Here is a 288358-nt window from a genome sequence, read left to right as displayed (position 1 = left end):
TGCATATGTATTGTTACCTGCACATCTATGTTACCTTGGCCATGTGTTTTTGGAGTGGTGTATGTCTGTGTGTCCTACAGGGTTGGTGTGTTGTGTGTATATTGCTAGGTTTGCTTACCCACAAGTAGGCCATTACTATATTGGCCATCCTGAAAGTGTTAATTGATCCTGCTGTGCCTGAATATGTAGGCATAATGGACGCTACCAGGATACTTGGCTAAAATGTTTGTAAATAGTCCACGGTGGCCTGCACATTTATGGAATGCGTATGTTTCAGATTCCTGTATAGGTGTTCTTTTTCTGCAGGTGGGACAAGTCGGACATGGGTGTGGTCCATTGAACCCAGCACATGCAGAAAGCCAGCAAATTGGTAAAAGCTTGGTTTTATCTCCTGCAGCACTTTGGGGAAGCAGATGTGGCAGGGAGATGATTGCATCTAATACCTTTGGAAGATTGTGACACACCAGCAACCAGTGCACCCATTCTCTGGAATGAACCACTTGCCAGCATATGCAGGACAGCTAGCAGCTTTGTGACAGGTGGTATGTTATGTGGTGACTACAGGCTGGCTGTTATCTGTGGCTCAACGTGGTGCAGCAGGATTAGCAAGGCTTGCCAGTTGAGATGGTATGTCCTACTGAGGCAGGGATGGGGAAATCCTATTGCCTGATGCCCAGGACATCTTGGGGCAACAAGTTTTTATGTTTACTTTGTCCTTGGGACAAGCAGACCCAACCCTCTGCAGAACAAACCATTTAGGTGCTAGTTTACAAAGAGTGGAACTGTCTGCAGTTGAGGTAATGTGCTTCTAAAAGTTAAGGCTTCATTATTAGGGTGAGCGCTGTAAATAAATGTTTTAAGGTCACACTTCACTACTGACATTGGTTCCAATACAAAAAAAAGTGCATACATATGTTTGATAGGTTTAGGCTATGAGGCTAAGTATAATGATCCCAGAATGCTCTCTGATTAGATGCAAATGTTAGCAGAAGCGTGTAAGCAAGAGAGAAGAGTCTTTGCTTTCAAAATAAAATTTTCAGAAAATGCAAGTAGGGAAAAGGTTTCGCTACCATGAAATTTTAGGTGCTATTTCTTTGAAGTGTCATTTAGTAAAATGTGTTGATGCATGCTAGTATTTCAAAAAAATATTCCTAATGGGAAAATCAGTGTAACCATTTTCAACACGATTATAGGAAGCATGAAAAAAAGCAAACACTGACAAAGCCAACTGATCCGACATTTTTTATGAGTATTTTAGTTTCATCAATGCGTGTCTTGTTTTGCCATGGCTTTTGTAACACTTTATTGTTGTAGGAGCTAGCAGGCCCCTCACCATTGTAACAAACACTGGCAAAAAAAAAAAAAAAGTTTTTGAACTCTAAAAGCACACGTTGCCACCAGTGGCATAACAAAGGCCCCGCAGCTGCTCTCCAGGGAACCCCTTCAGCACAGCACCTGCCCTGAGTGAGTCTGGAGAGGGGGCTCCTCCATGTTCTTTGCAAAGGGGCACCCTCCAGTTTCGTTACATCACTGATTGCCACTGTAGTTCCTGACAATGAACAAAACTACTTTGTGTGCCAATATGCTCCTTGTGGAAGAGCAGAATGCAATCACTCACAGTAAAGCCAGCCGATAGAGAGAGAAATAGAACTTTAATAAACACAGAGGGGGTCATTCTGACCCTGGCGGTCTTGGACCGCCAGGGCAAGAATGACGGAAGCACCGCCAACAGACTGGCGGTGCTTCATTCCCCATTCTGACCGCGGCGGTACTGCTGCGGTCGCACCGCCGGGGCCGGCGGTTTCCCGCCGATTTTCCCCCAAGCAGCGCTGCTCTGGGGATTATGACCCCCTTACCGCCAGCCTGTTTCTGGCGGTTTACACCGCCAGGAAGAGGCTGGCGGTAAGGGGTTTCCTGGGGCCCCTGGGGGCCCCTGCACTGGCCATGCCACCGGCATGGGCAGTGCAGGGGCCCCATAACAGGGTCCCGGCCTGCTTTTCACTGTCTGCATGGCAGACAGTGAAAAGCGCGACGGGTGCAACTGCACCCGTCGCATTGCCACAACACCGCCGGCTCCATTAGGAGCCGGCTCCTGTGTTGCGACCTCATTCCCGCTGGGCCGGCGGGCGCTAACTTGGTTAGCGCCCGCCGGCCCAGCGGGAATGTTGGAATGGGGGCCGCGTAATTGCGGCCGCATGGGGGCCGCTTGGCGGTTTCCGCCTGGCGGGCGGCGGTAGCCGCCCGCCAAAGTTGGAATCACCCCCAAAGTGTCTTTGTTAACGCCAGACCTAATTAGGGACCAAATTCTTAAAGAAAGTCACAAAAGTGCACCCATGGTATATGTCCTTGAATTAGTTGCTTTCATGAGAAGTATACCAGGAAATCGTACCCCTATAAAATATTTGTGAACTGTATTTTAGCATAGGCAAATACGCATGTGTAGATTTGCTCATGTGGAAATCTATTGAGCATTTGCAAGTTCATATTCCCTCCATCCACTTTCTTCCTAACCCTGGAAGAAGTTCTAATTTTGCCATTGTCAGAAGTAAATTTCCAACCTTTCTTATTATGGGAAAATATTAGAGAGAAGCTGGTGAAAATCTTTAAAACATGCAAGTTAGTAGGTTCGCAGACTCAAAGGCATTCCAGCCCTGGAACTATTGCTTACTGCTTCCTCCAGCCCCAGTATGCAGATCTGTAGAAAGGTGGCAAAATAAGGAAATTGCTACAGTAGGAATTGAAACTGCAAGTATTCAAGCCCTACTATGGTAGTAGCCCTGGCATAATTAGAGAGGATATTATCAGAGCTCTTACATAATGAGATTGCTGCCATAATTTGTTGCCACACTACATGGCACCAAAGGGACAAGTAGATCTTTTTACAGGACAAGTAGATTTAAGAAGCAACCTGTCCCCTGGACAAGTAGATATTTTAATAAATTCCACACCCCTGTGAGATCTTGTTCCCTGAGGCCAAGGAGGGTAGTCCTGTTCTGGAATATCCTCTCTGCCTTCTGCGTTGCCTTTGTGGGTGCCGTAGTGGTGGTTGTGGTTGCTGCAGTAGTGGTGGTGGTTGCTGTTGTGGTTGTTGTCCTCTGCGTTGTCTCCCGAACTGGAGCAGTAACACTTCCATCTTGTCCTGTGGGTTGCCAATGTTGCTTCTGTGTGTTTTCCTTGAGTAGTGGTGTGTGGGCCTCATTTTAACACCTGGTCTGAAATCGGTGGTGCAAATCGGAGTTAATATAATTTTTTGGGTCCGCCTCCCATCCGTGCATCATTTTTGCACAGGTGGATAAATATGGCGCTAGGGGCTTAGAGTAATTTTTTGGACGGGAACGTCTACCTTGCATCTCATTGACACAAGGTGGTTTCACGCATCCAAAAAATTACGTTAACTCCTGTATTTTGACACTAGACGGGTCTAACATCAAAATATAAATATGGAGTGAAGTTTGCGCTGAATTAGTGTCAAATAAAATGCTGCTAATTCAGCACAAACTGAGTATAAATATGGGCATACGTCATTCCATACCATCAGAAAATGTCAGCCCGGTTCCTGGCTAGCTCACAGTGCCTCACCCAAACCCTTAACCTTACAGGGAGGAGGTTATTTGTGGTAACCTGAAACATGAGACTGACTCTCCAGGGAAGCTTTAAAACCAGATCTCACCCTTTCTTCACTTTACTCATGCATGCCAAGGAGAAAACACAAAGAAGATATGTGATGATTTTTCAATAAATTCATTGAAACTAATGTAATCTTATATCGAGAGAATGAGTAGTGATAATTAGGCAAATGAGACAGAGCAAAATAATAATCATTATGAACCGGTTGAACACATTGAAAATTCCCACCATTGCTAAATGGTTCTATAGGATCTGGAGATTCCTACCTAGCCCTAAAACCTTACAGGAAGCATATTTAGGTGTACCCTTCTGCCTGCCCAATCCAAGGGATTAACCTTAGCCTCGTACCTGAAACTGGTGACAGTACTCTACCTGTGTGGTGAATGGCAAACCTCATCAGGAGGCTGGTGGATCAGGGCCAACAGTGCTGCATTGTTGAAAACAGTGGTTCCAAGATGGTCACAGCTGGAATTCCCCTCTGACCCTTCTTGTTAGTGCATTGCTTCTATAATATCTATAATAAAACTGCACTGTTTTAGAGGATACAGCTCTGATACAAAGCTTTGACATGGTGTTAGAAGCTGTGGCCTGAACTGGCAACAAGGCATTTAGAATTTTGTGTTCTGTTTGTAGCTTTGGACAGATTGTGTCTGATTATGTGTCAAGAACGCTAAGTAGAAACAAGTGTCATGTATGCTGCCTTCTTAGAATAATATCATGTAAGCCTGTATATAAAGAAATAATACTGCTAAAATGTGATGCAGCTAAAATGTACAACATGTAAAATGTGCAAAATGAAAGAAAGCTAAGGAACAGGAGGAACTAAACTCGGTTCAAGACAGACATTACTACACTGTAAGCCCATAATGGGTGAGCTACATGGACTTACCACTATCTCTTCTAAAATGATTTGTTGTGTCATTGAGTCAATGACTGGAGTGATCCCAGCAATTGTTTCGAGGGTCAGACTTCAGGCTTTACTGTATCTCTAAGATCTGGTGGTAAATCATAATTTATTATCATAGGAAACAATCCAGTATTGGGGCCATCTTTTGCAGATTTAAAGGCGACATCCTCGTCATGCGTCTGAAACTCAACACCTTTCAACGTAGAGTAAATGGTAAAATTTAGTTTCCTCAGCAGGTTTCGTCCTAAAAGACTCACCAGACTAGAATCACACACCCCAAATTGGTGATACTCTTCAAATGACCCTATTTTGAGAAGGTACTTCTAACATTTGTTTATTTACGACACCTACAACTTGGACATTTTTTATGAGGGGGTAGGTTTGGAACTACTGACAGTAGGGGGATGGCACCAGTATCAATCAGGAATTATACTGGGTGGCCATTCACCTTATCATCCACAAATGGACTACTCTGGTCTACCTTTAAGACTTCTCTAAGAAAACATCTTCCTCTACCTTCAGGCACTGTCATAGGACCTGGTCAGAACCGTGATCCTTAAACGCTTCAAACACAGGAAAGTGTTGAAACGCACCCTGATTTTGGAAACAATACTGATTTATGTTTGGGACTGGATTTGAGTTAAACGTAGCAGCATTTGTATTTTGCTGTGGTGTCGGAGCTTGTGGAATCTGTAATACTGGATCTTGGGACACTTTAAAGATTTCTAGTCTTGGTACCCTGTACATTCTGAATTTTGAGGATTAAGATGACATTCCCACTTTCAGTGGCCCAACTTGTTGCAATAATGACAAGAATTTGTCTATTTCAAAGTTGCAAATTCAATCCCAGTACTCAGGTGAATCAGAACCCTGCATCCTTTACCCTGTTGCCAGATCCCATTCCAATGTTGCATCACTGGCATTCCCTGCTGATACACTCCTTGCATAGAACCAACATTCCCTACAAAAAGCTGACCTTGTCCTCCTCTCTTGCTTTCATTTGCCCCACCATCATTTTCTCCTTTAGTCTCTTTTACTTCAGCTCCAATTCATCAATGCAATCTTTCTCATATCTCAAACTTTCAACAATTGACTTATTTCACCAACAAATCAAATGCTGCTGAATCATCAAACTGATCTCAGATCTCAATTCTGTTACAAATCTAGACACAAAATTCCCCATGTCTTTCACCTCAAGAGTCCCCATTCCACTATGCTTCTTAAATTCTTGCAACAATCTCTCATATTAGGCATGCACTGACTCGTTGGGTTCTTTGGTTGTCCTGTCAAACTTAACCCAATCAATGTCTTTAGCTGGTATCTTCCCTTTCAAAAAGGTCATCACCTGTTGATACTTTTTTATTACTAATAGTGACGGAGCATTTGACAATGGATTCCTTTGTGGCTCCTTCTATAGCCACTTTACATTCTGTGCATAAATTACTCGGTACCACAATGTCAGAGAAGATATTCAAATCTACCCACAGGACCTGAAAATATTTTACAAACCACAACCTTCATGTACCACCCTACTGGCATTTCTCTGAATTTGGGGAAATCATTAGTAAATTAAGCAAGATCACTTCTGCTCCAAAGCACATGGACATAACCTTCACCAGGCACTTCCCTGAATGGAAAATTTGATGCACCTTCTCCATCCACTGTGGACAGAGGAAGTTCTCCCTTTGTTTTCTTATTATCTCTCTTCTTCTTCCATCTGCTTTTCCACATATCTAATTCCCTCCATATCCCACTACTATGAATCAACTCTTTAATTTGCATTTTCATTCCCTGGGTTCTCATGCTACAAATGACATTCTCATCAAAACACAAACTGTAGCTTTTCTGCAGTGGTTTTGCTCTACATCATATTTTTGAGCCAATTCAGACAATTTGTCATGAGCTTGCTCTGCACGTTTGGTGACGTTCATACACATAAACACAAGTATGTTCTCTTGGTATCTAGTCTGCAAAGCTCAACATTTCCTGATAAAATTTCATCCAGTTCTAACTTTAATTTAACCACATCCACTGTATTTTCTCTCACAGAGGATTGCATTGTCTCTCTACTTAATCCTAAACCTTCCCTTTTTCTTCGGGATCCATTGAAAAATCTGATTGAATCATCTAATTCTCAGGAATTGGCACCTTTTGGACTACCAGGATGTAAACCACTATCCTTTCTCTGTGACTACCATTGATGACACTCTGGGGTGAATTTCAAATATACATGTTAGCATGTTGCAATCTCAGATTGGACTCCACTATAGGAGTAAATCCTGTCTGATTCATGGCTGATGCTGTAGAAACAACATGAAGGGTATTCACCTGACTTGGAACTAAAGGTGTTCCTCCCATTCCTGTGGTCACAGGAGCATTAACTGATGCATTAACAGATGTATTTACTCTGGTAGGAACTGTCAAAGCATGTGTTGCATCTCCTGATGACTCAGGTTTAGATAATGAAACTGTGGGACCAATAGTGACTAGAACAGTAATTGCAACTGCGGCACTCTGAACAGTAGTGTTAACAGGGTTATTAATCCCTGAACTCCCTCCCATCAGGATTTGACTCATACTTACTCCCATATTTACTAAGTAGTCCAAAATGTCCATTGGGAACTGCACCACTCATTTCCTCAAGCTGGGTCTCTTTATGTGTGGGAAGACACACTGATATCAACACATCCAAGAAGTCCTCACTAGGGTCACTATCACTATCTTTATCTGTGTTCCTTGTATTCTTTGAATTACGGCTTCTTCTTTTTTGTCTTTCCTTTCTCTTTCTCTTTATCAGTTTCTTCACTCTTCAATGCAGGGTCAACCTAGCTCCCTCTATCATGTTAGTCCTCCACCTTTTCTGTTCTGCATCCCATCTAGCATCTACACAAGTACACACTGCCTTTCAGACCCTTCCCTTCTGCTTAGCATGAGCTGCACACCCCCTGCATTAAGTGTTTCATATTGTGCAGGCCTATATTGTTGTTTCATCTTGTACAATACTCTCTTCAAATTTGCAATGATTCTCAAATTAAATGTGTCAATGTGTGGAAACATCAATGCACCTTCTTTCGCTGTGATCTTATGCGACTGATTTACCCAAATATCTGTGTGAAGATCCAGATTTATAGCAATGTAATGACCTGCCATATCTTCGAGTGGTGCCTCTTCTTCCTCCCAAAGAGGTATTTTCACAAGTCCCCTGATTAGATCTCATATGGCCTTAAAATATTTCATTTTTCAACAATATTGTCAACAATTGCAATTAGAAATCTGTTCCAAATCAGGAAATAACACTTTAGCCACGATTCTTGTTCAACGACAACAACCAAAAACAGCATTGCACTCTATGGTGTAGGCAACCTATAACAGCACAGCTCAGCACCAACTGACCAATCCCAGTGTGACACACTGTGACATCAGCCTCACTTTATGCAGCGGCTCAACCTCCCTTAGAATTTTTCACGAAAACACTCTTCTTAACAATAAACATGGATAACAAAACACGAAAATATTTCAACAAATAACCTTGTGTGCTCAACTAAAAAATTAAAGTACTCAGACATACAGTAACCAGCCAAGAACGGCACTTTCTGACCTACTCTGACTCATACGCAAATGAGACCTCGACCAGCAAGGAATTGGTTTAGCTTCTCCCTGTGCAATAGGATTCACTACACCAACAACATCTTACTCTCACACAAAGATAAAGGTCCCTACCTCTACTGTGCCATCAACAACGCCTCACAACGAGCACCACAAAACTTAATAGACAGTTACAACACAGGGCTTAATTTACAAGAGTCTGATGCATTGTTATCGATGCATCAGATGTCTTGCGCTTCCCTAACATCCCCTAATGACACCATGGATGCACTATATTTCTAATACATAGCTCCATGGCGCACGTTTTTTACAGATGCGTCAGAAATTCTGGAGCATCTCTTGGCACTAAACTCACGCATTGCTGGATTAGCATTGTGAAACTGACGCAACTGCAGCAATGCGAGGAGTCCCCCATAGGGAAAAGCCCTACATCAATGTTATGTCTGCTGTGAACAGGCGGTAAAATTTTGAAGCAGTGAAGTCACAGAATGATGCAGTGAAATGTTGTAAATTTCACCATGTCTGTTCTGCGTGGCGTTTCCCCTAGGAACGAATGCCTACCCTTCATATATTATACCTGGTGCAGGTATAATGTGACGCATGTAGTTACAAACTGATGCATTGGGCCCAATGCGTTAGTTTGTAAATATGGAGCAGTGTAGTACACTGCTAGTGCCACCACTGCATAAAAAATTAAAAACGACACAACCGTGCCACGAATGGCTTGTAAATGAGGCCCACAGTGTTTTTTCCAGCAATAACTTATTACAATCCCGGGATCTTAGGCTATGTTAAGCCTGACAACAACTCCATCTTCTCTGCATTAAGCACCACTCTCACACAACTTAAAACATTACCACATCACACCACAACAATCTCTGCAAAACGCTGCAAGCTAAACATAAGCAATTGCAACACACTACCCTATTAAGTCTTACGCTGTTACAATTCTCTCCTGAAGTGCTGGAACTCCATCGATCCTCCAAATCGAACTATTGGCTTTAGGGGCTTAGGCTGGGTTTCAGAAAGTCTAAAATGGGACACTCTAAATTCCTGCTTCAGTAACTAACCATCTGACAAGCTACCATCTTACTGGAGTGCACATCGATGGACCTTTATAGCTGACTTAGAGGCAAGGAAGTTAGCAACAAATGTACAATTTAACCTTTTGTGGAGCCCATTTGACCACACATTAAAGGCTAGGAGTCGGTCTGTAAAGTTTAGTAGATTTATTACAATTCAGTAATCAATACAATATAGGTGAATATCAAAATCACATTATAAAGATACACTATCAGAATTGGCAAATGGAAGTGCTGAAATAGGTTCAGTCTCTGTAGCATAAGCAATACAAATACTAAGTAACAGAAATTGTCGCTCCTTAAAAGAAACTCTGTTCTGTGAGAAGAATTCCTGCATAAAGTCTTGATTTTGGGGCTGAGCCAGAAGGCTTTCCGATTCTACTAGGGATTCTGTCAGTTCCTCCTTTTATTTTGTTGCTCATTGGGGACCTAAACTATTTTTGATTTTGCTCTTCCCTATAATGCTGTATTTACTGGCTTGCCTTTATGGCTTTAACTCTGTACCGTACCTATTGACCTTTTGTAATAAGAAACTTTGAAATATTCCACTGACCTAGAACTCAGTTACTGAGTGGGCCCTTTTGTTAGGTTGACTATTTTTCAGATTTTTTAAATATATTTTGGGAGATGCCTTACTACAGCAACACATTGACCCATCACATTTAGGTCAACGAAGTCTCTGATTCATCAATCCATGGGAATTCTGTTGAGGCAAAGTTTGGGGTTGCAAAAATAGTGGTGGACCCTGCACCCTCACATTTTGGTAGCAGGGGATGGTTGCAACTTAAGAGCACTTTCTGCTTAGATTTCCTTTTTCCCTTATCCCTAGTGTTAGTGGATTTTTCAATTTTTCCTCAGTGTCATTTCTAAAGTAGATTTTCCTGCCAAGTTCCGGGCTTGTGGTTTTGCTCCTGAGCAAATCAGATTGCAGCTATGATTCTGATGACTGTGTGTATTCTGGAGTTTTGTTGAAGTATTGTGTTTTATATTGTGTGATAGACAGCTATGCTGTGTGTGAGTTTTTGATATTGAGTGGGTGATTTTGGGCTCAGTTGGTGGTTTGGTGGCTGTGATTTTGATGTTATTCTGATTTGTGATTTGTAGTAAGGATTTACTGGTTTTATTGTCGGTTAGTTTGGTAAACCGATTTGTTGAAATCTCGAGATATTATTGTTGAACTAGTCCGAATTAAAGGTAGTGTGTTTTGAGAGGCCCTGCATACACACAGATAGGGACCTAACAAGTGTTCCTTTTCAGGTTTGCATGTCTAAATTAGGTAGGTGTAATTTTCTCTTCAGTGTTTGGGAGTAAATACACTAGCTAGAGGTAAATTGCTGCTGCATGAGAGTCTGCTTCACTGTGATTGAGTTGACAAGTGCCATGAAGGTGATAGCCCTGTTCTTGTTGCATGCAAGATTTGTTTTACTCTAATTTGCTGATTTTTCCTTCCTAAGTAGGTTGAACAGACAAGGTTTATTTTGGCTTATAGTGTATGCATTGAGAAAGGCTGTGCAGTTCATTTTCCTATTCACTAAGAAGTTGAATTGCGATTGGTTAGTCAGATGAAGAGTCACACTGGCATTTGTGAGACGACACCGCAGAGGTTGGTTAGCGTCAAAGCGGTGCTGGGTTTGGTTGACCTTTAATTTGTTTTGTGTTGTTTTTGGATTATTTTAAGTGGGAATAACTGGTGTTGTGTTAAAAAAGCCTGAAGTTTCTAGTTTACCTGCTATGGAGGGAAAGGGAATACCTATAGGTGTTTAGTCTGCATATGAAATGATGACAAATAATGGGTTTCATAAATGTACCTGGATTTGTGACTAGCATGAATACACCTCTTCAGACAAGGACTTGCAATTTTCTTTATAAAGTACTTTTATCAATAGGAATTTGGATTTCCTTAAACAAACAATGAATGAGAGGAAGCCGTTAACCAGACCTACATGATTTGAAGCTTTGAACAAATGAGGTCAAATGGCCATAGATGTTACAGTGATCAAGTGTACTGCCCATAGGGCTGGAAATTATATGGCTATTCTTAGATATAAATATGCGCATCTGATGGCTAAATACTCTGCACTAGAGAATCAAGCCATAACATAAAATGACTAAATTACAATTCAAAACACGCAACAAAATGAAGCAAATGAGTTTTCTGCTGTAAGTGCAGAAAATGTGATTTTCTTCTTTCTGAATCCGATACTGAATTCGTTATTTGAATTGAGGGATCTCCTGGAGAATATGCCAGGGGATGAGAAAAGAAGGTGGGAAATGTTGGGTTTTAAAAAGGACTATCAGGATTCAAGGACCACTCTTGAGTATAAATGTGTTTTTAGGCTGTTACAATATTGAGTTGGATGGCTAGGTTTCTATATAATCAATAAAATTCTGAATTCATATGTGTTGCAAAAGATTTGTATCAGAGATGTCTTGTTTGTCAGAAAATTAATCAAGGAAAGAAAACCATGATTCTTATGAACCACAGTGGCAAATCATTAAGCCTCCTTACAAGACTTCAAGAAGACTTCACTGAAATGCTAGTTTACAATGATCTTTGATAAATTCTCGAGAATGCCTATTCTTAAAATGGGTTTAGGCCTATCCCACTTGGAGATCAAACAGTAGGACAGATGCCAAACATCCTTTGAGATAGATCATAGCTCCCATTTCAAAACTGAGATTTTGCAATTGATTTGTACAGCTCTCTAAATTGATCGGAGGTTTCATTGCAGTTATCATCCTCAATCCTCTAGAATAGTAGAGAGGAGGAATGGATCTATCAAAAACAAGTTGGCTTAAGTGTTGACAACAGAAATCAAATGTAAGTCATTGGGTCTGGGTGACTGGATTCTCGTCAAAAGGCACGTTCCGAAAAAAATGGCTTGTGTAGAGATGGAGGGGCTTTTACTAAGTTGTGACTAACACTGCTAAGAAGCATGGTGGAGTTCTGCAGTCGATACGCACTGCTCCCACAAAGAGAGTGAAGGCGGCAGATGAAGAAGTGGTGATTTCAACCACTGATTCACAGAGTGAAGACTTGAGTTCATAGAGTGCACCCGGGGGGAGGGGTTGAAGAAAATGTTGAAACTGGCAAAGTCTCTGAAGTAGGCAAAGCTTCAGAAATTGCTGAAGAAACTGATGGTGAAGATCCTACTGAAGGTACCAGTAGGTAGTTTCAATGCCAGGGTCAGAGTGAAGAGCTGTTGCAAAGTCACAAGTGGCAGCAAGAAGTATCTCTGTTCCTCCCTGTGAAATGCTCCAGTTGAATTCAAGTTTTGAGAACTCTCAGAGGAAGAAAAGAGTTCACATTGAGCCGAGCTGCTGATGTTGATCAAAGTACATGCTCATCAGTGAGTGTGGAAGATTCAGCAGTAGTCACAAGTAGAAATGCAAAAGTCCAGACACTAGACATCCTAAAGAGAACTTGCAAAAGAAAACACTACCCGAGACAAGAAACAATCAGAGAAGAACCTGAAATAAGGGAAATTGTCTCAGAAAATGATTATACTGAGTCGCCAATTGCTAAAAGGCCAGCAGGAGAAGAGAATTTTGAAATTAAAATACACACCACCTCAGTGGGTATATTTTCCATCTGTGTCTGAAGAAGGAGAAGAATATGATACAGAGATCTGCAGTCCAGTAAATGGTTGACAATCTCTTTTATGGAGTGATCTGGAAGTGGAGAAAAAACACCTTAAACGGCAGACTAAATGACTTTTAAAAGTTTAAGATTAAAGTTTTGAACTTGAAGGAAGTATCCAGGTTGAGTTAATAGACTGAATGAATTGAACTGAACTGAGAAAAGAGTTTTGAAGTGCGAGGTCCTGCTGTGTTAGCATCGAAGATCCTGTAGGCGAGGGCATGCAATGCCAAGTCTGGAGTCAGGGATGCTTTGCACAGTCAAGGCCATGTGTCAGTTCCAGGGAGCTGCGGAGCTGCTGTGCAGAGTCTGGCGTCATTAAGGCTGCCATCGATGAGGGATGTGAGGGCCTTCACCAAGAATGCATCGTTCCAAGACAGCGACAGGCTGCAGTGTCATATGGGTCTTTGCAGTGGCTCCAATCCATGCAGCAGCAGCAATGATTCGACTCTACTCAGGTTGCACCATGCAGCAGAGGAGATGCGTTTGTTCCACTGGATCCACAGAGGCTGATAGAGCACTTTAGGCCCACTTCCAAAGACTGAGATGGTACTACTTAACAAGGTAGACTCACAGATTGCAGAGGCCAGTTGCAGGTGCAAGTTTGTTAGAGCTTTCTTTCTAGAGGTTTAAGTCAAGAGGCCAGCCAACCAGCCCTTGGAGTTACTCTGGGGTTCTGGGTTCAAAAGATGCAGGTCCAGTCCTTTTCACCCAGACAGAAGAGCAGAATACAGCAGGTCAGCACAGTAAGGTAGCAGCACCACAAGGCAGTAATCCAGAAGAATGCAGTCCTGGAGAGTGGCAGTCCTTCAGCAACACAACAGTCCTTCTCCCTGGAAGAGTATCCATGAGCCCAGAAGTGTACTGAAGAGTTGGTGTCTGAGGTCCAATATTTAAACATAGTTGTGCCTTTGTAGTAGGAGGGAAGCTTCTAGAGGTTTCCCTTTGAAGTCCCTAGGCCTCCTGCCTTCCCTGTCCTGGCTCGAGACTAATTAGAGGGCGTATGCATCCCTTTGTGTTGAGGCAGGACACAGTTTATTCAAGTGTAAGTGGGGCTATTCCCAGCTCCTCCCTCCAATCCAGCCACTGATGGCCCATCCAGGCACATCTAAGCTCCCTAGTGTGTGTGGCTGTTAGGAGGAATACGCAAAGCACACCTGTCCGCTACACCCAATCATGTGACCTAGGGACAGGCTGCAGGCACTAAATGGCTAAGGCAAGAAAAATGTAATTTTCAAAATTGTATTTCAAAATCCAACTTCACCATAAGTTATAATTTTAAATTCCTATTCTAGAGACACAAAACACAAACTAGTTACATGTTTTCATTTGGAAATTACACTTATAAAATATTATAAGGTAACTCCAGTGTTATCTTATGGGAGCGGTAGACCTTGCAGTGGTGAAAATTAATTTTACGATTTTTTCAAAACCAGGACATGTAAAACTTAAGAGTGTGTGTCATACTTTTTTTAACAAATTGCACCCTGCCTTCTGGGTTGTCCAGGGCCTACCCTACGGGAGCCTTATATGTATTAAAAGGGAAGGTTTGGGCCTGGCCAAAAGGTTTATTTTGACAGGTTGAAATAGAAGTTAAACAGCACATGGGGCCAGATGTAGGTAGGCTTTTGCACCTCGCAAACGGCAAAAAACGCCGTTTGCGAGGTGCAAAAGCCCTCAAGCGATGCAGAAACACATTTTGCGAGTCGGAACCGACTCGCAAAATGTGTTTCCGACTCGCAAATAGGAAGGGGTGTTCCCTTCCTATTTGCGACTCGCACCGCGATTTAAGTTGATTTGTGACCGCGAAAGCGGTCGCAAATCAACTCGCAGTTACCATCCACTTGAAGTGGATGGTAACTCATTCGCAAAGGGGAAGGGGTCCCCACGGGACCCCTTCCCCTTTGTGAATGATCACAAAATTATTTTTTCAGAGCAGGCAGTGGTCCTATGGACCACTGCCTACTCTGAAAAAAAACGAAACAAAAGGTTTCGGTATTTTTTTCTATTTGCAGCTCGTTTTCCTTTAAGGAAAACGGGCTGCAAAGAGAAAAAAAAAAACTGCTTTATTTAAAAGCAGTCACGGAGATGGTGGTCTGCTGTCTCCAGCAGGCCACCATCCCCGTGAGTGCCTAGACTCGCTATGGGGTCGCAAACTGCGACCCACCTCATAAATATTTATGAGGTGGGTCTTTGCGACCCCATAGCGAGTTGCAGAAGGTGTCTGAGACACCTTTCTGCATTCCAAATTGCGACTTGCAATTTGCGAGTCCCAGGGACTCGCAAATTGCAAATCGCAATTTGGAATCTTTCTACATCTGGCCCATGGGCTGCAATGGCAGACTTGAGACATGTTTAAAGTGCTACTTAAGAGGGTGGCACACTCAGTGCTGCAGGCCCCCTAGCAGCATTGAATTTACAGGCCCTGGGTACATGTAGTACCACTTTACTAGGGGCTTATAAGTAAATTAAATATAGCAATTGGTTATAAGCCAATATTACCATGCGTAGGAGGAAGAGCACAAGCACTTTAGCACTGGTTAGCAGTGGTAAAGTGCACAGAATCCTGCGGCTAACAAAAAAAAATTTAGCAAAAAAATGGAGGAGTGAAGTCAAAAAGCCTTGGGATGACCCTGCAAAGAGGGCCAGGTCCAATAGTTGTCTTATGGATTTTCTTGTAATGTGTTTATTAGTTTTTTACATAAACATGAGTTTCTTTCACGATATCTGTCAGATTTCAATGTTTTGATGGAATAACATTCTATCACTCAAGATATTGTTAGAGAGGGGGTAAAATATGGTAAATTCTTGGATCAGTTTGCACAAATCAAAGGTAATAATAACAAGACTAAACAGGAGTATGTGTGCAAATATAGTAAAGATGAGTATGAATTTGTTATAGAATATAACAAGAGAAGAGTAAGAATAGTGAGAAACTGGAAAAATGAGAAATAAATAAGGCAGCAGATTCTGTGTGGGAAAGAATTTAGGCTTTCAAATTTATATCCAAAATTGAGATAAGAGTATAGAAGATAGGATGGGATGTATATGATGTGTCATGAATCTACAGGAGTTAGGACACTAGAGTATGTGCGTGCAAGGGAGTTTGAAAGGACTTTTATTGTGAAATGTGATTTTCTGGTTGGTGAAGAACCAATTTTTAAGAGAGATTTATTATGTATGTGGTAAGCCTACGTATTTCAATCTATAGACTTTTGGTCCTGGTAATATATACGAATTGTACGTTCCCCAAAACTCAGTACTAAGAAATTATCTGCGCCTTACAATGATTTTTAATTGTGTACAGACAATGCAGCAATTCACTTAGTATGTATATAGAATTAATAATGAGTATGAAGAAAATCTATGGGCCTGATTTAAGAAAAGTGGTGCATGCAGCGCCACTTTTCTTTTGCCCTCCTGCACATCCCCCTAACGCTACCATGTGTGTGCCATTTTTAAGGTACGGTGCACAATGGCAGTAGTTAGGGAACTAGCATTTGTGATGCTAGTTTGGTGCTTTGAAGGATTAGCGTCAAAAAGTTTGACGCGAATCCTGCAAAGTACATTGAGGCCCATTATAAATAATGCTGTGCCTCCTTTTAACGCCTGCTCTGTGCAGGCGTTAAAAATGCCACAAAAATGGCCCAAAGAAATCTTCAAGATTTCTTTGCGCCATTTTTTTGGCCCCCCTAATGGGGGAACGGTCCCTTTGCATACATTATGCCTGGCGCAGGCATAATATGGTGCAAGGGTTTACAAAGTGGTGCAATGCATGCATTGCGCCACTTTGCAAATCTTGTGTAGCAATTTTGGCCTTGATGGGCCACATTAGCATAAACAAAATGACGTAAATGTGGCACAAGGAGGCCTTAGGCCCTCTTAAATCTGGGCCTATGTATTTCTGAAATATAAACAATAATGAGCCATGGGTATTTGTACACCTCTGAATTTGGGACTGATCACACTATCATGTGATACAAAGGGCATTTTGCGAAATAGATTCTTACTTGCACACTGGCTTACATTTGGAAGCCACAAATTAAGAGAAATCCAATTGGTAATAGCATATGTTCTACTATTCCGTGTGCACACAAGTCTCCCAATAAAAATGGTACCTCACTTGGGTGACTAGAACTATTGTCTGTGACACAAAATGCCCCAAAACCCAACTTCCATCATCTGTGACCCAGCAGAATCCACGCTTTTCTTTATAATGTGGGTACTGGGAATTTTGTGCCCTAGTTCAGCCAACACCCAGGGAAACGTACCATGCTCATCTGTTTCCAAAAAGTCAAAAAACAGGGGGTGTCGTGGGTGGTGAAATTCTGTGGTTCTCACAAGGTTTTCCTATCCAGAAGCCTTGGCAGACCTCACACTTTGGCTAAAAACACACATTTTCCAAACATTTCTGTTAGAGAAAATTCGGAAATCAATGGGAATCTCCACAATGTCTACCACTCAGCATTCTACCACATCTCCTGACAAAAGTGGTACCTCACTTGTATGGATGGGCCTAGCTGACGTGAAAGGAAAGAGGTCAAAACTCAAAATGGACATATCAAATTTTCTCACTCCTAACCAACCTTTTTTTTTGCAATTTGGCTAGCTATGGTTTTAGGCCCTCACTCAGCCAGCAGCTAGAGAAACCTACCAAACCCACACATTTCTGAAAACGAGATACCCAGGGGAGTTCAGGGCAGGGTGACTTGTATAACCCCCACTGGGTTTTCTTATCCAGAAGCCCTTGCAAACCTAAAATGTTTGCTTAAAACACACACTTTCCTCATATTTTCGAGAGAAAATTCTGGAATCTGAGGGGAGCCACAACTTTTCTACTGTGCAGTATTCCCCCATGTCTCCCAATAAAAAGGGCACCTCACTTGTTTGGGTGTGCTTGCGGCAGGAAGGGCCAAAAAAATTTCAAAAGTGAACTTTTTTTCCAGTCACAGCCGACTGTTTTGGGGAATTTGTCTAGCTATGGATTTTGGGCCCTAACTTACATTTTCTGCATATTTCTGTGAGAGAAATTCTTGAATCTGCAGCAAGCCAAAAATGTCTTACCCTCCAGGTTTTCCCCACATCTTCCAACAAAAATGGCACATCCCTTGCATGGATGGGCTTATTACCTGCAGAAGGAAATTGGTTCAAAACCCAACCTGCACCAATCAAATTTTGACAGTCACCCCACCCACCTTTTTTTTTTAAACTTGGGTAGCTGTGTATTTTGGGCCCTAACTCAGCTGGCAACTAGAGAAACTTTCCAAACTCACATATTTCTAAAACTAGACACCCCAGGACCTCAAGGGTGTTGTTCCTCCTGTGAATTCAATTATGTTTTCTTAACCACAATGCCATGCAAAACTCAAATGTTGCCTAAAAAAAGCACAATTTCTTGCCATTCTGTGATGTGAACTTTCAAAAACTAGAGGGGACCACAAAATTCTTACCACCCAGCCTTCTCCCACTTGTCTGAATAAAAACACTACCCCCATTTGTGTAGCACACCATCTTGGACTGACCTGGGTGTCTAGTTTTCAGAAATGTCTAGGTTTGATTGGTTTCACCTGGTGGCAGCTGACCCGAACCTGAAAAGTAAAGCCTTTCAGCATAGAAACAGACCGGATTAGGGACTTAGCTGTACTCCTCTATCCATACTTTTAACACAAAATATCAAAAGCAAGCAAAATGTCCCTCCTTGCCACAGGGCTGGGGATGCTTTAGTCCTCAGAGAGCAAAAAGACTCTTGAGACTTTCCGGGTGGGGCTGTAGCCTGATATGAGGATGGGGAGATCCCAACCTAAATTTTTATAAAAATATTCCTAGCATCCAGAGGGCTTTCTGAATGTGGGGTAAATTTGGGAAAACCCCGCTCTGACACCCATGGGGGGCATAAAATGTGGTTTCTCCCACTTGCCATGAGGACATGGGCCAATGCCAGGGTGGGACGCCGACACCCCTTTGCTTTACCCACATGTAAAAACCCTGAAGCCCAATGGGCTTTGCATCCCCGGAAAAATGGCCTAGAAATATGGCCTGGGCAGCTGCCAAGATAGGTAAGAACAAGGGACATGGGAAACCAGCCCTTGAAACTCCCCCAGTCCAAATTGATGTGCTGCCTAAGGAGGCTGCCCTGGAGTCTACAGGGGAGATATTGCTGCCCTGGGAGACCGGCCTGAGCTTGCTGGATGGCAATTTGAGGGTGGGCCCACCAGGGAGCAGTGTCCAATTTTGGTGGGCTCGAGGTGGCAAGCGGAAGTCCGGGCAGCTGGTGACACCTCTGGAGATCACCTGATTTATTGTGAGAATTACCTCCTATATAGTGAGGTTAAGGTTCCTGAGCATGGGGCAACTCATTTGTTGATAGTACCCCGAGCTACAGAACTTTGCTACTTGGGCTTGCTCATGACATACCTTTGCCAGGCTTGCCACTCATTTCTGTTGGCCCTGGATGAAGATAGCCTCAGATGCATTCTGTAGGTCATGTCCCACCTACCAGAACAGTAGAAACCAGGGAAAAAGCTCAATGCTCCCCTGATTCCCCTACCTGTTATTTGTACCCCCTTTGGAAGTGTGGGCATCGATATTGTTGGGCCACCCTCCTTGGCCTCAGGGAGCAAGACATAATCAGGACTTACCGCCTCAACCGGGAGTCCATTCTACGCCTGCTGAACCAGATTTCACCAGACATTACAGCCAGGCTGCAAACTCTCAACAACATATGACCCATCACAGAGCTCCTCAATGTTCTGCACATACTGGATTCTGGATCCTTTCAGACAACAGGGTCACTAGTGGCTGGTGTCTCCCCGCAATCAATATCAGTATACCTGCCTAAGGTCCTAGATGCCATCATCGGCCTCACACCCCACCACATCTGCTTCCCAAACACCCAGCAACTGCAGCAGCAGACCAGGCAAGGTTTCTATCTAATTGCTGGGTTTCCGCATGTGCTGGGTGCAATGGACTGCACCCATGTACAACTGGTGCCACCTGCTGACACAGAACAGCTCTACAGGAACCACAAGCACACACATTCGATTAATGTGCAGGCCATTGTAGACCACTGTGGGCTCTTCACGAGCATCTCAGCCAAGTATCCTGGCAGCGTCCATGATGCTTTTATATTCCAGCACTCCACCATTAATGAGCGGTTCCAGGATGGACAATTGGGCAATGGCCTACGTGTCGGTAACTCAACCAACCAATCAGAAGACACACAACACACCAACCTTGTAGGACAAACAACATATACACCACAACAAATACACATGGGCTTGGGACCACAGATGTACTGGCAAGAACACATATGCAACATGCCGCAGTATACCGCAATGATTGAACATCACAAATGCAGACACCCACATGTACCTAACAGAGACACAAACTAACAGCCACAGCACCTGAAGGACAGGTGGAGCTATGCCTCCTTTGCATACGGAAAAAGACCACAAACCACTACAAGTGTTCGTTGGTTGATACTAAATATACTTCACACACATTAGACCAAACCAACAATAGCTCTGCCATGTCAATGGCCTATGGCATGGGCATGTAAAGAAAGTCACACCTAGGCACACCACACCTTATTCATGGTGTTGAAGACTTAGGCACAATCTACATCAAATGCTATCCATGTGGTGCCAACAACAACTACATCTCACCTACACATACCTATAGACTGCGCATACATCTGTTGAATGCATTGTATTGCACACATAGGAAGGCTAATGTACTTGCCATTAAAGACCATGGAGCAGAATCATGAGAAATGGTGCCACAACTACTCAACTGACACCTCACATGCCCCACTTAGCACCCCCTAACACCATCATGCCTGTACTGTAGACTAACAATAGTTCACCATGGTGCTGATTCACTGCTAAACTGTAATGTACATGGATGCCATAGTAGGCCCCTGTAGGACTATGGAGGACATGACTGGCCATACATGTACTCTACTAAGTGACACTTCGGAAAAATAGCTGGGCCCCCTCCCAAAGTCTGCACTGTGCATGTGTAGTGAGTCTAGCTGAAAATCCAATAACTAAGAAGCTAGGAGATACACATGTACCAAATGTGATCATCATACTAATATGTGATGCACACCCTTGGACACCTGGGCACTCATCATGAGTTTGTTGTCCGGTGGAGGCCGCTCGGCAAACTTCCACCACCAACAGACCACCATCGTAATCTAAACCCTGCCAGCCCCATTAGGAGTTCACTGCTGGGCTCCACCGGCCCAGCTGGGAAGAGGGCCAAAACATTGCAGCTGGTTCTTAATTGAGCCGGCTGCAATGTAGCGTTGGGGCGAGTGCAGCAACACCGGTTGCACTTTCTACTGCCTGTAATTGGTGCAGTAGAAAGCGCTAGAGGGCTGTCCATGGGGGCCCTGCCACTGTCCATGCGAAGTGCATGGCCAGTGCAGGGGCCTCCAGGGGCACCTGACACCCCTACTCCGCCAGTCCTTGCATGGCGGTGGAACCGCCATGCAAAGGCTGGCAGATTGGGGAGTCAAAATCCGGAGGGCACCACTGTTTGCAGCGCTGCCCTGGCGGATTAAGACCGCTGGGACTGGCAGGCTGGTGGCAACCTTACGATGTTGGCGGTCCAACCGTGGTGGGTCCACCCACGGTCATAATGTGGTGCTCATACTGCCATGACCTCAGCGGTCCAACTGCATTCTTGAGACCGCCAGATTTGTAATGAGGGCCAAGACGGCTGACAAACTATCATCTGCCACTAAGGCCCACTAAGTGTTGCACTGCATGCGTAATGCCACATGCCAACATTGATGGACTAGGCTGGATTTGTACGGCAACTATGCTGGCTACACATCTGACACCACTGTGCTGCAAGGAGGTGATAGCCTCCATCTAATATAATGACGCTGCTCCCAATATGGACTACAAAAAACATGTTACATACATGATGAGCATGATGAGCATCTTGGAATCCAGATGGTGACATACAGGTCCTTGAGTCAGTACCCAAGAATGTCATGTACATCAATGTAGGAAGGTAGCCTCTTTCTAGCCTTGTTACCCTCACTTTTGTCCTGTTTGTGAGTATATGTCAGGGTGTTTTCACTGTCTCACTGGGATCAAGCTAGCCAGAGCCCAGTGCTCATAGTGAAAACCCTATGTTGTCAGTGTGTTTGTTATGTGTCACTGGGATCCTGCTAGCCAGGACCCCAGTGCTCATAAGTTTGTGGCCTATCTGTGTTCCCTGTGTGGTGCCTAACTGTATCACTGAGACTCTGCTAACCAGAACCTCAGTGTTTATGCTCTATCTGCTTTCTAAATTTGCCACTGCAGACTAGTGACTAAATTTACCAATTCTCATTGGCACACTGGTACACCCATATAATTCCCTTGTATATGGTACTTAGGTACCCAGGGTATTGGGGTTCCAGGAGATCCCTATGGGCTTCAGCATTTATTTTGCCACCCATAGGGAGCTCAGACAATTCTTACACAGGACTGCCACTGCAGCCTGAGTGAAATAAAGTCCACATTATTTCACAGCCATTTATCACTGCACATAAGTAACTTATAAGTCACCTATATGTCTAACCCTCACTTGGTGAAGGTTAGGTGCAAAGTTTCTTAGTGTGTGGGCACCCTGGGACTAGCCAAGGTGCCCCCACATTGTTCAGCACAAATTCCCCGGACTTTGTGAGCGCGGGGATACCATTACACGCGTGCACTACACATAGGTCACTACCTATGTGTAGCGTCACAATGGTAACTCCGAACATGGGCATGTAACATGTCTAAGAACATGGAATTGTCACCCCCAATACCATTCTGGTATTGGGGGTGACAATTCCATGATCCCCCGGGTCTCTAGCACAGAACCCGGGTACTGGCAAAATGCCTTTCCGGGGTTTCCACTGGAGCTGCTGCTGCTGCCAACCCCTCAGACAGGATTCTGCCCTCCTGGGGCCTGGGCAGCCCCAGCCCAGGAGAGCAGAACAAAGGATTTCCCTCTCCCTTTGGAAATAGGTGTGATGGGCTGGGGAGGAGTAGCCTCCCCCAGCCTCTGGAAATGCTTTGATGGGCACAGATGGTTCTCATCTCTGCATAAGCCAGTCTACACTGGTTCAGGAATCCCCCAGCCCTGCTCTGGTACGAAACTGGACAAAGGAAAGGGGAGTGACCACTCCCCTGACCGGTACCTCCTAGGGGAGGTGCCCAGAGCTCCTCCAGTGTGTAGCAGACCTCTGCCATCTTGGAAACAGAGGTGTTGGGGGCACACTGGACTGCTCTGAGTGGCCAGTGCCAGCAGGTGACGTCAGAGAACCCCTCAGATAGGCTCTTACCTTTCTTGGTAGCCAATCCTCCTTTCTTGGTAGCCAAACCTCCTTTTCTGGCTATTTAGGCTCTCTCCTCTGGTGTATTCATCAGATAACGAATGCAAGAGCTCACCAGAGTTCCTCTGCACTTCCCTCTTCAACTTCTGCAAAGGATCGACCGCTGACTGCTCCAGGACGCCTGCAAAACCGCAACAAAGTAGCAAGACGATTACCAGCAACATTGTAGCGCCTAATCCTGCCAGCTTTCTCGACTGTTTCCTGGTGGTGCATGCTCTGAGGGTCAACTGCCTTCACCCTGCACTGGAAGTTCAGAAGAAATATCCCGTGGGTCGACGGAATCTTTTCATCCTGCTAACGCAGCACCAAAAGAATGCATCACCGGTCCTCTGGGTCCGCCCTCTCATCCTGACGAGTGTGGTCAAGTGACTCCCACAGTCCAGTGATCTTTCAGTCCAAGTTTGGAGGTAAGTCCTTGCCTCCCCATGTTAGACTGCAAACCTGTGTACTGCGTGACTTGCAGCTGCTCCGGCTCCTGTGCACTCTTCCAGGATTTCCTTCGTGCACAGCCTAGCCTGGGTCCCCAGCACTCCGTCCTGCAGTGCTCAACCCGCTGAGTTGGCCTCCGACGTCATGGGACCCTCGTTTGTGACTCTGAGCCAGCTCCAGTTCACAAATCTTCTAAGTACCTGCTCCGGTACTTATGCATGTGCTGCCTGCTTCTGTGGGGGCTCTCTGAGTTGCTGAGCGCCCCCTCTGTCTCCTCCTCCAAGTGGCGACATCCTGGTCCTTCCTGGTCCTCAGCAGCACCCAAAAACCTCTACCATGCAGCTAGCAAGGCTTGTTTGCGGTATTTCTGCTTGGGAACACTTCTGCAACCTTCATCGCGACGTGGTACATCTTCCATCCAAAGGAGAAGTTCCTAGTCCTCTTCGTTGTTGCAGAATTCCAAGCTTCTTCCATCCGGAGGCAGCTTCCTTGCACCTTCATCCGAGGATTTCTGGGCTCCTGCCCCCCGTACACTATCGCAACTCTTGGACTTGGTCCCCTTGCCTTTCAGGTCCTCAGGTCCAGGAATACGTCTTCAGTGCTTTGCTGGTGTTTGTGGTTCTTGCAGAATCCCCCTATCATGACTATTGTGTCCTTTTGGGGTAGTAGGTGTACTTTACTCCTACTTTTCAGGGTCTTGGGATGGGGTATCTTGGACACCCTGACTGTTTTCTTACAGTCCCAGTGACCCTCTACAAGCTCCCATAGGTCTGGGGTCCATTCGTGATTCTCATTCCACTTTTGGAGTATATGGTTTGTGTTGCCCCTAGGCCTATGTTTGCCTATTGCAACCTATTGTAATTCTACTCTGTTTGCATTACTTTTCTGACTCTTACTTACCTGTTTTGGGTTTGTGTACATATAACTTGTACATATTACTTACCTTCTTACTGAGGGTACTCACTGAGATACTTTTGGCATATTGTCATAAAAATAGAGTACCTTTATTTTTAGTAACTGAGTATTGTGTTTTCTTATGATATTGTGCTCTATGATATAAGCGGTATAGTAGGAGCCTTGCATGTCTCCTAGTTCAGCCTAAGCTGCTCTGGTATAGCTACCCTCTGTCAGCCTAAGCTGCTAGAAACACCTCTATTCTACTAATAAGGGATAACTGGGCCTGGCACAAGGTGTAAGTACCACTTGGTACCCACTGTAAGCCAGGCCAGCCTCCTACAATCAACACATTCAAACTGAACCATATGACAAGACCAGGAACATACACAACACCACTGATTCACCACTCATACTGCAACCAACTACTGCCATGGAATATTCCAGATCCCTTCTAAAGTCTTCACTAAATTTCACCCTCTTATCTTTGCAGCTGACCAAGGTTATGGCATACAGCCGTGGGCCATGACATCATTTGCAAATCCAACAACCAATGAACAGCATGCATACAATGAAGCACACCAGAAAATATCACCCGTAAATGGCGATCCCCCGAACCACCGGTACACAAAACATGGGTACAATCACTGACTGTCTGGGTGAGCAGAGTGCACGGCTCTTTGAGCATGAGGAGGTATTGGGGCTGCGCAAGTATCCTTTAGCGTCACAATGGGAGCTAATGTTAATGGACCTCACTACTCCCTTGGGGCCTGCGCAGATAAATTCCGACCCCTCTCCTGTAAGTGATGCATGATTGCAACAGTGTGCATATAATCCAACGCACCACATATTTGAGTATATGGGTGGTACAAGTAGACACCCCCTGCAATTTGGAGACAGATGTGCCAGATGTACACCAAATGGACTACATGTGCGGGGACAACTTGTCGAACTCCTATAATCTGTATAGTAACTATGATAATTCTGCTTTGTAGATACATGGACATGTTCTGCCTACACCCTTCCCTTCCCGTATGTTTATTGTTCTGACTTGAAGTTGAATGCAACGCGTGGATCACACATGCCTTCATGCTGTATTTTGTAATCTTTCAAATATAAGTGCAATAAGGAAATATTTTTAAAAAAATGAAGCACACCGGAAAACACGCAATGTGGTGGAGAGGAGCTTTGGCCTTCTCAAATCCAGGTTCAGGTGCCTGGACATGACAGGAGGAAGCCTCCTGAATGCTCCCACACTGACATGCAAGATTATACTGCTATTCTGCACAACATGTGTGTTAGAAACAATGTCCCCTGGGAAGGACAAGTTGATATCCACAATGAAGAGGAGGAGGAGGATGATGGGGCTGAGTACCTTGAAGGGGAACAACCAAACACAGTGGCAGGAGTTCGCAGGAGACTGACCATTGTTCAGAACTTTTATGCCTAGTCAACCAAAAAAGTACTTTGTAAATACCTCCAATAAAACGTTGTTTAGGAACATAATCCTTGGTCTACCCATTGTTTAATACATAAACCATTGGAATGTGACTCTAACCTCAGGGAGTGTCTCAGAAACACAAAAACAACAAGTGTGGTACACACATCCTTCTTGATGTAGGGGTTTCTAAAGACTCTATCTCACATATCAGTGACACCCAAATCCCTGGCATGTGACGTCTGAAGGCCTAGATCCATGCACCACTACATTCATTGTGCCATCATGTGGGCAAAGGCCATTCACCACCACAACACCATGCCTAACAGGTTGTATGCAAGGGGGCCACACATAAGGTAGGGGCTGTCAAGAAATGGAGGTTAAGTAATGTTAGAACTGAACACTGTCACTACTCTGTGTGATTGTAGCTTTGCCTGCACGGTACATGTGTGTCAAAGGGGGGACATCATAGGTATTGATGCTCCTACAGTAATTGCCCATGGAATGTGATTAATGTTGGAAGCTAGGCCTGCACAGTGTTTCCATTGGAATATGTTCTGGCACTGCATTTGGCCACATCCCTGACACATGGAGGACTGTTAATCATGTATGGCGCATACACATTGGCTGGGGAATGGCCAATGGCTTGAAAGTGATATAAAGCAGCTAGGGCTGTTGAATCCATATACAAACACATAACAGACTGTATGGTTCCATGAATTTTAATGGGAGAGTGGATCGGCCAAATGATAGTCTGGCTGGAATGTAGGCAGAGTGTGTAACACACCCTATCTACATAGGCTAGATTCACACAAGGCTACTGCTAATAATGAGAAATATATTAGGACAAATGTATGGGTGTTCGTCCTAGGTAGCAACGGGTATGCTATTGTTCTATACTGTCAGAGACCCACATCACACTGAGTGGGAGTAGACATAGACATATCGGTAGCATCTGGCAAAGGATACATACAGCACTAAGAAGATAATACACCTCAACATAATTCAGTCATGGTAAGAGTCAGCTATGTTGTGGCATGTTGGGAGAATTGCATTGCCATTTTCAACGGTAGATGTGGATAAACAGTTTTGAGTTACCCACAAATTCTTGCTGATACAACACACCATGTCATGTGGAGACTACTCAAGTGCTGTGGCTTGTGTAATGTCATGTCATCTCACTAATATCGTCAATGGGGCATTAACTACTAAGTTGACAGTTGTAGGAGAAAGGAATATCTCCACATTACACAAGTCACATGTTCTATCCTGTTCCTATATCACCAGACAATGTTGCTGAAGATGTGCACAAGGTGCTAGCAGACAAAAGATTGGGATCAATGGAGGACACAATACATACCTCACCAGTTACGGCAGAATAAAGGGATAATGACCAGACACACACCAAAACAGACACTATAAGACACCAATGTCTACATGTCAAACTTTAACTGGTGTATAGAGAGGGTGGCCGCGTTCGTGCATGACCCAGACATGTTTGCCGCTAGCATACCATGGGATTTGCCATTCGCATGGTACCAGAACAGGAGACAGCCACATAGAACTCCATCTGTACCATGTCATTTGTCCAACCTTGATGTCACAACAGTTATACAACACCTAAACAGGCTGAACATGAACACAACTTTGGACTCCAAAAATACATACATGTCCTACATGTGTAAGCACACAACCTCTGTACCTGACAGGGGAAGGCTGACATCAAGCACCTCACTGGAATTCATTACAGTCAGGTCTGTATGACCACATTTGTGCATATCTCCATCTACTAGGGAGTGTGCACAGACTGGAAACTAGCTATCACTGATGGTAGAGATCCCAGCTCAATAAACCCACTCTCTGACAACATCAATTTATGTTAATTTCAGATGCTTGATGCACGTGCACAGGGGGCAGAGTGAAGTGGAGCACCATTAACCTGCACATTCACATGCAACCATGGGTTTGTGCTGCCACACAAACTCACACATTAATGAAGATGGGTAGGCCTGCCATCTATGCCACACTTCAACACTGCAACACAGTTGTACAGCATTGTATGTGACAGTCATGACTAACATGATATTGGCAAATCTGAAAATACATTTGGAGGCAGGCACACATATCCCAAATATCTATGCACACATCTACCACCATAATGGGCCAGTCAGGGTAATGTGAATGGGTTCAGTGCAAAAGCTAACCTAGCAGTACAATAATGGCATAGGTATCACAAAAACTGTGAGAGTAAACATTTTCTCATCAATTGTGTCATGACATACAGAACATAGGTGCCAGTGATGTGACTACACAGGCGATAGTAAAACACAAACTTCTGTCTATGCAGGAAGATATCAATGTGAGCTTGCACATCCCCTTGACACAGCAGTATCATGATGTATGACACAATGACACAACACATGTCCATGCAGACAGATGGCATATAGCGTTGTTCACCAACACACATGTCCATAACATGTGCAGCAACTAAGATGTGTAGCTGACCTACAACTAGTTAAATATGATAAGTAACCAGTGAGTAGACACACATGCACCCGCAACTTGACAGGGGATACGTGATTTCAATGCAGTCCAAGTCCACTGCATACTCTGAGTACAAAATGTAATGGCTGACACATGCCTTATCATGTGTTTGAGACAGGGCCTGAATACAAATATGTTTGTAGGTATGTAGACATATATTGCCCACAGACATAACTATGTACTCCACCTGCTACTCACTAGTCATACAGATATGTACACACATAGCACACCTGTGCCAACATACATGTGGACACAGTGTAGGGCCGCATGTACATATGCACAAAGTATGAGTGAGTGCCTACAGCTGACACATGGAGCCAAAAAACATACACCACATAGTAGGACAGCCCATGTAACATGTGAGTTGAATCAGGGTGCATTCAAGGGCTACTATGGAAAATATGTTGCTATTCCGATATGCATAAAAAAATTACGCAAATGCATCAACACACCGCAAAGTGGAGAAAATGACACCTGGGCCCTGAGAGGCAATTCAATGTTACCACTACTCTCAGTGCACCATTGAGAAAAATTGACTTGTGACTCTCATGCTTCAAATAAAAACATGCATGATGCTAAAAACGTGACACACACGCCCAGGAAGTGACGTACCAGGATATCCTGCCTGCAAACATGGTACCGTAAGTGTAGTTTCACTTTCTCTTCACAGTCTGTTTCCCTGTGACTGTGTGTAGTTGTGTTTTGGAGGTGCTGGTGGATTTGTGGCGTGTTTGGAGGTCTTGTTGTGTCCCTTGTGCTGTGTCCTGTGTTTTTGGTGTCCAGACTGTCTATTTACTTGTAATTTGTATTGATAGTGTAGTGTTTTTGTCAATGTATTGGGGCTGTTCTGGCGCAAAGGGTGCCTCCAAATTAGCACAAAGAAGTCAAGGAGATTGCTGCACCCCATTTGTGGTAGATTTCTTAACGCCTGCTCTTTGTTCAATGGGCCCCTGGGTGCTTAGCAGGACCAGTGAAAAAAACTTTTGACGCTAATCCTGCAAAGCGACAGACTACTGCCAAACAATTGTGACGCTACTCCCCCTAACTATCACCTTGGTGCGCTGTCTATTGGAGATGGTGCACACATGATGGTATCAGGAGTGCACTAGGGCAAGCACATCAACAGGCGCCGAACTAGGTGCTGCACCACTTCCATTTATATGGGCCCAAGTGTAGTGATGCATGCACAGTTAAATTTATCAATAAACAGCTAAGAATTACGCCTGTGCCATGTAACAGGCAATGAAAGGGTGTGTAAAAATGAGACAGGGAGGGCAAACTCCAAACCTCAGAGTCACAGCATGTTTTCCTATGTATGAAGTCCATACACTCTGTAGGACTGCTGAGTGAAGATGTGGAATTTGGGCATGGATATGTTTGAGAAGGGCCCCTATATACTCTGCAGAAGTTTCCGTGATCTGTAGCATCTCCTGCTGAGTGCATCATTGGGCTCCACATGTATACATGATGATGGACCACACTGCCATCATCCTGTGACTTAAGTATGACTATGCACACACATGGATGTGAGTAAGGTGTGCACTAAAGCCCACAGGACAGTATTGATGCATAGGTGCTGAAATACTGTAGCCCTATCGGCCTCCTGGTGTCATTATGTAAAGTCATGTAAGGGAGCTTGACCATTCACTGGGTCCAGACTAGTGGCAGTTCCATCTGACCTGTGCATTGTGTATCAGAGTCAGCCTATACGATCTCCATAATCACACACATGTGCTGGGTCTGTTCCATTGGCCTGCTGCTCCTCACTGACAGAATGGGGCTGAAATGCTTCAGCTCCATCACTGGCACATAACTCACTAACATGCAACACCAGATGCATCCTCTGACCACTGAGCAAGTGTGTCTGTGTTGATCCATATTCCTATGCTCATGTACTCATCCCTCACTGGTTCAACAATGGTATACCATGGCAACAATGTCAGGGCACACATCACTGGCAATACATCCATGTTTCAGATCAGTCAATGTGCAGGTAGTTACAACTATATTCCCCGGAGTCCACTACTATTGCAATTCTCATGGTGTGACTGCCTTGTGATAGCACACACATTTCACTTACTTCACTGAAGGATGTATAATGTCAATCATCAACACCTTGGAAAACCCACACAACCCCAGGGTAGTAGTTCATCAGTTTGCTGTGTCATGATATAGATGTATACTACATCTGATGCAGGCTGACATGCTATGGTTGTGATAATGGGCCAGCCACTGCAACAACCACAGCATGGCCCTCAGGTGGGATATACATGTCCAAGCTTTCCCAAATTGTGCTAAGAGACAGCTGCATGACAATGTCATGTAGACATGGTGCAGTGAAATGCACCACAGGAGTGTCATGGACAGTGAGTACGTGTGATAGAGTGATCACATTAGTCTGCCAGATTCACTGATCTTCCATTAGGATGACTTCCTCACACAACCTAACAAGTTTACACTGAACTATGTTGTCCATTTGCATTAACTAGGATTTACACTAAGCAATGTTTAACATTCATGTCTTACAGATGAACCTGCCCCATACACCATTTGAGAGGTGGCGAGATTCGAAGACCCAGATGCATCCAGTAAGTGTCATATTGTGCCTCATGTTAGCTACTCCAGGGTTTGGTTTGTCAGTCAGAAGTGTGGAATGCAATGAGTGATGTAGTTTTTTGGACCAATGATCAGAAATCATAGGAGGATGGATGGTGACATAATGGGGCATGTGTAAGAGGCCCAATCACCACTGGAGCTTCACTATTTGTGAGTCTCTGGGGACGCTATGCCCTGCACCGTGTATACAAGGTGGGCTTAACACACATTTTTAGGCTTCACATTAACTTGTCCATACGGCCCCTTCACATGCAGAACTTTGCGTGGAAGGAGCATGTAATGGGAGGTGCTGTGGCTGTGCAATAGCAACACCCATAGCAATTAGACGGTGTCCCAGATCAACACATTTTATTACACTAGAGGTGTGGCTTTAGCAGGCCACAACAATCTAAAATATATGTTGTTGTACCCACCATATTTTGCTCTTTCAATGGGTGCTGCATTTGGCAGCACACATCGAACGTGCAAAGACCGTTTGACTATTTTGTTTGTGTAGGAAGGTGTCCCTTCATGCACAATAACTATCTCCCCCCAACGCAGCCAGCTATGCACCATGGCGCAAGGGGTGGCTGCGTCAAGTACTGTAAGCAAGATTAGCGCCAGCGTAGGTGACAACACAGTGATGCGCCTTCTCCTATTCAATACGGCGCATCCCTGCATTGTGAATATGCGGAGTGCTGCACAGCCAATTGTCCGTCAGCATGGTGCTCCGTCACATTCCCATCATGTATGTTGTGGGTTTGTGCAATGAGACTGGCTTGCATGTAGTTCTAAGGGCAACGTGTGCTGGCATGGAACTGTGTGTAAAAGGAATAGTAATGGCTGACCACATATACATGGATGTCTGCCATCACAGATCACAGGCCAGCTGCGGATGTACATAGCATGCCTGTTGTAAACAACCTTGTCACAGCATCATAATCAGCAATGTGTGCCACACATAGCTCACACTTGTTGACAAGATGGCAGATATGGTTCCAACTGCAGTATTCTCTAGGAGGATTCTGTAGGAGACATACACACACCACTGGTGCCTCAGTACCCTCCAGAGATGATAAGGTAGTGGTACAGCAATGAGCCATAATGTGCAGAACTGCAGTAATCAGTGTACACAATGTGCGGACAACTCCATTCAAGATGTTTCAGTTTAAAGTCTATTAATCTACTAACACCGGATGCCAGCAGTTTAACCAATATGGTGCAGCCACCATGTGAATTATGACTGATGTAGGTCACATTACAGATGCATAAGAAAGCAATGCAGTGTGTGTAGTGGGTGCTGTGAGGATATCTGACATGCATCTGCTAATGATGTAAGATGCATCTAGATGCAGTTGCAGCACCCAAAGCTGTGACACAATTACTGTGGCCTTCAAGGAATCAATACAGCCACCATGTATGGGTTATTGAACACACGTAGGACTACATGGCACAGGGTAGGGGGTTTCAGTGCTGTTATGTCTTGGCAACAGTGATGTGCAGCTCAGGGTTTGCCCAACCTTTCTCATGGCAAGATAGCATCAGTTGTACATGTAGCCACAGCATGGGAAATTCAGCTGAACCCTAGTAATGTAGGCTCAGGCCAGGTTTCACATCTGGACACATGAATGTAGATATAGTGCAACATAGAATACCAACTTTGTAGTTAGCAGCGCCCCTACCAATTGGCCCACTCCTTCACTCCATGATGAGTGCTCAGGCCTTGGTGTATTACCAGGGGTGTTGATCTGATGGATTGCATGCCCAACCCCCCTTCTGCTCAGGGAGACAGGAAATCCAAACTTGTTGAGACACGTGTTGCTCACAGTGTAGATGTGAGTGATGTTGAGCAGGCCATTCCTGGTTCCTATCAGCTGTGGCCGCTCTTGATTTACAATGGATTGACGTCATCCCACTGACATCTACAAGATATTGGTGATGTATGGTTGGATATAGTGGCAGATGAGGAGCAATTAATTTTTTTGAGGAATGTGTGTAGGACTGTATGTGTAATAAGCTGTAGCAGTGTAAGTTACAAATTTGGACATACTTCACCCAATGCTGATACTGATGGTTGCTTGCCCTCATTTTACAGCTGCTAACATGACTAATGAGGAGAGGCGCCAGTTCACCCGGCGGTCCGAACGCTACCACCACATCCTAGAGATGCACACAGTATACTGCTGCATGGCACGCTGTTTCCGTGCTGAAAAAGCTTCTGGGGAATGGCAAGCATTGCCATACGGGGGACCGACAGCCATCCATGTTAGATGAGGATTTGGCGGAGGACCGTAAACTATTAAAATACATCAAGAAGAAGGTGAAAAAGTCCAAGAAACGAACTTGTACAGCAATGGACTACCTCCCAGTTCCTTTCCCTCCTTTTTAAAGCTGTACCATATTTTACTTTGGGTTTTATGTAGTTATTGGTAGGTTAGTGTAGTGTAGCCATTAGATAGGATAAGTGTATTTGGGGGGTGGGTTACTATTATGTTTTTATTGGTGGGTTGTTGGGTGGGGGTCATGTTGGGGCTTATATGTGTTTCTATAACAACAAAGAAAATTAAAAAAAATCAAAATACAAAAAAAGATATATTTGTTTGGGTCATAGGATTAGTTAGTACATGTGTAGTTGTAGTAATTGTTGTCCTACTTGTTTCTTAAGGGGGTCAATCAATCAATCAGTTCTTGTAAAGCTCAGCTACTCAACCGTTAGGGTCTCAAGGCGCTAGGGAGGCAGTGTAGCGTATACCAGTGAGGTGGTTTAAAAAAGCCATGTCTTCAGTTCCTTTGTGAAGCTGAGGAGGGAGGTGGTTTGTCTGATGTAGAGAGGTAGGGAGTTCCAGGCGGTGGCTGCGAGGTAGGCGAAGGAACGTCCTCCTGTTCTGGTTTCCCTGATGTGGGGTACTTCTGCGAGAGAGAGCTGGGCTGAACGTAGGGTCCTGTGGTGTACGTGGGTAAGTTGAATCGCTGGCTCAGGTAGGCTGGTCCGGGATTGTGGAGGGCTTTGTGTGCATGGATGAAGATCTTGAAAGTGATTCTTTTCTCTATGGGGAGCCAGTGCAGTGTACGTAGGTGTTGTGAGATGTGGCAGTGTCGGGGTAGGTCGACGACCAGTCTGGCGGCCGCGTTCTGGATGTTTTGCAATTTGCAGTGAGTTTTTTGTTGATTCCAGCGTAGAGTGCGTTGCCGTAGTCCAGTCTGCTGGTGATGAGTGTGTGTGTGACGGTCTTTCTATGTTCGAGGGGGATCCATTTGAAGGTCTTGTGTAGGAGGCGGAGGGTGCGGAATCAGGTGGAGGTGACTGAGTTTATTTGATGGTTCATGCTGAGGTTGGGGGTGGGCGGGTTTCTGAGGGTGGAAGGCCACCAGGAGTCGCTCCATGCATTGGGTTGAGGGCCCATGATGAGTACTTCTGTCTTGTTTGTGTTGAGTTGAAGGCAGCTGTTTCTCATCCAGTTGGCGACAGCTTCCATGCCTTCGTTAAAGTTGTGTCTGGCCTTGTCGGGTTCATTGGAGAGGGATAGGATGAGTTGGGTGTCATCGGCGTAGGAGATGATGTTTATTCTGTAGTTTCTGACGAGAGTGGCTAGCGGGGCCATGCTGACGTTGAACAGCGTGGGGCTGAGGGAGGATCCCTGGGGCACTCCACAGGTGGTGGGTGTGGGATCTTACTTGTTGCATTCTGCCAGAAAGGAAGGATTGTATCCAGTGCTTGCTTCGTGGAGTCTTCTTATCAGGGTGTGATGTGAGACTGTGTCGAAAGCCGCCGAGAGGTCTGGTAGGATGAGTGCTGCCGTCTCTCCCTTGTCCAGTAGGGAGCGGATGTTGTCTGTTCAATCCAGGAGGGCTGTTTCGGTGTTGTGCTTTGACCTGAATCCGGACTGGGAGATGTTGAGGATGTTGTGGTCTTCTGTAAACGTGGTGAGTTGGCTGTTGACTGCTGTTTCAATTACTTTTGCAGGAAATGGAAGTTGGGAGATTGGCCTGAAGTTTTTGAGGTCGGTGGGGTGTGCTGAGGGTTTCTTGAGGAGGGGGTTGATCTCAGCATGTTTCCAGTCGTCGGGGAAGGTGGTGGCAGCTAGTGAGCAGTTGATGGTGAGGAGGAGCTTGGAGAGATGGTATCTGCAGCTCTGTTGAAGATATGAGGGGGCATGGGTAAGTGGGGGCCCCAGAGTGTATGGACTTCATTGTTTTCAGGGTATCTTTGGCAGTGAGGGGTGTCCAGGTGGATATTGTTGGTTTGTTGTTGTCGGGGTTTGGCAGAGGGGGTTCTGCACATAGTTTGTCCTTGTTGAAACTGTCTTGATTTTGTGGTGGAAGTAGGTGTTGAGTCTGTCACAGAGGTCCGGTGTGGGTGGGATGTCTGTTGTTTCACTATTTGGGTTGGGTGAACTCTTTGATGATGCTAAAGCGTTCCTTGCTGTTGTTTGCTTGTGAGGAGATTCTGTGTTCTATAGCTTTCTTTCTGGTGTTTCTGATGAGTTGGTGGTGTGCGGTGGTGGTGGCTCTGAAGTTGCTGAGGGCTTCTGGGGATTTGGTGTTTCTCCAGATTTTCTTGAGGTAGCGACAAGTGCGTCTCTATTCCCAGAGTTTGGGGGTGAACCAGCTGGCTCTCTTTGCATGGGTGTAGTTGTTCTATTTGAGGGGGCTATGGTGTTGGTGCAGTCGGTGATCAATTTGGTGCGTGCTGCAGTGTTTGGGTCGTTGTTGTGTGTGATGGTGGGGGCAGCGAGGGCATCAGTGAGCTCATTGTCGGTTATTCTTGTCCAGTTTCTATGCGATGGTCGGAGTCGGGGTCTGGTGATGGTGGGTGTGTTGAAGGTGAAGTGGGTGCATCGGTGATCTGTCCATGGGAGTTCCGTGGTGTGGCTGAAGGTAGCGAGGTTCCTGTAGTGAAGATGGGATTGAAGGTGTGTCCTGCCGAGTGTGTTGGCTCTGTCACGATCTGTCGGAGTCCTATGTTGTGGAGGTTGTCTAGGAGGGATGCGGTGTTGGGGTCTTGTAGATTCTCAAGGTGGAAGTTGAGGTCTCCCAGCAGGGTTTAGTTGGTGGCTGTGATGGCTTGTGAAGAGATGCAGTCTGTGATGGAGTCGGCGAATGGTGTACAAGGTCCAGGGGGGCGGTAGATGATGGTTCCCCTGATGGTGGATGTCGGGCTGGTATGTAGCTTGAAGTGGAGGTGTTCCATCAGGTTTGTGGATTCTTTGGAGTCTTCGGAGTATGTGTTCAGGCAGAGTTTGGACCTGTGGACGATGGCGATTCCCCCGCCACAGGGCTGCTGGGATGGTCTTTCCGGGCGATCTTGTATCTCTGGGCAATGGCAATGGCGATGTCCGGGCCTGAGGTGGTCTATGTCCAGGTCTCGGTGAGGAATGCGACGTCCGGGGTAGTGCTGTCAAGGAGGTCCCAGATTTCGGTGGCGTGTTTATGGAGGGAGCGGACATTGGGGACGATGAACTTCAGGGGGTTCGGGTTCAGAGAGCTGTTGCGGGTGGGTTGTGCTGGGTCCCAGGTCATGCTGGTGGTGCAGGTTTGGCAGCAGCGGAGGCAGCTGAAGGGACCGTGTGTGTTGCCTGGACATGCTTGCTTGCAGTTGTTGTTGCATCCTGGGTTGAGTGCAATGAGTTTTGCTGATGTGTAGAGCGTCTGGTGGCAGGACCAGGGGTCCTGGCGCTGGTCGCGTTCGGGTCGCAGACGGGCACAGATGGGCTTGCCTTAGGCACGCCTTCGGCGCGCCTGCTGCACGGCCCCACAGTGGCCCCCCAAATGTAGGGAGGGGGGAGGAGAGGACAGCTGGGAGGCGGGAGTGGGAAATGGCGCAAAAAAAGGGGGGGCCAGCGGAGATAGAGCACGAGAGAGAGGAGGGGGCAGTGCCGCAGGGGCAGCAGCGGCAGGGAGTGAGAGAGGGGGGAGAGTGATAGTGATGAGAGAGAGAGTGGAGTGAGGGCAACAAAACGAAGAAGAGAGGGCAAAAGCGCAGAAAGCCAAAGCCATAAAAGAAACAGCACACAAAGAATGAAAAAGCGAAAAAAATAGAAAAGATGCAGAGGGCAGCTTAGCAGAAGAGCAGAGCTCCCCCACTAGACACCAGGGATGAGGCGCAGGCAGAAGCCTGCGGGTGGAGGAGTGCCTCGAACTCTTGACAAAGGTCAGAGTCAGGGACAGAAGGGCATCATTTGCCGGTGGAGCTACAAGATGGTAGAGCAGTTCACTGACCAGGTGGGGGTGGAGGGGTGATGCACCAATGTTTAAAGTTTGGTGTTTTATGTATAAGTTAAGTTTAGCATAGGTTAGATAGATGTAGTTGTATGATACGTATAGTTAGTATAGGTTAGTTTAGGATAGGATAGGTTTTAGTAGTTTTTAGGTAGATCATTTTAATAATAAATATCTTGCTATAATTGCATACATTTTGTGTAATTAGTGTGTCTCAGGGTTCTCCCCATGAGTGCACTGGGCACATTGGGGAAATGGCCTAGGGAATACGTCCTGCCTTCGAAACCCCCATTTACCATGTGTTACTGCTATTGACAATGGAGCTGTCACAGCGACTGCAACATCACATCTACTAGTCCATGCATCTGCCATCCAGTGTACCCACCATTCATGATTACAATGTATACTTTGTATTGGACAGGTAAGTCTGGTACTTCAGCTGTCAGTGTTGGGGTCCTCTAGTAACAATGTTGGGAACTGTGACACATCTGACAACAGTCACAATTGGAATTCTATCCTGCAACACTGAGCGGTGGGCATCACTAATAAGGTTTGCTACCTCTGTACCACATCAATGAGTTCTTCTGGTACTCCCAGCTGACGATATTGCCCTAGACTTGCTTTTCAGCCATACCTGTGGTATAGGATGAGGAAACCATATATGTGTCTTTCGTTTGTAACATACTCAGTGAATTGCTTGTAGGAGATGAGACCAGCATACACATTTGTCATGGTAGGATCCTTGTAAGTAGGTTTGTACCCCCACAGTCCTTCACACATGTACTTATATTCTCTGACCAATGACATGGATTCACACATTACAATCATTTAGCTGAGTCAATGGATCACAATAGACGCAGACATGCTAAATGTGTACAAGGTGATTATTTACATGTGGAAGTCTGAAAGTAAGATATTTACAATATCCAGGTCAGAGGCCCCATTTGTGAAATCCAGATATTTGTGACACGATACAAGTCCAGGGTTGAGGGACATGTCATGAGACATGCTTCGGATAAGTGTGGAGGAACAAAAATTGCCAATTCGTAAGTGAGGGACAATGACAGGTCAACAGTGGATGGATAAAGAGTACACAGATCCTACTGTGCCAGCAGTGGCTTGATTTTTAGCTCAGAACTAAGGAGAAAACTGCCCAGGTGGCACAGATTGGTGCTACTGGGTACTTTTCCGAGTAAAAGTAATTTGTTCCACATCTTCATCCTCTGATGTGTGTGGTGCCTCCTGTGCCATTGGTGGTGGTGGAGGAGAGGTGGAGGGGGCCACACACACTTCAGGTGTTAAAGGTATGGAGTCAAAACTCCCGGCAGCTGCCATTTGTGGTATGACATATGGCATCACTGCAGCAAGGAGGAACTGCTGATTTCTCAATATAGCTGCGACATCCCGGTGGTAGGCAGCCGTGTCTTCCCTGAGGGAGGCCACTTCACATGGAATGGAGTCCAGGTTGTTCTCTATCATGCTGCTGCCAGTTTGGGAGGGTAGTTGTTGTGGCCTCTCCCTCATGGCAGCAGCTATGTCCGCAAGGCACTGCTGGACTCCACACAGTGGGGAGTGTGTGCCTCAGATGGCAGCTGTGTGTTCATTAGCTGTCACAAGGCACATACGCAGTCCCTCTGGGCTGTCTGCCATGATCTCCATCCCCACCTGCACCTGCTTGGCCAGCTCCCGCTTGGCTCCTACCACTGCCCTCTGGAAGCTTGACAACATTGATTGTCCTCCTTGCAACTGGAGGTGGTGTCTGGAGGGATCCTAGGACATCCTGGAGAGTCTGTTGGCTGATGGTTGTCAGCTGGTCATCACAGGTTATTGGTGAACTCCAAGACAAGCAGATAAGCAGGGGAGCCATCATCCTCTGCAATGAGATGTTGTAAAACCAATCTTTCTATGTTGTGGCAGTTGACATGACACATCATTGAATTGGTATTGGAGGCTCAGTGACAACTTACAGCCCATACATTGTTCTTGTACATTATGGGACCTATATACCAGCCCTTTGCCCCACCTGAGTGTCACGTAAAGAGAAGCTCAGGTGGCACAATAGGATGTGCCATATTTACAGGGTGTGATGTATTCCCTTATAGTGGCTTGACACCACATTGCTATTATGGCCCCTTCCCATGCATCAATTTGCATGGGAGGGCCTTGCAATGGCTGTTGCGGTAGTCAAGCCACACCAACACACATTGCATTTTGCCCCGTCCCGTTTTACATGTTTTCATACACCTGAGGAAGTACCAATATCTTACACCACCCCAGGGATGGCATTACCAAGATGCAATAATGAAGTTTACTTTTATTGCTCATCATGTATAAGTTTGTGTATGGGTGCTGCATTCTACAGCACACATGGACCTAGCATATTGCCATTTCAGTTTCTGGTTGTGCTGGAAGGTGCTCCTCCTACACAACTATGATCTCCCCCTCAATGCAGCCAAACTTGCACTATAGTGCAAGGGATGCAGCATATTGGCTGGGTAGCTAATTTACCACTGGCACAGGGATGGACCCAGGGATGGCCGGTATAGGTATAATTTATTGATGTGAACAGCATTATGTACATGACAGTGCCTGATGCCACAAAATTATGGACATAGCCAGTTGACTTATTTTCATCTTTGACGATGGCCTCTAGCTAGTTTGATGGAGATATTACAGCTAGTTGTACAAGTGCACACATGGACCCTCATTACAAGTCTGGCAGTCCTATGACCACCAGACTGCCATTGGCAATATGACTAACAGCGCAGGTGGAACTGGCACATTTTGACCATGGGGAAAGCTCCACAGGCCAATGGCCTGGCATTGGCAGGTTGCCGCCAGCTGACGGACTGGCAATGCCTTGTGACACCAGCCCAGAATTACGATCAGCGCTAACCTCCAGATTTTAATTCGGCTTTTCCATCAGCCTTTCAATGGCGGTCCAACCGCCATGCACAGGTTGGTGTTAATGTGGTGTAGTGTGCCCCTGTGTCCCCCTGCACAGCCCATGCACCTGGCATGGGCAGTGCAGGGGCCCCATGACCAGGTCCTTTGTGCTTTCCACTGCCTGATTTGCAGTGACAAGTGCAGCGTGTGCTGTCACACCCAATGCACCCCAAGATTGGTGCTGGCTCTATTTGAACCAACAACAATGTTGTGGTGACTTCCCCACACAGCTGACATGAGGAGACAGATTTCCACCCGCCACCCCAGCGTGAAACTCGTAGTGCCAACTGCAGAGGGAAGACCACACTGGCAGTCTTACCAATGCCGGACTTGCCCATGCGCCATCCTCCGCCCGTCAATATGATAATGTGCACCATGATGTTCACAGACATACACCATATGTTGGGTTTGTGTGATTGTTTCCCCATTCCTATGTGGCTCACATGGTTGTGTCAGAGTTGTTGTGGGTACAGCCTGTATGTGTTGTGTTCTATAGATTGCAATCTGTAGTGCAATTTTTTTTCTAGTGGCACAGTTCTGATCAGCCTCAATATGTGTGGCTCAACACCGCACAAGGTTAGGTACGCAGGGTAGTGCCATGTTTACCATGATACGGGACCACCATGATGTAGCCCCAGGAATGGTATTGACTTTCTTCATTGTCTCTGATGTCTCAGTTGTGTAGGTAGAGTAGATTTGACTATATGCAAGGGGTGTTGTGATGACACAGCCACAGGCACAGTAATTAGATGTGCCTTCTATCCAATGTGCTGCATATGTACATGTTGGTGTATAGCCCTGGTGATTATGTATGTCAAAGTTGTGTATGTGTTGTGGTGCATGGCACAACTAAGGCATGTGTACATGTGTTGCTTATGTGTGAATAGTGCATCTTGATTCATGTGCAATGTGTCCTGCTGCACTCCTTTAGCATGCATTAAGAGTGTCCTATGTGCCTCCCCCTTCTGGCATTTGTAAAATTGGCAGTTATTTCCCCCATGCAACTTACACTGCATTTGTGGTGATTGTTGGAAGTCTGCGCTGTCCTGTCCTTGTATTCCTGTGACCAGCTCTTCCGGGATGACTGTTGCAACCATCTCCTCCATCTCATACAGGTCCTCCTGTGGTGCTGGACTTCCACCTCCAGTTTGCAGGTCTGCCTTTCTGTTCCTGGCCATTTTCTCCTTAGTTCTATGCTTGCAATCATGCCAGCGCTTCTGGCAGTCCGTGACAGTTCGCTTTACCTCTGCCACACTATTTGCTGCTGTATAGCCCCTCTCTTACCAATTGGCAATTTGGAGGTGACGAACAGCTGGTGTTGGTGCTCCGTCACCTCTCAGACATGGATGTCATGCTCCTCCTCACTGAACCAACACTTGCGTTTTTTCTTTTCCTTCTCCTCGGACTTCTATGTATCCTCCTGGCTGGTTCCTGGGTATATGGGGTCACCCTGGGGTCTCTCCGGGCCTGCTGCTTCCATTTTCCCTTTGAATTGCACTCTTTCCTGCTTGTGTATCTAAAGTTGACGCAAATGCGGTGTTAAAATGGGGCAAATCCGTTTGTGACATGTTTACATACCTCAAAACGGGTTAGAGTTGAATGCGAATGTCAAATTCCCACCTAGGCAAGTGTAGTGTGTAGAGGGGTGCTGGGAGTGTAGGAAAACACCAAAGGTGAGTAAAGCACCCCACCCCAGAGCCCAGGAAAGCAGGAGTAAAGTACAGCAAGTTTCCTCAGAACACACTACAAGTCGGGATAAAGGATTTTCCAAGAACCCAGCAAGACTACAAGCAACAAACGATGGATTCCTGGACCTGAAGACCTGTGGAGAGAGGAGACCAAGTCCAGAAGTCGAAGAAGAGTCCAGGAAGGACAGGAGACCTTGCCAACCTAGAAGAAGGTGAAAAAGTGGATTCTCCGGTCAGAAGAAAAGTACAGAGGTGCACCAAAGAAGATGGCTGTGGGTTCCTGCTTGGTGCAGGAGATGTCCCATGACGAGTTGTTGGATGCAGGCTGTTTGCGTCGCTGGATTCCGCCAACAAGCCTTGGCTCAAGCAAGTACGGGGTTTGCGTCAAAAAGGAGCTGCCAGGACCCAGGAGGGACCTGGGGGTATCAACTCGGACTGAGGAGACGGAGGGGGCTCTCAGCACTTCCAAGAGCCCTGAGAAGACCAGACAGCACCCACGGGAGTCCCAGAACATGGGGAAAAAGAAGATGCATAGTGCGGTTGTTGCAGCACTACACTGGAAGGTTCCACGCCGCTGGAGAACAACTCAGGGAGATGTGCGTCACAGGATGGAGTGCTGGGGACCTGGGCTACGCGGGCTACGCTGTGCACAAAAAACTTTTGGAAGAAGTGCACAGAAGCCCAAGGAGCTGCAGAAGGTGTGGTGCACAGGGGTACTATCGCAGCACGGGGAGGCAAGCTCTTACCTCCACCAATTTTGGAGACCTGGACCTTTGGACAGTCTGGGTCACTTCAGTCCACCACCACGCTCATCGTCAGGAGAGGAGTCCCAGTCCCAGAGTACCGGTTGTCGTCGCAGAAGGGTGCCTGCAGAAGCAGGGAAGTAACTCCGTCACTCGACGGGAGAGTCCTTTGGTTCTTCTGGAGCAGGGTGAAAAGACAGGCAGTCCTCAGAGCATGCACACCTTGGAAACTGTTGCAAATGCTGGCTGGAGCTGAAGTTGCAGGTCACAGGAGTCGTCCTGGATACTTTGTTGCAGTTACAGCGGTCCCTGGAGCAGTCTGCGATTGATCCAATGGTCAGAAGCTGAAGCAGAGGATGCAGAGGAGTCCTGGAGGAATCTTGCAAACTGAATCTGAGGAAACACCCAGAGAAGAGACCCTAAATAGTCCTGGGAGGGGGATTGGCTACCTACCCAGGTATGCACCCATCAGGAGGGGTCTCTGATGTCACCTGATGGCACTGGCCACTCAGAGGTCTCTAGAGGGTCCCCACACCTTGGAATCCAAGATGGCTAACACCAGGGACAATCTGGAGGAGCTCCGGGCATCACCCCTGGGGTGGTGATGGACAGGGGAATAGTCACTCCCCTTTCCTTTGTCCAGTTTCGTGCCAGAGTAGGGGCTGGGGATCCCTGAACTGGTGTAGACTGGATTATGCAAGGAAGGCACCGTTTGTGCACTTCAAAGCATTTCCAGAGACTCTGGGAGGCTACCTCTCCCATGCCTGTGGCACCTATTTCCAATGGGACAGGGTGTAACACCCCTCTCCTAAAGGAAATGCATTGTTCTGCCTTCCTGGGATTGAGCTGCTCAATCCCCAGGAAGGCAGAAACCTGTCTGTGAGGTGGTAGAAGCTGGGGCTGCAGTGGAATCCTCAGAGAGCTGGTTTAGCAGTACTGGAGGTCCATGGTGGAGCCCCCAGGGTGCATGGGATTGGCGCCCCAATACCATATTTTGATTGGGGGGTCAATTCCATGATGTTAGACACCTCACATGACCATATTCAGAGTTACCATTGTGAAGCTACATATATGTATTTTTTTTTTTTTTTTTTTTTGTCCTCATATTCATCCCCCGTGCTTTGATTAAGTAAAAAAAAGGCAAATACACAACAAACGACAACGTGCCACCAAACCTCAGTAGATCATCCCCTCTAATCTACTGATTGTACTTTCTCGTACGGGAGTCATTGATCAAAAGTTATCACTTTCAATCGTAGCCAAAGCAGCACCTCCAGCGAACGAGGGGGAGATCTTAATCATTGGACTTTAAATTATTATTTTCTTTTTTTTTCTTTTTTTTTTTTTTTTTTTTAAGTATACGAAGTTTATATGACACAAAAAAAAAAAATAAATAAATAATATGTTATTGATACACATTTTCCCAATATAACCAAAAATTATCTTTTCTAGACAAGGGGCCCCATTGTTCCAATGTACAGATTCGATTTACAGCTGTCTGCCAATCCAACACCCGAGGAGGCAGAGGATCAATCCATTTACGACAAATTTCTCGCCTAGCTAGAAGAATTAATATGAACAGCAAATGCTCTTGCTGAACTGACAGTTTCTGATAATTTGTATCCTGGTCCCACACCCCAAACACCACCAATGCTGGATTTACAACTAAGTTTACATTAAAAATTACTTTAAAAATACTCTCTATGTCCCCCCAATAATTCAACAACTTAGTGCAATGCCAAAACATATGAATATCATCCGCCTTATCATCCCGCACCTTGGACAATTTTTCTGAGATTTCCCAATAGCTGTTAATTTGGCCGGAGTCCAGTAAACCCTATGGAGTGTGAACAAATGATTTTTCTTCAGCCCTGCAGGACTAGTAGTAAGCCACAGTATTGAACAAGACTTTTGCCACAGTGTTTTAACATCTAAAGTTGGGAAAGTTGCTCCCCACTTCGACAAGGGGAGGGAAGCGCTATCATCTGATGATTCTAACAGAGCGTGGTACCACAATGCAACCTCTTTGTTGATAGCTCCCTGATTTAGCTTCCCTTCCCATATACTCCTCCCTATTTCCCCAATTCGACGAGACTTTTCCCAACTAGATATTTGAAGATACTTAAATCTAGAAACTGTCCTGCCAGTACCTTCCTGGAATGCGCCCCAGCTTAACACTTCGTCTCCTTCCATCAATTGGCCCCATCTTTCCACCCCACTTGTTCTCAAAGGAGTTGATAGTTTGTCTATGAGGCATTCCGGAGTGCCAGGCGAATCCCAAATGGGAGCTGAGCTACAAAAATAAGGTATCTCTAACGCCCTCCGAAAATGCATCCAAACTTTACATGCATGTCTGGGGAGTTTCAAGCGAACTTTCTTGAAGTAACTGGGGTGTCCAAATTTATATAAAAAATGATCTGCTCCTTCTTCAAGGTGAGCCGTTAATGCTCCCCAGACTGAATCGTGCTCAGTCCTTTTATTCAATAAAACTCTAATATTTTTTAGGTGAAAAGCCAAATAGTACTTAAAAAGGTCTGGAGACGCAATACCTCCCCATTCCCTTTTTCTACTCAACTTCTTCCAAGCAATCCTAACTCCCTTGGAAGCCCATACAAATGAGGATAACTCCCCTTGTAGTTTTTTAAACCAACTCTTCTCAAACTCTAATGGGATAGTGTTGAACAAAAAAGTAAATTTTGGAAGGATACACATCTTCAAAATATTAGATCTCCCAATTATCGTAAGAGGAAGACTAACCCACGCTTTTAACAGTTTTTTGGTTTCCCTATATACTATATCAAAGTTCAATTTAGCTACCTCGTTAAAAGCAGCTGTTAACCGAATACCCAAATATCTGATCTCTTGTTTAACTAACGGGGAAGCATACATCAAATTCCAACACATTATTTCTGTCTTTTCTGCATTTATGCTGTACCCAGAAAGTCTTCCAAATTGTTCCATCAAAGCAGTGACCTTAGGTAGAGTAGAGCTAACATCACTCGTATATATCATCAAATCATCTGCGTATAAAGCCAGTTTTTTTTCCCATCCCCCAGTTATAAATGGGATAATCTCTTTAGAAGACCGGAGTAAAGTTGCCAAGGGTTCAATGTATAAATTAAAAAGCAAAGGAGATAGGGGGCATCCCTGTCTCGTACCTCGCCAAATCCTAAATTCTTGTGTTAAATGGCCATTTACCAGAATTCTCGCTAGAGGACATCTATACAGTTCTCCTATTGCCCTGATAAAAGGGATTCCCAAGCCCGCTTTTTCCAGAACCACCTTTAGAAACAACCAATTAACACGGTCAAAGGCCTTGGCCGCATCAAAAGCCAAGATCGCCAGAGGCGCCTTCTCGTGAACTGCCAAATCAATTGCAGCAAATAACTCGTGAGTTATCTCGTGAAGCTGCCTCCCCTTCATAAAGCCCTTTTGGTCCGAATGGATTAGATTGCCAGCAACTCTCCCCAGTCTCTTGGCTAAAAGTCCTGAATAAAGTTTATAGTCTACGTTCAGCAAAGAGATGGGCCTATAGGAGGAACATAACATGGAATCCTTACCCGGCTTTAGCAATAAGCAAATTGTCGCCTCTCTCCAGGAATTGGGAATTTGGGTCCCTTCTATCAACATAGAGTTGAATAACTCTAATAAAAAAGGGATAAGTTCCTCCCCCAAAGCCCTATATAATTCGTTAGGGAGACTATCTGGCCCCGCTGCCTTACCTTTTTTTAGTGCCTTTAGACCTTCCGCCAACTCAGCCTCATTTAACTTATCATTCAGTAGGAGCCTCTTCGACTCCTCTAAAACTGGAAGATCTACATTATCTAAGAATTCTCTTACCGGCTCTTCTAAGTTAACCGAACTTTCTGAATATATCTCCTGAAAGAAAGATACGAATGCCCCCTCAATCTCCTCTTGCTCCGTACAGACCTGATTCGCAGGCTCTAATTTGACTGATAAAATGTGCCTTTTGGAAAAGTCTGACTTAACCTTCCACGCTAACAGTTTACTGCAGCCTTCTCCATAATCAAAATGAGCATATTGACTACTTTCCCATTTTAACCTGCAGCGGTTTTCCAAAAAAGCATCTAGATTAGACCGGACCTTTTCCTCTTGACAAGACAGCTCCATTACTAAATCCGTTTTCCCTTCTAACTGCGCATTATACCTTGCAACCTGCAAGGTTTTCAATGACAACTCCATGTTTCCCAACTTTTCCCTCTCTTCACGATACTTATAAGCTGCAAGGTTAACTAGCCTCCCTCTTATAAAAGCCTTGAACGCATCCCAAACACACCCCAAACTTGCTGTTCCTTGATTCAACTGAAAAAATTCTCTAGTATCTTTTTTTAACACTTCTACTAATGCGTCGTCTAAAAATAGAGCACGATTGATTGTGCTCCTAATTGTCCTGTTACTCACCCTAATATCTAAATGTAGTATTACTGCAGAATGGTCTGACAAGTGTGCTGTGTTGTGAGCTACCCTTCTTACCTCCGGGCATAAACTTTTATGAATTAAAAAAAAATCTATTCTAGATCTATGCCCATATTTTTTATTGTGGAATGTATATCTATCTCCTTCACCCCTTCTCCAGTGCCAGACATCTACCAAGCCTAAATCCTGCATTGCTTGCTTCACTACTGCCCTTGTTTTAGGTGAATTAACCGTACCCCTAGGGGTTGACTTATCCTGTACAGGGTCTAGCAGTATATTAAAATCCCCACCCAACACCACTGGGTACCTAGCTGAGAGTAGAATATTAAATAAGTCTTGAAATGGCGATGGGTCATCAATATTCGGCCCGTAGTAACCCGACACTGTAATCCAATGACCACCTACACACAGCTCTACCACTACCCACCTCCCTCTAGGATCAGCATGTACTATTCCTACCCTGCACCTCATGGATTTCTTAATCAAAACTGCCACACCTTTTATTGTACTAGTTTGAGAAGAGCATATGCTAAACGCAACCCAATTCAGCTGTTTAAGCCAGGTCTCCCATTCAGTTTGGTGAAGATGGGTTTCCTGCAATATAATAATCTCCTCTTCAACCAAACGTAAGTACTCAAAGATCTTCCTCCTCCTACCAGACACCCTTAACCCATTCACATTCCATGAGATAAATCTCAACTTTTCAATACCCTGCATGCTCATTCAAAGCCAGAAGGAAAACAAAGGGAGAACAGCAACCCCCCCGACCTATATTAGCAACATATGAGGACTTTCTTATTTTATCCCTTTCAACCCACCATACCCAAAACACACCCAGACTCCCCGTGTCACCCACCCCTACACCCACCACCACCAACGTGCCCCCCAAACCCCATTCCCCCCCCAGAGGAACCCTCCCTTTTTCTACTGGGATAACCATCCTGTTATCCTATATTCGAACCCCACGCCGGACGGGGGCTTCCCACTAGATCTTATTGAGACGCCTTAATCTGCTCTATAAATATACTGACCTCCCCAGGATCTCTCGTATTGTACATTTTATTCTTCCACATTATGCGGAGAGCTGCCGGGAACCTTAGTTGGACCGTCGCCCCTAGCTCGCGGAGCTCACGCATAAAACTTCCCAGCTCCCACTGCCTATCTAACGTTGCCTTAGACACATCAGATCTTACCCTAAGAGACCATTCCCCTTTGGGAAAAGCCCCAACCTTGAGAGCTTCGGACAAGATTCTTTCCTTAATAGAGTATGTGTTGAAATTTATCAAAATCCTCCTGGGGTTTTTCCTTCCTGGATTTTTCTTGAAAGGATCACGATGGACTCTCTGAATGTCATCCTCCAGATTGACCCCTACCATACTGGGGAGGACATCCCTAATCAGCGAAATCACATAGCTCTTAATATTTTCCCCTTCCAACCCCTCTGGAACTCCCAAGAGCCTTATATTGTTTCTCCTCATATTATTTTCCAACATTTCCAATCTGTCCTGCAACATCTTTTCTCCCCGTTTCAATTGTGAAATGTCCTTAGCTTGAGCTAACACTCGTTCCTCGTGGGCCTCCACCACAGCCTCTAGTTTCCCCAGCCGGTCTGATAGCAGGTTGATTTTACTTTCCAAGACCTCACAGGCTTCCCGAATCCTAGTTTGATTAGTTTCTGAAATTTCGAATTTCCCTCTAATTTCTTTGGTGAGAGAAATTAGCAGAGCCTGTACATCCAAGTCATGCGTTATTGATCCACTGGAAAAATTACCATCAACTTCCGGCAAGGGTAGTATCTTTAAAGGGCCCTCTCTCACTGTAGCTGGTTCCATATCTAACAATTCTTGTGCTGGGCCGACAACTGAACCACCTTCAACTAGCTTAGAAGCCTCTAGCTTGTCTAAGGCCGGTTTAACGTTTGCCATATCCTGTGGTGGGTGAATTGCGGTCTGGAAGTACCTTGTGATCAACGAATCACTCCTCCCCTGGATCTCAATTTGACTCTCTTCCCGGAGGGGTAAAGGATGATCCACTAATAGTGTTGTGTGGGGTGGCCCTTCACCATAGATTTTATGATCTAAGTCCGTTATACCTGTTGTTATAGTTCCAGAAACCTGAGTCCGAAGATTAGCACTTGTACCACGGGTACCGGGCTTACTTTTCCTGGCCACAATCACATCGTTGACTTCTGCCCGGGCACCCCTGGGGCGTCGCTTGATTAATGACATGCACTGCGGGGTTCCAACACTCTCACACTCCTTTCTTGCCCCCGTCCCACTTAAGTTGGATCTGGTGTGGCTCCCCGGGGACTCCGGGAGGCTCCCACGGAGAGAGCAGCGGGAGGTATAAGATCTCCCACGTCGCACACCCTTTACCGCTTCTGCCCAAATACTGGAGTTTAGAGCCCGCTTCCAAGGCACCCCGCCACCCCTCTCCGTAGATAATGACCCCCCCTTCTTGTTCGCCGTTTTTCCTCCCTAGTTTTCCCGACAAAAGTCGGAAAAAGGAAAACACAGTAGAGAGGAGGAATGAAATTAACAAGGCACAATAACCAAAAGTATTCTTCTTGCCCCTTTTTTCTCTTTTTAACGCCTAGAAATCCAGGGGAAAAACAGCGCAAGAAGTGGGGGGCCAAGTACCCCCACCCGACAGGGAACCTATCTAAGCGATGTCCCACCTCCTTTCTCAAGACCCTTAAACCTGAGGAGCTCTCAATTGAAACAACAATTTACACTCTCGGTCCTCCCAGGAAACGGCAAAGCACCATGAATACAAAAGCGTTTTGAGTTTTGGCGTCCCTCTGAGTCTCACTACCCTTCTGTATAAAGCAACAAGTTTTGCACAGAATTTGTGATTATAAAATGGCAAGCGCTGAAACGTAGCAATCCCTAGCGAATACGCAGCTGTAAAACTCAATATTTAGGCTTGGAGTTCCTCTAATACAAACTTCTAGTAGAAGGCTCTTGCATCTGGTTATTGTTGCAATAGGCAGCACTTTCACAGATATAAATGTTTTCTTTAAGCTCCCCAATACTCCTGGGAGGGCAGCAACGATAATGATAACAGTCTCTGCCTGCTGGAGACAAGCTATAGTCAAGCAAAAATCATAGGACTAGTCACCCAGGCACCCCCCCACTCCACCAGAGAAACCCTGTCACCGTCTTTGCTGCTCCTTGCTCCGTTAGCGCAGCTCCAGGGGCTTCCCTCAAGAAACGCTGAAACGGGAGATCCAAAGCTCACGCTCCCGGGCTCCCAATCCGTTGCACGAAGGCGAGAGGAGAGAATCCTCACCCTCGCCTCCCTGTCGATCAAGCCGTCGCCCGGGTGGGGGCCGGGGGCACAAACACACGCGGATCCGGCAGTGAAAGCTACCGCAGCTTTCCCGAGTCTCACGCGCCCAGACTCCCAAACCGGAGCGCGAAGGCGAGATGAGGGAACTCCTCACCCTCGCCACTTTATCCTACAGGCCGTCGTCCGGGGGGGGGGCCAGGGGGGACAAACAAACGTGGATCCGACGGGAAGAAACCTCTGCTGCTTTCCCGAGCGGAGACCGAGGGAAGGTCTGCTCACAATGCAAGACGCGCGGTTTCGGCGTCACATCCGTCCGACGGGAGTTCACGGCAGCTCGTTAGCTGACCGTCATGTTCCTCCTCAATAGCCGAGTCAAGCTACATATATGTATTGACATATATGTAGTGCAAGCTTATAATGGTGTCCCCGCATTCACGAAGTCCGGGGAATTGGCCCTGGACAACATGGGGGCACCTTTGCTAGTGCAAGGATGCCCTCACACACAGTAACTTTGCACCTAGCCTTCAGTAAATGAAGGTTATACATGTAGGTGACTTATAACTTACTTAGTGCAGTGTAAAATGGCTGTGAAAGTGTGTGCACTATTTCAGTCAGGCTGCAGTGGCAGTCCTGATGTAAGGTTTGTATGCGCTCCTTATGGGTGGCAAAAGAAATGCTACAGCCTATAAGGATCTCCTGGAAGCCCAATGCCAGGGCACCTAGGTTCCATATTATAGGGACTTATAACGGGGTCCAGTATGCCAATCAGAATTGGAATATGGAGTCACTAAAGTGTAGTGACAAATTTGGTAAGTAGGGAGAGCATAAGCACTGTAGTTCTGGTTAGCAGAACCTCAGTGACACAGTTAAGCATACTGACAACACACATAGGCCACAAACTATGACCACTGGGGTCCTGGCTAGCAGGATTCCAGTGAAACAGGCAAAACACACTGCCAATTAGGGTTTTTAACTATGAGCACAGGGGTCCTGGCTAGCAAGATGCCAGTGAGACAGTAAAAACACACTGACAACACTCACAAACAGACCAAAAATGGGGGTAACCATGCTAGAAAAAGGCTACTTTCTCACAACGCAAAACTGTGTTTGTGCAGTTTTGTGTCAAAAAGTATAAATATGGGCCTTAGTATGGCCAGAATGGTAATAGAAAATACTTCTTATTAGTGAAGTTGGATTTATATTACTATTTTGAGCATTTCTCTGCACTTAAAAAACATCTGTGCCTTACAGTCTGTCTCCAATCAACTTCTGGGCTGGTTGACAGCTCCCTTGTTCATTTCACCCAGACAAACACAAACACAAGACACTCAGTCCAACCTGCACTCATTTGCATATTGAATGGGTCTTCCTGTGCTGGAAGGTCGTTGAGCCTGACACTTACATTTTAAAGGCTAGTGGCCTGCCCTCACACTGTGGACTACCAAACCCCCTACTGGGACCCTGGCAGACAGGACTGCACTGAAAGGGGAACTTGTGCACTTCAAAACCACTTGTTGAAGTCTCTCCCACTTCAAAGGCATTTTTGGATCTATAAACTGGGTCTCTGACCCCACCAACTTAGACACTTCTGGATCTGCACCTGAACTTTGTCAGAAGACCTCCTGGTTGCCCAAAGGACTCACTGGACTGCTTTGCTGAGTAGGACTACTGCCTTGCTGTTGCCCTGCTGGCCTCTGACTTTGTTGGAAGGACTCTGCCTTCCCCCAAAAGTGCTCTTCAAGGGCTTGGATTGAGCTTGCCTCCTGTTTCCTGAAGACTCAGGGCCAAAAAGAGCACCAGATTTTTCCTAGTTTTCAACTTCAGAGACGCCAGCGACGCTGCAGTCTGCTCCGACTCCGTGGACCTCCCTGCACGCAACAACCGCAGCCTGCAACACAAGTCCAACGTTGCCACGGCTCCGATGACTTGACTCAGGGTCATCGCGACACTGAGAAGTCAACGCATCACGCCCTGACAGACCGGAACCAGCAAACCCCGCCCGGACACAAAGGATCGACACATCACAGACACCGCCGCATCAACTCCCCCTGCATCTGGACAGAACCGACGCCTCACTTCTACCTGCTTTGCAGCGCGGAACTGAAGCCTTATCTCCTCGGAAACTGTAAAGGAGTGATGCCACCCCAACTCCTGCATTGCCTCTCTCCAACTCCGTGCAACATCCTTGTTCTTCGTTTTCCGAAGGTACTGTACCTGGGGGTCCATGTGACTCTGCACCAGTGGTGTCGGATTGTTGGGAATGACTCCGTCAAAGATGCCATGATAGCCCCAGTTGGAGCTATTGTGTTTTCTAGGCACTTTAGTTGGATTTAATGTTTAAAAATTCATAACTTGCTTGTGTACATTGGATTTTCACCATTTCAATAGTTTTTGTATTCAGATAAATATTCTCTACAGTATTTTTCTAAACTTGTGTGAGGTCTTTTTGTGGTGTTTTCACTGTGTTACTTTATGATTTATTGTATAAATATTTTACACATTGCCTTCTAAATTAAGCCTGACTGCTCAGTGACAAGCTACCAGAGGGTGGGCACAGGATAATTTGGGTTGTGTGTGACTTACCCTGATTAAGATTGTGGTCCCTATTTGGACAAGGCTGTATATTTCTGGCATTTCTAACAATGACCTACCATCCTCTGTTAGAAATGGGGTTCCTAGCAGTCAGTTTACATTCTGTCCAAGTAAGGACCCTCACTCTAGTCAGGGTAAGGGAGTCACACACCTAAGTTAACCCCTGCTCACTCCCTTGGTAGCCTGGCACAAGCAGTCACGTTTTCTTTGGAGGCAATGTGTAAAGTATTTGTAAACATACACAGTAACACAGTGCAAACACCACAAAAGTACTCAACGCCAGTTTAGAAAAATAGCCAATATTTATCTAAATAAAACAATAACAAAAAATCCAGCATACATAAAAAAATATATCACTTTTTAAAGTTTAAAAGAGTCTTAATCCATAGAAATCAATGGTTGCGTTGTTTTATCCCAAAGTATCTGGTAAGCATAAACAATAAAGCCACAAGGGTGGCAATGCATCAGAAATGCAAGCAATGAATTGATTCCTTACTCACAAGTGAGGCCATGCGCTGATTCTTTCTCCTCCGAGCAGGTGATGTGTTGATTCTTTCCTCACAGGAGAACGATGCATCGATTTCCTGACATTTGACGCCCAGGGACGATGCATGGACTATCCAGGCACAAGGCAGCGATGGATCCACACTGAAGCAGGAGATGCGTCTATTTCTCAGCTGCAAGACAGGTGCTGCGTCGATTTTTTTTAGCCACAGTGCAGGTGCTGGATCGATTTTTCTGCTGCAGCGGCTCCGGTGCGTGGATTTTCACTCAGGTTTACCAGTTTCTCCTTCCGAAGGCTCAGGGACTGGATGTGGCACCATTTGGCAAGTCAGGGTCTCAGCAAAAGAACCCAGGTGCTGGCAGATGAAGTCTTTGATCTACCGGATACTTCTTAAGAGCAGGCAAGCTCAGACCAAGCCCTTGGAGAAACGTCAGAAGCAGAATACACAGCAAAGTTCTGTCTTTGTCCTCTCCAAAGCACTTCTCCTTGGCAGAGTCTCCTCTTGATCTAGAAGTAATCTAAAAATCTGGGGGTTTGGGTCCAATACTTATACTCATGTCTGCCATTGAAGTAGGCACATTCCAAAGGAAAGTCATTGTATTGCACAAGACCCTGCCTATTCCTTGCCCTGCCCCAGCCACACTCTAGGGGGTTGGAGACTGTATTGTGTGAGGACAGACACAGCCCTGTTCAAGTGCAGGTGTGAGATCCTCTCACCTCTGTAGCCCAGTAAGACCCATCAGGAAATGCAGGACACACCTCAGCTCCCTTTGTGTTACTGTCTAGTGTGAATTCACAAACAGCCCAACTGCCAGCCTGAAACAGACGTGGATTCAGCAGCGAAACCGAGGCACAGAATGGCTAAGCAAGAAAATGGCCACTTTCTGAAAGTGGCATTGTCAAACTTAAAATCTAAACACCTACTTTAACAAAATATGTATTTTTACATTGTGAGTTTAAAAACCCCAAACTCCACATCTCTATCTGCTCCCAATGGGAAACTGCACTTAAAAGATATTTCAAAGCCGTCCCCATGTTTCCTATGGGAGAGATAGGTCATGCAGTAGTGAAAACTGATTTTTGCATTATTTTACTATCAGGTCATGTCCTACCTTTTAAATACACTGCACCCTGTCCACAAGGCTGCCTTGGTCCTACTTTAGGGATGCCTTACATGTAGTAAAAGGGAAGGTTCAAACCTGGTAAGTGGGTAGACTTGCCAGTTGGAACAAGCAGTCCAAAACCGCACACACAAAGTAGTGGCAGGTCTGAGACATGTTTACAGGGCTACTCATCTGGGTGGCACAATCAGTGCTGCAGGCCCACTTGTAGCATTTGTTCCAATTTATACAGAGTGCATATGCACTTTTGCATTGGTCAGCAGTGGTAAAGTGCCCAGAGTTCTAAAGCCAACAAAAACAGGAGGAGGAAGACAAACATTTGGGGATGACCCTGCAAAAAGAGACAGGTCCAACATCCTTCTAGGAGAACAAAGGATTAGTAAAGGGCATCAACCTCTCCCCTACTCTGACTCCAGAGCAGCAGAGGGGTTATCACCAGTTGTTGGGGCAGTGTGCCTCTCTGTTCTCAATCTCCCCTGGGCTCACATACTTGTGTACCTATGACATAGATAATTGCGGCAGTATGCCTGTGAAGAATAGAATTTGGCAGACAATGTGGGCACTATCATTAAGGTGGAGGTCTTCAAAATGCTTGCATTTAGGGTGATTGAGGACTCTAGTAGTCCCTGGTCTAGCCGGGTAATGCTGGTACCCAAATCCATCCCACCGGGTGCCGCGGCAGAACTCCAGTTCTGTGTGGTTTACAGGGGGCTTAACTCAGTCACCAAGACACAGGTCACACAAGGACAGCATAATCTGCAGAGTTCCTTCACCCCATTCAGGGGTGGCACTCTTAACTACTAATACATCCAGGAAAACAGCTCTGATAAGACCGATCCACGTATATTCCTGTATCTTTGTTACAAGTACCTGGTCCATCTGTGCTCTTCAATCCTTGGGGACCCCGTGTTTCTTATAATCTGTCTGGAGCCACCGTAACCTCAGTGTAGACCTATGATATCTTTGGGTTGGAACAGGTTTCACTACAGCTTTTTTTATCGGTGGGTCTGGCCTCAGAAGGTAGAGTCCTGATTACCTGCTGATGTCCAGCAGTCTACAGCTCTCATTTTATATTGTATCCAACCAAGGACCTCATGTGAAAGTGAGGTACAACACCTTATAGATGTGTTTATTAAAATAGATAGCATTACAAGTACACCGTAGACACTTAAAGCTGGCCTAATTCTAGTTTCATACACAATGTGGTGATTCACTGGTCACTAAACTTTTTCTCCCTGAGAAATACTTTTATTTTATTAGGTCAAGGTCAGTTCAGCAAATAAGAAAGACCTCTAATTATGATGGGGGTCATTATGACCCCGGCGGTCGGGGATAATGTGGAGGTAGTACCGCCAACAGGCTGGCGGTACATACCGCCACATTATGACATTGGCGGGTCGGCTGCACTCCGACCGCCATGGCGGTAACAGCCACCAGGCCAGAGATAACAATCTCCAGCCCAGCTGCTGCTAATGTACCGCCGGCGGCATTTAGACCCTGCCTACCGCAATGGTTTTCGTGGCGTTCGTAACGGTGGCGGTAGGCCCACCAGTGACAGGGAATTCCTTCCCTATCACTGGTGGGATGACCACCCACCCACAAACACTCCCCAGACGCTGCCCACCCCACCCCCCTCCATCCAAGCTCCCCCCCTTCCAATCACCCCCATTCACGCACACTGGCAGACACGAACCAGGCATACACACACTCACTCACACATGCATACACGCATTCATACATGCATGCATGCATCCATTCATTCTTGCACACATCCGTACACACATTCACACTGACACGCAGACACGCATTCACATTTCCATTCATACACGGATTCTCACACATGCATACACACACGCAAACACTACACACACATTTGTATTCACGCACACACTCACACATCATGCACACACCCACAAACACATCCCACCCACCTCCCCTGTTGGAAACCCAACTTACCTGCATCCAGGGGTCTTCCGGCATGGGGACGGGACGGGGTGCTGCTACCGCCAGCAGCGCCCGCCAGCAGAACACCGCCAGGCCGTATTATTTGTCATAATACGGCTAACATCAGTCTACTGGTGTGGCGCTCTGGTGGCAGCAGCGCCACCTTAACACCATCCGCCAGTATGGCCACAGCCGGATTTCCCCCATTCTTGTGGCGGAAATCCAGCTGTGGTCATAATTTGCCAGATGGATGTTAGCCGAAGCGACAGTCTTTTGGCGGCCCTCACCGTGGCGTTAGGCGCCACTTACCGCCAATGTCTTAATGGGGGCCTATATGTGTTCTTGTAAAGTGCACTATCACCTACAAGTGTATTCTGGGTCTGAGCAGGTGTTTGTCTAGCCCTTTCTTTAGTAGGTTGGTTAACTGAAAAGCCAAGTCTTCAGCTTCTTGCAAATTTTAAGAAGAGGAAGAAGCTGGTGGGAGTGTCCATAGATGTGGTGCAGCTAATGATCTCTTTGAATATGATGGCGACTCCACCTCGGGGTTTGTGTGCGTCTTGCCTAATGAATGTGTAACTAGCAGGGACGGCTGTAGTGATGTCCTGTGCAGAGGTTGGGTTTAGCCATGTAACAATGGAAAAGAGCAGGTCTCTAGTGTAGTTGTACAGTAGGTCCTATATCTCCATAGGATGTTTGGTGAGTGAGCAGGTGTTGCGAAGAATGCATTGGAGTGTGGCGTGTTGTCTGGCTGGTGTTTGGTCTGTCTCAGCATCAGTGGTCAGTTGGTTGTGAACGTGCAAGTGAGTGGAGTGTTGCGTGATATTGGTGTGGGAATGGTGTGTCTAGGATGTGGGAGAGTGCACAGAATGGAGGCACATGTGGTCCTTCTGTGTTGTTTGGTGTGGCATGGCAGCAGTGTAGTGAGTGGTGGCCGGGGTTAATAGCAACAAGGAGTGCAACAGGGTATGGAGAGAACCAGGGTTCCTTAACACTGGGTGCAGTCTAGGTGCAGACATGCATGTATTTGGCATGCCAGCAGCCCAACCAATTCTTGTCCGTGCTGGGAGGAGCAGAGTGTACTGTGGGTGGGAAACCAGTTATGTCTCGTCCTATGTAGGTGGATGATGGGAAATGCAGATGGGCAATAGGAAATAAAGTTCTCTTGCTTGCCTCCTTCTTTTGTAGACAATTTTGGTGGGAAACGAGTGCTGTCACTTCCTGTGCAGATGGTTGATGGGAAATCCAGTGATGTTACTTCTTGTGCAGATGGATGATGGGAAATCCAGTGATGTCACTTCCTGCGCAGATGAGTAGTGGAAAATGAAGACCTCTTGCTTGGCTTCTTCTTTTAAAGATGATGTTGGCAGGAAACCAGTTATGTCACTTCCTGTGTAGTTGGATGGTGAGGAATCCAGTGATGTTACTTCCTGCTCAGATGTGCAGTGGGAGATGAAATCCTCTTGCTTGGCGTCTTCTTTTAAATATGGTTTTGGCAGGAATACAGTTATATCACTTACTGTGTAGGTGGATGATGTGGAATCCATTGATGTTATTTGCTGTATATAAATGAAGTTCTCTTGCTTGAATTATGTATTTAAGGACAGTTTTGATGGGAAACCAGTGATGTCACTTCCTGTGCATATGTATGATAGGAAATCAGGTGATGGCTCTTCCTCTACCTCTATTTACCTCTATCTACTATTCTGCACAAATATCCCATAGGTGCTCATTCAGTTTGTCCATGGCATAGTTCCTTCCCTTTCTGGGTAGTTATTTAGAGTTGCATGATTCAGGTTCTGGCTCCAGCCCCCCTCCCCTTCTCCCCCAGCACGTTGGATTCAGTTAATGTGCCAACCTGAATCAGAAAAACAGTTAGACAACAACCCATACACAGCATACTGAGCAATATTTACATGAGATGTGTTCCAGCCAATATTCAGGACAAATTACAGGGACAACTAGTGGAACACCAAATCCTCTTTCAAAAATGAATAACACACTCAAGGATCACTAGAAAACGGAATATACATTTCAAAATATTTATTTTAAAACAAAAACTTTATTCTAGTGTTCATGTTACCACACTATAAAGATAACATTAAGGCAGCCAAAAAGCACATGGGTAATGTAACAAGTACAAATTCTGTAGGATTTTTGCTATGTATTCTATAGCACCAGCACCCTCATTTACTACTTTTAAGTGCTATATTAATTGTAGCACACTAGAGCATTTCAGCAATTAAATGCCTATTCTGAGTTTCAAAGATGATTAACACCCACATACATGATTCCTGAATAATTAATTATGTTTTCAGCTCACAAAGGCAACTGTGTATAAATGTTAAGCACAGCCAGCAAGGTGACCAGCTGAGACAGCCAGTGAAGGCTGAGTGTCACCAAGCTTCATTTAAGGCAGGTGTGTGACTGTGCCTGTCCTTCTGTAAACTGTTGTGAGGATTCTCTCTTACTCTATGTGCAGGTTCTATAAGTCTATTCAGAAGTGTGTTGAAAACTTTCAGGATAAAGGTCTGTTAGTAGTGGTATTTTAAAAGGACAACTAAACGTAACAGGCAATTATCAACACTCTAGAAACTCTATAATTTCATAACAATGATTAAACATGAAATGATCAACTGCAAAGATAGAATACCACAAATATATTCATGCAAGCTTCAAAGTTATATTTGCAAGAACAGAACATTATGAAAAGAATGCACAATTGATTTGATCATACATTTTCACTTTTTCTTAATCAACGAGCACAAGTCATCCATAGACAGGGATGTCAGGTCATAAAGGGGAAGAAAAAGCATGATAATTATAACAGGTGGACTCCTCACAGATATGACCTGCTGCTGGAGTGCACCCGATGGGCTGCAAAAAATTATGGGCCCGATTTAGATCTTGGCGGATGAGTTACTCCGTCACAACGGTGCCGAATATCCCATCTGCCAAAATATAAATCCCAAAGGATATAATGGGATGCATATTTTGGTGCACAGGATATCCGTCACCGTTGTAACGGATTAACTCATCCGCCAAGATTTAAATCAGGCTCCACATGCCTAAGAGGCTTCCTCCTCTCGACATTCTCTGTACCAGCTCTCAAAAACGAACTTCTTGCAGGATACTCTCAGCTGGTAGACTTCATGCATGCCCACCTATTTGTCTGACCAGTCACACACTCAGGCCCATATTTATACTTTTTGACGCAAACCTGTGCTACGTTGCGTCAAAAAGATTAACGCCAGCTACCGTAATTCCCACACGCCAGCCGGGCGCAATATTTAAGCAATGACGGTAATCCGGCTTTGCGAACTTTTTTAAGGCCCGCCTCTTCCTGTGCGCCATTTTTGCACGGGATTTTAAATAAGGCGCAAATGCCTTAGATTAATTTTTTCCGCGGGAACGCCTACCTTGCATCTCATTAACGCAAGGTAGGTTCCCACAGTAAAATATTATGCTAACTCCATGAATTTTGACGCTAGACGGGTCTAGAGACAAAGTATAAATATGGAGTTAGCTTTGCGTCAGATTTGCGTAAAAAAATCATGCAAATCTGGGGCAAACACAGTATAAATATGGGCCTCAGTGTTTTCAGATATGAGAGCCATGTACTGCCCATGCAGTCCACCGACCTTCTCTTCATTGCTACGGGAAGGAATCCTGCACTTTTTCTGCTGGCCTTGAGAATGAGGTGTAACAGTAAAGGTCCACAAGGGAACTGTTTTGTAGTTTGACAGATACAAATCACAAGTCAGAATCAGATGACAGAATAACTAGTGGCCTCCACAGAACACCAAGTTTGGGAGGTAGAGAGTCATCTTACTTGTGAAGGAGCATAATTAAAGAGCTTTAAAAACGGGGGAACTATGGGAAAGGGAGTTTTAGGTGTCTGGATCATCTTTTGTAGGTGCAAACTATGGTTCTGCTTTTCAGATAAGCCTTTATGATCACATCAAAAACCATATATATGCTTGATTTCAATGTTGAATGTGATTTCAATGTTTATTGATAGGGAGACCCATACCGTGCCAAAGTCGTGCCTCTTTATCATGTAAGGTTACAGTACAAACACATTTAACTGCAATGGTATATATAAAAACCTTACAAATGTAGTTTTCAATTAAAATAGCTCATCTTTTTTCAGTTCAGTTCTTTATGCCTACAGCCGTCCTTTATATACTGGTAATGGCCACCAGGGCAGCCACTATGAGTGGGACAACATATGTGTCAGCACGCAGGCCAGCATTTGGTGTTGTGACAACATATGTGTCAGCACGCAGGCCACCATTGGTTGTTGTAGGTACCAAACCATTGCAGAGATTGCTTTGACAGCAAGAGCCAGTGCTACTGAGATTCGCATACTCGACCAGGTCCGAGGACTTCGTAGTGCAAACCGTGTTGGAGCATTTCTTCATAAAGTAGCGTAGTTTGGTGCTGTGTTGGTTACCTATGAGAATGGAGCAGATAGGAAAGCAGTTTCAATAATGATCTGGACAAGAAACATCTATATTTGACATACTTCAATGAAGCACCCTTGGGTTTGGGCTGGCAAGCCCTTCCCTTTCCAGAGGGATACTAGCACCCTGAGACGTACCAGCTACTAGCACCCTAAGATCGACCCACAAGACCAATTAACTATTGGTAGTACTTTTTAAGAACTCATCATTTTTGTTATACATCCATTCATGTCTTTATATATAAAGTACCAGCTAGGCATCAAGTTGTGCATACCTGTAAAAGGGAAAGGAAGAAAACAGAGGTATAAAAATGGAATATCGAGATTTGGTGACTTAATATGCGGGTCTACGGGCTCAGTGGATAACTGCATTCTGTACAGGTATTCGTGTCGGACTCCATGGTCAGATATTCAAATCCTAGTGGGTCTACTCATCGTTTCCCAGTGAGCTGGGAAACAATAAATATCTGTTTCTGAGGATTGTGGTGTGTTATATGGTGTAGCTGGGATTCTTTACCGTGTATTACACACAAAAAAACCTCTTGGGTCTGGCCAAGCTCATTTGCAAAGCCTCTAGATCAAACTGGGTAGCTAGGGCTTTGAGCAGCAACGCAAAGAAATTAGCGAAAAGCATTTAGATGCATCAAACAACAGAATAAGAATACCACACAAGAAGAAAGAAATCCAACACCACTTTAAAAAGTTATATTATATTTTTATGAATTTGTAGACACCAAGATGGACAAAATCCACCAGAGGGTTCTGAAGATACTGATTTTTAAGTGAAATGCAAATCTGAGCTTTTTAGTCCAAAGTGCAAACAAGAATTGGTAACTGTGACATCTGAACATTTGTGAAAAGTTGCGTTTGACTACACCTGCATGGTTTGGGCAACCAATTTTGACAGTGAGAAGGTTGGGGGCAGAGAGTAGGTTTTATACAGTTGCCCAGTCAGGACAACATTCTCAAGTCAAGTCAAACACTTCAAGCAAGGAACACCATGGAATTCAATGGAATGGTACTAATGCTTGGGATGCAAGATGTTGATAGATGCTATGGATGCTCTGCGGTTGGCATAGTCTTCTTGCAAGGTATTGCTTTGCACCTGCAGATGGCTACTAACTAGCCAGAAGTTACATTTCCCGGGCTGTGACAGCATCTGGCTATGTGTGGCATCTAGCAATCCCGGAGTGCACTATTCTGCCCACTCTCAAGATGTCTGAACACTTCCTTGGCCACAAAAGACAGCTTCTCCTTTGAAGATCACTTTTTGGGACAACACCCTGTGTGGCCCTGCAACAAAAGGGAGGTAACACCTCCCTCTTTGGCAGACCTCTATTAGTCCTGAGCCTGAGGGTCATTAACACCAATCCCCAGGAGGGCAGAAGGCTGGCTGGTGGTCAGCAACTGTGAATGACCACTGGATAAACTGGGCAACAGTGTGGCACCTTTCTAAAAGTTACCTTTCCTTATACGTGATATTAAATTCCACTTGGGCATAGTCAGGTTTAATGCCACAATTAATTTGATACCTTAAAGTACCCTGTGGTGCTTTGGGTGTTTTGGAATTGTAGTTGGTTGCTTAGAGATAAGAATCTGAAGAGTCTGACTGGAGCAGGGCTGTACATTGGAGGCTGTTTGTAAATGGGGTCAATATGATCCTGTACACAACAAATAGGTTCCTTTTATCTACAAAGTGTTTGGACCTTTTCTACAACATACCCAATTTAGTAATCCCTTTCAGAAGTTAGCAGAGCTGAGATGTCAGCCTGTAATTTTGAACTAGCCAGTGGGGCTATTAGCTTTTCCACATTAAAACGACAATTTGAAAGTTTTACTATTACACATAGTAATATACAGCCCCCTGTCTTAGGGCTGGATAGGCCTTCCTTAGGGGAGACATATATATTGTTAAGGGAAGTGGGGGCTTTGCCATTTGTTTAAACACCAAAGTCAAACTAGCAGTTTAAAGCTGTCCATTTAGGCTGCAGTGGCAGGCTGGGAGACATTATGGCCCAGGACCTAGCGCCTCCTTACGCCACATCAGCATAATTTTCTTTACGCCAATATGGGCCAATGAGGCCAAAATCGCCACGCTAGCTTTACAAAGTGGCGCAATTCATGCACCATATTATGCTCGTGCCAGACATAATGTATGCAAGGGGGGGCCGAAAAAATATCGGAAAGAAATCTAAAAGATTTTTTTCCAACAATTTTTGCGGCATTTTTAATTTTGGTGCTAGCCCTGAACAGTACATCAATACCGTCAAATATTGTGAAGCTATTGCCCCCTACCCTGCGTCATGGTGCGCCGTATTTTGAATACGACGCACACATGGTGGCGCTAGGGGGGCACTAAGAGGCGCAAGAAATGTGACACTGCACATTTCTTAAATCTGCCCCTTAGTACTTTGTCACAGTCAGGGTGGCACAATCAAGACACTCAACTTTACATGCACTGGGTACCCTTGGTACCATATACTGGGGACCTATAAGTAAGTTAACCAATGCCAAACGGGGGTAGTCAATTTAACATAAATTTTTAAGGTCTAGTTTGCAGGCCTCAGTTCCCTCTCAGAGTTGAAAAACCAGCACCATCAGTCCAAAACTTTGGGGGTGATCATGCAAAAAGAGGCCTTTCCTTCATAAGAACATGTTACTTGTCTTCAGTAACATCCTTTTGTTTGGATTTTCTATCTAAATGCAGATTCCTCACAATGTGAATATCACCAGGCACTAGATTGGATCTGGAAACTCCAAAAGCAGTGCTCCTACACACTTAAAAGTGGAACAGTGTGATTGTGCATCCGTTTTATTCCACTCCAGTAGTGATCATGTGTGATGATGTCAAGTTTCTTTCGGAATTATGTCCATGCCCTTAGACACACACTGGAAGGAGCAGTGTGCAAATTCCTACATTGGAACATTTTTAGATCTAAAAGGAGACCAATCCACAGAATGGTGAAGTGGGAGGGTGGTGTGGATTATGCATTAAGCTAGAGTAAACACCAGAAAGAGGGCTACCAAAGCTAAATAACTTGATCTTTTGATGTATATTTCTAACCATAGATTCTCCACCTTGTGAATGGATACCAAATCAGTACCTCCCAAGGCGTAGGGTCTGTGGAATGACTGAGATCAAAAGGTCCCTCAGGACTGAATGAACAAGATGCCCTTCCCAAAAGACTTGACAGTCAAGGAAACAGTTCTTTGTAAACATCTGCACTGATGCTCATGTAGCAACCTGACACATATCCAGGACAGGCACTGTGCATTTCAATGGAGTCGTGGCAGCCTTGGCTCTGGTGGAATGAGCCCTCAGGCTTTCTGGAGGCTGCAACATATAAAATGCATAGCAGATCTTAATGAAGAGGACTATCCAATGTGAGATGGTCCTCGTCTGCACTGCCTTGCCCTTCATTGCTCCAGAGAACACCACAAAGAGATGATCATTCACCTGATGTTCCTTGCTACGCACAATGTAACAGCTCAGTGCTCTCTTGGATTCTAAGCGATGGAATCTCTACTCCTCTTTAGAGGGATACTGTGGAGCAAAGATGGTCAGAAGAGTCCTGGCTTCTGCACTCTTAATGTGTGCTTATGTTATCACAACCAGAATATCAGTTTTCAAAGTCCATAGGTGTAATGGACAACTTTGCATCGACTCAAAAGGGGTACACATCAGGAAAGTGAGAACCAAATTCAAGCCCCCTGTGGCATTACAAAGGGTTTTGGCAGAAACATACGCTGCAAACCTTAAGGAAAACACTTTAAGTGATTTGAACAGGTATGAATGTTCCAACAAATGTAAAAAGGCTGAGAGAGCTGAAAAGTAACATTTAGCAGTACCCACTACAAGTCATTACTGGGCTAAATATAAAATGAACAACAAGACAGCTGACAGTTTGGGCCTAAACAGATCTGTCTTGTGGGTGCCTCGCCAAACCACAAACTTATCCCAGTGCCCGGCGCACACTGAGTTCATGAAAGGCCACTTAGCTGCCAAGATCACATCAATGACTCTGGAAGATATATCAAAGGAAATCAACTTCCACTGCTCACTCTCCATGCAAATGTGCCTAAAAAGATCCTCCTGAAGAGGCAGCTTGATTGAATGAGAGATCCTCAGGCCCAGAAGATCTGGGTATCAGACTCTCCTGGCCCAATCCTAAACCACTAAGATGACTTGGGCCTGGTAGTTTTTGATCTTCTTAAGAAATCAGTGCGGGAGAGGTATTGGAGGGAAAGCATACGAGTCCCATGCTCTGATCTAGAGGAAATTCCAAGACACAAATTTGTTGAAATTGTGTGTTGTTGGTGGTGGTGAAAAGATTCAGCTTGGGCTTTCCCCACTGGTGGAAGACACCCTGTGTCACCTCTGGGTGTACCTACCATTCGTAATTCACTAGGTGTTGATGGCTAAGCATGTCCTCACTGGCAAGATGTGGAAGATACCCTGATGGCTCAGCCAGTTCTAGAGTTGCACATCTTCTATGCACAGACCTCTGGACCCCACCCCTCCCTGCTTGTTACCGTACAACATAGTGGGGGTGTTGTCCATAGGAACTTTAACCATTCTTCCCTTGATGATTGTCAGAAAGTCCTTCAAAACCAAGCAAATTGCCTGTAACTCCAGCAAATTGATGTGGAGGTGGGTCTCCTTGGGAGACCAGAGTCATTTGATCTCCACCTCTCCCAGATGGCAATCTCAATTCAAAAGTGACACATTTGTCATGATTGTCAACTCTGGGTGAGGAAGGGTGATGAGTCTGCCGCTGGTCCAATTGCGTTTGAGCACCCACCACTGCAGACCTTTTGCAGTCTCCTCCAAAATCTGGATGGAATCTAACAGGTTCCCGTGGTGCTAGGCTGACTGAGATTTCAGATCTCACGGTAGAGCTTGCATGTGCCAGCTGGCATAATGCGTTTTTCCAGAATGTTTGTCCAGTCATTCATATGGGCCTTAAGACATAGCATAGCCCATCCCCTACTCACTCAACCTCTTCACCTTCCCTTCCTCTCTGAGTATTGGTTTCACCACAGTTAGCATACCCTTTCATTCAACCCAGTGAACATCATAGTTCCTTCTTTCATCCTTGAAAAAACACTCTTCGCCTCTGTCTCCAAGCGGAAAGTCTCACTCAACCATATTTTCACACCTGGAGTCTGTCCATCAACTGCCCTCTGCCCTCCCCAGACCGGCCAACCTTTTCATCACCAGTTCACTCTTCGCATTCAACAACGATACTGTAAAAGAATAATTATGTCAGGCAATGGGGAACAATGCCCTACATAAGATGTAAGGTATGGTGAGTTTCCATACTTCACAAATATAAAGTGTTTCATACGGAGGAAAATGGTTTGCAGGCTAACCTGCCAGATCCCAGGTTTGAATGAAAGAAGGGAGAACATCTGGAGGGATGCAGTGAGAGACAATATCTATCAAACGCAAAGTCAAACAGGACCACCGGGCTTCAAAAGGGACTTTGTTGAAGATTAAAGCTCAGCAAAGCCTAGAAATTGACAAGCTCATATTTTAGCCAATGAGTTTGCACTTCGACAGATGATGTCTTGTTTCATCTGGTCTTCAGTAACTTGTGAAGCTGTTTTTTTGTTGTGAAAATTAGAAAAGTATTTTTTCTGGACTGGTTGCAGGAGTCACAGTTGTCTTGAAACAGTTGTCGACATTTCCCTACAACTGGCGCATGTCTATTGCAGTCTAACCAGCAGCACACTGGTGAACCAATATTCATCGAATTTGTCAGCAGCTTTCTCTGGTTCTGGACGTTAACAGTCATCCAGCACTTTATGTTCTCCAGAGTCAAGGTCCTCTTTAGTCCAAGATCTTCCTGTGGACCACAGCAGAACATTGGCTTTTCCTGTTCTTACAATCAGGGGCTGGAAGGCTGATATAAACCCAGATACAGAGACAGCTATTTCAATGCTGTTCTGGTTGTCATCAGGGATTTTTCTCAGCACTGCAGCCCAGGAAATCTGCTTGTGTCTTCTGTTCTAGACAGATTGGGAACTTCCATGGACATTTTAAAAAAAGATCTAGTTTGCCATGGGCATTTAAAATGAAGATCAAGTTTGCCATGGACATTCAAATGGTCTAGTTTGCTACTGGTACGTACCCTTGAACAAATCGATAATAACAGTACCAGAATTACACAGATTTCCTTGCACTAAACATTCAGAATGTTGGGATTTCTAAACTGTGTAGCTGTGCTTGGCACTACCTTCTAGTTTCACCATTTTACAACCAGTACTGGCTATTCAACTCTACATAACTTCCAGTATCTTCTGATAATTTGAGGATTGTAGAACTTGACACAGACCTATTCAGTGGAATGTGTGAGCAAAGGAAGTCCAGGGTAGCCACCGAGTCATCTCCTGATTTGCATGTGTGTAAACCCTGTGAACCTCCAAGATGGCAAATAGCTATCTTGGGTCATCCCCTCGCCATAGCTGTGTCAGGCCATTTGTTCATATATTATAACTATTCAGAGTAAGAAAAGCAACTCATCTCACTACAGGTTTGAGGCAGTATCATGAATAGATGCACTGGCACACAGGAGAGGATTTCATCTGTTTTTAAGACATTGCATTTTTTAAAGCACATACAATTAATTCGGAAGTAGTCCAAGTTATTGCATGAGCTGCAGACAGCGCACCTCGAAAGCGGAGAGGCAAAAACAGATTGCTACTGATTTGTTGGCTACAGTAAGTAATCATGGGTAGTTTGGGTTCTGCTAAATATCTGATATAGCACATGAGTTCATTGTTAGTTATATGTAGTACAGCATCTCTGCTTTACTGTCAGTAAAACCCAATATCCATCTGCAAATGTTAAAAGGTTGCTGATTAATCTGGACATCATGATATTACTAGGTTAAAACAAGGACCTTTCGCAGTTACAGGTGCAAGAGGAAATGTGTCTAATACAGAGGCTGGGGATTATAAATATAGAGACGTTTTACTTAATAACATCAAATAGAATGGATTTTCGGGGGTTCCTTTTGGACTCAAACAAATGGATCCCTTTACTTTCAGAAGCAAAGATGAAAATGATCAAGAAGGAATTGAGGATGACGTTGGCCCAACCACATATTTCCCTCCATCACTTGGCAAAGATGGTAGCTCTCATCTTTCAGGTAATTATTCTGTGGCTACTTCGTTGCATCCCAATGCAACCTGTAAAGAGAAGGTATTGACAAAGGGGCCTTGGAATACTCAGAAATGATTCCTTTAGACTCCAAGGTGACATAGAACCTATAAGGTCTGACTCGATTTTAAGTAGGCCCTGACTCCATCTTAGGTAGCAGGACTCACAATATTTGCAATTGTATGCAGAATCATTGTCATGTTTGCCACTGTCACAGATGTCATATGACCTACTGTTTCTATGAACCTTGAAAGTGTCAAGTCATTTGGCTAATGACATAGATATACCACCTGTTGTGACATTAGTCTGGAACATGTGTCTACTTAACAAAACACTAAGGTCAAATAAGAAAAAATACAGACACATAGCCAAAATAATCTAGTCTGAATTGATGTCTTTTCCCCTTATATGTTTTTTAAGAAACATATGGGATGTACACCTTGATGCACATAATCTATGTCAGACATTTCTAAGCTTATGTCAGAACTTCCAGGCTCTGATAGTGTTGTGTACCTATTTTAGCCATGTTTTAGACACATTATTTAGCAAACTAAGCCTGCTGTTGTGCACTTTAGCCCAGTTTTATTTTATTCAGCATTGCTTTATTTTTCATACATTAGCCATATTTGCGGTGTTGTTTTCATTTCTTTATCTGTTTGTTCCTTCACCTAAGAAAGCATCATGTTCTTAGCATTGCACTTTGTGCTTTCCTCAAGGCTGCAGTCAGATAGGGTTCCTGACAAAAGTGGTATCCTGTGTCCCCATCACTCACAGAAACATACATATTCTTAAGTGGGGACCTTTTCTTAGAACATCAACTGTTTTATTATAAAAACATTTCTCTGTCCCATACAAGTTAGAGGGAGATTCCAGCCAGAGGACCATGACTGCATGCTGATTGCCTAACATCTCCGCTACAGCTGCTGGCTTCGAACGCCGAATCCCAGGCCTTTATGGGGGCGGTGTCTTTCTAAACCACAGGCTTCCTTGCTCAGGTATGGGAAATGATATCTTCGCAGGGGGGAAACCTGAAGGGCAAATTAGAGATTATCATGCTGTGCTCTAACGTAGTTTAGGTAGGAAATATATATATAATTCCTAGTGACAGTATGGTTGGATTGTTTTTGTGTTTCACACTCCTTTCACCATTTTGCTTTTAGTGTGATTTATCATCCTAGTTATTGAAAAACATGCCATTTTATCTAAGATGCAGATACTTCAATAAAACCTTATTGAACTATACTCTGTTTTTGTTTGTCTTTGCCTGTGTGGGACTAATGTAACTGAGAGAAAGGGGTGAGATCTGATCGGCCACGATTTTCCTGAGGAGTCCTTCTGTCATGTGCCCGGTTGCCATAATCATACCTGCTCTTGGGCAGAGATGAGGCGCTGCTAGTTAGCAGGAAAACCCGGATTAGGCCGACAGGCATAACATGGTGTGTAACTGTACGCAGTACCCCACAATTGAGACGATTCTGCCACCCAAAATCCAATAGCCTCATTAGGATGTGAACCTACTCAACATAGCGCCGCCTAGGTTTAATCAGGCTCTCATTTTTGGATCCTCCTAAGTATCTGTCTCACCATGTGCTAAAGGCACCTCAATACTATATACTGAGACGTCTGTGGCATTGAGGATTTCCCCCTCAGCTAAGTAGGTAATACCTATCTAAAGCTGTAGGTTGTTCAAGCTTGAATCTTATAAGGATTAATCCCCATCTGGTGTCCTTATCTCCGAACAAACAACTTTACGATTACCACGGCGAACCCGCAACGGTTAGTAATCGCAGCAAACATGTGACCACCTCTTACTGCACATTTATTGGCAAGTTTAATTTGTTGTTGAGGATCATTCAGCCTACAGAACAGAAACATTGTATTCTTGGGTCACTTTTCCAGCAGTTGATGGCAATACATTCCATCACTACACACCTGCTAACATACACCTACTAAGATACCTGCACAATACAGAGCTTATGCATGTTTAGAAATACAACTATCTTATCAAGACCATAATAATTGGCTTGATGGTGCCCTACCACATACAATATTACACGTTAGGTTAGCTCCTCTCAGCAATGATGGCCCTACCTGGCCTTTATTGGCCACATATACAGTGAATCCTGAGGCAGCAACCTTGGGGGTAGCTGAGGTTCGCCGCTTATATAGAGAGCTCATGGCAATATACAGAGTGTTAGTACAGTTTATAATGTCAACACTAAATACAAACCAAGCACATGCTGCCCCAGCGCAACCACATTCGATGCAACTGTGCATTCGATCATGGGTAAAGTACCCGCCAAGCGAGAGGAAATTCCGTTCCGGTTAGCTCAAAAAATGAAAACAGTTTTTTCCCATATGGGTCCTCAGGACAAACAGAGAATACACACTATGTGCTTGTTATCTGGGATGATTCCCACAGTAGACAACTGCAACTGTGGTATTTTGCCATGCTCTATACTACAGCACACGGTACACCAACACTTGCCAATCTTCCGGAGGTGTTAAAACAAATTCAAGATAAATACGGGGCTGTCCTGACCCTGGATTTGGGGATGCAATTGATGGGCAATTCTGCCACAGTGTCCTTGATAATACTGAGTAATCTGAAAGGGGAGGAAGTTGCACTAGCAATGCCCATGTGGCTCTGGGAAGTTCCTGCACAGGATCAAGAATGTGAGTTGCCCAAGATTATTGACCTACTTTGGTAAGGGTCAAGATAGTCTGAGGGCCAGACCCATTACACTACAATTATAGGGTAGATCTAATAAAGACTCTACCAAGCAAACACCTAAAGGTTCTAAAAAACGCTGGGATAAACAAGCATTTGCAATACAAATGGTCGCGCATTTGCTCGAGTTAGAGTTATCGGTGTTCTAAATTCCTAACCAGACTTTTAACCCCATAGCTGCTGGGCCTCCCCCCCCAGTGCTGAGACCTTTTTAGGCTAGTTGGGGTAGTTCATGCTTAGGCTTTCATAACGTTTTGTCCACATAGGCTATCCATGCCAAATTTGCGTCCTTTTTTTCCAACATCCTAGGGAATCTAAAGGGACCCAGAGTTTGTGGGTTTCCCTGAAGGAGACCAAGAAATTAGCCAAAATACAGCTAACATGTTGTTTTTTTCAGAAAAAATGGGAAAAAGGGGCTGCAGAAGAAAGCATGTGGTTTGTTTCCTGAAAATGGCATCAATAAAGGGTTTGTAGTGCTAAAATCACCATCTTCCCAGCTTTCAGGAACAGGCAGACTTGAATCAGAAAACCACATTTTTCAACACAATTTTGGCATTTTACCGGGACATACCCCATTTTTACAGTTTTTTGTGCTTTTAGCCTCCTTCCAGTTAGTGACAGAAATGGGTGTGAAACCAATGCTGGATCCAGGACAGCTAAACATTTCTGAAAAGTAAACAAAAGTCTGAATTCAGTATGGGGTCATTTGTGTAGATCCTACAAGATTTCCTACAGAAAATAACAGCTGAAATAAAAACATATCGAAATTGAGGTGTAAAAAAACCAGCCATTTTTCTCTACGTTCTACTCCATAACTTTTTCCTGTGATGTCATATTCTCAAAAGTAATATACTGTTATGTCTGCTGGACTCTTCTGGTTGCAGGGATATATAGGTCTTATAGGTTCATCAAGAACCCTAAGTAGCCAGAGCCAATAAAGGAGCTGCACCTTGCAATGGATTTTCATTGTATACCGGGTGTACAGCAATTTATTTGGTGAAATATAAAGAGTGAAAAATAGGTATCAAAGAAAACTTTGTATTTCCAAAATGGGCATAAAATAAGGTGTTGAGAAGCAGTGGTTATTTGCATATCTCTGACTTCTGGCTTGCCCATACTAGCATGTGAACTACAGGGCATTTCTCAAATAGTCGTCTTTTGTACACACTGTCTTACATTTGTAAGGAAAAAATGTAGAGAAAGACAAGGGGTAATAACACTTGTTCTGCTATTCCGTTTTCCCCCACGTCTTGCGCTAAAAATGGTACCTCAATTGCATGGGTAGGCCTAACGCCCATGACAGGAAACACAACATGGACACATCACATTTTTACATTGAAATCTGAAGTGTGTTTGGGAAAGTGCCTAGCTGTGGATTTTGGCCTCTAGCTCAGCCGGCACCTAGGGAAACCTACCAAACCTGTGCATGTTTGAAAACTAGGCACCTTGGGCAATCCAGGAAGGGGAGACTTGTGGAGCTCTCACCAGGTTCTGTTACCCAGAATCCTTTGCAAACCTCAACATTTGGAAAATAAAACACTTTTCCCTCAGATTTCGGTGCTACAAAGTTCTGGAATCTGAGAGGAACTGCAAACTTCCTTCCACCCAGCATCCCCCCAAGTCTCCGGATAAAAATGGACCTCACTTGTGTGGGTAAGCCTAGTGCCCGTGACAGGAAATGCCCCAAAACACAATGTGGACACATCACTTTTTTCCGAAGAAAACAGACAAGTTTTTTGCAAAGTGCCTAGTTGTGGATTTTGGCCTCTAGCTCAGCCGGCACCTAGGGAAACCTAGCAAACCTATATAGTTTTAGAAACTAGACACCTAGGGGAATTCAGAAGGGAATGACTTGTGGGCTCTCACCAGGTTCTGTTACCCAGAATCCTTTGCAAACCTCAAAATCTTGCAAAAAAACACTTTCCCCTCAGATTTCGGTGCTGCAAAGTTCTGGAATCTGAGAGGAGCTTCAAACATCCTTCCACCCAGCATTCCCCGAAGTCTCCAGATAAAAATGGTATCTCACTTGTGTGGGTAGGCCTAGTGCCTGTGACAGGAAATGCTCCAAAACACAACATGGACACATCACATTTTACCAAAGAAAACTAACCTGTTTTTTGCAAAGTGCCTAGCTGTGGCCTTTAGCCTCTAGTTCAGCCGCAACCTAGGGCAACCTAGCAAACCTATACATTTTTTAAAACTAGACGTCTAGGATAATTCAGAATGGGGTTACTTGTGGGGCTCTCACCAGGTTCTGTTACCCAGAATCCTTTGCAAACCTCAACATTTGGAAAAACAACACTTTTTTCTCAAATTTCTGAGAAGGAAAGTTCTGGAATCTGACAGGAGCCACAAACTTCCTTCCACCCAGCATTCCCCCAAGTCTCCCAATAAAAATTGTACCTCACTTGTGTGGGCAGGCCTAGTGCCCGCGACAGGAAACACCCCAAACGCAACATGGACACATCACATTTTTACATTGAAAACTGACGTGTTTTTTGGAAAGTGCCTAGCTGTGGCTTTTGGTCTCTAGCTCACCCGATACCTAGGGAAACCTACCAAACCTGTGCATGTTTGACAACTAGACACCTAAAGGAACCCAGGATGGGGTAACTTGTGGCGCTCTCACCAGGTTCTGTTACCCAGAATCCTTTGCAAATCTCAATATTTGGCAAAAAAAAACAGTTTTTCCTCACATTTTGATGATAGAAAGTTCTGGAATCTGAGAGGAGCCACAACTGTCCTTCCACCCAGCATTCCCCCAAGTCTCCCGATTAAAATGGTACTTCACTTGTGTGGGTAGGCCTAGTGCCCGCGACAGGAATAGATCACACAACGGTCAATGTTGGTCCTTACATGAGGGCAACTGTTGACCCTGGGGTGATCCATTCCTGACGCAGGCACTAGGTACAGGCACTCAAGTGGGGTAGCGTTTCTATCAGGACAGGTGGGGAAACACTGGGCGGTAGGAATTTTGTGAATCCCAGCATATTCCTGTATTTTGTGTGACAGAAATGCAAGAAAAATTGTTTTTATTCAACATTTCACATTTGCAGGGTATTCTGGGTAAGAAAACTTTGGGGAATCCACACAAGTCACACCTCTGTGGACTCCCCCGGATGTCTGGTTTCCAGAAATGTCTGCGTTTCGTAGGTTTCCCTAAAAGGCCGCTGATCCCAACCAAAAAAGCAGGTGCCTGCCTTACAAAACCAGGTTGTTTTGTGATAGATAATTTTGATGTCTCCACAATACAATTTGGGCAGTGGAATTTGGGGCTGAACTAATTTTGGGAGCTCCCAAGAGAGCACTTTCTCTGTGCTTGCCACTGCATGTACCTGCTCTCTGGGTTAGGCTAACCAGCTATTGTCCTGCTGCACAGACTGTGCTTGCGAAGGGACAGCAGGACTGTCCTCATCACCTCCCTCATAATAAATGGAACAGGAGTTATCGAATGGGACTCTTACGACTGAAAAATCACTCCCAGAATGTGCGCCACTGTCCTATCTCTCAGAAGCTGTCTCAGTATCTGCTGTCTCAGTCTCTGATCCTACATCAGAGCTGTCTTCTATAACCCGAGTGAAGCTTCAGCAGCAATCATCCAACAAGATGCCATCTCTGCTACTGGCTAAACTGTTGCTCTAAAACACTAGCCTACACAGACAGTCGCAAAATTGCTGGTGGGTGTGTGTGTGTGATACAAAGGTCACCTTACCTACGATTCTTCCCTCAATCAGCACGTTCTTTCAAGACACTCAAAAAAAGACACACTATTACTTCACCTTGTCACATACCAATCGTCATAGTCTTTAGCGCCTCTAGCGCCCAGTCCAACAATCATTATTGGTGCTCCCACTCACATGACCTCCTCCTCGGATTCCCTCACTACCACCAAGCAAAAGTGCCCTACATCTCTCCATAGCCCCCCCGCACATACATTTCTTTTGTATTATAGGAAGATAATGGCTTGCTTTACTAATGTACTCAGCTATTTACATAAAATACAGATTTGATCTTTCAAGTAGGCATACAAACCTTCTGCGCTACTTTATGACTTCAAAACTGCCACTAGACAAAAATCTGATCCTTTTTTAGCAGAAACATAATCACAAGACTAACTTGATTTTTTATTGCTGCCTACAAACTACAGTTGAATCGCGTCAGTTGAAGTATGTGCATTGCTTTGAAAACACAAGCTGTAACTGCAAGACAACTGGTGGCGAATATATATATATATATATATATATATATATATATATATCACTTTTATATGTGGGTAGCCACACACGCGTTGACAAAAGTGATCAATATATATATATTGGCATCTCTATATCTACATATCTATATAGATAGATATATCTATCTACATAGATAGATATATCTATATAGATCTATATATTTTTTTAATAGCTGTATGGTTTCCTTGGGGGCCATAGTGGTCCCCAGGGAAACCATACAACTATTTAAAGAAATTATTACCCCCACAGGGTACCCTGCTCACGGGCGACCCCCTGTCAATTTCTTTTTTCTTTAAATTTATTTTTAAACCCCTGGAGGGCACAATCGCACCCATCCCCCCCCCCCCCCCAGGGTAAACCTACCTTTTAAAAAAAAAATGCCCCCGTGGGGGGATGGCGGCCCGTATGCCGAGGGGGCCGACCCCTCCAAGAGAAATCCTTGGTGTCTAGTGGGGGTTTCCGGGCCCTCGATCGCAGGCCATTCGGGTCTGTTTTCTCCATGGGAGCAGGAAGCGGCCGCAGGGCCGCTTCCTGCTCTGATGGAGAAAACAGATAGTGACGATCTTCCATGTCTCCAGGGGTATTTTTAAATAAAAAAAATCCTCGGTGCGATGGCCGTGACCCGCACCAGGGAGGTAGTGTGGGCATCGGCCACTGGCCGACACCCGCACTGTAGGGGTTAATGCCACGTAAATTTAAAATGAAAAGTAAAACAGTTTCACATAAGAGAGCCGACGGCCGCTATGAGTGTAAAGGAGACACACAAAAGGAAGAAGAAATTTGCTCGCAGCCAAACGTATCAGCAAAAGTGCAATTAGCCATGTAACAGGGGCGATGGGCAAGGCGGTAACCAAACCGCCCCAAGGAGGGGCAAACGTAAAGCATTTGCCAATCATAATAAAGAATTTTTAAAGGCAAGCCAGGAACGAATGAAGGTGAAGGGCGTGAGGTGGGCGTGGTTAAAAGCCCAAACAGATAACTACACTTTGGGAAAAGCAGCCCTTGCGCACTGCTATGCTCAACCTAAAAAGACCGGACCTGTTGGTCTGCCAGTGGTTCTTTATGTATGTATTTATACATAATGTGTAGTTGCTACCCTACCTGGGGAACTCTGGGAATGTGAAGGGCCTAGAGCGCTTTTTTTCTAAAGACACTGATTTTTTGTAAGTATTTGCATGAAAATGGCTCTAAAGGGTCTTAATATACTGCGTGGAAATCTAGCAAACAAGCAGTTGTTGCTAGTATTGACAAGGCAACACAATTAATTAGCTAAGTACGGCAACAGCTGCACAGCCAACATGCATAGGGCAAAATAACACAGGAATATATTTACTGTCAAATGCGTTGAGATGTTGCAACTTCACAAAATAACCAATTGTAATTAAGTAAAATAAGTGCACTGGAGAAGGGGGTGTTACACGAGAGGAACCAATAGTCAGAGAGCGTTACACGACTGCCACTGGAGTCATGCTGGCACTAAGTGGCGCGTGAGGGGTATGAAGATGCCAATCATTCTGAGGAAACTGTAACACTTAACCTCCTCCTGCTAAGTGTTGTTAGAGTCACCATTATGGAATGAAAAAGAATCAATTCAGGGTAGGATCACAGAAACTTTGCAATAGTGCAGAAGAAAGCACACTTGCACCCATTTTTTTGCTTGTATAATATGTAATGGAGAGATATGTATTTGCTACAGGGAGAAGAATAAAGCGAACGTATTTCACAATATTTCTCTTCTTAAAATGAGATGTATTTGTTGCACGTTAAGAACATTTTGTAATATTTGCATCGCATGTTTACCTATTGATGTGATGGCCCAATCAAAACAGTAATGACCTCCGTAAACAGGCACATAATTACTTTGATTTTAAGCATTCACCAAGCCCACAGAAACAAATGCCGTTATCTCTGCTTTTCTGATCTATTGCTTTTGTTTTGACAAAACATGAATGCTAAACGCTGCCATTTTAAAAGCATTGCCTCTCAACAAAAGCCTGCCAATTTCACCTAGAAACAACGATGATGTTTGTTTGTAAATTACCTCCGACAATACGAAAACAATTGGGAATTACAAAACTAGACCAACAAAATCATAACAGAGACTGAAAACTGCGTCTTTAGCAATGGGATATTTAACAGAGAATATAACGGCAGATGTTGGAAATCAATAATGGGTGATAGAAGAATATACAATTACGAATCATTAGAGTTTTCTTCGCAGCTCTGTCCAAGAAAAAAATACGTGGTTTTCTGGTCTTAACTGCTTTGTGATTTCCTTTGTAAGCCGTCAGAACTCGTCGCCCTCCTGATGTTTTTTCAAGAGTCAGTTGGTGCTATTTTTCATCCCTACATACAGCCCTCTCTGGAGTTGCAAGACTTTGGGCCTCATTACGCCAACGGGGGCGGGAGCACCGCCGACAGGCCGGCGGTGCTCCCTTGGGCATTCTGACCGCGGCGCTTTGGCCGCGGTCAGAAAGGGAAAACCGGCAGTCTCCCGCCGGTTTTCCACTGCCCCTAAGAATCCTCCAAGGCGGCGCAGCTCGCTGCGCCGCCGAGGGGATTCTGACAATCCTTACCGCCATCCTGTTCCTGGCTGCTCGCCCGCCAGGAACAGGATGGCGGTAAGGATTGTCGTGGGGCCCCTGGGGGCCCCTGCAGTGCCCATGCCAATGGCATGGGCACTGCAGGGGCCCCTGTAAGAGGGCCCCGCTAGTATTTCACTGTCTGCGTAGCAGACAGTGAAATATGCGACGGGTGCAGTAGCACCCGTCGCACCTTCCCACACCGCCGGCTCGATTACGAGCCGGCTTCATGGTGGGAAGGTCGTTTTCCCCTGGGCTGGCGGGCGGCCTTTTGGCGGCCGCCCGCCAGTCCAGGGGAAAACTTGGAATACCCTCCGCGGTCTCTGGACCGCGGAGCGGTACTTTGGAGGGGGGAAGTCTGGCGGGCGGCCTCCGCCGCCCGCCAGACTTAGAATGAGGGCCTTTGTGACAAAGTCGTCATATGTGAAACACTTCATACAATGAATGTGCCTAGGACTCTTGATGAAGCAGAAAAAGAAAGACTAACAAATATTCATATACCACGTAACCAAATCGTATAAGGTAGTGTGATTTTAGCAAAGAAAAATAATGTATGTGGGAAAATGTGCCCACGGTAGTTCGCCATTATTATAAACGAGCTTAAATAATCATGAAGAATCGACAATGTAGTAATCCGTCATACTTTCAAATGTATTCTATGATTTTCTTGTTGAAAGTGTTTTATGCTTAGCTTAAATTTAGCAGAAGCTTTGGCCTAGTTGCCTGGTCTCAAATTTAACTGTGTGGTTTTCACTTGTATTAACAAAAACTTATTTTAACTTTAAGGTTGTATTTTTCCAGTAGAGATGACTAATACACGTATCTCAAGGTTTCGTGCTAGGCAAGTTTCATCCCCTTTGAAGCAAGGTCAGTTTCTGCAGGTGCAGAACATGAAGACACTGATAGGGAATTAATTGGCATACTTTGTTGCTACTTGTGTTCCAAGGCTCCAAGGACACCTTATGCATAAATGAGTACTAAGAGAAAGACACTATTCATTGGTCAAAAGGAAGCCACCCTATGAACCCTCCAATGGAGGACCCTGAAGAATTTGGAATGTTTCTTACTTAAACCCACCGGACAAAGAGAAGTCAGCCATTTTCTTCGATGCCGTTTTGAAGCCAGATCCAAAACGCCATTTCAAATGACACTTTGATGCTTTTCTCTGTCGCAGAGAAAGAGACTTTAAAGAATTCTCTCCCTAGAGACTTTAACTTTAATTCTGCCCCGTCTTGTCCGTGCAGTAACTTTTGCCCCATTTTCCTTGCTGCTGCAAGGAAAACTTGCCTTAAACTTTGCCCCTTTGAAATCTGCCCCATGCTGATCGAACCGGTACCTGAAGGACGAAGACTTTTCCTTGAATGCTGATTGTATTTGGTAATTATGAAAGGATAAATGTATTATGCATTGTGTTTTCCTTCTTCGGTACCAACTACTTATTTTGACAGAGCCCAAGCTCGAAGTTTTCTAAATTTGTGTTGACTAAATTCGTTTTGCATGAAGCCCCACATGCCAATGCTAATTAGAGGTTAGTTGAGGTATTCACTTGATGCACCATGTTGAATTGAAATCTTGTTATGCTGACCGATGTATGCAATTAGTCAAATTCAGTTGCTTATATTAGTGATTTGCATTGCTATAACCGAGTGCGTTATAATCCAGATTTGACGTAGATTGCGTTTCTTCCGTCGTTATGGACAGCTAGTAATGTCCGTATATGTATACCATTTGATTTTAAGACTTTCCTATATTGTGTTAGCTTTGTTAATATAGGGAAATAAACTCATTAACTTTTAATAAACTGGTGTGGTTATTCATGACTGAAAAGTCATGTTGCATCAAAATACTGATTGTTATTGATTCCTAATGTGTTGTTTGATCTATTAATTGAGTATTGGGTATTGATTATAATGGTTATTGATTATTGATTCGAGTGATCCGACTATCCTTGGATGAGGAGAACCCAACTCGGTTAAAAGGTTCACCGACCTCCGGCGTGTCCAAGTATAAGTAATTTATAAAGACTGGACGCGCTATCACTCTTGAATCCCAGGGTTAAGTGTTGGAGGGTCGCTAAAATAAAACGAGCCGATGGCCATCAGCTGAAAGCAGACACACAAAGGGAAATAAAAGTTCACTCACAGTGAAACCTATTGGCAAAAGTGCAATTATCTATGTAACCGGCAAAAGTGCAATTACCTATGTAACAGGATCGATGTCATGCAAATCGCTCAACTACAGCTCAGCGAGATCGCGCTGCGAAATAAAGAGAGAAAGTAGTCCAGAAACCATAAGGAAAACATCGAGCCTCGAATGTTTTCAGTAGTTGGTCAGTGCGCTCGAGGAGTGCTAAACAACGGAAAAGGCCTGAGGTATGCCCCTTGTTCCCAGAAAGCTCGTAAAAATACACACCATTGATTGGGCAGTGGCGCAGGCTACTGCGTTATATCGCAAGCATGCAGGGTGGGCTAAAGTTTCCCTCTATCATGTAATACCCATTAAATCCCAACCCCCAACCTCAACCCCAAAATCTGATAAAGCATGAAGCGAAAGCACCCGTGAGGGGAATCCTTACACAGTTAGAGTACTAGGGCATTTTTTAACCCTGTGTCTCACCAGTGAACAATCCATTGTTCCCCGTAGTTAAACCAGACCATTCATATAGAATATTCTTAGACTACAGACATTTAAACAGTCACACACGCACATTTGCTATACAAAATGCACACAGCACTTATGAACAATAGAGTGAGCAAAAAATACAAAACGACACTGAATATATCCAACGGGTTTTTCCGCCAAAATATAGCACCTGAAAGTAGGGACTTAACACGTTTTAGCGCTTTAGGCTCTCAGAAAAATGTTGCTGACTCCCACAAGGGTACAAGAACAGTCTAGGACTGTTCTCAGCTCGTGTCAGATCTATTTTACATGACATTGGCCCTGAGGCGTTGTCCTAAGTGGATGATATCTACCTTACAGACGACGACCTCATGCAACATATAAGATGGGTAGCCCGCATTGTTGTGGGATTTGGGGATATAGGGTACAAATTCCACTGCAAAAAAACAAAAATAGCCTTCCTTAGTGTCCTGTTATTGGGATATGAATTATCAGATGAAGGCAAAAGCCTTGTGCCCCAATTTTTAGAAATATTTGCACAACTACAACTCCAAACACCAAACACCAAAAAAAAGCACCAGTCTTTATTGGGCTTTTTAAAATTTTGACAGAACATATGTTCCAGACTATGCACAACGCATTAAACCTTTATATGACTTGATCCGTCCAGTCTTTTCCAGTAAATACCGGAAAGTCGAACACACACGCATTTTAAGAGCATTACAACACTACACACTTGCAGCTAAACACTTACACACAAAGGGACAACAAAAAACACTTGGGTGGTCATTATGAACGTGGCGGGAAACATTGCACCGCCAGCAGTGGCGATAACTATGGCCAACATGCTGGCAGTCTGGTCTGCCAAATAATGAAGCACATGAGAAACAAGCAGCGGGCCATCCACCCACTGCCATTTTGGTAGTCCCGTCGACGACGGGGGAGGTAACCCTCAGCCCCGCGGAAAGGTAATTCCCACCCACCTAATTCTGAAACACCACACGGCCATCAGATCTGGGGCAGAAACCACCCCCAGGTAAAGCGTGCTGGAAACAACCTATATAAAGGGAAACACAAACCGGAGGCACACAGAACACGCCGACACAGACATGGAGCGAGAGTTGGAAATATTCACAGTGCTTCTACTTGCCATATTTCTCCAGGACCGTGACCGACGATGACTTTAAGTACCGCAGCTTAGTACACGTTGGAAGAAAGGGCACAGTTACACAAATACCCACCCCACCCACACCGCAACACACTCCCAACAACTCCCACAATCCCAAGCCATACATACCATAACAAGATGTACTTACCAGACACAAGCCAACAAATACCTGCACCAATGCACACACCTGTGCACACCACACCCCTCTGTGAGAGCAGCAGGGCTGTCTGGGGCAGGGGATGAGGTGCCTGGAGCAAAGGAGATGCCCACCCTCCTGGGTGAGCGGCCACGAGCAACTGTGAGGGTGGTGATGGTATGGTGGAAGATGACAAAGATTTGGTGGGCCCTGTAGGGTCTGACACCACCAGAGAGCTGCCATTGGAGGAGGTATCACCTCCAGTGGTAGTTGCCTCCCCTGTGGTACTCTCCTCGCCCTCCAACCCACTGGTCCCCTTGGCGTCAGTCAACTCTGCCTCCAGGGAACTGTGGGCTGCAGCATCCCCACTCGCCTGTGCCACCGCTCCCTCCCCAGATGATGCTAATATGCCCAGGGACACAAGAGCACAGGGGTGGGAAACAAAACAAGAAAGAAGTATGTCAATTCCAGGAAATATGTTCATTTTGGGACACATACACTCCCACCCAGCTCAGGAACAAACCCTCAGCAGACACAACACATGTTATGAATGTGCCCCTGACTGGTAGGCATGACCCCACAATACACTACATTCCCATCCTAACCCACTACTCTGATACACTTTGTGAAGTGAAACAATGAGAGATGATGCCAAGCCAACACATCTACAAGTTCATGAGGCTACATTGAATACAATGGTCCAAACAAGGGACCTCTCACAGGGCTACAGACCCTGTCAAAACTAGCTATGACACTATCCCACGGACGTGGAGGGGGGCAGAACTGCAGGGACACACCTGTCTATGTGCCTGGCACTACTATACATGCACCCCTTAGCATCTAACTACACTCATCATAGTGGCATTACAACAGTGTTGGCACTCACCCACTTGTGGCTGCTGTGCTTCCTTCAGTCGCCCATCCAAAGCCGGATAGGCCACTGCCAGAATGCGGGCCATTAGGGGGGTCAGGGTCCGACGGGGACCAGTCCCTTGTTGGGAGGCCTTCCCCAGCTGGGCCTCTCCGGTCTTCCTGACCTCAGGTACTCCCACCGCTTCCTACAGTGGGTGCTCTGCTGGTTGTAGACCCCCAGGTTCTGCACTTCTTTGGCGATGGCTTGCCACAGTCCCTTCTTCTGATGGGCGCTGACCTGCATGGGACACACAGAGTAAAAAACACAGTCGTCAGTGTGGGTGCCCCATACTCAAATGCCATGCCAGTTCAAACTGACATGGCCTATGGAGATGGACAAATTCCAAGCCAAAAACTGCCAGACTCACTACGGGTAAGCAGTCACACTGCGAACAAAAATGTATACAGGCAACCGACACACTCACACACATCTAAGGGGGACAAGTAGCAACTCACCTGCTCCTCTGGTCGCCCGTACAACTTGGCATTTAGGAGTAGGACCCCGTCCACCAGCTTCTCCAGCTCCTCTGCGGTGAAGGACGGGGCCCGTTCTCCTGTAACACGTGCCATCTCGGGGACCAGAGTCAGGACACAACAGCACATGCAGTAGAGTTCTTCCCTTCTCGTAGTGCAGGAGTGAAGCGTCAAGGGCCTGTCAAAATGGGGGTAGATACCGCAGAGGTGTGCACCATCACTGCCGGCGGCGATCATGATTGGCCCAGGTTCCCCATTGACAACTATGTAATCCAATGATCAGGTGCACGGTGGTGAACACCGCCTACCGCCATGATGAGTTACGCCTGCGGAATGAAGTCACTTCCACACTAAAATACCTGGATGGCAGGAGGCTGCCATTTTGCATACACCACATCTCCAACGTCTGGCCGGGGAACTCGTACATGGCCCCATTCCCTCTCCCCTTCGTTGAGAATTGACATGAGTACTGGTCCCCAACATGTAATCATGGCTGGAAATGTGTCTGCACTGTGATGCCATTATGACTGAGACACCTCACCATACATTAGCCTGACAGGATTACCTCATTCTTTGTGTTTGTGTGTGTTACATGTGTGTCACATTGAAAACATGAATTGTGTCACCATGTGATGCAAGTGTATGTCCAAACTCAAGATGTGTTCCATCATCACCCATAGGTACAGACCCATGTGGCGAGGGAGTTCCCCATCTGTTTACAGACCCTTGGTAGATCAGGCCACCATGGAGTTACATCACATCATCATAACTTACCGACTTAATCGAGCTACAGTCCTTGACCTCTGTGCAGAAATGGATCTGAAGCCGGCCAATAGGTATCACCATGCCATACCTACAACTGTGCAGGTACTATCTGTGCTCCATTTTTTGGCCACAGGCTCATTTCAAGTGACAGTGGGCATGGCTGCAGGGGTATTTCAGCCAATATTCAGCCACATCCTTTCCAATTTCCTCAATGCATTCGTTCAACACTTGCAAAGTTATGTCCAGTTTCCCCAAAGGGCTGATCTCACCGCCATCAAATAAGGATTCTATGCCTTTGCAAATATCCCCAATGTGATAGGTGCCATTGATGGTACTCACATTGCCCTCATACCCCAAAGAGTGAACGGACAGGTGTATTGGAATCGCAAAAACTATCACTCCATGAATGTCCAACTGGTGTGTATTGCTGATCAGTACATTTCACATGTCAATGCAAGGTTCCAAGGATCAGTCCGTGATTCATCTGTCCTGAGAAACAGCAGTGTGCCACACATGATGGGACAACTACAGGAGGACAGAGATTGACTCATAGGTGAGTGTGTATGACACTGGATCAGTTACATAGCTGACAGCCAGGCTGTATGTAAGTAAAGTGTGTGTGTTTCAACCCTTTTTGGCCCACTTTTGCAGGGGATTCTGGCTACCCCAACATGCAATGGCTCCTGACACTTGTGAGGAATCCCAGGACAGATGTAGAGAGGAGTTATAATGAGGCACATGGTCATACTAGGAGGGTGATTGAGTGCACCATAGGACTCCTGAAAGCAAGATGTTGTTGCCGCCATCTCTCTGGAGGATCCCTGTGCTATGTCCCTGACAAGGTGTGTAAGATAGTGTTGGCCTGCTGTATGCTGCACAACATGGCTGTGAGAAAAGCTATCCCACTTCTGGAAGAGGAGGATGCTGTCCAACCAGCCCTGCCACCTCAGAGGAGGGATGAGAGTGATGGTGAAGAAGAGGGGGGAGATATCAATTCCGTGACTCTCACGTACATTTCCTATGATGCTCATGGCTTCACTGCATTGTATCAGGCTGACTCATGTAGTAAGCACTGTGGTGTCCTTTACCAGTGATAAGGCAAAATCATGACTGAAGTGGCAGATGCCAGTGCACACAATAAAATGTACAGTGTGACGTACTTCAGACACTACGGTCTATTAGAACCCCTCCTGCAATAAAAGTGGCATTATATTGGTAACTGGCTAATGCATTCACATTCACAATTGATGGCTCATACTGATTAAGGACAGATATTTTGAGTGCACAGGTGTATTTATTCAAAGTCAAAACATCCATGAGTGTTGGGACAGTGGAAGAGAGTGGGCACATGGTAAACAACATACTCAGGTACAAATGCTCAACTGTTGGTTGCACAGGGGTATCATCCATAAGGCCATTGGAAGATGGTGAGATAGCAGTGGCATGTCAACGAGGTAGCTCAGTGTCACACATGGGAGACAGTTCAGGGCAGAGTCACTTCCTGGCGCTGGGCGTGGTCTTTGCTGGTATTTCAGTGGGATGTCTGGGTCTGAGGGCCGTTTGCAAAGGTGAAGCTGGGCTGTAGGGGTAGGGGTGCTGGTATCCTGTGAGTCCTCTGGCAGTGCCACCAGTCCAGTGGATGCTGCAGATGTAGATGGCAGGGCAGTGTCCTGGCTAGTGGTAGGGGCCTGCAGGTGGGTGGAGGACTCAGGCTGGATGTTTGTCTGGCGCTGCAGCACCCATGCAATGGAGGCCATGGTGGCATTGAGCTGTACCCATTGCTCCATGGCCTCCTGGTGGTGTGCTACCTGCAGCCTCTGATTCTGCTTCAAGGTGGCCAGGATCTGGTCCATCCTATAGTGGGAATGGTGGTATGCTTCCAAGACCTCAGAAATCACCTCCTGGTCAGCAGCATCCCTCCTTGGGCCAACCCCCTGGGCCACTGATGCCCTCCCAGTGGCCCTAGCCCCCTGTGCCTGTGTCCCCTGCACAGGTCTGGCAGTCCCACTTGCAGTGGCCCTTCATCATCCTGCCTGGTGGTGGGTGGAGACTCTGGCCTCTGTACATGTTGCCAGCCAGTCCGTGGCATGGTGACACTGGTGTGGGGTCGCTTGGCCAGACCTGATGGTGGTGGCTGAGTGGTTGGGGTGTGTAGCAAAGTACAATCTTGCCTGGCATGGTACCCCTATTTTTATTTGTGTGTCAGTTTGATTGTGCCTTTCTCACTGGGATCCTGCTAGCCAGGACCCCAGTGCTCATAATGTATCCCCTGTATGTGTTCTCTGTGTGGTGCATAACTGTGTCACTGAGGCTCTGCTAACCAGAACCTCAGTGTTTATGCTCTCTCTGCTTTTAAAATTGTCACTGCAGACTAATGACTAATTTATAATTCCCTTATAACCCCTTATAACACCTTTATAATTCCCTTGTATATGGGACCTAGTTACCCAGGGTATTGGGGTTCCAGGAGATCCCTATGGGCTGCAGCATTTCTTTTGCCACCCATAGGGAGCTCAGACAACTCTTACACAGGACTGCCACTGCAGCCTGAGTGAAATAATGTCCACGTTATTTCACAGCCATTTTACACTGCACATAAGTAACTTATAAGTCACCTATATGTCTAAACCTCATTTGTTGAAGGGTAGGTGCAAAGTTATTTAGTGTATGGGCACCCTGGCAGTAGCCAAGGTGCCCCCACATAGTTCAGGGCAATTTCCCCGGACTTTTTGAGTGCGGGGACACCATTACCCATATGTAGCTTCACAATGGTAACTCTGAATATGGCCATGTAACATGTCTAAAGTCATGGAATTGTCCCCCCATGCCAAATCTGGTATTGGGGTGCCAATTCCATGCATCCCCAGGGCTCCAGCATGGACCCCGGGTACTGCCAAACTAGCTCTCTGGGGTTATCACTGCAGCTACAGCTGCTTCCAACCCACAGACAGGCTTCTGCCCTCCTGGGGTCTGTGCAGCCCAGTCCCAGGAGAGCAGAACAAAGGATTTCCTCTGAGAGAGGGTGTTACACTCTCTCCCTTTTGAATTAGGTGTTAAGGGCTGGGGAGGAGTAGCCTCCCCCAGCCTCTGGAAATGTTTTGAAGGGCATAGATGGTGCCCTCCTTGCATAAGCCAGTCTACACCGGTTCAGGGATCCCCCAGATCCTGCTCTGGCGGGAAACTAGACAAAGCAAAGGGGAGTAACCACTCCCCTGTCCATCACCACCCCAGGGGTGGTGCCCAGAGCTCCTCCAGTGTGTCCCAGACCTATGCCATCTTGAATGCAGAGGTGTGAGGGCACAGTGGAGGCCTCTGAGTGGCCAGTGCCAGCAGGTGACGTCAGAGACCCCTCCTGATAGGTGCTTACCTGGTTAGGTGCCCATTCCTCCTCTGAGGGCTATTTAGGGTCTCTCCTGTGGGTTTCTCTTCAGATATTAAATGCAAGAGCTCACCACAGTTCCTTTGCATCTCCCTCTTCAACTTCTGCCAAGGATCGACCGCTGACTGCTCCAGGACGCCTGCAAAACCGCAACAAAGTAGCAAGACGACTACCAGCAAAATTGTAACACCTAATCCTGCTGGCTTTCTCGACTGTTTCCTGGTGGTGCATGCTGTGAGGGCTGTTTGCCTTCACCCTGCACTGGAAGCCAAGAAGCGTGGGTCAAAGGAATCTTCCCCCTGCTAAGGCAGGCACCAAACTTCTGCATCGCCGGTCCTCTGGCTCCCCTCTCATCTTGACGAGCGTGGTCCCTGGAACACAGGAGCTGGATCCAAGTGACCCCAACAGTCCAGTGGTCCTTCTGTCCAAATTTGGTGGAGGTAAGTCCTTGCCTCCCCACGCCAGACAGTAATCCTGTGTACTGCGTGATCTTCAACTGCTAGGGCTTCTGTGCACTTTTGCAAGGAATCCTTCATGCACAGCATAGCCCAGGTCCCCAGCACTCCGTCCTGCATTGCTCAACTCGCTGAGTTGACCACCGGCTTTGTGGGATCCTCCTTTGTAGTGTTGAGACGACCGCCGTGCTCTGAATTCTTGAACGCCTGTTCAAGTGCTTCTGCGGGTGCTGCCTGCTTCTGCGTGGGCTCTCTGTGCTGCTGAGTGACCCCTCTGTCTCCTCCTCCAAGGAGTGACCGCCTTGTCCTTCCTGGGCCCGGGCAGCACCCATTTTCTTCAACTGTGACTTTTGCAGCGAGCAAGTCTTGTTTGCAGTCTTTCTGCGTGGAAACAACTCTGCATCCTCCAGCACGCCGTGGGACATCTTCTGTGCAAAGGAAAAGTTCCTGGCATCTTCCGATGTTGCAGAATCTTCAGCTTCTTCCACCCGAAGGCAGCCCTTTTGCACCTTCATCTGGGGTTTTATGGGCTCCTGCCCCCCCTGGACACTTTCATGACTCTTGGACTTGGTCCCCTTCCTTTGCACGTCCTCAGGTCCAGGAATCCGTCTTCAGTGATTTGAAGTCAGTTGTTGTCTTTGCAGTATCTCCTATCAGGACTTTAGTGTGTTTCTGGGGAAGTAGGGTAACTTTACTCCTACTTTTTAGGGTCTTGGGGTGGGGTATCTTGGACACACTATACTAGGCCTGGGGTCTATTTGTGGTTCACATTCCACTTTTAGAGTATATGGTTGCATCCTATTGTATTCTACAGTGTTTGCACTCCTTTTCTAACTGTTTACTTACCTGATTTTGGTTTGTGTGTATATTTTGTGTATTTTACCTACCTCCTAAGGGAGTATGGGCCAGATGTAGCAAAACTTGGTTTTGTGACTCCGAGCGACTCGGAAATTTCCGAGTCGCAAAACCATATACAGAAAGGTGTCTCAGACACCTTCTGCAAGTCGCTATGGGGTCGCAAAGACCCACCTCATTAATATTAATGAGGTGGGTCGCAAATTGCGGCCCCATAGCGACTATGGGCACTCACTGATATGGAGGCCTGCTGTAGTCAGCAGACCTCCATATCCGTGACTGCTTGTAAATAAAGCATTTTTTTTTTTTTCAAGTGTAGCCCGTTTTCCTTAAAGGAAAACGAGCTGCACTTAAAAAAAAATCCGAAACCTTTTGTTTCAGAATTTTTTCAGGGCAGGCAGTGGTCCTTTGGACCACTACCTGCCCTAAAAAAATTATTTTGGGGTCCATTCACAAAGAGGAAGGGGTCCCATGGGGACCCCTTCCCATTTGCGAGTGGGTTACCATCCACTTCAAGTGGATGGTAACTGCGACTCCATTTGCGACCGCGTACGCGGTCCAAATGGAGTTGCATACCACTGCGACTCGCAAATAGGAAGGGAACACCCCTTCCTATTTGCGACTCTGAAATGCATTTTGCGAGTCGGTCCCGACTCGCAAAATGCATTTCTGCATAGCAAACTCCGGTTTGCGACTCGCAAACGGCGATTTTTGCCGTTTGCGAGTCGCAAACTGGTTGCTACATCTGGCCCTATATCCTCTGAGATATTTTTGGCACATTGTCACTAAAATAAAGTACCTTTAATTTTAGTAACTTTGAGTATTGTGATTCTTATGATATAGTGCTATATGATATAAGTGGTATAGTAGGAGCTTTGCATGTCTCCTATTCAGCCTAAGCTTCTCTGCTATAGCTACCTCTATCAGCCTAAACTGTTATAACAGTACTGATCGACTAAAAAGGGATAACTGGACCTGGCACAAGGTGTAAGTACCATCAGGTACCCACTATAAGCCAGGCCAGCCTCCTACAGGGTGTCAGTGGTGTCCTGGGTGGGGCTTATGGAGGGTGCATGTCCAGGGCTGTGGGATGGGCCAGGGCTTTCCTGTGTCCAGACATCCCTCTGCACTCTCCTGAGTGAGGCCTCCATCTTCAGGTGGAGGACTGGTACTCCTTGACGTCTCTGTCCAGGTGGCATGGGTGGTGGTGCCTGTGTGTGAGAGAATAGAGATGTTGGTGTCCTGCACTTTTTTGTCAATTGCTGCACTGGTCAGCAGTAATTGGTGGTTGAATTCCCATGTAGTGGCATGCAAGGTGCCTTTGTGTACATTTTGATGCATTTATTGAGGGGGGTGGTGGTGCACTGTGGGTGTTGTAGTGCTACTGGGATTCCATGCATGGGTTGGTGACTGTGCACAGGGGGCTTGATGATGATTTGTATGGGGGATTGTGGGCATGCAGGTGACTTGGATGTGAGTGTGTGGGTGTTGTGGACTGGGTAGGGGATGGGGTCCTGGTGGTAGCGAGAGGGATGGGGTGATACATGCATTATAGGTGTGGTGACTGTTAAGGTATAAGCTATAGGCACAAAACACCAATACTCCACCGATTGCGCAGTCGTGAGTGGCTACATGAAGGATGGTGAGTTCCATCCACAGCATACTTATACGCACACCTTAGGGTACTGCACTGCACAATTGACAGAACCTAAAGCTCTGGTGATGGCACTGGAACACACGGATCCTGAGCAGCTGATGCTGATAGACTGTGACTCACACTATAGTGTCCAGTCCTTCAATGAATATCTGCATTACTGGCACCAGAATGGGTTCGGAGATTCAAAAGGAAACACCATAAAAAACAGACTTCTGTGGGGGAAAATAGCAGATCTGAAGAAAACGCTACCCAATGTCTATGTTCTACATACACTAGGACATCAGCACGTTGGAATACATATTGCAGGCAACACCTTGGGTGATGCAGCCAAATCAGCAGTAGCTACGGCTTCTGTTGCTGCAGTACCTTGTTCGAGAACGAAATTTGTTGATGAAACACTGGGTGCTGTGAAAGCTTTGATTGACAGCATGCCCTTGCCAAAGGCATATCCTGCCAAATATTCCTACTCCATATCATGCCTCAATACAGCCTTAGTAGTAATACCGGGGGTGAGTAGTCGTGTGATTCCCAAGAAAGATCAAAGACCAGAATTGATCAAAGCAGCGCATGAGGGAGTTGCTCCTGCCCATGCTGGTGTGGCAGCTACAATATCATTAATACAAGCAGCGTTACTGGTGGCCAGGTCTCTACAAACAGACCAAGCAGTATGTCTTTTGTTGTGACATCTGCCAGCAAATAAAAGGGTCCACCGTCAAACGCCCACTTCAGGCACCCATCTTAATTTCTAAAAAACCATTACAATGTGTCTACTTGGACCACTGTGGTCCCCTGACACCTGACAGTGCATACAAGTACATTTTAGTCCCTGTCGATGCATGCTCCAGATTTCAATGGATTTGGCCAAAACGTTTGGCTGACGCTCATACTTTTATTAAAGATTTGCAAGTCTTTATCTGCACAGCTGCTGTTGCGGCTTTCCACTTGAACCAGGGCCCTGCTTTTGCCTCAAGGGCTTTTAGGAGCAACATGGATTCATTAGGGGTCCAACTGCATTATTCATCTCCATTTCATCCGAGGGAAATAGTGTTGTAGAGTGAAGAAACCAGGATTTAAAGCAATCCTGAACATCCAGAGTATTAGGCATTTGTTCTCACCTGTATGGAGTCCAGAGAGCACTTAATAATCTGCCCAGAAGGTCCCTGGGGTGGGCATAGCTCATACGAATGCCTGTTAGGAACACAAATGTATGTTCCAGATCTTCATGGTCCTGGCGCAGAGGCAGCAGATACACCTTTAGACATAAATGAACGTGTCACTGTCTTGCAAGACTTAAAATAGTTCAGTGACAACAAGGCACCTGCTAGTGCTCCCTCCTTGGGAATAAGGGATGTACAAGGAACATCTACTGGCTTGAGTCCAAAAGTTGTGGACCTGGTGCAAGAAAAGACTGCTGTGAAAAAGGAGTTTGGTCCTTTCTATTGTGCACCGGTTCCAGTCCTGGGAATACATGGCACCAGTACTGTCACTCTACCACTGCTGCCTGGTTCTAAAGAAAATTGCTTTGTCTCCATCGACAATGTCAAGCTACACCACATGGCTGATCCTGGACAGCAGACCTAGGGGATTCCTGGGTAGTACTGGAATCCCTCTCACTACAGACCAGGATGTTCCTCTACAGGTTTAAGGCAGCAACGCTGACACCTATCCTAGCTTGGGGAGGGTGGAAAATGCTCTTTCATTGGTTCCACTAACTTCTTCTGCTACAAGTAACGTTAACAACATTTAGCGATTCTACTAAAATTCTACATAAACGGATGGTGTAGACTACTATGAATCAGAGGGAGACTCTTGCTATCTCTCCTCTTCCAAACACGGCTCCAGTTTTTGCATGAACTGTTTCTGGATATTTTGCCGACATCAATGACACTTTCACCGACTCATCTTCCTCTACTGTAACAGAACTGTAAAGAGCAAGTAAGCTGATAATTTGGCTCAACATTAACTATTTTATTATTCCATGGAGCTATCTATGGCTCTTATTAACTGTACTTGCCTTCTTCCTTTGGAATGGGTTTGTCATTGTTTTCTTTTTACTGATACATGGTCATTACCTTCCTGAACGTTCTACAGTTGAACTGGTGGATGAGGACCTAAAACCACATCTTTCCTCTGACAAAGTCCGCAGAGACTTGTTCCTGGTGAACATTTCCTCTATACCAATTCCTAATGGGATTGTTTAGGATAAAGTATTATTTGATATATATGGCCCAACGTAGGCCATCCAAATTCTGTATGTATTCAAACTTTACATGAACGATGTTATTACACCCGGAGTGGGATCACTGTCCAACTCCACCAGTGGGGAGTTCCAAAATGTACACTGAAAACTTTGCATATTTCTCTGGGCATAATGTTAAAAATGCTGAGTCAAATTATTTTAAATTGTCAGTAATAGAAAGTCAACATGTTTTATTGACAGATAAAAAATTTATTTTATTCTGATTCCTTTGTTTCCCGGTTAGCTATGGAAGACTATGAATATAGGTTGAAGTCGATAGACTTGAAAAGTGTGCGGGACCTAAAAATTGGCAAATAAGGGGAAAGGAAACTTTATTTAGAGCATGCCTGATACCTGTTCAAATTATATTTTTAAATGAAACTGTACAACAGACAATTTGTTAGGCTTGGCAAAAATTAAGGAATTGAATGCACCTAGTATTCCTGCCCCTGCAAAATGTTATAAATGGCAAAAGTATATAAATGCATCTGAAGATCAGCTTGAAAAGTGGGTCCAGAATGGAACATTTAACACAACACTTTCATGTCCTGGTGGCTGGTTACTGTGGCCAGTAAAAACCAATGGTTACCATACACGTTTTGTAAACTCCACGGGGGGTTTTAGAACAAATAGGCCAGACCCTTGTTATGTGTCCTCAGAACACTCGGGTATAGTGACAACATATAGGCCCTCATTATGAGTTTGGCGGCCTGCGGACTTTGTCCGCCAAATTCGTACTGCCAGTGGGGCCAGAATACCGCCGGCCCTATTAAGAGTTCACCGCAGGACCTTAACATTGATGCCAGCCCGTAATCGAGCCAGCGGCAATGTGGGGGTGCAGCAGCACCCGTCCCCCTTTTCACTGCCCATAATTCAGGCAGTCGAAAGGGCAACGGTGCTGTCCATGGGGGCCCCAGCATCCTATTCTGCCAGCCTTTCAATGGTGGTCCAACCACCATGAAAAGGCTGGCGGACTGGGGAGTCACAATTCCCCAGGATGGTGCTGCATGCAGCCCCACCCTGACAAATTACAACAGGCCAGATCGCCAGGCTGTAGACTAGCGGCAACCTGGCGGTGCAGGCAGTTGGACCGTGGTGGCTCCACCACGGTCGTAATGTGGTGGTCAGACCGCCATGACCGCAGTGGTCTGACCGTCACGAGTCTGGCAGTCTTAAGACTGCCAGACTCATAATTAGGGCCATAGTGTAGGGAAACTATGCAAGCAATGGTTGAAAAGTTCCTCACTAGATGCTGTTAAACAATACTTCAGTCTCCTGTCTAATGATAAAGATTTGCAGGATTTCCTGTTAGGCTCCAGAAGACAACGCAGAAAGCGCTTATTATATGCAGTACATAATGACATTTGGAAAGTTTCCCAACAAGAAGCGGCTGCCAGGTTAAGGCAAATAGATCAGGAAAATTTACAGAAAGCATTAGCCATAGTAGATAATGCGATTAACACCTTGTCCGACCGGATATGCACTTTAAACAACATTGGCCCTCATTACGACCTTGGCGGGCGGCTGAAGCCTCCTGCCAAGATCGGACCGCTGGGCGGCCGCCAATGCAGCCGCACCCCTGCCGTGGCCATTTGGAGATCCCCACTGGGCCAGCGGGGGGAAACCTAGTTTCCACCCGCCGGCCCAGCAGGGATCTCGGCCGCAACACTGGAGCCGGCCCCAAATGGAGCCAGTGGTGTTGCGCCCGTGCGACAGGTGCCGTTGTGCCCTGTCAGGAGGCCCCTGCACTGCCCATGCCAGTGGCATGGGCAGTGCAGGGTCCCCCAGGGGCCCCGTGACTCCCCGTACTGCCAGCCTTTTCCTTGCGGTTCAAACCGCCAGGAAAAGGCTGGCGGTAGGGGGACTCGTAATCCCCTGGGCAGTGCTGCAAGCAGCGCTGCCCTGGCGGATTGGTGCAACTGCAGCTCTTCCTCCGTGATCGTAATGACCTGGGAAACACCGCCAGCCTGTTGGCGGTGCTTCCGTCAAAACAGCCCTGGCGGTCATGGACCGCCAGGGTTGTAATGACCCCCATTGTCTCTTCTGCAATAGACATGTACAGAGTGACATGTCATCTTTACACCGTGGACAGAGTCAACTAAGGTCCATTATGCAGTTAGGTTAGATGCTACAAACATTGAAAGCAGGTCGCATTCCCTGGCAACACGTCAGCGCATGGGACATATTTTCAACATTTAATGTAACGCGGCAACAACAGATAATGGCTAAGAAGGAAGCGACTTCTGTCATGCTAAGCAATGAGAAATTAGAAAAGTTGCCTCTTACTGTGGCTGAAATACCATCTGCTGAATTGCTAATACACGGGTTAGAAATCTGCCTATTTCAACACTTCAATTCACATCATGCTTGAAACACATTCCAGTAGGCAGATATGAAAGGCTGGGAGATAGTTAAATACATGAGGTGTGGGGGATTCCCTTTTCATACAAATGTTTCAATGGCATGAAAGAGGTCTTTCTTAGCAGCAGTGAATGCGAGACTTCTGTGAGCCACTCAATGGTTTGTAAGCAGCTGTCCTTGCACGGGGCATGTAATACCTCTGTAGCAAACTTGGCTTGCTGTCTGAAGGGAGTTCCTGTCCCCTTGATTAGACCTGCGTTCCAGATGCTCTCAAATGGTAGCTATGTGCTCCTTCATAGTGAGAGTTGTTGTGGAATGCGAGCCGGAATAGCTTATGTCACTTCGGTCTCCTAAATTGTCACCTGTTGTGGGAATGTCCTTTTGCCCCCTACGCAGCAGAGGGAAGTAGCAGAGATTTGGCCTCATACTGCTACTTCAGATGTGAATTTTGACAAGTTGAGCAGACTCAACGCTTTATTGTTTCAAAAACCTGTGGCGCTTACATCTGCATGCAAGACCTATGCGCTTTAAGTTGCAAGGTCATCTGCAGAAATACAGTCCCTTTCAAGTTCAAACTTTTCGAGACACTTTGGTGAACTCATGGGATGAATATGTAACTTGTCCAGTACTACTGGAATCGCACGTTTTTTTTAAGGCTGTTGTTCTTGTTTAGTTCACACCTTTTCCTCTATATTTGGCTTAATACCTTCAGCCGTACACCCATTAGTTTGCAATAGGTGGCATTTTGCTGTTGATATTTTTTCTGCTCAGTGGCTCTCCCTTCACAACAAGGAGAACTGAAAGCGCTTCCACCAGTGCAACTGTGTTGTGAATGGATGATGCAGTATTTTGGAGCACCACTCCTGGAACAACTGGAGTGGGACTGGTCTCTGTCATTCTGACTGATTTTGGATTGTGTGCAGCCTGTGTTTCGATGCCTTTGGTGCCTTTTCAAATCTGCATTAAAAGTCTGTCTTTCTACAAAGCCCTTACTTTTATTGGACCCTGATCTTTTGATGTTCTTGCTGAGGGCTCATTACCAGATATGTGTATTGCGGGTGCGTTTGCTACGGGAAGCTGTCTATGAGTTGCCCTTTGTGTATAATGCAGTTCTTAACTCAACACTGGGCACAACGTGGAATACAACTACCTCAGCTGGAGCTTAGACTTTGGAACATGAGTGCTCTATGGTTTTCCTTGGCAACGATTTTGATATTTTACTGCCTGCCGAAGAGGAACATTTCCTGGCTTCAATTGTTTTGGATATAATTGGCAATTTAAAAAACTTCAATTGACTTTTGAATTCGGTTTTATTGGTGCCACTACTGATGTTCTGAATTGCCTCTTTTTACCTCATGCTCAAGTGTCTTTTCACTATCATTATGGGGGCAGTGTTTTTCTAGAATACAGGCTTCCTTGCTCACGTGTGGGGATGATATCTTCCCAGGAGGGAAACCTGAAGGGCGGATTAGAGCTTATCATGCTGTGCTCTAAATAGCTTAGGTAGGAAATATATATATAATCCCTGGTGACAGTATGGTGCGACTGTTTTTGTGTTTCACACTCCTTGTCACTATTTTGCTTTTAGTGTGTTTTATCATCCTAGTTCTTGCAATACATGCCATTTTATCTAAGATGCAGTTACTTCAATTAAACCTTATTGAACTATACTATGCTTCTGTTTGCCTTTGCCTGTGTGGGACTAATGTAACTGAGAGAAAGGGGTGAGATCTGATTGATCATCCTTCCCCTGAGGAGTACTTCTGTCATGTGCACGTTTGCCTCAATCATCCCTGCTTTTGGGCAGAGATGCGGCGCTGACAGGCGTCACACGGTGTGTAATTGTACTCAGTACCCCACAATTCAGGTGGTTCTGCTTCCCAAATCCAGTAGCATCATTAGGATAATGAGAACCTATGCAATAATAGGATTTATTAAATAAGGGCTGCCACTTGACCACTTGGCAGGAGAGATTCTTCACCCAGATTATCGCACAAGATTCTGCCAGAGACAATCTCACCTATTCCCAGCACACTTCAAAGATGCTACATCTCGTCTAATGCTGATAAAGCTGAGTCCCAGAGAAAGGCAGCTACCTCAGTATGTGTTTGCCCTTCGCAGGGAACACTGCCTTCACACCTCTGCTGATAACTACAGCTCTTGCTGTCAACAAAGTATGCAGTGCATTTTTTTCTTCCTAAGAAACTCTTGCATGCAAGTTGTTCCACTCTCTGGGCTTTCCTAGTGTAGAGGGTGTTGATCCGAGTACCAAAGAAAGGAGGAACACAGTAGGAACAGTAAAGCAGGACGAGAGACAGATGTCAGCTTAAAGAGAGAGGAGGAAGGATCGGACTCTAAAACTCGAGTAAAGAAGAAGTAGCAGGACATTCTAAGAAATGGGCTGAAACTATTTGTACTCTTGTGAAACAGGACTTGGGCAAGAGCGATTCTAGACAGCATAGCAGTAGTCACAATAGTTCATCAGGCGCTTTAGAGGTTTCTGGATGAAAAACTGATTATTTTATACAAATCGAGACTCCAGATAAACATTGAAATCCTCCTGATAGAAATCAAGCGGTAGGAAATAATGCTTAAATCCACAAGTCATTCTCTTACACATCAAGCACAAGCACACAACCCTTTAAAGCCAGAAGCAAAACGTAGTATAAAATAACTATTAGATCAGCTGCAATACTAGGGCATAAAAAGTGTTGCCTTTCACCAATGAACACAACTCTTTTTCTCTTCTTCAAACCAGGATAAATTTAGACTACAAGAATCTAAGTTTGCATATGGGGATCTAGGCAGTGCAAAATACTCGCAGCACAGATTTAATGACCAACCGATGACTTTGGACATCTCCAATGGGTTTCTCAGTCAATATAGCACATGAAAGTGAGTGTCTAACAGCCTTTAGTTCCAATAGGGTGCAGTTCTCATTTCAACGTTTGCCTATAGGCTATAAGAACACTCCTGGCTTATTCTCAGCACGCATCATGGAGCTATTACAACCAGATCCTGAATAACTGTCATACATTGATTGTATCTGTTTTACTAATGGCAATTTATATGTACACCTAAGTGGGGTGGACAGATTAATGACAATATTGACATTACATAACTGCAAAATAAATTTTGAGAAAATGAAGATTGCCTATCTGATGGTGACGTTCTTCAGATATGAGTTATCCAACAAGGACAAGGGTCTAGCTCTGGACCTCCTTCAGGCCTGTTCTACCTTGCAACCTTCCGATACACTGAAAAGGTTTCAATACCTGCTGGGAGTTCATAACTCTGGACATACTTGCCTCACTACACTGAGCAAGTGAAGCCCTTTTTTTACCTGATGTCTCCAACGTTTTCAGCGAAACAATGAGCAAATACTGATATCTTGTGTGCTCTATAAGCAGAAATGCTTGAGACCAAAGCCCAGATTTATGACAAAGTGGTGCAGCGCGGTGCTGCGCAATAAAACAGCAGTGCTTTGCTGCACCACTTTTCAAATGCAGGGGTGCACTATATTTACAGGAATAAGGCGCACGCCTGCGTTTCCCCCTAGACTGGCGCTGAATTATGCTGCCTGCACTAACACAGGCATCCTTGCACCATAGTGCAAGGGTGTCTGTGTTGAGTGGATAGATTGTTTATGTGCAGGAAGGTGTCCCTTCCTACACATAAACAATCTATGATAGTGATTTGGGACTTCTATGTGTGCTATAAAATGCAGCACACATAGAAGTCCCAAAGCGTCATTTTGGAATGATTGTTTATGTGCAGGAAAGGACACCTTCCTGCACATAAACAATCATCCATGACATTATGCTTCTTCTATGGGTGCTGCAAAATGCAGCACACATAGCAAAATCAAAAAGTGAGAAAGAATAAAAGCATTACTTCTGAATTTGCCATGCTAACGCTACAAGTGGGGTGGTGTTAGTTTTTGGCACTGCCACAGATTTACGATTTCTCCTAAGTCTGGGGCAGCGTCAAAAACAATGGGTGTTGCAGAGGAACGCCCACTGCAACACCCATTGCTAGTCCCTTCTACGCAGAAAATTGCATCGGAGGGGCCCATATTTACAAGGAGATGTAATGCCCAAAAGGTGGCGTTACACCTCCTTGTAAGTATGGAGCAGTGAAAAGAGAAAAGAGACAGACCAGTCCCATTGCTTACAAGTTTCACTTGTATTCCTTAGCCAAAGCACATTTTGCTTCCATTGAAAATCCTTTTAGCTGTGCAAATATCTATCCTGAAGGAGCACCCTTTGGTGCAGGGAAAACATTTAATTGTGTTTCTCTCATGCAGGCATTAGAGGGAGCCATCCAAGGCAAGCATTCCCAATGCTTAAGCCCTACATTCAAAGTGGGTGCAGTTGGCCTCTTCATTAAATGCAGTGGATGTAAAGTTCTAGTATGATCCTACGCTTTGTACACAGGGTTTTCTTAAGTATGAACAACACATTTCTCCAACTTCAACCACTTTGCCCATTGAGGCTTACCAAAGCATATGCTATACTGAAGGTCTTGCTCATCCAGCATTAGGAACAAAATACAAGTACTCCACAGACTGCGCTGCACTGCAAGGTGTAGTGAAGGCTAGTGATTTCCATCCAGAGCGCACCCTCACTATAATCTTAGGTGACAGTACTGCACAGCATGCAGTACAAAATGCCCTGTTACTTGCATTACACAATGCTGCCTCATCAGTTCCCACGCTTATTGTGTCCGACTCATCCTTCTCTGTGCAAGGTTACAATGTTGACTTGCAGCACTAGCATTTGAATGTATTCAAGGATTCAAAAGGAAAACCTATAAAGAATAAGCCCCCAATTATGAGTTTGGTGGGTGGCGGAGGCTGCCCGCCAAACTCATCCCGCCATCAGGCTGCCTGTGTGGCCTAAACCCCGCCGGCCCTCATTTGAGTTCCCCACTGGGCCGGTGGGCGGTAACAATGTTTCCGCCCGCCGGCCCAGCGAGGAACAGGGCCTTAACATTGCAGCCGCCTCCTAATGGAGCCGGCGGCAATGTGGCAGTGCAGCGGGTGCAGCAGCACCTGTTGCGCATTCCATCTCCCGTAATTCTGACAGTGGAATGCACAACAGGGCTGTGCATGAGGGCCCCTGCCCAGGCGGATTACAACCGCCGGGACCACCAGGCTACAGGCTGGCAGCAGCCTGGTGGTGTCGACAGTGGGACCATGGAGGCTCCACCACAGTCATAATGTTGCGGTCGGACCGCCACTGTGACCATGGCGTTCTGGTGACCGCGAGGGTCATACTCAGGCCCTAAATGTCTTTGAGGAAAAGTCTGTCTTACTGGTCCATGTGAGGCACACTTTGGGCCATAAATGTGATGGTGTTCACACTAAAGGAAACTGTGCAGCTGCCTTAGCTGTTAAGGCTGCAATTTAGACTGTTAGAGTAGCAGCCCTAACCAAATCTCAAACCACGATCAACACAGATATCTTAACAGCCATAAATACAATCAAGCAAGGTGGAAAACCTCCAGCAGGCTTTCATCCCAAATACTCCTACACCCTGAATACAAGCAACATTTTTGTAGTCCTACTAAAAGGAGTGGGAGACAGGATAATACCTAATATTCTGTTCAGATTAGATTTAATCAATGAAGCCCATGAGGGATTGGCACCTGCTCATGCAGGGGTCAATGCAATCATAGCAGTAAAAAAGCAGAGCTACTGGTGACCTGGTTCATTTGAACAGACTAGGGATTATGGTAGATGGTGTGATATTTGTCAGCAGAGTAAACCCTCCACGGTCAAAAGAGCCTCACCAACCCCTCTCACAAATTCAAACATCCCCTTCTGGGAGATTATTTAGAGCGCATCGGTCCACTTCATTCAGTCAACCTATATAAGTACATACTGTTGGCACTCGATTCATGGTCTCGATTCCTATGGGTTTGGCCACAGAAAAATGTGAGTGCTTCAGCAGTAGCAAAATGTTTGCAGTGTTTGATAGTGTATGGGGCAGTTCATTAATTGCATTCAGATAACAGTCCTGTGCTTGCCCAAGGCTTGCAGAGATTCATTGACTGCTGTGGAAGTTTGTCTGCAATAATTCAGCAACCTGTTTAAAGCCAAATCGAAAGGTGTTGTTGAACATACTAATGGAATGATTAAACAAACCTTGACTGCCTTGACTGCTAGGGTACTAAGTTCAAGTTTAGCTAGTACCATAATCTGTAGAAAGTCCAGAGGGCATTAAATAACTTGCCTAGACGAGTATTGAGAGGACGCACTCCACACAAGGTTTGAGTGTTTTGCAGAGTATGCAAGAAGTCAGAGACAAGCTGTCCCACTCTGGTGCTACCACCTGTGAAGGGAAGTTTATCAGTGCTGCTGACGGGTGGGTTCCCAAAGATAGGGACCTAGTTCATAAAAAAATCCATGACAAGAAGATTTTAGAACTGTCCCACAGACAAGCTGTTACAGAGCATGGGATAAAAGGCAACAGGACTGTCATTCTGCATCCTTTGCCTGGGTAAAGGAGAAACATACAGGTGTCAATCAACCGAATGAAAAGTACTATGTGGCCAGTCCTCTATAGCAGACCTTTGCAGACACCAAGAAAGATTCAGAGTAGTACCTCTCAACCTCTCCCGACTCTGAATACACTACCCCTTGAACAAAGCAGGAACATCATTATCTCAATTTCCTAACAAGAGATATTTGAGCAGACCTGGTCTCTAAGCAGAACATTAGGTTACGTCAAAGAACCTGGGGCCAGATGTAGGTACAAAAAAATTTGCGACTCGCAATTTGCGAGCATGTGCGACTCGCAATTTGCATGCCGCTAACTGGAATGCAGGTAGAAAGTGCGTGGACAAATTGCAACTCGCACCCGGAGTCGCACCGCACATAGCGAGTCCGCTGCTTGCGAGGTCGCTTTTTGCGACAGCGCAAAAAACGGACTCGCAATTTGCGAGTGGGAGTCGCAAATAGCGACTGTGCTGAAAATTAAAAGGAGGTGCTGCAGAACACTCCAGAAACCACTCCAGAACACTCAGGAAAGCACTTCCTGGCACATCATGATGACATCACAGCCAGGAAGTTTACAAATACACCTGGGAGGAGGGAGGACCACACCCTTTTTTAACTGCAGCACAGCTAACAGAGCACCAGCAACCATGGCTGACACTCCCAGGAAGAGAAAGCTCAAGTTTGCAGAGAAGGAGCTGGAGGTGCTCACGGATGAGTGCTGTCAGCACCATGATGAGCTTTTTGGGAAGGCAGCCCTCAATGTACCAGACTCTGACAAAAAACAAATTTGGCAGGAAATCCAGGAGAAGGTAAACTCCCTGGGGGTCAGCCACAGGAGTGTGGATGAACTAAAGAAGAGGTGGTACGACCTCCGCTACCGGACCAAGGAGAGGGTGGCAGAAAGGCTCCGGGAGATGAGAGGCACAGGAGGGTGACCATCTTCCATACCACCACCCACACCCCTGGAGGAAAGGGTTGAGGAGACCCTGGAGCCGGAGGCTGTTATTTGGAATTGGAGAACAGGACAGCTCTGAGCCTGGACCATCAACCGGTGAGTACCATGTGATATGCCTGTACCCCCTTCAATGCCATACCCCCACCCACCATGTACCAGGGGCATGCACAACCAAGATAGCTCATTGTCAGAGTAGCAAACACCAGAATGATGCATTATGGGCAATGTAGTCAAGTAGGCACTTCATAGGCAAATGTTTATTAGGAAGTGTTTAACAGATAGTAGATACTGACAGTGTTTTCCCCATGTCCCACAGGTCTCCCACAAGACACCCCCACCAGTCAAAGCAGCCAGGTGCCAATGGTCAGCCAGCCCCAAGAGGAGACAACAGGACTAGCCACCACTCCCACCTGCACCACAAACACCATCCCCTCTCTGGCAACACCTGTTGCAACAGTGGTCTTGGAGCCTGCACCAGGTACAATCCGGAGTGCCACATCAGACATCACAGGGCCTCCACCGCTGCGCAGGCGATGCAGGATGAGGAGAGCAGGGCAGCAGGCAGAGTCAGGGCTTCCATCCACAACACCAACGGAGGCCCAACTGCTACGGGGTCAGCGCCTGCAAAATCAACAGTTAGGGCGGATTAGTGGGGTTCTGCAGCGCTTCGAAAGGAACCATGCCAACAGCATGCAGCATGTGCATGCACAACTGGAGGTCATTGGGAACAACACTGGTGACCTAGCCCTGTCAATGCGCGAACTGGTGGCTGGACTGCTAACGCAGAGTGAGGGTGCGCGGCGCAGGCACCGCCAGCTGCTCCAAAGGCTGGACAGGATGGCCTCCTCTATCGTCAGACTGGCAGTGAACACAACTGGGCTGTCAAGGAGAACAGTCAGCCTCCAGGTTGACATGGGCCACGTTGCGGGTGATGTGGCACAGGGACTGGGCTGGATCACCCATGCAATAGACCTTATGGAGGCACGGCAGGTGTCCAGGGGTACAGGTGACACCCCACAAGACAGTGAGGAGGGCTCCACTGTCAGCAGTGTCTCTGCTGGTGACACCAGGGTGCTACGGAGTGGGAGTACAAGGCAGAGCACTGCTGAGCAACCTGGTACCAGCCAGGCTGGCCGAGCCCGCCATAGGCTGTGAGCTAAACACTGTCCCTGATGTTGGGGCACATGTTGGCAATGTGTCCCATGCCAGGTGGTCCTTTGAAGTTCCTGAACAGTTTTTCCTTGTATATAGTTTTTGCACATATTAAATCATTTGTTCGTTACACTTAACACGTGGAGTGTTTGTTTTATTGGTGAGTATGGTAGAAGTTGGCACGTACCTTTCAAAGTATTGGGTTGCAATGTGTTTCCTGTCTCAGTCTGCCTTGATTTGCGATGCTCCTATCCCCATGATGGCGATGTGGTTGCTCTTGCTCTTCATCCTCCGAATCTGGGTCTGCAGGGGTGAGAGGTAGGCCACCTCGGGTGGCAATGTTGTGCAGGATAGCGCATGCGACAACTATTTTGAAAGCCGTTATGGGGGTATACTGGAGGGCACCTCTACTTCGGTGGAGGCATCTGAACCGTGCTTTCAGCAGTCCGAAGGTTCTTTCAATCAAGTTCCTGGTCCTCTTATGTGCACTGTTGTATCACCTCTCACATTCATTGCCGGGTGTTAAGTACGGAGTCAGTATCCATGGCCGTAGTGCATATGCACTGTCACCTGTTGGGCACAAAACGTACACTGTTAGCAAGTCGTGGTTGGTTTGCACATTGATCTGTGTGCATGTCTACAAGGTGCATGCAGCTCTACCTAGGAGGTATCCTTCTCCAAACTCCCCACGTTCCAGGCGTTGGTGTATCCCACTGTGCCTAAAAATGTAGGAGTCATGACTACTGCCTGGAAATTTAGCAACCATGTCAGTGATGACATAATGGGCGTCACATACCACCTGAATATTGAGTGAGTGGGTACACTTTCTATTGCGGAACAGATATTCCAGGTTTGCAGGAGGGCATATCTGAATATGTGTCCCATCTACACACCCTATGACATGGGGAAAGTTGGCAATTAGGTAAAAGTCTAACTTGGTGCTGTTAATTTCTGCCTCATTCCTGGGTAGGTATATGTATCGGGACATGTGTGTGAGTAAGGCATCTAGGAATGCCCTGAGGAACCTTGATAGTGCACTTTGGGATTGCCACAGTAATGACCCCCTGATAGCTCCCCGAGGCCAAGAGGTGCAGTGAGCATAGCACTTGCACATGCGTAGGGATGGCGCAGCCGCGCACAGTCTGGCGTTCTAGCTGAGGTTTGAGTAATTCTATTAAATCTAGTATAGCTGCGCTGCTAAGTCTGTATTTGTCATATATTTCCTCCTCAGTTTGCTGGAAAAGAGTCTGCCTTGTTCTGTAAATCTTCTCCTGTCTCTGGCTCCTCCTCCTCTTCTGCTGGGCTGCGTGGGCTCTCCTCCTCACTGCTATCCGGTATATCTCCGCCATCTTGTGTAACCCAGATGCCTTCTGGGTCCCCTTTTATACTTTGATAATGATTACCACCTGCTCTGAGTTAGTGGTAAATTGGACATGCAAACTGGGCTTTTTGCGACTAGTCGCAATTTGCGAGTTGCTATTGGATATGGTTTGCGACTCGCAAATTGCGACTTCCTATTAGCGGGTCACAATATGGGGTCGCAAATTTTGCGAGTCGGTAACGGCTCGCATCGCATTTTGTGAGTCGGAAATGGGATTTTTGCATCCCATTTCCGATTTTGCGGAGTCGCAAATAGCAATTCGGGCTACATCTGGCCCCTGATGCTGCCATCACAACAGTTGCTACTGTTCAGTGCAACTCCATGGTTTACTATGACATTTCACCTGATAAAACAGCACTGGAGATGATGCATTTTCAGAAGCCTTGACATACCAATTATATTGAGAATGACTCTGGATATTTTTCAGAAGACTTTTCAATACAATCCACTGTCACTCATCGCCAGAGACTGCTTTGCTCTTATCTGTGGTTCCTTGACAAGTACCTCATTTCACTGTGATCCTATGTCTGGATCAGTTTGGGAACTTCCCTTTTCATTCTGTGGGTGTCAACAATACTGCTACTCAATGGGCATTTCATCCCTGTAATAACAATTGCATCACCTGTGGTTCGTGAACTACAGCCACACTCTTCATCGCATACAGTCCGAAAACATTGCTATGCTGTGAACTTCACAGCTCATCCTGTTCCTAAGGGTATACATGGAAAACCGTTCCATACCAGATTATGGGACCTACTGAGACATTACAATTAGCATTTTTTTTTTTTTTATTACCAGGAAAAGAAACACCAAAACAAAACAAGATACATTGTCACTTTCAGAAAACGAAATAAAATAAAATCAACCAAATTTATCTAAGAAGTAATCCCCCCAGATCAGAGAGAACTTTTTAACACTACCTATTCTGCTAGCATATCTCATCTCCTGAAATCTAACTTGCTCCATCTTATAATACCATTCTTGACTAGTAGGAGACAGTTCGGAACGCCAATTTCTCAGCAGAAGCAACCTAGCAACCGCAGTGGCTATAAATACGAGCTTCTCCCATCTAGAAGAGAGCCTTGCCTCGGCATCATAGCCCAAGCTCATTAACCGAATGATGGGAGATATGGATACCGACGCTATAGTTAATACTGCAAAAACTCCCTCCCAATATTCCGGTATACATCGGCATGTCGCAGTCATATGGATCCAACCTGCCGCTCCTACTTCCTTGCAGCGAAAACACATATCAGGAAGACCAGTCCCCATACGAGATAGGGCCTGCGGGGTTCAATACAATAACCATTTACTAAAAAATACAATTCGGTGCCAATTAGCCCCTCGAAGCACAGAGAAATTCAGGCGATTACTGGTCGACCAGTAGTCACCCAAGACCTCTAGGCCCTCCTGACGAACCCATTTCATGTGAGCTTTTATCCCAAGATCTACTTTGACCCTTTCTGCCAGAAGCCTTCGTCATGACCTTGCATACCTTATCCCAGGAGGGTCGACCAATTCTGTTACCAATGGCTGGGCATTAATGATAGAATTAACGTCTAAATCCCTCAAAAAATGGAACAAAATATTATAAGATCCGACAACAAAAAATAATTTTTAACAGTAATCAGGATATTTAATGGAGTTTCCCAGTTGTCCTCAGCCGAAAATCTCCAATCTTACTGAATCCAGCGAGCTCCCACCTCTTTACCAAGTCTTCACTAAGCTGAGCCCTGGAATGCAGAAAAATCTGTGAAAGTGGAGTGTCGAAATGAAAAGAAGGGATTGAATATTTTCTAATAAAGTCTGATCTTCTCTTGAAAAACCATTTAAGAACAAACTTTTTTAGGTGATTTCACCAAGAGAGCTGGGTTCCGAATATTATGCTCCCTACATATTAATACCCGGAAATCAATAAAAAACCTGGAGCCCGCGAAATGATCCAAATTAAAGCTGGCATAATAATGTGCAAAAAATGCATAATAATAATCTTTGAAATTTGGCAAGGCCAGTCCCCCTTTTCCTTATCGGCATACAGTATACTTAAAGCGGCTCGGGCCTTTCGGTGCTGCCAAATAAATGGAAGAAATAGGGATTCCAGTTTTCTAAAAACAATTTGCGTTAGAACACACGGAATAGCTGCAAACAAGAAATTGAAAAGTGGTAAAATTGACATTTTAATTAACGCAATTCAGCCTAATATAGAGAGGTGGAGAGACCCCCAACGAGTTAGCAGAGCCTGAGTTTTCTGGAGTAAAGGAGCAAAATTCAACTCGTAGAGATTCCCTATATTGGCCGAGAAATAAATCCCTAAATATCTCTTTGGATTGGCATTTACACATCCTCTTAATTCAGGAAGAAGACAAATAGGAGAAGTAACACAAAGAATAATATCAGTCTTGCTCATATTAACCTTATAGCCACCAATTTGCTGAAATTCATTAAATAGATTAAAGGCCGCTTCCTGAGAAGAACGTTCTGTGTCTAAAACCAAAATGATGTAGTCTGCATAAAGTTTGATCTTTCCCATTGATTTTAACAGAGGTTGAATCTGACCATGTTGTCTAATTTAATGGCGAGAGTCTCAATGAAAAGGGCAAATAAAATGGGGGACAAAGGACATCCCTGTCTAGTCCCTCAATGTATTTGAAGTTGTCCGACACACTTCGAGTTTATAATGATATTGGCCTCAGAGTTTGAGTACAACCTTTGAATTAGTGCGATGACCTGAGAGGGTACCTTATAGCTAGACAAGACTGAGAAAAGCGTGTCACAGACAACCAAGTCAAATGCTTTTTCTGCATCCATCAGAAGGATAATGGCAGGGACTTTATTAGTAGCAAAATAATCGAGAGCCTCAGCTAAATAATGTGTGTTTGTAGCCAGTTGTCGGCCAGCCACAAAACCATTTTGATCGGGATGCACCAGTTTATTAAATACCCCATTAAGCCTATTAGCCAAAAAATGTGTAATTATTTTATAGTCTGAATTTAACAGCGAAATTGGACGATATGCATTTGGATCCTCCCTGTCCTTATTTTTCTTAGGGAAGCTAACCACGTTTCCTGAATGCCAGGTCTTAGGGATCTGTTAGCCCCGCAGCAGGCTGTTAAATAAGACCCAAAACTCCTCAGCGAATGCATTTATAAAGGTCTTATAGAACTCACCGGAAAGCCGTCCGGTCCACAGGTTTTCCCCGTGGGAAGGTTCTTAACGACGTCAAGAAGTTCTGGTTTCGTAAATGGCTGAGACAGTGCCACACAGTCTTCATCTGAGAGGCGAAGAATATCGAGGTCCATCAGGAACTTCTCAATAGTCCTGGGATCTATAACTGGGCATCACTTCCTGTAAAATTACTCTCTTCATAGACCTTTTGTTTATAGGTCCGATATTCTATATCCACCTTCTTAAAAAAAAAATCCAACAGCGCTTTGGCAGCTTCGAAGGCCTGCCTATTAGTATCCGAGGGGGCATATAAATAGGTAGTTAAACATTTTTTAACTGCATCTTCCAATACAGCAATTTGTTGTCTCAGAAACCGTTTATCAGCTGCCTCTTTGGCAATTACCCAGCCCCTAAAAAAGGCCTTAAATGCATCCCAGACTACCGCTGGAGTTGAGGATCCCTGATTACGTTGAAAAAAATCCCTTATTTCGGCCAGTGAAGACTGAATCCACCCCTCATCCGAAAGGAGCCGGAGTTTAAAAATCCACCTTTTGGTCTGGGCTATATAAACTGTAGAATAGATAGAAACGTCCAGCAGCAGAGAGGCATGGTCTGAGAGACCAGAGTGCTGGACCGACTGAGATCGATAGCACAATGTTTCTGAAATCAGAAAAAAATTATGCACAGGGAGCTTTTAAACCGAGAGGAAATGCAAGTATATTCTCTCGCATCGGGAGTGTTCGTTCTCCAGGGATCGCACAGCGCCAAAACCTTAACATAATCTTGGAAGCTTGCAATGGCCGCAAGATCTCCAGTCACGCTCAGCGGCTGAGCCACAGACGGAGAGAGAGCGCACTAGAATGAGACGCGCTGTGAGGCTCCAGGAGATTCACTGAATGGAATGCGGAAACAGCCCCCGAGCCGACTCTGAGGCGGTTACCAGGGATGCCAAGCTAGACGCTCACTCTGGGCCTCCGAGACGCGGAAACACGGAGGTGAAGCGAGGCAGTCTCCAGGATACGGAGGACGCGGCAGCTGAAGCCAAGGCAGTTTCAGCCTCAGGGCAGAATTGAGGATGCAGAGTCAAGGATCTTTCAGCCAAGGAGGTGCAGAACAGTGATCTCCGGGGGGCGCAAAGTCACAAACTGAGTATTTTGGACAGATTCGCTGTGGAGGATTATCGCTATAAGCAGGATATCAATATTACGTGCCCCAGAGGAGGAGGGGGCCGGCGGTAAGACATTATAACTGATCTAGATTTTTGCTGATCACCAAGCCTTCAGCCTCACCCCGCCCAATACACAGAGGCACTAAGGGATAATTCAAGGAGAAAAGATAGGGGAAAGACTGAGCTAGGAGGAAAGGGAGGAGGGGGTCACGGAAAGGGGAAGGACTGTTAAATAATTTTTACAAAGAGGGTTTTTTCTTCTCTCTTCTTTTTCTGAGGGAGTCTGTTTGTTATCACCGGAGTTGCTAGGGGGGGTTGTACTTGAAGGAAGAGTAAGGAGGGAAGGGGGACAACAGTTCTTTCTTTTTTTTTTCTCCTCCTTTTTTTTTTTGTTTTCGCCTACTCTGTCCCCCTGTGGATCCTGCAAGCTCCATTAAGGCACGGATTTTGAGGCTGAGTTTTTTGGAAAGACCTGCCGGACCCCCCCTTGATATTCAGCTAATATCTAAATCTAATCTCACCTGAGGGGGACAGGGCAGGGCCCCCCCCCCCTTTTTTTTCTCTCTTTTTTTCATCGCTACGCGGCTACTCAGTGTGTTTTTGGGAAGAAGCAGCGTTCTCCACACTATGCAGGCCGCTCTGCCGCCAGGGTTCCTAGAGCAACACGTACTGCCAAACAGAAACACCCCGTGCCTTCAGATAATCATTTGTACAAGGCTCCGGCTTCCGTGCCTCCCCTACCTTCCACTATAGATTCAGCCTCTAACCCTATTTCACCTCTACCTCTTAATCTACCGTCCTCAGGAACTAACTTGTCAAGCTCTCCTCTCAGCTTGGCATGCCCATCTGACGAATCAAGGGCTCTGCCACCCGATTCAGATCCTAGCCCGGGGTCATTCAAAGGCTCTCCGTTGCTCACTCAGTCGACCCCTGACTAGAACTCTGAGACGTCTTGTGATCAGACGACGGACATGAGACCTTCTTCCAGACCCCTCTATCCCTTGTTTGGAGGAGGGAAAAATCATAAGGAAGGTACCCCTGCACCAATTGTCAGCTGCACTCCTGCCCCTCAGGTAGACAGCGCTGCCTCTTTACTAGAGCACAAGTTAATCAGCAGGGGTGGGGCAGGCACAGCAGCTGAATCTTCTGCCCATATTTCTACTTCTGCTGTGTCTTCCGGATTTAATGGCCAAAGAGGGGCTCTTTCTCAGGGGCCGAAAGATATGGCAAGCACAAGCACTAGCACTCCCCCAAAAAACTTACTTCTGCAGATATTAAGCGAGTTAAAAACTTTGAAAGTTTCCCAAGATGATGCAAATCAGAGAACAGAATCACAATTGAACCTGATTTGTAGTAATATCCAGCAACTTAACTCACGAATCACGGTTATCGAGCACTGAGTCTCCGATGTCGAGGATATCCGGGTAACTGTAAAACCATCTCTGGCAAAATGCCAAGCTGATCTGCTAGATCTACAGATTCGACTTGACGCTGCTGAAAATCGATCACCTAGATCAAATCTGCAATTCACGGGAGTCCCTGAAGGACGTGAAAACGGCCAGACAGTCACAGATTTGGTAACTGATCTTTTTAAAAGTCATGTTTTAGCAGGATTAATGGACAAGCATCCAGATCTCACAATTATGCGGGCCCATCTGGTCCCTGCAGTCCAGCCGCCAAACTCTAAATATCCTCGCACTATTCTAGTGAACTTTGGTGACTTCCGTGTCAAGGAACAGATTTTCCAGAAAGCAATTAAGACTAAAATCTTCCAGATCCCCGACGACTATACATTCAAGATTTTCTCAGACCTGTCGGTGGTGGCAGACCATCGGAGAAGAGAATTGAAAGGGATGATTCCAGCATTTCAAAAAGCAGGGTTGCTCGAATTTTATTCACAGTCGATGCTGCTAAATCCTTGTTACATGTAATTCAGAACTCTGAGCAGCTGGGACGAATAAGGGGTGGTAGTGCAGGGGCGGAATAAACTTAATAAAAGACTACAAGGTGATATATTGGACCATGAGGACACTGAGAATGAGGATAATGATACTGTAAGAGAATACAGCCCCTCCCTTTTTTTTTCTTTTTTGCCCACAGCGCATGTTCAGGCTATTCTATTTTTGTCTCTCTAGTCTATGGCCTAGGGTGCTATGACAAGGCACCACGCTAGGGAAGAATGGGGACAGGGGGTGGGGGAGGGATGTGGCCCCAGGCTGTCCGGGTAGGAGGGCTCCAGGTGTGGGCCACTGAGGGTGAGGGATGGAGGGGGAGGGAAGGGGATTTGGGGGGAGAGGTATGGACACCAGGATCCGTTTTTGTCACTTTAGAGGATTGTTATGTCTGGGATAGTGTATTTTACTCCAGATTAGGGGGGACCATATGCAGACTAACTTAAGGTATAAATAAATGACAAAATATTTTCTTCCATTAAGAATACTTTCCTGGAATGTTAATGGATTAAATAACCATAGGAAAAGGTCCGCTATCGAGGAAAGGGTATCTGCTTTCAGTCCCTCTTTTATATTTCTTCAGGAGACCCATATTCCACTTAATAAAGTTTTGGGTTTTCGCATGTTTAAAAAAATGGCTGATTTTAAAGTGGTTGCTGTGGCTTCAGCGGCTCATAGAGGTGTGTCAGTCTTTTTAGCCAAAGCCCTTAATGCACAACCATTGGACTTTTTTTCTGACCCCGATGGGTGTTGGTGCTGGGTTTAGTGTTTAGTCGCTAAGGAGAGATTCATTTTTGTTAGTTTTTATGCTCCTCTGATAGACGATCCAGACCCTTATATAGGCCTGTTTCACTCCCTCTTGCAATTGACAGGAAAAATTATTATTGGAGGGGACTTCAATTTTCTCCAGGACCCAGTTTTAGATACTACGGTAAAAGGTAACAGACAGCACAAACCTAAAGTAGCAAGATCTACAATTAGCATTTGTGATAAAAGTTTTGATGAATTATATTTTCCTACCTGGGTCTATTACAGATGGCTGGAACATTGAGACTTTTGAAAGAACAATATCTGATTTACAGGAATATGCTACATTGAAAAATGAAGATCCTTATTTGAATTAGTGCTAGTTACAATGAAATGTATTGTTACCATTACTATGCACCTTATTACACACATAGAACTAGTTATCCCAGAGACATTTATAACTAAACACGGTGGGTACGTTGTAGTCTCTGCCTCCTGATAGGAATCCTAATATCTTGAAGAAATTCTTTTATTTTCAGGCTTCTGACAGAACACACACTTCAGCTTCCTATTTTTTTACATAAGCCACAACAGCTTCCAAAGAATCTAATTACTACCAACAAACTGATTTACTGTTCTGAGTTTAGTCGAAATCTGGCTATCAAAGGATATGATTATTGGAAAGCAAATTTTGATGAGAAGAGCATTTGGGGAACCAAATCTTGGCAGATGCAAGGCATGTAGAAAGAAATTATAATGATTTTTCTGAACAAACCTATCCAGCAGTCCACCTGTCTGGGATTTGGAAATATGAAAGAATTAAATAAACCTTCTATACCAAAAGGCAATTTAACTCTGATCAGTAATTAGCAAATCCAAAAGAACATGTCAGAATCAAACATACATGAAACAATACAAAATAAGACCTAGAATTCAACTCAGTTCTCCTTATGGCGATTTAATCCTGACACCTGTATGGATCGTTTTCTTTCCAACACTTCTGGACCTAAAGCTAATAATCCTGACCAATGTTATAACACGTGGACACCTGTAGTAATTACCACATATAGTAAAGGTAAGCTACGCCAGCAATGGCTGGAACATTCAAAGCTTTCAGGTGTTAAAGAACATTATTCTTAATTGATGAAAATATGGATTTTTCTGACTTTCTTCTGGGACCACATCCTAAAAGAAATAAAAGATTTCTGGCCACAGCAATACGTGCCATTTATAATAAACTGAACAAATATTCAGAGAAAGAAGCTGCAGAAATCGTTAGACAAGTAGCTCAAGAAAACCTTCAAGAAGTTCTTAAAGTTATTGACAGTAGAATGCACATGGTGACCGCTGACCTGTCTTAAGGCCAGGTTTCACTCTATACACGCTGCGCAGCTCCCCCTGTCTGCCACTGTGCCCACCACCCCGCCCTCGCTACTGCTGCGAGTTCGAGGCCCTCCACCATCCGCAGGCACCCACCTGCGCCTCATCTCTGGTGTCTAGTGGTTGCCGTAAGTATTGTGTGTGTGTCCTATTTGTCTTCATGTTATTTATGCCGCTTTTTCTCATTATGTGCCTTTTCTGTTGTTATGACTCTGTCTTAGTTGCCTTTCCTGTGTCTGACTCTGCTTATTACCTTTTTGTTTTTCTGACCGACTTCGCCGTTCCTGTCACTGCATCTCCTGTGGCCCGCCCCCCTTGCTCCCCCATTTGCCACCGCCTCCCAGCTGCTCCTCCCTCCCACCTCCCCTTCTTAATGGAGGCCGCTGTGCAGTGCACAGAGTGACTCCTGACCTCTATACACGCTGTGCAGCTCCCCCTGTCTACCACCGTGCCCCCGACCCCACTCTCGCTACTGCTGCAAGTTTGAGGCCCTCCAGCACCCGCAGGCATTCGCCTGCGCCTGATCCCTGGTGTCCAGTGGTTGCCGTAAGTATTGTGTGTGTGTCCTGTTATTTGTTTTCGTGTTATTTGTGCCGCTTTTTCTCATTCTGTGCCTTTTTCTGTTATGACTCTGTCTTAGTTGCCTTTGCTGTGTCTGACTCTGCTTATTGCCTTTTTGTTTTTCTTACCGTCTTTGCCGTGCCCATCGCTGCGTCCCCTGCGGACGCACCCTCCTCGCGCCCCCATTTGCCACCACCTCCCAGCTGCTCCTCCCTCCACCTCACCTTCTTAATGGCTGGCGCTGCCAGAGGGGTGTCAGAGGCAAGCCCATCTGCACCCCTCTACGCCTGGACCGTTCCTAGCGCCAGTCCCCCTGGTCCAGGCATCTCCCACGCCGCCAGACGCCGCTACACCGCAGAAGAACTCCACGCGCTTAACCCTGGCTGCCCCACCGCCTGCGTCCACATCTCCCCTAGGCACACCCATGGAACCTTCTTGTGCCGAATGCGCAACTTCATCTACGCTCAACTTACCATTCACCACAACAACAACCTCAGCTGCATCCTCCTCAACACCCACTCCGTCCACAAGCACACTGTCGAGCTATGGGACTTGCTCCATTCTACCTCCCCAGACATCGCATTCCTCACCGAAACCTGGATGAACCCCTCTTTGGAACCCGACATAGCCATAGCCATCACTGAGGGCTACATAATCACCCGAAGAGACCGCACCAACAAGCCAGGAGGAAGATTAGCCATAGTCCACAGGAGCTCCATCAGGATCTCAACCGATACCCACGACGCCCTAGATGTCGCTGAACACCTGCACTTCCAGATCTACGTCAACGCCAACACCACCCTGAGAGGAACCCTCATCTAAAGACCCCGTGTCCCCGCCCACAATTCTGCGACGCCCTCGCCGACACAATCAGCACCCACGCCCTCGCCTCCAAGGACTACGTGCTCCTCGGCGACCTGAATTTCTACCTGGAGAACACCCACAACAGCAACTCCGCAGCCCTACTGGACAACCTTGCCAACCTCGGCCTCAAGCAACTCATCACAACGCCCCCCCACTCAGCCGGCCACACACTCTACGCTATCTTCCCCACCAGCAGCCACATCATCTTCACCCACACCACTGAACTCCACTGGACCGACCACCGCTGTGTCCATTTCTCCTTTCAGAAACCCACAGTCCACCACCAACAGCATCAGACCCCTCACGGCAGTGCAGGGGCCCCCAAGGGCGCTGCCCAGGTGGATTACAACCGCCGGGACCACCAGGTTTCAGGCTGGCAGCAGCATGGTTGTGTCGACAGTGGGACCGTGGCGGCTCTACCACGGTCATAATGTTGCGGTCGGACTTCCAAGTCTGTGGTCTGGTGAATCTCCAAGGACCAACTGATCTCCACCCTCGCCCACGCCCCACCACCCAACCCCAGAGACCCCAACACCACCACCCTCAACTTCCAGCAATAGCTCGACGACTGCGCCAACACCCTCGCTCCACTCAGAAAAACAACCAACACCCGCACCAGCAAGAAAGCTCCCTGGTTCACTGCAGACCTTCAGGCCTCCAAGCGGGAATGCCGGAAAGCTGAGAAGATCTGGTGCAAAGAACAAACGGAAAGCAACCACGCCACCCTCAAATCAACCATCCACAAACATCACCAGCTTATCCGGACCACCAAAAGATCTTTCTACATAGAACGAATTGACAACAACGCACACAGCAGCAAGGAGCTCTTCAGCATCATCAAGGAACTCACCAACCCCAAATCCTGCTCTGCCTACCCCCCTCACTCGCAAGACCTCTGTGACTCCCTCGCCACCTTTTTTCACCGCAAGATCACAGACATCCATGGAAGCTTCGCACTGCCACCCCCCACCACCACCACTGTCAACCCCGACCCCAACCCACCCATCCGCACCAACATCCTGAGTGCCTGACCCACACCAATGACGAAGAAACTACCAAGACCATGAGCACCATCCACTCCGGATCACCCGCCGACCCCTGCCCTTACCACGTCTTCAATAAAGCCAGCCAAATCATCGCCCCCCAGCCCCGGACCATCATCAACAGCTCCTTCAAGGCAGCCATCTTCCCAGAGAGCTTGAAACACACCGAAGTCAGCGCCCTCCTCAAAAAGCCCAAAACCGACCCGAAGACCTCAAAAACTACCGGCCATCTCCCTACTCCCCTTCCCTGCAAAGGTCATCGAGAAGATAGTGAACAGCCAGCTACCTCGCTTCCTGGAGGACAACAACCTACTCGACATCTCCCAGCCTGGCTTCCGCAAGAACCACAGCACCGAGACCGCCCTTATCGCTGCCACCGACGACATCAGGAGCATGCTCGACAAAGGTGAAACCGTTGCCCTCATCCTCCTTGACCTTTCCGCAGCCTTCGACACCGTCTGTCACCACACACTTCGCACATGCCTCCACAATGCTGGAATCAGCCACAGAGCCCTGAACTGGCTCTCATCCTTCCTCTCGGGCAGAACCCAAAGCGTCCGCCTCCCACTGTTCCTGTCAAAAGCCACCAAGACCATCTGCGGAGTCCGCCAGGGATCCTCTCTTAGCCCCAACCTCTTCAATGTCTACATGGCTCCGCTCGCCAACATCATCCGATCCCACGGCCTCAACATCGTCTCCTACGCAGACGACAGTCAGCTGATCCTCTCTCTCACAAGAGGACCCCGCAACCGCCAAGACCAACCTCCACACCGGACTTCACACCATTGCCAACTGGATGGAGGAAAGCCGCCTCAAACTGAACTCAGAGAAGACCGAGATCATCATCTTCGGCTCCAACAAAGCAGCATGGGACAACTCCTGGTGGCATGCCACTCTGGGAGCCGCCCCAACACCTACCACCCATGCATGCAACCTCGGCTTCATAATGGACTCATCGCTCACTATGACCCAGCAAGTCAACGCCATCTCAACCTTATGCTTTAACACCCTTTGCATGCTTCGCAAGACCTTCAGATGGATCCCCATTGAAACCAGAAGAACAGTCACCCACGCCCTCGTCAGCAGCAGACTGGACTACGGTAACGCACTCTACGCGGGAGCAACGACCAGGCTCCAGAGAAAACTCCAGCGTATCCAGAACACCGCACTTTGCCAATGTAAATGTGTACAATATCAATTAACATGCTAAAAGACCACCACCTCATACCATGCCCTCACTAAAATTCAACTTTAATTGAATATCCATTTTTTAGGGACCTGGCTTAAAAAGTTTGTAAGTCTTGCATCTAAGATAATATTAAATGATTTAAAACTGGTGATTACCACTTGCCTACATGAACGTATATTCCATAGGTTAAAAGCCTCCTTATGATATCTTCTGTGATCTTGCTTGTAACTTTGACATATACAGATCCAATGTATAAGGTGTGTATATCCTCATCTTTGGCACCAACCCCTCAACTTGGAATGACACACTCAGCATGACTCAGCAGGTCAATGCCATCTCCTCTTCCTGCTACAACACTCTCTGCATGCTCCGCAAAATCTTCAAGTGGATTCCAGTCGAAACCAGGAATACTGTCACCCACGCCCTGGTCAGCAGCCGATTGGACTACGGAAACACCCTAAATGCAGGAATAACAACAAAACTCTTAACAAAGCTGCAAAGAATCCAGAACGCATCCGCCTGCCTCATTCTGGACATCCCGCGCCACAACCACATTTCCCCCCACCTCAGAGACCTTCACTGGCTACCAGTATCAAAGAGGATCACCTTCAACCTCCTCATCCACGCACACAAGGCCCTCCACGACACAGGCCCAGCCTACCTCAACGACAGACTCACCTTCCACACCCCCACCTGCAATCTTCGCTCCGCCAGCCTCGCCTCCATCCCCTGCATCCGCTGCACCACCGCCGGAGGAAGATCCTTCTCTCACCTAGCCGCCAAGACCTGGAGCTCCCTACTGCTCCACCTTCGCCAGACCCAAGACCTCTTGACATTCAGGAAACGCCTCAAGACATGGCTCTACGACCAGTAGCTCCCCCCCCAGCGCCTTGAGACCCTAACGGGTGATTAGTGCGCTCTATAAATCCTTGAATAATTGATTGATTGATTGATTATAAGGTTCCCAACTCCACGCTTGCATAAAATACAGGGGGACTTTGAACTAGAACGTTCCCAGAGGGGATAGCAGAATCTCCTGGGAGAGGCCAAATGGATAATTAATGAATAGATCTTCTATATTCTTTGACCATCCTGACTCCAGGTACTGCTGGTGTTTCATAGTCTTATACTCATTTATTATAACTCAGGTGTGCGTCGGTCGGCCAGAAGACCCTTGTCCATAACCAAGGACTTTTTCTTCATAATACGATTGATAATTAAAAAAAAAATATTGAGAGATAGCTTCTTGTCCCACAAAGACGTCGCCCCCAGATTGCCTAAGGCTTAGTCTAAATATACCCGGGATGGAGAGTTTGTGTTTGAACTCATCTCCTGCCAGTGGGCTTGACTTAACCCACTCCCCTCTGCTTGTTGAACCTGTTTCCAAACTTTTATATAGGCACCCTGTCTTGCGATTAATTGATTCATATACCCAAATTCCAACCTGATTTGGGCCTGAGATGCATTTACTGGAAGATGAAAAAGAGCTCTGAAGACTTTGCCAACTATCCCATTCAGGGTAGCTGCATCTCTGCCCCTCAAGGCTTCACTACCATAGGTGATACTAGAAACTAGTTGAGCAGTTATCACTTGAAGCAGAAGGTGACAGCTAGGACCATCTAGTGATCTTTGCAGGGTACTAAAGGCAAGCAACAGAGCATTTCCGTTCTGGGGAGTAAAAGATCTCTTCTCATCAAATATTACCCCCAGGTATCTATAGGGGCATATTTATACTCCGTTTGCACTGAATTTGCGTCGTTTTTTTCTACGCAAATTCGACGCAAAACTAACTCCATATTTATACTTTGGCGTTAGACGCGTCTAGCGCCAAAGTTCATGGAGTTAGCGTCATTTTTTTGCGTGAACACATTCCTTGCGTTAATGATATGCAAGGTAGGCGTTCCCGTCTTAAAAAATGACTCCCAGGCATGTGCGTGGTATTTATACTCCCGGGCGTCAATGACGCCCGGGAGTGGGCGGGGCAAAAAAAACTGCATTTGCGCCGGATTTTAACGCCTGGCTCAGGGCAGGCGTTAAGGGACCTGTGGGCTCAGAATGAGCCCAGAGGTGCCCTCCCATGCCCCCAGGGACACCCCCTGCCACCCTTGCCCACCCCAGGAGGACACCCAAGGATGGAGGGACCCACCCCAGGGACATTAAGGTAAGTTCAGGTAAGTATATATATATTTTTTTGTGGCATAGGGGGGCCTGAATTGTGCCCCCCTACATGCCACTATGCCCAATGGCCATGCCCAGGGGACATAAGTCCCCTGGGCATGGCCATTGGGCAAGGGGGCATGACTCCTGTCTTTGCTAAGACAGGAGTCATGTTAATGGGGGTTGGGCGTCGTAAAAAAATGGCGCAAATCGGGTTAAGGCGATTTTTTTGCCTCAGCCTGACTTGCCCCATTTTTGGACGCCCAAACGCCATTTTCCCCTACGCCGGCGCTGCCTGGTGTACGTCGTTTTTTTTGACGCACACCAGGCAGCGCCGGTCGGCTAACGCCATTCAATAAATACGGCGCCCACATTGCGCTTCAGAATGGCGTTAGCCGGTGCTATTTTTTTTTATGCAAAACTGCGTTAGCGCAGTTTTGCGTCAAAAAGTATAAATACGGGCCATAGTGTTTTACTTGTTCAAGTTCATGGCCTTGAAGATACCACCTATACATTTTATGTATTTTTTAAAATAATTTCTATAGTCTTTGTATTTTTCTCATTTATAACCAATTCACTTTGTTCGATCAGTTGTTGTAATCCTACTTTGGTGTGACTTAAAAGTATTACATCGTCCACATATTACAAATTTGAAATAGAGAGTTCCTCAATCTTAGGAGGTTGCGCATTTACCCCATTTAACGTAGGGGATAAATCAGATACAAATAGATTAAAAAGGTAAGCATGAGCACACAACCCTGTTTGAGACGACCGCGTTCGATCTTAATTTTTCTTGATAATAACGAGCCGTCCTCTACTTTTACCCTAATCCAAGTGTCAGTGTATAACATCTGAATACCTCTTAATAACTGTGCTGGAATGCCCTGTTGGGTTAATTTTGCCAATAACTGGCCATGCTGAACCTAATCAAATGCGGATTTGAAGTCCAAGAAACATACGTACAAAGGACGTTTATTTTTATTACATTTATCTATAATAGTGATAAGAGATAAAATATTAACTGCTGTTCCCGGCCCTTTGATAAAACCTGTCCATTTGACCGGAATGATGTTGTTACTGTTTGCCCAACTCTTAAGCTCCTCAAAAGGGAGCCGGCATAATATTTGGATTTTGAGTCAATTACGGTGATAAAGCGATAGTTCTCGGGATTGATATGTGTAACCACCTTCAAAAATTGGGTGAATGAGGGCACCCTTCCAAGAATTTATAATATCATCAAGTTCCAGTGCATTATTAAAAATCTCAGCCAACTTCTCTGCCCAAAAACCTGGGTTTGTTTTATACAGGGCACTAGGGACCCCATTTGGGCCCAGAGCACCAGCCTGTCTACTCTTATTAATTTATGATCTGGACAGCAGTAACCAAATGATAATTTCCTTCTTTATGCTTTGGACTGGTAAAAGTGTTGATGGTTCTCTGATCGTGAAACCCTATTAACTCCACACGGCTCGACACCACTTCTTTACTATCTTTTGCTTGATTAAAATAATAAGTTAGAAAATCGTATCAAGATGGTTCCGAAATATCTGAACTAGTGAGGATTGTAGGGGCTTTATTTGAATTGTTTACCATTTTCCAAAATGTCTGGAAGATAAGGCCTTAACCTAGAAATCCTGCCTTTTCCTTGTTCTTTCATCCCACATCTGTTTCCTATATAGGCTATATGTATATTTTAAATCTTTCTGAATACAATGATCAGTTGGGTTCTTTTTACAAGTCATAATAGCCTATTCCTCTTTTTCCTCATTAAAGCAATAACAGTTATTTTCATTTTATCTATAATTCTTGCTTTTCTCAATGCATTATACTGATTAAACTTATATAGAAAGAAAGTCAGTTGCGAATTTACCTAGGGAAGCTGACCACTGGGAGATAGGATCTCCAGTTGGAACCCAAGCCTGCTACCAAATAAGTTGGGTCAAAAGCAACTCTGAATTAATACTGATAGCTTAGATCAAATCACCACGCCTTTGAAGCTTATTATAATTAGTCATGGTAATGTTTCTGGGATGAGTAGCAGCAAGTTTATGCATTGGATAGCTATATTTAATTTCCATGCTTTGCAAACTGTGATAACTCAAATCTGTCCTAACTATATGGTAGGTGGCAACTAAGGTTAGGGGAGACAGGGTGACCACTACTTAATCAATTAGGGAATGATTCCCAAAGGTGTAGCAAGTGGGTGCAGGGAGAATATCCTGATGGAAACTTCCATTCAGGATTCTGAGGCCTAGTGCCTCCAAGTTCTTAACAAACGCTATCCCTTAGGGTCATTTGGGCCTTTACTACTGTTCACCCAGGAATTGTTGAGGGACAGACTACATAAGGTGCTGATGCACAAGCTGTTCCTCTCCTACAAAGGATTGCAATAGTTTCATGTTGAAATCATCCGCAATTAGAAGCTCTGGAACATCAGATTCTTGCAAACCTGTTAAAATGTTCCCTACTAGTGGTTTGGATGAATATAAACATTAAATATCAGGAGAGGTCTCCTTATTGTTTTATGTCAGTTATACAGTTTTATTATTAAAAGGTCTGCATTTTCCTCTTTAGTTGCATGAAATATGCTTTTAGCCCTGCAGCAATGAAAACCGCCAAGCCACCCTTCGGACAGCCAAACTTTTTAATCTTATAATCTGGGGAAAAACCCTATTTATCTATTGACAGTAAATGGTTTAGTCACCCAGGTCTCCAATAGTAGCACTATCTGGAAATCTTTTAATATTGTTAACTCTTTTAATTGACTATTAGTACTAAGCCCGTTTATAGTTCAGGAGCATATTTTTAAAGAGGTTTGACTATCTATAGTCTTGATCGAACTTAGAGATGTGGGGTAAGTCTGTCAGGGTATTGTACTTTTGTGAAGAGCAGCTTAAAGCCATCCTAGACTAAGTTGCCCAGACTCCTGTCTGTTGTTCAAGGAATAGCTTATCGGATGATAAATAGCTGGGGTAGAATTCCCTATTGCAGCGTTGAAGTTTGAATAGGGTTTTTGAATGCCGCTGTTTCGTGTGAGTTGTAATATCCTATTATCAGTTTCTGAAGGTTCAGGGTAACCAATCTCCTGGGGGATTCTAAGCTCAATTCCGCATTTTATAAAGACACTTTTCTCTTTGAAGACTCTATTAACAAACTGAGATGCAGCCCAGGTTACCATGGTGGATTCTTGAGTGGAGCTACTTCGTACCTCAGCTCCAGTAAGAAATTCTATATCATCAATATCTACTGATTCCACGTTCTCCAGTGAAGGTGTAGCTCCCAAAAGTTTCAAAATAATGCTGCGATTTAATATATTGTGTGGGCCCCTAGTTTGATACTGTGGTGAAAAGATTATCTTATTCCATGCCACAGGGCAGTCCCGCTGGCAAAGTTCTGTAATGGTATCCCGGCTGACTTCACACGAGTGACAAATGCTGGGGTTTATTTCAGTTAAGTACGGGGTCCTTTCCCTGTTATACTGTGCCTGTGGGATTTGGATTGATCTTATATCTATACTAACTGATTTTGGGTGGTCTGTAAAAGGGCCTAGGTACCCACCCTTTTCACGTAATCCCTGCTCTGTGGGGGATATCTATCTACTAATTAATTCATGACTGCTTGTTGCTATGTTTCCCCTAATGTTAGATCTACGTTTTCGATGGTGTTCTCAATTGGCATGGCTCTGGGGCTCCTCTTTAATCACTTTTAAATCGAGAATTATTTTTCAGTCCCTTCTTTACGATTTCTACAGCCAACTATCTGGCCCACTTGTGGCGTTGTTTTTTGGTGACCCGGGATTACTCTGTTTGTTGGTACTGCTATCTCCCCAGAGCTTGGATTGGGTTCCTGAGGGCCTAAAGAGACATTCCCCCCTTTTTGGATTTTAAATAAAGGAAATAATTTAGGAGTCACTTGACTACTGTTATCCTCTATTTTGTTCTCTTGACTACTTTCTGTCATGTTATCGGTGTTCAAGAGATTGGTTGTGTTAGTCATAATTTCACAGGTTGCCCCGAGGACCCCCTTCAACCTTTTTCTAGCATTTGTTTCCTATTTCCTTGGTCATTTGGTGACTGGCATTTTCAACAACTTTTCTACTTGGCTATTAGAAGATGGGAAAATGGGAACTGAGGAGGGTTGTGAGATCTGGTTAGACATTTCTTCAGGGATGTGGACTATCTCGTCTGCTGGAGGTTCTATGACATTTCCATTTTCAAAACATTGTTTAACCTCTTTTATAGTTCTCACAGTGTTACGCTCTCTTTCATTTTCCCCATATTCCCAACCCATCTGTTCCCCCATTTTCCTCTGGGTATTGCCCCTTAGATTACATTTAGAATACCTTTCTAACTGATCATTAGTTCTTTTCCCCAATGGAAGATTAGCCTTAAATCGTCCATTAATGCAGTTATTACCTCCGGTAGAGTTACAAGCTTACTAACTATTGGACCACAAGTACAATCATGCTGAATTGATTCTGCATAGGATTGAGCTTGTTTAATCAGAGTCGTTAGGTCTGCCAGTTTTTGATCAATCCCAGAGATGGACTGAGCCATCATGCTTAAAAGGGCCACTTGCACATCCATTTCTGTAGACTGATAACATAAAGCATCCAAAGTCAATTGTTACATCTTGAAAAAGATGTACCATACTTTTCTTTGTTCAAAGAACCCTAAAGAATTCTGTGTGGATTCTGTTTGATTGCTACGCTTCCCCTGACTTGCAGGGTCTTGACCTGGAACGTCTAACACCTGAGCTTAAGACAATACAATACCTTCTAAAGCTCTTTGATCTTGAAATGAGAAGATCTTAGGATTGTTTATTTCACTGGCCTGTGCTACTTGAAATATACCCACTGACTCTTATGAACCCCCTTCTTTAGAGCCATTGAAACAGCATTTACCACGGCAGAGATGGGGTACACCTAGACACCCGTTATCTGTCTGTGAATCCGCTGACCATTGTTAGCCTGGAAACCATACTGTTCGAAGCTCGAGGGGAAATCAACGGGTAAGAATTACAACATTGATCGTCTCCCTTCTGAAATTCTTTGTTCTTTATCGTATTTAGGTTTCCAGAAGCCTTCTTTATGGTAACGTACAGCTCTCGAATGGACTGTTTGTCATTTTGGGAGATGTTAATAGAGAAGGCGATCTTAAGGTGAGAAACTCCAGATCTGTAATAGAGCACCAAGTATTATCTATAGATGATTTAATTGGAATACCCAGGGACATATTTGGCCCCTCCTCCTCGATTTCTAGGCCATTTTGACTTCCTATATAGTAATTCAAGCTTCTCCCACTTCCTTCACATTTATTTGAGGAAGTTTGTATTTGAGGAGCTCCTTGGACCTTTGGAGTGGTGGGAACAGTGAACACACTCGGGGCACTTGGCGACTCACATGACTCAACAGATCCCATTTTTCCCCTTTCTCCCCTTTGTCGAATGATAAAACTATTATTGTACTTTATTGGGGAAATAGGCTGGGGAAGAGCTGTTTGGTCCTTGAAGGTTGAATATGTCGCCTCCACTGGATTCAGCAGGACGTCAAATTTATATGGCATCTTTACTGCCTTACCAAACATACGGGCTTTAGGGAAAATCAGGGTGTGACTTTCGTCCTCATAATTTTTTGACCCCTGTAACTTTGCTGGTTGTAAACTTGGAGATTTTTGTTTCTTTTTGCTTCTTTTTGGTAATGGGTGAGATGACCTCTCTTTCCCTGAGAGCATCCTCCCAGGTAAAAGGAATTAATCCTTGGGTACTTGGGGGTCATTATGACCCCGGTGGTAGGTGATAATGTGGCGGTAGTACTGCCAACAGGCTGGCGGTAAATACCGCCACTCAATGACATTGGCGGGTTGGCTGCAGCCAACCCGCCAATTTACCATACCTACCACCATGGCGGTAGCAGCCACCAGGCCAGAGATAACAATCTCTAGTCCAGGGGCCGCTATTGTACCGTAGGTGGCATTTTGAGCCTGGCTACCGCCATGGTTTTCGTGGCGTTCACAACACCACGAAAACCATGGTGGTAGGCTCTACCAGTGACATGGAATTCCTTCCCTGTCACTGGTAGGAGGCTCACCCCCTCAACACCCCCAGACGCACCCCCACCCCCACCTCCATCCACGCTCTCCCGCTTCTGACCCCTAACCCCTCTCCGTTCACGCACACTCACAGACACGCACCACGCATACACACACACTCACTCACACAGGCATACACACATTCATTCACGCTGGCATTCATTCATTCTCGCACACATCCGTACACACATTCACATTGACACGTGGACACGCATTGACATTGACATTCATACACGCATTTTCACACATGCCTACACCCACGCAAACAACACTACACACACAGTCGCATTAAGGCACACACTCACACATTAATGCACACACACACACACACACACACACACACACACACACACAACACCTCCCTCCCCTGTCGGAAGCCCAACTTACCTGCATCCAGGGGGTCTTCCAGCAGGGAACAGGACAGGGCACTGCTACCGCCAGCAGCACCCGCCAGCAGAACACCGCCAGGCTGTATTGTCATAATACGGCTGGCGGCGGCCCACTGGCATGGCATTGCTGGTGCTAGCAGTGCCACCTTAACACCATCCACCAGTATGGCCCCAGCCGGATTTCCACCCTTGTGGCGGAAATCCGGCTGTGGTCATATTTTGGCAGATGGATGTTAGCCACGGCAACCCTCTTTTGGCGGCCGTCGCCGCACCGGTATGTGGCATTTACCGCCAATGTTGTAATTAGGGCCTTTGTTTCTTGCTTTGAACGTTTGCCATTCTTTGACCCTAGGGGTAAGAATGCGCCGCCTCACCTCGATTCAACAATCGAGGAGCAAGAGCACGCAGAGGACATGAAGTGGAGGTGGAAGGGGGAATAGAGGGTAAAGTAGAGGGTGAGGTGGGACTAAACTAAAGATAGAATAATTAAAATACCACTCCCTCTTAAGCCCCTCTTAAACCCCTCTGATCGCAAGCCACACTCTTGGACTAAGAGCCGCTTCCGCAACCACTGCCTCAGACACTTAACCGTTAGAACCAAACTTCTCCACACTTCGCACCCCTATAGGTTCTTCACAAAATCCAAGGGCTCTGAGGACACCGGGGCTTTATAGTCTACCCCCCCACACAGTGCTATACCTCCTTTGCCTCCTCCACTTCAAGCCTGGCGCTCTCATCTGTCCACCTCTTTTAATTATTGATTCTGTCTGAAGGCCTTAAGAAATATCACTGTGCAACTCAGAGTGATGCAAAAACGTGGTGATGCAATAATACAGTGATATCCGCTATAGCTGTCGCATGTTGAGCAGATAGAACAGGTGAGAAACAGGAAACAGGCAGACTTGCTTGAATCAACAGGTGTGAGAGTGGGAGCTGGAGCAATAATGTAGTGATATCCGCTATAGCTGTTACATGTTGAGCAGATAGACCAGGTGAGAAACAGGAAACAGGAAAACTTGCTAGAATCAACAATTACGATAGTGGGAGTTGGAGCAGGGGCTTGAGCGGGGGCAAGGTCGGGAGGGTTGGAGGATTGGAGGCAGACCTGACAGTCCAGGTGGTCTTGACAATTCAAGACTGAGCCGACTGATTAAAATATTGATCCCCCCCAAGACTAGATGCTGAGCCGGCCTCTCACTACAGCTCATTACTACTGATTATAAGCACTTCTCTCCCCGCTCTCATCACCTCCGTCTCAAATCAAATCAAATCAAATCATTAGCATTTATAAAGCGCGCTACTCACCCGTGCGGGTCTCAAGCTGCGCTCTCACTGCAGCTGCAGTTTAGCTATGTCTCAAGGCTTCTCAAGGCTTCTGAAGGCTTCTGCAGGGGAGGGGTACTGTTTTGAAGGAAGGTGGGGGCCAAGGTGGGAACCAGCTGCAGCCCCCACCCCCTGCTGGGCAGACTGTGTCCTGCTGACACTCCCTACTTGCTTCTTACTGAGCGCTCACAGCTCCCAGTTTTAACTTGCTCTGGCTCTCCTGGTCCCCTGGTCCCCGGCCTGCTCTTTTAGGCCTTTTCCCTGGCTCTCCATACGTACTCCACACATCCTGCTCACTGCACCTCGGGCTCAAAGGATCCTCAATGGGTTTCGACGGATCTCTTGTGACCATGTTTGTAACCGTATTTGTAACCGCGTTTGTAACCATGGACCCGCTGGATTAGCGCTCGTTCCGCCACAAGCCCCCTTGGGCCATGGCCTCAATGGCATGAGTCTGCAGCCATCTCTCTGTGCGTCCACGTCCATCGCTCCTCGCTACTCCTCACCCGTGCTCCTGTGCTGGGTTTTCGGGTTCCTCTGATGAGGAATAACATCAACATGTGAGCCTCCTAAGAACATACATGCAGCACCACACCAATCATTAAATATGAACTGGGAGCGACATGAATTCCTATTTAAGAAAGACTTTAGATAGATTGCTTTAAACATATGATCACCATTTGCTTAAAACAATTTAAGGCTTGTGGGTGGGATGTGATAATGTGTCCAATAGAGCTGAGAGATCCAGAAGGATGAGGGGCACAGTCTCTCCTCTGTCAAGGATCATGGGGATCATGCAGGTGTTGTCTCTAGTGGCAATGAGTGCTGACTCTGTACTCTAGTTAAGTCTCAATCTGGACTGTGTGGGTTCTAGCACCTAGTAGTTGGCAAGGTGGTTGGTGAGGCATCTGTTGATGAGTTTCTACCTTGTCTGGGTATGGTTAAGGGAGATCCGTCTGTAGTTGGTGTGTCTCTTGTTGTTTAGTTGCTGAGCTTGGTTGGAGGGTTTTTTGAGCAGGCCGGTGACTGCTGCATGTTTCCAGGTTTCCATTAAGGTGGCTGAGTTGATAGAGGCATTGAGGATTGCAGTGAGGGCTTTGCTGATGGGGGTGAGTCCCTTGTTGAATGCATGGTGGGAGCGGGGTCAGACAGGGCTCTAGAGAGAATGGACTTCATACTAGTGGTGGTTTAGTTTATGGTGATGTGGTACCACCTAGTCCGGGTCTGTTCTTTGTGTAAGACAGGGACACTTGCTGCAAGATCAGACAGGTTTGTTTGAGGATCAAATTTACCATATATATGAATGTGATCTTGTTACTGAAGAAGCGTGGTAGGTTGGTGCAGAGATCTTGAGATGGGGGACGATGTTAAAGCTGACTGGAGGCTTAGTGAAATCTCTGCCAATGGCAAATATTTCTATGCTATTACTGGTACCAGCACTGATGCGCTCTACTAGGTCTGTGTGCTGTTTTTTTCCGTATTTGCTGGTAGTAGTTTCTAAGGGTGGATTTGAATGTGTCTGTGGAGTCCTGGATTACTCTCTTCTTGAGCTCCAGTTGCCTATAGAGCTGTTTTGTCTGACTGAGTTCTTCTGGGTACCAGGTTGTAGAAATGTTATTGCTGTTTTGCCACCAAGCCAGGGCCAGGGAGTTGGCTTAAGCAGTGATTCAGTCTTTGAAGTTTTTGATGTCACAATCAAGTGGCTTGTGGGATCAGAGAGCGGAAACCCAGTATGTCTCCATGATGGTTTTTCAGCACTGGCGGGCAGCTCCACAGGAGGTGGGTCTGCTGTGGCTCGGGATGGGAGTGCTGAAACTGGCTAGGACATGGTCTATGTAGTTCATAGATGATGGCTTGTCAACAGTGATGTTATTTTTATGAGGGAAAAATTGGGTCTAGAAGGAGCCCAGCAGCATTGGTGTATACGGTGACGTGCTGGGCAAGACAAAAGTTGTTGAAATTTTCCAGGCAGCTGATCAAACTTGGGTCGGTGTGGTTACCTATGTGAAAGTTTAGGGCTCCAAGGAGAAAAAAAAGAGCTAGAGTTGATAGTGAGGGGCACAAGGATGTCTGTAAAGTCGCTGGCAAAGTCAGTGCATGATCCTGGTGGTCTGCATATGAGAGTTCTACAGAAAGTAAAGTTAGTTGCAGATTGAAGGTGAGCTGCTCCATGTAGCCGGCTGCAGCGTGTGTGGTGTTGGTGCACCTGACAGTGTCCTGGAATATATGACAATATGGTGCTTCCGCAACCATTAAATAGGTCCTTGTAGGAGGTGAAGTATAGAGGGCAGTGGGCAGGTCTGGGAGGGGTACAGGAAGGGGGAGAGTGGGAAACGAAAGAGGAGCAGTTAAAGAGCAATGGACACGAGTGAGAGCAAAATATCTGGAAAAACAGCAGAAGAAAAAAAGAAAAATAACAAAAAGAGGTGGAAAATAGAGTAACAACGGCAAGATAAATAAAACAGAGAGAAACGCACAAAAAAAGAGAAAGCAATGAAAGTGATATTATGAAGACAGAGGGAAGGCCACAAAGAAGACAGACATGGAAATGAAATTGAAGAGAGATTTCGGAAATGGCCCCTATATAGGGTCGCTCTGAAACTTTTTTGCCTTCCTCCGCCTACTTTTTCCTGGATTTTTACTTGTTGGCCCTAGGACTCAATTCACTTTACCATTGCTAAGCAGGGCTAAAGTGCTTGGGCTCTCTCCCTAAAACATGATTTGCTTGGCATATACCTGATTGGTATATTTAATTTACATGTATGACCCTTGAAGAATGGTATACCATATACCAAGGGCCTGAAAACTAAATGCTACCAGTAGGCCTGCAGCACTTATTCTGCCACATACTTATGCAGCACCCTAAAATGTGTCCCAGGCCTGCCATTGCAGCCTGAGGGCAGTGTCCCACTGCCATGTTGGCATTTAAAACCCCTTGCCAAGCATTAAACTCCCATTTTGTTATATGTAAGTCACTCCTAAGGTAGGCCCTAGGTAGCCCATAAGGCAGGCTGCTGTGTAATTAAAAGGAAGGGCATGTACTTAGTTTCTTACCTGTCCTAGAAGTGAAAAACCCACAAATGCATTTGTTTACTACTGTGAGACCTAACCATCCCATAGGATAACATTAGGGATTCCTTATTATATTTAATTAGCTGTAATTCCTAAACCAGGGGAGTTAATTTTCCAGTTTGGTATCTATGAACTTGTAATGAAAAATGATCTTTAATGATAAAGTCAGATTTATCATTAATTCAAACTGCCTCTTTTAGACAGTTGGCATTTTCCTGCCCTTAGTCCTCTGTGCTTGCAGTTTGCCTTAGAGCCCATGACTTGGTATAATTGACAGTTGAGATTTTGTAAATTCACTCCAGATAGTCACACAATAGTGGGATTAACAGTGCCTGAATGGGTCATTAACTGACTAGATGGGGGCGGAGGTAAGAACAGCCTCATTTGCACCTGAATAGGCTAATCTCTGCCAATAAACAATAGGCTTAATAGCACTGTATTGTCAGTGCAGCCACTTAGGAGCCAGGACAGGAGACGCAGGAAAATCCTGGAACGTCAAAGAAGCCTTCTGGAACCTTCTCCCAACTTCTAAAAGCAGGGCACCAGGACATCAAAATAGGGTTCTCAGGCCCACTCTTCAGTTCACTACTGGACCTGCGGAAGCACTCCCAGAGGACTGCTTACTGCTGTCACTTGCTGTGACCCGCTGTGCATTCTACTAGACTGCTCCTGTATCTGGAAGGATACTTTGCTGCCTGGAGCCTGCCTTGAAGCTTCAGAGGCCAGCCCTGCTGTGAAGCCCAGCATCTTCATTTGCACCCAGGACTTCAGAAGTGACTCCAAGTGCTAGTTCAGCTGGCCTCCTGTTTAGAGCCACAGAGACATAACAGACACCCACCATTTTGAACCAGTACCCAGCCTGAGTGAATCTTGAACCCCCAAGAGGTCTCCATCCATTCCTGGACCCTTGGTTGTGGTGGTAAATGTGCTCAGGTGGCAATTTTCCAAAACCGAGGACTTGTTATTTTGAACCTGTCTGGCCTGCTGGCATTTAGTAACGTGTGCCCCTAAGCAAATCACCTGCCCTTGCATTGGCCAATGGTTTTCGTTGTGTTTGAGAAATGTGTTCTTGAGCCAATGCTTGTTTTATAACTCATGTAGAAATCTGGGGCACGTGTCAACTTGTTGCCTGAGCTTGTGGCATCTTCATGACTCAGACTGGGTGTGGCCAGGTACAGCTGCCTCATGGCTCAGACTGGGTATGGTGGGTGTAGCTAGGTGCAGCAGGTATTTAAAGCCAAATTATTCTTGAGGTGATTGCTTGCTGTCAGAGGTCTTCAGATGCAGAGTTGCATTCTCTGCTCCTCCGTGCTTGTACCTGGATCGTCAATTCCACAGCCCAGCGTCACGAATACTGATCCTAGAAAAGAAGAGATGAAGAAGATTAGCATCATAAAAGGTGGTACCATACTGCACGTACTTGAAAGGCCTCTTACTGGTTACCTTTGATAGTCGATTGCCGGATGTTCAGATGGGCAGGGTGCACTGGAAGGGAATGTTTACTTTAATACTTGCCGTCTGCCGAATTATAAGGCTCATTGTTGTCAGCTTGCAATGACAGTACAGATTTGAGTGTGTGTTGGACAACTGTCATTTTAACGATCTACTATTAACATGTTTGTTACAGTTGAGTTTTATGTAGCATTTTTGTGATACTGATCATAGCCTATGATAAAGAACACTCAGTGCTTGGCACACGCCAGTTTTAAAACGCAAATCAAAGGTCTGTTATTCCCATGTTCAATTGTCACTGTGATGTAACAGTGATGACACCAATTACATCCGAAAGTGAGCTTTAGCATATTAACCGTATGTTCTCAGTGTGGTTGAAACACTGAACTGTGTTCTTTCCTATACTAGCACGCTGCACTGATTAATCCTGAATATTTGAGAAATCTAAATACCTAAGAATTGATTTTCCTTCATTATCATCTGTAATATGTCTTTGATTGCGAGAGTGACTTTGTTTTAAAGATTTTCATCAAGACCCAATGAGCAAGACATACACTGAATTTCTGGAACACTTTATGAAGGTCTTCCAGTGGGGCCACATTAACTTGGGAACAAGGAGGGAATTCATGTACTTAGTATAGAAGGCTAAATTTGTATCTGGTTGCAGGTTCCATACTGTTTCTTGAAGATCCCTAGAGAGAGGGGAGAGCCATCAAAACGGGTACACCTAGTTTGTAGAATTGGCAAAGAGTAGTTTTAGTATATCGGTTACATGAAAAGTGCTATTTGACTAATGTTTTATACATCATAGGAGATACCTGATCTGCGTAGACCACCGCTAGCCATCCTGTTCCTGCCAGGCAATGTCTGTGTTTCTCTCTCTCTCTCATCCATCCCCTTTTCCCTGGAACATTTCTGTGCTGATAACCTACAAGTCAGTGGGAGGCACGCAACATCTAGGTGGAGTTGGGATCAAGCAACTTGGGTCAACATTGTGTCCCCGTGGGGCAAACATGTTAGTACTCGACAGAAACCTAAACTTTAAAAATTTATGAATCTGGTTCTACTAATTGGAGTTTGATGGTTTTAGTGTCAAATCATTTATTAAACTTTTCTCTATTTTCTAAATTGGTTTGTAATTTTTATTATGTTGTGTGTTCACTGTGTTGCTTGTTTACTGCATAAATACGTAACACATTGCCTCTGAGTTTAGCCTGAATGTTTTTTGTACCAAGCTACCCAGGTTTAAGCACAGGTTAAATTAGTGCCTTTTCATGGTTCACCCTTCAAGAGATTGTTACTTCTGCTTGACCAGGGCTCACACCCCAGTGAACCAACAATCCACTTTCTGAAACTGGTGTTCAGTGGTATGGAACAGGACTTGTGTTTGTGCAGTGCCACACAGTGATTTGTGTTACACAAAAAACCCACATAATTTGGCATCAGAACTGATTTCTAAAAAAATTCTCCTTACTCTCCATTGGCTGTTTTTATTTTTTTCTAAATTTAAGTAAACATCCTAAGGATGAGAACCCGGAGGAGAACCTAGAGCTGCCCCCAGGAGAATCAGTATACCTGGGACGAGGCAGGGAGCAGTGTGTCTTCCAGAGGCCTGTAACAAGTGTATATCTAGGACTTGAGGGAAGAAAGAAAGCTCAAGCTGGAGATAGCCAAACTAAAGTTAGAGGCTCAAAGAGCCTTGAAGGAGAAGAGAATGGAACATGAACTCGAACTCATGGAGCTGGACATTAAAGCCAAGCAAGTGTAGCAATGGTGGCAGTGAATCATCAGTGTCCACTGGAGAGGTGAGAGTCTGCATACCAAAAACCTGGTGCCCAGTTATCGGGTGAGAATGATATAGATAAATGGTTTTCTGCCTATGAGGTAGCCCTAAGGGCACACCGAGTTCCAGAGGAGTACTGGGGATAGTTTGTGGAGGTGCATGCCCACAGTAGGGAGGGACACACTCCTGACACTAGAGATAGAGGACCAGACCAAGTATGCTCCCATGAAGGCTATTCATCTTACCAAATTTGGGTTGACCCCTGACAAAATACAGTGAAATGTTCATGGACAAACTCCCAGACCAGTCTTGCGTGGACTTCATATATTATGCCAGCAAGGCACTGAAGGGCTGGGTAAGGGGCAGCAAGGTAGATGATTTCAATGGGCTGTTCAACCTGATTCTGAGGGAGCACATGCTCACCACCTGTTTTAAAGAGCTGCACCAACATCTGGTAAATAGCAAGCTTGCTGACTCCAGGAAGCTTGCCGAGGAGTAGGACCTCTGGGTCAGCACCAGAGTGTCCAAAAAGGTACCCGGGACTGACTCCAAGAAGGATGGTTCAGGTTTCCCTCAGCACAGTGAGGAGAAGGTCAAGAGAGACCCAGACAAGTTTCAGGGTAAGGGGGAAAGGAAAGGATTCCCATGTCCCTTCTGAGAAGAAGGAGGGAGGTTCTGGTGGTCTGTGGCCCAGGACGCCCCATTTCCATCCCCACTGCTTTGATTATTCTCAACTAGAACACAAGCAGGAGTGTCCCATGTGGACTTAGGGGAAGTTAGTTCCCAGGGGCAGGAGATAGAACATGGCCTAGTCTCCCTTAGATGGAGAGTGAACTCAGAGGGTAGACTGGAGATCCCTGAGGAGGGAAGTTGTTACTACTACCAGGTCAAAGTGAATGGGGTCTCTGTCACTGCTCTGAGGGACACCTGCACCAGCCTGACCATGGTAGTACAAAAGCTAGTTTTCCCAGAGCAGTACACCGGTCAGCTGTGTAGGATAACCCAGGCCCATGGGGCAGGTCTTTGTCTGCCCCAGGTCCCTGGTATCCCTGGAGTGGGGTAGGGATGTGACCCAGACAAGGATCATTGTTAGTCACCAGACGCCCATAAACTGGCTTCTGGGGAATGAGTTGCCACCGGTGACAGAAGAGCCAGGAGGTACTGCCACCCAGTGCGCAGTAAAAGCACAAAAATCTGTATATACCTCTCCCAGATGGAGGGTTTGGAAGCTCAGATGGAGAGGAAGGGGGAGAGAGGGCTCAGGGTACAGATCCTGGGCTGAGGGACCAGTCTCAGGTTATCACCCCTGAACTGATGGGAGGGAGAGTGGAGAAAGGGTGCCTTACATCATGAGCTACTGCCCGCACTCAGAGAAACCACAGAGGTGAGAGACCCCTTGGTGGCCTGGGGCCTGCCTCTTGACACTGACAGCTGTCAGTGGCCTCTGTTGGTTGTTGTCCTTATGGACAGAGTTTTCCTTTGTTTGGGGAGAGAATTCTGATTTAAAGGGTGGAATGGACCACATCACTTTATTTACCATAGAGGTACTCTCTGCCTACTGGTGTAGGAAAGTACCCTTTTTCTTGGCAGGGTTACCCCCATTTTCTGCCTGATGTCAGTGTGCTTGACTGTGTTCACTGGTATCCTGCTAACCAGGACCCCAGTGATTATGCTCTGTCTCCCAAAACTCTGTATTTTACTCTTAATTGGCATACTGGTTCCCCCTTATAAGTCCCTAATATATGGTACCTAGGTACCCAGGGCATTGGGGTTCCACGGGATCCCTATGGGCTGCAGCATATATTTTGCAACCCATAGGGAGCCCATGCAACGTCTTCTGCAGGACTGCCCTTGCAGTCTGTGTGAAAAGGTGCAAGCACCTTTTCACTGCCATTTACATTGCACAGTTACACAGGTAACTTATAAGTCACCACTATATCAGGTGCTCCAGCCCTGAGGGCAGGGTGCAAAGTACCTGTGTGTGAGGGCACCCCTGCACTAGCAGAGGTCCCCCCACGACCTCCAGGACCATTTCCCCAGACTTTGTGCGGGGATGCCATTTTAAGCGCATACTGGACATAGGTCACCTATGTCCAGCTACATAATGGTAACTCAAAACATAGGCATATTTGGTATCAAACGTGTAGGAATCATACCCCATGCCTTTGCACACATTGGTTGTATGTCCCATGCACTCTGGGGGCTCCCTAGAGGACCCCCAGTACTGCTATTACAGACTTCTGAGGCTTCCCGGGCAGACCCAGCTGCTGCCACCTTCCAGACAGGTTTCTGCCCTCCTGTGCTTGAAAAGCTCGAGCCCAGGAAGGCAGAACAAAGGTTTTCCTTTGGAAGAGGGGTGGTACACCCTCTCCCTTTGGAAATAGGTGTTACAGGCTAGCCTCCCCAAGCCACTGGGAATCCTCTGCATCCTCCAATTCGACTTCTCACTGATGAAACTGCATCTGGACCCTCCAAGAACTGTACAAGTTGCAACAAAGAAGCAAGACGCCTTTTCCAACATTGTATCTCAGGCTCCTGCCAGCAACTGCAACTGTTTCCTGGTTGTGCATCCTCTGAAGACAACCCGTTTTCAGCCTGCATCAGAAGTGCGAAGGATTCTCCCTTGAGGGTGAAGGAGTCAGTTCCCTGCTTCTGCAGGGATCATCTGCAATGATGACCAGCTGAGTGGATCCCCTCTCCTGCTGAGCTGTGTGGATCCTACATCATAGGTGGTGGACTGAAGTGGCCCCAATGGTCCTCTCTTCCAATTGTCCAACTTTGGTGGATGTAAGAGCTTGCCTCCCCACGCAAGACAGTAAATACCTCAGTGCACCATGTGTTTTGCAGCTGCCAAGGCTTGTTGGCATCCTTCCTCCAAGTTCTTCGTGCATCCTGTAGCTCCGGCCCACAGCACTCTATCCTGCGACGTACAGGTTCCTGAGTGATTCTCCGGCGACGTGGGAGCCTTTGTCGTAGTGCTGTGTGGGCCTCTTTTGAAACTTCCTTGTCTCCGTGCTGTCGGATTCCTGTGTGCACTGCCTGGTCTTCTATGGGCTCTCTGAGTTGCTGAGAGGCTCCTCTGGCTCACCCCCCCGGGTAGAGTCCACCTGGTCCTTCCTGGTCCTGGACAGTGCCATTTTCCGCTAACCACGAGCTTTGCACATGCCAAGCATTGTTGGCGGACTCCAATGACGCAAACCCAACTGCAATCCTCCATCCAACGTGGAACATCACTTGTATCCTCCAGGAACCCGACTTCATCTTCTTGGGTGCAGCACTGACTGTTCTCCTTCACCCGTGGTTGTTCTTCTTCACCTTCATCCAGGTTAGCAGGGGCTCCTGTTCTTCCTGAACTCTTCTGTGCATTTTGGACTTGGTCCCCTTCTTCCACAGGTCTTCTTGTCCAGGACTCCACTGTTTGTGTCTTGCAGTCTCTTCTGGGTTTTGCATAATTATTCTTCTCGTTTCTGTGTGTGTTCTGGTAAAGTTACTGTGATTTATTCCTGCTTTCCTGCTCACTGGGGTAGGTTCTAGTACTTACCTTTGGGGTTTTCTATATCTCCCAGCTCCCCTATACACACTACACATGCCTAGGTGAGAGACTGACTTTCGCATTCCACTTTTTTAGTATATGCTTTGTTCTCCTCCTAGGCCCATTTCTAACTATTGTGATTTTCACTATTTGCACTGTTTTCTAACTGCCACTTTTGGACAGTTGGTATTTTCCTGCCCTAACCCTCTGTGCCTGCAGTCTCCCTCAGATCCCCTGACTGGGAATAACTGACAGTTGAGACTTTGTGAATTCACCCCAGACAGTCGCACAAAAGTGGGATTAGCAGAGACCGAATGGGCCATTAATTGACTGATGGGGGGGGGGGGTGCGGAGCTAAGCACAGTCCCACTTGCACCTGAATAGACTCAGCTCTGCCGCCACACAATAGGCTTAACAGCCCTGCTTTGTCAGTGCAGCCAGCTAGTAGACAGGGGAAGCAGGGAAGTCCTGGAAATTCAAAGACACTTTCTGGAACCTTCTCTTAACTTCTAGGAGCGGGGCACCAGGGCATAAAAAATAGGGCTCTCAGACTCACTCTTCAGTTCACTACCAGACCTGCGGAAGGACTCTCAGAGGACTGCCTGCTACTGTGACCGGCTGTGCATTCTACTAGACTGCTGCTCTACCTGGAAGGACTGCTTTGCTGCCTGGAGCCTGCCTTGTACCTTCAGAGACCAGCCCTGATGTGGAGCCCAGCATCTTCACTTGCTCCCAGGATTTCAGAAGTGATTCCAGGCTAGTTTGACTGGCCTCCTGTTCAGAGTCACAGGAACATAACAGACTCCCATCATCTTGAGTGGATCCTGAACCCCCAAGAGGACTCTCCATCCACTCCTGGACCCTTGTGGTGCTAAATGTGCCCAAGTGGCCATTTTCCAAAATGGAGGACTTGTTATTTTGAACCTTAAACTGTAAAAATTCATAAATCCGGATTGGATTTTGATGGTTTTCGTGTCAAACTATTTATTTGACTTTTCTGCATTGTTCTAAATTGGTATGTGATTTTTGCTGTGTTGTGTTTTCACTACGTTGCTTTTTGTTTACTGCCTAAATACTTAACACATTGCCTCTAAGTTTAGCCTGACTGCTTTTTGCGCCAAGCTACCCAGGGTTAAGCACAGGTTAAATTGGTGACTTTCTGTGGTTCACCCTGCAAGGGACTGTGGCTGTTGGTTGAGAAGGACTCACACCCCAGTCAACCAACAATCTGATTTCTCATAACAGACAATGACAAGACGAACAGTGTCAAAACAAACAGTGAGAAAGACAGACAATCAACTATCAGAGTGAGTAGTGGCAAAAGAGGCACATAGCAACAGGGGCACAGACAGAAAATTAAATGGCAAGACAGATAAGGGGAGAATGAACAAAAAAGAAGCACACTCAGGGCAATAATTCTTAACTATTGACCAGTGATGAACTACAACAATGGCCTGTGAATATTGACATTGAAACCATGGTGATGGTTATTACTGACTGACAGTAGGGGGCTGTATAAATAATAACTTGTTAACAACATTTTACAGTCCCCTGGACCACTACCTACTACCAAACCTATTTTGTTTACATTCACTCCTTCGCAACCAAACTGTGGTCACAAACCACTTATACATAGCACTGCAAATCGCAATGTGTAATGGGCACCGCTAACATGTCCCTTCCAAATGGGCATTTGTTATGCATTTCTGAACCCTCTTTGCTACTTTTTAAGAACTTACCAAATCGAAAAATGGGCTTAGTACCTTTCAAAAAGCCAATAATTGAGCGGCTTGCAGACTTTGCAACCACTAAATGGGTTTGTACATCTGGACCAAGGTAATTTAAGAAACTGGCAGTGGGCGCCTTTTGGAATGGGGAATCAGCAGCACCTATCAAGGGTGTAAAAAGAATTAAAAGATGACTGTCATTAGTAGTTACCCATCATGTTATTACCACTTGAGATGTCAAATTGACACACAACAAAAGCGCCCCAAAATCAAAAAACTAGGACATCCTCCAAACATGGCTTGACTAGTTAAGTCAACCCATGTAATCAGGAGGCAAAAAAAGATCTTTGTCTTTGGAAGAAAAAGAATGCAGATGCAAAAAAAAAGATTGTATTGTGGGCAACCCAGACCTTTTTTGCTGAAATGTTCTGTGTTGGCAATAAACAGGAAAGCTCATCTTTAATTATTGAAAGATGTTGGTCGATCTAAGAAAAAGTGCAAAAATGTCTGTCAAGATGCAGCCTATTTTTATATGCGTGCATTATTTCAGCCACCAAAGGACCATTCCAGACTTGCCCCTTGAACAATTCAGGAGATAACTGTTGCTATATGGATACTCAGGGGCATATTTATACTTGTTTTGTGCCAAATTTGCATCATTTTTTTCACGCAGATTCAGTGCAAAACTAAGTCCATATTTATACTTTGGCGTTAGACCCGTCTAGCGCCACATTTATGGAGTTAAAGTAATTTTTTGGACAAGGAAACCTACTTTGCGTCAATAAGATGCAAAATAGGTGTTCCTGTGCAAAAAATGACTATGGCCTTAGTGCCATATTTATCCCCTCGTGCTAAAATCACGCACCGGATGGAGGAGAACGTCTGGATTAGGGCAGGTGTTAGGGGACCTGTGGGCCTATTTCCATGGTGGAACACCATGAAATAAGCCCACAGGTGCCCTCCTCAGGCACCATGGACACCCCACCCACACCAGAGGGACAGTGGAGGATGGAGGACCCCATCCCAGGTAAGTATAGGTAAGTACAGGTAAGTATTATTTTTTTGAATTGCCTTTGGGGGCCCTGAAATGGGCCCCCCTACAAGGCACTGGGTGCAACCCTGGTCCCCTGTGCTGGCCACTGGGTTGGTGGGCATGACTCCTGTCTTTTCTAAGACAAGTCTCATGTGGTATGAATGATTTTGCGTCAGAAAATGACTCTAGGCAGGTTAGAGTCATTTTTTTTCACTCTAACCTGTCTAACGTCATTTTTTGGTGTAAAACCCCCTTCTTCCATACTGCCAGCCCCACCCTCCTAATGTAATGTATTTTTACGCTAGACCCCCCCCCGGTTCCACCGGCTTGCACCATTCCATAAATATGGTGCCCGGTTGGTGCAACAGAAATGGTGCAAGCCGGTGCTAAACCTTCTGCTGCAAAACTGCATTAGTGCAGTTTTGCACCAAAAAGTATAAATCAGGGCCTCAGTTTTAACAAAAGCATGGGATGCCGGTTCCAAATGAAGCACAAACCATGGAGATTCAAGGAAGTGATGGTACGTTTCTCACATCAGGAGCTATTTGCAAAGAAACCAAGACAATCTGTAGCTCTGGTCAGTTTGGCCATGTTGATTCCACACTCTGATATTATTGATGGTACAAAAATTTCAATTATCCTCTGAACTCCCTGGCTTAGAAAGCATAAGCCCAAAAATTGACTGGGAACTTCCACTCAGTTTTGGGTCGCAGTATTGCATGGACAATTGCGTCCTTCAGAAAGAAGTGCACCTTCTATTTCGTAACTGTACAAAAAGTGATCAATAATCCAGCTATCAGTGAGAATGACGTATTACCCCCTCACCTGCCCTGTGACTGCAACATTTATTTAATATCAGGCACACCTATTTCTCACAGAAATATCTATCCTCACACCATGAAAGAAGAAGTGTTAAAGCAATATTTGCAAGAAAATGTTGATAGAGGGTTTATCTGACATTCTGCTGCACATGAAGGGGCCCCAATCTTTTATCACTAAACCAAATGGGGAATATTTGCTGTGCACAGACTACTACACATTAAATGATATTACCTTCAGAAATCCTATCTTCACCCCTCATATCACTACTCTTGGATCAGAAAAAGGAGGTCAAGATCTGTTCAAAGCTGGATCTTCGAGGGCAATACATTTCAGACAGAATTCATGAGGAGGATGAGTGGTGGACCGCATTCAACATTTGGCATTACTATTATTGGTACTGGTCATGGTACAGGTTTATGTAATCACTCTGCAGTGTTTGAACACTTTGTGAACAATATACTTAGAGATTTATTAGACATGTTCATGATTGGCCACCTGGAGGACAAGCTTGTTTATTCAAAAGGTGTTCAACCGCATGCATCAATGTACAAGAAGTTATGGCTAGGCTCAGGAATCACTCTTTGTTTGCCAAAGCGGAAAAAAGTGTTTCTCAAACTGCATTTAAAATACCGAAAGATGACATAAGTGTCAAGACAAGACAAGGAAAAGGTCAGACCCATAATCGAATGGGCAACAGTCACCTGTGTCAAGGAAATGGAAAGAGTCCTGAATTTTTGCAAGCACACTTTATGAAAGACTTTGATCACTGTCAAGCAGAACACCTCATTAACTCAACAAGAAACAGGCAGAGAGGTAGAAACAGACAGCAAGAAAGGCAAAAATAGAGGACAATAAATGAGCAGAAAACGGGCAGCGAGGCACAAACAGAGGGCAAGAAATTAGAAGATTGCCACAAACAGAGGAGAAAATGAACAAGAAGGCACAACCAGAGGACAAGAAAAGAGCAGAGAAGCACAAAGAGGGCAAGAAACAGGCAGAAAGGCACAAACAAAGGGCAAGAAACAGGCAGAAAGGCAGAAACAGAAGGCAAGAACTAAGCAGAAACACACTAACAGAGGGCAAAAAAAGGCATAGAGGCACAAACACAGATCAAAAAATGAGCAGAAAATGGCCAAAGAGACACAAACACAGGGTAAGAAACAAGCAAAGTGACATAAACAGAGGGTAAGAAACAAGCAGAAAGACACAAACAGAAGGCAAGAAAAGGGCAGAGAGGCACAAACACAGGGCAAGAAATGAGCAGAAAGGCAGAACAAAGTGCAAGAAATGAGCAGAAAGACAGAAACAGAGGGCAAGCAACTAGCAGAAAAGCACAAAAAGGAGGGCAATTAAAGCTCATGTTCAGACCGCCATGTAGTGAGTCACTCCAGGCAAGAATCCAGTTAAGAATTTCCCTTTAGCAAACACTGTTGCTTTAACATGTTTCCAGTCTCACAGACTCAATGTCGTAGCTCATAAAACACTAACAGTAATATTAATCATCCAAGCCGACAAGGAAAATAAAGCAGCCAAACAAACTGAACAACAGGAACAATAGCACTCCTAATGTGTGGCAGGAATGGTCACCCGTTCAGAACAAAATAAAAAAGTAGTCCCAAAACAATGGCTAAACAATAGCTGCTGTGTACATTAACAGTAGTTGGCTGGCGCTCTTGGGAAGGGCTAAATGCCACAAAAGGCAAGCGTATGCATGCCCTCGATGAATGGGAATACTGCAAAAGGGAAGGACATTGGTGCCATCAATGGGATGGCTATGGGCATGCTAAAGCCTGTGATGTAGATACAGCATGTCTCAGTTCGAGACATGGCATGCGCGGCATCTAGAGTCAAGACCTAAAAAGGACAACCTCTTGTTTGGGGCCAAGATAAGGGAACTTCCTTTAAAGACTTTAATGACAGCATTCACAATACCTCCTATACTGAGACATGCTAATTTACAAATGCTGTTCATCATGGAAACTGGTGCATCTGCATTGACCATCGGTGCTGCTCCGTTGCATAGCGATTGAGAGGGAAGATATGCATCCAGTGGTATTTTATTCCAGAACACTTTCCACTTCTGAATGCTGAATACTATGCTTTATATGATAAGGAGCTTTTAGCAATAAAATAAGCTTTTACACAGTGGCAACACAATCTGCAAGAAACATTGTCTGAGATGATATCATGAATTCATCATAAAAAGGTTTTGTAGTTGCACTCCATGAAGTGTTTGAATGTGCCTTGTTCTTTGCCTGGTTTTCGTATCAATTAACCTAAAGACTGAAGTCTTTAGTGCCCCACATAGGGGTAATAAGCGCTATATAAAATTTGCAATACAGTACAGTTCAAAAAAAGCAAAGGCTGATGTGCTGTCTAGGCAAGGGGAAGAAGTAGAAGAAGAGAAGCCTGCTCATAACATTTTATCAGTCACTCTACAAGGAAAATTAATTGTAGAAAAATTCATGAAGCAAGTCATAGTCAGAAAAGGATAGATCGGTGGTGAATAATGGCTAGAGAAAGAGTTAAAGGATAGGAGAAAAGAGGGAACTCCCCCATTTTAGTATTATATTTACCACATCAGGAATTTCAACTTCAGGCCATTGAGGTCATGAATTTGTGCCACAAATTGCTATTGTGGGACCTCTGGAGCGAGTTCTGGAGTGAAGATCTGGCTCTTCGTCTGATGCTCCTCTACCTACTCATTGCCTAGACACCCTCATGGGTGAATAGGTCACACACTATACATTTCTTTTACATTACATTACAAAGAAGATACAAGACTTATTTTAAAGAAACTTTCAGTGGCCCAACATGCCCATGTCAAAGTGTTTATCCATCAGTGTTCAATTTGCACTCATGAAAAGCCAAACCTACATCACTGCTGCAACCTTTCCTTGTCTGTGATCTCCATGAATCCTGTTGGGGGAATACCTGTAGAATTACCGCCATCTGAAGGCTTTAATACATTATTGGTGGTGGTGGATTATTTCACTAAAATGTAATATGCTGTGCCTTTGAAAGAACTCCCACCAAAAGGAAAACTCATTTAAATACTTCTGAAAAACATATTCAGGTTTTGTGGATTACCTATCATCATTATCACAGACAAGATCAACTTATTACTTGTTTCTTTAAATGATTGCAGAAGACTGTAGGAGTCAAACAATCTCCAACAACCAGATATCATCCACAGGTGGACAGAGAGGTTGAACCAGGCAAAAAAACAATATCTACAATGCTTTCTGGTGGAGCATCCTAAAAGTGTAACAATTGGATTTCCTTGGAAGAGTATACCTAGAACAGCTTTTTGCACTCATTTATGGGTACGTCACATTTCTATTGCTTTTCTTGTATCCAGCCAACCCCATTTTCTGCCTGTCATTTTTCCACCGCAGTTCACCTGGTTACACATTTCCTTGAGCAAAGTGACAAAGTTAGAAAAAGGGCTTATCAGCATCTTTTTAAAGTTAAGGCAGAAGATAAATGACAGGTTGCCAACCCTCATGGACCCAATCCATAATATAAATGTGTGGAACTGGTTTGGCTATCAGCAAAACATCTTCATTTACCTGGGTCCCACCCATGTTTACCAACCAGATTTGCAAGTCCTGTTATTATTGTGAGATAAGTGGGACAATACATTTAGAGTTGCCTAAAAGGTGGAATATACATCCAATGTGCCATGTGTCTTGTAACATGCCAACACTTATGAAGAGAGAAACACCACATTCTTCTGTATGGAGAGAAGACACTCAGGAATATATAGGGGAGGCTAGCCTTGATTTCTTTAGCAATATTGGTAAGATTTCCATTCTGGAAAAGGTTATGTTGTCTTAGAGACAGCTTGGAAGTCAGTTTGTTTTTTTGCATGCCCCTTGGCAGGTTTCTCAATTTCATTAATGGAATCCAAGGAAACCAGGTCCCTAGCATAGTTCCATGGATTGGAATTCTTCTGGGGTAGAGGGAGACAACTGCAGAGTACTGTCAGGACTATCAGGAAAGATAATGCAAATACAGTGCCTCTGCCTAGGCATGCAGGTTTCAGACCTTCCAAGGACAGTACAGAAAAGGTCAGGTATGGCGAATATGGAGAATAGTACATTAAAGTAAGGTTATATGCACTCATGTCCGGGTTCTGGCCGGGACTTCTGGGACATGATAGGTCGTGAACATAAAAGGCCAGTGCAGGCACTGGGAAAGTGCCCGGCAAATCTAACTTTTGTCAGTTCATCACTTGACATTTGCAATTTCTCAGTTTTGTTTTTTTCTCCTTTTCGGCTCCCTACCCCATGTACCAGTTTTTTCCCTTTTGCTCTTTCCATTAGTTCCAGCTTAAATTCTAGCTTCTGCTCCCTGCTTTGCTCCCACTCCTTCTGTGTAATTGTAAATCTCTCAAAGGTGCTGCTGTTGCCATCTCTGTAGCATTGGTGTTGGTACCATTGCCTGCAGCAACAATCAAAACCTTCCTGCTCATCCAGAAAGCTGCTGTGCACATCGTTACATCCCCTAAGACTCTGCTCAACTACTCGGCTCCAGGCCTGTTTCCTGATATGGCTGTGGCATACATGTTACTGCCTCACAGAGAGATAAACTTGGATATTATCGGAACAACAGATGAAGTCCTGGTGGTACAATACAAAGTCACGTATCATATCTCTGTCTTTATTGTTTTTTTGCCCCTCTCTCTATCTCTCTTTAAGATACTCAAGCAGTGATTTTGACATGATCCTAGGCTGCTGTGGCCCCCAGTCCAAACCAGTGTCTTGTGTGTTGTTTCCCTTCTCCCATTTTTCCTGGTTCCTAACAAATGTACTATTACTGAGTACCTTTCTTAAAAGAGGGAGAGATTCAAATATTTAGCTATATTTAGTGTAGGGAATTATTACCATTAAACCCTTCCAGATGGTTATAGCCACAGGACAACCCCTCCCCTATCCCTCATCACAGCCACTGAAGAGCCTAGAAATTTGTCAAGCTTTAAAACCCAAATATGATAACGTTTAGACCCTCTCAAATAAAATGATGGAAAAAATCAGACACGCACCTTCCCAACCTCAGCACATACAGATGGGTGACACATATGGTACCTTAGATATGCTAAGGAGACTGTCAAGATAATCTCTGGTGCTTGTTAAAGATACTGAGGAGGGTTGAAGAGGCTTTACCTAGACTTATGGTGCCACTCCCATGATAGCAGATTTGAGCATTAGCCGGGCATCTCACAACAGCAACATTCTTGGAGGAGCACTGTTCGCCCGAAGTACTAATACAGGAGTAACATTCCTGTCCGTCGAGAACTGAAGAACTATTGACTGAAATGAAAGAAGAGGAAACATGTTGCTTACCATCCCAAGCCAACATAGCATTTTTATATCAGCAACACTCAACCACACAGCACACTAGGAAGGACATAGATGAGCAAACTGGTAGCACCAATGTTAGAGGTCCATAGAGCAAACTCTGTTTCATTGGCAATGTATAGCATCAGACCACTGAGATTTACACTGTCATTTCTACAGGGCTTTACTCCCAAATTAACTTTAGGAAGGGCCCGAGTCACAAGCATCCTTCCATAAATAGGTGTGACTTACTCCAGGAAATTCAGGAGTAAGTCACAGCTCCACTGAGAACAAAATCTTTGTGAATCAGGTTCCAGGCAGGAAAATCTGGGTCACCTTTAAGTAGGATCTATTTATAACCAGGACCAATTCAATTAAATTGCAAGAAGCACACATAGGCCCACATTACAACATTGGAGGGCAGCGGAGGCCGCCCGACAATGCTGTATCGCAGTCAGGCTGCCTATGCGGCCTGAATCACGCCGGCCCTATTACGACATCCCCACTGGGCAGGCCGGAGGAAACAGAGTTTCCGCCCGCCGGCCCAGCGGGGAGCAGGGCACTAACATTGCGGCCGGCTCCTGATGGACCCGGCGGCAATGTGGCGGTGCAGCAGGCGCAGCAGCACCCTTCGCGCATTGAACTGCCCGTAATTCAGGCCGTGGATTGCGCGATGTGGCTGATCATGGGGTCCCCTGCAGTGCCCATGCCAAGTGCATGGGCCCCCAGAGTCACCCTTACCGCCAGCTTTTCCACAGCGGTGTTTACCGCCAAGGAAAGGCTGGCAGATGGGGACTCGGAATCCCCAAGGCAACGCTGCTTGCAGCGCTGCTGTGGCGGATTACAACCGCCCGGACCGCCAGGCTGCTGGCTGGCGACAGCCTGGCGGTATCGGCGGTATGACCCTGGCCGCTCCGCCATGGTCATAATATGGCAGTCGCACCGCCAGCCTGTTGACGGTGCTACTGCCACCGCGAGTCTGGCAGTCATGTGACCGCCAGACTTGTAAGGAGGCCCATAATGTCTTTGGAAATGTGGTCCATAATGACAACTAAGCTAGAATACCTGTTCATATTTGAAATTTAATTTGTTTCCCATTACGGACCTGATTACGTGCATAGGTGCTACTTATTGCACCTGATAAATAGCAATACTACGGGGTATGTTATTTATAGATATTGCATGCGTTAAATAACACTTAACTTGTGATACCCACTCATAATCAGGTTTATTTTTAAGCCTTCATGCACCACCTGAGCGTCACTTTTTTGACGCTCCTGTGGCGCACAGTGCAGACCCAGACCTGCAAGGTCAAACAAAGCCATTCTGAATCGCTTTACATTGCCTTGTAGATATGGTGTAAGGCAACGCAGCAAGTCTCTGCGTTGCTTCACACTGCATCGGGGTGGCGTGTCATGGGCATTGCTGTGGATGTTCCCACTCAACACCCATGGTTTTTGACAATGCCCTAGATTTAAAACATATTATAAATTTGGGGCAGAGGCAAAGCGTATGCCACCCTAGAGCAGGCATAACAAGGAGAAATGTTTACATATCTCCTAATGTTTTCCTCTTTTCAAGTATGCTGCGTTCTGCAGCACACATAGAATTAGGAAAACGCCTCATGTTATTGTTTTTTTGTGCAGAAAGGTGCCCCTTCCTGCACAAAAACAATCATGCCAACAACAAAGCCATCTTTTCACATGGTGTAGCGGTGCCTTAATTGGTGCTTGGCTGCAATTTGTGTGCAGCGCTGGCTGAAAGGGCAAGGATGCACTGTATCTTGCAGATACATGCCCTTTCAAATTGGCTTAGGGCAGAGCAAAAAATGACTTGCAGCACTGCCCTACGCCAATTCTTTGTAGATGGGGCCCTAAGTGCTTAACTACACTTTTTCTACCATCTCACCCCTTATCAACAAGAGCACATAATGTCTGAAGGGCAGTTTTATGTTTCACCTTAGGGATTTGTTGGAATTGTTTAGAATGTCAGATTCATCTTAACATGGACAAAATGTTTCACTGTGCTCCAAAAAGTATTTGCTGATGATTCAAAGTTTGAATGTGCGTCAATTAACAACATTTTGCCTTGAGTTACATCCCCTAGAAAGAAGCTGAATACGTAGTCATGCACACCTTCCTTTACTAGATTTGTGTGTGTGTGTGACGGAACCTCTCCTGGGCATCTTTTCCACACTGTTCTTGCAGGCCATCCTCCACACTAAGAACTAGGCCTTGATTTACAGAGATGTTTTGCTGCTTATTTTTATTCTTAATGCAGACCCAATGCAAAACCGATTTAGGCATTTAAAAAGGTTTTCACATAGTTATTTATGTTGCTTGCTAAAAAAAAAAGTAACAAAGTGCATTGCTCGGCCTTGCATTACTTTGCATTATGGAGGCGTTCCATGGGTGGTGAATGGGCATTTCTGTGTATTCACCCTTGGATTTGGAGGCAAACCTATATCTGTAAAGGTGTGTAGCCATGGAGTTCTGTTGAAATCCGGTACCTCATGAGCTTAGTCTGACTAGGAGAAATATCTTTATTTCTTCTTTTTATTCCATCTTTGCATGTGTGCTATATTCTGCACAAAACCTATACAGACCACAACGCAGACACCCCTGCATTATGGCACCAGGGTGTCTGCGTTGGTGTTAGGCAGGTCAAAGTGCGCAAATGCACAGAGAAAGCAGAACTGAGTAATTTCTTTAAAGATATAGAGCAGTCCTTCCGTTTGAGCATCACAGGGCAGCAACTTTACTCTCTGGGTTGCATGAAGGTTTTGTAAATCTGACCCTAGATATTTAAAACCTAAACTACCAGAACAGATATTATGTTATTATCTGCTGCATACATTAGTGTGAGTTGTGACTCCTATTTTAAAAATTAAACTCTTCATTTTTAAGATTTTGCATATTTGCACACTTATTAGATCACTATTAAGTTGTGAAAAGTGTTTAAATCATTGCTGTTGCTTAAAGTTGCCTTTTTCCCTTCTGGCAGCTGAGTGGACCAGCCCTTTTATGCTATATCTCTTGCCCTAAGTTGTGAAACATCTCTGGAAGGGACTGCCTCTATAAAATGGACCGACACGGAGTACGCACAAGCCTTACCACTACTTTTTTAGGGTCGAGCCTGCGTTGCATGCGCTCGCGCATGCGTATCGCAGCGAGACGCTTTAGTATTTAGAAAAGGGCTCGGAGCCCTGTCAACTTCAGGTCAGTAATTTTTATTGGTTCGTGGGCTTGCCTAATAAAATCTGCTTACTTTCATTAGTCGAAGGCACGCATATGTCATGCCTTTTCCAGTGGCTAGCCCTCCTCGAGCGCAGCGACCAAGTACAGAAAACATGCAAGGCTCGCTGTTTTCTGTCCGGCTCGTGGACTTCTTTTTCTCTAATTTACGAGCGCGATCTCGCTTGGCAGAAGCGGAGTGCTTTACATAGTTGATTTCACTTTTTCGGGTTACGTACATAAATGCACTTTTGCCCGATAGGTGAAAAGTCGGGTTAGGAGTTTACAACGCGATCAGCTATAACATGAGCAAACGCGAGACCCGTTGCATTGTAAATGCTTGTCTTGAGGTTGAAGGGACAAGCTTAGAAGCCATGTTTTTTTTGTTACTGAACATGGTTCTCAAATACATGTTCCTCAGATATAGCACAAATGTTCTGCACAGGATTTAGAGCCTTATTATGACTTTGGCAGATGGAAAAGCCCATCTGCTGCAGTCCCAACGGGTAGGTTGCTGCCAGTGCGGCGCCTCCCAGCTGGCCCCATTACGAGTTTCCCTCTAGCCCAGTGGGAAACGGCCTACAGCATTGTCTCTAGCTTGTAATAGAGCCGGAAGCAATGCTGTAGTGCATAGGGTCATTGGACCATCAGGGTGGTAATAGGGGCCTTAATGTTCTTCATCTCCACGGCCCTCTCAAACGAGGTAGTGGAGTGGCAGTAATAGAGGATGCTCAGTATACGATTAGAGAACTCACATTAGTGAACTTCCCTTAGTATAGCTTCTAGGTTTCTCAATTGCATTCCCTATCTCAGTGCTTCTGTAGCAGTGTAATTTTCTATTGACCATCGGGACAAGTTGAATCCTTTATCAATGCTTTTTTAGATTTTGTACTTTCTTTATCTTTGGCACAAGCTTATTTTATAGTAGTAAAAGATTTTAATTTATGGGCAGAAATTCACTGTCTCAAGGTTGCCTGTGCCATAAGAAAACCCTCGGCTACAATATTAAATCTAATATTGCTAGCTAGATAATAATTCAAAGACTTAAATTGATTATTAATTCAAATCAAGCGCAATAATTAAGTCAAATTTGATGAAGCTATTGGCAAAACAGCACTTTTTTAAACAAAATTACCATTTTCTGTCTAAAGCTTCCAGAAGCTTTTTTGCTGAGCTTCCACCGTCACTTGAGAAAGTTCTTTGATGAAGTGCTAAGTGCTGCTCCCGGAGAAGGAAAAGGCGGGCCTGGATGAGGGGAGGTGGTGTGACCTACTGACAGGAGGATCCCTGAGCTCTGCTAGGAACTGAATTAACTCCAAGATGTCTCCCCTGTCACAAACAAATGTTATCTGACACCAGGCCTGTCCCTTCGCATTGTGGCACTAGACAATTGGGTGCTAGTCCCAGAGGGGGAAACCTGCCCCCCAAAACAGTTCAGATTGACCACAGAGGAGGGTTGCTCATTTTACTGGCCACAATTCTAGGGTGGGCACAAGAATTCTGCATAAGGGAAGATGGGCTCTGTCATCTTTGTTTTAGAAAGAAAGGGGCAGTGTGGGATTGTTTGCTGTAGGGCCCACAGGAACTGCTGCAAAAGTGGGTAGAGATAGCCGTGAGTACTTTTCCACAAAGTGAATGTCGAATCGGCTATCCTCAATTGGATAGTACTTTTTTACTATTGGTTAGGAAGTGGCCAGGAGTATCCCCAACTTACAGTATAATGCGAGGCATAAATACTGCTGCTTGTCGTCGGTACAGGTGAAGTCCTCAACATTCAGAAGTAGAAACTTTTCTGGTAAGTTCCCTATATCCAGTTTATGTTGTTTTGGTGTCTAATTATTGACTCAAATTTATAATATTTGTATAAACTGGAGTGAGGTTTTTATTGTGTTGTGTTTTCTACGTTTTACCTGTCTTGCTACTGATAAATGCTTTACACTTTTCTCCTAAGTTAAGCCTGTTGGCTCCGAGCTACAGGTACCAAGGGTTGAGCTCAGGTTTAAATTCAGTAAACCTAACTGGACCTAGTACAGGATAGCGACATTATTACTTGGTGAGGACCCACATCCACCCCAACTAATAATCCAGTTTCTCACACTCTTGATTTAATCTTTGGTTTAATTGATACAACTCAAAGTGATCTATTTGTACTTATAGTATGGACTGTTCATTATCTGGTTAAATTCTTCTGTAAGCAAACTAACAAAGACAAGACACCTATGGGTCTACTAGAGAAACATTCCTGGGCCAAGCTATCTATTGCTTGCTTTATTAAAAAACTTAGGATGACAAACAGGACTGTAATACCCAGTGGATAGGGACAGCATTGGACAATGTGTTACCACAAAAACTGCTCAGCCCCAGGAGGGTGAGACCCTCGTCTCTGTGGTACACCCCCTACTTAAAGCATCTAAAATACCACACAAGCAGCTAGAAAGATTATTCAGGTAGACTACCCTGCCTTGGCCAGGTTGTGACAGGGAGAATAAAAAGGCCTTAATTCTTTTATTTTTTTATTGTTGAAGTAGCTAAGACTTGCAAGAAAATGCCTTTTTTGCATGTTCACTCCCACATCTTTGGACTGATGCTGCTGGTTTCTCAACTCTGTAAGCCTGCCAACCAGACATCAGTGCCAGTGTTCTAACTCATCACAAAGTGTATGTCAAATTGGCTACCCCCAATTGGCTAGTACTGAGTTACTCATAACCCCCCATATGGTACTCAAGGAAGAGTGCCCACCCAGGGCTGAAGCGCTGATTGTGCCACCCTGTGTGCAACAAAGTACAAAATGGCTCCCTGCTTGCCAATGCAGACTGGCAGAGCAGTGGTCACACTGCTAGTTCGACTTTCCCATTCAAACTAATGGCAAAGCCACCACTTCCCTTAACAATACATGCAATATTCCCCTAAGGAAGACCTATAGAGTCCTAAGGCAGGGACCTATACATTATTAAGTAGGACATGTATTTTTATAAATATGTCTTAGAAGCAACACCTCCAAATTGTTGTTTTGCTGTGGGATGGCTAGAAGTCCCCATTGGCTAACACAGGGTTACCAGCTGACCCCTATGCCTGGCTAACTTCTGAATGAGACTGCCTATCTGGGTGCTGTAAGTTGTCAAATCAATTGTGGCATTACACCCAGCTTGATGCCCAAGTAAAATATAATGTCACTATTAAAGAAATGCCACATTTTGAAAGTTGCCACTCTGTAACCCAGTTTGTTCAATGGGCTCACATGGTCACTGGCCACCAGACAGTATTCTGCCCATGTGGGGAGTAGTGTGAACAACTCCAAGAGAATCCTGCTGCAGTGCAAGGTGTTACCTCCCCTACGCAGGAAGCCAATTACGGTGTTAGCCCAAAATGCGAGCTTCAAAGGTGAAGCTGCCTTCGGTGGGTAAATGTTAATCACACTCAAGAGGAGCTGCCCTTTGTCCGGGTAGATGGGCTGGTGACAGGGCCAGAGAGGGATGACCAGTGCTCAAACCAGTTTTCCCATGGTTGTGTAGCCCACAGGTAACCACACTTCTATGGTGGGCTACTGAAATCCTAACAGCTGAGAAAGGGTGAAAACATCCTGGGAGTTGGCAGAACACACCACTTTGGGTTGTCAGATGCCACATATTGCTGGAAAGTCATCACCAAGAGGGAGGGGACCTGGTAGTCTTGTGACCGCATTATCCCCACAGGTCAATTTCTTGGAATAAATATGGCACACTGGCATCATGAATCCCAGGGCACCTTTTTGAACCTCAGATCATATCAGAACTGGAACAATGACAGAAGAAGGACTGCCCTGCTGACCCCTGGCCCACACAAAGAGAGCCTGCACCTTCTGCTAGACTGCACCTGCTGCACCTTCGGCTAGTGAAGAGAGGACTGTGCCTGTGGCTCTGGGCTTGGGGAAAAGTCATGCAGCAGCCTCAGCCTAAAGTAATGACTCAAAGGGTCAGTTGGATGAACACCTGGAACCAGCTCCAAGGACAGAAGAGCTGAAGTAGCCGAAACTGGCAAGTCATGCCACTTCAGAAGAATCCCCACTGACTGCCATTGGGCGTCCAAAGAGACCGATCCTCAGTGGCCGAAAGTCGCACCCAAGTCAGCCTGATCCAGGAGTGTCATGTGAGTCTAGATTGGTTCCCAAAAGGGATACCAGCCTCCACTAAAGTATACCGCTAGGACCACGGTGTACGGATATTGATAGCCCACCCGCAGCTCAAAGAGCGTTTCAAGGCACTCTGAGAAATAACCATGAAGGCACACCTGCCAACCTCACAGCACTTGGAGCATCCCTGAGCATCTTCATCTCCTGTATCCTCAGCATCAGGCCCACTCCATTGTCATCAATGGCGATCGCACTGTAAAGTTTGGAACCAGACTGGAAAACGATCTGGTGGCCAGGTAACTGTCCAAATCTACCCCATTAGACTCTCAGACTTTTTTTGTGTTGGAGTTGGTCACCCAAGTCCAAGCAGGGACCAAGTAGCCGAAGTAATTTTTCCAAACTTTTCAAAAGTTTGTAAACTTTATATTGACCATTGCTTATTGCGGTTGAATTAAAATTTGATAAAGCTTTAAAAATCTGTTTCCCCGGAACTCCCAAGTGAATTTTGCTAATCTAAAAATTCATGAAAATATAATCTATTTTTATAAATTGATGTTGTGTTTCTTTACTGTTGTGTGGCTTTCTTATTTTGTTGCTTGGTACTGTTAAATGGTTGACACTATGGCTCAGATGTAAGAGTTGTTTGTGCAGGGCGCTGCATCACAAGGAAAGGGCAGAAATGTAAAGTATCTATAGCCGTGGTGCATACCTGTCCTTTCCCTCTATTCTTGACTCCAATGGACTTCCTAGCACCAGTGCAGGCACTCTTGCAGTGTGAACTGCATGCTGGATTGTTTTGTGCAGGAAGAACCTTTTTCCTCTTTCTGCGTGCACTGCAGAATGTAGAATGCAGCACACATAGAAAGAGGGAAAAAAGAGGAGAAATAAAGATATTTCTCCTCATTAAACCTCTCCTGGAGAGGGGTTAGGTTTTGGCGCATCCATAGGTTTCCAACTCTTTGTAAATGTGGGGATGCATCAAAATCCATGTGTGTTGCATGGGAATACCCACAGCAACTCCCAAGGAATGCCTCCCTTGTGCAGAGTAAGGCAACGCAGCCATTTGGGCTGCCTTGCTTTATTCCATATCTATGAGGCCAAGCAAAGTGGCTTTGCATGGCCCCATAGATATGATTGCAAGGTTTGTGCCTATGTTGCCTCACAAAAAAAATATACAAAAAACATCTAAATGACTCTATTTTCATCAATAAAATGCAACCTTGTGTAATATAGAACTTGATCCATGGAGTCAGACGATCTTCCATACTGTTGCAGTTAGATATGCATTTGTTAAACTGTCTTACATCTAAATAAATGGTATGGTTCCTCTAAAATATGCAATTTCTGTGAGAATGGGATCCAAGATTTGAATCATGTGTTGTTTGTCTGTTCGTGCTTTGACTGTATTGTCTGTATTATACGGTTGAGGCCTATTTTTCTAAAGCTATCTGTACGACCTTCCTCGAAATCCTGACAGTTTCTTACCGATCGCCCCTAAAGACTGGTTTTGTAAGCAATTTTTTAAAAAATGTAAAAATATTTTTTAAATTTTTATTGATTCTGATTTGTGCTTTTAGCTAACTGATCTGATTCCATGTATATCAGAATGCATTTTATTTATTTTAGAATTACGGGATGGTGTACATATTCATATGATTTTCTTTTATGTGGATCTCCTTGGAGTTCCGAAACATGAATGAAACCTGAAACTTGAGACGCAACAGCAGCACAAGGGGCTCATAAATATGCCCCCAAGTTATGTTATGTTATGTTATAACTACTTATATAGCGCCTAAAACTGCCCGAAGGCCTCGTAGCGCTTTCTCTGCAAAACGGCCAATGTCACCATCTAAATTCAAATAGAGATTAAGCTTTAAATAGCCAGGTTTTCAAGGCCTTCCTGAACAAAATCTCTTGGGATATCGATCTAATACTAAAAGGAAGGCTATTCCAAAGAATGGCCCCTTGATAGGATAAGGATCTTCCTCCCGATCTTGCTTTCTTTACTGTGGGAACTGTGGCCAGCATAGCTGAGGAGGATCTCAGTAGTCTGGTCGGAATATATACAGATGCCAGGGTTTTAAGCATTTCAGGGCCATGATTAAATGTGGATCTATGAAAATGGCATAACGTCTTAAACTGAAGTCTTTTATCCACTGGAAGCCAATGTAGGGATGAGATTGCAGCCTGTATAGAATGATGTTTAGGGGTATTTAAAAGTAGACGTGCGGCTGCATTTTGCACCCTCTGCAGCCTCTGGGTACAATATTTTGGTGCTCCTACAAACAATGCATTGCCGTAATCAAGACGAGAACCTATCAGTGCCTGGATAACCAGTCTTCTAGTGAGTGGTGGAAGTATTGTTATAACCTTCCTAAGGGTTCTAAGCCGAGCGAAGGAAGTTCCAGCTATTCTATTGACATGTTGTGACATTGAAAGTTGAGGATCTAACCATACTTCTTCCAGTTCCTTTGTGCGAGCCTGACTTGTCGAAGCCATAGCTACCCAGGGTAGGCTAGGTACTTAAGGTTGTTCAGACGAGGCTGACTGGACTCAAGATACGTTTTGTGTGTGTATTCCACGGTAAGGACACGCAGCCATACCATACAATACACATAAATTCTCAGAAGGCTGATCTCTACTATGATGGGATCCTGTCAGCTGCAAATGCAGGAATATTTTTAAAATAGTTCACTACTTAGCCTCTCCAAAGTGTGGGATGACCATAGAGGAATATTATCAGGTCCTGGTAAACAATCTCTTTAACTACTTTGAGGGTAAAATCAATACCATTTGTAAAACGGTGCAGTGCAGAGGCCATTTATCCTTAATTGGTCAACCGGGGATAGATCTCTCTGTACTGACTTGCAATCCAAGACCCTCAAGGTTATCCGGTATGGCAGGGGTATCTATAATTAACAAGAAGTTAGCCCTGGGTGCCCCCATTTGGAATATTTAGATACACTTACTCTAGAACAATTCATTTCTCATGCTAGGTCTATGTAATCAGCCTCCCTTTCGGACCCCCTACCACCCAGAGTTTGAAAGGCTGCTATTGCAGAATTAGCACAAGCACTGCTAGAGGCCTGAAACAGCTCCTTAAATATTGCATATGTACCCATGTACCTGTAGAGTGAAAAAAGGCTCTAATAGTTCCTCTAATAAAAATAAAACCAAATGCGGATCAAATTATCCTTTCCAATTTCAAGATGGTATCATTATTGCCATTTACTGTTAAAATAATTGCCAAACATGTTTAACAGATGCTCTTTAGATTTCTGGAACAAAATTAGATTTTGGAAACCATCCAGTCTATATTTCGACCATCACACAGCATGGAAACTGCTCTACTGTCGGTGTTAGATGATTTGCAACTGGCGGCAGATAAAGCAGAATTCACAAGACTAGTTTATCAGATATCAGTGGATCTATTTGGATTAAGTACTACTTATATGCAGTTTTTCTGACCCCTTTTAGGTTTGGACTTAAGGCACTGAAGCAGGGAGTGCCTCCAGAGTCAGCCCTAAGTTCGAGTCTTTCCCATTTTTATATTCGTCCTTTAACATAATTAGTGGGATCATTTGGTTTAAACTGCAGGAATTATGCAGATGATTCCCAACTCATTATTAACTTGGGTGAATAGGGTCAAGAGGGCGGTGCTCCTTTTGTTGTATTCCATCAATGTATGACTGCAGTTTCGTCTTGGCTTCAATGTAACTCCCTGTAGTTCAATTCTGACAAAACTGATGTCCTCTTGATAAATCATTCTCAATCGATTGGTTCACTTTCATCTGACTTATAGCCACTTTCTTGGCAAGAACCCTTCTTGTCCTGCAAAGGCAATGAAAAATGTAGGTTTCCATATGGATCACTGGAGAAACAGGCCAATTACCTGGTTTCCACCTTCTTCTTTTTCCTTTTTCTTTAGCCCATCGGTGTGTGATCCAGGTGACTATTTGGAGTCGCCTGGAAAATTGCAAGTCACTTTTTCTGGGCATATCATCAAAACTCAAGAAAAAGGATACAAAATGATGCCTCCTGACTTGCTTTGGAACTCCTGCACTTTTCCAAGGCACAAGATAGCTTGCATTAGCTTCTGATTGAAAAAGTAATCATAAAAAATCCTCATGTCTGGTATTTAGCGCTACACATTAGTCAGGCCATTTCTATCTGCTAACATTACAGAGATCTAGGAGGGCTCAGTCTGGAGGGAATGCCTTCCAGGTGGCAGTAGCCAAACTCTGGAACTAACTCTCTCTCAGTCTAGCCTACATAAAACATAAGACATGCTGCAAATCAGGAGAGCCGTGAAGACCTGGCTTTAAATGACTTAACCTCACGTTAGAATGTTTATAACATAACATAACCTGCTCCACTGAAGCAGTAGCCTCAAACTCTTTGTTTATGATAACACAAAATACATTTCAGCTACTCAGGCAACTATTTATATTTGAGTTTAGCAAGAATACATACTAATTCAGCAGAAAATAATAATAATCACTTGTGTAAGTTGTATCACAAAGTCGCTCAGTGCTCCCAACTGGGTTCCTATAACAATCTATGTTTTGTTAAAGTAGATCATCTAAGAATAATGTGTTGTACTTTCTGTTTACTTGTTGAGCATGAGTTAACCTTAAGCCTAGCCTTGTTTCCGTGTTCAAATATACAATATGTAAAGAAACCTTAAAGGCTATTCGATTTAGGCTACCAACACCATTTTTTATAGTTACATTTTAGTTTCTTATAAATAATTAATAAATATAAACGGAGAACATGTGGGCATTTTTGTAGTAATCTAGAAGTGGACTGAGTCAATAAATCCCTTCCATACAGTACAACAAGGCTATGGTAGAACTTTCAATTTGAGCGAACTCATCTCTCATTGAACTAGATCTACCATGCTGAGAAGCTATGTGTAGTTTCTTTAACTCTTTTTTCTCACTGACATAATTTCTATCACAACATTGGAATGTTGGAGCTCCATTGAAGACAATGGAGTGCTCCGGATTTCTAATGGCTATTAGAAGCCCGAGCTCCAACATTCGAATGTTTTTCACAGAGCAACAGCTATGAACAAAGGCCTCACAGAACCGGGTGGGATTTCAATCCCCTTGGGCTCCGTGTGACCTTTGTTTTATTTATTACAACATTCTGCCCTCTAGTTGCCTTTAGCTCGGACCTCTAATGGTGCAGGGGGCCTTTAATGGTCGGCATAGTCAGCTACCGAAGGCTATAAGGCTAAATTAAGAGCAAGAGTTAAAGACCATTTCATAAGGAGACATAGGCATAATCTTATCGTGATATTATCTTTTCAACCTACGGGACCCTGTTGTGAATATGCCTTATATTTATTTATATTTTCAAAGTGAATATGTAGGAATTTCGTTGCTTCAAGGAGAATTACCAGTCTGGTTGGCTTGCGGCTTGTGCAGGGATTCTTTAGTCAGCAGCGTGTTACAGAGGTCGTCAGAGCAGGCGTGAACTTTCAGATGGACATATGAGTTGTCATGCGAGTCTGTTGAGTGCTCCATGTTTGCCTGGGGGCCAACGTCACACCCCTTTTTTGCCACTGACAAATGTTGTTTGTCTGATGTAAGAGAGACAGGAGAGAACAAAAAAAAAACTCAAAGGAGTGGATAACAAAAACAGAGGTCGATTTATTTATTAGAACATAAGAAGAATAGATAGACATTTTTTTCATGAAACTTAACGAGGTGGTGCGCCATGCCCTTTTGCCCATTGACAATAACATAGAAAGTGACATCACATAATCGTTATACAAAAAATACTCAATAAAGTGATTTATTTCCCTCACACTCAGGCACTGATGAAATACTTCCAAGTGAAACCTACAACTACTGGTTCTTTCTTGAGATGTTGGTGCACTCAACATCTGTATCTCTAAAAGGTAGCTACTGTGGCTACTGTGGATCCCAGAGACAGCAGATCTGATAACTGAGAATCACAGGATTAAAAAACCTGGGGGGCTATTCATAAAGTACATTTTGTAGTACATTCAGTAGTATTACAATATCACTAACATACTATAAAATACAATTCACATACCAATGTGCAGAGGTCTCTGCCTCCGCCTCCCTTTTGTTTTGTGAGCAGAGATCTCCACCCCAACTAGGAAGACCTCAGCACACAGACGTATCCGTTCTAGTATTAAATGCAGGAGGGTCAGAGGGGAGTGGCTGAAAAATGGGGAATATTTATTACTAAATGGAAGGGGTTAAGGGAAGACTAAAGAGGGGCGCAGAGAGGGCTATGTAGGGATTTTGGGGGAGGGACAAACACCCACCCACAAAAGAATAACAACATAGTTATTCCTAAACTGCCCTTTATAGATACAGGAGCCAAAAAGGAACCAAAACACTAGTAAAAGTCCTTCAGGTCAGGGCTGGAGAAAGACCATCACCACACATGGCCAACCACTGATACTGCACCATTCTCCCATACAAAAGAATGCAAGTAAGGACTGAAAATAAAACCTCATGGAAACTAATGCCAAAATAAATTAAATTAGTTAAACCATTTCAACATATAAATACATTGTATTTAATGTTAAAAAAATCATTAAAAAAGAATGTTTTATTACATTTTGCGAAACATACAACTTTTTAAAATGTAAATATAATCACATTACTTTTAATTCATTTTACTCATTACTTTTAATATTGATTAATACATATTCTTTTATCCCTTCAGTGTGATGATTTTTTAAATTTAAGCTGCAGCCAAATAATTTTAATTCAATGTAATAATATCACAAACTATTATGTTTTCAAATTAAGTTATTAATGCTGTAACTTTTGTAATGCTGTTCTACATTTACAATAACTACATGGAATTAATTAATTAATTAATATTAATTGTTAAAGTTTAATAAAACCTTATGATTTTCCCTATACTTCACCTTTGAGAGATATCCTCTCCACCTGCAGAGGTCTCTGCCAAGTTTGCAGAACGCCAAATACAGCTGTAAAGTCTGAACTATTAGTAACATAATGGTCCTATTTGACATTTTAACTGGCTCACATTTATAAGTAACTATACACTCATAAAGGGTGTACTGCCAAAAGTAGTAAAGTTAGAAAAAACTGTCGATTTTACCTTTGTGAAAAGGCCCCTTGGAGTAGAAGTCACAACTTTCATCTATTCAACTTCTTGCAAGCTCTAAATGGCATCCATGACAGATTTTCCAACTGAATTCATTAAGATTCATTGGAATTAGAATAAACTAGACTGGTAAACCAGAACCACCATGCTGTCTCTGTTTCTCCACAGTATCTCACAATCTCTTGTTCAAAATAATCAAAGTGATCTGTTCTTAAGCTCATGCCACTGCCATGCACAGTGTGGCCATGACTGATGTCATTTCAGATGTTACAGTGATGCTATTGGTGATTTCAAGTCATGAGTGATGTAATATGTGAGGTAATAGCAGGGCAATGAGAGGGCATGAGTTACAGTTACTTTAGCAAACTAGTTATAGTTACTTGAGATAACTATAACTGGTGAATTTCAGTGTTTTGAGTTTAAAACATTAGGTTGTCACTGAAATTTTCAGCTAACTATAACATTACTTGAACTTTTTTTTTTTGTGAATTAAGTTTTTTTCCAATGGAAAGTAAGAAATAATTTGAGTTCCTAAATATAGAGTCACTTTAACCTTTTTTCATGAATGTCTTGTTATTTTTTTACATAAGTAATATTTAATTAGCAAATATAAAACCCAACCCCACTCGGCCCACAGCCTTCGGCCAGGCACTGAGCCCACTCCCTTGCCAATGCTCTACTAGCATGCAGTCTTTGGGCCTTATGCCGCCTGCCTTTCTCCCTTTCAATTATAATTCGTCCCTGGAAGATGGGGCCCACGGGGCTTAGAAAAGGCTTCAGGGGGCACACACTCCTCCCCTTTTCTATTAAATTGTGAGCCCTGGGATGCTGGGGGCCAAAACAGGCTCAGGGAGAGTCCCCATGTATGCCCATGTATGCCCACTTCCCCAAATAAAATACACCCCGGGCCCTGGCCCACCCATTTGATCATATTCATTTTTTTAAAACATATTGCTCGCCAATAAAAAAATGTTTGCCGCGATCCTGTGGTAGTATTGCGGATTTCAGCACAAACCCCAGTTTTTTAAACAATTGTGGCCCCAGTGGAGTGACTTCTTCACACGTGTTAGGGTCCAGCAACATTTTTATCTATGTTGTGGCCAGTCAGTCAGAGTGCTTGCTCCCGCAGGACCCTCACGCCCTGGAGGGAGATGGCCCAAGGGAAAAAAAACTCAGCCAAAGAGAAGCTCTATTTCTTGAAGCTGTGCTTGTGGGACTCTCGCAAGAGTACCTAGAACTAGCCATCCAGATATAAAAATATTTTTTAAACTTGATTTCTCAGAAACTACTGAATGACTTACACTAAATCAGTTTCTGGCCAAATTTGTTGCAGTTCCTTTCAGCAGTTTTTGCGGACTCACGTTCTAAAAATGACAGAAAATACATGGGAATGCTTGGTTTTGGGACCCCCATCCTCTTTTTCTCAGCTATCGCTTCACAGATCATCCCAGAACTTTCCAGGAAGGAGGTGAGGTGGATGAACTTTGTTTCTGGAAAGTTCTGTTAAGATTCATCAAATGGCGCCAAAGTTATTAGCAACCCCAAAAAATATTTTCCTATGGAAATGCAGACCTAACTATAACTACCCAGTGAGTATCTCCATTGGGAGAAAGTCCATATAGATATATATATAATATATATATATCTAGATAGATATGTATGTGTATATATATATATATATATATATATATATATATATACATACATATATGTACACACACATGCATATCTATCTAGATGTATATATACACACACACACATATATATAAAAGTGCATAAAAGAAAGAAGGGAACTCTGGGTAGTTCCCAGGTTCAGGGGGAGAGCAGCTCCTTTATATGGTGCACCTTACAAACCCAGTGACACTCTGATGTGCTCACCTCAAATGTCTGTTTTTCTAGCAGCATTTTTAAGCATAGGACTAGCACAGTGCCATCCGATCTGAGCTAGAAGATGACAAAGCCTTTTGCTATGTGTACCACAAATTTAATATTACAGCTGTACCACAGTGACTGGAGTAGTGAAAAGGCTTTTGTAATTATTCAGCTTGACTTGAATGACACTGTGCTAATCCCATGCTTTGCTGTATGAGAATGAGGAATATACGGAGAAATTACAAAACCAATTTGACTAATGAAGAAAAAAAGTAAATGGGCTTAGGAACTTTGTAGGCTCCTATTAAAGATTTAGTTGAAAAGATAAAAGACTGGAGGGATTTGAAAAAGTAAAGAGAGGTGTAAAAAAGAAAGTTGCTGCTGAAAAGCTACAGAAACAGGAAAGAGAATGAAGGGTTAAGTGATTCTGAATTGGAGGCAGTTTCAGAGTTCTCATTAAGAGCAAAAAATATAGGGAATGTTGTGAGGGTTCCTTGGTTGAGAGATGATATTTTTGCCTTTACGAAAATGTTTCCAAACTTTTGTGAGGATCTACAGAATTGTTACCAGAAAGTTCATAAGCAACATTTTCAAAAAATGCTTTAAACAGATTTTAATACGCTATTTGAGACTGTGGTACCTTTTGGTTTGTGGGCAGAATTTAAGGTTGCTAGAGTCTCGGGTCCTAATGCTGCAGCTGAAATAGTGTCTGAAAAGCTTAAGGCAGTGATAGAACATTTGAAAAAGAAACATATTAATTGGCCAAAGATTTTGTAAACTACCGTACACAAGAACCATCAGTGCATGCTTATTATGAGGGGCTTATGCAGATTGTTAAGAAACATAGTTGAGTCTAGGATCCTGAGAAAAGTGATGCAAGTGGTTTCCTATCTGCTTTTGTCTTGGGTTTGCGTCCGGAGCACAGTACGCATATTCAGAAGAGTGTAATGTTTTGGCATAATAAAAGTACTGATGAGATTCTGAAGTATGCCGATAACAGTAGTGACGTGGAGCAGAAAAAGATGATATTGATGGTTTCACATTCAAAATAATTCCAGACAAATGGCAGAAACCAAATTATGTGCTTTGATGCAGGTATCAAAAATGAATGAATGGACCACAACCAATGCAAGTTGTGAGAATGGGAAATGGGAAGGTATAGATACAAGGTTGAGGTAGATGAGTGATAAATAATTTGGGAATTAATACAAATATTGAACTGTCGAAGAAAAGCACTACTTGTGGTTTTTGATGGGAGGATTGAAGCAGGGAGTGTAAGCAGAATCCAAACTGAATCCAGAACGATTTTGTTCCTCAGAAACAGAGAAATATAAATGAGGTCCAAATGCAGTCTATGGTCCCAGCCCAAGCAGCTTCTATGCAGAACATGCCAAATCAAGTGCAGTTTCCTATGAACATGCTTATAGCTCCGGTGAACCAACAAAACATAAAAACAAAATGCCTTGCACTCCAGGTTATCAAGAGTCTATTGATTCTGGATATTGATTTCCCACAGAATAATTACCAATGAAGGTGCCTGAGTGGGGAGGATGATTACTTACTTGTTGCAGTGCTGGAGGTAGACCAATGTGGCTGTTATGTAAATGATGAGATGGTTGCCCCCCCCATGTCTTTCTTGATAAGACAAAGGAGCTACCCGCTCTACAGTTCATTCTCTGGAGGTTCCAAACCTATCCCTTTTGGGAAGAGAGGTTGATATTGTAGGAATTAGCAATAAACACATTGGTAATCAGGTTACGGAAGATGTGCCTTGTTGGAAACAGCCCTCTCTACATGGTCATACCCAGACATATTGACTTCCTCCTCCTATTTCTTTTTGTATTTTTCCTCTGGTGGCCTTAGGACTCTGTGCACCTTTCCACTGCTGATTTGTGTGAAAGTGCTTGTGCGCACTCCCCTAAACATGGTTTGATTGACATATACCTGACTGGCTTATCTAATTAACTTTTGAGTCACTTATAGATTGGTATACCATATACCCAAGGCCTGTAAATTAAATGTTCCCAGTGAACCTGCAGCACGTACTGAGCCACTCCCTTCAGTAGCACCTTAAAACATGTCCCATGCCTGCCATTGCAGCCTAAATGCAGTGTCTCACTGACATGTTGACCTGGCATTTAAAATCTCTTGCCAAGCCTTAAACTCCCCTTTTATTACATATGAGACACCCCTAAGGTAGGCCCCAGGTAGCCCACAGGGCAGGGTGCTGTGTAATTAAAAGGTAGGGCATGTATTTATATGTTTTCCATGTCCTGGTAGTGAAAACCACCAAAATTCGTTTTCCACTACTGTGTGAACTACCCCTCCCATAGGATAACATTGTGGATTCCTTATTAAATTTAATAAGCTGTAATTCCAAAATGAGAGGAGATACATATTTAATGTATGTGCCTATGAATGTAATTGTAAACTCTTTTTAACAATAAAGTCGAAGTTATCATTACAAGTATGAAAGTGCCACTTTTAGAAAGTTGGAATTTTCCTGCCCTCTGTGTCTGCCTTGGGTAACATTGCTGAGTGTAATTGACAGTTGGGACTTTGTGAATTCACCCCAGACAGTCACACAATACGGAGATTAGCAGAGCCTGAATAGGCCATTAACTGGCTTGATGGGGAGCGGAGCTAAGTACCCACTTGCATCTGAATAGGCTGTGCCCTGTCTTTTCACAATAGGCCTAACAACCCTGTATTGTCGGTGAAGCCAGCTTGGAGCCTGCAGGAGGGCGACCCTCTATATAGTGTGCAAAGCTAGGCACACTGTGCAAGGGGTCCAGGCAACCAAACTTTGGTTTACAGAGGTAAAAAATAGATCTCCTAAGCTCTAATTTTTATTGTAGCTGGGTCGAGCAGTTAGGCTAATCTTGGTGAAGTACAAAGCATTTGTTGTACTCGCAGTATCAATAAATCGAGGCACACACTCAAAAGAATAACTCGTGACCAATTTAACTAAATACTCCAGATTTTATAAGAGCATCAAAATTGGGTAAGTACTTTTTAAGATATCAATTTTCAAGTTTTAATAAAGTTAGTCTTTTTGTCGTAATTACGCACCATAGGAATCAATGGAGAAATCTTTGGAATATTCACAGTAAATCAGGCAATGCGTTTACCAATGTCTCCTTTTGCAGGTAGTTTGAAGTCTTCAATGGGTACCCTGGACCAGCTGGAAAAGTTCAGGTGACTCCCAGTTCCAGCGGGAGCAGCTGCAGAAAGTTGAAGGTGCTGTTGCCAGGCCATTGCGGGAGGCCACTTAGAAAAGCTCTGCACATGTGGACTTAAAGGTAAGTCCAGTGGGAACCGTGGGGGTGTCGAGGTTGCAAGGAGTATGGGACCCTTAGGGCACAGCTGGATCTTCGACACAGAGCACAGGGTGGCCAGTTGCAGAGCGAATGGGTGAGCCAGGAGCTGTGCACAAAGGTGCCCTTGGACGCAGGATGTTGGTTACTTTGAGGGTCACTTACAGGTCAGGTAGGGCACTCTGGTGGGAAAGTCCAGGTGGCTCCTGAAGTTGCTCGACTGGGGTTTCCTCCTGGTCCTTTTTCAGTCCAGAATGGACTGTCCTTCTGGGTGTCCAACGTGAAGTGACCAGTACCTGGGGCTATTGCATAGTCTGGCCACTAGAGGCTGCGTTGTCACCAAGCTTGGCACACTGGTAGGTTTTGTCCCCACGGTCCGACAGGAGGAGTTTGGTCCAGCTGCGGCATCTGGCTCCTTGGTCAGAAGCGGGTCAGTGAAGTGGCCTTCACTGGGTCTTTGGTTCCTTGGGGTTGTAGGGTGATGCCTTCACTCTAGAGGGAGATCTTTGGTGAAATGATAGGTGAAGGTTAAGAATGTAAGTAAAACATACTGATTGCATAAAGGGGCACAGTCTGTGTGCAGACCTGTCGAAATGCCACAAATCAGGTCCCAAAAGGTGACCTGTAAATTTATACTCTCAGAAAAATGCCTAAATGGAGGCAAAAAAGAAAGAGTCAGCTGCAAGGATTAAAAAGTAACTTGCTCATATGTGCTTAAAAAGCTGTGCTTACCCTTGAAAGCTGCCAGGGGTCTCAAATGTGAGCTAATAGTAAGCACAGCATGTAGAAGAAGTGGCGGACTCCCAATCGGAGGGTAGCTTCTTTTTCAGGTGAAGAAGATTCTGCCTGGTCACCTTCTTCTAAATAGATGCCAACGAACTCATGCAGTGTGCTAGTGGAGGGGGCGTGGCCATGTCCAGGTTCATAGGGAGGGCGGGGCCGCACCAGGGAGGATGTACCTGCCCCTCTGTTGAGATAGTTTGTGCCTATATATTTATTTATATATATATGTATATATATATATATATTCACTGAAAAAAACAAAGGTTACAGGAACGTTATAGTTAGGTTCTGAATTTACTCGTCCAAAACCCCAAAAATTCAGCAGTTATAGTTAGAGTTCTTTCAAGTAACTAAAACGTGCGACCTGAGGTAACTATAACTCATGCCTTCGCCATGCACAACTGTTTCATCAATACTTTTATTGCAAATGTTGCAGTGAGAATAATTAAGATGGTATAGAATGTCATCAATGATATACCATGGAGTAATTAGCTGTGAATGGCGAAGGTGTGAGTTATAGTTAACTTAGTTAACTTAGGGCACATGTTTTTGTTATTTGAACAAACTCTAACTATAACTGCTGAATTTCTATAGTTTTGTATGAGTAAATTCAGAACCTAACTATAACGTCCCTGTAACCTTTGTCTTTTTCAGTGAATTTCTAGTTTTTTTTTAACGTATAGTAATTTTCTATAAATTGCTATGCATGAATCAAACCACAGGGCCTGATGCCAACCCTCATAAGCACCCAAACTTGCACTGTGCACGGCATTCTCCTGTTTGCAGTAAGATTTGCCCGCAAAGGCTGGCCTGCGGCCAAACCCCCTAACCACCCAACCTGATGCTATGCATGTCCATTTGCGCATGCACGGCAGATGTTGTCTGCGGCCTCTCTGGGTGTGTTAAGATGTGAGAGGCTGTATCAGGGGCAAGAGTGGCTGTGAGAGTGTCTGGGCGTGAGAGTGCATACATCAGTGTTTTAGTGCGTGCAACAGTATATGAGCGGGTCCGTGAGTGTGTGCATCAGGGTGTCAGTGGGTCTGTGAGTGGGTGTGTGACCGTCTGAGTGGGTGTGCAACTGTGTGAATGGGTCTGAGTCGGTGCTTGAGGGTCTGACTGGGGCTGTTAGTGAATTCATGAAGGTCTGAGTGGGTGCGTGAGTGTTTGAGTGGGTCTGTGAGTGGTTGCATGAATGTCTGAGTGGGTATGTGAGTGGGTGCATGAATGTCTGAGTGGGTATATTAGAATTGACAGAAAGAGAGACAGAGAGAGCAAACGAAAGTGAGAAGAAGAGAGATAGAGTTTTTAGTCTTTGATGCCTGATATACTTAGAATTAGCTTTTTGTTTCCAATTTAAAATAGCAAATGTATTTTTTTAATATAAAGAAATACAAATGAGTCCAGCTGGACTCAAACCCCCAAAGCTCAGTGTGAAGCTCTGCAACCTTCACAAAGAGCTACAGGGTTTTTAGTTTTTTTTCTCGTTTTTTGGTTTTTTTTTTGGTTAGCCCTTTATGGGCTATCTGGGACCGTGCAGAAACCCTCAGTCTGACATCCAGGCAGACACTGTTATAAGCAATCTCACACCTACACAGGCATGCCCATTCGCGGATCCAAGCGAGATTTGAAAAAAAAGGAAGTCTATAAATAGAAATATATATTTATATGGGTAATAGATTGTCTCTGAAAACAGCCTTTGTGTTTACGATGTGTAGGTGATTACTACACATGACAGAGGATACAGTCTCTGAAGTTATGCAGGAACAGTTTGTTGTCTTTCTCTGTTAGGTGAACTCCATCATTTCTGTATATACCCTTCATTTCAAATTGTAAGTTGTTGTGGTATATATAAATCATGATATGGTCCCTGAGGAATGCAGAAACAGTTTTATTAACATGTTTGCTGGATTTCTCTATTTGTGGGCAGAACTGAGTTGATCAGCTCCACTTCTGCCTTTGGCAAATGTTTGAAAAAAACAAAGCACTGTGTGGGAAGAGTGTCCTTAGTTTTCCAAAGGTTTCCTTCATTAAGATTTCCAAACCAACTTCTGTGACTACACCCAGGTCATTGCCATCACAGCGTGCAATCATAAGGTTTGGATGTTGGCAATCCTTAATAATTTCAACCAAAGGAAGTAATTAGTGCCATGTTAAGCCTCTTTTGCCAATCCAAGTAATAGCCATATTAGACAAATATCCATATTAGACAAACCTAGGTCCCTGTCAATACCACTTCTTTTTTCCACTCTCTCTGGCCCAAAACACATAACTGTGCTATGAGATTCTCATTCTGAGCATCTTGGAGGTAATCTGGAGAAGCACACAGGAGATGGCTGCAGCTGAATTAGGCTGTTATGACATGAAGATCAGTTGAAATGAAGAGTAGTAGGTACAGTCTGGAAGATATGATTCCATTGGCTGTTGTAGATTTGTTTGGGGTGAAGGTAGGAAGTGAGGTTATGTGAATTGTAGGTATATGTTGGATTGGGGTTAGAAAAATTGGAAAACAGTAAAAATAGCCTGAAAGATTCAACCACACCTGCTAAATGTGGCTTGAAACTAAGCATGCTCTAGTCAGAAACTGTTATGAACTTGTGACCTGGTGCAGGAGAATGTTGCAGACAGCATAACCATGGTAACAGAGCTAGAGAAGGGAATAGAAACAAATACTTTGTTTTACCATATATAGAGGCAGTAATGATTCATAATGATTATTTAATGTTATGATTTGGTTGTGTGTGCTAAAAAAAAAGTGTTTATAGGGATGTGTTTTTTATAACATCAAAAAATAATTTCTGAACTTCCCCGTGGATCCACCCGTGAATTTATACACAGGGCCCGATGAGCGCTGCAGTGGATCTGCAGATCTGGCAAAACTCACATTGTATTGGCTAACTTTTCAGGAGTACTGCAAAGCCTTATCTACACAAACCAGTGAGAAGTTGTTGAACATTATATTAAAATGAAAAGGAGACTGTGATTGGTTTACTGAGATGTCACCAGTGATGTCATCAGTGGTGTCACTAACCATGTCATGAGTGATGTAATATATGAGGTCATAAGCAGTGCATTACGGGAGAGCAAGTTATAGTTAGTTCAGGTAACTATAGCTGCTGAAATTCTACGGTTTTGTAAATTCAGAACTTAACTATAACTTCCATGTAACCTTTGTTTTTTTTCAGTGAAAAAAAAAAAAAATATATATATATATATATATTACTTACTTACTGGCAGTCGCCAGTAGGAAGTTATCTTCAGAAAATTTTCTAAAAAAACATTTGACAGTCACATGAGCTGCTGCCCGAAACGTTTGGAGTGATCTGTGACGCGTGGCCGAGATAAGGTGGGGGTGAAATTTAGAGCGTTTCCAATGTTAATTCCCATAGGAAAAGAAAGGTAGCTCTTGGTCTAGAAAGAGCCCTTATTAGGTTGAGTGTATGTGTTCAACCTCTTGTATACTTTTAGTATACTTCTTATGGCTTAAGTTGGTTAAATTTGTTGGTTGCAGTTACCTTTAAAAACTCTTGCTCGTTAGTGGTCAGTACTGCCTTTTTCCTCCCTTCTTTTTCTGTTTCAGACCACTGACCAACTACGGTATTATTCCACTTTGGTTTATTTATCTATTGCTGTGACTGACTACTTTTTTATTTCTTTGTTGCTCCCTTTTCATTGTGGGTGTTTTAGGCTGGTAAGTGCCTACGTTTTACAGCAGCATTCTGTTCCTCCCACCTCCTCCCATGTCGCTGTTGTTTTAGCTTTATTTTAGTGCTGTCCTTATTTACCTCTGGCTCCTGAAACATCTGCTCCACCATTAAATCTTTAATAAAAGGTAGCTCCTAGGCTTTCATTCTTAATGTTATTTTACCACTGCCCACCGACTGGTGCCTAAACGTTTAGGTCACTGCTCAAGAAAGCCGCATCTGGAGCCTTTCTCTCCAGGGCTCTTCCATGCCGGCCCGCAAGACATCTCCACAGAGGACATTGCTTATCTCCTTTATTGGGGCCAAAATTCTTCTCAGGCTGCTCTGCTATGTTTAACTTCATTAGAGTTTTGTTGAAATGCGAGGCAAGAATGCTTGCAAAACGTTTCATTCTGTTAACAAGAAAATACTTTTACAGCCTTATTTTCCAATTTCTGTTCAGACGTTTACACAACTCAAGGTAGTGCAACCATCTTCTCGTCTCTCCTCAAGGGCTTGTGATTTCTGATGTCAGCAGCTACCAGTGACCACCAAAACATGGCAGGAAAAGACGAAATTATGAGGCAGGGTTGACCAATTTATGTGGCAATAAAAGTCCATTTCTGAATTTACAATGCCAATAGTTCAGACTAAAGAAAATGCAAGACCTATTACACTGCAAAGGCATGTTGTTATTTGGTTTAAATCCATTTAGTAGTTTTGGGGAAATTCAAGGAAATCCAAATTTGTAGATATAAAGACGCTAAGGATTTGCGACCCCTACACGGATCCTTGAACCATGAGGAACACTGTGATTGGTTGGCAGCAACCTGTTCAGAAAGTTGCAGCTGCCATTTTATGAACCGGGGCACGTTGCCAGGGATGGAAATAGGGGGTAATAATAACAGAAGGGGTCAGAGTAGAGGTACTCTGACCCCATGTGAACATTAAAGGGTGTGTGAGGGCATAGTTTTTGGGTTTAGAAAGAGTAAAACTCTTTTTTGGCCACTATCGTGGAGTTGCGAATCCGTCTCGGCCTTCAGCGCGGACCCCCTGTGAAGCCGCAATGGAGTTGCGACTCCGGCCGAGCGGCCCCCCGAACAATTATATATATATATATATATATATATACAGACAAACTCTCTGTCAGACACTCTTCCACGCTGCTGACAGACACAAATGTATAAATACAGTCACACACACACTGGCACTCACACTGACAGAACCAGTGTGAGCCTCATATACCTACTCACAGACCCAGTCAGACACTCATGCACCAACCCATAGACCCACTCAGACACTCATGTACCCACACACAAATCCACTCAGACTCTCATACACCCACTCACAAATCCACTCAGACACTCATGCTACCTACCACTCACAGACCCATTCAGACACTTATGCACACATTCACAGACCCACTCAGACACTCATGCACCCACTCAGTGACCCATTCAGACACTTACGCACCTACTCACAGACTCATTCTGACACTCATACACCCATGCACAGACCCATTCAGACACTTGTGAACCCATTCACAGATCCACTCAGTCACACATGCACCCATTCACAGGCCCACTCAAACACTTGTGCACCCACCCACAGACCCTCTCAGACACTCATGCACCCACGCTAAGAACCATTCAGACACTCATGCACCCTTTCACAGATCCACTCAGAAACTCATGCACCCACTCAGAGACCCATTCAGACACTTACGCACCAACTCCCAGACACACTCAGACACTCATCCACAGACCCACTCACTCATTCTACCACTCACAGACCTACTCAGACATCCATGCTTCCACTCATAGACCTACTGAGACATTAATGCACCCATTCACAGACCCATTTAAACACTCACACACCTACTCAAAGACCCAGTCAGGCACTCAAAAACCCATTCACATACCTATTCTGACACTCATGCACCCACCCACAGACTCAAACACTCATGCACCAACCCACAGACCCACTCAGACACTCATGTACCCACACACAAATCCACTCAGACTCTCATACACCCACTCACAAATCCACTCGGACACTCATGCTACCACTCACAGACCCATTAAAACACTCATGCACCCATTCACAAACTCACTCAGACACTCATGCTACCACTCACAGACCCATTCAGACACTCATGCACCAATTAGCAGACCCATTTAGACACTCATGCACCCACTCGCAGACCCATTGAGACACATATTCACCCATTCACAGACCCAGTCAGACACTCATGCACCCACCCACAGACCCACTCAGCCACTTATGCACCCACACACAGACCCACTCAGACACTGATGCACCCACTGATAGACCTATTCAGACACTTATGCATACATTCACAGACCCACTCAGACACTCATGCACCCACTCAGTGACCCATTCAGACACTTACGCACCCACTCACAGACTCATTCTGACACTCATACACCCATTCACAGACCCATTCACACACTCGTGAACCCATTCACAGATCCACTCAGTCACACATGCACCCATTCACAGGCCCACTCAAACACTTGTGCACCCACCCACAGACCCACTCAGACACTCATGCACCCACTCAGAGACCCATTCAGACACTTACGCACCAACTCCCAGACACACTCAGACACTCATCCACAGACCCACTCACTCATTCACCCACTCACAGACCTACTCAGACATCCATGCTTCCACTCACAGACCTACTGAGACATTAATGCACCCATTCACAGACCCATTTAAACACTCACACACCTACTCAAAGACCCACTCAGACACTCAAAAACCCATTCACATACCTATTCTGACACTCATGCACCCACCCACAGACTCAAACACTCATGCACCAACCCACAGACCCAATCAGACACTCATGCACCCACCCACAGAACCACTGAATCATGCACTCACTCACAGACCTACTCACTCATGCTCCCACTTACAGACCCATTAAGGCGCTCATGCACACGTTCACAGACCCATTTAGACACTCACACGCCTACTAAGAGACCCAGACACTCATCTACCCGTTCATAGACCAATTCAGACACTTATGCACCCACTCACAGACCCATTCAGACACTTACACACCCACTCACAGGCCCACTCAGATACGCATGCACCCATTCATGTACCCATTCAGACACTCATGCACCCACTCACAGACCCAGTGAGACACTCATGCACCAACCAACCTACCCACACAGATACTTATGCACCTACCAACAGACCCACTCAGACACTCAAGCAAACACTCACAGACCTACTCAGACACTAATACTCTAACTCACAGACCCACTCAGATACTCATACACCCACTCACAGACCCAGTCAGACACTCATGCACCACCCACAGACCCACTCAGACACTTATGCACCTACCAACAGACCCACTCAGACACTCATGCACCAGGCCTATTCAGACACTCATGCACCCATTCACAGACCCATTTAGACACTCATGCACCAACTTACAGACCAACTCAGATATTCATGCACCCATTCAGACCCATGCACTCATGCACCAACCCACATACCCACTCAGACACTCATACACCCAACCACAGACCCACTCAGATACTCATGCACCAACTCACAGACCCAAGGAGACATTCATGCATGCACCCACAGATCCACTCTGACCCTCATGCACCCCCTCACAGACCCACTCAGACCCTCATAAACACATCTGCAGGCCCATTTAGACACTCATGCACCCACTCACAGACCCAGTCAGACATTCATGCACCGATTCACAGACCCCTTTAGACACTCATGCACCCATTCACAGACCCACTCAGACACTCACGCACCCACCCAGAGACCAACTGAGACACTTATGCACCCACCCACAGACCCACTCAGAGACGCATGCACCCACTCACAGACCTATTCAGACACTCACTCATCCATTCACTAACCCACTCATACACTCATGGACCCGCTCAGAGACCCATTCAGACACTTACACACCCAATCACAGACCCATTCAGACACTTACGCACCCAATCACAGACCCATTCAGACATTCATGCGTCCATTCATAGACCTATTCAGACACTCATGCACCCATTCACAGTCCCACTCAGTCACTCTTGCACCCACTCAGAGACCCATTCAGACACTTACGCACCCACTCACAGACCCACTCAGACGCTTAGGCACCCATTTAAAGACCCATTCAGACACTCATGCACACGCTCACAGACCCACTCAGACAATTGTGCACCAAACCACAGACCTGCTCAGACACTCATTGACCCACCCACAGACCCACTGAGACACTCATGCACCCATCCAAAGACTTACTCAGATACTCATGCACCCACTCACACACCCACTAAGACAATCATGCCCCCACTCACAGACTCATTCAGATACTCACGCACCTATTCGCAGACCCATTTAAACACCCATGCACCCACTCAGAGACTCATTCAGACACTTACGCACCTACTCACATACCCATTCAGACACTCATGCACCCATTCACAGACACATTCAGACACCCATGCACCCATTCACAGACCCACTCAGTCACTCACGCACCCATTCAGAGACCCACTTAGGCACTTATGCACCCACCCACAGACCCAGTCAGACACACATGCAGCCACCCACAGAACCACTCAGACAATCATGCACAGACCTTTTCAATCATGCTCCCACTCACAGACCCACTAAGGTGCTCATGCACCCATTCACAGACCCATTTAGACACTAACACGCCTACTCAAAGACCCACACTGACACTCATGTACCATTCACAGACCAATTCAGACACTCATGCACCCACTCACAGACCCATTCAGACATTTACATACCCACTGACAGGCCCACTCAGACACTCATGCACCCATTCATGTACCCATTCAGACACTCATCCACCCACTTACGGACCCAGTGAGACACTCATGCACCAACCCACAGACCCACTCAGACATTCAAGCACCCACTCACAGACCCTTTTAGACACTCATGCACCCATTCACAGACCCACTCAGACACTCTTACACCCACTCACAGACCCATTCAGACACTTATGCACCCACTCACAGACCCACTCAGCCGTGTATGCACCCATTTAAAGATCCATTCAGACATTCATGCTCAAGCTCACAGACCCACCTAGACACTCATGCACCAAACCACAGACCCGCTCAGACACTCATGATATTACTCACAGACCCACAAAGAAACTCATGCACCCAGACACACTCAGACACTCGTGCACCCATTTACAGACCCACCCAGACAGTCATGCACCCATTTACAGACCCATTCTGACACTCATGGACTCATCCAAAGACCCACTTAGATACTAATGCAATCACTCACAGACCCACAGAGACACTCATGCATGAACCCACAGATACCCTCAGACACTCATGCACCCATTCACAGACCCATTCAGACACTCATGCTCCAATTTGCAGACCCATTTAGACACTCATGCACCCACTCGCAGACCCATTGAGGCACGTATTCACCCACTCACAGACCCAGTCAGACACTCATGCACCCACTCACAGACACACTCACTTATTCACCCACCTACAGACCCATTCAGACACTGACACGCCCACTCACAGACCCATTCAGACACTCATGCACCCATTCACTAACCCACTCACACACTCATGCATCCACTCACAGACCCACTCAGACACTTACGCACCCAATCACAGACCCATTAAGACACTCATGCACCCATTCCAAGACTCATTCAGACACTCATGCAGAAATGTACAGACCCACTCAGACACTCATGTACCCATTCACAGACCCACTCAGACACGTATGCACCAACCCACAGACCAACTCAGACATTCAAGGACCCACTCACAGACCCATTCAGACACTCATGCACCTATTAATAGACCCACTCAGACACTCATGCAGCAACTCAGAGACCCATTCAGACACTTACGCACCGACTCACAGACCTACTCAGACACTCATGCACCCATTTAAAGACCCATTCAGACTCAAGCACCCACTCACAGACCCAGTTAGACACTCATGCACCGAACCACAGACTCACTCATACACTCATGCTCTTACTCACAGACCCACTCAGAAACTCAGAAACTCATGCACCCATTCACAGACCCACTCAGACACTCATGCACCCATTTACAGACCCATTCAGACACTCATGCACCCATTCACAGATCCACTTAGATACTCATGCACCCACTCACTGGCCCACTCAGACACTTATGCACCCTCTGCAAGATGCACTCAGACACTCATGCACCCACTCACACACACATTCAGATGCCTACACACCCACTCACAGACCCACTAAGACACTAAAGCACCCAGCCACAGACCCACTAATGCAACCATGCACCCACTCACAGACCCTTTCAGACACTTATGTTCCCACTAACAGACCCATTCAGACAGTCATGCATGCACTCACTGACCCATTCGGACACTGATCCAGCCACTCACAGATCCACTCACACAGTAATGGTAAAGCTCTGAGAGGCAGACACTCAGTCATGCAGTCATAGAAACACTCAGACCTACTCTGAGAGGAACGGTTTACATGAACATTATGAAATTGGTTGTCTATAACGTGTTCTTGTGGGTTGTGGGCAACAATTTTTAAAGCTTATCATGGTCCTGGGGGATGAAGATAGGGGTGATAGATATAGATGGGGCCAGGATAAATGTATTCTGACCATAGGGGTATTAAAAGATGTCTGAGAGATTCCTGCTACACATACAAAAGGTTTAAAGTGATCTGTAGTCACAACTCCATAGTGGCGCCAAGATACAGCTGCAATGGAGTTGCAACTCTAAAGATTTTCACCAAAAAAATGTGAACTAGGTTTTTAAGTAATTAATTACAGTGTAAATAGTAGGGTGGCTCTAAGAAGAGCCTTTTTGTTATTTGTCTGTATTTGATTAATGGAGATAAGAGTGGATGCAGAGTTTGAAGTTATTCAGAAGCACTCTGTTGCCTTCATTTGTAAAGTGCACACCATCTCTTCTATATAATGCTAGCATGTCAAAGCGTAGATTATTATTGTAAATACAACCCATGTTGTGGCCTTTGAGATATGCTGAAACAGATTTGTTAACATGTTTCCTAGCTTTGTCAAATTGTGGACAAAATGTTGTTTATTAATGCCATTTTTGTCTGGGGCATATATTGGAAAATACAAATGTTGTGTGGTGGCAAGGTGTCAATAATTGACTAAAGGTATCTTTCATATGGATTTCCAGTCCTACTCCAGTGAGTGTGCCTAGGTCATTACCACCACGGTGATCAATCAAGAGGTGAGGTGGTTGGCAACATCTAACACTTTCAACCAATCGAAGCAACTGATGCCACTTTAAGCCTCTCTGGCCAAGTCAAGTGATATCCACATTAGGCAAACCCATGTCCCTGTTCATGCCACTGTTTCTAGAATACTTACTTGCCCAAAAACATAGCTGTGACTTACCATCCATACTCTCAGCATTTTGAAAAGTACAAGAGAAGGCTGCAGTTGACTGAAGGGGTTTAAAATGTGAGGTAGTTAAAATGGAGGAAAGCAGTAGGTTTTAAAAGGCAGAAAATGGATCAACGTTTAAAATACATCAACATATAAAAGTAGGAGGTAATTTATAGCATGCAGTTACTGCATCTGTGATTGGGTAATGTTTTGAAGAAAAAAAGTACGACATTTTGGATAAGCTTAGACTTGAAAATAGTCAACCATACCTGCTGCAGGAAAAAATGAAAGCTAGGATGCTCCTTGCAGACAGTGCTGTGGCCTTTTTAACTGTTGGTACAGTGGAGTGTTGCAAACAAGGTTACTATGGCAGCTGAAGCAAAAGACAAGGGAGGATGAGAGATTGGATTGAAGGGCAGAGGAATATTTTAATAAGAGCTGTCTTTTGCAGGTGATAACTTAGAATAGGATATTTTATTTAGTGTCCATTATACCAAATAGAAAAATGAAGCTAAGGATTTGTTATTAAACTTTTGTACTACCGCCCGGAGTCGCAAATCCATTGCGGTTTTACACGGGCGCCGCGCTGGGGGATGCGAAGGATTTGCAACTTCAGTAGTATAGTAAAGCACATTGGGCTTCTCAATGGGAGGTAAACAAGATCTTGGGTAATAGAAGATAAATATGTAACACACCTTCTTATTTGTTAAGTAACAGAATACCAGTGAGAGCAAAGTTCAGTAGGTTGCCATTAAGGCTCCCTTGGTGTGAGAGTACACTACTATTCTTATGCTGAGGTTTTATAATTATCGAAAGAAGAGAGTACAGAAAAATACTGTAAGAGTATTATAACTATCAGGAGCAACTATTTAAGAGGTATGTTAAGTGGAGTATATATATTTTTCTGTATGTATAATTTCAGATATGTATAGGATGATTAAATACTTATAAGAGACAGAGAAGTGTATACTGTACAACATAGACACACAGGTATTACATTTATAATTGTAATGTCTAGTAATTGATGTATGTGCCTAAAATTGCATGGACGGACACTCATATTAAATGAAGGTACTTTATTTAAAAGCAAAATCTTTTTAAAAGTGTTTGTTTATTTGTATGTGCATGAGAGATGTCAATGCGTTAGAGGGTATGCAGCAAATGTTGTCTACACTATGATACGTATGTAGATATTGAGTCCAACTGTCTTATATTCAGATAAAGAGTTGTGCAAGCTGTCATACCTTCAGGTTTATACTAATAGTTAGAATGAGAGAGATGGAGATTAATTAATAAATATATTTTGAAAAGTAATAGCTATATTGATGAAAATGGCGGTCACAGTGAGAAATAGAAAGGGATATTGGTATCTACAGCTGTGTTTACCCATATATGCGCTGTTTTAGAAAGGGCACGTGGATGCACCTTCTAATTAAGTGAGATATTCAACGATATAGTAATGAAAATAGTGAAGATATGATTTTTACTGTGACAGAAATAATAACACAGGATGCCATAGTGTGGTTTAAACATGAAAAGGAAGCCATTTAGCATGTGCACCAGATAGTGATTTCTCTGTTCCTAAAATAATTAAATACTTATATATTTGTGGACAGTATTCCAAGAAAAAATAAAGGTGTTAATTTTATTTTTACTTTCCAGATATTTGTTTGTATTAAAAACATACTTCTACGATGCCAAAAAAACCAAAACCCTTCAAAACAGAGGAAAACATAATATCAATGTGCAAGAGGAAAACAAAACAGTGAATATGTGGACAAAACAGGAAAAGACAAAGGAACTGGTAAGAAAATTAAACGATTTCTTAAATTTCTTTGCGAACAATTACAAAGTGTGCATAAAGATGTGCATGAAAAAAAATATTTGAAATAAAGCAATGATGTAGAAAAATCATGCCAAATGAAAAGTAAGCACAGATTAAAGAAAACACATACCACAAGCAGAAGACAGCAACAGTTCAAAGAAACTATAGCGAAAAGTTCAGAGCAAGAGAACTACTAAAAAGCATGAAGAAGTATATAAAGAGAACACAAATAGTGAAACAAAAGAAATGTGTTGAGGATGTGGCAGCTAAGGCATTTTCCTTAAAGAGAAAGCGTTTTGTATTGCTACTAAACAGAATGAAAAATGTAGACAAAACAGTGTCATGGATGAAGAGATGCAACCAAAGGAAAAGATATATCAACAAAAGTATTTTTTGCAAAATTGTTACTGCTGAGTGGAAGCATCCCTCAAGTATAGAACCATTCTTTAACGAAGAAGGTTATTTGCAGGACAGCATATTAGTTCATGCAGTAGGTTCAACTGTTGTGGTTAGGCGATAAATGAAGGGACTCCTGTGGAAAAAGAAGAGATTGTTCCTACAGATATGGAAGAGGTAACAGCTGAAGAGGTTCAGGGAAGATGTAGACAGGCCGCTGTTGACAAATGGAATTGTAGCAGTATTTGTAAGATTCAGCAAGAATCTATAGATTTATTAGGAATTTTTGTACATGATTTTCCAGGTAGAAGTCTCAAGCAGAGGATAAACAATTTGCAATGATTAGATCCATGCAGAGTAAGAAAGAATGCTAATTTACAAGGACACTCATTAGCATGTTTGTCGAGGAAAGTGTGCCAAAGCAAAGTCTTGTAAGAAGACTTTACTTTGTAAAGAGTCTAGCATTATGTTTTGGGGAAATAAACAGAGTACTTTTGCAGGGTACCAAAGAAGATGTAGAGAACATTTGTGAAGATGTGCAGTTTTTTTTTTTTTTAAACCTGAAGATGGGTGTAGGGAAAATGAGGAATTTGCAGGTACAGGTATTGAGAAAGAGAGTGCAACTGTAGCTACTGACAATTTCCAACAAGAGATCCGGTTCCGGTGGGAGAAGCGTTGTCCAGGTCTCTTGGAACAGGTGCAGGGCCAATTAGGGGGACCACTTGGAAAAGGGTGGTTCTTGCAGATTTAAGGTGGTTCCTTGGAGTCCCATTGTGGTGTCAAGGTCACAAGGGGGGGTGGGATGCTGGGGGCACAGCTGGTTCTTTGTTGCAGGGCACTGGGCAGCTGAGCGCACAGTGAGTTGCACAGCAAGTTGGAGCCCTATAGAGATGGAGGTAAGTCTCTTTGAGGGCTGCTTACAGGACAATGGGGGCTCACTGGCAGGAGGTCCAGGGTGTTCCTGAAGTCCTTCGACAAGACCTTCCTCCTGGTCCTTTTTCGGTTCTAGAGGAGCTGGTTTTCTTATTGTCTGACATCAGCTGACCAGTACCAAGGGTATTGGCATGATACAGTCACTAGAGGGCGGAGTGCCACCAAACTTGGCACACTTGCAGGGTTTGTCCTGGCGGTCGTTAGTGTTTTTTCGGGTCTGGCTGCGACTTCCGGTTCAGGAGATATCAGCCAGTCAGTGAAGTGACCCTCACTAGGTTGTTGGTTCTTTGTTAGTTGCAGAATGGTACCTCCACTCTGGAGGGAGATCTTGGGTGAATGGTGAAGCCTGGAGGTCCTATGGGTTTCTTGAGGTCAGTCCAGTGTCCAGCTTCTCTGCAGCAGCGATTGTCGGGTCCTGGGTGCAGCAAGCAGGGCTTGGTGCCTTTTTCTTGTGCAGCAGGTTCACAGTTCTCATGCCTTGGTTCTTTTTTGGGCTGGTCTTCTTTATCCTTTCGAATCTGATTATCTGGTCTAGGGATGCCCATTAAATACTGAATTTGGTGGGCGTTTTAAGGGGAACCTGGTAGTGTCCAATGGGACACTTACCTTTGAGTGGCTACACCCACCATAGTGACCACTTCCTGTGGGAATGGTCACAGCCCTAAGCCTAATTGGCTATTTTTCTTCCATCTAAGATGGAGGAAAATAAAACAGAGGGTCCACCTTGCAGGCAACACCTTAGAGGTGGTGCATGGCAGGTGAGGCCACTCCTCCTATCCTTTGTTAGATTTCCCGCCTTTGCTCCAACCAAAAGTGGGGGTTTGCAAAGGGAAATGCCATCTGCTGCTAGCAGTAGGCTTGTGGGTCGAATTTCAAGGGCGGTAAGCCCTTTGAAGCTCACCGCCAGGACAGTGCACATTCCTGAGGGAGGGAGTGTTAGCTCCTCCACCCAGGAAAGGCATTGTCTTACAAACCGGAGACGCAGAGCTCTCCCCTAAAGTTTGTATATTGGATGTCTGGATGGGGCAGCTGGATAGAACCAATCAGCAACCATGCCAGGATAGTTAGCTTTTGCAGGGGCCACCTCTAAGGTGATCCATGGGTGCATTTCAGGATAAATCCAATACTGGCACCAGTTTGGATTTATGATTCTGAGATGTTTGATACCAAACAACCCAGAGTTCAGAGTGGCGATCATGTAGCTGGGAAACTCGTGTTGACCAGTGTCCAGGACATGTATTAAAATGGCTGCTCTGTTCACCCACTATGTCCCGGGTTTGGCAAGAAAAACAGTAGGGGCATATTGCTCATGCAATTATGCCGTCACCTATAATATGTAAGGCCTGCCAGAGGGAGGCAGTATGCCATGTTGAGTTTGTGATTTAGGTTTGTATCAGGACACTCAGCCTGCAATGGCAGTGCTGGGTGCATCTGGATGCAGGGCCCTAGAGGGTGGCACAATCAGTGCTGCTGCCTTCCGGGGCCTACCCTTAGTACCCCATGCCCTGGGCACATAGGTACCCACTTACTAGGGACTTATAGTGGTAGTTAAGAGTGTATCCTATTGTGCCAATGTATCACAACAGATTTAGGGAAAGAGCTCTCACCCAGGGAACCTGGTTAGCAGGAGCCCTGGGCACTACAATTTCTAGGATAGATCAACATCAGGCAAAAAGTGGGGGGCTAGCCATGTCAATTAGAGGCCTTTTCTAACACTAACACCTGTAAAAGACAGCCGTTTTTATTTTAATTCTCTCTTATTATGACACTCTAAACTCACTGGGAAGTATTGGTAATGGCAATATTTTGCAATATTTTCAGTACAAGGAACTTCAGAAAAATATGCGACTAGTTTGTGAGATACACTATGGAAACATTCTAAAGGACATCAGAGTGGGAGTTCTGACACAGGAGGCAAAATTGATGCTGGAAAGTTGACTTATAAAGAAACTCGTTTCCTCTAAGAAGACACCAGCTGAGCTAATTTATAATTTCTCTAAAGAGGGAAAGCATATCATTTCTTTGATGCCTACACTACAATAGTGTGCTATGTTTAATGAAGAATTGTTAAAACTAGAAAATGATAACATTTTTGAGATTACTACTGTTGACAAAATGGAACACCAAGGAGTAACGATACTACTTAGTGAAAAATTACAAGAAAAGTTAAAGTCTTTGGAGAAATTGGTTTCTATGACTGCTGGATTAGAAAAGTCTTTAGATGTATGCAAGAAATGTAGAATAATTTTAAGACGTAATTTAAATGTTGAAGAGGGTTTGGTAAATGGTGCCCTGGGTAAAGCTGTTGACTTAATTTACTTTTCAAACCATAATGAGGTTGAATTTCTAGCTATAAAGTTTGATCAGGTTGATGGGTTGAAACAAATTGGACGATGTGCTGTATGGTTTTTGCTTGTGAAAGATTTGTATGTGTGACAAAAAAAGTTTCCAGTTTGTCTTGCGTATGCTGTAACAATCCACAAGTCTCAAGGTTTAGGTGTTAATGCTGCTTTTATTAATTTTGAGAGTACTGTTTTTAAAGAAGGAATGCTATATGTGGCATTGTCACGAGTTCAAACATTATTTGGTTTGTTTCTGATGGAGCTTGATGAAAAAAGTAAGTGCAGATTTAAATTGTGTGAGAGACTACAACAGGTTAAGAAGTAAATATGCTCCTCATTTAGGACATTACCCTGTTTATGAAAAACCACATACTATGCCCCACATCGTTCAGGGCAAATTCCCTGGACTTTGTGAGTGCGGGGACACCATTACACACGTGCGCTATACCTATGTATAGAGTCACAATGGTAACTCCGAACATGGCCATGTAACATGCCTAAGATCATGGAATTGTCACCCCAATGCCATTCTGGCATTGGGGGGGACAATTCCATGATCCCCCGGGTCTCTAGCACAGAATCCGGGTACTGCGAAACTGCCTTTCCGGGGTCTCCACTGCAGCTGCTGCTTCTGCCAACCCCTCAGACAGGTTTCTGCCCTCCTGGGGTCCAGGCAGCCCTAGCCCAGGAAGTCAGAACAAAGGATTTCCTCTAAGAGAGGGTGTCACACCCTCTCCCTTTGGAAATAGGTGTTAAGGCTGGTGAGGAGTAGCCTCCCCCAGCCTCTGGAAATGCTTTGATGGGCACAGATTGTGTCCATCTCTGCATACGCCAGTCTACAGCAGTTCAGGGATCCCCCAGCCCTGCTCTGGCACGAAACTGGACAAAGGAAAGGGGAGTGACCACTCCCCTGACCTGCACCTCCCAGGGGAGGTGCCTAGAGCTCCTCCAGTGTGTCCCAGACCTCTGCCATCTTGGATTTAGAGGTGCTGGGGGCACACTGGACTGCTGTGAGTGGCCAGTGCCAGCAGGTGACATCAGAGACTCCTTCTGATAGGCTCTTACCTGTCTTGGTAGCCAATCCTCCATTGTTGGCAGCCAAACCTCCTTTTCTGGCTATTTAGGGTCTCTGCTTTGGGGAATTCTTTAGATAACGAATGCAAGAGCTCACCAAAGTTCCTCTGCATCTCCCTCTTCACCTTCTACCAAAAGATCGACCGCTCACTGCTCAGGACGCCTGCAAAACTGCAACAAAGTAGCAACACGACTACTAGCAACCTTCTATCGCCTCATCCTGCTGGCTTTCTCAACTGTTTCCAGGTGGTGCATGCTCTGGGGGTAGCCTGCCTTCACCCTGCACCAGGAGCTCTGAAGAAATCTCCATGGGTCGGCGGAATTTTCCCCCTGCTAACGCAGGCACCAAAAGACTGCAACACTGGTCCTCTGGGTCCCCTCTCATCCTGACGAGCGTGGTCACTGGAACTCAGCAACTCTGTCCAAGTGACTCCCACAGTCCAGTGACTCTTCAGTCCAAGTTTGGTGGAGGTAAGTCCTTGCCTCCCCATGCTAGACTGCATTGCTGGGTACAGCGTGATTTGCAGCTGCTCCGGCTCCTGTGCACTCTTCCAGGATTTCCTTCGTGCACAGCCAAGCCTGGGTCCCGACACTCTAACCTGCAGTGCACAACCTTCTGAGTTGTCCTCCTGCATCGTGGGACTCCCTTTTGTGACTTCGCGTTTGTAGGAGGCTGGCCTGGTTTGTAGTGGTACCAAGGGGTAGTTACACTCTACACCAGGTCCAGTTATCCCTTATTAGTGTAGAAGAGGTGTCTAGCAGCTTAGGCTGATAGAAAAGGTAGCTTAGCAGAGCAGCTTAGGCTGAACTAGGAGACGTGTAAAGCTCCTATTATACCACTGGTGTCATATGCACAATATCATAAGAAAACACAATACACAGATATACAATATGCCAAAAGTATCTCAGTGAGTACCCTCAGTATGAGGATAGCAAATATACACAAGATATATGTACACAATACCAAAAATATGCAGTAATAGCAATAGAAAGCAATGCAAGCAATGTACAGTCACAATAGATTGCAATGAGAGCACATAGGTACAGGGGCAACACAAACCATATACTCTAGAAGTGGAATGCGAACCACGAATGGACCCCAAACCTATGTGAGCTTGTAGAGGGTCGCTGGGACTGTAAGAAAACAGTGAGGGTTAGAAAAATAGCCCACCCCAAGACCCTGAAAAGTAGGTGTAAAGTGCACCTATGTTCCCCAGAGAGCAGAAGTCGTGATAGGGGAATTCTGCAAGGAAGACCAACACCAGCAATGCAACAACGATGGATTTCCAGACGAGAGTACCTGTGGAACAAGGGGACCAAGTCCAAGAGTCACACTCAAGTCGGGAGTGGGCAGATGCCCAGGAAATGCCAGCTGTGAGTGCAAAGAAGCTGCCACCGGATGGTAGAAGCTGTGGATTCTGCAAGAACGAAGAGGACTAGGAACTTCCCCTTTGGAGGATGGATGTCCCACGTCGTGAAGAAGCTTGCAGAGGTGTTCCCACGCAGAAAGACCGCAAACAAGCCTTGCTAGCTGCAAGGGTCGCGGTTAGGGTTTTTGGATGCTGCTGTGGCCCAGGAGGGACCAGGATGTCGCCAATTGCGTGAGGAGACAGAGGGGGCGCCCAGCAAGACACGGAGCCCACTCAGAAGCCAGCAGCACCCGCAGAAGTGCCGGAACAGGCACTACGAAGAAGAGTGAACCGGAGCTCACCCGAAGTCACAAAAGAAGGTCCCATGACGCCGGAGGACAACTCAGGAGGTCGTGCACTGCAGATTAGAGTGTCGGGGACCCAGGCTTGGCTGTGCACAAAGGAAATCCTGGAAGAGTGCACAGGAGCCGGAGCAGCTGCAAATCATGCGGTACCCAGTAATGCAGTCTAGCGTGGGGAGGCAAGGACTTACCTCCACCAAACTTGGACTGAAGAGTCACTGGGCTGTGGGAGTCACTTGGACAGAGTTGCTGAGTTCTAGGGACCACGCTCGTCGTGCTGAGAGGGGACCCAGAGGACCAGTGATGCAGTCTTTTGGTGCCTGCGGTTGCAGGGGGACGGTTCCGTCGACCCACTGGAGATTTCTTTGGAGCTTCTACTGCAAAGACGAGGCAGACTACCCCCACAGCATGCACCACCAGGAAAACAGTCGAGAAGGCCGCAGGATCAGCACTACAAGGTTGCAGTAGTCGCCTTTGCTACTTTGTTGCTGTTTTGCAGGCGTCCAGAGCAGTCAGCGGTCGATTCCTTGGCAGAAGGTGAAGAGAGAGTTGCAGAGGAACTCTGATGATGTCTTGCATTCGTTATCCAAAGAATTCCCCAAAGCAGAGACCCTAAATAGCCAGAAAAGGTAGTTTGGCTACTTAGGAAGGAGGATAGGCTAGCAACACAGGTAAGACCCTATCAGAAGGAGTCTCTGACGTCACCTGCTGGCCCTGGCCACTCAGAGCAGTCCAGTGTGCCAGCAGCACCTCTGTTTCCAAGATGGCAGAGGTCTGGAGCACACTGGAGGAGCTCTGGGCACCTCCATGGGAAGGTGCAGGTCAGGGGAGTGGCCACTCCCCTTTCCTTTGTCCAGTTTCGAGCCAGAGCAGGGCTGGGGGATCCCTGAACTGGTGTAGACTGGCTTATGCAGAGATGGGCACCATCTGTGCCCATCAAAGCATTTCCAGAGGCTGGGGGAGGCTACTCCTCCCCAGCCCTGACACCTTTTTCCAGAGGGAGAGGGTGTAACACTCTCTCTCTGAGGAAGTCCTTTGTTCTGCCTTCCTGGGCCAAGCCTGGCTGGACCCCAGGAGGGCAGAAACCTGTCTGAGGGGTTGGCAGCAGCAGCAGCTGCAGTGAAACCCCGGGAAAGGTAGTTTGGCAGTACCAGGGTCTGTGCTAGAGACTCGGGGGATCATGGAATTGTCTCCGCAATGCTAGTATGGCATTGGGGTGACAATTCCATGATCTTAGACATGTTACATGGCCATGTTCGGAGTTACCATTGTGACGCTATACATAGGTAGTGACCTATGTATAGTGCACGCGTGTAATGGTGTCCCCGCACTCACAAAGTCCGGGGAATTTGCCCTGAACGATGTGGGGGCACCTGGCTAGTGCCAGGGTGCCCACACACTAAGTAACTTAGCACCCAACCTTTACCAGGTGAAGGTTAGACATATAGGTGACTTATAAGTTACTTAAGTGCAGTGGTAAATGGCTTGTGAAATAACGTGGACGTTATTTCACTCAGGCTGCAGTGGCAGGCCTGTGTAAGAATTGTCAGAGCTCCCTATGGGCGGCAAAAGAAATGCTGCAGCCCATAGGATCTCCTGGAACCCCAATACCCTGGGTACCTCAGTACCATATACTAGGGAATTATAAGGGTGTTCCAGTATGCCAATGTGAATTGGTGAAATTGGTCACTAGCCTGTTAGTGACAATTTGGAAAGCAAAGAGAGAGCATAACCACTGAGGTTCTAGTTAGCAGAGCCTCGGTGAGACAGGTAGTCATCATACAGGGAACACATACAGGGCACACTTATGAGCACTGGGGCCCTGGCTGGCAGGGTCCCAGTGACACATACAACTAAAACAACATATATACAGTGAAATATGGGGGTAACATGCCAGGCAAGATGGTACTTTCCTACACAACCCCCCCACCCCCTCAAACGAAGGACAATAAGACTAGCCATGACCTGTTGTGTCTTCATTGTCTAAGTGGAAATATCTGGAGAGTCCATCTGCATTGGAGTGGGTACTCCCAGGTCTATGTTCCACTGTATAGTCCATTCCCTGTAGAGATATGGACCACCTCAACAATTTAGGGTGTTCACCTTTCATTTGTTTTAGCCAAAGTAGAGGTTTGTGGTCTGTCTGAACAATGAAGTGAGTGCCAAACAGGTATGGCCTCAACTTCTTCAGTGCCCAGACCACAGCAAAGGCCTCCCTCTCTATGGCAGACCAACGCTTTTCTCTAGGGGTCAAACTCCTGCTGATAAAAGCAACAGGTTGATCCTGGCCCTCAGAATCGAGTTGTGATAAGACTGCCCCTACCTCTAATTCAGATGCATCAGTTTGGACAATTAATTTTTTGGAGTAACAGGGGCTTTTCAGGACAGGTGCGGAGCACATGGCCTGCTTCAGCTCCTCAAAAGCTTTTTGACAGTTAGCTGTCCACAATACCTTTTTAGGCATTTTCTTTGAAGTGAGGTCATTAAGAGGGGCTGCTATGGAGCCATAGTTCTTTATGAACCTCCTGTAGTACCCAGTGAGGCCTAAAAAGGCTCTCACCTGATTCTGAGTTGTAGGGTGAACCCAATCTATGATAGATTGGATTTTCCCCTGAAGTGGTGCAATCTGTTCTCCACCTACCAGGTGTCCCAGATAAACCACTTTCCCCTGCCTATCTGGCACTTTGAAGCCTTGATAGTGAGGCCTGCCTTTTGCAGGGTCTCCAAAACTTTCCATAGGTGGACCAGGTGATCATCCCAGCTGGAGCTAAAGACAGCTATATCATCTAGATATGCTGCACTAAAAGCCTCCAACCCTTGCAGGACTGTATTCACCAACCTCTGAAAAGTGGCAGGTGCATTTTTCAACCCAAAAGGCATTACTGTGAATTGGTAGTTCCCTCCAGTGGTTGAAAATGCAGTTTTTGCTTTAGCATCCTCTGATAACTTGATCTGCCAATACCCTGCAGTCAAATCAAAGGTGCTTAGATACTTGGCAGATGCCAGTGTATCTATCAGCTCATCTGCCCTGGGTATAGGGTGAGCATCAGTTTTAGTTACCTGGTTGAGACCTCTGTAATCCACACAAAATCTAATTTCCCTTTTCCCATCTTTGGAATGAGGTTTCGGTACAAGTACCACAGGAGAGGCCCATGGACTTTCAGAGTGCTCAACCACTCCCAGTTCAAGCATTTTCTGAACTTCTTGTTTTATTCAGTCCCTGACATGGTCAGGCTGCCTATAGATCTTACTTTTGACAGGCAAGCTGTCTCCAGTATCTATAGTGTGCTCACACCAAGAAGTGGTGCCTGGCAAAGTAGAAAAGAGTTCAGAAAACTGACCCAGGAGATTTATGCAATGGTCTTTCTGCTCAGCAGTAAGACAATCTGCCAAAACTACACCTCCCACTAGAGCATCTTGTTCTGTGGAAGAGAAGAGATCAGGGAGAGTGTCACTCTCTTCTTCCTGTCCTTCATCTGTTGCCATGAGCAGGGTGAGATCATCCCTGTCATAGTAGGGTTTCAGGCGATTGACATGGAGCACCCTATGGGGACTCCTGGCAGTGCCTAAGTCAACCAAGTAGGTGACTTCTCCCTTCTTTTCAACAATAATGTGGGGTCCACTCCATTTGTCTTGGAGTGCTCTTGGGGCCACAGGCTCCAAGACCCACACTTTCTGCCCTGGTTGGTACTGAATCAGAACAGCCTTCTGGTCATGCCATTGCTTTTGAGCTCTTGGCTGGCCTGAAGGTTTTTACTGGCCTTTTTCATATACTCAGTCATTCTGGATCTTAGGCCAAGTACATAGTCCACTATGTCTTGCTTAGGAGCTTTTAAAGGTTGTTCCCAACCCTCCTTTACAAGTGTTAGAGGACCTCTTACAGGGTGCCCAAATAGGAGTTCAAAGGGGCTGAAGCCCACTCCTTTCTGGGGTACCTCCCTGTAAGCAAAAAGGAGGCAAGGTAACAGGACATCCCATCTCCTCCGGAGTTTTTCAGGGAGTCCCATTATCATTCCTTTGAGAGTTTTGTTAAACCTCTCAACCAGTCCATTTGTTTGTGGATGATAGGTTGTGGTGAATTTGTATGTCACACCACATTCCTTCCACATGGCCTTTAAGTAAGCAGACATAAAGTTGCTACCCCTGTCTGATACCACCTCTTTTGGGAAGCCTACCCTGGAAAAGATTCCCAGGAGGGCCTTTGCCACTGCAGGAGCTGTAGTGGTCCTTAGAGGAATTGCTTCAGGATATCTGGTGGCATGGTCCACTACCACCAAAATAAACATATTGCCTGAAGCAGTAGGAGGGTCAAGGGGGCCAACTATGTCAACCCCTACCCTTTCAAAGGGAACCCCAACCACAGGCAGTGGAATAAGGGGTGCCTTTGGAGTGCCACCTGTTTTGCCACTGGCTTGACAGGTGACACAGGACTTACAAAATTCCTTTGTGTCCTCTGACATTCTAGGCCAATGAAACAAGGGAACAAGCCTGTCCCATGTTTTCATCTGCCCCAAATGTCCAGCCAAGGGAATGTTGTGGGCTAGAGTTAGGAGGAACTCTCTGTATTGCAGGGGAATAACCAATCTCCTGGCAGCTACAGGTTTTGGGTCTCTTGCCTCTGTATACAAGAGGTTGTCCTCCCAGTAAACTCTGTGAGAGTCACTGACATCCCCATTTTGCTGTTTGACAGCTTGCTGTCTTAGACCCTCTACTGTGGGACAGGTCTGCTGTGCCACACTCAGCTCCTCCCTGGCAGGCCCCCCTCCACCCAAAAGCTCAGCAGTGTCTGCTTTCAGCTCCTATGGTGAAGGTTCTGCACAGGGTGGAAATTTTTCTTCCTCAGAAGTTGAATCCACTGTAGAGGGAGGGATAGTAGGTAGTGTTTTACCTTTACTAACCCTAGCTTTAGGGAGCACTTGGTCCATTGTTCCAGGATCCAAGTCACCCTGTCCTTTTTGCTTTTTGGCCTGAGCCCTTGTCAAAGCAAAAATATGCCCAGGAAGGCCCAGCATTGCTGCATGAGCCTCCAACCCCACTTATGCCCAAGCTGATGTCTCTAAATCGTTCCCTAGTAGACAGTCTACAGGTAAATCTGAGGCAACCACAACTTTCTTTGGACCAGTAACCCCCCCCCCCCCAGTTGAGATTCACAACAGCCATGGGGTGGCTAAGAGTGTTGTTATGAGCATCAGTCACTTGGTACTGGTGACCAAGTAGGTGTTGTTCAGGGTGGACCAGTTTCTCTATTACCATGGTAACACTGGCACCTGTGTCCCTGTAGGCCTGAACCTCAACACCATTTATTAGGGGAAGTTGCTTGTACTTATCCATATTAAGGGGACAAGCAACCAAGGTGGCCAAATCAATGGCACCTTCAGAGATTAACACAGCCTCTGTGGTCTCCCTAACAAGACCAACCCCAACTAAGTTACCAAAAGTGAGCCCAGCTACTCCCTTGGATTGGCCATTAGTAGGTTTGCTCCCACCACCACTGCTATTACTAGGGGCACTAGGTGTAGCAGTAGGGGTTGTGGTAGTGGGAGGCTTGGTGCTTTTCTTTGGGCAACTGGCATCAGTTGTCCAATGGCCTTTTAGTTTACATAAATAGCACCATGGTTTCTTTACTTGATTAGAAGAGGATTTGGGCCCACCACCCCCACCAGAGTGTTTTTGTGGGCCTAATGAAGACTCATTTTTAGATTTGTCCCCACCCTTGTCTGAAGCCTTACCATCCTTCTTCTTGCCATCCTTGTCACCCCCTGTATGAACTTTTCTGTTCACTCTTGTTCTGACCCATTTGTCTGCCTTCTTTCCCAATTCTTGGGGAGAGGTCAGATCTGAGTCCACTAGATATTGGTGCAACAAATCAGACACACAGTTATTAAGAATATGCTCTCTCAGGATTAAGTTATACAGGCTTTCCTAGTCAGAAACTTTACTGCCATGTAACCACCGCTCCAAGGCCTTCACTGAATGGTCAGCAAAGTCTACCCAGTCTTGGGAAGACTCCTTTTTGGTTTCTCTGAACTTGATCCTGTACTGTTCAGTGGTTAAGCCATAACCATCTAGGAGTGCATTCTTTAAAACTGTAAAATTATTGGCATCACTTTCCTTCACAGTAAGGAGCCTATCCCTACCCTTTCCACTGAAAGATAGCCATAGGATAGCAGCCCACTGCCTTTGAGGGACCCCCTGTACAACACAGGCCCTCTCAAGTGCAGCAAACCACTTGTTAATGTCATCCCCCTCCTTGTAAGGGGGAACTATCTTGTGGAGATTCCTAGAATCATGCTCTTTTACAGGATTACTATCTGTAATACTGTTGCTGCCACCATGGGGTCCAAACCCCAACCTCTGCCTTTCTTTTTGTAAGTCAAATGCTTCCCTGTCTAGATCCAGCTGTTGCTTTTTAAGCTTCAGCCTGGACTCTTCCACTCTCAATCTATTGAGTTCCCTTTCTAACACTCTGTCATCAGGGTGGGTGGGTTGGGCATGCTTAGACACAGAAGAATGGTGTGAATGAACAGAGGGAGACGTGTCCCTAACAGATGGCACCCTAACAACCTGTCCTAAAGGAGTGACATCCCTACTGTGACGAGAGCTCACATTAGTACCAGCCATGCTAGGTGGCCTGCTAAGGGGCAGGTTGGGAAGGTTCCCATCTAACACTTTTGCTGGGGCTACCCCAGAATCAGAGTGTGAACCATCAGCTAATCTGTCACCTGATGTGCCAGCTATGGCCTTATCATTTTCAATGAGCATATTAACCAACAATTCTCTAGAGGGATTCTTCCCTAACCCTAAACCTCTATCAATGCAGAGACTCCTTACACCTTTCCAGTTAAGGTGGTCATAAGCTGTGTGGGCCAGATCCAGAGTTTGACCTGTACCAGACATGATAGGAAAAGGTTTAAGGGACAGAAAAAGAAAGAAAAGGTTTCAGAACTTTTTAAGGAACAGAAAAAAAAAGTTTTCAACTTTTAACAAACTTTTCAAAAGTTTTAGAGGTACTTTTCAGCACTGAGCAATAGAGGAAGAGAAGAAAAGCAAAACTTTTTGGTTAGGTGTACATACACTGAACTTGTTTTGTATATTTTTCTCTTATGAAAAGTACAAAATGACAAAGTGGTAATTAGTTGCAAGTACTTATCCCACCGATGCACAACCAATGTAGGAGGCTGGCCTGGTTTGTAGTGGTACCAAGGGGTACTTACTCTCTACACCAGGTCCAGTTATCCCTTATTAGTGTAGAAGAGGTGTCTAGCAGCTTAGGCTGATAGAAAAGGTAGCTTAGCAGAGCAGCTTAGGCTGAACTAGGAGACGTGTAAAGCTCCTACTATACCACTGGTGTCATATGCACAATATCATAAGAAAACACAATACACAGATATACTAAAAATAAAGGTACTTTACTTTTATTACAATATGCCAAACGTAGGCCTGTGTAAGAATTGTCAGAGCTCCCTATGGGTGGCAAAAGAAATGCTGCAGCCCATAGGATCTCCTGGAACCCCAATACCCTGGGTACCTCAGTACCATATAGTAGGGAATTATAAGGGTGTTCCAGTATGCCAATGTGAATTGGTGAAGTTGGTCACTAGCCTGTTAGTGACAATTTGGAAAGCAAAGAGAGAGCATAACCACTGAGGTTCTGGTTAGCAGAGCCTCAGTGAGACAGTTAGTCATCATACAGGGAACACATACAGGGCACACTTATGAGCACTGGGGCCCTGGCTGGCAGGGTCCCAGTGACACATACAGGGAGTGCAGAATTATTAGGCAAATGAGTATTTTGACCACATCATCCTCTTTATGCATGTTGTCTTACTCCAAGCTGTATAGGCTCGAAAGCCTATTACCAATTAAGCATATTAGGTGATGTGCATCTCTGTAATGAGAAGGGGTGTTGTCTAATGACATCAACACCCTATACCAGGTGTGCATAATTATTAGGCAACTTCCTTTCCTTTGGCAAAATGGGTCAAAAGAAGGACTTGACAGGCTCAGAAAAGTCAAAAATAGTGAGATATCTTGCAGAGGGATGCAGCACTCTTAAAATTGCAAAGCTTCTGAAGCGTGATCATCGAACAATCAAGCGTTTCATTCAAAATAGTCAACAGGGTCGCAAGAAGCGTGTGGAAAAACCAAGGCGCAAAATAACTGCCCATGAACTGAGAAAAGTCAAGCGTGCAGCTGCCACGATGCCACTTGCCACCAGTTTGGCCATATTTCAGAGCTGCAACATCACTGGAGTGCCCAAAAGCACAAGGTGTGCAATACTCAGAGACATGGCCAAGGTAAGAAAGGCTGAAAGACGACCACCACTGAACAAGACACACAAGCTGAAACGTCAAGACTGGGCCAAGAAATATCTCAAGACTGATTTTTCTAAGGTTTTATGGACTGATGAAATGAGAGTGAGTCTTGATGGGCCAGATGGATGGGCCCGTGGCTGGATTGGTAAAGGGCAGAGAGCTCCAGTCCGACTCAGACGCCAGCAAGGTGGAGGTGGAGTACTGGTTTGGGCTGGTATCATCAAAGATGAGCTTGTGGGGCCTTTTCGGGTTGAGGATGGAGTCAAGCTCAACTCCCAGTCCTACTGCCAGTTCCTGGAAGACACCTTCTTCAAGCAGTGGTACAGGAAGAAGTCTGCATCCTTCAAGAAAAACATGATTCTCATGCAGGACAATGATCCATCACACGCGTCCAAGTACTCCACAGCGTGGCTGGCAAGAAAGGGTATAAAAGAAGGAAATCTAATGACATGGCCTCCTTGTTCACCTGATCTGAACCCCATTGAGAACCTGTGGTCCATCATCAAATGTGAGATTTACAAGGAGGGAAAACAGTACACCTCTCTGAACAGTGTCTGGGAGGCTGTGGTTGCTGCTGCACGCAATGTTGATGGTGAACAGATCAAAACACTGACAGAATCCATGGATGGCAGGCTTTTGAGTGTCCTTGCAAAGAAAGGTGGCTATATTGGTCACTGATTTGTTTTTGTTTTGTTTTTGAATGTCAGAAATGTATATTTGTGAATGTTGAGATGTTATATTGGTTTCACTGGTAATAATAAATAATTGAAATGGGTATATATTTTTTTTTGTTAAGTTGCCTAATAATTATGCACAGTAATAGTCACCTGCACACACAGATATCCCCCTAACATAGCTAAAACTAAAAACAAACTAAAAACTACTTCCAAAAATATTCAGCTTTGATATTAATGAGTTTTTTGGGTTCATTGAGAACATGGTTGTTGTTCAATAATAAAATTAATCCTCAAAAATACAACTTGCCTAATAATTCTGCACTCCCTGTACAACTAAAACAACATATATACAGTGAAATATGGGGGTAACATGCCAGGCAAGATGGTACTTTCCTACACAACCCCCCCACCCCCCAAACGAAGGACAATAAGACTAGCCATGACCTGATGAGTCTTCATTGTCTAAGTGGAAATATCTGGAGAGTCCATCTGCATTGGAGTGGGTACTCCCAGGTCTATGTTCCACTGTAAAGTCCATTCCCTGTAGAGATATGGACCACCTCAACAATTTAGGGTTTTCACCTTTCATTTGTTTTAGCCAAAGTAGAGGTTTGTGGTCTGTCTGAACAATGAAGTGAGTGCCAAACAGGTATGGCCTCAACTTCTTCAGTGCCCAGACCACAGCAAAGGCCTCCCTCTCTATGGCAGACCAACGCTTTTCTCTAGGGGTCAAACTCCTGCTGATAAAAGCAACAGGTTGATCCTGGCCCTCAGAATTGAGTTGTGATAAGACTGCCCCTACCCCTAATTCAGAAGCATCAGTTTGGACAATGAATTTTTTGGAGTAACAGGGGCTTTTCAGGACAGGTGCGGAGCACATGGCCTGCTTCAGCTCCTCAAAAGCTTTTTGACAGTTAGCTGTCCACAATACCTTTTTAGGCATTTTCTTTGAAGTGAGGTCATTAAGAGGGGCTGCTATGGAGCCATAGTTCTCTATGAACCTCCTGTAGTACCCAGTGAGGCCTAAAAAGGCTCTCACCTGAGTCTGAGTTGTAGGGGGAACCCAATCTATGATAGATTGGATTTTCCCCTGAAGTGGTGCAATCTGTTCTCCACCTACCAGGTGGCCCAGATAAACCACTTTCCCCTGCCCTATCTGGCACTTTGAAGCATTGATAGTGAGGCCTGCCTTTTGCAGGGTCTCCAAAACTTTCCATAGGTGGACCAGGTGATCATCCCAGCTGGAGCTAAAGACAGCTATATCATCTAGATATGCTGCACTAAAAGCCTCCAACCCTTGCAGGACTGTATTCACCAACCTCTGAAAAGTGGCAGGTGCATCTTTCAACCCAAAAGGCATTACTGTGAATTGGTAGTTCCCTCCAGTGGTTGAAAATGCAGTTTTTGCTTTAGCATCCTCTGATAACTTGATCTGCCAATACCCTGCAGTCAAATCAAAGGTGCTTAGATACTTGGCAGATGCCAGTGTATCTATCAGCTCATCTGCCCTGGGTATAGAGTGAGCATCAGTTTTAGTTACCTAGTTGAGACCTCTGTAATCCACACAAAATCTCATTTCCCTTTTCCCATCTTTAGAATGAGGTTTTGGTACAAGTACCACAGGAGAGGCCCATGGACTTTCAGAGTGCTCAACCACTCCCAGTTCAAGCATTTTCTGAACTTCTTGTTTTATTCAGTCCCTGACATGGTCAGGCTGCCTATAGATCTTACTTTTGACAGGCAAGCTGTCTCCAGTATCTATAGTGTGCTCACACCAAGAAGTGGTGCCTGGCACAGTAGAAAAGAGTTCAGAAAACTGACCCAGGAGATTTGTGCAGTGGTCTTTCTGCTCAGCAGTAAGACAATCTGCCAAAACTACACCTCCCACTAGAGCATCTTGTTCTGTGGAAGAGAAGAGATCAGGGAGAGTGTCACTCTCTTCTTCCTGTCCTTCATCTGTTGCCATGAGCAGGGTGAGATCATCCCTGTCATAGTAGGGTTTCAGGCGATTGACATGGAGCACCCTATAGGGACTCCTGGCAGTGCCTAAGTCAACCAAGTAGGTGACTTCTCCCTTCTTTTCAACAATAATGTGGGGTCCACTCCATTTGTCTAGGAGTGCTCTTGGGGCCACAGGCTCCAAGACCCACACTTTCTGCCCTGGTTGGTACTGAATCAGAACAGCCTTCTGGTCATGCCATTGCTTTTGGAGCTCTTGGCTGGCCTGAAGGTTTTTCCTGGCCTTTTTCATAAACTCAGCAATTCTGGATCTTAGGCCAAGTACATAGTCCACTATGTCTTGCTTAGGAGCTTTTAAAGGTTGTTCCCAACCCTCCTTTACAAGTGTTAGAGGACCTCTTACAGGGTGCCCAAATAGGAGTTCAAAGGGGCTGAAGCCCACTCCTTTCTGGGGTACCTCTCTGTAAGCAAAAAGGAGGCAAGGTAACAGGACATCCCATCTCCTCCGGAGTTTTTCAGGGAGTCCCATTATCATTCCTTTGAGAGTTTTGTTAAACCTCTCAACCAGTCCATTTGTTTGTGGATGATAGGTTGTGGTGAATTTGTATGTCACACCACATTCCTTCCACATGGCCTTTAAGTAAACAGACATAAAGTTGCTACCCCTGTCTGATACCACCTCTTTTGGGAAGCCTACCCTGGAAAAGATTCCCAGGAGGGCCTTTGCCACTGCAGGAGCTGTAGTGGTCCTTAGAGGAATTGCTTCAGGATATCTGGTGGCATGGTCCACTACCACCAAAATAAACCTATTGCCTGAAGCAGTAGGAGGGTCAAGGGGGCCAACTATGTCAACCCCTACCCTTTCAAAGGGAACCCCAACCACAGGCAGTGGAATAAGGGATGCCTTTGGAGTGCCACCTGTTTTGCCACTAGCTTGACAGGTGACACAGGACTTACAAAATTCCTTTGTGTCCTCTGACATTCTAGGCCAATGAAACAAGGGAACAAGCCTGTCCCATGTTTTCATCTGCCCCAAATGTCCAGCCAAGGGAATGTTGTGGGCTAGAGTTAGGAGGAACTCTCTGTATTGCAGGGGAATAACCAATCTCCTGGCAGCTACAGGTTTTGGGTCCCTTGCCTCTGTATACAAGAGGCTGTCCTCCCAGTAAACTCTGTGAGAGTCACTGACATCCCCATTTTGCTGTTTGACAGCTTGCTGTCTTAGACCCTCTACTGTGGGACAGGTCTGCTGTGCCACACTCAGCTCCTCCCTGGCAGGCCCCCCTCCACCCAAAAGCTCAGCAGTGTCTGCTTCCAGCTCCTCTGGTGAAGGTTCTGCACAGGGTGGAAATTCTTCTTCCTCAGAAGTTGAATCCACTGTAGAGGGAGGGATAGTAGGTAGTGTTTTACCTTTACTAACCCTAGCTTTAGGGAGCACTTGGTCCATTGTTCCAGGATCCAAGTCACCCTGTCCTTTTTGCTTTTTGGCCTGAGCCCTTGTCAAAGCAAAAATATGCCCAGGAAGGCCCAGCATTGCTGCATGAGCCTCCAACTCCACTTATGCCCAAGCTGATGTCTCTAAATCGTTCCCTAGTAGACAGTCTACAGGTAAATCTGAGGCAACCACAACTTTCTTTGGACCAGTAACCTCCCCCCCCCAGCTGAGATTCACAACAGCCATGGGGCGGCTAAGAGTGTTGTTATAAGCATCAGTCACTTGGTACTGGTGACCAAGTAGGTGTTGTTCAGGGTGGACCAGTTTCTCTATTACCATGGTAACACTGACACCTGTGTCCCTGTAGGCCTGAACCTCAACACCATTTATTAGGGGAAGTTGCTTGTACTTATCCATATTAAGGGGACAAGCAACCAAGGTGGCCAAATCAATGGCACCTTCAGAGACTAACACAACCTCTGTGGTCTCCCTAACAAGACCAACCCCAACTAAGTTACCAAAAGTGAGCCCAGCTACTCCCTTGGATTGGCTATTAGTAGGTTTGCTCCCACCACCACTGCTATTACCAGGGGCACTAGGTGTAGCAGTAGGGGTTGTGGTAGTGGGAGGCTTGGTGCTTTTCTTTGGGCAACTGGCATCAGTTGTCCAATGGCCTTTTACTTTACATAAATAGCACCATGGTTTCTTTACTTGATTAGAAGAGGATTTGGGCCCACCACCCCCACCAGAGTGTTTTTGTGGGCCTGATGAAGACTCATTTTTAGATTTGTCCCCACCCTTGTCTGAAGCCTTACCATCCTTCTTCTTGCCATCCTTGTCACCCCCTGTATGAACTTTTCTGTTCACTCTTATTCTGACCCATTTGTCTGCCTTCTTTCCCAATTCTTGGGGAGAGGTCAGATCTGAGTCCACTAGATATTGGTGCAACAAATCAGACACACAGTTATTAAGAATATGCTCTCTCAGGATTAAGTTATACAGGCTTTCCTAGTCAGAAACTTTACTGCTATGTAACCACCGCTCCAAGGCCTTCACTGAATGGTCAACAAAGTCTACCCAGTCTTGGGAAGACTCCTTTTTGGTTTCTCTGAACTTGATCCTGTACTGTTCAGTGGTTAAGCCATAACCATCTAGGAGTGCATTCTTTAAAACTGTAAAATTATTGGCATCACTTTCCTTCACAGTAAGGAGCCTATCCCTACCCTTTCCACTGAAAGATAGCCATAGGATAGCAGCCCACTGCCTTTGAGGGACCCCCTGTACAACACAGGCCCTCTCAAGTGCAGCAAACCACTTGTTAATGTCATCCCCCTCCTTGTAAGGGGGAACTATCTTGTGCAGATTCCTAGAATCATGCTCTTTTACAGGATTACTATCTGTAATACTGTTGCTGCCACCATGGGGTCCAAACCCCAACCTCTGCCTTTCTTTTTCTAAGTCAAATGCTTCCCTGTCTAGATCCAGCTGTTGCTTTTTAAGCTTCAGCCTGGACTCTTCCACTCTCAATCTATTGAGTTCCCTTTCTAACACTCTGTCATCAGGGTGGGTGGGTTGGGCATGCTTAGACACAGAAGAATGGTGTGAATGAACAGAGGGAGACGTGTCCCTAACAGATGGCACCCTAACAACCTGTCCTAAAGGAGTGACATCCCTACTGTGATGAGAGCTCACATTAGTACCAGCCATGCTAGGTGGCCTGCTAAGGGGCAGGTTGGGAAGGTTCCCATCTAACACTTTTGCTGGGGCTACCCCAGAATCAGAGTGTGAACCATCAGCTAATCTGTCACCTGATGTGCCAGCTATGGCCTTATCATTTTCAATGAGCATATTAACCGACAATTCTCTAGAGGGATTCTTCCCTAACCCTAAACCTCTATCAATGCAGAGACTCCTTACACCTTTCCAGTTAAGGTGGTCATAAGCTGTCCAGGCCAGATCCAGAGTTTGACCTGTACCAGACATGATAGGAAAAGGTTTAAGGGACAGAAAAAGAAAGAAAAAGTTTCAGAACTTTTTAAGGAACAGAAAAAAAAAAGTTTTCAACTTTTAACAAACTTTTCGAAAGTTTTAGAGGTACTTTTCAGCACTGAGCAATAGAGGAAGAGAAGAAAAGCAAAACTTTTTGGTTAGGTGTACATACACTGAACTTGTTTTGTATATTTTTCTCTTATGAAAAGTACAAAATGACAAAGTGGTAAGTAGTTGCAAGTACTTATCCCACCGATGCACAACCAATGTAGGAGGCTGGTCTGGTTTGTAGTGGTACCAAGGGGTACTTACTCTCTACACCAGGTCCAGTTATCCCTTATTAGTGTAGAAGAGGTGTCTAGCAGCTTAGGCTGATAGAAAAGGTAGCTTAGCAGAGCAGCTTAGGCTGAACTAGGAGACGTGTAAAGCTCCTACTATACCACTGGTGTCATATGCACAATATCATAAGAAAACACAATACACAGATATACTAAAAATAAAGGTACTTTACTTTTATGACAATATGCCAAAAGTATCTCAGTGAGTACCCTCAGTATGAGGATAGCAAATATACACAAGATATATGTACACAATGCCAAAAATATGCAGTAATAGCAATAGAAAGCAATGCAAGCAATGTACAGTCACAATAGATTGCAATGAGAGCACATAGGTACAGGGGCAACACAAACCATATACTCTAGAAGTGGAATGCGAACCACGAATGGACCCCAAACCTATGTGAGCTTGTAGAGGGTCGCTGGGACTGTAAGAAAACAGTGAGGGTTAGAAAAATAGCCCACCCCAAGACCCTGAAAAGTAGGTGTAAAGTGCACCTACATTCCCCAGAGAGCACAGAAGTCGTGATAGGGGAATTCTGCAAGGAAGACTAACACCAGCAATGCAACAACGATGGAATTCCAGACGAGAGTACCTGTGGAACAAGGGGACCAAGTCCAAGAGTCACACTTAAGTCGGGAGTGGGCAGATGCCCAGGAAATGCCAGCTTTGGGTGCAAAGAAGCTGCCACCAGATGGTAGAAGCTGTGGATTCTGCAAGAACGAAGAGGACTAGGAACTTCCCCTTTGGAGGATGGATGTCCCACATCGTGAAGAAGCTTGCAGAGGTGTTCCCACGCAGAAAGACCGCAAACAAGCCTTGCTAGCTGCAAGGGTCGCGGTTAGGGTTTTTGGATGCTGCTGTGGCCCAGGAGGGACCAGGATGTCGCCAATTGCATGAGGAGACAGAGGGGGCGCCCAGCAAGACACGGAGCCCACTCAGAAGCAACACAGCAGCACCCAAAAACCTCTACAGCGACCCTTGCAGCTAGCAAGGCTTGTTTGTGGTCTTTCTGCGTGGGAACACCTCTGCAAGCTTCATCGCGACGTGGGACATCGGTCTTCCAAAGAAGAAGTCCCTAGCTCTCTTATTTTTTGCAGAACTCCAAGCTTCTTCCATCCGGTGGCAGCTTCCTTGCACCCTCAGCTGGCATTTCCTGGGCTCCTGCCCACTCTCGACACTGTTGCGCCTATTGGACTTGGTCCCCTTGTCTTACAGGTACTCAGGTCCGGAAATCCACTGTTGTTGCATTGCTGGCGTTTGTTCATCCTGCAGAATCCCCTATCACGACTTCTGTGCTCTCTGGGGGTAGTAGGTGCATTTTACACCTACTTTTCAGGGTCTTGGGGTGGGCTATTTTTCTAACCCTCACTGTTTTTTTACAGTACTAGCGACCCTCTACAAGCTCACATAGGTCTGGGGTCCATTCGTGGTTCGCATTCCACTTTTGGAGTATATGGTTTGTGTTGCCCCTATACCTATGTGCTCCTATTGCAACCTATTGTAATTTTACACTGTTTGCACTACTTTTCTTGCTATTACTTACCTAATTTTGGTTTGTGTACACATATCTTGTGTATATAACTTATCCTCATACTGAAGGTACTCACCGAGATACTTTTGGTATATAGTCATAAAAATAAAGTACCTTGTGTATTGTGTTTTCTTATGATATTGTGCGTATGACACCAGTTCAAAAGCGCCATGCGGGCGCCTTATTTATTGAATGACGTTAGCCAGCGCTGCGGACTGGTGTGCGTAAAAAAAAATGACTCTCACCAGGCAGGGCCGGCGTAGGGGAAAATGGAGCTTGGGCGTAAAAAAATGTTCAGCCTAAGCTGCTTTGCCATAGCTACCTTCTATCAGCCTAAGCTGCTAGAAACACCTCTTCTACACTAATAAGGGATAACTGGACCTCGCACAAGGTGTAAGTACCTCTGGTACCCACTAAAAGCCAGGCCAGCCTCCTAAAACATATCAAAACAGGCCTTTCACACATCAACTAAGTTTAAATAGGTAGTGTGGGGCTTTTGAGACTTGGACTACCAATGGGGCTTTACCTCAATGTCACCTACAGTTTATGGGGCATAGCCATTACCAGTAGCTAGAGGGTAGTAGAACTCATAGACCTACCTGCAAAACACTATCGCCCTGTCCTCAGGGAACTATGGGGCATATTTATACTCTGTTTGCGCCGAATGTGCGTCAAAATTTTTTACGCACATTCCGCGCAAACCCTGCCCCATATTTATACTTTGACGTCCGACGCATCGGGCGTCAAAGTTCCACCATGTGCGCCATTTTTGGAAGGGGGAACCTGCCTTGCGTTAATTATATGCAAGGTAGGCGTTCCCTTCCAAAAAATGACTTTAAGGCCTGTGCCCCATATTTATACTGTGACGTCATTTTGACGCACAGGAGGGGGCAGGCCTTAAAAAACGGCGCCCAGCCTGATGGCCGCCGTTTTTTAACGCCTGGGTCAGGGCAGGCGTTAAGGGACCTGTGGGCTCAGAAGGAGCCCAGAGGTGCCCTCCCATGCCCCCAGGGACACCCCCTGCCACCCTTGCCCACCCCAGGAGGACACCCAAGGATGGAGGGACCCATCCCAGGGAAGTTAAGGTAAGTTCAGGTAAGTTTTTTTTTTCGTATTTTTTTGTGGCATAGGGGGGGCCTGATTTGTGCCCCCCTACATGCCATTATGCCCAATGACCATGCCCAGGGGACATAAGTCCCCTGGGCATGGCCATTGGGCAAGGGGGCATGACTCCTGTCTTTGCTAAGACAGGAGTCATTTCAATGGGGGTTGGGTATAAAAAAAAAATGGCTCAAATCGGGTTGAGGCCTGAATTTTGCCTCAGACCTGACTTGCCCCATTTTTGGACGCCCAAGCTCCATTTTCCCCTACGCCAGCGATGCCTGGTGTGAGTCATTTTTTTTGACTCACACCAGTCCGCAGCGCTGGCTAACGTTATTCAATAAATAAGGCACCCGCATGGCGCTTTGGAATGGCGTTAGCCGGCGGTAAAATTTTGAACGCACAACTGCGTTGGTGCAGTTGTGCGTCAAAAAGTATAAATATGGGCCTATGTGTATTTTTTGCAAATGTCGTATTCTACCTTGTCATCGTATATAGGTAATTTATTCATAAAAGCAAGTATTTGACTGGACAACCATTTACACAGTGCCTCTAAGTAATGCCTCTAAATTTGTGACAAATTACGGGAGGGTTAAGCACAGATCAATTTAGTGGCTCTTGTCATTCACCCTGACAAGGATTGTGATTGTTGCTTGAGAAGGGTTTACACCCCCTTCAACTAAAAACCCAATTTCTTACAGGAATTCAGGTCATAGACAGTTCACGGCGTTAGGTCCATTACTGCACAGAGTTATGAGAAGACAGCCAAACTTTATTGGACATGACAGCATATGCAAGTCATTACTAGTAGTGTGAACTCAAACATTGTCGTAGTTACCCTACCTACGGTTACAACAGTGATGGCCTCCAGACAGACGTTACGCGGCGGGGTACAATCCTCTATCTTGGTTTGATCTGCAGTACATCCTTCACCATTAATATCAAGGCAGGTGTAGCAACGTAGACTGGCAACCCCTGAAAAAAAAGAAAATGTGAGAATCACTCTTTGTGTACAGTGATCCCCAACACTCTTTGTGTACAGTGATCCCCAGCACTTCATGCGAAAGACTTACTCCTTCAGTGCTCCAATGTTCATAATATAGAGAGGCACACCCATGCAGTCTGCTTATTAAACACAACCTCCTGTGAACAGCGCATCCCTCTCTGGAGACCCATCACCTGTGAGGAGTGCTTCTGATAGTAGGAGGAGAACTCTCTCTGATCTGTGACACTATATTGTTAATGTGGATGACTAGCTCCTGTGGATAGCGCTTGACTAATGGGAAAATAACTCCTGTTGATCAGTGCACCCTAGGTGTTAATATGTGGAGACATTAACAGTACACAGAGAACTCCTAGTGTTAATATGTTTGAACAAATCTCTCTGATAAGTGTTCCCCGCGGGCTAAGGGCAACCACCTCTTATAAAGTGTGCACCTAGGGTACAGGTGCTTTTTTCCTGTCAACAAGGCAGGCTTAGTGTTAATATGAGGGAACAACTGCCTCTGATCAGTTTCCATTAATATGGGAGTCCACTGCCTCTGAACTGTTTGTCACTAGTGCAAATATGAAAAAAAGCTCAGGGTCTACTTGGTGTGAATATGGAAGGACTCTTGTGAGCTGTGTCCTAGAACAGTGTTTCCCAAACTTTTGACTACTGAGGACCCCCACTGAATCACTCCTGGAAGCCGGGGACTCCGAAGAAATTTGTACGATTTAAATTTCAAACATTAAAACAGCAATTCGCAAAAAATACACAAACAAGTACACGCCAAACAAATACTGAAATTAGTAAAGATATCATTATTTTATATTGGAAAAAATTGCAAAAATTGGAAAACTTTAATGGGAAGGTTGGTGCTGCATCTCGGCGACTAACTTTTCAATGTTTGGTTTTATTTAGGAAAGCTGAATCCTCAAGTCAGATTCTACATTTCCCAAGCGATTTTTGTTCTTATTTTTTAGACACAAAAACTTTTGAATTTAATGTGTGGTGGGCAAAGGAAGTAAAACCATAAAGGTCTCTCATCTCTCCATAGCCTCTCTGTCACATGTATTTAGTTAGATTGTAGCACCTCTCATACCAGTGAAGGGTGTCGAAACACTTTACAGGGGACTACAAGGTGTAGGATTCACCTTATCCATAATGTTAGGCATTTTCTAAGAGTGCTTGGTATGGAAAAACACAAACTCAGGATTCAGATCATAACAAAGTGGCTAGCTTGACTCTAATAATAGCGTACTCCTATGCAAGCAAACCTTTTTTTAGCAGTAAAGAAAAAAATTGGAAAAAATATAGGCCCTCACAATGCGCCCGCATTCCCGCTGTTGCCATTATGAGATCCCCGCTGGGCCGGCGAGCGGAAACCTGGTTTCCGCCCGCCAGCCCAGCGGGGATCTCGGCCGCAACACAGGAGCCGGCTCCAAATGGAGCTGGTGGTGTTGCTGCCGTGCGACGGGTGCAGTTGCACCCGTCGCGCTTTTCACTGTCTGATATGTAGACAGAGAAAAGCTGCACGGGGCCCTGTCAGGGGGCCCCTGCACTGCCCATGCCATTGGCATGGGCAGTGCAGGGGCCCCCAGGGGCCCCACAACTCCCCGTACTGCCAGCCTTTTCCTAGCGGTTCAAACCGCCAGGAAAAGGCTGGCGGTAGGGGGACTCGTAATCCCCTGGGCAGCGCTGCTAGCAGCGCTGCCCTGGCGGATTAAATCCGCCGGGACCAATGTGGCGGTAAACCACCGGTCCCAGCAGTGCAACACTGCCAGCCTGTTGGCGGTGCTTCCGTCAGAACAGCCCTAGCGGTCTTGGACCGCCAGGGTTGTAATGACCCCCATAATTTTCTAATTTGTTCTATGTAGTTCTTTATTGGCAGTTCATAACTCACTGTGCTAGATTATGATTGTGACTTATGAACTGCACAATAACAAAAAAATCTATGTGACAAAAGCGGTAACCCACTGTGCTATGCACATAAAATGTGGTTCTGTTTGCATGATACACGTTCTTTGCATCAGGCATATTAACCATCTGCACTACCTCCAATGAGTCAAAACTGCCACTACTAGACAAACTCCCACCTCTCCAGCAGGTACATTAATCACCAGAGTTCTCTTGACACTTTTATTTATGTCAGAAAGCTTACACTGAACTTTGCAGTGCTTTTAAAGCTGCTGCAACAAATTAATAAACAGATAAAAAAGCACGCACATGTTTCTGTAGAGGGCCCAGCTGGAGAAGTGCCTCCATGTTGGTCCAGGCCTGCGGACCCCCTGGGAATGTGTCATGGACCCCTGGGGGTCCGCGGACCACAGGTTGGGAAACGCTGTCCTAGAAGTTCAACTAATGCAGGTAACAGGAGTGTTTCCAGAGGTGCCACTGCGGTCATGAAGATGTGAGTTTGAGTGGATGTTAGCTTCACAGGAGCAGAAAGAGGAAATGTGCCATATAAGATATGTACAAAAAACTGATTGGAAACATTATTCCTTCCTCATCTATTCCTTGTCTCATTACTTTCTCCATGCACTAATAAGGTGAATTCTCATTACAGCCAACCAACCCTGGCACTTCTCATCAAACAAACCAAGGGAAATATCACCCGTTCCCTTTGATTAACTATTAAAGGGGAAGGAGCCCTTCAGTACTCCTGTTCTTTTTTTCTGTGCACTCCTATGAGTACACTCTCCACAGTGCTAGTGCTTGTTTTTTTTTATTTTTGGGAGGGTCAGTGTTTGGGGCTGACCCCCTCCGTACATTTTTTTTTCTATTTAACGTGACCAGCCTCGCATGAATCTTTTATCTTGCCCACATTGTAAATTCTCCTTTGTTCCTACACTCAGCAGATTTGCGTTATCTTATCTTGGTCTGGTTTGGTCCTCAGTTGTTTTCGAGATCACATTTGTTCTGTCCCCTTTCGTTAGTTTTTTAGGTCAAGCCTAGACAGCATGCGTGCACTGTCTGCACGACCTGTTGGATGTAGTATAGTACTTTGCTCACGCCTGCTCCTGCCTGCCACTTACCATAAGCTGGAGGCAGTGTCGCTCTTGTTTTGCTGCCTCATAACTGGTTTGACAGCTGACACGTCACTTCCTGCATTTGGCTGAGGAACACCAACCAAGTACAGTTTAATTATGCCTGGAATGTTTTTCTCTGCTGCTTGGATGTTTTCTTTGTTCCCGTCCTCTCGTTTTTGTCAGTAAGCAATTGTGTTCACGCGCATGGTTCGTTTTCCGAGTCTGCCATTCACTTGGTCCTTACTTTACATAATCAGTAATTGCAAGTAGTTGTGTCGTGCGTGCGTGTGTTTTGTACATTTCTTTTGTGGCTTTACATAGCATGAAAAAGACCCAGGGATGAATCCCCGCACAGCAGGAGAGCGACACTGCAATGTTCACTGCACTTGGAGAAACTCACCCCATAATGCTTTGCAAGCATTCTTTGAACAGCACATTTTTGCACATAACTCAGTCTGTGGTGGTCCTAGGGCAATGGGGCCACTTCCAAAACACTAAGAACGACGTGCTCTTCCTGGCCAGGACATCTTGTGGGTCACACTAGGTAAAAGGGGGCACAAAAATCATAACCTCTTCCACCATTCAGTGCATCTTTAAACTGTCTTATAATTGGAATTTTTTTCTTTTCTTTTTCACATGGTTGAGAAGTGTTTGTGTTGTAAGGACCTTGTTTGTGATAATATTCTGACACTTTTGCTTGGCCTGCAAATGTGTAATGCACTATGCTCTCCAAGGGCTGAAGGATGATAATTGTCCTAAGGCACAAATACAGTTTTTTTTCTTCTTATAAAGGTTTAATGTACAGAAATGGCTAAATATTTCAGCCATTACACTGAGGACCTGGTACTTCTCCAGCTGCTGCTGGGTTTGGGGGACATCATGAGCTTCTGACATCAGAAGAAGTTCTGGCAGTATTCTCTGACACTACTCTGAGAGCTTTTGGCTCCACAGGTCCATCTAGCCACACCAGTGGTACTGCACCTTCAGATGTTGACTCTACAGGGACAGCTAGCCACGACAAGTGGTACTATACCTTCTGCTGTTGACTCTGCAGGGACATCTAGCCACAACCAGTGGTACTGTACCTTCTGCTGTTGACTATAAAGGGACATATAGTAATGACCTGCAGCACTGCACCCTTGGGCCACTGACTCCACAGTTAAATTATATTTAAAAGACCTGCTAAGCCTGGAGATGTGTAATAATGCTCTCAGGGGGCTGATTATATGATTACACTGCAATGTTCTTTGTCAATCTTTTTTATGTGATTATGCCCTTTGGGGGCTGAATATATGGTTGCATGACAATGTTTCTTCCAATGCTATTTTTACTGTTGTGCTCTATAGGGGCTGTTCAGACCATTACAGTCTACTGCCAAATGTATAAAGGAATGCACAAACACAGTTTATTTATGCTAATGGTTTAATGTCCTGCATGACCTAATATGTATAAGGTCCCAAATGCGAGGTTGTCATTTATATCTCCAACAGCTCTAACTCTAAATAATGTGAGACCTATTGCATTTCAAATGCTTGTTGTGCCTAGCGCTTAATTAACTAAAGAGGCAGCCGTCATCATTGTTTGGGAAAAGAAGATGACGGTTTGCGCTTGTTTGTTTTCCACTTTTGAAACGGAGTAACATGGACTCATGTTTGTTTCAGGAAGAATTATGGCTTCTGTTATCTCTTTTGGTAGAGCAATGCCAATGGCCTGCTTCTGCTTAATTTATCGTTAGACGCAGTTTTCACATATTTTTCTCTATTTTGCACTTCTACTGGCAGTAAATCCGAACATTGGATGTCACGGCTATTCTGAGCAGGACAGGTTCATTTGTTTTTCTTTATTAAATAAAGGTGATGGCTGGGATGCATATTTATGTGTGAATGTCAGAAATGTAATGCTTTTATCTCTAACATGGGCAGTGCAGAAGGCCTGAGTTTTTAAGGTCTGGCTTGACAGTGCAGCAATCACCAGACAATAATGTGAGAATTAGGCCTGAACTTAATACAGATTTGGAAGGTTGGGCTGTTGACGTGGTTCACTGAGCTAGCAGACCTATATTTGTCCATTTGATGGATCTGCTTTGAGAAGGAAACATCACTGGTGATGTTTTTACCCACACAAAGCTGACATAAGGATTCAGCGGGATCCTACCCCAGGCCAGGGCACCAGCCGTCACCTTTATTGCACCACAGGATTTCGATCGGCCCTCCAAAACAAGCACGTTCTAGACTCCTTGGTCAATGTCCAAGAGGGGTCAGGTTTGATAACTGACATCACTGCACACTCCTTAGTACTCTGCGTGGCCTTCCTGTCCAGCTGTGCAGTGAGCACACTCTGCCCCAGTCGAGCAGGGGGCCCTGTCCCTCATCCCCAGAACACCAGAGAAGGCCAGGGCTGTTGCTAGGGGAGGGCAATGAGGCGGTCAATCTCCCTTAGCCCTGCAGACACAGTTAAACTGCTGCAATGGGGGTTATAACATTCACCTCTTGAGCGGTGAGCCACCTGCCATCCCAAAGCCTTCTCAGGCCTATTTTGGTTTCCCCTAGAGTCTTGCTGGGTTCTGTCTTGGGAAGGTGTCTGTCGTGCCACTCCTGGAGGGTCCAAGTTGGGCGGCCCCTGTGCCTTTGGGTTCCATCTGAGAGGCAGTTGATAGTTTAGGCTGGCGCCATCAGTCACTCGGAATGCTCTGCTGTTAATGATCCTTCCACAGGTTCACCTATGGAAATCTTATTACGACTTTGACTTCCTCTAGAAAGTCAAGTTTGATCATCTTCTCTGTACTCCACCAGGGCCGTTGCCTACCCTGGGGAGGCCGATCCAAGGACCTCACTAAACCATCCTATCTGTAGTAGCCAAGGGAGCTGTGTACAAAAGGCAGGGACCTAATAAACATGAGCTTATGACCCACACTTTTTGGAAATTCCTCATTCATAAGAAATAATTGCCATACCCAATCCCTATTACGAACGGGTCTCAGCAGGTTACCCACACTTGTCTGCGAAGTGTAAACACATGCTGATTCATTCACGGTAGCATGCATGCAGGACTGGACATCTTGGGCATCACAGATCTGTTATTGTTTGATCTCATGTGGCTGAACGCCACGTATCCCTCTAAGAAATTGAATGCCGACCGCCGGGGTTCGCGTAAATCATGGAGGAGTCTCATTCATTAGCAAAATTAACCAGACAAATTGCTCCACCAACTAAAAGTCAAATTAAGCCACATGCTCCACTTCTGGTAGTGCTCTGTCATAAATACCTTTAAGTTTCAGCTTTACAACCACACTCCTCCCTGAATCCAAAGACTATGGTTTCCCAGAAGCTGTTCGGCAGGTCATGGGAATTCCGCCACGAGATCGCTAGTCGGCATCGTTTATGGTCGAAACTACAATGGTATTTGATCATATTCGAACCTCCGACTTTTGTTCTTAATTAATAAAAACATTATTGACATATGATTTTGCTTTGGTTTGTCTTGCTCCGGTCCAAGAATTTCACATATAGCGGAACAATACAAATGCTACCGACCGTCCCTGTTAATCATGGTCCCCATTCCGAAAAACAACAAAACAGACCCAGAGTCCTATTTCATTATTTCTAGATGAAGTATTCAGGCAACCAGCCTGCTTTGATCCAAAGTAAGTGCTTCGGACCTCCAGGAGACTCAGTCAAGAGCATCAAGGGGGTACTGAGAGGCAGGGGAAAGGACAGATGGAGGCTCACCTTGCAGCAACCCCACTAGCTTAATCCCAAGATCGAACTACAAGCTTTTTAACAGCAGCAATTTTAATATACACTTTTGGAGCTGTAATTACTGTAGCTGCTGGCACCAGACCTGCCCTCCAATGGATCCTTGTTAAAGGATTTAAAGTGTGCCCATTCCAGTTACAGGGCTTTGAAAGTGTTCTGTATTGTTATTTTTCGTCACTACATACCCAAGTTGGGAGTGGGTTATTTGCAGACCTGCTGCCTTCCTTGGATGTTGTAGCTATTTCTCAGGCTCCCTCTCAAGAATCGAACTCTATTTCCCCATTAACCGTGGTCACCATGGTTAAGCACAGAAACTACCACTGAAAGTTGATCGGAGAGACATACAAATATATTGTTGCAGTTAGAGGAAAATGCGATCAGCCTGAGGTTATCTAGAGTCACTAAAGCAGCCGGGCGAGCCCGGATAGGCCTTGCATTGAGCCACGTGCCTGTCCAAGACCAACATTAACATCCCTTGGCAGCCTGCTCTGGTGAATCTGGGGGTTCAGGCATGCCAGCCCAGACCCTGGTAACACCCGGGTGAGAACGAATGGACCACCAGGGGTCTGTAGTCATCCCTACTAATCCAGAGAAAGGTCAGGCCCATAGCCAGAAGTATATTTTTAGGGGCGTTGACCCTAAGCTATGACCAAACATTAAAGCTGTGCTCTATAGGTGCATTCTTTCCCAGCAGTGGTTGTACTACAAAATAACGACCCTCGGAATATCATGATACATGAATATTGAGGATAGAATATTTATTGAAAGGTTAGTGCATATACAGAATTACTATTCCTAACTTCACTTCTACATATATGTATATTCACTTAAAAGACGAAAAGTTAATGGGACGTTATAGTTAGGCTCACATAGTTTAAACGTACAAACCATTGAATTCACCTGTTATAATTAGAGTTATCTTAAGTAACTATAACTCATGCCTTAAGGTAATTATAACTCGCATGCCCTGCCATGCACAGTTTTTTGTTGAAAATGTTACTGCAAGTATTACATTGATATTATCAATGAAGTTATCAAAGATGTCATGAGTGCCGTAATTTGTGGGGTAATTAGCAGTGCATGGCAAGGGCGTGACCTATAGTTACCTTAGGGCCTGCAGCCACGCCCTGTGGCAAAACCTATATAATCACCCAACCTTGCACCAATGCTCCAATCAACTCATCCCCAAGAGAGAGGGAAGAAAGTGAGAAATTGAGAGAGAGAGAGAACAATTTAGGCTTTAATTAATGATGTGCTTAGAATGACATGTTTCCAGACAAATTGAAAAGAAAAATGTTTTTTGTCAATTAAAATGAGTGAGATCACCTTTCAGTATTTAACTTAAATATTCATAGTTGTAAAGAAACTAAAGCAGGGAAAGACTCACACAAAGACTCACAGACCCAGTCAGAGACTCATGCCCTCACTCAAAAACACACTTAGACTCATGCATCCACTCACAGACCTACTCAAACACTCAAACGCCCACTCACAGACCCACTCAAACATTCACACACCCACTCACAAACCTACTCAGATTCTCACACACACAATCACAGATCCATACAGACACTTACACACCCACTCACAGAGACACTCTCACGCCCACTGTCACACCCAGAGACACTCTCTGCCCTTTGTACACCTACTCTCACACCAAGACAGACACTCTCTCACCCACTCTCACATCCACATACACCGTCTCACACCCCCTTTCACAACCAGACACTCTCACACCCAGTCTCACACCAGAGACACCCTCTCACACCTACTCTCACACCCAGAGAGAGAGGCCCTGCTACTGTGTAGCCATTTTACTTATAGCTTCATGCACGTTAGTTTAATACACTAGGCCGCTGTGCACCTTGACTAAGATTTATTTTATTCAGCTTCGCATTGTTATTTTTACAATAACCAGTTTTACGGTCTTGTTTTAATTTCTTCTATCAAACTGATTTGCTTAGTTCAGCACTGTGTTCTCAAACAACGCTTTCTTGATCACCCTGTGCTTCAGTCAAGGCTACAGTCTGGTACATTGCCGGTAAACGTGGTAGAAGTTTAGTCTCCAACATTCGTAGAAAATACACATCCTTACATAGGGACATTTTCTTAGAACATCTGCTGTGTTAATTATAAAAACACTTTCTAGTCCTATTACACATCAAGAGGGAGATTCCAGCCAGGGAACCACAACTGTATGCTGAATGCTCCGTTGCAGATGTTGACGCAGATTACAGGCCTTTGCTCAGGTATGAGGGTTGATGTCCTCCCGGGGGAACCTGAAAAGCAGGATTATAGTTTAACATGCTGTGCTTGAATAATAATTTAGATAGGGAATAGTCCATCGATCCTAGTGGCACTATGATAGCATTATTCTTATGCTTCACTCTCGTCTTCACCATTTTAATATTGTTGTGTTGTGTAGTTCTGGTTATTGCAGCTCACGCTTTGCTATCCAAAATGCAGTTGTTTTATTAAACCAATCTTTAAAACTTATAATGCTTTTATTGTCATTTATATATGAGACCGAACGGTGTACGAGAGAACCGGTTGTGACCTGAGTGACCACGACTTCCCTGAGAAGGGTCAATATGTCATGCGATCGGATGCCCAATTGTCTCTACCCCTTGGGAGAGATGAGGCACTGCTAGTTAGCTGGAGCAAAGCCCAGATTTGGAGCGATCAGTGTCATCCACCGTGGTTCAGACTCCCCCACACTGTGGATGATCTTGCTGCTCAAAATCCAGTAGTCTCATTAGAATAATGAGAGCCTACGCGACATGGCGCCACCAACGTTTGGTCAGGCTCTAATTTTCGGGTCCACCAGAATATCTGTCTCATTTTATATAATGACACCTCAGTGCCGTATACGGAGACGTCCGTGGTACTGAGGATTTCCGCCACAGCTGTGTAGGTAATCCTATTACAGCTGGCGGTTGTTCAAGCTTGAACTTTAAAAGGAAAACCCAATTTTGGCATGCCTTCTCTGAACTCATAGTGCCTACCATCATGGCGAATCCCCAAAATGTACAAATAGCTGTTAACATGAGACAACCTCTCACAGCACACTTATCAGCAAATGGGCTAACGGCCCAGGGAGGTCCAGCCACATTTGTGGTGGACGCCCACGCAGCTTATAGAACAGAACTTTTTTACTTTTGGGTCACATTTCCAGCAGTCGATGGGAACACAAATATATTTCACACATATACGGTTGCGAACGTGCCTGGACAATACAGAGCGTACGCATATTTAGAGATACCTCTATCTTATCAAGAACATAATAATTGACCTGATGGCACCCTACCCCATACAATATTACCAGTTAGGTTAGGACCACTAAGTAATGATTATTATTGGCCACTTATACACCACATCCTGTGGTTGGGAATTTAGCAGTAGCTGAGGTTCGTCACTTATACATTGAGTTAATAGCAATATATAGGTGATTAGTACAATTTGTGATGCAAACTTTAAATACAAACCCAGCACGTGCTGGTCCAGCAGTAACACCAGGTATAAATCCGGCGACTGTACATTCGATTATGGGTAAAGTACCTGCCAAACGAAAGGAAACTCAGTTTTGGCTAGCACAAAAAATAAATAAGCTGGAGGCAGTATTTCCCCATACGGGACCTCAGGATAAACATAGAATATTAACGATGTGCTTGCCCTTTGGGATGGTCCCTACAGTAGAAAACTGTAATACATGGGGCACAGTATTTTCTGCGCTCTATACAACTGCACACAGTATACCGACACTTGCCAACATACCGGAAGTGCTCAAACAAATTCAAGATGAATACGGGTCTGCCCCGGCCCTAGATTTGCAGGTGCAACTGATGGGCAACTTTGCCACAGTGTCCTCAATCATTTTAAGTAACCTCAAAGGGGAAGCAGTTGCACTTGCATTGCGCATGGGGCTCCGTGACGTCCCGCAACAAGATCAAGAACGAGAGCTGCCTAAAATAATAGCGGGAACATATTCAAGTATCGGTCGAGATAGCCTAGGGGCCAGACCACAAAAACCTCAATTTCAGGGTAAAACAAATAAAGATAACTCCAAACAACAACCTGAGGGTAATAAGAAACGCTGGGATAAAAAACAACAAACGCCTAAAAAAGAAAGGGGAAAATCTCCACGTGCGGAGACCCCACAGAATAGGTATAATCTCAGAAATAGAGACAATATCAAAATGCCTGATAGATACCAACATAGTGATACACGCCAATCTCGTTGCTTTCAGGACTCATCGGAAAAGAGAAATGAGAGAGGTGGGCGATCAGAGCGAAGAACAGAGTACGTGAAACTGAGGCAGGAATCACAATGCTCTTCGGAGGTGTCTGTTAAAAAGGAAGAGAAACCTGTCCAACAAAGACAACAATTTAAAAAGAAAAAGGTGGCAGCAGTCGCAGTTCGACATGCCACACAGAAAGAGGGTCCTCTTGAAGAACAAGAACTGGGCTCTAGCATTGCTGGACAGCGCAGCAGATGGCACAATAGTTGGCCGGAATCTTCTAGAGCATCTGGAGGTGAAAGCAACTGATGACTTCATACAAGAAGAAACAGCAGACATGCGAGTCTCCGAGCCTGATAGGGTGTACAAAGTAACACTGCAATTAGATGGAGACACTGAACGCACAATACCCGCAATCTTTTGGGATCGCATAGTCAAAGTGTATGACATCTTGTTGGCTGAACAAGATTGGCCGCCTGACTTTGTCCGTACCTGCCCATGTGGAGAAGATGTCATTAAGCCTTTTTTCTCGCCCCTTGTTCCAGAGGAAGTCGCTGAATCCTATTCTAATGAATGGGTTCGAGCACATGCACCCGTGCTATACAGAAATCACGTAGTGTGGGATAGGGACTCCCCCTACCGTGTCATTCCCATTAAAAGTGAACCTCAGCCACAACCGCAGTATCCCATAAAACATGAAGCAAGAGCACCAGTGAGAGAAATACTCACGCAATTAGAGTACCAGGGTGAGATTGAACCCTGTGTCTCGCCGATGAATATCCCTTTATTTCCTGTAGCTAAACCGGACCATTCATACAGAATAGTCTTAGACTACAGACATTTAAACAGTCATACATGCACATATGCTATACAAAATTCACATAGCACTGCACTAATTAGCAACATAGTGCGTAAAAAATACAAAACAACATTAGACATTTCAAATGGGTTTTTCTGCCAGAATATAGCACCTGAAAGCAGGGACTTAACAAGCTTTAGCCCACTAGGCTCTCAGAAACAATTCTGTTGTTTGCCTCAGGGGTATAAGAACAGCCCAGGACTGTTTGCAGCTCGTGTGACTGCCATCTTACACAAGATTGACTCTGAAGCATTATCATATATAGATGATATATATCTCACGGATGATGAGTTACTACAGCATTTAAGACGGGTAGCCCGCATTGTTGTAGGGTTTGCCTAACTTGGCTATAAATGTAGCTTTAAAAAAACAAAAATTGCCTTCCTCAGCGTCCTGTTCCTGGGATATGAGCTGTTGAGTGAAGGGAAGAGCCTAGCGCCACAATTCTTAGAAAAATTTGTACAATTACAACCACCGAATACGATTAAAAAACTCCAATCATTGTTGGGTTTCTTAAATTTTGGCAGGACCTACATTCCCGATTATGCTACGCGCATAAAACCTTTATATGACTTAATACGTCATGATTTTTCAAGTAAATTCTGGACAATTGAACATACACCCAGTCTTCGAGAGTTGCAGACAGACATGCTAGCAGCAAAACATCTACACACAAGGGACAACAAAACACATTTGGTCATCAGGGTAATAGCTGGGGCCATCGTTTTCACCTATGCGACATACAGTATAATGAAGGGGAGACAGTCCCAACTGCATACAAATCACATTTGTATTCAGCAGCCGAACAACGCTTTGCTCCCACAGAGAAAATTCTCACTGCTGTGCAGATGGCTGTTATTAAAGAAAGACCTCTTGCCCAAGGAAAACGCATTATTGTCGTTTCTCCAATTCCAGCCCTAGAGGCTGTTACAAAAGCTAGCATTCCGAACGCAAAAGCACTACATACACATTGGATACAATGGGCTACGTCTTTAACAGCCTCTAATGTAGACTACATTTTTTATCCAAAGTTACAAACTCCGGAATTTCTACAATATGAAGTAGAATATCCAGTTCCAGCAAATACCTTGCCCATTGATCAATATCATAGAGTCATGTACACCGATGGCTCTGCACAACCGGCAATTGGAACTAAACATCAATATTCTGCTGCTTGCGCAGTCATAAGTGGCTATATGGAAGGGGATAAATTCTGTCCCATACATACCTTTACACAGACCTTAGGGGATTGTACAGCACAGTTGGCTGAGCTAAAAGCTCTGCTGATGGCACTAGAACATACGGATCCGGCACGGCCTACGCTAATTGTTTGTGATTCATATTGTTGTGTCCAGTCCTTTAATGAATATTTGCATTATTAGCGCCAGAATGGGTTCAGAGATTCCAAAGGCAACACCATAAAACACAGACTTCTGTGGGGGAAGGTAGCAGATCTGAAAGAGACGCTACCGAAAGTCCATGTTGTGCATACACTTGGACACCAGCGTGTTGGAATACACGTTGCTGGAAATACTTTGGCTGATGAAGTACAAAGTCAGCAGTGGCAGTAGCCACTGTAGCTGTAGTGACTCGTTCGAGTTCCAAACCAGACACAGATGCTGCCATAAAAGCTACGACTGATGGCACGCCTCATCCTAAAGGATTCCCTAACAAATATCAATACTGTATGGGAAGTATGCTGAACGCTGAAGTTAAAATACCAGGCGTAGGCGTACGTGACATCCCTAACAAAGATATAAGACCACAATTGATCAAAGCAGCGCATGAGGGGATGGCATCTGCACATGCTGGTGTGGAGGCTACAATTTCAATCTTACAGACCCGTTATTGGTGGCCTGGTCTCTATAAAGAGACTAAGCAGTATGTCCTTTGTTGTGACATCTGTCAACAAATTAAAGTTTACGCGGCCAAGCGCACGGCGCAGACACCCCTCTTAATTTCTAACAAACCGTTACAGTGTGTGTACTTGGACCACTGCTGTCCACTAACACCTGACAGTGCATACAAATACATGTTAGTCGCTGTTGTTTCATGCTCCAGATTTGTATGGGTGTAGACACAATGCTCGGCTGACGCTCGGACTCTTATTAAAGATTTGCGGGTCTTTATCGGTACATATGTAGTAGCGGCGTTCCATTCGGACCAGGGCCCTGCTTTCGCCTCAAGGGCATTCAGGGACACCATGGCTTCATTGGGGGTCCAACTGCAGTACTCGTCTCTATTTCATCCCGAGGGAAATAGTGTTGTGGAGCGATTAAACAGCGATTTAAAGCAATCCTTAACAGCCAGAGTCTTAGGTACGGGTCGTAGTTGGCTTAATCACCTAGATGGAGTCCAGAGAGCACTAAATAACCTTCCTAGAAGGTCCCTGGGGGATTGTACTTCATGAGTGCCTGTTCGGAACTCGAATGTTTGCTCCGGATCTTGATGGTCCTGGCGTGGAGGCAGCAGAATCACCTTTTGACATAAATGAACGTGTCACTGTTTTACAGGAATTACAACAGTTCCGTGATGATAATTCTTCTAAAAGTGCTGCCTCCACAGGAATTAAGGATGTGCCTGTAACATCTACCGGCTGGATTCCCAGAGTTGGGGATCTTGTACGTGAAAAGGTCACAGTGAAAAAAGAATTTGGCCCTTCTTATCGAACACCAGTCCCTGTACTGGGGATACACAGTACTAGAACTGTCATTCTACCACCGTTGGCAGGTGCCAAATAAAATAGTTTTGTTTCAATTGACAATGTCAAATTATACCATGTGGCCGATCCTGCACAGCCGACCAAGAGGAACATCCAGTAGTTCCCGAATCCCTCTCACTACTGGAGAAGAAGTTCCGCTACAAGTTGTTTATACCAACACTGATACCTCTCCGAGCTTGGGGAGGGTGGATGATGATGATCTTGCATTAGTTCTACTAACATCAAATAATTTAGAAACATTTGACCAAGTCAACTTGACTGCAAGCCAGACGGATGGTGCTGTCTATAGTGTGCCACAACAGGAAACACCAACTCCACCACTCACAACAGCTACGCCATTTGCACAAACTGCCTCTGGTTATTTTGCCGACTTCAACAACGGTTTATTAGACTCATTCGCCTCTTCGACAGCTGATCTGTCAGGTGCACGTAAGCTAACACACTGGCTTAAAGAAACATAGTTCATTTTTCCATGGAACTAAGTATGGCTTTCTTTGACTGTTCTAGCCTTTCTACTTTGGATTGGTTTTGTTATTACCTTTTTCTTGTTAATACATGGTCATTTTCTTCCCGAAAGATCGGCGGTTGAACAGGTGGAGGAGGTTTTGAAAGGTTTTCGGACATAAGGTCCGAAGAGACTTGTTTTTTTTGTGAACATTTCTGCAGTGCCAATTTCTGATGGGATTGTTTGGGACAATGTAATGTTTGATATATATGGTCCCACGGAAATTATTCAAATACTATGGGGGTCATTCTGACCCCGGCGGTCTGAGACCACCGGGGCCAGGGTCGGCGGGAGCACCGCCGACAGACCGGCGGTGCCCCGCAGGGCATTCTGACCGCAGCGGTTCGCCCGCGGTCAGATGCGGGAAACCGGCGGTCTCCCGCCGGTTTCCCGCTGCCCTGCAGAATCCTCCATGGCGGCGGAGCGCGCTCCGCCGCCATGGGGATTCTGACACCCCCTACCGCCATCCTGTTCCTGGCGGGACTCCCGCCAGGAACAGGATGGCGGTAGGGGGTGCCGCGGGGCCCCTGGGGGCCCCTGCAGTGCCCATGAGAATGGCATGGGCACTGCAGGGGCCCCCGTAAGAGGGCCCCACAAAGTATTTCAGTGTCTGCTATGCAGACACTGAAATACGCGACGGGTGCCACTGCACCCGTCGCACCCCTGCAACTCCGCCGGCATCCTCTTTTGGAGAGCGCCTGCCGGCCCAGCGGAAATGTATGAATGGCCGCCGCGGTCTTTTGACCGCAGTGCGGTCATTTGTCGGTGGGACCTTGGCGGGCGGCCTCGGCCGCCCGCCAAGGTCTGAATCAGGCCCTATATGTGTTAAAATTATCAATGAATGATATAGTCATACCAGGTATTGAATCTGATGATTGGGATGTGAAAACAGTTGATTCTATGATGGCAGAATTGCAATATTATACTGTCTTTGAAAACAAAGATGTTTACCAATTAAAAGAAAACTATGGTGATATGTTTTGCTATAATTATTATGGGCACCACTTCATACATAGAGCGAGTAGTCCCAAAACGATATTTAATTACACGCAATGGGAACATTGTCCAACTCCACCGCAAGGGAGTTCTAAAACTTATACTGAAAAGTTTGCGTATTTTTCTGGGCATCATCAAAAGAATGCTGAGTCATATTATTTTAAAGTAACTCCAACTAAGGACATACATATGTTATTGACCAATACAAAATTTATATATTCTGAATCCTTTGTTTCCCGGTTATCAATAGAAGGTTATGAATATTGGTCCAAATCTATTGATTTGAAATGTGTTTGGGGAACGAAAAATTGGCAGATCAAGGGAAAGGAAACCTTGTTTAGAGCATGCATCATCCCTGTTAAAATGTGCAACAAACAAGTTGTTTAGGCTTAGCAACAATCAGAGAATTAAACATGGCCAGTATACCTGCCCCTGTAAAATTTGACAACTGGCAAAAATACACAAATGTAACTAAAGATGAGCTCAATGAGTGGGTCCAGAATGGTACGTTTAATGCTTCACTGACACGTCCAGGCGGGTGGTTATTGTGGCCCATAGATACCAACGGGTGTCATCAACATTTTATTAACTCCTCGTTGGGATTTAGGACAAGTAGGCCAGACCCTCGCTATATATCACCAGAACATGCAGATATAATTACAACATATAGTGAAGGAAAATTGTGCCAAAAGTGGCTAAAATCATCCTCACTAGCCGCGGTTAAAGCACACTTCAGTCTCTTGTCTAATACCACTGACTTACAAGATTTCTTGTCAGGCCCCAGGATACCACGTAGGAAGTGTTTCTTATATGCAGTATACAATGAAATATGGAAGCTATCCCAACAAGATGCTGCAGCACGGTTAAGGCAGATAGATCAGGAAAATTTGAAAAATGCATTAGCTGTTGTAGATAGTGGGATACACACTTTGTCTGACCAGATATACTCAATAAACAACATTGCATCTTCTGCTATAGATATTATACGATCTGATATGTCTTCTTTATACCATGGGCAGGGTCAGACCAGGTCCATTATGCAGTTGGGTTGGACGCTTCAAACATTGAAGGCGGGTCGCGTCCCGTGGCAGCACGTCAGTGCCAGGGAAATATTTTCCCTTTTAATCTAACGCGGCAACAACAACTAATGGCTAAGAAAGAAGCGACTTATGTCATGCTTAACATTGAGAAAATAGAAAGATTGCCTTTCACCGTGGCCGAAATACCTTCGGCAGAGTGGGTAATACACAGGCTTATTAATCTGCCTATTTCAACACTACAATTCACCTCCTGTTTGAAACACATTCCAGTAGGCAGATATGAAAAGTTGGGAGATAGCTACATCCATGAGGTGTGGGAGCTTTCCTTCTCGTACAAATGCTTCAATGGCATGAAAGAGGTCCTTCTTAGCGGCAGTGAATGTGAGACTTCAGTCAGCCATTCGATGCCTTGTAAACAGCTGTCCTTGCATGGGGCGTGTAACGCCTCGGTTGCAAACTTGGCTTGTTGTCTGAAGGGAGTTCCAGTCCCCTTGATTAGACCCATGTTCCAGGTGCTTTCAAACGGCAGCTACGTCCTTCCCAATAGTGAAGACTGTTGTGGCATGCGGGCCGGAATAGTTTACGTTGTTTCGGTCTCTAAGGTCGTTACATGCTGCAGGGGCATGCTGTTTCCCCCCACTTAATTAAAGGAGGGAGCTGATATCTGGCCTCATATTGCTACTTCAAAGGTGAATTTTGACAAGTTGAGTAGACTCAAGGCTTTCTTGTTTCAGAAGCATGTGGCCCTTATATCTGCACGCGAGACCTATGCACTTCAAGTGACAAGGTCGTCGGCAGAAATACAGTCCCTGTTAAATACAAACTTTCCGAGACACTTTGGTGAACTCGTGGGACGTATGTTTAATTCATCCAGCACTGCTGAATTAGCACATTTCTTCAAAGCTGTTGGTTGTGGTTTTGTTCACACCTTCTCCTCCATATTCAGTTTGATACCTTCTGCTAGCCACTCACTTTTCAGTAGTATTTTGGGGGGTTTTCCGATAACTTTGGCTTTATTAGCCGGCATCTTGCTGTTGCTGTTGTTTTACAGCAATGGCTGTCCCGCTGCAACAAGGACAAATGAAGGCGCTCCCATCAGTGCAGCTGTGTCATGAACGTATGATGCAGCATTTTGGAGCAACACTCCTGGAACATTTGGGGTGTGACTGGACTTTGTCATTCAGACCGGTTTTGGATTGTGTGCTGCCCGTGTTTCGGTGCCTTTGGTGCTCTTTTGAACATGCACTGGAAGTTTGTCTTTCACAGCAACGCCCCCCAGCAATTGATGCTGATCTGTTGATGTTCTCGTTGAGTGTTCATTACCCGACATGCACACTGAGTTTGCGTTTGCTACGTGAAGCTGATTATGAGCTACCCTTCCCGGAGGAAGTTGCCATCAACTCGTTAATGGGCACTGCACAGGATGCCGCCTTGGTTGATACTGGGGCTATGGACCACACCTGCTCCTTGGTCGTTTTTGCCGTGGATTTTCCGGTTTTGTCATCTGCCGAAGTGGAAGATCTCTTGCTTTCCATGACTCGTGTTTGATTCGGAACTCTTCTAAATTGACTTTTTTTTTGTTCATTGAATTTGGTTCTCAGCCGCATGCTCATCTTTTTAAACTGTCAAGTAGTGTGCTTGTGTGTCCTCTTAACTTGTCAGAATTTAGTAGGGTTTTAGGTATATCTTAGGTTGAGATATCTTAGGTTGAGATATTTTAGTTTTGGCTTGAACCACTTTCTACCGACAAGAGAAGGGTGTTGTGTAGCCATTTTACTTATAGCTCCATGCATGTTAGTTTAATACACTAGGCCGCTGTGCACCTTGACCTAGATATATTTTTATTCAGCTTCGTATTGTTATTTTTACAATAACCAGTTTTACGGTCTTGTTTTCATTTATTCTATCAAACTGTTTTGCTTAGTTCAGCACTGTGTTCTCAAACAACGCATTCTTGATTACCCTGTGCTTCAGTCAAGGCTACAGTCTGGTACATTGCCGGTAAACGTGGTAGAAGTTTAGTCTCCAACATTCGTAGAAAATACACATCCTTACGTAGGGACAATTTCTTCGAACATCTGCTGGGTTAATTATAAAAAAACTTTCTAGTCCTATTACACGTCAAGAGGGAGATTCCAGCCAGGGAACCACAACTGTATGCTGAATGCTCCGTTGTAGATGTTGACGCAGATTACAGGCCTTTGCTCAGGTATGAGGGTTGATGTCCTCCCGGGGGAACCTGAAAGGCAGGATTAGAGATTAACATGCTGTGCTCGAAATATGATTTAGATAGGGAATAGTCCATTGATCCTAGTGGCACTATGATAGCATTATTCTTATGCTTCACTCTCATCGTCACCATTTTAATATTGTTGTGTTGTGTATTTCTGGTTAGTGCAGCTCATGCTTTGCTATCCAAAATACAGTTGTTTTATTAAACCAATCTTTAAAACTTATACTGCTTTTATTGTGATTTATATATGAGACCGAACGATGTATAAGAGAACCGGTTGTCACCTGAGTGACCATGACTTCCCTGAGAAGTATCAATATGTCATGCGCTCGGCTTCCCAATCGTCTCTACCTCTTGGGAGAGATGAGGCACTGCTAGTTAGCCGGAGCAAAGCCCAGACTTGGAGCGACCAGGGTCTTCCACCGGGGGTCAGACTCAGTCCCCCACACTGTGGACAATCTTGCTGCTCAAAATCCAGTAGTCTCATTAGAATAATGAGGGCCTATGTGACACTGCGACCAACCCCTACCACTAATGGCCAAAGGACATGCGTGGACATGGTTGGGTGGTTATAGGGTGTTGGCCACAGGCCCAGTGGCCAACCCCCACCATACACGGCTGAAGACCATTCGCTGCGGTGGTTGGATTAACGTACAGTAATGAAAATTACTTTACGTTTAAAAAAACATAGAAATTCACTGACAAAAACCAAGCTTACAGGGACATTATAGTTAGGAAATAGAATTTTAAAACAACCTAGAAATTCACTTAAGAAAACAAAAAATACAGGGATGCTATAGTTAGGTTCTGAATTTACTCGCACAAAACCAGAGAAATACAGAAGTTATAGTTAGAGTTATTTCAAGTAACTATAACTCATGGCAGCATGCGCCAAGGTAAAAGGGGTACTTTAGTTGGTGGCATAATCAGTGCTGCTACACAAAAGGAGAGTATTGGCAGTATATCAACCCCACATAATCACCTGTACCTATGAAACTATAACACAACGAGTGTGGGGGATATTTACGACAGGTCTCTCTGGCCTGTTCCAGGAGTGAGTAGGTCGCCGGTTAGGTGGTCTACTTCATAGACATGGAAAGTGGTAGTGACATTTGAGTGTTTGAGGGGCCAGTGGAGGAGTTCCCTTTACGGGCTAGGTGGTCTCACACACATTATAGTGTCATGCTTCATCATTTGACAACCTAGCCCCACCTAGGTGCTCTCTCCCCTAATCATGGAAACATTAGTTTAACCCCAAATAACACATGTAATTTACTTTTAAGTCCCTAAAACAGTGGTACGACAAGTACCCAGGGCAGTAGATTAAATGATACTAGTGGGCCTGCAGCACTGATTATGCCTAGCCCCACCCAGGTAAGATGATACCACTTGGGCGGACTCAACCTCGTTGTTAAATAAACTCTGAGGAAGTGCTGAAATGTTATCTTTCTGGATAAAACGGGAATCCAGTTAAAGGGAAAATAGATACTACAATTATCTCACAAATCACCTATAAGATACAATACTTTAATGAAGGTGTTTGTTGGTAAGATTAAAAGCAGTATGTGACAGACTTGAATACAATGTTTCAAGGTGTCTTACAAGAAATTTATGACCAACATGTTTCTGCCCTCAGCCGAAAATTGTCTGGGGTACTCGTCAGGGTCAAGGATCCCTAATTTCTATGTGGCTAGCTGAATATGCTAGGTCGTGAGCATATGCATTAGAGTGCACACAGGGCCTTCCTGTTGAAGTGTCACAGGGAGGCCCTGTAGAATAGTGGCTATTTGCCTCAAGTCTGGGAACGTGGGGAGGGTAGTTGCCCCTTATAGTCACACTTAATCTGTGACTTATAATCAATCAATCAATCAATCAAAAAATTTCTTAAGCATACTACTCACCTGTTAGGGTCTCAAGGTGCTGTGGGGGGGGGGGCTTGCTGTTTACTGCTCAAAAAGCCATGTCTTGGGGTGCTTTCTGAAAGTTAGGTGGTCCTGGGTCTTGCAGAGGTTGGTGGGGAGGGAGTTCCAGGTCTTGGCAACGAGGTGGGAGAAGGATCGTCAGCCAGAGGTGGTGCATTGGATGCGGGGGACTGTGGCGAGGGCGAGGTCAGCGGAGCGGAGATGTCGAGTTGGTATGTGGAAGTTTACTAGTATGTTGAGGTAGGCCGGTCCAGTGTCGTGGAGGGATTTGTGAGCGTGGATGAGGACTATGAAGATGATCCTTTTGCTGATGGGTAGCCAGTGTAGGGATCTGAGGTGAGCGGAGATGTGTTAGTGGCGGGGGAGGTTGAGGATGAGACGTGCGGCTGAGTTCTGGATTCGCTGGAGTTTTTTGTTAAGCTTGGCTGTGGTCCCAGTGTAGAGGGCGTTGTCGTAATCCAGTCTTCTGCTGATGAGGGCATGGGTGACCGTTTTTCTTGTTTCTAAAGGAATCCATTTGAAAGTCTTGCGTAGCATGCAAAGGATGTTGAAGCAGGAGGACAATAGGGTGTTGATTTGCTGGGCCATGGAGAGAGATGAGTCTAGAACGATGCCAAGGTTGCGTACGAGGGTGGTGGGTGTTGGGGGTGGTCCGAGGGTGTTGGGCCACCAGGAGTCGTCCCATGCTGTCTTGTTCGGGCAGAAGATGATAATTTCTGTTTTAATTGAGTTAAGTTTGAGGTGGCTTGCTGTCATCCATTTGGCGATGTCGAGGAGTCCGGCGTGCAGGTGTGTCCTGGCGGTGGCTGGGTTCCTGGTGAGGGAGATGATGAGCTGGGTGTTGTCTGCGTAAGAGATGATGGTGATTCTGTGGGGGCGGAGGATGTTGGCGAGGGGGGCCATGTATATGTTGAAGAGGGTGGGGATGAGGGAGGATCCTTGGGGGACCCCGCAGATGATCTTGGTGGCTGGAGACCGGAAGGGAGGGAGGCAAACTCTTTGGGTTCTTTCGGCGAGGAAGGAGGTGAGCCAGTCCAGGGCCTTGTGTCGGATTCCGGCATCGAAAAGGCGTGCGCCGAGGGTCTGGTGGCATACAGTGTTGAAGGCTGCGGAGAGCTCTAGGAGGATGAGAGTGACGGTCTCGCCTTTGTCCACTCTGGTCCTGATGTCTTCTGTGCAGGCGATGGGGGCGGTCTCAGTGCTGTGGTTCTTGCGGAATCCGGATTGGGAGGTGTTGAGTATGTTGTTTTCATCTAAGAAGTGAGCCAGTTGGGCGTTGACTATCTTCTTAGCGACCTTTGCGGGGAAGGGGAGAAGAGAGATGGAACAGTAGTTCATGAGGTCTTCTGGGTCTACTTAAGGTTTTTTGATGTGCGTGTTGACTTCAGCGTGCTTACAGACGTCTGGGAAGGTTGCGGTGTCGAAGGAGCTGTTGATGACGGGGCGGAGCTGGGGAGCGATGATTTGGCTGGCCTTGTTGAAAATGTGGTGGGGGCAGGGGTCTGTGAGGGAGCCTGAGTGGATGGAGTTCATGTTTTTTACGGTTTATTCGTTGTTGGTGGGGGTCCAGGTGTGTAGTTGGTTGGTGTGGGAGGGCGTTGTGTTGTCGGTCATGTCGGTGGTGGTGATGGTAGGTGCTGATGCTGTGAAGCTGTTGTGTATGTCTACGGTTTTGAGGTGAAAGTAGTTGGAGAGGGAGTTGCAGAGGTTTTGGGTGTGAGGAGGGTCGATGGTGCTGGATTTGGGGTTGGTGAGTTCTTTGACAATGGCAAAGAGTTCCTTGCTGTTGTGTGTGTTGTTGCCTATGTGTTCTTTGTAGAAGGACCGTTTGGTGGTCCGAATGAGTTGGTGGTGTTTGCGCATGGCTGTTTTGAGGGTGGGGAAAATGCTCATTGAGGGTTCTTGGCGCCAGGCTTTCTCAATTTTACGGCATTTTCGTTTGGAAGCTTGGAGTTCTGTGGTGAACCAGGGGGCAGTCTTGACGGTGAGGGTGTTGTTGTTTCTTTTCAATGGGGCGAGGGAGTCTGAGCAGGTTGTTAGCCATTGTGTGAGGTTGTGGGCACCGGTGTTGGGGTCGTTGGTGATGGGAGGTGGAGCTTGTGTGAGGTTGGCGATCAGGTGTTCTTTGGAGATCTTGTTCCACTTGCAGTAGTGTGTGGTCCGTTGTTGGCGGTGGGTAGGGGGTTTCATGAAGGAGAAGTGGACACAGTGGTGGTCAGTTCAGTGGAGTTCATTGGTGTGGGTAAAGGTGACATGGCTGCTGGAGGTGAAAATTGCATCAAGCGTGTGTCCTGCTGAGTGAGTGGGTGTGGTGACCAGATGCTTGAGGCCGAGGTTCATGAGGTTGTCCAGCAGGGCTGTGGAGTTGCAGTCGTGGGTGCTTTCCAGGTGAAAGTTGAGGTCACCAAGGAGTATGTAGTCTGGGGAGGTGAGGGCATGGGGCTGATAGTATCCACAATGGCGTCACAAAATAGGGGGCGGGGTCCTGGTGGTCTGTAGATAAGGGTTCCTCAAAGGGTGGTGTTCACATTGATGTGTATTAGAAAGTGTAGGTGTTCTGCGCTGTCTAGGGTATCGTTGGTGTTGGTGGAGATTTTGATGGTGTTTTTGTGTATGATGGCGATACCTCCTCCTGGCTTGTTTATGCGGTCTCTAAGGGTGATTTTGTAACCTTCTGGGATGGCTATAGCTATGTCGGGTTCTGATGAGGGGTTCATCCATGTTTCCGTGAGGACGGTGATGTCAGAGGCATATGTTGTGAGCAGGTCCCAAAGCTCGATGGCGTGTTTGTGGATGGAGCGGGTGTTAAGGAGGATGCAGTTAAGGTGGTTGCGAGGGTTGGTGTTATTGCGGTGCGTGTTGGTGTTGCTGGTGTTCGTGTGAGTGTTGGTGTTAGTGATGGTGTTAGTGCAGGAAGAATGGCATGAGTGGCATGTGAATGGTCCATGTGTGTACTTGGGGTTGGCTTGGGCACAGGCGGGGTGCTGGCCTGGGATGAGGGCATGGAGTTCTGTGGAGGAGTAGTGCTGCTTCAGGGGGTTGGGGCAGGGTGGACCAGGGAGACGGGCGCTGGGCGCGGTCCAGGCGCAGACGGGCTTGCCACTGGCAGCCGCCATTAAGAAGGGGAGGTGGGAGGGAGGAGCAGCTGGGAGGTGGGAGGGAAAGACCAATGGGGGCGTGAGGGGGGCGGGCCACTCCGGACGCAGCAACAGGGACTGGAAGAACTGGCAAGAGCCGGCTGGAAAAACGGGCAGAAACGCGGAGGGCAGAATGAAGTGTAATGGACAAAGGGCACAAAAACAGTCACAAGCAGTGCAAAAAATTAAAAACGATATACAAGCTCAATACAAATACAAATACAAGGTGCAGAGTACACTAGATACGCCTACCACTAGGCACCAGGGATGACGTGCAGGCGGGTGCCTGCGGGTGGAGGAGGGCCTCAAACTTCTTCTTGCGGAAAACGGCGGGGTCAGGGGCACAGAGGCAGGCTGGTGGAGCCAAAGTGGACTCCTGGCCAAAGGCAGGTCGGGGGGTCACACACGACTCCGCGCAGCGGCCGCCATTAAGAAGGGGAGGTGGGAGGGAGGAACAGCTCGGAGGCGGGAGGGAAAGACCAATGGGGGCACGAGGGGGTCGGGCCACAGGGGGCGCAGCAGCAGGGATCAGAAGAACCGACAAGAGCCGGTTGGAAAAACAGGCAGAAACGCAGAGGGCAGAACAAAGTGGAATGGACAAAGGGCACAAAAACAGTCACAAGCAGTGCAAAAAACGAAAAACGATATAACAAAAACGAACTTCTAAGCTCAATATAAATATAAATACAAGGTGCAGAGTACACTAGATACGCCTACCACTAGGCACCAGGGATGAGGCGCAGGCGGGTGCTTGAGGGTGGAGGATGGCCTCGAACTTCTTCTGGCAGCAAACGGCGAGGTCAGGGGCACAGAGGTAGGCTGGTGGAGCCAAAGTGGACTCCTGGCCAAAGGCAGGTCAGGGGGTCACTTTGGGGTTGAACTAATGTTTCCGTGGTTAGGGGAGAGAGCACAAGTAGTTTAGCACTTGTTATACTTAATATCAGCACAATCAAGGTCAGAAAAGTGGAGAAGGCAGGCAAAAAGTTGGGGAGAAGATCACTCTAAGGCTGTCAGGTCTAACAAGCACAAATAAAAACTGCATGGACAGGGATCAGGCTCTGACATCAGCATATGCCCCTCATAGTTACAGATTGTGTGAAAGACGACCTTCATTAGACATCGACCAACAAGACAGGTAGGCCTGCTAAGTATAGGTGATTTTGTTAGCATGTGATGGGTTCACTTGAGGCCTGGTCCCTGGCTGAGGTCGCTAGCAGATGCACTACCTCTAATGCTCTGAGTGGTGGTTTCACAGTTTGCATCTAGGATCCTGCTCTGTAATAACTTCTTTATTTAATGGTGCTTGCATGGTACCACCCATTTGGATGCTCCAGAGTCCTCTACTTCCAGAATGATGGACATTCCCTACTCTTTCACATGCAGTAGACTCCTTGCACAGGACCCTCAAGGTGGCACCCAATATGCAGGTATGGTTGCTTAGGCGAGAATGCACTTTTCTGAGTGGTCAATGTAGAAAGCATAGAACCCTGCCATGTGTACTAGACATGAAAAATATTTACTTGGAGAGGGTTTGTTCGCCATTACTGCAGGTGCAGAGAAAAAGTCAAACTTTATGTTATGAAACAATTAAGAGACTGACATAATTAAATGCACACTAGACAGCCAAATTACCTCCTTAATATAACTTTAACTTCTCAGCAAGTAGGATGTACCTTTTCAGCGACTATACCAGCAAATGTAGACATTGCTGTTATGCATTAAAAGACAAGGCGACAACACTTCTCACACACACATATATAGTAACATATAACAAAGGGCTGCCATTGTTAAGCACTTTGCAGAAAGCAGTGTGGATCAAAAAACAATGGTTAGACCACCAACGTTTGGTCAGGCTCTAATTTTCGGGTCCACCAGAGTATCTGTCTCATTTTATATAATGACACCTCAGTGCCGTATACGGAGACGTCCGTGGTACTGAGGATTTGCGCCACAGCTGTGTAGGTAATCCTCTTACAGCTGGCGGCTGTTCAAGCTTGAACTTTAAAAGGAAAACCCAATTTTGGCATGCCTTCTCTGAACTCATAGTGCCTACCATCATGGCGAATCCCCAAAATGTACAAATAGCTGTTAACATGAGACAACCTCTCACAGCACACTTATCAGCAAATGGGCTAACGGCCCAGGGAGGTCCAGCCACATTTGTGGTGGACGCCCACGCAGCTTATAGAACAGAACTTTTTTACTTTTGGGTCACATTTCCAGCAGTCGATGGGAACACAAATATATTTCACACATATACGGTTGCGAACGTGCCTGGACAATACAGAGCGTACGCATATTTAGAGATACCTCTATCTTATCAAGAACATAATAATTGACCTGATGGCACCCTACCCCATACAATATTACCAGTTAGGTTAGGACAACTAAGTAATGATGGTCCTACCTGGCCTTTATTGACCACTTATACACCACATCCTGTGGTTGGGAATTTAGCAGTAGCTGAGGTTCGTCACTTATACATTGAGTTAATAGCAATATATAGGTGATTAGTACAATTTGTGATGCAAACTTTAAATACAAACCCAGCACGTGCTGGTCCAGCAGTAACACCAGGTATAAATCCGGCGACTGTACATTCGATTATGGGTAAAGTACCTGCCAAACGAAAGGAAACTCAGTTTTGGCTAGCACAAAAAATAAATAAGCTGGAGGCAGTATTTCCCCATACGGGACCTCAGGATAAACATAGAATATTAACGATGTGCTTGCCCTTTGGGATGGTCCCTACAGTAGAAAACTGTAATACATGGGGCACAGTATTTTCTGCGCTCTATACAACTGCACACAGTATACCGACACTTGCCAACATACCGGAAGTGCTCAAACAAATTCAAGATGAATACGGGTCTGCCCTGGCCCTAGATTTGCAGGTGCAACTGATGGGCAACTTTGCCACAGTGTCCTCAATCATTTTAAGTAACCTCAAAGGGGAAGCAGTTGCACTTGCATTGCGCATGGGGCTCCGTGACGTCCCGCAACAAGATCAAGAACGAGAGCTGCCTAAAATAATAGCGGGAACATATTCAAGTATCGGTCGAGATAGCCTAGGGGCAAGACCACAAAAACCTCAATTTCAGGGTAAAACAAATAAAGATAACTCCAAACAACAACCTGAGGGTAATTAGAAACGCTGGGATAAAAAACAACAAACGCCTAAAAAAGAAAGGGGAAAATCTCCACGTGCGGAGACCCCACAGAATAGGTATAATCTCAGAAATAGAGACAATATCAAAATGCCTGATAGATACCAACATACTGATACACGCCAATCTCGTTGCTTTCAGGACTCATCGGAAAAGAGAAATGAGAGAGGTGGGCGATCAGAGCGAAGAACAGAGTACGTGAAACTGAGACAGGAATCACAATGCTCTTCGGAGGTGTCTGTTAAAAAGGAAGAGAAACCTGTCCAACAAAAACAACAATTTAAAAAGAAAAAGGTGGCAGCAGTCGCAGTTCGACATGCCACACAGAAAGAGGGTCCTCTTGAAGAACAAGAACTGGGCTCTAGCATTGCTGGACAGCGCAGCAGATGGCACAATAGTTGGCCGGAATCTTCTAGAGCATCTGGAGGTGAAAGCAACTGATGACTTCATACAAGAAGAAACAGCAGACATGCGAGTCTCCGAGCCTGATAGGGTGTACAAAGTAACACTGCAATTAGATGGAGACACTGAACGCACAATACCCGCAATCTTTTGGGATCGCATAGTCAAAGTGTATGACATCTTGTTGGCTGAACAAGATTGGCCGCCTGACTTTGTCCGTACCTGCCCATGTGGAGAAGATGTCATTAAGCCTTCTTTCTCGCCCCTTGTTCCAGAGGAAGTCGCTGAATCCTATTCTAATGAATGGGTTCGAGCACATGCACCCGCGCTATACAGAAATCACGTAGTGTGGGATAGGGACTCCCCCTACCGTGTCATTCCCATTAAAAGTGAACCTCAGCCACAACCGCAGTATCCCATAAAACATGAAGCAAGAGCACCAGTGAGAGAAATACTCACGCAATTAGAGTACCAGGGTGAGATTGAACCCTGTGTCTCGCCGATGAATATCCCTTTATTTCCTGTAGCTAAACCGGACCATTCATACAGAATAGTCTTAGACTACAGACATTTAAACAGTCATACATGCACATATGCTATACAAAATTCACATAGCACTGCACTAATTAGCAACATAGTGCGTAAAAAATACAAAACAACATTAGACATTTCAAATGGGTTTTTCTGCCAGAATATAGCACCTGAAAGCAGGGACTTAACAAGCTTTAGCCCACTAGGCTCTCAGAAACAATTCTGTTGTTTGCCTCAGGGGTATAAGAACAGCCCAGGACTGTTTGCAGCTCGTGTGACTGCCATCTTACACAAGATTGACTCTGAAGCATTATCATATATAGATGATATATATCTCACGGATGATGAGTTACTACAGCATTTAAGACGGGTAGCCCGCATTGTTGTAGGGTTTGCCTAACTTGGCTATAAATGTAGCTTTAAAAAAACAAAAATTGCCTTCCTCAGCGTCCTGTTCCTGGGATATGAGCTGTTGAGTGAAGGGAAGAGCCTAGCGCCACAATTCTTAGAAAAATTTGTACAATTACAACCACCGAATACGATTAAAAAACTCCAATCATTGTTGGGTTTCTTAAATTTTGGCAGAACCTACATTCCCGATTATGCTACGCGCATAAAACCTTTACATGACTTAATACGTCATGATTTTTCAAGTAAATTCTGGACAATTGAACATACACCCAGTCTTCGAGAGTTGCAGACAGACATGCTAGCAGCAAAACATCTACACACAAGGGACAACAAAACACATTTGGTCATCAGGGTAATAGCTGGGGCCATCGTTTTCACCTATGCGACATACAGTATAATGAAGGGGAGACAGTCCCAACTGCATACAAATCACATTTGTATTCAGCAGCCGAACAACGCTTTGCTCCCACAGAGAAAATTCTCACTGCTGTGCAGATGGCTGTTATTAAAGAAAGACCTCTTGCCCAAGGAAAACGCATTATTGTCGTTTCTCCAATTCCAGCCCTAGAGGCTGTTACAAAAGCTAGCATTCCGAACGCAAAAGCACTACATCCACATTGGATACAATGGGCTACGTCTTTAACAGCCTCTAATGTAGACTACATTTTTTATCCAAAGTTACAAACTCAGGAATTTCTACAATATGAAGTAGAATATCCAGTTCCAGCAAATACCTTGCCCATTGATCAATATCATAGAGTCATGTACACCGATGGCTCTGCACAACCGGCAATTGGAACTAAACATCAATATTCTGCTGCTTGCGCAGTCATAAGTGGCTATATGGAAGGGGATAAATTCTGTCCCATACATACCTTTACACAGACCTTAGGGGATTGTACAGCACAGTTGGCTGAGCTAAAAGCTCTGCTGATGGCACTAGAACATACGGATCCGGCACGGCCTACGCTAATTGTTTGTGATTCATATTGTTGTGTCCAGTCCTTTAATGAATATTTGCATTATTAGCGCCAGAATGGGTTCAGAGATTCCAAAGGCAACACCATAAAACACAGACTTCTGTGGGGGAAGGTAGCAGATCTGAAAGAGACACTACCGAAAGTCCATGTTGTGCATACACTTGGACACCAGAGTGTTGGAATACACGTTGCTGGAAATACTTTGGCTGATGAAGTACAAAGTCAGCAGTGGCAGTAGCCACTGTAGCTGTAGTGACTCGTTCGAGTTCCAAACCAGACACAGATGCTGCCATAAAAGCTACGACTGATGGCACGCCTCATCCTAAAGGATTCCCTAACAAATATCAATACTGTATGGGAAGTATGCTGAACGCTGAAGTTAAAATACCAGGCGTAGGCGTACGTGACATCCCTAACAAAGATATAAGACCACAATTGATCAAAGCAGCGCATGAGGGGATGGCATCTGCACATGCTGGTGTGGAGGCTACAATTTCAATCTTACAGACCCGTTATTGGTGGCCTGGTCTCTATAAAGAGACTAAGCAGTATGTCCTTTGTTGTGACATCTGTCAACAAATTAAAGTTTACGCGGCCAAGCGCACGGCGCAGACACCCCTCTTAATTTCTAACAAACCGTTACAGTGTGTGTACTTGGACCACTGCTGTCCACTAACACCTGACAGTGCATACAAATACATGTTAGTCGCTGTTGTTTCATGCTCCAGATTTGTATGGGTGTAGACACAATGCTCGGCTGACGCTCGGACTCTTATTAAAGATTTGCGGGTCTTTATTGGTACATATGTAGTAGCGGCGTTCCATTCGGACCAGGGCCCTGCTTTCGCCTCAAGGGCATTCAGGGACACCATGGCTTCATTGGGGGTCCAACTGCAGTACTCGTCTCTATTTCATCCCGAGGGAAATAGTGTTGTGGAGCGATTAAACAGCGATTTAAAGCAATCCTTAACAGCCAGAGTCTTAGGTACGGGTCGTAGTTGGCTTAATCACCTAGATGGAGTCCAGAGAGCACTAAATAACCTTCCTAGAAGGTCCCTGGGGGATTGTACTTCATGAGTGCCTGTTCGGAACTCGAATGTTTGCTCCGGATCTTGATGGTCCTGGCGTGGAGGCAGCAGAATCACCTTTTGACATAAATGAACGTGTCACTGTTTTACAGGAATTACAACAGTTCCGTGATGATAATTCTTCTAAAAGTGCTGCCTCCACAGGAATTAAGGATGTGCCTGTAACATCTACCGGCTGGATTCCCAGAGTTGGGGATCTTGTACGTGAAAAGGTCACAGTGAAAAAAGAATTTGGCCCTTCTTATCGAACACCAGTCCCTGTACTGGGGATACACAGTACTAGAACTGTCATTCTACCACCGTTGGCAGGTGCCAAATAAAATAGTTTTGTTTCAATTGACAATGTCAAATTATACCATGTGGCCGATCCTGCACAGCCGACCAAGAGGAACATCCAGTAGTTCCCGAATCCCTCTCACTACTGGAGAAGAAGTTCCGCTACAAGTTGTTTATACCAACACTGATACCTCTCCGAGCTTGGGGAGGGTGGATGATGATGATCTTGCATTAGTTCTACTAACATCAAATAATTTAGAAACATTTGACCAAGTCAACTTGACTGCAAGCCAGACGGATGGTGCTGTCTATAGTGTGCCACAACAGGAAACACCAACTCCACCACTCACAACAGCTACGCCATTTGCACAAACTGCCTCTGGTTATTTTGCCGACTTCAACAACGGTTTATTAGACTCATTGGCCTCTTCGACAGCTGATCTGTCAGGTGCACGTAAGCTAACACACTGGCTTAAAGAAACATAGTTCATTTTTCCAGGGAACTAAGTATGGCTTTCTTTGACTGTTCTAGCCTTTCTACTTTGGATTGGTTTTGTTATTACCTTTTTCTTGTTAATACATGGTCATTTTCTTCCCGAAAGATCGGCGGTTGAACAGGTGGAGGAGGTTTTGAAAGGTTTTTCGGACATAAGGTCCGAAGAGACTTGTTTTTTTTGTGAACATTTCTGCAGTGCCAATTTCTGATGGGATTGTTTGGGACAATGTAATGTTTGATATATATGGTCCCACGGAAATTATTCAAATACTATGGGGGTCATTCTGACCCCGGCGGTCTGAGACCACCGGGGCCAGGGTCGGCGGGAGCACCGCCAACAGACCGGCGGTGCCCCGCAGGGCATTCTGACGGCAGCGGTTCGCCCGCGGTCAGATGCGGGAAACCCTGCAGAATCCTCCATGGCGGCGGAGCGCGCTCCGCCGCCATGGGGATTCTGACACCCTCTACCGCCATCCTGTTCCTGGCGGGACTCCCGCCAGGAACAGGATGGCGGTAGGGGGTGCCGCGGGGCCCCTGGGGGCCCCTGCAGTGCCCATGAGAATGGCATGGGCACTGCAGGGGCCCCCGTAAGAGGGCCCCACAAAGTATTTCAGTGTCTGCTATGCAGACACTGAAATACGCGACGGGTGCCACTGCACCCGTCGCACCCCTGCAACTCCGCCGGCATCCTCGTTACAGGGGCATTTCCGCTGGGCCGGCGGGCGCTCTTTTGGAGAGCGCCTGCCGGCCCAGCGGAAATGTATGAATGGCCGCCGCGGTCTTTTGACCGCGGTGCGGTCATTTGTCGGTGGGACCTTGGCGGGCGGCCTCGGCCGCCCGCCAAGGTCTGAATCAGGCCCTATATGTGTTAAAATTATCAATGAATGATATAGTCATACCAGGTATTGAATCTGATGATTGGGATGTGAAAACAGTTGATTCTATGATGGCAGAATTGCAATATTATACTGTCTTTGAAAACAAAGATGTTTACCAATTAAAAGAAAACTATGGTGATATGTTTTGCTATAATTATTATGGGCACCACTTCATACATAGAGCGAGTAGTCCCAAAACGATATTTAATTACACGCAATGGGAACATTGTCCAACTCCACCGCAAGGGAGTTCTAAAACTTATACTGAAAAGTTTGCGTATTTTTCTGGGCATCATCAAAAGAATGCTGAGTCATATTATTTTAAAGTAACTCCAACTAAGGACATACATATGTTATTGACCAATACAAAATGTATATATTCTGAATCCTTTGTTTCCCGGTTATCAATAGAAGGTTATGAATATTGGTCCAAATCTATTGATTTGAAATGTGTTTGGGGAACGAAAAATTGGCAGATCAAGGGAAAGGAAACCTTGTTTAGAGCATGCATCATCCCTGTTAAAATGTGCAACAAACAAGTTGTTTAGGCTTAGCAACAATCAGAGAATTAAACATGGCCAGTATACCTGCCCCTGTAAAATTTGACAACTGGCAAAAATACACAAATGTAACTAAAGATGAGCTCAATGAGTGGGTCCAGAATGGTACGTTTAATGCTTCACTGACACGTCCAGGCGGGTGGTTATTGTGGCCCATAGATACCAACGGGTGTCATCAACATTTTATTAACTCCTCGTTGGGATTTAGGACAAGTAGGCCAGACCCTCGCTATATATCACCAGAACATGCATATATAATTACAACATATAGTGAAGGAAAATTGTGCCAACAGTGGCTAAAATCATCCTCACTAGACGCGGTTAAAGCACACTTCAGTCTCTTGTCTAATACCACTGACTTACAAGATTTCTTGTCAGGCCCCAGGATACCACGTAGGAAGTGTTTCTTATATGCAGTATACAATGAAATATGGAAGCTATCCCAACAAGATGCTGCAGCACGGTTAAGGCAGATAGATCAGGAAAATTTGAAAAATGCATTAGCTGTTGTAGATAGTGGGATACACACTTTGTCTGACCAGATATACTCAATAAACAACATTGCATCTTCTGCTATAGATATTATACGATCTGATATGTCTTCTTTATACCATGGGCAGGGTCAGACCAGGTCCATTATGCAGTTGGGTTGGACGCTTCAAACATTGAAGGCGGGTCGCGTCCCGTGGCAGCACGTCAGTGCCAGGGAAATATTTTCCCTTTTAATCTAACGCGGCAACAACAACTAATGGCTAAGAAAGAAGCGACTTATGTCATGCTTAACATTGAGAAAATAGAAAGATTGCCTTTCACCGTGGCCGAAATACCTTCGGCAGAGTGGGTAATACACAGGCTTATTAATCTGCCTATTTCAACACTACAATTCACCTCCTGTTTGAAACACATTCCAGTAGGCAGATATGAAAAGTTGGGAGATAGCTACATCCATGAGGTGTGGGAGCTTTCCTTCTCGTACAAATGCTTCAATGGCATGAAAGAGGTCCTTCTTAGCGGCAGTGAATGTGAGACTTCAGTCAGCCATTCGATGCCTTGTAAACAGCTGTCCTTGCATGGGGCGTGTAACGCCTCGGTTGCAAACTTGGCTTGTTGTCTGAAGGGAGTTCCAGTCCCCTTGATTAGACCCATGTTCCAGGTGCTTTCAAACGGCAGCTACGTCCTTCTCAATAGTGAAGACTGTTGTGGCATGCGGGCCGGAATAGTTTACGTTGTTTCGGTCTCTAAGGTCGTTACATGCTGCAGGGGCGTGCTGTTTCCCCCCACTTAATTAAAGGAGGGAGCTGATATCTGGCCTCATATTGCTACTTCAAAGGTGAATTTTGACAAGTTGAGTAGACTCAAGGCTTTCTTGTTTCAGAAGCATGTGGCCCTTATATCTGCACGCGAGACCTATGCACTTCAAGTGACAAGGTCGTCGGCAGAAATACAGTCCCTGTTAAATACAAACTTTCCGAGACACTTTGGTGAACTCGTGGGACGTATGTTTAATTCATCCAGCACTGCTGAATTAGCACATTTCTTCAAAGCTGTTGGTTGTGGTTTTGTTCACACCTTCTCCTCCATATTCAGTTTGATACCTTCTGCTAGCCACTCACTTTTCAGTAGTATTTTGGGGGGTTTTCCGATAACTTTGGCTTTATTAGCCGGCATCTTGCTGTTGCTGTTGTTTTACAGCAATGGCTGTCCCGCTGCAACAAGGACAAATGAAGGCGCTCCCATCAGTGCAGCTGTGTCATGAACGTATGATGCAGCATTTTGGAGCAACACTCCTGGAACATTTGGGGTGTGACTGGACTTTGTCATTCAGACCGGTTTTGGATTGTGTGCTGCCCGTGTTTCGGTGCCTTTGGTGCTCTTTTGAACATGCACTGGAAGTTTGTCTTTCACAGCAACGCCCCCCAGCAATTGATGCTGATCTGTTGATGTTCTCGTTGAGTGTTCATTACCCGACATGCACACTGAGTTTGCGTTTGCTACGTGAAGCTGATTATGAGCTACCCTTCCCGGAGGAAGTTGCCATCAACTCGTTAATGGGCACTGCACAGGATGCCGCCTTGGTTGATACTGGGGCTATGGACCACACCTGCTCCTTGGTCGTTTTTGCCGTGGATTTTCCGGTTTTGTCATCTGCCGAAATGGAAGATCTCTTGCTTTCCATGACTCGTGTTTGATTCGGAACTCTTCTAAATTGACTTTTTTTTTGTTCATTGAATTTGGTTCTCAGCCGCATGCTCATCTTTTTAAACTGTCAAGTAGTGTGCTTGTGTGTCCTCTTAACTTGTCAGAATTTAGTAGGGTTTTAGGTATATCTTAGGTTGAGATATCTTAGGTTGAGATATTTTAGTTTTGGCTTGAACCACTTTCTACCGACAAGAGAAGGGTGTTGTGTAGCCATTTTACTTATAGCTCCATGCATGTTAGTTTAATACACTAGGCCGCTGTGCACCTTGACCTAGATATATTTTTATTCAGCTTCGTATTGTTATTTTTACAATAACCAGTTTTACGGTCTTGTTTTCATTTATTCTATCAAACTGTTTTGCTTAGTTCAGCACTGTGTTCTCAAACAACGCATTCTTGATTACCCTATGCTTCAGTCAAGGCTACAGTCTGGTACATTGCCGGTAAACGTGGTAGAAGTTTAGTCTCCAACATTCGTAGAAAATACACATCCTTACGTAGGGACAATTTCTTAGAACATCTGCTGTGTTAATTATAAAAAAACTTTCTAGTCCTATTACACGTCAAGAGGGAGATTCCAGCCAGGGAACCACAACTGTATGCTGAATGCTCCGTTGTAGATGTTGACGCAGATTACAGGCCTTTGCTCAGGTATGAGGGTTGATGTCCTCCCGGGGGAACCTGAAAGGCAGGATTAGAGATTAACATGCTGTGCTCGAAATATGATTTAGATAGGGAATAGTCCATTGATCCTAGTGGCACTATGATAGCATTATTCTTATGCTTCACTCTCATCGTCACCATTTTAATATTGTTGTGTTGTGTATTTCTGGTTAGTGCAGCTCATGCTTTGCTATCCAAAATACAGTTGTTTTATTAAACCAATCTTTAAAACTTATACTGCTTTTATTGTGATTTATATATGAGACCGAACGATGTATGAGAGAACCGGTTGTCACCTGAGTGACCATGACTTCCCTGAGAAGTATCAATATGTCATGCGCTCGGCTTCCCAATCGTCTCTACCTCTTGGGAGAGATGAGGCACTGCTAGTTAGCCGGAGCAAAGCCCAGACTTGGAGCGACCAGGGTCTTCCACCGGGGGTCAGACTCAGTCCCCCACACTGTGGACAATCTTGCTGCTCAAAATCCAGTAGTCTCATTAGAATAATGAGGGCCTATGTGACACTGCGACCAACCCCTACCACTAATGGCCAAAGGACATGCGTGGACATGGTTGGGTGGTTATAGGGTGTTGGCCACAGGCCCAGTGGCCAACCCCCACCATACACGGCTGAAGACCATTCGCTGCGGTGGTTGGATTAACGTACAGTAATGAAAATTACTTTACGTTTAAAAAAACATAGAAATTCACTGACAAAAACCAAGCTTACAGGGACATTATAGTTAGGAAATAGAATTTTAAAACAACCTAGAAATTCACTTAAGAAAACAAAAAATACAGGGATGCTATAGTTAGGTTCTGAATTTACTCGCACAAAACCAGAGAAATACAGCAGTTATAGTTAGAGTTATTTCAAGTAACTATAACTCATGGCGGCATGCGCCAAGGTAAAAGGGGTACTTTAGTTGGTGGCATAATCAGTGCTGCTACACAAAAGGAGAGTATTGGCAGTATATCAACCCCACATAATCACCTGTACCTATGAAACTATAACACAACGAGTGTGGGGGATATTTACGACAGGTCTCTCTGGCCTGTTCCAGGAGTGAGTAGGTCGCCGGTTAGGTGGTCTACTTCATAGACATGGAAAGTGGTAGTGACATTTGAGTGTTTGAGGGGCCAGTGGAGGAGTTCCCTTTACGGGCTAGGTGGTCTCACACACATTATAGTGTCATGCTTCATCATTTGACAACCTAGCCCCACCTAGGTGCTCTCTCCCCTAATCATGGAAACATTAGTTTAACCCCAAATAACACATGTAATTTACTTTTAAGTCCCTAAAACAGTGGTACGACAAGTACCCAGGGCAGTAGATTAAATGATACTAGTGGGCCTGCAGCACTGATTATGCCTAGCCCCACCCAGGTAAGATGATACCACTTGGGCGGACTCAACCTCGTTGTTAAATAAACTCTGAGGAAGTGCTGAAATTTTATCTTTCTGGATAAAACGGGAATCCAGTTAAAGGGAAAATAGATACTACAATTATCTCACAAATCACCTATAAGATACAATACTTTAATGAAGGTGTTTGTTGGTAAGATTAAAAGCAGTATGTGACAGACTTGAATACAATGTTTCAAGGTGTCTTACAAGAAATTTATGACCAACATGTTTCTGCCCTCAGCCGAAAATTGTCTGGGGTACTCGTCAGGGTCAAGGATCCCTAATTTCTATGTGGCTAGCTGAATATGCTAGGTCGTGAGCATATGCATTAGAGTGCACACAGGGCCTTCCTGTTGAAGTGTCACAGGGAGGCCCTGTAGAATAGTGGCTATTTGCCTCAAGTCTGGGAACGTGGGGAGGGTAGTTGCCCTTTATAGTCACACTTAATCTGTGACTTATAATCAATCAATCAATCAATCAAAAAATTTCTTAAGCATACTACTCACCTGTTAGGGTCTCAAGGTGCTGGGGGGGGGGGGGGGGGGGCTTGCTGTTTACTGCTCAAAAAGCCATGTCTTGGGGTGCTTTCTGAAAGTTAGGTGGTCCTGGGTCTTGCAGAGGTTGGTGGGGAGGGAGTTCCAGGTCTTGGCAACGAGGTGGGAGAAGGATCGTCAGCCAGAGGTGGTGCGTTGGATGCGGGGGACTGTGGCGAGGGCGAGGTCAGCGGAGCGGAGATGTCGAGTTGGTATGTGGAAGTTTACTCGTATGTTGAGGTAGGCCGGTCCAGTGTTGTGGAGGGATTTGTGAGCGTGGATGAGGACTATGAAGATGATCCTTTTGCTGATGGGTAGCCAGTGTAGGGATCTGAGGTGAGCGGAGATGTGTTAGTGGCGGGGGAGGTTGAGGATGAGACGTGCGGCTGAGTTCTGGATTCGCTGGAGTTTTTTGTTAAGCTTGGCTGTGGTCCCAGTGTAGAGGGCGTTGTCGTAATCCAGTCTTCTGCTGATGAGGGCATGGGTGACCGTTTTTCTTGTTTCTAAAGGAATCCATTTGAAAGTCTTGCGTAGCATGCAAAGGATGTTGAAGCAGGAGGACAATAGGGTGTTGATTTGCTGGGCCATGGAGAGAGATGAGTCTAGAACGATGCCAAGGTTGCGTACGAGGGTGGTGGGTGTTGGGGGTGGTCCGAGGGTGTTGGGCCACCAGGAGTCGTCCCATGCTGTCTTGTTCGGGCAGAAGATGATAATTTCTGTTTTAATTGAGTTAAGTTTGAGGTGGCTTGCTGTCATCCATTTGGCGATGTCGAGGAGTCCGGCGTGCAGGTGTGTCCTGGCGGTGGCTGGGTTCCTGGTGAGGGAGATGATGAGCTGGGTGTTGTCTGCGTAAGAGATGATGGTGATTCTGTGGGGGCGGAGGATGTTGGCGAGGGGGGCCATGTATATGTTGAAGAGGGTGGGGATGAGGGAGGATCCTTGGGGGACCCCGCAGATGATCTTGGTGGCTGGAGACCGGAAGGGAGGGAGGCAAACTCTTTGGGTTCTTTCGGCGAGGAAGGAGGTGAGCCAGTCCAGGGCCTTGTGTCGGATTCCGGCATCGAAAAGGCGTGCGCCGAGGGTCTGGTGGCATACAGTGTTGAAGGCTGCGGAGAGCTCTAGGAGGATGAGAGTGACGGTCTCGCCTTTGTCCACTCTGGTCCTGATGTCTTCTGTGCAGGCGATGGGGGCGGTCTCAGTGCTGTGGTTCTTGCGGAATCCGGATTGGGAGGTGTTGAGTATGTTGTTTTCATCTAAGAAGTGAGCCAGTTGGGCGTTGACTATCTTCTTAGCGACCTTTGCGGGGAAGGGGAGAAGAGAGATGGAACAGTAGTTCATGAGGTCTTCTGGGTCTACTTAAGGTTTTTTGATGTGCGTGTTGACTTCAGCGTGCTTACAGACGTCTGGGAAGGTTGCGGTGTCGAAGGAGCTGTTGATGACGGGGCGGAGCTGGGGAGCGATGATTTGGCTGGCCTTGTTGAAAATGTGGTGGGGGCAGGGGTCTGTGAGGGAGCCTGAGTGGATGGAGTTCATGTTTTTTACGGTTTATTCGTTGTTGGTGGGGGTCCAGGTGTGTAGTTGGTTGGTGTGGGAGGGCGTTGTGTTGTCGGTCATGTCGGTGGTGGTGATGGTAGGTGCTGATGCTGTGAAGCTGTTGTGTATGTCTACGGTTTTGAGGTGAAAGTAGTTGGAGAGGGAGTTGCAGAGGTTTTGGGTGTGAGGAGGGTCGATGGTGCTGGATTTGGGGTTGGTGAGTTCTTTGACAATGGCAAAGAGTTCCTTGCTGTTGTGTGTGTTGTTGCCTATGTGTTCTTTGTAGAAGGACCGTTTGGTGGTCCGAATGAGTTGGTGGTGTTTGCGCATGGCTGTTTTGAGGGTGGGGAAAATGCTCATTGAGGGTTCTTGGCGCCAGGCTTTCTCAATTTTACGGCATTTTCGTTTGGAAGCTTGGAGTTCTGTGGTGAACCAGGGGGCAGTCTTGACGGTGAGGGTGTTGTTGTTTCTTTTCAATGGGGCGAGGGAGTCTGAGCAGGTTGTTAGCCATTGTGTGAGGTTGTGGGCACCGGTGTTGGGGTCGTTGGTGATGGGAGGTGGAGCTTGTGTGAGGTTGGCGATCAGGTGTTCTTTGGAGATCTTGTTCCACTTGCAGTAGTGTGTGGTCCGTTGTTGGCGGTGGGTAGGGGGTTTCATGAAGGAGAAGTGGACACAGTGGTGGTCAGTTCAGTGGAGTTCATTGGTGTGGGTAAAGGTGACATGGCTGCTGGAGGTGAAAATTGCATCAAGCGTGTGTCCTGCTGAGTGAGTGGGTGAGGTGACCAGTTGCTTGAGGCCGAGGTTCATGAGGTTGTCCAGCAGGGCTGTGGAGTTGCAGTCGTGGGTGCTTTCCAGGTGAAAGTTGAGGTCACCAAGGAGTATGTAGTCTGGGGAGGTGAGGGCGTGGGGCTGATAGTATCCACAATGGCGTCACAAAATAGGGGGCGGGGTCCTGGTGGTCTGTAGATAAGGGTTCCTCAAAGGGTGGTGTTCACATTGATGTGTATTAGAAAGTGTAGGTGTTCTGCGCTGTCTAGGGTATCGTTGGTGTTGGTGGAGATTTTGATGGTGTTTTTGTGTATGATGGCGATACCTCCTCCTGGCTTGTTTATGCGGTCTCTAAGGGTGATTTTGTAACCTTCTGGGATGGCTATAGCTATGTCGGGTTCTGATGAGGGGTTCATCCATGTTTCCGTGAGGACGGTGATGTCAGAGGCATATGTTGTGAGCAGGTCCCAAAGCTCGATGGCGTGTTTGTGGATGGAGCGGGTGTTAAGGAGGATGCAGTTAAGGTGGTTGCGAGGGTTGGTGTTATTGCGGTGCGTGTTGGTGTTGCTGGTGTTCGTGTGAGTGTTGGTGTTAGTAATGGTGTTAGTGCAGGAAGAATGGCATGAGTGGCATGTGAATGGTCCATGTGTGTACTTGGGGTTGGCTTGGGCACAGGCGGGGTGCTGGCCTGGGATGAGGGCATGGAGTTCTGTGGAGGAGTAGTGCTGCTTCAGGGGGTTGGGGCAGGGTGGACCAGGGAGACGGGCGCTGGGCGCGGTCCAGGCGCAGACGGGCTTGCCACTGGCATCCGCCATTAAGAAGGGGAGGTGGGAGGGAGGAGCAGCTGGGAGGTGGGAGGGAAAGACCAATGGGGGCGTGAGGGGGGCGGGCCACAGGGGACGCAGCAACAGGGACTGGAAGAACTGGCAAGAGCCGGCTGGAAAAACGGGCAGAAACGCGGAGGGCAGAATGAAGTGTAATGGACAAAGGGCACAAAAACAGTCACAAGCAGTGCAAAAAATTAAAAACGATATACAAGCTCAATACAAATACAAATACAAGGTGCAGAGTACACTAGATACGCCTACCACTAGGCACCAGGGATGACGTGCAGGCGGGTGCCTGCGGGTGGAGGAGGGCCTCAAACTTCTTCTTGCGGAAAACGGCGGGGTCAGGGGCACAGAGGCAGGCTGGTGGAGCCAAAGTGGACTCCTGGCCAAAGGCAGGTCGGGGGGTCACACACGGCTCCGCGCAGCGGCCGCCATTAAGAAGGGGAGGTGGGAGGGAGGAACAGCTCGGAGGCGGGAGGGAAAGACCAATGGGGGCACGAGAGGGTCGGGCCACAGGGGGCGCAGCAGCAGGGATCAGAAGAACCGACAAGAGCCGGTTGGAAAAACAGGCAGAAACGCAGAGGGCAGAACAAAGTGGAATGGACAAAGGGCACAAAAACAGTCACAAGCAGTGCAAAAAACGAAAAACGATATAACAAAAACGAACTTCTAAGCTCAATATAAATATAAATACAAGGTGCAGAGTACACTAGATACGCCTACCACTAGGCACCAGGGATGAGGCGCAGGCGGGTGCTTGAGGGTGGAGGATGGCCTCGAACTTCTTCTGGCAGCAAACGGCGAGGTCAGGGGCACAGAGGTAGGCTGGTGGAGCCAAAGTGGACTCCTGGCCAAAGGCAGGTCAGGGGGTCACTTTGGGGTTGAACTAATGTTTCCGTGGTTAGGGGAGAGAGCACAAGTAGTTTAGCACTTGTTATACTTAATATCAGCACAATCAAGGTCAGAAAAGTGGAGAAGGCAGGCAAAAAGTTGGGGAGAAGATCACTCTAAGGCTGTCAGGTCTAACAAGCACAAATAAAAACTGCATGGACAGGGATCAGGCTCTGACATCAGCATATGCCCCTCATAGTTACAGATTGTGTGAAAGACGACCTTCATTAGACATCGACCAACAAGACAGGTAGGCCTGCTAAGTATAGGTGATTTTGTTAGCATGTGATGGGTTCACTTGAGGCCTGGTCCCTGGCTGAGGTCGCTAGCAGATGCACTACCTCTAATGCTCTGAGTGGTGGTTTCACAGTTTGCATCTAGGATCCTGCTCTGTAATAACTTCTTTATTTAATGGTGCTTGCATGGTACCACCCATTTGGATGCTCCAGAGTCCTCTACTTCCAGAATGATGGACATTCCCTACTCTTTCACATGCAGTAGACTCCTTGCACAGGACCCTCAAGGTGGCACCCAATATGCAGGTATGGTTGCTTAGGCGAGAATGCACTTTTCTGAGTGGTCAATGTAGAAAGCATAGAACCCTGCCATGTGTACTAGACATGAAAAATATTTACTTGCAGAGGGTTTGTTCGCCATTACTACAGGTGCAGAGAAAAAGTCAAACTTTATGTTATGAAACAATTAAGAGACTGACATAATTAAAAGCACACTAGACAGCCAAATTACCTCCTTAATATAACTTTAACTTCTCAGCAAGTAGGATGTACCTTTTCAGCGACTATACCAGCAAATGTAGACATTGCTGTTATGCATTAAAAGACAAGGCGACAACACTTCTCACACACACATATATAGTAACATATAACAAAGGGCTGCCATTGTTAAGCACTTTGCAGAAAGCAGTGTGGATCAAAAAACAATGGTTAGACCTTATTATAATTTTAAAGACCACAATGCAAAGTGATTTGTGGATCTTACACTAAGATACCTTTTAGAAAATAAAGTACAAAATTGTGCTTTGAAATCACATTGGGCCAGATGTATTGACCAAAACATGATAAGCTATAAATTCCAAGCTATAATTTTGCTCCCTTAGGCTCTCTCCTACTTTCTCTATTCACTCCCAATCTCCGCACCCTCTGTCTCTCTCAACCTTTACCTCCCTATTCCTATTCTCTTCGCTGCTGCATCTATCTTCCCATTCCTGCCTCTCCTGCTCTTGCTTGCTTTCTCTACTCACCTTTCTTTCACTTAATCTCTAGAACCTCTCCTCTCCACCTTTTCCTCTATCTTCTGTGTACTTCTCAACATTTGTTATTCTCTCTATATGTAGGAGGCTGGCCTGGCTTATAGTGGGTAGCTGATGGTACTTACACCTTGTGCCAGGTCCAGTTATCTCTTATTAGTAGATTAGTAGTGTTCTAGCAGCTTAGGCTGATAGAGGTTGCTATAGCAGAGCAGCTTAGGCTGAACTAGGAGACATGCAAAGCTCCTACTATACCACTTATATCACTTAGCACTATATCATAAGAAACACAATACTCAGAGTTACTAAAATAAGGGTACTTTATTTTAGTGACAATATGCCAAAAGTATCTCAGAGGATATACTCCCTTAGGAGGTAAGTAAAATACACAAAATATACACACAAACCAAAATCAGGTAAGTAAACAGTTAGAAACGTAGTGCAAACACTGTAGAACACAATAGAATGCAATAGGAGACAATAGGCCTAGGGGCAACACAAACCATATACTCCAAAAGAGGAATGCGAATCACGAATGGACCCCAGGTCTAGTGTAGTGTGTAGAGGGTCGCTTGGAGTGTAAGAAAGCACTAAGATACCCCACCCCAAGACCCTGAAAAGTAGGAGTTAATTTACCCTACTACCCAGAAAGACAGTAAAGTCGAGATAGGGGATTCTGCAAAGACAACAACTGACTGCAAAGCACTGAAGACAGATTCCTGGACCTGAGGACCTGCAAAGGAAGGGGACAAAGTTGAAGAGTCACGCAGGTGTCCGGGGGGGGCAGGAGCCCACTAAACCCCAGATGAAGGTGCAAAAGGGCTGCCTCTGAGTGGAAGAAGCTGAAGATTTTGCAACAACGGAAGGTGCCAGGAACTTCTACTTTGGTCAGAAGATGTCCCACGGTGTGCTGGAGGATGTAGAGTTGTTTCCACACAGAAAGACCGCAAACAAGCCTTGCTACCTGCAAGAGTCGCAGTTGAAGGTTATGGTGCTGCCAGGGCCCAGGAAGGACCAGGAGGTCGCCCCTTGGAGGAGGCAGAGGGGGCGCTCAGCATCACGGAGAGCCCACGCAGAAGCAGGCAGCACCTGAACAGGGGTTCAGAAGATCTGAGCATGACAGTCGACTCAGCACAACAAAAGAGGGTCCCACGAAGTCGGAGTCCAACTCAGCGAGTTGGGTAATGCAGGACAGAGTGCTGGGGACCTGCGCTAGGCTGTGCACAAAGGAAGTTTTGCAAAAGTGCACAGAAGCCCGAGCAGCTGCAGTTCACGCAGTACATAGGATTACTGTTTGGCGTGGGGAGGCAAGGACTTACCTCCCCCAAATTTGGACAGAAGGGCCACTGGACTGTCAGGGACACTTGGATCCAGCTCCTGTGTTCCAGGGACCACGCTCGTCAAGATGAGAGGAGACAAGGGGACCGGTGATGCAGAAGTTTGGTGCCTGCGTTGGCAGGGGGAAGATTCCGCCGACCCACAGGAGATTTCTTCTGGGCTTCCAGTGCAGGGTGAAGGCAGCCAGCTCTCAGAGCATGCACCACCAGGAAACAGTTGACAAAAGCCGGCGGGATGAGGCGCTACAATGTTGCTAGTAGTCTTCTTGCTACTTTGTTGCAGTTTTGCAGGCGTCCCGGAGCAGTCAGCGGTTGATCCTTGGCAGAAGTCAAAGAGGGAAGTGCAGAGGAACTCTGGTGAGCTCTTACATTCGTTATCTAGTGAGATACCCACAGGAGAGACCCTAAATAGCCCTCAGAGGAGGATTGGCTACAGAGAAAGGTAAGCACCTATCAGGAGGGGTCTCTGACGTCACCTGCTGGCACTGGCCACTCAGAGCTGTCCATTGTTCCCTCACACCTCTGCATTCAAGATGGCAGAGGTCTGGGACATACTGGAGGAGCTCTGGGCACCTCCCCTGGGAGGTGCTGGTCAGGGGAGTGGTCACTCCCCTTTCCTTTGTCCAGTTTCGTGGAAGAGTAGGGCTGGGGGGATCCCTGAACCAGTGTAGACTGGCTTATGCAAGGAGGGCACCATCACCCTTCACACCTATTTCCAAAGGGAGAGGGTGTAACACCCTCTCTCAGAGGAAATCCTTAGTTCTGCCTTCCTGGGACTGGGCTGCCCAGGCCCCAGGGGGGCAGAAACCTGTCTGAGGGGTTGGCAGTAGCGGTAGCTGCAGAGAAAACCCCAGAGAGTTAGTTTGGCAGTACCCGGGCTCTATGCTGGAGCCCTGGGGATGCATGGATTTGTGCCCCCAAAACCAGAATGGTATTGAAGTGACAATTCCATGATCCTAGACATGTTACATGGCCATGTTCGGAGTTACCATTGTGACGCTACATATAGGTATTGACCTATATGTAGTGCACACGTGTAATGGTGTCCCCGCACTCACAAAGTCCGGGGAATTTGCCCTGAACAATGTGGGGGCACCTTGGCTAGTTTCAGGGTGCCCACACACTAAGTACATTTGCACCTAACCTTCACTAAGTGAGGGTTAGACATATAGGTGACTTATAAGTTACTTAAGTGCAGTGTAAAATGGCTGTGAAATAATGTGGACGTTATTTCACTCAGGCTGCAGTCGCAGTCCTGTGTAAGAATTGTCTGAGCTCCCCATGGGTGGCAAAATGCTGCAAGAAATGCTGCAGCCCATAGGGATCTCCTGGAACCCCAATACCCTGGGTACCTAGGTACCATATACAAGGGAATTACAAGGGTGTTCCAGTATTCCAATAAGAATTGGTAAAATTAGTCATTAGCCTGCAGTGACAATGTTAAAAGCACAGAGAGCATAAACACTGAGGTTCTGGTTAGCAGAGCCTCAGTGATACAGTTAGGCACCACACAGGGAACACATACAGGGCATACTTTATAAGCACTGGGGTCCTGCCTAGCAGGATCCCAGTGACACAGGCAAAAACAAACATACATACAGTAAAAATGGGGGTAACATGCCAGGCAAGATGGTACTTTCCTACACTATAGCCCTCTTCTCCATAGACCATGTACTAAACAGATAGACTTTCTCTTGACTGTGCATGGCTACTACCAGCATCTTATCTGGCAGCAGTATATTGATGACATACTGGTCATCTGGGAGGGAAGAGATAAGAAAGCAGAACAATTTCTTAGCTGGTTGAACAGCCGCAACATCCATTTGAGGTTTACCATGCTGACGACTCACAATGAGATCACATTTATCAACATTAAAATATCTGGAACAGGAGGTAAATTAAATACAAGTATTACAGGAAACCTACACATAGGAACAGCCTTCTGGATTTTGAGAGCTCCCATCCTCTTTCTCTCAAAGAGAACCTGTCTATACGAGAGTTCCTTAGGGCCTGTAGAAGCTGCTCTGATATCACAGAGTATAAAAAAGCAGCTATCCTATCCGGGAAATGGATGGCCCGCCACTGTCCCAAAAGAATCAGCGATATGGCAAACATACGAGCACAAAATAATCATATAGAGGCACTTCTTGAAGAAAGTCCAACATCTATTCAACCACAACTTGCGTCTGTAAGCACATATAATAACATCTTCATTGCAGTAAAATAGATTAGCATGAAACATGGGCAGATTATGAACAGTGGGAAATTACAGTATGACAAGCCACTATTCTCTTCCATCAAGAAATTCAGCCTGAGAGATACACTAATCCAGTGCTTTAAATGGGAAAACATAAGTGCAGGTACTCATGAACATGAGCTTGTAGTGTGGTGGGTGGGGCAAGGGGCGGGGCTAAGAGCAAGACACGAGGATAAGTTATGACTTATATACCAGTCGCAGCACATACCAAGACACATGAGAAATGTGTTTAAATAAAACAAGTTAACTCGTTACACAAAATGAAAGCGAAACACAATTATATTTTAACTTTTTTTTTGTTTTGTAATATTTGCAGCTTCCTAATGCCATACTGTTATTTGCTGTCGTTATGCACATTACTATATATTCTTGAGCAAACACACACACACACACACACAAAGAAACAAGCAGACACGCACTCACAAAGCATTCCACATAGTCATCCTTAAAGTGTCCCGATTCCCTCCCTCTATCATTTACTTTTCTCTCACAGAAGAACACATGCATACAAGCAGGCAAACACACAGACATAAGCAGACCCTCGTTCAAAAGACTCAGGAGGAATTAAAGCCATTTTAAACTTATTTCCTCCCATGGCTTTCTTAGATGTCGCTGTTAGCGGGGATCCCTCCATTCCTGTGTTTGCAGAAATGCATACAGTACGGTGAATGTGATTGACAGCACAGGCCCTGTTCTGTCAAGCACAGAGTGATGGTGAATACCCAGACATTAGGCAGATAATCCCTGCCAAAAAGCTCAGCGGCGTCGGCGCAGGGCTAGAGCAGCACCTTAGCAGTCAGAGGCAGGTTCAACTCTGACAGCCTAGTGCTCAGCAGCACTAGCAGCTAATGAGACTACCTTTCATGAGTACTGGTACTCTACTTGGCAGCAGAGAAGTGCCGGTACTCAGAATGAGAAAAATAAGAAGTGCCGGTACTCAGTACTTGTGAGTACCGGCCCATTTAAAGCACTGCACTAATCCAATTAAAACCTAGACAACAACAGAAAGCACAAGGGTGTAGCCTGACTCTCAATGGAGTAGGATGCCATTCCGCGCCTCTCTGGCTCCAGCCTGAAAACTCTGTCATTTTCAGCCCCAGGGCAAGTACAGAATTCACATGAGAGGGATTCAGCTCCATCTGGCACTCAGCATAGGAAATGAGCAGGGGGTGATCCTCAGCGGCCCCGGAGACAGCTAAGCAGAGCGGACTCACCTGCAGCAGCCCGGCCATGCGACGGACGCCATTATCGTTCCAGCGCCGGCGCTGCCTTAGGCGACCTTCCAGCCGGGACAAGTGGCCCTAAGCTGAGGGGAGATGGTGGACCGAAGAGGCTACTGGCGAACAGAATGGCAGAGCCTACAGGAGGACAGACACAGTGGCAGAAGCGAGAGGAGCCGGGTGAATCGGCTCCCCAGCCAAGGATGCAAGGAATGAGTGAAAGACCCCGAACACGAAGAGGCGGAAAGCCAATGACGTAACATAAGAGAAGTGACTGGAGCTCAGTTGCTAAGGGAGGTGAGAGCGGTGGCATGCAGCTGGTGAGGCACTCCAGTTCCCAACTGTCTGAACCCCCTCTGCAGGACGAAACAGTGTAATACACGCACAAAGTGGAACCAACACAAACGGAAACAGGTGCTAACACACGGGGACAGGTGCAGCCCCTCTCCCCCGCCCTGGACTGCAACAAGTGATCAGCAATTACCCTCCTGGAGGGAGGAACAGGCTTAAAGAGCTGCAATGCAGGGGGGCTTGGCACTGATGCTGTGGTCACAGAAGTACACTCTTGGAACAGGTGCTGGAGGCCCCGGAACCTGCACACACTGAGAACAAGGCCTTCTGACCTCCTGGTATTGCCCCCAGGAAGCAACACCTTGCCCCCTCGGGTATTAACGATGCAGCGGGCTGCCCGAACCTGGTGAAATTTTGCATGCCGTGCACCAGGTAGGTCACTTCTGCTCCCGGGGCCCTCTCCCGAGGCATCAACATGTTGCTAAACAACGTGGGCTCAAGAGGGGGGCACTCTAATAGGAACACGGCCTCCAACCGGTCCAACAGCACTTGTCATATAGACGACACGCGCCAGGGGCTTGGGCGAACTGGGAACATCCACAGGCTTGACCCCGGGGAAAGGAAACACAAATGCACAAGGCTGAGGAACCACAGGCCCAGGCCCCCAGATTGAAAGCTCCGGACATTATACTGGGCACCACTCCATCGCACCATCAGCCCCCACTGGGCGAAGTACTGCCTATCTACACACCCTCGCCATAATGTAAGCTCCTCACCCCTGATAATCATGAGCTACACACCACACAGGTGCCGGTGACACACAGGGAGTATGCCTTGCGCCAAGTCCACCAAAGACACTCCAGTCACTGCACTCTGGAACAAACTAAGCCAGCAGAGACAGACAAGCCCACAAAGCAGCACCCAATGAAGATGGCGGTCCCCCAATCAACCCCACTACACAAGAATACATGAACCACTTTCTGAAGGAACTTTACTCAGAGATTGGTGCCCTATGCACAGACTTTGCCTCCTGCATTAAAGATGTGGAGAGGGACGTCACAGAAATTGGAAAGAGAGTGGACGACCTGGAACAAATGATGGATACATGCACAGAAGACCGAGAGATGCTATGGAGACGTATCCAAACTCTGTAAGATCATGTAGTGTAGCCATTTTTAATATAGCCTTTGCGCGTTTGCTTTAAGCAGTAGGCCTCTGTGCACTTTGTTCCAGATGCATTTTATTTAGCCTAGCACTGTTAATTTTCAATAACCAGTTTCACGGTCTTGTTTTATTTTCCTCTGTCACACTGTTTAGCCTACTTCAGCACCGGAGTTCTCAAACAGTGCATTCTTGCTTGCTCTGTGCTTCAGTCAAGGATACAGTCTGGTACATTGCCAATAGACGTGGTAGAAGTTTAGTCTTTAGGTTTGTAGACGATACACATTTTTACGTAGGGACGTTTCTTAGCACATCGAAGTGTTAGTTATAAAAACACTTCCTGGTTCTAATACAGGGAAGAGGGAGATTACGACCCAGGAACCATAACTAGTCGCTGACTGCCCTATTGCAGATGCTGATCCAGATCACAGGCCTTTGCTCAGGTAAGAGGGTTGATGTCCTCCCGGGGAATCTGAAAGGCAAGTTTAGAGCTTAACATGCTGTGCTCAAAATAGAACTTTGTAGAGAGAACGTAATCTGGTAACACTATGATAGCGTTATTTCTATGTTTCACTCTCCTCGTTACGATTTCAATCCTACTGTGTTGTATGGTTCTGGTTATTGCGGCTCACGCCTTATTATCTAAAATGCAGTCGTTTTATTAAATCAATATGTAAAACTTAAACTGCATTTGTCATTTGTATATGAGACCACACTTGGTATGAGAGAGCTGGTTGGGATCTGAGTGACCACGACTTCCCTGAGAAGCTATAAGATGTCATGCGCTCGGCTGCCCAATCATCCCTTCTCTTTGGGAGAGATGAGGCACTGCTAGTTAGCCGGAGCAAAACCGGATTGAGGGTGACAGGGATCCTTCTCCGTGGGTTAGACTTAGTCCCCCGCACTGAGAACGACCCTGATACCCAAACATCCAGTAGTCTCATTTAGGATAATGAGAGCCAACGCGACAATCAAAACCTAGAACTGCAAACCAAACAAGAGGACCTGGAGAGCTGCAGCACGTGGAACAATATAAGTATCAGGGAGGTCCCTCAAGGCCAGGTAGAAGACAATATTATGGTCTACACAGCAGCCCTCCTTCACACGCTAGAGGGCAACACTGAAGCCTCATCCCCAGTACTGGGCAGGGGCACACTGGATTGCTGCTGCACCGAACCATGCAGGACCCCCTCGGATAGTCTGACAAGGTTTCCTAACTACACAAAGAAGCCATCCTAAAAGCAACCAGGGAGGAAAAAGACCTCAACTTCAGAGGACACCCTGTACAGCTCTTCCAGGACCTTTCGCCTATCACCATATGACAATGCTGTGACTTTCAGCTGGTGACAGACAAGCTGCACACCTTGTCATCAATTTTTGTTGGACAGGACATTAGGCTCCATTAATTTTGTGAGTTTTCACTGCATAAGGGTAAACAACCCAATGATGTCCACCACACTACTTTCGCAGTGTGGTGGACTTCAATTGGTCACCCACAGTACTGGAAAAGAAAATATTTCTGGGAAAGACACCAAAAATGTTTTCTTTTCCAAAATCAAAGTCACTACTCGAGGGAAATGCTTTTCACAAGTCCCAAGTTAAATTTTTTTTTGCTGTATTGCGAAGCACGATGTGCGCATTGACATAACACAGAAAAATTGAAGTCTAAGCAGATCGCACCAATGGAATTTGGGGGCATCCACAAGTGTCTGACCACCCTGCATTCCTACACGTCTCCTGATAACAGTACTAGAGCTAGTCTAAGTTCAGTAGAGCACAGGGTTCTCGAGGGACTCCAGTGGGTCACCGGCTTCCTAAGGTAGCGAGGTTCTCTCTGTGTGAGTGCTTTACACACAAAGCAAAGTGTTTTGAAATGTATGCTCCTAACCACAGGCATCCAGTACAGGTGCCTGAGCTGAGGTGAGACTGGAGAGTATTTCAGGATGTGACCCAAGAGACATGCAGTCACCTTCTGGATCATTTGCAGCCCTTTAACTGCAGCTTTAGAAGCTCCCAGTGACAAACCTGCTATGATCAAAGCCTGGACAATGGTCCTTTGGGCAGACATAGGCAATAGCCAAATACTTTTCCTGAGGTCAGTACCTTTCTCTACGACGCCTCACGCCAGAAGGACCTGCACTTCCGGCTGTCAAATGGACAGATGGCCCTCTGTCAGCCATCCTCAGGCTGGTGGCAATAGATGTGTACCATACTGCTAATCAGACATGTTACCTGCTTTCAATGAGCCATATCTTTGTAAAAATGGCACATTTCTCTATCTGCCTTTCACGCAGTGCAGTGCAGTGCAGTGCAGTGAGTTGTTTCACTGCGTTGCATGAAATGTAAGTAAATCTGCCCCAAAAAGTCTGACTGGACAAGCCAGAGCAATACCAGCCAAGCAGACTATGATCATAGAAAATACCTTCATTGGATCCACAGAGCTGTTCAAAGCTGCCAGCGTACTGAAAAACCATAAATTGTGTGTCTGTCTTTCCCACACCACATCATCCACCACACTGCCATGGGCTGCGTCTCATAACATGATAACCACACCTCAGTGGTCATCACGCACGACATGAAAACACTTCTCACAATGGATCACAAAACAAAGACAACGCCCTTCTAACCACATACCACCCTATCTGGAGTAGCTTGCTGCTCATGTAGGTAAGCACTTCAGTGCCACGCATATGGGTGATACGCATTATAAACATGCAATATAATACAATATGTATCACTTGTGCATCACCAAGATTTGTTTTGATCTTATTAAAATATTTTTTCTATTTCAGAATTATAAAACAAAATGTCCTTCCTTTGTGATTCTGTAACTGCTGGTACATTTTGAAATATTTGTACAGTTCATTTACAGGTGTTTACATTTTTGTGCATTAAAAACAAATTTACATTCTATGGTATTTCTCTTTGAACTTCCTTTACACAAAGTCAATAGAATTATGCGATTCTGTGGCTGCCGTGTTTACCACATAATTAAACATTTACCTCATTTGCCACACACACATTATGTTTATAGCTCTCCCAGATCAAAAGTTACAAAAAATATTGCAACATGTGCTGCAGTGCAGTTAAAGGCTCTTGGCAAATGTTTCAGTTACTTGCAGCAAGTGGTATTTGGATGTTGGAACGGGTACTAATAATAATGTGAAACCTCTGCCCAGACATCGCTTACGTACAAAAATGACAAAATAATGATTGATACTATTAAAAATGTGCTGCATGAAACAGAATAATTTGAATTTACTTGCCACATAATTTAATCAATATTTCTGCATAATTTAGGCCTCCACTGCTACCTAATTCCAGTGGTCCTGTCTGTGCCACAGATAGATTGTATTACAGCTCACTTTATAAAATCCTAGGTTTGTGTTAGAGGGAAATCTGTTAACAAAATGAGACAGATCAATTTGACACAATAATATAGGTTTAATCGATTTTCAGCTGGGAACAACAGGCAGCCTCACGTAGAGGCCATGACTGAAGTTCAAAGTTCTGGTTCAAACACCAGTAGCATTTATACTGTAAAAACCACAAAAACTGTGGTGAAGAGTTCACCATTGACGTAAGCAACTACAAGCAGTACAGATAAGATAATGAGGTGCCTCTGGAAAGAAGCACTTGCACTTGTTAGCCTCATGGGTGGGCAAGTTACACTGACGTCATTCACCATATCTATCTTTCTGCACAACAAGAGATTATATGTTGTGTGCTGCTCATGGTAGACCTCCCTTGCAAATACTTATCTGACCCTTACACCGTTCCCCTTACCACAATATGAATGACTTGTGGTTTTTAGGACCCCTGTGCTAAGGCAGGATACACCCTTGTGTTCTACCCTGTTCATGCTAAGTGAACATTATGAAAGCAACAGTTGGTGCAGCTTTAAAGAAAAACTCTCATTCTAATGTGGCTTGGGCCTCTTGTGTGTTTCAGCACAGCTAACTTAACAATGCAGCATGTATATATGTTTCCTAACTAATAAGTGTTTGTTTGTCCTAAATATGACCTGCCTTTTCTATTGAACCCACAGTCTGTCTTTTTTTAACATGTCATGTATTAAGCCTTTCACTACTTACATTGGTTTACAGCTATCTAGCCTAAAATGCTTGTATTGGGATTTATTTTTGTTTGTATGTGATGTATTCCTATTCTTCCTACATCATTTGCAGTCACCGGAAGGAAAGTAACCAGCATCTCCACTATAAAAGAATGAGCAATAATTTACCTGCCTTGGAACAGCTGCAACAAGAGAGAACCAGAATGTAAATGTATTTTTACTGCGCGCTCACCTCCTGAACTCCCGCACCTCCATACTGTGCCAGGTGCTTTGGTCGGGTGTTGTGGGGGGAGAGAGATTCTTATGAGCTGACCCGGCCCTCAAATACCCCTCGTTGCAACGTCCCTGGAAATACTCTTGTAGGAGGCTGCCAGGGACCGCGTGTTCACTGCTGCCCTCTAGTGCCCCCTCCGTGCCTACGGCCCTGGAAGGACTCGGCTGCCAGGGACCGCGTGTTCACTGCTGCCCTCTAGTGCCCCCTCCGTTCCTACGGCCCTGGAAGGACTCGGCTGCCAGGGAGACCCCATGTTCACTGCTGCCCTCTAGTGCCCCCTCCGTGCCTACGGCCCTGGAAGGACTCGGCTGCCAGGGAGGCCCCATGTTCACTGCTGCCCTCTAGTGCCCCCTCCGTGCCTACGGCCCTGGAAGGACTCGGCTGCCAGGGAGACCCCATGTTCACTGCTGCCCTCTAGTGCCCCCTCCGTGCCTACGGCCCTGGAAGGACTCGGCTGCCAGGGAGACCCCATGTTCACTGCTGCCCTCTAGTGCCCCCTCCGTGCCTACGGCCCTGGAAGGACTCGGCTGCCAGGGAGACCCCATGTTCACTGCTGCCCTCAAGTGCCCCCTCCGTGCCTACGGCCCTGGAAGGACTCGGCTGCCAGGGAGGCCCCATGTTCACTGCTGCCCTCAAGTGCCCCCTCCGTGCCTACGGCCCTGGAAGGACTCGGCTGCCAGGGAGGCCCCATGTTCACTGCTGCCCTCAAGTGCCCCCTCCGTGCCTACGGCCCTGGAAGGACTCGGCTGCCAGGGAGACCCCATGTTCACTGCTGCCCTCAAGTGCCCCCTCCGTGCCTACGGCCCTGGAAGGACTCGGCTGCCAGGGAGACCCCATGTTCACTGCTGCCCTCTAGTGCCCCCTCCGTGCCTACGGCCCTGGAAGGACTCGGCTGCCAGGGAGGCCCCATGTTCACTGCTGCCCAGCACACAACAGCTTAAGAACTGTGCGTGTCCTCGACGCTACAGCAGCCCCGTCTGGGACACGCGAGGGCGTAGTGTACGCCTGGGTACACGTCCACACCACAACCTACCTTGAGCCAAGAGGACCGCCATCAGCATCCCTGGCACGGCCACTTTTCGCAAAACCTGCGCCAGCTTTCCCGCCTCCATCCCTGCGCTTCCCTTCTTGTTCGTCTGCCGAGGAAAACAGATGGTGTCGAAGTCGAGCCGGGACCTGGTTTAAGGTGGCTCTTATAAGCCCTTGCCAGCCCGCTGGGCACGTCGGAGCCCTTCTCTTCGCAGCCTGCGTCAGAACCGCACAAGGGATGAGTTCGGGCGTGGTCCACCGTCCGCCCGCCCCCTTCACACACACGCGTCGTGTTTCCACACGGAGTGCTGGGCACAGCAATGCCAGTCCTGCTTTGCCAGTCCAGTGCCGCCGCTGTGAATTTCTATACTTGACGATTGATCTGGCTCAGCTTTCTAAAAATAATTCCTTCAGCAAGAACCTCCTTGAAGTTAAAACCCAACTACTGACAAAGCAAACTCTTCAGACTCCAATCAGCAAATGATTCAGAGTGAGCTGTTTACCAAAGTCCCTCCCACCAACACCAGCGAAGAGGAATTAAACTTAAAAAACAATTCCACATTCGTCCTCTTCTTAAACTGCGTTTCCATTCAGCAAGACAGAAAACAGGAAACCAGTTTTTTGTTCTAACTTGGCTGTGTTCTAGTTTTGCTTTAACGAAGAGGGCATGCCCTTGCTGTTGTTAAACTCATACCAGACCCAACGGAATTATGCGGCAGGGGAAGACCAAATTATGCGGCAGAGTTGCCTAAATTATGCGGCAAGAACTGCCACATTATGCGGCTTAATGCAGCACATTTTTGATATTCATCATTTTGTCATTTGTACACACGTTTCAACACTGCCTGGATAAAGTTTTAACCTCACAAGTATCAGTTTAACCCCTAAATACAGCAATAAGCCCCTGAAAAGTGACCAGCCAATCTTTGCAAAGGGCTTTTCACTGTGTGGCAAAACGTATTTCAGCATTTTTCACTTTTGTTCCATTTTGAACTACAATTTTTTGTTAAATGTAGTAGATTATGCAGCAGATCATGAATTATGTGGCAAATGTGGCTCATTTATAATTATGTGAAAATCCCTGTGGCCGCAGAATCGCATAATTCCAGTGGACCTGACTAATACACATCTATAATTAAAGAAGTAAGCCACATACTGCTTGTTTGTCAGTCACCAGGACTCATCCTTTGTCACCCGTCTAAAAAGTGCTCACTTTTAATAAAAAAAGAAATACGTGCTGGAGCCTGGCTTTTTAGGTCTGGTGTTAGAAAAGATCTTTTGATTTTACTAAAATTTTATGCAAAACTTACTTGAAGGGGCTTTCAGTCAGCTCTCTTCATCCATTGGTCTGTTGTGTCGTTCACATTTTGCTTCCACCCACTACAGCATGCAGCAAGGGGCAGTGGTTCAGCTTCTAGACACTGGCTGAAATCACTTTGAGTGATTGCATTTTGCTCTTTCACAAGGAGCACATTCACAAACAAGGTACTTTCCCTCCATGCCAGCATTACTGTTTTTACTTTATAATTACTTTTAGAAGTGCCTTTGTGGTTAGAACTTTCTAGCTTCTCTATTTTCGATGTGAGACGGGCACATCAGGGGCTAACCATGAAGGTTTATTAACAATTATAAAGCATTGCAGAAAGGAAAAAGTTATTTGCAAAATGTGAAGTCAGTCATATGTCATGCTAAAGCATGAAGCTTAGAAAAAATGCAATATATGAGATAACAGAACCAATATCGTTCAACTCGAGTCATAAATCAGACTTCAGTCCTACAAAGTGTCATCTTCTAAAACTCAGGGAAAATGATGCTCCCAAAGCCCTCATCACATGGCTACTTTTATAATACAAAATGCAATAAAAAATGCATTCAATACAACTGTGCAAGAGTCACGCAGCATAAACGAATCAGCTTAAATAAATAATAATACCATTTCTGAAATTACATTTAACAGAATTATCCCACAGATTCAGATAATGCAGTCCCAGTCCCGGTGGTCCTTAGGCATCTCATCTGTGCTACATACATACAAGGACAAGTTCTCCTGATAAATCATTGTGAACTCACTAGGTGAGACCTAGCAATGATTCACTTTGCTAACACAGCACGTAAAGGAAGCTTTATTGTACATCAGAAATTGACATCATGTTTCGAAAAATTGCCTACAAAAGAACTTTTGGGTGCTGTTTGCTTGGTGAGGAAAAGAACAGAGTGACTGCATGCAGGAAAAGATAGCTGCAGACAACAAGAACAATATGCATATGTAGGAAAGTACCATCTTGCCTGGCATGTTACCCCCATTTTTCACTGTATATATGTTGTTTTAGTTGTATGTGTCACTGGGACCCTGGTAACCCAGGGCCCCAGTGCTCATAAGTGTGCCTGTATGTGTTACCTGTGTAGTGACTAACTGTCTCACTGAGGCTCTGCTAATCAGAACCTCAGTGGTTATGCTCTCTCATTGCTTTCCAAATTGTCACTGACAGGCTAGTGACCATTTTTACCAATTTACATTGGCTTACTGGAACACCCTTATAATCCCCTAGTATATGGTACTGAGGTACCCAGGGTATTGGGGTTCCAGGAGATCCCTATGGGCTGCAGCATTTCTTTTGCCACCCATAGGGAGCTCTGACAATTCTTACACAGGCCTGCCACTGCAGCCTGAGTGAAATAACGTCCACGTTATTTCACAGCCATTTTACACTGCACTTAAGTAACTTATAAGTCACCTATATGTCTAACCTTTACCTGGTAAAGGTTAGGTGCAAAGTTACTTAGTGTGAGGGCACCCTGGCACTAGCCAAGGTGCCCCCACATTGTTCAGAGCCAATTCACTGAACTTTGTGAGTGCGGGGACACCATTACACGCGTGCACTACATATAGGTCACTACCTATATATAGCTTCACCATGGTAACTCCGAATATGGCCATGTAACATGTCTATGATCATGGAATTGCCCCCTCTATGCCATCCTGGCATTGTTGGTACAATTCCATGATCCCAGTGGTCTGTAGCACAGACCCTGGTACTGCCAGACTGCCCTTCCTGGGGTTTCTCTGCAGCTGCTGCTGCTGCCAACCCCTCAGACAGGCATCTGCCCTCCTGGGGTCCAGCCAGGCCTGGCCCAGGATGGCAGAACAAAGAACTTCCTCTGAGAGAGGGTGTGACACCCTCTCCCTTTGGAAAATGGTGTGAAGGCAGGGGAGGAGTAGCCTCCCCCAGCCTCTGGAAATGCTTTGTTGGGCACAGATGTGCCCAATTCTGCATAAGCCAGTCTACACCGGTTCAGGGACCCCTTAGCCCCTGCTCTGGCGCGAAACTGGACAAAGGAAAGGGGAGTGACCACTCCCCTGACCTGCACCTCCCCTGGGAGGTGTCCAGAGCTTCTCCAGTGTGCTCCAGACCTCTGCCATCTTGGAAACAGAGGTGCTGCTGGCACACTGGACTGCTCTGAGTGGCCAGTGCCACCAGGTGACGTCAGAGACTCCTTGTGATAGGCTCCTTCAGGTGTTAGTAGCCTTTCCTCTCTCCTAGGTAGCCAAACCCTCTTTTCTGGCTATTTAGGGTCTCTGTCTCTGGGGAAACTTTAGATAACGAATGCATGAGCTCAGCCGAGTTCCTCTGCATCTCCCTCTTCACCTTCTGATAAGGAATCGACAGCTGACCGCGCTGGAAGCCTGCAAACCTGCAACATAGTAGCAAAGACGACTACTGCAACTCTGTAACGCTGATCCTGCCGCCTTCTCGACTGTTTTCCTGCTTGTGCATGCTGTGGGGGTAGTCTGCCTCCTCTCTGCACCAGAAGCTCCGAAGAAATCTCCCGTGGGTCGACGGAATCTTCCCCCTGCAACCGCAGGCACCAAAAAGCTGCATCTCCGGTCCCTTGGGTCTCCTCTCAGCACGACGAGCGAGGTCCCTCGAATCCAGCGACACCGTCCAAGTGACCCCCACAGTCCAGTGACTCTTCAGCCCAAGTTTGGTGGAGGTAAGTCCTTGCCTCACCTCGCTGGGCTGCATTGCTGGGAACCGCGACTTTGCAAGCTTCTCCGGCCCCTGTGCACTTCCGGCGGAAATCCTGTGTGCACAGCCAAGCCTGGGTCCACGGCACTCTAACCTGCATTGCACGACTTTCTAAGTTGGTCTCCGGTGACGTGGGACTCCTTTGTGCAACTTCGGCGAGCACCGTTTCACGCATCCTCGTAGTGCCTGTTTCTGGCACTTCTCCGGGTGCTACCTGCTTCAGTGAGGGCTCTTTGTCTTGCTCGACGTCCCCTCTCTCTTCAGGTCCAATTTGCGACCTCCTGGTCCCTCCTGGGCCCCAGCAGCATCCAAAAACGCCAAACGCACGATTTGCGTGTAGCAAGGCTTGTTGGCGTCCATCCGGCGGGAAAACACTTCTGCACGACTCTCCAAGGCGTGGGGGATCCATCCTCCAAAGGGGAAGTCTCTAGCCCTTGTCGTTCTTGCAGTATTCACAGTTCTTCAGCCTAGTAAGAGCTTCTTTGCACCAACCGCTGGCATTTCTTGGGCATCTGCCCATCTCCGAGCTGCTTGTGACTTTTGGACTTGGTCCCCTTGTTCCACAGGTACCTTCAGACAGGAATCCATCGTTGTTGCATTGCTGATTTGTGTTTTCCTTGCATTCTCCCTCTAACACGACTATTTTGTCCTTAGGGGAACTTTGGTGCACGTTGCACTCACTTTTCAGGGTCTTGGGGAGGGTTATTTTTCTAACTCTCACTATTTTCTAATAGTCCCAGCGACCCTCTACAAGGTCACATAGGTTTGGGGTCCATTCGTGGTTCGCATTCCACTTCTGGAGTATATGGTTTGTGTTGCCCCTATCCCTATGTTTCCCCATTGCATCCTATTGTAACTATACATTGTTTGCACTGTTTTCTAAGACTATACTGCATATTTTTGCTATTGTGTATATATATCTTGTGTATATTTCCTATCCTCTCACTGAGGGTACACTCTAAGATACTTTGGCATATTGTCATAAAAATAAAGTACCTTTATTTTTAGTATAACTGTGTATTGTGTTTTCTTATGATATTGTGCATATGACACTAAGTGGTACTGTAGTAGCTTCACACGTCTCCTAGTTCAGCCTAAGCTGCTCTGCTAAGCTACCATTATCTATCAGCCTAAGCTGCTAGACACCCTATACACTAATAAGGGATAACTGGGCCTGGTGCAAGGTGCAAGTACCCCTTGGTACTCACTACAAGCCAGTCCAGCCTCCTACAGCATACAATCATAAAACGCTGTATGAACCCTCCCCCCTTCTAATGATTTTTTCATTCATCACAATTCACGTCAATCACACCTCTCTGCTTTATTCTTTTAGCATCTGACTTCCTCCAGCTCCTTCATCACTGCTAACAGCTTCTCGGTCCTTCCACGATCGTAATCAGACAAAATATCGATTCAAAAGTATCATTGGAACATAATATTGTGTCAAGACTAATGGTGACAAAAATATAATCAAGTTCATTTTATATGGGTAAGCAAACTTTTACTGTCCTTCACATCTATGTACCTTGAAGGTATATATATCTTGATAGTGTGTAGATGAGAAGTTAAGAACAGTAAATCTATAGTTACCCATTGTAGGAGGCTGGCCTGGTTTGTAGTGGGTACCAAACGTACTTACACCTTATACCAGGTCCAGTTATCCTCTGCCTAGAGGTAGCTATAGCAGAGTAGCCAAGGCTGAACTAGGAGACATGCAAAGCTCTTGAAATGCCACTGTAGTCACACGGTACTCACACATATGAAAGAAAATACTCAGTGTTACAAAAATAAAGGCTCTTTATTTTGGTGACACAAATGCCAGAAATACCTTAGAGCCTATACTCCCTTAACAGGTAAGTAATAAACACTATACATACACTAGTATCCAAAAACAGGCAAGTACACAGTCAGAAAACAGTGCAAATAGTTAAAATCACAATAGGTTGCAATCGGACTAGGAGGAACACAAACCATATACTAAAATAGTTGAGTGCGAAAGTCGGTTTCCCACCTAGGCAAGTGTAGTGTGTACAGGGGCGGTGGGAGTGTAAGAAAACACCAAAGGTAAGTTATAGAACCCACCCCAGAGCCCAGGAAAACAGGAGTAAATCACTATAAGTTTCCTGAAACACCCAAGAAGTCGTGATAGAAGATTATGCAAGAACCAGAAGAGACTGCAAGTCACCAACAATGGATTCCTGGACCTGAAAACCTGTCGAAGAAGGGGACCAAGTCCAAGAAGCACTGAAGAGTCCAGGGAGAACAGGAGCCCCTGCTAACCAGGATGAAGGTGCAAAAGAAGAACCACCGGTGAGAAGACAAGAGGACCCAAGAAGGCAGATGCCGGTTACTGGTTGGTGCAGATGATGTCCCACACCGGATAGATGGTTGCAGTCTGGTTTGCGTCGCTGGATTCTGCCAACAAGCCTTGGCACACGCAAAGCTTGCGGTTAGCGGAAATGGCGCTGCCCGGGACCAGGAGGGACCTGGTGGCCTCTACCCAGGAGTGGGAGATGAAAGGGGCTCTCAGAAACTCAGAGAGCCCACAGAAGACAAGGGTTAGCGCACAGGAGTCCCACAGCACGGGGACAAAGAAGGTGCAAATGGAGGCCCACGCAGCATGACACAAAGTGATCTGACGGCGCCAGAGAACCACTAAGGAAGCTGTGCGTCGCAGGATGGAGTGCAAGGGCCTAGGCTGTGCTGTTCACGAAGAACTTCTTGGAAGGTCACATGCCAAGCCTTGGCAACTGCAAGTCACGTGGTGCATGGGGGTATGGTCTTGTGTGGGGATGCAAGCTCTTACCTCCACCAAAGTTGAAGAGCTGGACCTTGGGACTGTCGGGGTCACTTTAGTCCACCACCCGTGTTGCTGGATCCATGCTCGTTGTCTGGAGAGGGGACCCACATCACCGGTCGTCGCTGCAGAGAGGTGCCTGCTGAAGGAGGGAAGTGACTCCGTGTAGGAGGCTGGCCTGGCTTATAGTGGGTACCAATGGTACTTACACCTTGTGCCAGGTCCAGTTATCCCTTATTAGTAGATTAGTAGTGTTCTAGCAGCTTAGGCTGATAGAGGTAGCTATAGCAGAGCATCTTAGGCTGAACTAGGAGACATGCAAAGCTCCTACCATGCCACTTATATCATATAGGTACTATAGCATAAGAAAGACAATACTCAGGGTTACCAAAAATAAAGGTACTTTATTTCAGTGATAATGTGCCAAAAATATCTCAGAGGATATAGGGGGTCATTCTGACGGCGGCGGACGGCGGTCGCCGCCCGCCACGCGGTTCCCGCCGAAAGACCGCTCCGCGGTCAAAAGACCGCGGCGGTCTTTCTGGCTTTCCCACTGGGCTGGCGGGCGACTGCCGAAAGTCCGCCCGCCAGCCCAGCGGGAAACACCCTTCCCACGAGGACGCCGGCTCAGAATTGACCCGGCGGTGTGGGAAGGTGCGACGGGTGCAGTTGCACCCGTCGCAAATTTCAGTGTCTGCTATGCAGACACTGAAATTCTTTTTGGGGCCCTCTTACGGGGGCCCCTGCGGCACCCCCTACCGCCATCCTGTTCCCAGCGGGAGAACCGCCAGGAACTGGATGGCGGTAGGGGGTGTCAGAATCCCCATGGCGGCGGAGCGCGCTCCGCCGCCATGGAGGATTCTCAAGGGCAGCGGAAAGTCGGCGGGACACCGCCGACTTTCCGTTTCTGGCCGCGGCTGAACCGCCGCGGTCAGAATGCCCAGCGGTGCACCGCCAGCCTGTTGGCGGTGCTACCGCCGACCTCCGCCATGGCGGTAATTACCGCCAGGGTCAGAATGACCCCCATACTCTCTTGGGAGGTAAGTAAAATAAACAAAATATACACACAAACCAAAATCAGGTAAGTAACACAGTCAGAAAGTAATGCAAACACTGTAGAATACAATAGGATGCAATAGGCCTAGGGGCAACACAAACCATATACTAAGAAAGTGGAATGCGAACCACGAATGGGCCCCTAGGCTAGTGTAGTGTGTAGAGGGTCACTGGGAGTGTAATAAAAAACTAAGAGTGTCCAAGATACCCCACCCCAAGACCCTGGAAAGTAGGAGGAAAGTACTACTATTTCCCCAGAAACACACTAAAGTCGTGATAAGGGATTTTGCAAAGACCACAACAGACTGCAAAGCACTGAAGACGGATTCCTGGACCTGAGGACCTGCAAAGGAAGGGGACCAAGTCCAAGAGTTGCAAAAGTGTCCGGGGGGGAGCAGGAGCCCACTAAACCTTGGATGAAGGTGCAAAATGGCTGCCTCCGGATGGAAGAAGCTGAAGATTCTGCAACAACGAAAGATGCTAGGAACTTCTCCTTCGTGCAGAAGATGTCGCACGGAATGCTGTAGGATGCGGAGTTGTTTCCTTGGCAAAATACCGCAAAGAAGCTGTCACAGTGTCCTTTCCTCGGGATCTGCACGTTGCTGAACAAAAGGCCCACATCCCGGCGTCACCAACTCAGATAGCTATTATAGCACAGAGTTATGATGAAGCCAGGCGGGGGGAAGGGAATTAGGGTAGGGAACAGCAGGGAGAGAGATCTGAAAAGAAATGGTTAGATCAAATATGCATATACACATTCATAACAGTATAACACATAAATAGACTCTTGAATAAATGCGTCTCCGTGATATCAGATTGAGACCCCTTTTGTCAAAATTAGGGCGAAGCCCCTACTTTGAATCAGAGAACAAGAACAAACTACAACCTCTGAACCAAGAGATGGCAAGAGCTTTGGACTGTGGTCATACTCTGAATATCAATCCTGTACAAACTATGCATTCATAACATAAACGTTTGATCCCAGCCTAGAAATTCTAAAATACTTAAATATGTATCTTACATATCATGCTTTCCAAAAAACAATGAAAACTATAATTTGCTTATCTCCTAAATGCTTTCACATTTACTATCTAGGCCTGAAAGGTTTACTCATTGAACTTGAAGCGATTTGTTCATTGGGCAGAAGCGCCTTGTTTTGTTGTTCAAGAAGCGCTTTTATTATTATGCATGAAGCACTTTGTTCATTATTCCAGAAAGCACTTTTACTTGTCTTGTCTGAAGCGCTACGCTCGTTATGCCAAAGGCGTTTTACTCATGTGGACCGAAATGCTTTGATTGCCGTGCCAAGGGCGCTTTACTCATGTGGACTGAAGCGCTTTGATTGCCGTGCCAAGGGTGCTTTACTCATGTGGACTGAAGCGCTTTGATTGCTGTGCCAAGGGCGCTTTACTCATGTGGATTGAAGCGCTTTGATTGCCGTGCCAAGGGCGCTTTGCTCATGTGGACTGAAGCGCTTTGATTGCCGTGCCAAGGGCGCTTTACTCATGTGGACTGAAGTGCTTTGATTGCCGTGCCAAGGGCACTTTACTCATGTGGACTGAAGGACTTTGATTGCCATGCCAAGGGCGCTTTACTCATGTGGACTGAATCGCTTTGATTGCCGTGCCAACGCCGCTTTACATGTGTGGCCTGAAACGCTTTGCTCGTTGTTTTAAGAAGCGCTTAACTCCTGTGATCCAAAATGTTTTGATCGTCGCGCCGAGGCGGCTTTACCTTTAAAACTGAAAACGCTTTGCTCGTTGTGCTAAGGGGCGCTTTACCTTTGGAAGTAAAAATTCCCTTCAAGATTGGGCTCATCAAGACCTTACTGCTACGGGTACAACCTACTCGTATCTGAATTCGCCATGGAAGCAAAGATACTCTGATTTGCTGTCAATCTGCCATGCAGGAAATCTGCTCTTCTTCAGAGGAACCCCAACGAGGTCTGACTGCATCGAAGACTTTAAAATAGTGAGCAGTGTGCTTGGGTGTGGCTGGGCTTTACAGGCCTGCCACACCCCAAGATGGCCGCTGCCTCTAAAAACCTGGGAATTATAGTCCCTTCATAGAATAGCACTGATAAGTGCATCTTGTCCACCAATGTCCTGACCCTGCAGCTACATGAGCTTTACCACAGGGCAGACAACGCTGATGACCACTTTTAGAACAGGAGGGATGACAAGTGGTGCACATGAAGCGCTGCAAATACGCGCAGCAGTGTTTCGGGTGGGACCTGGACCGCGCACAGCCTTATTCCTGACAGAAGCCTTGCTACCTGCAAGAGTTGCAGTTGAAGGTTCTTTTGTTGTTGCTGAATCTTCAGCTTCTTCCATCCGGAGGCAGCCATTTTGCACTTTCTTCCAGGGTTTAGTGGGCTTCCTTTGCAGGTCCTCAGGTCCAGGAATCCATCTTCAGTGCTTTGCAGTCTGTTGTGGTTTTTGCAAAATCCATTATCATGACTTTAGTGTGTTTCTGGGGAAATAGTAGTACTTTACTCCTACTTTCCAGGGTCTTGGGGTGGGGTATCTTGGACACCCTTAGTGTTTTCCTACACTCCCAGTGACCCTCTACACACTACACTAACCTAGGGGTCCATTCAAGGTTCGCATTCCACTTTCTTAGTATATGGTTTGTGTTGCCCCTAGGCCTATCGCATCCCATTGTGTTCTACAGTGTTTGCACTACTTTCTGACTGTTTTACATACCTGATTTTGGTTTGTGTGTATATTTTGTGTATTTTACTTACCTCCTAAGGGAGTATATCCTCTGAGATATTTTTGGCACATTGTCACTAAAATAAAGTACCTTTATGTTTAGTAACTGTGAGTATTGTCTTTCTTATGATATAGTACCTTTGTGGTATAAGTGGTATGGCAGGAGCTTTGCATGTCTCCTAGTTCAGCCTAAATTGCTCTGCTATAGCTACCTCTATCAGCCTAAGCTGCTAGAACACTACTAATCTCCAGCAGGCACCAAACTACAACCCCACCGGTACTCTGGGTCCCCTCTCATCCTGACGACCGTGGTCCCTGGAACACAGCTGGTGGACCCAAGTGACCCCAACTGTCCAGAGGTCCAATTGTCTGAATTTGGAGGAGGCACGTCCTTGCCTCCCCTCCCCAGACAGTATTCCTGTGCACCATGTGATCTGCAGCTACAAGGGCTTCTGTGCACATTTCCAAGAAATCCTGCATGCACAGCCGAGTCTAGGTCCCCAGCCCTCTGTCCTGCGATGCTCAGCTCCCTGAGTTGACCTAAGGCGTCGTGGGTCCCCTTTGTGTAGTGTTGAGACGACCGCCGTGTTCAGTCTTCTTGAACCCGTGTTCAAGGACTCCTGCGGGTGCTTCCCTTTTTCCAGTGGGCTCTCTGTGTTGCTGAGGGCCCCTTCTGTCTCCCCATCCTGAGTGGTGACATCCTGGTCCTTCCTGGGCCCGGGCAGCACCCTTTTTCTTCAACCGCGACTCTTGTGTGTAGCAAGGCTTGTTTGCGGTACTTTGCCAAGGAAGCCACCCTGCATCTGCCAGGACCTCATGGGACATCTTCTGCACAAAGCAGAACCTCCTACCTCACTCCGTTGGTGCAGAAACTGCATCTTCTTCCAACCAGAGGCAGCCATTTTGCACCTTCATCTGGGGTTTACTGGGCTCCTGCCCCCCCCCCCCGGAGACTTTGGCGACTCTTGGACGTGGTCCCCTTCCTTTACAGGTCTTCAGGTCCAGGAATTTGTCTTCAGTCCTTTGCAGTCTTGTGTGGTCCTTGCAAAATATCCTTTATCATGGCTTTAGTGTGTTTTGGGGGAAATAATAGTACTTTACTTCTGCTTTCCTGGGTCCTGGGGTGGGGTCTCCTCTATACCCTTGGTGTTTTCTGACACTCCCAATGACCCTCTACACACTACACTTGCCTAGGGGTGCATTTGTGGTTCACATTCCACTTACTTAGTATATGGTTTGGTTGCCCCTAGGCCTATTGCATTCTATTGTGTTCTACGGTGTTTGCACTATTTTCTGACTGTTTTACTTACCTGATTTGGTTATTTGTGTATATTTTGTGTATGTTACTTACCTCCCAAGGGAGCATATCCACTGAGATATTTTTGGCACATTGTCACTAAAATAAAGTCCCTTTATTTTTAGTAACTCTGAGTATTGTCTTTCTTATGGTATTGTACATATATGATATAGTGGTATTGCAGGAGCTTTGCATGTCTCCTAGTTCAGCCTAAGCTGCTCTGCTATAGCTACCTCTATCAGCCTAAGCTGCTAGAATACTTCTACACTCTACTAATAAGGGATAACTGGACCTGGTATAAGGTGTAAGTACCATTGGTACCCACTACAAACCAGGCCAGCCTCCTACATAGAGGCACCCACTGACACTCAACCACCACCCGGGTATCACCCCACCAGGCATAAGCTGTAATGATAGCCACTGTACTCACCTCCCTTTTGGCTGCTGTTTTGCCCTCAAGCACCCATCCGCCCCCACAGGCGGTCGCTCCTCTCTCACTGCTGCTGCCTGACGCCTGCCTGCCGCTGCTGATCCCGCTGACGCCGCTTCCTCCTCACCAGCGCTGACCTCTGCATCTCGGAGGTACCGCCCTCCGCTCGCTGCTCTCTACCTGCTGCTGCTGTCCACTCTCCTCGCCTTCTCTCCGCCGCCGCTGCCCCGGTCACTCTCCTTCCTGGTTTCCCGCAGCTGACCCCGCAGTCCCGCCTCTCCCCCCTGCCCATTGGCCACCCAGCCTCCCGCCTCCCAGCTGACCCTCCCTCCCGGCTCCTTACTGAAGGGGACCGCGGCGGGCTGGTCAGTGTGACCCCCTGTGCCCCCACAGGCGGTCGCTCCTCTCTCACTGCTGCTGCCTGACGCCTGCCTGCCGCTGCTGATCCCGCTGACGCCGCTTCCTCCTCACCAGCACTGACCTCTGCATCTCAGAGGTACCGCCCTCCGCTCGCTGCTCTCTACCTGCTGCTGCTGTCCACTCTCCTCGCCTTCTCTCCGCCGCCGCTGCCCCGGTCAATCTCCTTCCGGGTTTCCCGCCGCTGACCCCGCAGTCCCGCCTCTCCCCCCTGCCCATTGGCCACCCAGCCTCCCGCCTCCCAGCTGACCCTCCCTCCCGGCTCCTTACTTATGACGCCCACCCAGCGACCGCGCAGCGGACGCGCGCAGCGGGAGCACCGATTGAGCGCCAAAGGTGCGCCAAAGGTAAGCCCGTCTGCGCCCGTCCGCGCCTGGACCGCGCCCAGCGCCAGAACCCCTGGCCCCCACGTCCGCCAACCCCCCCGCAGGGCCTACGATGCCGCCACACTCATCGCACTCAACACCACCCGAGCCCCCAGGTGCTACCGAGCATCCCTGCGACGCACCCATGGACCCTTCGCCTGCCGATCCTGCAACTTCTCCTGCCTCCGAACCGGCACCGCACCCATCAAGACGGGCAACAGCAACCACCTCAAGTGCATCCTGATCAACACCCGCTCCGTCCACAGACACGCCGTGGAACTCTGGAACTTCCTCGACACCACATCTCCAGACGTCGCCTTCCTCACGGAAACCTGGATGAACGCCTCCTCAGCCCCCGACATCGCCATAGCCATCCCGGACGGCTACAAGATCATCAGAAAAGATCGCGTCAACCAGACCGGAGGGGGCATCGCCATCGTTCACAAAAGCACTATTCGCATCTCGACTGACTCCATCGATGCTTTCAACGCCGCCGAATACCTGCACTTCCAGATCCACACCGACCCCAAGACCACCCTCAGAGGCACCCTCATCTACAGACCCCCAGGACCACGGGCACAATTCTGCGAAGACATCACAGACTTCATCAGCCCCCACGCCCTCCCCTCCGCCAACTACATCCTCCTCGGGGACCTCAACTTCCACCTGGAGAACAACAACGACCGCAACACCACCGCCCTGCTGGACAACCTCGCCAACCTCGGACTAAAGCAACTGGTCAACACCCCCACCCACTACGCCGGCCACACGCTCGACCCCCTCTTCTCATCCAGCAAGCACGTCACCTTCAGCCACTCCACCGGACTTCACTGGACTGACCACAGCTGCGTCCACTTCAGCTTCAAAAAGAACACGGTCCACCACCACCCGAAGCAGGTTCCCCACAGAAACTGGAGCAAGATCACCGTCGACCAGCTCGCCACCTCCCTCAGCCAGAACCCACCTGTCAGGACAACGGACCCTAACACAGCAGCCCTCGACCTCACGCAGTGGCTGACCTCCTGTGCCGACGACCTCGCCCCACTGAAGAACCCACTCACCAGGCCCAGAAGCAAGAAGGCCCCCTGGTTCACCGACGAACTCAAAAACTCCAAGAAGGCCTGCCGCACCCTCGAGAAGGCCTGGCTCCTTGACAAGACCGCCGACAACATGACCGCCCTCAAACTCGCCACCCGCAGACATCATCAGCTCATCCGCACAACCAAGAAGAAATATCTGAAGGAATGACTGGACAAGAACGCCCATGACAGCAAGGAGCTCTTCAACATTGTCAAGGAGTTCTCCAACCCCAGCACCGGCAACAACGACATCACTCCCTCACAGGACCTCTGCGACTCCCTCGCCTCGTACTTCCACTGCAAGATCGCCAACATCCACAACAGCTTCGGCGTTTCAACCCCGCACTCATCGGTCGAACCCACGCACCTCGCCGCCATCCTCCAGACATGGACCGAGGTGACCCCCGAAGACACAACACGCATGATGAACACCATCCACTCCGGATCGCCGACAGACCCGTGCCCCCACCTTGTCTTCAACAAGGCCGCCTCTACCATTGCACCCCACCTCCGAGACATCATCAACACCTCCTTCGACACAGCCACCTTCCCGAAGAGCTGGAAGCACGCCGAGCTCAGCGCACTGCTGAAGAAACCAACAGCGGACCCGACCGACCTCAAGAACTTCCGCCCCATCTCGCTCCTTCCCTTCCCTGCCAAAGTCATCGAGAAGGTCGTCAACAAGCAACTGGCCGCCTTCCTCGAGACGAACGGATCCCTTGACCCATCGCAGTCCGGATTCAGAGCCAACCACAGCACCGAGACCGCCCTCATCGCAGCCACCCACGACATCCGAGCCCTGCTCGACAACGGTGAAACAGCAGCACTCATCCTCCTAGACCTCTCCGCAGCATTTGACACTGTCTGCCACCGCACCCTAGTCCAACGCCTCAACGACACCGGCATCCAAGGGAAGGCCCTGGAATGGATCATCTCATACCTCTCCGGCAGAACTCAGAGAGTACGCCTCCCTCCATTCCTCTCGGAGGCCACCGAAGTCATCTGCGGCGTCCCGCAAGGATCATCGCTCAGCCCCACTCTCTTCAACATCTACATGAAACCCCTCGCTGCCATCGCACGCCAACACAACCTCAACATCATCTCCTACACCGATGACACCCAGCTGATCCTCTCCCTCACCAGAGACCCCGACACCGCCAAAACCAGCCTACACGAAGGAATGAAAGACGTCGCCAAATGGATGGACATCAGCCGCCTGAAATTGAACACGGACAAGACAGAAGTTCTCATCCTGGGACCGTCGCCCTCCGCATGGGACGACTCTTGGTGGCCCCCGGCCCTAGGCACCGCTCCCAAGCCAACGGACCACGCACGCAACTTGGGCGTCATCCTGGACTCCTCCCTCTCGATGACCAGACAAGTCAACGCCGTCTCCTCAGCTTGCTTCCACAACCTCCGCATGCTCCGTAAGATCTTCTGATGGATCCCGACCGAGACCAGGAAGACGGTCACCCAGGCCCTCGTCACCAGCAGACTAGACTACGGAAACACCCTCTACGCCGGTACAACAGCCAAGCTTCAGAAAAGACTTCAGCGTATCCAGAACGCCTCCGCCCGACTCATCCTGGACGTTCCCCGACGCAGCCACATCTCAAGCCACCTGAGAGACCTGCACTGGCTCCCTGTCAACAAGAGGATCACGTTCAGACTCCTCACCCACGCACACAAATCCCTCCACGACCTGGGCCCAAGGTACCTCAACGACCGCCTGACCTTCTACTCGCCCACCCGCCAGCTACGTTCCGCGAACCTCGCCCTCGCCGTCGTCCCTCGCATGAAAAGAGCCACCGCCGGAGGAAGATCCTTCTCCTACCTGGCGGCTAAGACATGGAACTCCCTGCCCGTCCACCTACGGCTGACCCAGGACCACCTCGCCTTCAGGAAACAGCTCAAGACCTGGCTGTTCGAGCAGTAGCAGACCCCCTCCCCCAAGCGCCTTGAGACCCTTCCGGGTGAGCAGTGCGCGATATAAATTCCTTGATTGATTGATTGATTGATTGGATAGGCCACCGCCAGTATGAGGGCTATCATGGGGGTCAGGGTTCGACAGGCACCCCTTCGTCGTTGGGAGGCCATCCGCAGCTGGGTCTCAGCGGTCTTCTGTGCCCAGCATCTCAGGTCCTCCCACCATTTGCGGCAGTGGGTGCTCCGCCTGCCATAGTCAATACAGACAGGAGAACACCATTAGACATACAGTCAAGCCTGTCATACACAAGGCCCACCATACCCCTTTCCATCACCACTGGCACATACATAGCCCAGCTCACAATATGTACACTGCCAACAGATAATCCCCCCCTTACACAATGCCTTCGCACACATCTCCATGCATCCATGAAACATGCATCGTGCCCACAGTGCACTCACCTGTTGGTCTGGAGGCCCATACAACAGTCCGTACTGGGGTAGGACCCCATCTACCAGTTGTTCCAACTCCTCTGAAGTGAAGGCTGGGGCCCTTTCCCCGGTCACACGGGCCATGGTAGGTTCCAGACACAGGTCACTGCAGCACATCCAGTGTAAGTCCTCTCCTATGGAAAGTCAGGTAACAAGTGAGGAATATGATAGCAAATGGCGGTCACGTCCACGGCGGTGCATACCGTCACCGCTGGCATAGATCACTATTGGCCACTGTAACCCATAGGGCCCAATATTAACAATGAGGAGTTGCACAGCGGTTCCCGTCCCCCTCCTTCCATGGTGCACAACGTCAGCGGAATTACCTCATTTCCACCTGTCCCTCCACACAGGACAGGTGAACGCCATTTCAGGGGGGCAGGCCTATGGAATAATGCTGCATCACGGGAGAAATAGGCACATACTGGACAAATCACACTAACCCATTATATGTTTACAGAATGCAAACTACTGCTGTGTCTCCATTGTTCAGTTTGTGACAGGCTCCTCACTCTTTTGTCCTATAGATTCCTACTGCTGCAGATGAATAGGAGATGGAGACATACCCCTGTGTACAGACCCCTGGTGGACATGGATACACTAGAGGACAGGCACATAATACTCGCCTATAGACTAGACAGGGCCACAATTACAGAGACAGTGGTCTTGGCAGCAGGAATGTCACATCCAATATTCTCAATAGTGCTGACAAGAGTATTGTCTGCCCTGATAAAACACATGTGCAGCTACATTGCATTCCTCCAGGTTGAGGATTTGGCCACTGTGAAGGCAGAGCTTTATGCAATAGGACATATCCCCAATATAAGTGGGACGATTGATGGGACACATATTGCATTTGTACTCCCCCCGCCAGAATGAACAGGTGTTCAAATATCCTAAGAGTTTCTACTCCATGAATGTGCAGATGGTGTGCTTGGTGGACCAGTACATCTCCCAAGTTAATGCTAAGTATCCTGAGTCAGTGCATGATTCCTTTGTCCTAAGGAATAGCAGCATCCCAAATGTGATGGCCCAACTACAGAGGCACAGGGTGTGGCTTATAGGTGAGCCCTGGTACCCACCCAGTATATGTTGGTGTATGGGTATGTTGTGGGCCACATAGGATAGTATGTGGCTAAATGTTGTCCCTCAATAATTGCAGGTGACTCTGTTTACCCAAACCCATCATGGCTGCTGACCCCTGTGAGGAATGCCAGGACAAGGGCAGAAGAATGTTATAATGAGGCACATGGGCGAACCAGAAGGATAATTGAGAGAACCTTTGGCATCCTGAAGGCTAGGTTTCGGTGCCTCCATCTAACAGGTGGATCCCTGTGCACTCACCCAAGAAGGTCTGCCAGATAGTAGTGGCATGCTGCATGTTCCACAACCTGGCCCTCAGACACCATATAACTTTTCTGCAGGAGGAGGAGACTGGAGATGCCCCTGTGGCAGCAGTGGACCCTGTGGACAGTGAGGATGAGGAGGCAGAGGATGAAGATAACGACAACAGAACATTTGTGATCCGTCAGTACTTCCAATGACACACAGGTAAGACAGTGTAACTTTACAATGACTTTGGTTGTATTCTGTGTGCCATTGGCATGCTGGTAATTCCCAATTCAATGCCCACTTACTGTTCCCTCTGGCTATTCATTTTGCAGATGTTGGTGATATGACAAATACTCATGGTGTGATCACTACAGCCGGCTACAGGTCATTAATCTATGCTCATTCTATGTACAGTTTATTTGCAATGGTTGTACCTGTTTCAAACAATACATATTTGATATACATGGCATACTCGAAATCAGTTTTTGTCAAAGGGTGTTTATTGAAGTGCTAACATATAAGAGGAAAGTGCAATGGGATGGGGTGATGATGGAGGAAAGTCCAGGGTATTGTTCCAGTCTGTTTGTAGCATATGTGCATTGTCCAAGGGAACATAGGAAGGGGAGCAATGGCAGTTCAAGGTGGACAGGGTGACTGAGTGGGACACCAGGGGGACAATCAGGAGAGTCTCATTTCCTGGCAGGGGACTTGGCAAGTGTCTCTGGCTTCTGTCTGGATCGCCGGGAATGTTTGCGGGGTGGTTCACCTTTTGCAGGGGAGGGGTGCTGGTGGCCTGGGAGTCCTGTGGCGGGGCCTCCTGGCCACTAGCGGCAGCTGAAGTGGATGGCTGTTCAGATGACTGGCTAGTGGCAGGGGCCAGCTAGTGTGAGACTGCCTCCCTCATAATGTTGGCCATGTCTGCCAGCACCCCTGCTATGGAGATCAGGCTGTTAATGATGGCCTGCAAGTCCTCCCTGATCCCCTGATACTGTCCCTTCTGCATCCACCTGTTCTCCTGCACGTTGTCCAGGATCTGGTCCATCGTGTCCTGGGAATGTTGGTAGGCTCCCAGGATCTCGGAGAGTGCCTCCTGGAGAGTCTGTTCCCTGGGCCTGTACTCCCCCTGGAGCACAGCACTCCTCCCAGTGTCCCTGTTGGCCTGTGCCTCTGTCCCCTGTACCATGTGCCCACTGCCACTGACCCCGGGTCCCTAATAGTCTTGGGTATAAGGTGTGGCCTGGGTCCCTGTACAGGTGGACATACTGCTGATTGAGGAGTCCTGGGGACAGAGGTGTGGGTACGCTGGGTGGGTGCTGTGGTGGTTTTACCTGAAGGGGAGGTTCTGTGGTGGTCTGTGACTGGGCTTGGGTAACCAGCTGTCCAGTGGTCCCTGATGGGGCAGGTTGGTCATCCAGATCCAGAAGACCAGAGTTGCTGTCATCACTGTGGGCCTCTTCTGTGAGGGGACTGGATATTGCTGGCACCTCCTCTCTGGTGACATTGGCTGGGGTACCTGTGGGGGTGTAAATAATATGTTATGGTTGATGTGTATGACATATTGTACATCCCTGTCTTCCCCTCTATTGTTGGTTTTGCTCTGCCAGCTTTCACTTTTGTAGGTTAGTGTATGGTGGGATTGTTAGTTCTCTATGCTGTGCATGCTTTAGTGATGAGTGTCCATCCAGGGCTGTGAGGGGTGTCATGCATACAGCATGCAGGCATTGGCATTGTGATTAGTGAGATGTGATGGTGGAGTGTGTGGGATGGAGTGGAGTGATGGGAGTGAGGGTGAGGGTATGTGATGGCATGCTTGTAGGGGGGCGATAATAGTAGAGAGTTGATTTACCAGAGTCCAGTCCTCCTCCAACTCCAGCCAGGCCCTCAGGATTCAGTATTGCCAAGACTTGCTCCTCCCATTCTGTGAGTTGTGAGGGAGGAGGTGGGGGTTCACAGCCAGTCATCTGTATAGCTAGCTGGTGTCTTGCTGCTACGGAACGTACCCTCCCCCGTAGGTCGTTCCACCTCTTCCTGATGTTGTCCCTTGTTCTGGGGCGCTGTCCCAAGGCATTGACCCTGTCCACAATCCTCCAACATAGCTCCTTCTTCCTAGCTATAGATATTTGCTGCACCTGTGCTCCAAATAGATGTGGCTCTGCCCTGACAATTTCCTCCACCCTTAGCTCCTCCTCTGTGAAACAGGGATGTCTTTGTGGTACCATGGGTGTTATGTGAGGTGTGTTGGTGAGGGTATGTTGGGTAATGTTTTGGGGTGTGTGATGTGGAGTGTGTGAGTGGTGTATGGGTGTGAGTGGTGTGAGGCTCTAGTTGTCTCAGTGGTCTTGGTGTCAGTCTGGTGGCGCTTATTGGTATTCGTAAAGGGTTGTGTGTAATGTGGGTGTGTGTTTTAAAGTGGTGTAGGTGTGTGGTTGTGGTGTGTGTATGGGTGTCATGTGTGTGTTGTTTGAATTGTCCAATGTGGTGTTTTTTTGTCTGTGGGTGTCCATTGTGAGCGCGGCGGTATGTACCGCCAATGGTTTACTGCTGTTGAATGTCCGCCGTGGTGATTCATGGGTCATTATGTGGTGGGTGTAGTTCTGTTGGCGTAACGGTGTGTGATTTGATACCGCCACTTTATCACTGACCTTTGGCCTGGCGGATTTGTGTATGTGGCTGTATTCTGTCGGATTGGTGTGTGTGTGTCATAATATGGTGAACGGATATCCGTCGCCGCAGAGGTAAGTTGGCGGCCCTCAGCGTGGCGGTAAGCGGCATTTACCGCCAATGTCATGATGAGGGCCAAAGTGTGTAAAGCATTCAAATGTCACAAAACAGTAATAAAATAAAACACAGCAAACAGTTAAAAAATCCAAAACCAATTTATAAAGTCTTTTATCTTTAATTTGACACAGAAACGAATGAAATCGGATAAAGGGAACCGGAGATATGAATTTTAAAAGAATACTTTTTTTAGCGCCTAGGAACTGAAAGCGCCACTTTGGATATCTTGTCACACCTCGACCGAGACAAAGTCAACATTTGAGGCTAACTGCGATGGAGCCCTTCTCGGCTACGGCAAGCAGGAGGCCATGGTCAAAAGTTTACCTTCGGACTTAGGGGCATTTTTGTACTTTTTGGTGCAAAACTGTACTAACGAAGTTTTGCATCAGAAAGTTTTGCACCGGCTTGCACCATTCCTGAGCGCCAGCCGGGCAGCATATTTATGGAATGGGGCAAGCTGGAGCAAAGGGTGGGCTAGCGTAAAAATATTATGTTAGCCAGGTGGGGTTGGCGGTATGGGAGAAGGGGGCTCTGCGCCAAAAAATGACGTTAGGCAGGTTAGAGTAAATAAAAATGACTCTGACCAGGCTAGCACCATTTCCTGATGCAAAACCATCCATACCACGTGACTCCTGTCTTAGAAAAAACAAGAGCCATGCCCACCACCCCAATGGCTAGCAAAGGGGACCAGTGTCCCCTGGGCATCGCCATTGCACCCAGTGCCATGTAGGAAAGCCCATTTCAGGGCCTCAAATGGCACATAAAAAAAATACTTACATGTACATACCTACGTACCTACACTTATCTGGAATGGGGTCCCTCATCCTCGGCTGTCCCTCTGGTGTGGGTGGGGGTGTCCTGGGGCCTAGGGAGGGCACCTGTGAGCTTATTCCATGGTGTTCCACCATGGAAATAGGCCCACAGGTCCACTAACGCCTGCCCTGACCCAGGCATTAAATAATGGTGCAAAGCTTTGACCCCTCCTTTCCCCATGTGTGATTTTAGCATAGGGGAATAAATATGGTGCTAAGGCCATAGAGTCATTTTTTGCATGGGAATACCTACCTTGCATCTCATTGACGCAAGGTAGGTTTCCAAGTCCAAAAAATGACTTTAACTACATAACTTTGGTGCTAGACGGGTCTAGCTCCAAAGCATAGATATGGAGTTAGTTTTGCACCAAATTTGCCTAAATAAAATGACGCCCCTTAGTCTTTTTTTTTCAGAACGAGTTTCTCATTGGGACAAAGTAGCAGATTGGATCCGACCTCCCTGGAGCTCTCTTCAGAAACAATTCGCAGGAGACCTCGGTGAAGAATTCTACCTTCATACTTAGTCGATTTTCCAGGATGGAAATCGTTGTCCAGGCCGAAGTTGAAACTGAATCTGACATCCCTGGAGCCCTCCTCAGATACGCACCACTGGAAGTCCCGGTCAACTTTTAACTTTTGGACTTTGTCACTTTTTTGGAGCTTTTTCTCTCTGACGTCAGATGACCCCAAACAGTAAGCCAATTTAGAGTCAACATCATTGGAATGCCTTTCCAGGAACTCCAGGTGAAATCCTGGAAGTCTGTGGCTCCGAAGCTTTTCAGCTGGATGAACCTACATGTCAGGCTGGGTTGCAGTTGAAGTAAGCCGGGTTAAGTTACGACGTCGGGTCGGTCCCTTTATGGAGCTTTTTTTTTAAAGTTCTCCACTCTTCTCCAAATTTCTGGATCTTCTTCCAAAAGGTCTTTGGAGGTCCTTCAGGAGTCGACAGCTCACCCCAAGGTTCCAGAAGCTCTGAGTTGCTCCTTGAGGGTTAGGACTCCAACTCCCTGAATGCATGGGCTCAAATCCAAAAATGACCACTGGACAGAGGTCAGCTGGTCAGTTTCTGCAGGTTTGGATGCAGGAGCCTCTGATAGCCCATTTTTTAACCTGTAGCAAATAGGGAGTCCCTTCTTGAACCAGTTGAAGCCAGGCAAAGTATTTTTTGTGGTGAAGCCCAGGGGTGCAGCTAATGCAGTCCTCCAGAGTGCAGTGTCCAGATGCAGGTCAGGGGTCCAGCCGGGCAGTCCTTCTTCTTCTTGTCTTGTTCCTGGTAGAGATCTGAGGTGTGGGTGCAGCTCTGCCGTATTTATCCTTGCTCCTGAGGTGGAAAGCAGGTGGGACAATTGCCCAATCACAGGCAGGCCACCACCCTCTTGAATGACCAAGTCCTGGAAAGTTTGACAAAATCAATCCCAGGGCGCAACAGTCTTTAAAAATGCAAAATGGCAGAAATTAAATTTTGGATGTTAGGTCTGGGTGAGTCCACCTACTATTCTGGCTTAAAATCCTTAACACACCCCTTTCCTACCCTCTCCTAACCTAATCAAGGGGGCACCTGGTTGTCTGGGTTTGCAGGAAATGGGGGGGGGACCTGACCAGCTCCAAATGTCCTTAACTCCTTCGAAGTCCAGTTTGGTTGCTCTCCCCCATCCTGTTTCACAATCTGCTAAGGCAGATCTCCTCCCCCAGGCACTTCCTTTGTCCTAAGCCCAGGTCACTTCATACCTCACCAATGCAGCCTGGCCAGGCTGCCAGAGGCTGTCCAATCAGAGAAGGGCACTACAGAGCTGAAGTTGGCAACTTTCAGGTAGAGTTCTAAAACTCTTTCCCTAAACTAGTTTTTTTTTTTTTAAAAATATTTTTTATTGATTTTATGTTCCAGTCATGTAATACAAATTGTTCAATTTTCAACCACAGGATAACCCAGTACAATATCTGGTAACTAAACCATTTAACAATCACAAACCCCCCCAATAATCACAAGACGGATCACTTCCAATTTTAGAGTATCATTTCTAACTACACCCGCCATGAGTTTACCCTTGCTATTTATCTTATGAAGGTATTCGTCCGTGACCAGTGTGGGCCCTATTTTGCATGCGTTAGTTCCCTGGCTAATTAACGGGGGCACCATTCAAAATAATAATAAATGCGGGCAGTTGCCCATGTTTCCTATTCCTCGTGTATCGCTGGTACTACAGTAATAGAGATTTGCCGGTATGTTGCTATGAGAGAGGGGGATAGGGGTGATGCGCATATGCTGTGGAGCCTGGGTGTCCTCTGGGTTTTATTTTTGTAGTGGGAGATGCAGGGTAATTTGTGTCGTAGCTATTGCAAGTGTGTGTTCCCACATTCAAGGGGGCATCTCATCGTTTTTGGCCTCCAATTTTGTTACCAGATCTCCCCAGGTGGTGCACCCTGTGTGTTGCCTCCCCTCGCGTACCATACGTTTTAGTACCTGGTGTTCAGTACGAGCCCAGCGTAGTATTAGAGAGTGCCAGGATTTCAGGTCGGGAGCCTTGGGGGCTTTCCAGTGTATCGCTATTAGTCTTTTATACATTAAAAAGGCTAAGTCTATAAACTTGTGTAGGTATCTTTGTTTTTTTGGTCTCTTTCTCAGACCCAGTAGGCAGGACCTGGGTTCTGCTATCAATGCAAGCCCTGTTAACTCGGATACCTCCCCTACCACCTCCACCCAGGCCGTTTGTATTTTAGGGCAATCCCATACCATATGGTAGAAGGGTGCTGATGGTGTTTTGCATCTTGGGCATACTGGCTCAGAATCGGGAAACATACGCTTTATCCTGGCTGGTGAGAGATATGTTTGATGCATGAAATTGAATTGAGTGTACCTAAAACTGGGATTCCTTGACACACCGCGGCCGTGGGATAAGACTTCTGGCCAATCTGCCTGTGGGATCGGGGTGGGGAGTACTGCGTTCCAACTCCCCCAGGCTTTCCCCGCCTGTGGTTCGGGAGTCTTGTTGAGTGTTTTGTATAAGTTGGATATTATTTTTGTTTGGTCATTATATTGTAAAAGCTGGTGAATTACTGGGGAAATCGCTGGTTCCAAAATTCCTGCCCCCCATATTTTCCTTATTTCGTGGCATACAGCGTGGTATGTCAGGAACTGACCCGGGCTTATCTCCGTGAGGGCCTGGAGAGCCTCAAACGACATTAATTTGCCATCCTCAAAGCAGTCTCCTACTGTCTGTATTCCTGCTTCACTCCACACCCTCGCAGCTTGCATTCCGGCTGCTGTCCCCACCAATAAGTAGTTGAGTGGTATGTGTGGGGAGTACGGAAACTTATCCGCTCCTTTTTGCACATATTTAGCCCAACACACGTGCGCAACTGCAAGCAATGGGTTGACCTGTTCCGTTTTGGGGGGCTTAGACGACAGCCAGTTTATGAGGGGGGTCCCGTTCCGCCGAGGCTCTAAGCTCATGGGTTCTGCCTGCTCTGGTCTGTGGATCCAATGTTGGACCCACTGAAGTTGCGCAGCTGCATAGATCTTTCAAAATTAGGGGTTCCTAGGCCGCCGTTATCTAGCGGGCGCTGTAGCGTGGTTAGTGCCACCCGTGCTCTGCCTCCACCCCAGATCAGCTGCAGTAGAGCTGTGTTTAAATTGCCAAAAAAGCTTTTGGGAATAAGTATCGGCAGGGCCGCAAAATAATATAGCAGTCTAGGTAGGATCAACATGTTGGCAATCGCCACCTTGCCGGGTGGCGAGAGCGGGAGCTTATTCCAGAATTGCAGGGAGCCTTTTATGGAGATTAGCGCCCTCCCCAAATTCCCGTCTCTTAAATCTTCTGTGCTATGATATATGTTTATCCCAAGATATTTAAATGTTGTCGGGCACCACTTTAGGTGCCCTAGCCTAGGGGCATCCTGATTGTTGGGAGTCCTCACCGCCAGGGGAAACACACAGGACTTCTCCCAGTTTACCACAAGGCCTGACAGGCTTCCGAATTCAGCCAATAAGGATATTACAGAGGGAATAACTGCACAGCCATTTCAGATATATATTAAAGCATCATCTGCGTATAATGAGACCGTGTGGTATAACCCGTTTCTAATTATTCCCCATTCGTGTTCCATGAGGCGTATTCTCGCCGCTAGTGGCTCCATTGCTATGGCAAACAATAGCGGGGATAGGGGGCAGCCCTGCCGTGTACCCCTGGAAACCGGGAAACTATCAGAAATCACCCCGCCCGTCTTCACCCTCGCACTTGGATTGGAATACAATGTCCGGACCCAACGGATGAAATTAGGGCCTATTCTCATGCGCGCCATCGTTGCCAACAAGAAATCCCATTCCAGCGTATCAAAGGCCTTTTCTATGTCTAGTGAGAGCACCATTTCCTCCTGTGCATCACAGGGGGTGTCCCCCATTATACTCAACAGTCTGCGAATATTTAGGAAGGTGTTACGCTTTGGAATGAAGCCGTTTTGGTCCGTATGTATCAATGAGTGCATGTGGGGGGCCAATCTATTAGCTAATATTTTGCCTAATATTTTGCAGTCTGTATTTAGAAGCTACAGTGGTCTATAGGATTTGACGTCCGTATGATCTCGGCCCTGTTTAGGGAGTACCACTATCATAGCTTCCCTTTGGGATATAGGTAGGCTTTCTTTAGTCCACGCCTCTGTGAACACATCTAGCAGATGGGGTTTCAGGCTGGGTAGATAAGCTTTATAATATTCCGAGGGGAGGCCATCTGCCCCGGGTGCTTTGTTCCTGGGCAACTGCGCAAGGGCTAGTTCTATTTCTTCTGTTGTTATGGGGGATATGTCTCTATCTGTTTGTGATAGTTGGGGCAGGAGGGAGTCTGCAAGAAAAGCCTCAAGTTGTGTAGCTGTGCACGAGGTGCGTTTAGTGTATAAGTTTGAGTAATAATTGTGTAGTAGCCATCTCTTGCGCGCCCGCGCGAATGGCACCTATCGGGGCTTGCTGTCTATCTTCGCGGAGTAGCCAAGCTAGCATTCTGCTTGATCTATCTCCTTTCGTTTGCAGTCTAGTTAAGTAGTAGTTATAGTCGTGACAGCGAAGTCTGCTATCTGCATCATTATATTTTGAGCGCTTTTCTTTGAGGACGGTGTTGGAAATTTCCCCTAGTGCTACCGCTTTTTCCGCTGTTCTTAGCTCCTTCTCTAGTTTGCTAATCTCTGCCTGTAGGGAGCGTCTCACTCCCCACGTAGTGGATATGCATACTCCGCGTGTTACTACTTTATGGGCGTCCCACTCTGTCGCCCAAGTTGTTGCAGACATAGCGTTTATTTCCCAGTATTGGCTTATAGACTTCCCCAATATTTCGGTGAATGCTTGGTCTTGTAAGGCCTCCGCCTGAAATCTCCAAGTGGGGACTGCCTGACGTGTCCTACCCCAGTTCAGTATCACTCTCAGAGGCGCATGATCCGAAAGCGTCTTTGCTAAATATTCAGATTCGGTGACCAGTGCCCCTATTTCGTGAGTGCCCCATATTATGTCTATTCTAGTATGGGTGTTGTGTGGTACTGAGTAAAATGAATACTCTTTTTGTTCTGGATGACCTAGTCGCCATATGTCATGGAGTCCCATAACGTTTGCCCATTCTTGCAGGGGACCTGTAGGTTTCCTATTGGTTAGTGAGCTTGAATAGGTACTGGTTCTATCCAATACTGCAGATGGGGTACTATTAAAATCGCCGCCCCAGATGGTTAAGGCCATGGGGTGGGACAACAATGTTGGAGTGAGAGTGGTAAGAAAACCCGTGATGCCACTGTTTGGAGCGTATATCCCGACCATCGCCATTTGTCTGCCATCTAGTCTACCTTCCACCACAACGTATCTCCCACCCTGATCTATCTTGTGTGCTGTCAAGAGGAATGGAACTCCTGCCGCTATCCAGATCAACACCCCCCTTGCGAATGCCGAGTATGACGTGCCTATCAGCTGACCTCCCCATTTCGTGCGCAGGTCGCGTAGGTCCCCCTCTAACATGTGTGTCTCTTGCAAAATAGCTATATGTACTCCTAGTCGTTTGAGTCGTGCATGCACTCTGGCCCGTTTACTCAGCGCCCCAAGACCCCTAATATTCCATGTTACTATGATATACTGGTTTTTAGTGTTATTGCGTGAAGACATCATTTGGGATTCTGAGGGTGCATTGCTGTGTTAAGGATCTGGGGTCTAGGATTGGCCCATCTTGTCACTGCCATTCTGTAGCTGGTATTTAAATATAGCGGGCGCAGGTGTTCATCTTGTGCATTAAGTGATTCCGGAGCTTGCGTTTCTACTGGGCTATCAACCCCTACTTCCCTTATTAAACCCCCTACACTACTTTCAACTACTACACTTAAAAAAACGTGAAATAACCCATATCCGGTTGGATTTGCATAGTGGGATTCTCATATCGTTCAGATGTGGCTCTTATAGGGGGTTCACATCTTTCCGCAGACTTAGTCCGCTGATTTCGTCAGGCGCCCCACCTAGGTATGAATTTGTTTCCTCTGGCCCGCCCGCCAATCATTTTCCGCCCCCGTGCGCCCCCTATCCCTTAATCTAGCGTTTATGTCAAACATACATATTGTTGGAGGCACCTTGTCCCCACACCTCGGCGGTACCACAAAGTCTCTGCAGAGTTACGGATTTCAAGCATCGACGCTGGTGGTCTCACTGGGAGTGTGCGTATAGTTTTAGAGTTCGTCAGCAGTTCTGGGGGTGACCTTTGGGCCACCTAGTTCTCCTGTTAACGTGGATGTGGAGCTGCCTGTGTCTGAGCTCTGGGGGTTTTCTAGCTAATGCACTGTGACTGTGCATATGTAACGGCGTCTCTTTTAGCACTTATGCTCTTTCTTCTGCTGCTTGCCAGTCATTGGGCTGGCCTCTGGTGCGTCTTTTGGATCGCTTTCTTGCAGCAAGAGTTTGCCATTTCTCATCCCCTTCCTTGTCTTCCCGGGGGTGTGCTAGGCCCTTGGCGTGGAGCCATGTCCAGGCATCTTCGGGGTTTGTGAATAAATGGGTGCGGTCCTCCATTACTACCCTTAGTTTGGCAGTGAAGAGCAGGGCGTATTTTATGTTATGTTCCCGTAGGCGTTGCTTAATTTTGATGAAAGAATTGCGTTGGTTCTGCACCTCTTGTGTAAAGTCTGGATATGCGTTAATGCTCGAATCTTCATATTTAAATGGTCCTTTACTGCGGAATTGTTGCAATATTGCATCTCGATCTCTGTAGTTCAAGAACCTAGCAATCAATGGCCTGGGGGACTGGCCGGGGGCCGGGGGTCTACCCGGGATTCTGTAAGCCCTTTCAACTGAAAAAAAACTTAGATGGAGCCCCATTTAACACCTCCTTGATTAGCCACTGCTCTAGGGAAATTTCTGATTCCGGTTGTCACATGCTTTCTGGGAAACCCAGAAACCTCACGTTATTGCGACGCGCCCTGCTCTCCATTTCCTCTGATCTCCTCCAAAGTACCTTCAGCTCCTCATCCATGCGCTGGATCTGCTTTTGGTTTCCTTGCGCTATTGGAGTTAAGTCGGCTATTTCAGCTTCTGTTGTTTTCACTTTTTCAGCTAGGCTTCGGTGGGCCACTCGCAGAAGGTTCAAGTCCTGCGCAACTGCGTCTATTCTGCTCTCCAGAGATGACTTAGTGTCCAATATTGCCTGCAGTACTTTCTCAAACTGAGCAGAATGCGCAAGAAGTGTACCTTCCAGTGACTGTAGGGATGGGTTAGATTGTTGGTCGGCCGACGTTAATCCTTTAGTGGTTCGGTCTGAATTCTTAGTTGCTTTGGCTCTGCCGGCCATTTTGGCTATTTCGAGATCTCCTCTCAATCTACAGTGAGTTCGCGCTTTTAGTCCACTTAGTTCGTTATTTTAAACTCTTACTGAGAGACCTGGGCGTGGTGTACACATTCGTTGTTGAGAGCGTGAGATTGACCAGCAATGCCAAGGGATGTTGTAGCCTTATTCAGGCGTGTTGGTTGCCTGGGGCCTTGAAGCCATAGACAGGCGCTGCAGCCATTGATTAATTTAGTGGTCCGGCGCTGGGTTCTCGTGGGACTGTCCGCAGGAACCACCAGGGCGTGCGGGGAGCGTAGG

General features: G+C 46.0%; 1 protein-coding gene across 2 annotated transcripts; it reads right to left on the bottom strand.

The window, feature by feature from the left end:
- Positions 1–58651: 58651 nt before the first annotated feature.
- Positions 58652–259200, bottom strand: LOC138246590 (ly6/PLAUR domain-containing protein 3-like). 2 transcript variants are annotated; one of them, XM_069201284.1, is made up of 5 exons: positions 258750–259200; positions 203647–203778; positions 158350–158532; positions 145431–145577; positions 58652–61079 (listed from the first exon to the last, which is right to left on the bottom strand). In XM_069201284.1, the coding sequence occupies exons 1-5, from the start codon at positions 258826–258828 to the stop codon at positions 60805–60807; spliced, it is 816 nt and encodes a 271-aa protein (XP_069057385.1). In that variant the 5' UTR covers positions 258829–259200; the 3' UTR covers positions 58652–60804. The 2 variants fall into 2 exon arrangements, with proteins under 2 accessions (XP_069057385.1, XP_069057386.1); XM_069201285.1 differs by lacking the exon at positions 145431–145577 and having other exon boundaries at positions 258750–258971.
- Between the last annotated feature and the right edge of the window lie 29158 nt (positions 259201–288358).

Source organism: Pleurodeles waltl, chromosome 7 (genome assembly GCF_031143425.1).
Source record: "Pleurodeles waltl isolate 20211129_DDA chromosome 7, aPleWal1.hap1.20221129, whole genome shotgun sequence".
In the NCBI taxonomy this organism is placed as follows: domain Eukaryota; kingdom Metazoa; phylum Chordata; class Amphibia; order Caudata; family Salamandridae; genus Pleurodeles; species Pleurodeles waltl.
This window is presented reverse-complemented; position numbering and strand designations above follow the sequence as displayed.

What these genes read in the sequence shown, in the direction of transcription:
- LOC138246590 (XM_069201284.1), bottom strand. Translation starts at nt 258,828, where the DNA reads ATGGAGGCGGGAAAGCTGGCGCAGGTTTTGCGAAAAGTGGCCGTGCCA. An exon ending in CATCACTGTTGTAACCGTAG is followed by an intron (nt 158,533 to 203,646) that starts GTAGGGTAACTA and finishes CTCTTACATCAG; the next exon opens with ACAAACAACATTTGTCAGTG. An exon ending in GAGTGGCACCATAAGTCTAG is followed by an intron (nt 61,080 to 145,430) that starts GTAAAGCCTCTT and finishes CCATTCTCATAG; the next exon opens with GTAACCAACACAGCACCAAA.